A 241426-nucleotide genomic window follows, 5' to 3' on the forward strand; every position below is an offset into this window, starting at 1 on the left:
TTCATTCATTTAAATAATGGCCCATACATAAAAAGCCTGAATATAGACAGAGCTGGGGGCAAATGAAGAGATATAGGGGAAGCAATTTCTTGCTGAGGTCACAGAAAACAGCTTGTGTTACAAAGTATAAGCTTTAAACAGAGCACAATACAGGCTGTTCCAGCGTGACAGATTGTATCACAGCACAAAGGAAACATTAATATAAATATTTTTTACTTTCACTATAGAGATAGAGAAGGTACTGACTGATCAAGGTCACAGCTTGAGACAGACTGATTAGGTTGCTGTCGCACTTTGTGGCTCAACAGACTAAAACGCATGACTTATGTTGCAAGTTGTGACTTTGCAACAGAGCCACCGCTCTGCTTGATGTATCTGAGGTCATTCGTTTGCAATGCCTGATGGAGGAGTTTACCCCCACCAGTAATAACTCACAGCCAAGTTGTTTGCTGGAGGGTACAATCACCGACCTGATAACACGAGCAGTGAGGACGCCCAAATACACACCCTGCAGAACCCATGAAGAATGTACTTTAAAAAGAAATAGCAAATTAGAATTATTTATTCTCTCAAAGACATTATCTTTTTAAAGAAAAGTATATATAGTAAGTCTCCATGACCACCAAGAATAACATTGTGCCAACTCATTGTGCTACAATATCTGTAAGTGTTGATCCACCCAAATTAGTAGTGTTACTGGGCTCGATGTTCTTGGTTGGGAAGCAAGTGAGGGATCGTGTCAATGTTGTTGTACTATAAGCGACTCGTTCTGGTTGACTGAGGCTCCTGTGCAGAGGGGGGGAGGGGGGTTGAAGGTGAACTCTGCATGAGGCTCCCCGCTGGACAGGAGAGCAGTATAGTTTCATTCAGCACTTTAAATTCAAAAGAAAAGGGTGAAAATGTAACAACGTGGTTTTTCTATGGGCTGTGTTGCTGTGTGTGCTCTCCTTGTTTCCCTGGCAACGGACACATTGATATGCTGCAGTGCTGCTGCTGCTGGAAGTTGGCAGGCAGCCAGGAAGCACCCCGCCTGCACACTATCTTACATTCTGTCTGTTGCCAGCACTATCGCTCCAGCTTCACGCATTTCCCATCTCACTTTTTTGGTCCTCCATCTTTGTGGGTTTCTGAGACCAGCTGAATGCCAACCTGAAGACTAATGACTTGGGTTGGACTGTGCTGTGCGTGTGAGGGAAAGAAAGACGGCACGACGGGGAAGGAGAGTGAGCGAGAGCCGGAGAAAAACATGGAGGAGGGAGGGGGGGCGACGGCTGTGCCATGCAGTGCTCGCATGTTAAGATGAATAGAGGGAAAGGCGAGCCTCGTGTTATGTTACGAGAACATAGTAGTGGCTGGGGGGTTGGGCTCTACATCAACAGATGGATAAACCCGGGAGAGGAATGCGTGCCAAGCGCCAAATGTATCAGCGGCTTGCTGGGGCATGAAAATGTCAGGTGTCAGCGGCGAGCCACGCGGTCGCTGCTATTCATACAAACCACCATGTGCTGGATGTACACATAAGGCCTTGTGAATGAGGATGACGGGGGGGCGGGGGGGTTAAGGGTAAGAGTGCTGCTAGGAAGAACGGGATGGATGAGCTGGTGACTCACCTCTTTATCAGCTATGGATACAGTCAGCCTGAGAGGAGCCTCCATGGCCTTATGTGTTCAGACAAGTTGGGCCAGGAAACGTCAACACCATCGAGGCTTGATCATGGCTAACAACCTCATGGACGCATAAGGGCTACCATTATCTCATCTGCAGAGCAACACTCACACACTGCTGGAAAAGGCTGTACTTAGACCGCAGTGTGTTGACTGGGCATGATGGAAATACAGTGACGCATGCCAGCTAGCGTGTGCCTTTGTTGTTGCTGCCGCTGTCTTCACATAAATGACACATGTCACTTGGAAAAGAAAAATTTGCAAAAGCTCCACGCCGACTGAGAGCAATTTAGTGGTTTCTTCTTACTCTACAATTAGTGACTGGCTGGTGGACAAGTAAACCCATCAAAACACATCAGTTGGCATTTTGTTACACAGCCTTTTCCAAAGCCCTCAGGGTCTGTGTCAACTGCGTCCTTGTCCAGACAAAGCCTTCTAAACCCGGGATTTCATTTCCACATTGTGCCCCCGGTGTCCCCCTCGTTGTTGATTTTTCCACTATGTGCAAGGCCAGGGCATTTGTACCAGTCTGTTAGGCCCACGTCAAAAGAGAAAAGTGTCCGCTGTTGACGGCTTGGCCATTCTTGTTATTCATGTCATGCTTGGTGGTTTAGTAGGGCAGGGTGCAGAATTTTCCAGAAGCAGCTGTGTGCTAGTGAAGCTGACAGTGCGCAAGCCCAAAAGGGTTTCTGTCTCTCTCTCCGACACCCTCCCGCCCCTCCCTTCCCCCTCCATCGGCATGCTTGGCTTGTTGCCCGGACTTACTCAAACTCACACTCAACCAGAAATATCCGCTCCCCCCCGCCCTCCCCCTCCCTCCCTCCTCTTAGCCCCTGAACATATTCCTCTGGCTCGACAGAGAAGCTTCCATCACTCTGGATGACATTGGATCATTTTTCTCCCCCTGCACATTCCAGCCAAAGAGCAGGATAAAGGGAGGGTGCGGTTTCTGCTCTGTGATTATATCATTTCAGAGCAGCAGACATGTATACAGAATATCGCGCACAACCTGTCATTAGCATACTTTATTTGATGATGGCTAAATACAAGTGTGCTTTTGTTGGATCCAACCAACTGGCTCGCCTTTGTGCCAGTGCCGCAGAATTACATTCGGGAATGCTTTCTCCGAGCACTCCAAATTTGAGATCAACCTTGAGCTATAAAAACCCTTCTCTTATTTACTGTACCATTATCCCCCGACCCCCCCCCGCCGACACCTGTTGTGACATGCTCTGCCCGAGTTATCAGATACTCCGAAGGCTCTGCTGGCGGTCTAAATAAACTAGTCTGAGCGACACAGTTGTGTAATACACTCGAAGTCACCGGCTCCAATAATAGCACACACCTGTCACACACAGGCCCTGCTTGTTCTCCACGTTGACCTGACCTCCTCTCGCTCCTTAACTCCAACTCAAATGTTCCACGGCTGGGAGACAGCGTAAACACTTCTTGAGAAAGATGATTTCCAACACACGCAGACACAAAGAGAGGGAGGAACAAGAGGCACAGGTAAAAGCAAGAGAATAGAACATTTTGACAGGCAAGGGAGGGGGAACAAAGGCGATGAAAGCTTTATTCTGCCTCTGCAGAGATTGTGCACTGGCTGCCACCATAAAGCCCTGATTGACAACAACATTAGCACTCAGTGGAGAAATGGCTCCCACTCACAGTTACGTAACATACAAAGAAACTACAGCGAGCTTGTGGATGGGTATTATTGTGCATGTGTGTGTTTGTGTGGGCACGTACACAGATAAAGACAGAATATCTAAGAGTGTTGTTCTTATCTTCTGACAACTGTATGCCTTCAAGGAAATGAAAGGCCATGTACAACACACTGAGGATCTCTCAGGAAAACTAGTTTTATGCAGCACATAAAAAATGTCCCAGACAATTTTTATGCCGCTTTGTTGATTGGCAACGCAACGGTGAAAGTTTAATTGTGCGGTTGTGGTGGAGGCAGCTGATCTCGTCGCATGCACACATCGAGCGCTGTGTCCCAGCCTGAACTAGCCATAATTGTCCGTGGCCGGGGCTCGAAGGGAGGACCGATTTGAAGAACAGACAGGGAGTTGAGGAAATGAGCATCCCATAATACATCACCAGGGATCTGCTGACACACCCCAGAAACCGAGGCATTCATCAGCCCACCGGCCCGTCCCCTCATCAGGCTCTTCACAGACCAGCAAAGCAAAGACAGCTTGCATTCAGATAAAACATTTTACTGCATCACTGTAGCTTTTCTCTTAACATGGATCTCTGTACCAGCCCACTGTTTGAAATGATCTGCTTATCCTCCGTGTGGTGACTTCAGGCACATTCTGTGTTACCCTACATGGACCTTGCGTCGTTATTCAGCTTATAAGGCTGTGCACGTATGGCCCTCACCTCCCATCACATCCATGGCTCTCAGCTGACTAAACAAGCACCTCAGGAGTGTGCAGAGATACAGACAGTCACCTGCTACCCCCCTATGCCTTTACACACACACATGGCTAACCTCCATAAAGCTGACACACCAGCACACAGCCAATCACTATGATTGCATTTTTTTTTTTTTAAAGGGTCTGGCTAACTGTATGTCTTTCAATACACGCGGAACGTTGATGAACTCCGGTTCATTTGCGATTCAGAGCAGCTGGCGGAGGATCCTTCTAGCGCAAAGCTGTGCTATAGCTGCTGTTTACTTTTAGTGCCGGCTCGGATTGACGGCTGAATCTAACTTTAGCTCGGCGTGTCAGAGGTGGCAGGAGGCATCTTACTACTGTGACTGGCATGCCCTTCCCCTCTGTCTGGAGGGTAGAGTACAGTCAGAGAAAAAGGGAAGTCATGACTTTTTGTTTTACTCGATTGGATCTCTATAGCTGTTTAAAACTGCAGGGGTATGTTCACAATATAAATTTCACAAATGGAGCAAATTTAGAGCCCCCTCCTGGGCTATGATCTACAGCCATACTGTTATGTACCAAACATTCTCAATTGCAGGAGATAACACTCTCCTCTCTCGCCTTCCATTTTTCATTTGGCATAGTAGCAGCACGCCATCTTATCAGCTGATTCTGAGCCAGAAGCTTAGGAGTAGTTGCTCAGCAGAAAAAGGAGGGATTGTGCTGGGCTCGGCTATAATATGAGAAAAAGCCCAAATGCTTTTGGATCAGTCCCATGCTTTGTCCTCATCTCTCACGTTGCCTCTTTCCCTTGTTCATTTTTCATCCTCTCTCCTTTCATCTTTTTGTGCTGCGCCCCCTCTCCTTCCTCTGCATTCTGCTCGCTCTCTCCCTCCCTCCACCTCTCTCTCTCTCTCTCTCTCTCTGCTCCACTTATAAGATTTGGCAGCACTCCAAGATCTGAGAAAAACATTGGAGGCATAGCCTCGTTTTGATGTCTGGAAAGAGAGGGAGGCTGAGAGTGAGAGAGCGAGAGAGTCCTCATTTCCATTTCACAGACTTGATTCACACCACAGCAGAAAGGAAGAATACAGGAATATCGAGAGTGTGAGCGTAACCGCCAGTCACAGAGGAAACAGACAGATCTAGATATATGCAAGAAAAATATGAAAATTAGGTTCACAAAGCGTGACAACTGTGTATATAAAGAAGTGTAGAGGTAAACAAGTATGGGGGGGGAAAGACACTAAAATATTTTAAAAGTATAGTAAAAACATGCATTTTGTTTGTATGACCTTTATAAGACACTGCTTTTTTGTTTCTTGCTGCTACTTTACTTATAAAATAGTCGCTGTAGAAAAAAGATTCAAGCTCATTGAACTCCAGCACAGAACGCTCTGTATAGGCCGTTTGCAGTAATTGGGTCTCATACCAGTCTGAGAGAAAACAGATTTGGCACTCAGCACTGTAATCAGGCCTTCATGGTAACCAGGCCTGACCAGTCAGATGTAAAAAATAAAATAATAAAAAAAACCTCTGTGGAGTAAGCCAAGAATCAGAAGAGAAATTTTACACATCTTGCGGATTCAGCCGTGCTCCTCCTAATTGCTGGTTGGAGCTCCAGCTTCTCCCCCGGTGCCGAGAAGAGAAACCGTCATTACTAGTCTCGAAGGAGCCCGAGCCCAACTCCAAAGGGGAAACTTTGATTGATGAAAAGAAAAGAAAAATCGAGGCAGATACGAGCGTGTCCTCGATACAACATTTGCTGTGACCTTGTTTTCCCTGACAGGTCTAAAATTAACCATGCGGATCAGTTATACTGGGAGGGGAGAAATGTGGACCAGATTCTCCTTTTGGCGTGTCCCTGTCTCTGCTCGCTTTCAGGGGATTACAGCAGCACGAGCATGCCTCTTGATTTATTGTGCTAAACATAGATTCATTAGTGAAACAGCTGGCTACACCGAGTGCTTCACTGTCTCCCACACATCCCCTCCCTAGAACCCACCCACTGGGCCAGATTTAACGTTTTAATGTAAAATAAATGCCTAAGGATTAGAATTTATAATGCACTCCAATGTAGATGTTGTCAGCATTAGTGCCATGCTCTTTCTAACTAAATGACTGTCTATAAATGTGATTTATAGACTTTATAATGTGTATATATTTAAGTATTTCTTCATAACATCATTATTATGGCAGTGTAATTGAACCAGAAACATCAAACGCATGCTTATGTTAGCGGGCTAGAAAAAACGCTCCGAAGACAACAAATATTAATTCTGACCAACCCAGTTATGGCTCTACTATCACATCAACATCTTTGTGTAACACTGCATGCCAATCTAGAGATAAGTTAACCATTGAAAGGAGAGGCGGGGAGGCAACAGACCCTCTGTGTCACCTATTCGTTATTGCCTTTCACTTAGCTTGATTAACAAGACTGTGTCTAGTAAATCAATCAAACCTTCAATGTGGATTTTTATGACCATTGATTTCACTATGTGTTGCAGCAGCTTGATAAAGAATGTCTTGGTTGGGGACATTTTTCTTGCTTGGATCTATGCAAACTACATGACTGTGAGCTGAACCGTAGCACAGCTTCAGACAAAAGGTACTATAATAAAGCAGCGGAAGGAGGAGGAAATCTAAATTAATCTTTGCCCGAGGTGGTATCAGTTTCACCTGGACTTCACCTGGCTCTGTCTCAGAAGCCATGTCTTACTAGCTTTGCCGTAAAATGGTTCCAGGGTAAGAGCACATCAAAGTCAAACAATGTTTGTCTCATAAGCAGGAGCTTAAACATTAAAAATCCCTGAAGGTTCTTATAGCTAACCAAATGAAAACCCTGTGAGTCATTGACCACACAAGGCTCCTGTATGATTATACTGAAAACAGAGGAGAGTAGTCGTGTAAACAAAAAATATATACGAACATAAATATTCAAGCTGAACATCAACTCTGTGTGACCTTGTCTTCACATGGCTGTTGTTTACTGAAATCACTCCATAATGTTCCCTCCTGCATATAAATCGGCCGGCTGCACCGGAGCATCTGCTGTGCACCGTATCTCCGGTAACTATGCAACACCAGAGCATTGTGTTATGACAGAGCCACTTCCAGGGACACATTATCACAGTATTAGATACGGCGCAGGCTATTTTAGTCAGCACTGAACAAACAGGTATTGGCTCCTAGGCGATAAATCTTCACAGGAAGAGGGGGAGAGAGATATGTTCCCTTGTGCGTCGTTACATCACACTTCATAGCCGGCTACTAAAACCTGCCTTTCAACTTGGATTTTTCTTGGATGTAGCAATTTCAATTTGGCTCCTTGAACACTGTCATAAGGAACAAGTAGGTCAAAGTGCCGACTAATAAAAAAGAATTATCTGAGAACAGTATGTGCGATGGAGCATGGGTGTGTTGTTGGTGAGCACATTGAAGTGTTAACCTTTATCAAACTGGGCCGCATTTAAAGTCCAACTGATAAGATAGCTATCCAAAGAACGGAAAAGAGACCATAAACAAACAGCTGTTTTCAAAATGTGCACTTGTGAAAAAACAGGTTTCTGTCGGTCAAAAAGCCTCTCAGCCTCAAGTGACATTGTGCAAGCTGCTCTAAATGTCTGGGAGTTCGTTTAGTTAATCAGGGGACAAGAAATGATCCGTGCCCCTCTTAGTTGACTAAACAGTGGGGTGCAAAGGCTATGTTTTCATTCAACATTATGAATCAATCAGTTAATCAGGACGCCATGCAGCTTATTACAGAGTGGGTAATCCCTGTTAAGACTCTGAGGTGCCTACCAAAATGCTTTTTAAACACAGTGAGGTGAATGAATATTGAATTGGGGAACAGATTCATGGGCACCAATGGAACTAAAGCACAAAAAAGCATCAATGTAAGAGATTTCTACGGGCATTTGAATACCAAAAAAACAATCCGCGGGACATGGCTGAATTTTGGGTGACTGCACTGACGGCTCCATTAAAACTCGAGCAGGATGTCTCAAATAATTACGCAACTGCCTACTACACCAAGTCCCCCTCCCCCTCCCTGCTAGATATTAATCTCCATGTCAGTGTCCGCTTGTTTGCAGTGTCAACTACGAGGGTGTGAGATTTCTTTGTCTGAGGGAGCGAAAAACAGTCTCAAGATTGCTTCTCTTTTGCAGACACAGTAACTGTAGTTTGGCACATAACGACCCCATGAAGCGCTCAATGCTTGTAGAGAGGAGTCTGGCTGCTTATACTTGCCAGTACGGACACAGAATTGCTTTTTTTTTTTATGGCTGTGCTGCTATGAATCTGCAACAATTAAATTTGCATCTGAAGAGATACAGCCTGTGGTTGGTATGTAGGGCAGCAGCAGCGTTATTGTTTACTCTGAAAGAGCACACATTGCATACCGAGGCAGAAATCTGCTCTGAGCGTTGTGGAAGCATGTTGTAGTGCCAGTGACGTTAAAGGGGTGTTGCTGCAGTGCTAATGTATCTATCATGCGTGGAGATATTTTGAAATGCTGATTTTATTCATACGTTGTGGTTTGTGAACTGCTCAGTGAATCAAAAGCGGGATTGTGTCATAAATAACCAGTTTGTCTTAAAATAAAAACTATTAAACACCTTCATAACGTCAAACACAATTTTGCAGACAAGCTTGAAAATATGTGGCACCAGTATAAAAGCTAAGAATGATAATTAGAGTGGTACATTTGGGACATGTGGTTACACTATGGTATCATGTGGAAAATCATGCACTTTCTCACATTACTGACTCAACAGATTCCAGCTGACTGAACATGACTTGGCACCTATTTCTGTACGCTGACATCAATTACAGTGATGCACAAACTGGACCATATTTGGAACAGAATATGTCTTGTTTGGGGGGGGGGGGGGGGGGGTTTCCACCCAAACTTTTCCATGAATCGTAAAAAGGCATGTGTGCAGAAAAGGCTGCCGTCCTGCAGCTGGAAACAGTAGCCTACTTTATGTTGTGGAGCGTAAATCAAGTCTCCTCAGCCGTCACAACAAGCCTGCGTATCACAGCAGAGAGCCCCTATCTCATCATCTGTCCCACAGGTCCTGTGTAACTTAATCACTCAAATGAAGCAAGCTCAGACAATAAGTTCATACAAGATCAGAAATTGTATTTGGCAATTTTTAAACAAGTGCATACAAGTACAGCTAAAAGCATTTTCAGTTTTGCCAAGTGCTCGTAGAGTAGCATTAGTCACATTCTACGTTAAACAGGAACTGCCACCAGACCTAGAAGTACATCAAGAATTTTTGTTAAACATCAACAAAGAGGAACGTAGTCCATTATAATGAGTACATACCTTTATCTTCAAAAATATAGAAACACAATGTATTCAAAAATCAAAAATTATACAACCATGTTTACGAAGTATACTCTTCCCTTGGGTCCAATATGTACAAGTCCGTTAGTTTGTTTGAATGGTATGTATGTGATATTTATATATTTATACTCATATTTTTGCTTCCCCTCCCCCAAAGAAGTGTTCAAACAAAATCAAGGGTCCCTCTCCTTTTTTACTTTGACGTCTCCTGCAAGGATGGTGGCGATTTCCCCTTGCATGAAAGCCCACGGTACGTTCGAGCCAACCAGGGGACATTTCTCTCCACTTGGACAGTACACTTCACCCGTGGCACCTTGCTGCTTTATGCTTTCCCTCGAGCACGGGAAGCAGAACTTGTGAGAGGGCACAGACGGGCACTGAACAAAGTGCGTGTCCTCCAAACGCTCGTGGCACAGCGTGCAGCACAGGGGTATGCTGCCGGGTACCGAGGAGTCCGGAATGCTTTGGGGGTGCACTTGGTCCATGCCCGGCACGTGGGGCGTACCTGCACCGGATGCCTCTCTCTGCGCCAGCCTCCTCTGGTTCATGGAGGACGGCGACAGGGGGCTGTTGCTGTTCCTCCGGGTGGTGGAGTGGACTTGGTTGGCGTCCTTGGGAGAACTGTTCCCACCTGCATTGTCCGCCGCCATGATGAGAGCCGCCATGGGGGACTGGCCGTTCTGGGCCGCCTCAGGTGGGGTGGTGCGGGAGTGGGGGGATATCGTGGACGGCGCAGGGGCGAAGCTTGGCGGGGGAACCGGAGGCATTTTCAGTCCGTCAGCAGGCGGTGGTAACCACTGCTGCCCCTCTCCGTTGAGCTTGGCAGCTGTGCCCTCTCCCTCTGGTTCAGGCGAGGCTTTTCTCTTCATGCTCCGGGGGTGTTTTCCTCTGTCTGGAGGTGGGGAAGGGTTAAACAGAACGGTTGAGTTGCACGGCTCAGACATGGCTCAACAATTACACTGGCGGGGAGACGTGCATTTTTTTTTTTTTTTTTTTGCTGTTCCCTGCTGCACCACAGGGCACAAAGCAATAATAACAAAAACAACAAAATCTACAAAAAAAAAATATCACGTATGCACCTGGAGTTTTGCAGACCTACTACTACAATTATCATTTGCACGTTATTAACCCATTCCTGTGCACCACTGAGGAATTTAAGAAAATTGAAAATTGCACAAAAGAAAATATTACATATTACATTTCCTACATTACTGGATGCCTACCTGACTTGGACGCCGTGGCGCTGGTGTCGTAGCCCATAACCCTTTGTTGCATGGCCGCATGCTCCTTCTTGAACCTGTTGTCGAACGTGTGCAGAGCCATCAGGTCCCTCACCGTCTTGCCCTTGCCAATCCACTCCGCCTCTGCCCTGCTTTTGTGGCTCTCGGAGAGCTCCGGCGTGAGACTGTCCGGTCTGTGCTTCTCCTTCCCGTCTCTGTCGTGCTCGGTGCTGGACACCGAGGCGGGTCTCTTGCCCATGTCGGCGGGACTACCGCCCGCCAGTGCGGAGGGAAGCCCCATCTGGCCCGGTCTGCCGTTGACTGCGTGCACCGGGGGCATGTTCCCGTTAACCAAAGGCACTAGATTTGGGGGGACCGTGCTATTCCTGCGCGGGTTGGGACTCTGGCGGTTCAGCTCCGGCGGCTCGTCGGGCTTAGGAAATCCATTGGGGACGGGGATGCCGTTCGCCTGCCTGCCAGACTGATACTCTGGACCCAGCCGGGGCGGGCGGTCGGAGGAGAGCGGGTAGCGGTCCAGCGGCTGCGGCGGCCGGGAGCCGGGGTCTCCCTGCGCAGCGTGGTTGATCGCCTGGATCTCCTTCCCGGAGAGCTGCGACTTCCCCGGCCCCGGAGACCTGCCCTCCTGAAACCCGTGAGCCCTCTTGAGCTGCCGGGCCGTCTCGATGACAAACTCAATGCGGTCCGCGCCCTCGTAGTTCACACATCCCCTGCAGACGGGCTCGGTAAAATCCCAGATCATGGCCCACGGCATGCGGGGCAAGTCGCATAAATAACACGACTGCCTCCTGGAAGAAGCAGCGACCGCCGCGGACGACATAGCGCTCGTCGTCGACCCCCCGAAAAGAAACCCAAAATGTTGTTTTCCCTTCCCTGCTTTCCTCCGAGCCCCGTTTAAAAAGCCAACAAAAGAGCAAGTTCCGGGTTGTGGAGAGGAGAAAAAAAAATACAAACACGTCTTCTCCTCGACTTTTAGAGCAACAACGTTGAAGTTTTAGAGGGAGAAGTTCATGTCGGTGTGTACTTTACTACGGCGCTCCTCTGTCTATCTCCACTGACTCTCTACTACTGGCTCAATGTGGAGCAGTGACGTCACCACGGAGCTCTAAACGCCTGCTTCCACTTCAGTTTCTATTGACTTGATTTCTTCGACAGACCCCCCTCCCCCCTCCCCTCACTCCCCACACACACACACACAGTTTACTGCAGCCTCTGTCACTCACTTCTTTTTATTTTTTATTTTAATTTAATCACTTGAACCTCTTCCAGAACTGCACCCAGTTCAGCCTCACCACCGCATCCGACTGAAGGGAATAACCCACGAGCTCCTGTCATTATTATTATTATTATTATTATTATCAAACCTGCAAAAAATAAATAAATATGGCACCGTCGATACCAGCCTGCCTGCAGCAACAAGAAGATTTTTTTATTTTTTTAATATGAACAAACGTGGCTGTAGGTTAGCAGTAGACCGCCAGGGGATACAACAAAAAAATAGAGAGTCGCCAGCTTCTCTATTTGACTGCTGCTTTGTCCTAAATTCAGAGTATTATCCGGTTCAGGCTGAAAAACGCTCGCTGCAGCTTGTTTTTCTCAATGCACAGCGCCTCGACGCCATGAGCTGCTACTACTACTGCTGCTGCTGCTGTGCAATGGAAGAGGTGGGTCGACCCTTTGGAAAAACAACTGTAATCCAATGGCAGTTTATAGAAATAAAAATAGAAGCAAGAAAATGTTGTGCAGCAAACACAATAGTTATTGTTATAGCAGCAAAAACAATTTATTGGGCATATTTTAGGATTAAGAGGTTTTTTGTTTTTTTACTGCCCACGTTTTCGTGTCAGCTTAACAACATGAATTCAACACGTACTGACTTGAGTTTTTTAAGCACCGGTTAGACAATATTTTCCTTCCCAGTTAATGTCAAAAGAAAGAGAGAAAAAGGCGCCTCCGTTAGCCAGTAACCAGGAAGCTTTGTCATGAGGTGGGGATTTCCAGCCAGTCTGTTGTAAGCTTGAATGGATCGGGGTTACAGCATGAATATAGCTCTGCCCACATGCACGAAGCAGTCACTCATCCAAATCTGCCACCACTAAATTAAATTACACTGGAATGAATCAGCCAGTCAGACTTTTTTTTTTGTAAGCTCATAATCAAACACAAAATCAGAAGTATTAGTAGAGGTGTAGCAAGATTGGCGATTAGACTATTATGATGGGGGAAAAATATGTTACTAGAAACAGGTCATATGCCAAAAAAAAAACTGCCAAAAAATCCCCTGAAGTAAAAGTGTATGTTTGAACTGGAGGAGTGTCCTAGTAGTTCAGATTCCTCCCTCTCATCTGGGCTCATTCCAGCTCATTGCAGCTTAGCCTCGGGCTTTGGGTGAGGCAATGCGTCTGTAACCTGCAGACACAAAGCAGGATATGTTTGTGCGAGTCCATGTGACGTTGGAAAGAGGAAGCAAGATGTTTAGTCACGTACCCTCATCCGCCTCACCCATCTACGGGACATCAAGCCGTCTGGCTCGCTGCCTTGGCAGCCATGATCACGCGCTGTGGCATGAGGCTTTTCTTCAAAGGGTTGCTGTGAACGAAATAGCACAGTTGCCACCAAACAAATATAATGGTAGTGCAGCTGCCATATGATTTTCGTAAAGCACACCTAACAATGAAACACAATAATATATCCTTCAGGACATCACATGGTTTTAGTGCCGTCAGTGCTGCTCTGACTGTAAACTACTGTATAAACACACTGTTTCCCATCTCCGCTTTCTCTCAAACCTCAGTCCTTGTTGGGTGAACAACACTAGGAAGTGTTCTAACGCTTTATGACTCAGTTAGCAAATTACTGTTGTGAGGGGCAAAACAAACAAGTTCTTTCCTTTAGATTGGTGGGAAACTGTTGCCTAATGCTTTGATCCTTCGGTTTCCACTCAGCCGATTGTTGTGCAAGCAAATAGCCACACACTATTATGCAAGACGCCGGCATGCTGGGATTCAATTAAATCCTAAATGACCCGCTTCTATAATGGGAAGATCCATTGATTTAAAATAAAAGCTGCAGTGGCTGCAAAGCAGAGGCAGAGTCGTACTGAGCCGAGGTGACAAAGGGTCTGAGAGGAAGCCAGACAGGCACAGATGGCTCTGACTGACAATATGAAGCATGTATACAGTAAAATCACCACAGTGTGACGGCCATCGCATTTGAGTCTAGCCACTAAGCCAGGTAGAGTAGTCCTGTAATGCTGTTTTGACCTTTTTTTTCTTTCCGAGCGGTATTTAAATTGAGAAATGAAGAAGCGAAATAAAGAGTGAGAGGTAGGTGACGGCCAGGGGAATACCCAGCATGTGACAGCATCACAAGGACTGATGAGATGACGTTATTTTTCTTCTATCGCTTTCTGAGCCTGTTTAATTTTATATTGGCCATCTTTTATTCATGGGAGCAAATCATTACAAATTCTCTCTGAAGTTTTCTGCCTAATCCAAACACAGCATTGGATGTTTTCGTAGTGTTCTTTTTTTTCTGTTTCTCCTCCATGAGAACAACATTCATGTTATATAACCCTTTTTTCAGCACAACTGCTGAATTGAGCAACTAACTGAACTGTAACATGTCGCACAGATGCAATAAAGGGAGGTAAATGCAGGACGTGTGAGGACATAGTACTGCAGCTAAGCAGTTGGTGTAGTGACCCACCTTGCAGAATAATAGCTTGGCAGACGGTGGAAAATGTCAGGAGGGTGAATGTAAGGACTAATGTGCCTGAAGTACAGAGCTCCTGTATATGTAACAGAGAGAGGTAACCATGGAGATTATCACAGCACCCCAACCACCATATATATATATATATATATATATCCTGTTCACAGCGCTATTTATAGCTGCAGGTTTGCTCAGCGAGGATTAGAGTGCAGATAAAATTTGGGGAGCTCTGAAAGATAACACCACAACATCCATCTGTCAAATTAGCTGCTTCCTGTATTTTAATGTTAGTAGGAAGATGTTTTATTGATTTGCCTGAATCGATTAACACTGGATCATGGTTGCATGATGCAGAGAAACCGTGTGCAGCATATGCACGGAAACACAAATTGGACATCTTAAAGGAGTCTGCTTTGATTTAGGTATAAAATGGTGGAATTCAAATAAAATGGAGGGTCGACGGCAAAAAGGGGAAAAATGTGCTGGGCGGCTGGAATCTGGGGGCTGGAGGCTGCAGAGGTGATGTCATTGGGCCAGAGCAAGAGGCGAGTGAAAAACAAGTCTCTCTCTTTATTCTGATCCTCTTTGCAGTCCCGGTGGGGGTGTGGGGGGTGGGGTGGGGGGCTGGCAGTCTGCCAAGGCAAGGGCTGCTGGGAAATGGCAAAAGATGCCAAGCAGGCCCCACCGCCAACATTAGAAGCTCACATCTTTGTTCTCAGAAACCTGGTGTGCTGCCAAAGGCCTCATTTCGGCTCCATGGCATGATTACACTGGATGTAGGCCAACTACTGAGAGCTTGCTCGCTCTCTCTCCCTCCCTCCCTTTTTTCACTCTCCCTTTATGCTCCCTCCCTAGGCTCTCTCTCTCTCTCTCTTTTTCCACTGCCTTCAAAAGCTTTCTGCCAAACATGCAGCAGTTGCCATGGCTGCAGAGAATGGAACATAAAAAAGTGAGTAATGAGTCAGGCTTGGACCCAGATGTGCCACATGTGTATCCATTTAGAAAAAAAACAAGATAGTAACATATCCCCTTAATCTGCCGAGCTCGTCGGGGGACAGACGACTAAATAAATAGCAAAGGGGAGAGCGGAGGAAATAACCCCCACAGAAAAAAAATGTAAATGAACACTGTTTTCACATCCATTTTTAAACAGAAGGTAGTTTCAGAGTCTGCTTTGGCAACCAGGAACAGAAAGACCTGAACTTTGCTTCTGTAATGCTTAAGTAAGCTCGCATGCATTGTGAGCTGACGACATAATTTCCCGTCCAGTGGAAACCCCCGTATATTCTCAGACACAACCAGACATTGATGTAAACAAACCTTCCCTGGCCTCTTGTTTCAAAGTCAGCACATAGTTAGAACCGGTTGAACCAGTATTTGAGGTTAGCTGGTCCAATTCATAAGCTACTATTATAATACATAACACCTGCATATTTAAATAGTTTCTTACTTATTGCCTTTAAAAGGCAGTTTCACCCCTGACTCATGGTTGTTATGTTAAGCTTAGTGGGCTGAGCTTTGTAATCATTCCAGCTTTGTGACTGACTCAGAAAAAATGTTTGAAATGTCATTCTGCTGTAGAAGCACGCACACATCGCTGTACTATAGCTCTGTGAGGACACTCATTGACATAATGCATTCTCTAGCCCCTTAACTTAACCTTAACAATCACAACTGCATGCCTGACCCCAAACCCTTGACCTTAACCTGATTCTGACCTGAACCTTAAAAACCAAGCCTGAACCCTACAACAGGGCTTTAAAGAAGTGTCCATAAATGTCCTCAATCTGAAGGTCTACAACTCAAACCGTTCCTGACAAAGATAAATGTACAAGTGAACACACACACACACACACACACACATGTAAAAGGACTGTACAGTAGCACTCCACTAGTTTCTGTATGGCTGGTTTGTTCTTACCCCTTGATGGACCCCCAAGAGACACATCCAACTTCTTTATAATGACCTTCATAGTACATACAGCAGTATGAATATGTATGTACAATAGGTGTCTGAGTGTTTTTATATGTGTTACAGGAACGTTTATGTTTGGACAAATAGCATTTTTCCTCCAGCCTGGTTTCTTGACAGAGGTTACATTTCTTTCTTTTTTTTTCTTGTTGAGGAAAGAAAAAAGAGAGGTATATTTCATGTGTGTTGTGTAACCTCTTCCTCTGAGCCAAATAAAAACTTTCCCAAAGTAGGCTTATTTATTACCGGAGATCCTGTCTATTTTTGAGCAGCCATGCTAGAAAATGGACTCTGACATCCCCCGCACAGCAGTTACCAACAGAGCACTCAGGTGTCATATAATTCACCCGCGCTAGCATCATTTTCACATTGCTGCCTTTCCTGTCAATACACCCATGCGATTTATATTTACCCCTTTGCATGTATTAATTCAGCCAAAGAGCAGGATAAAAGCCTGGTGAATAATACCTAAAAATATGTGTTAACATGCATATTTATAACTCCTTTATTTAGAAGATATTTCAGGGTTGCGATTGGAAGAAGATCAAAGCTGCTCCTGTTCCAGTAACATTTGCCTTGAAAGCGGAAAGGGATGCGGAGCAATTTCTGTGATGTATAGAATACAAAATAACACGACTGTGAGAGCAAGGGAAACCAAGAATAGCAAATACTGACCCAATTGGAAAACCTCTCTTCATTTTGGGGAACATCTTCTTAGATAGCATGTGGTTTATTCAGATTAGGAAAGTAGGGAAGATCATGGGGAAATGCGCCTGTAATGCATCATTTACATATGTTGTGGTTGCATTTTGGAAAGTGGTCTTTCTTCAGTTTTCCCGCAATTCAATTTTAAACACATTTACTTGGAAACAGCGCTTTTTTGGTAGTGGTCATAAATCAGCTGAGGTTCCCGTTTCAGATTCCACGGATGCTTCCCTGCCCTCCCTTTGATTGTCTGGCGGTTTATGGAGGATGTTTCATCATGTGCTGCGAGCATCCGTGCCAGGGATGTCCTTCCTCCCCTTTCCATAAAAGTGCAAGTTGTCACGATGGTGTGGCATTCATTATCCGCCTGTGGTTTTGCGGGCCTGGGCCCATGAGCAGCTGGGCAGCATTGGTTGTCACATTCAGCCTCCCGCCGCGGTGAAAGATAGGAGGGCAGGAGATGAGTGCCGTCCTCCTGTCTGTGAGATAAAGCCCCCTTAACCACAGTGTCTGGGCATCTGGGCACACGACGCCTCACCTCCCTCATCCACATCAAAGCCTTGTCTCAGAAAACAGCTCGCTGTGAGGAGCTGGAATAGAAAGTAGAGCTGGAACGACGGGTACAACCGTGTGTGTGTGAATTCATGGAGGATAATCACAGTGTATTACAACTTGGGTCTTATCTTCGTAGCTCTGGCCATTAATTACCTGACGTAACCTTAGGTTATGTTTACAGTTCGGTTTGATTGTTTGTCTGTTTGTCAGCAGGATTACCGAAAACACTACTGGCCCAGCTTTCGATTTTGACACTGGGTGGAAGGGTGTAGCATGGGCCAAGGACGAACCCATTACATGTTGGAGCGGATCCGAAACACAGGGTGGATACACAAATTATTCTTCACTTTTGTTAAATTGCGAGATAGGGCATTTGTCCTTGACTTCTATATGTTGTGATAATATTTTCCTCACAAAATGAATTGCTTAATTCTGGAACACGGCGACGTAGCAACAACAAAGTCTGTTATCTGTACGCCTTTATTTGCAGGTAAAATCAAACATGAGAGACTGCTGATGATGGTGATGAACTCTCAATTTGATTCAACACCATAGATGGATCAATTGCTGACTCTGTAAACTCTTGCTACCTCACAGTAGCGTTAGCTCAAGTGAGGGGCGACACCATTAATAAAGAACATAACATAACATTTACAACATAGTTTATGAGTAGGTTGCATTTAAATTAATTATGTGTTAGTTTAATTTGGTTTAGACATTTATTTAATGAGCCCTTGTGAGTAAAATGTTATTATTACTGATGGGAATATTGGCCAAAATCTACAGAAATACAGCCCAAGTTGATATAAACCTGGAAGTATCCTTTAGGACACATCAAAATAATTCCATCCCACGTGTTTTTTTATGGAAATAAAAGTGATGACTAAGATCACATGACCTCAAGCGGTAAACTTCCTCTGTGACACACCGGTTTTGCAGCAAATATGAAAGATGTTGTCATACATGCATTCATAACTCCTCCTAACAGGCACATAGTGGATAGTTTAGTCATAGTCACCACAGCAAGCTCAGCTACAGCAATACTGTGGGAAGCACATGGGATGAATAGCAGAGCCTTGACGCAACAGTTGGGTGCCAACAGCGAGGGCAGCGCTGTGGGAAAGTTCAGTGCCCTTGAAGGAGACTGATAAGCCAGAGCTGATATGAACCTGCATGTTTGTATTGTGCAAATTTGTAACGGCTACGAGCCTCGCTGTTGATAGAGAGCCGTCTTGCGCCATGTGCTCGCAGAAAAACCTGCCTGTGCAAAGGTCACATGGAGCTGGGTGTGGTGAATGCTATCTGTGTGATCTCAGTGTGTGATGGTAATGTAACACTGGCTGTATATTGGGGTTGTTTTACACAGTTGACATACAGGTTTGGACAGAGGCTGTTTTTTCAAACGGTTTTAGCATATGAGAGATTGTAATTACTTCTCCTTCTCCTCATTGTCAGTGATGGGATCCACATTGTTCAGCAGGCTCATAGATGTGTAACTTGACCTTGCTCTATGCAAATCACTTGAAAGCTCTCTCTCTTTTAACAAAGAGGGCTAAAGTTCACCTACAACGTGTCACCACACAATGACAGGGAGGAGCCAGGCAGCCTTGATGCGGAAATGGTTTACCACTGACTGACACGTCTGGCTACACCCAGGGAAGGACAAAACACCCACCCTCATTCAACACTTTTATTCTCACATGTACATATCTACTTTGCTCATCAACAAAACAACTTTGCAGAGAGCTCATTCCAGCCCTCCTTCTCCTGCTTTCTCCTCATGTAAAATAAAACACTCAGCGAAAAAATGCTGTTGCCTAACAACAAGACGAGCAAAGTTCACTTCCATGTAACTGCAGCACTCTCACATGATCTTTGCCAAGTTAACCATTTACAGGTAGAGTAGGAAGAGGAGAGGCTCATTCTGGGTAAACAGGCTGCCCTGTTTGCTGTTTGAACGAGTTAACCCGGCTATCCACCACCTCGCCTCTCTGCTCATTAGCAAACAACATGCGGCAACATGAAACCCGTCGGTCTGGAAGTCATCCTACACCGAGACAAAAGCTCCTTCCTCCTGCCACAAAACAATGCATGCGGGGCGGTCAGAGCACTGCTCCCATTATGAAACCGCTCTGTCACAAGACAAGCGATTCACAGGAATGCTGTTGTGACACATGCGTTCTGTTGACATAAGGGTTAAACATTGAACTGTTTAAACACACACACCGACACACACACACTTTAGCTGCCAAAAGGGAGGGAGCTTTAACGGCTCCAGCACCGGTTGGTCGGCAGTTGCAGCGTATTTATCTTTCCACTTTTGGCTGGCTGCATCCTCCGCCACCTCCCAGAAGTCGTCAGGTTTATTTAGGAGAAGTCCTCTCTCTAACTGCAGCCAGGTGCAGCACAGTGTAATGATTCACACAAATGCAATACTCCATGGCAGAGTGCCTCGCATGTTCGGAGCTTTTGCAGAGGTCACCGGGTGCATGTGTGTGTCGAACGTCATGTGCTGATCTCTGGCTCGGTGCTGGTTCAGAGGGTTCAGCAGGAGTTCAGCACAGATTCATTATTCATGCATTTTCTGTATACCTCCTCTCTCTGAGAAGGTCCAAGTGCATGAATGTTCTTCCACTAGTTTTCACTTATAAATATATATTTTCACATGTAGAGTAACAGAACTTGAGAGGAGGTTTATGTATTTATACACTCAGTGGGGCCTGAATCTTGAAAAGTGTTTGATTCTTGGATTTTAGACGTTGCCATGTGCGATAAGCACAGGAAAAGTATCGGTGTAGGTCTTTACAGAAGGGTGTATTCAGTTTAAAATGTGTTGGCACCACTTTGAAACAATTCTAGGAAAGCCGAGCCACCTGGAAATCTCATGACTTCCTGAATCTAATTCCAGGCCGAGCTATCAGACTGCCTGACTAGCAGCTTTCATTGAGGGGTGTAAACATTGAATGTCAGGCATGTTTGCCAGAGCCTGTGTTGAATCAGGCATTAGTACTCATGTTATGCCTGCAGTGAACTCGAATGCCCCAGCAAAGCCCTGATTATATTTTCTCCCTGTCTAACAGATTTATAGTACAGCGTGAACTGGCGGGACTCGTGAACAGGCCTCTGCACACTCTACACGGTCTATTCTTGTTGTTTTTGAGTGCAGTCTGCACTTTCCTCCAACCGTGTAATAACAGACGTTAGCTAAGGCTTGCAGTTTTGATAACCTGCAATTGTGATCTGAAATGTGCACGGAGCAAACAGAGGCAACAGAAAAACAGAGCGTAGGTATGACACAACCGGGGGAGAATCCAGAACAAAATCCCCTCTCATGTCAATGCGTGCTGTGTCGGCGGACCGTGACCTCATCCAAATTTTACACGCAGACGCCTCATGCTGCTTTGTTATCTTCAAAACTTGCAAAGCAGCACATTCCAGTCCTCAGCAGCAACGGAAAAAAATGACAGCGTGCGCTTTGAGAAACACGATAAGCAAATAAATAAATACTTCACCAGAAAGTAAAAACAACACACAATGCATTCACACACGTTTATAAGCAGAAGTGCAAAGTGGTCAGTTGCGGACTCTGATTGGAGCTTTGCGTGTCTGCTTACTCAGCAGCCTGCACCAAGCTTAGCTCGCTTTCAATCTTTTTTTAAACAGACCACAGGGTAGTAAATAGCTACGAGGAGGATCATAGCCTTCACAGCTGATTGGTTTGATGCTCGGCTGACATAAACAGGAAGCTGGCCGCGCGAGTCAGACAAAGACGGAAGAACCAGAGACAAGCAGAATGTGGTGGCAAGACAAAGAGAGCATGTGTAGAAGCCCTGACGGATTTAGAAGAAGAAAATAAAAGGTCTTTCTGTTAGTGCTGTGTGACTCACCGAGGAATTCTACTGTGATTCAGCTCTCTGCATCATCAGCAGGCAGTGTGCAATGCTAATGAGGCGATGAGGTGTATTTGTAACAAAAGATCAAGAGACCACAAAATGATGCCACTCATAAGCTGAAATATTATTTTCATTCTGTGGTTTCCTATCTTTACATATTTGCATGTCATTTGGTGAAACATAAACTATATTAATCTTTGCATGTAGTTTGATAAACGGCAATATTTTGAATCAGATCAACTTGAAATGTCAGTATGCTGCTCTGAATTTAGAGACCAAGCTTCCGTATTTATTTGCACCTTTTCTGGCTGTTCGCTTCTATTTCAATTGTGAGATGTGAGACTTCAGTAAAAACAGTTTCAATAAATTTGCTTTTTTTTTTTAAATCAGGTTGCACAACTTTTGTATTACGCAAGTGAAGCCTCACTTCCCTGTAATTCACCCTTTCGGGTAAACACTACATGAGTTCCCTTTTTACATCTGCTCATCAATTTGTGGTGTTTCAGATAATGTCAAGAAGATGCACATATTTATTTATATAATAGTATCAGCTAGTATCAGCTGATTGTGATGGGTTGAATTCTGTTATCTCATGGTGATAGCTAACTATTGTGACGCCTCTGCCACCTATGCGTGTGCAGCACTAGGTTGTTGCATGCTTCTCACAGGGCTGCGACAGGGCAAAGGCACAGAGTGGAAATAATGAGTGACATATTACTCCTGCTACCCAAAGAGCTTTTTAGAAAAACACCTCCTCCCTCCCTCCCCTGTCAACCTACTGTCCCCCACGCCTGGCTTTGAAGGTCAAATGAGAAACAAGAGAGAGAGAGAGAGAGAGAGAGTGCCACCGCCACCGCCACCTCCGACTGACTGGTTCAAACAGGCCCTGGGAGGAAGGGGGTTGGGGGGGTGGCGGTGTGTGTGTGGGGCGTGGCCCACTGAGCATGCCCAGTGAGGAGGAATGCCATGTGATGGCAACACAGTAGGGCTCTCCCATCTGCTGATGCAGTGTGCACTTCTCGCCCCGGGCCCTTTTCCATCCAGTCTAGTGAGCAGCCAGATCAATTTACTGCGGAATGAGCACAAAGTCAGCGGCTGACACACGCACACACACACACACATATCCGCACATTCTTTATGTACGGCAACGGCTCAGCGACGCAGAGCCCTGCATTGCAGCAGGCGGCCAGCGCAGACAACCACGCATAGGAATTTACTCATGCATGATAAAAAGAAATGTGTGGGATGGTTGTTGAATCAAAGGGCTGATATATTATTCAGGGAACTCCCTCTCTTCTCCAGCTGAAGCGTACAATGTTCTAACCTTGCTGCACGCAAAGCTCAAAAACAAGGAGTCGATATTCTGGCTACTCCTCCATCCAAATTCCTGTAACATACTGCTGACTCATCTGATCCACACAGGCGGCGAGGTGACTTCATTTATCATCGGGGCGGATGGTGATAGCCGTTGATGGCGTTTTCAGGATGACTGGCGCTGACTGACATTTTCATTGTTGAGCTGGGTGCTATTTCATCACCCCTGTTAAAATGCCAAAACAAAAAGCATCAGTTGTGGGGAAAGCTATCATCTGTCTCCAGACTCGAACACACACGCACATGAAAAGTGGGACCACATGTGTGTGTTTTCCCTCTTATGAATAATTGAGGAGCCCTGCCTTGTGTAGTTGAGCAGGCGCTGACTAGGCACTCAGGGTGGCACTCTTAACTACTGTGACAAAATGGTGTAGCGTGAAAAGTGACATTTAAGGCATATTGACGCTAAGGCGTATTGTCAGGCTACTTAGTTGCCTGTTTGCAACAAAGCCGGCGGACACACACACACACACACACAGACACACACACCGGACACACTGCCGGCTCAAGTAAAACTTCCAAAATCTGAGCTGGTGTGTTCGAGGGAGAGCTCAAGAAATGTTAATTTCCTCAGCTGAATGCAAATCCAGGTGTGACTCGGTTCTATTTGCTCGCTCTTACACTATATGAATAATTGAAACATATTGTGGGGGTGATCTAATGTGTTCTTTTATTTGCAGAGTCACGCCTGTGCTTTCTGATATGCTAATGAGTCTCCCCTTGAGTAATTGAGCTGTGCTTTAGAAAAATCAGCCCAGGCCTTAACGGCGCATTGTCTGTATGATGATCAAAAAAGCAGCCGAGACGAGGATGAGATGTTCTGCGATGATCCACGGATGATAATGAGGCACTTGAAGGAGTTTTCCAGGCGTGACGGACACTGCGGCCGGTTCAGTCACGAACCCGCACAGGAAAGAAGGCGGATTTCATCTCCGGCTTTCGTCTCTTAACCCCAATTGGATGAGAATGTTTTCTTTGAGTGAAATGTCCTTCATCTACCCCCCCTTCTTAGACCCTCAGCCCCTAAACCATTACAGCCCAATCCAGAACCGAGCGCTGCGGCCTCCTTGCCCCCCCGCCCCTCCTCATCTCTTCCTCTTGCTTGAGGGGTTTCTAAATCAGGAACATCTGACATACTTGCCACCAACCGATGTGTCTCTCTGCGACTCCCCGTGACCTCGATCTACCCTCTTACAGTAGAATATTGTACACACTAATCTTCCTATAATACTTTATAGCATCCCTATGTTCAAACACAACCCGTGACCACATGTACACGCAAACACTGCCAACAAGAGACGGACAGCTGCAGTTCAAAGCTCAGCAGCAGCTGTGTTCCATTGTCTAACCGGGAGCTGACTGACATTTGAAGCCGGCGACGGACGCCTTTAAATGCGTCTATTCTTTCACTCGCCTTCCCTCTTATTTGCTCCACCCGTCCATCTTTGTCCTTCATGGCCAAACACTTCTCATTCCTGCGATGTTTTTGGTATCGCTGAGGCCTTGCCTAGACACCGCAGTGTTTTCGGATTCTCACACAGTAACTAGGGAAGCAAAGAATATGCTCCTTATTTGCCTCCCACTGGGGCCAGACACTCAATCCAACCTCTTCACTGTCAAAAAGGAGTTGGAGATATACTTGGCAAGCTGTGTTTTGAGTCCCCCCCCCTCCCCCCGCTCCCTTCTATTTCCTCACTCCCAGTGAGTGTATGTATGTATCTTTCAAGCCCCTTCATTTCCCAGAAAGGAGCCCAGGATTTATGAGTGCATGAGCCGCCGCGAGCGACATCTCCAGAGAAGGATGAGTGTTTCCTGCAAACAGTTGGGAGGGGAGGGAGGCGCTGCTGTGTGTGTGTGTGTGTGTGTGTGTGTGTGTGTGTGTGGGGGGTGGACAGCTCCCATAGAAACACTATCCAGTAACACTTGAAGAGCGTCATCAAGGGGAGGTGTGTGGGTGTGGGTGTGTTAGGAGGGGGCATCTTTCTGAGAAAAAGCCCATGAGGCCTGAAGACCTGTGATTGACAGTTACCTCTGGTGATTACTGCCTCTCAGGGACCGATTCTCGACGACAGCTGCTGCTTCAAACTCGCCCTGAACTGTTCCATAACTTCAGGTTCACTAAATATGTCCCAAAACTAAGTTGACAGTTTAAGCACAGTGTCCAAATCCTTCTCGCTCCCTGTCTTTGTTTCCAGGAATACTTTGCAGAAATCTGACACGAGAGGATTGCACGTTGCCCAACAATCCAATCTGCTGAACTGGCATGTATTTGCAGAGTAACCAAGCCTCTTCATCATCCCTCTGTCTCTATCCTCTGGTGCGGACGTGAGGAGTAACAGTGACCTCATGGTGAGCTGTGTAAGAGCGCGGGGAGAGGCTTGAAAACCGAGCCATGTGAGACAAATGAAAGTGCTGATGCGCCGAAAAGAGAGCCAGTGTTTCTGGAGGCATGCAGATACCGAGAAGAAAAAATACCCTGGCAGAAGTTAGATGTCAGAGAGGACAGACAGGGTCCGGACACATCGGGGCAGTGTGGACAGTGCGTGGTGGAGGGCCAGATATGGGGGGGGGGGATCTATTCCAGTAGAGAGAGAAAGGTCACAGTGTAAGCTGATAAAGGTAGGAGGCAGAGCTTGGGGCTTCTTCCAGGCCAGCTAGTCAGCTGACGCCTGCAGCTGTGTTTGGAACATCAATATGAGCCTTGTTCACCCCCCCCCCCCCCCCATCCCTCCCTCCCTCCCTCCTTCCCTCTAAAAATCTCTTTCTCCCTCCCTCTCCTACTCACTCGGCATCCCCTCTCCCCCTTTCCCTTCACGCTGTTTCCTTTTTTTTTTTTTTTTTTTTTTTTTCCAGCTCTGATTTATGAAAGTAGGGCATGTGCCCATAACTGCTGCATCAAGGCACATGGCTGAGCCTCCAGAGGCACTGAGGCTCTGTTTACATCAGCCAGACAACTGCACCGCATTGCACAATCGCCACGGGCAAGCTCTGTTATATAAAGACGGGGCCACGTTGGCTCCATTGTTTTTGTTTTTTCCCGGTTCACCCTCTCTCCACCCATAATTCCTGAACCGCACAAATCCGGGAAGACACTCTGTCCTCTGATCTTTGATGTCAGTTAACGTGACCTTTAGCCGAGGACTGAATGTTTCAGCCTGAGCGTCCGATTTCACATTTCCCAGGCTGAAATGTGTCAAGCATATTTGGATCAGGCGGCTTTGGGAACATCTCCAGAAACTTCAATAGCTGTTTTGTGGAGTTTGTTGTTTTCAGCTATTCCACTCACTCCTGTGCAGGATTTCGGGGGTGCTTTGTGTTGGAGGTTTATTGTTTAGAAGTACTGGAGCATGAGAATAATATGACAAAGAAGGCGACAAAGGCTTTGATTTCAGCCGTGAGTCTGAGTCTAAAGAGCATGCGTGTTTGTTTGGGGATGACAATTAGTCCCAAATGAAGCGCCAAGGCACTTCATGATCAGTTTCCATGGCAACAAATCAGACTGCTCAGTCAGGGGGAAGACAGAAAAAATGTGTTCTTACTGAGTGCGAACAAAAGCATTTGAGCCAGAAGAGACAACACTGATATGACAGTAAAAAAACTGCATAATCATGTTGTGAGTAAGCAGAAGAGTTGGAGGCAGACTTAAGGTTGGGTCAATATGATTCATGGGAGCATCTGTGCGAGTGAGCAGGTCAGAGGAGTACGTGGATGGTGAAGTACGTATCGCCCTCCTTAGTTTTTTAGTTTTTAATCATCTCACACACAGGTGGTGTTTTGTGTGTGTCGTCTTATTTTGAAAGACCCAAATGGCCAGCTGTTATTAACCCATAATGGATTACAGGACACATCTCCACAGTGCAACCGTGAACCTGAGCTCAGGAGTGACTTCGGTGTAACCTCCCTTGTCCTTTTGCTAAACCTTTGCTGACTCAACAACGGGCCGTTGGCTGCAGCTCCATGCCTGAGCCCCCTGGCTGAACCACAAAGGACACACCATCATTTACAGCTGAGGGTTTTTGGAGCTGGACGGTTTCCGATATTTCTGCCTGCTCGTGAGTCACTGCAGGCTGCGTGTCCTCTGTGAAGTCACGTTAGAGGCAGGGTCAGCGCAGTCAGCCCTCTGCACAAACACACACACACAGGATACTACTCTCATTACTCCAATTTTCTGTTCTTAAGAGATCATCAGAGCTGCTGATGTTTAGTATGGGGCACATCACTAATGTTGCTGGCACGGCTTATTTTGTTTGTGTCTTTTCCAGAGACTAGAGCTGCTTTGTTATGCGCCCAAGTATTAATATTCTCTGGCAGGAAGGCGCAGAGTGAGATGAAAAACATATTTTCAATCCGGAGCCCTAACCTAAATAAACGCTTTTTTTTTTTTTTCTTTTTTTTACCCTCAGATATTTTCCCCCTCATGCTTCCAGTGTTTTTTGCTCGCTGTCTTTGTAAAAATCCTCGTAGCCTCGACGCTCCCTCCAACCTACTCCCCCCCTCCCTCCTAACGCCCACGCTCCTGTCCTCCAGTCTCATATCTCAGCTGTTACTTGGCAACATGGTCCCAGCTGGACCCAGCATCAGCCACGTTGCCATGGCGACGGAACGCACACATGCAGGCGCGGTAAACATGTTGGTTTTTTAGAACCCGGCGCTACAAGCACAACAAAACCCACATGTGTATTCAGCTCTCACTCTGCTCTGTAACATCCTTCAAAGAAGCTACGCCCTGATTAATCAATGTGGACATGATTGCCTGTATAATCTCATGCATCTGCAGCATCTTTACACCTGCGTTTAGGGTTAACAAAAAAGAGGAAAATAAATTTGGAATTTACAACATGACGTGATTGATTGCTGATTCTGCACAATAATTCCTTCATCTGGCTGCATCAATTTACCTCTTAATATTTTTAGTTTTCACTCCTTTATAAGTCACTTCTTTTGTCTCCATACAATTACAGCCAAGATCCACTCACAGCCTCCAGCGTATGGATCTGGGAAACAAACCTCTTCGCCACGCTCTGGGTAACACTGCATCTGTCGTCATAGCAACCTGATCCATCATCTGCGGGGAGATCAATTGATTCATTATTAAGCGAGGCGCAGCCCTCCTTCTCTGCTTCCAGTTCACGTCTCCTTTCTCTGCCTTCAAGCATTTGTTGTTGCCCACTCTCTGCGCTGAGGAATAGAGAGCTGTCAAGTCTCCCTCGTAGAAATATAATTCAGATTCTACAATGTAACTGAAAAACAGTGTGTTTGTTGACCATCGTGTTAGGCAGAGGGCCGCGGCGTTAGGCGGGTAGAAAATGCAATTTGTACAAGATGTTCTCTTCATTCTGTCACCCATCATAACACAATCAAAATCAGATTGGATCACAGGATAAATGCACATAGCATCATCCAGAGGCCATTTCCCACATGTGGTAGGGATTGTGAAAGAGGTGTTGAATGCAATGAGGGCGTGAGGGTCTTTGTTGTATAGACAAGATGAATTAGCATCAGCTGAGGCTTCAAAAGAAGGGAGAGACAAATGCAACACGACACAGATAGCCTGTTCAAAACACCGCTTTGTTGAGCAGGGCATTTATATATCTGTGGGGGAAGGCACGCTTTGATGATATCCCCTTTTATTCCGGTCTGTCCTCCATTGGTCGTGTGGCTGCATACCTAAGTAGAGCCTGGAGGCACTGGGATGGGTGGGGAGCTCCAGTTTCTAGGAAGGGAAAAAAAGGAAAGACAAATGTACATTATTGGAAAATGTGTGCTAAATGGATGATGTCAGCTGCGGCACTTTGACATTTTAATGTCAACTCTGATGGGAATTACATCATTAGCCCTCTTTCCTGGCCTAGCTCAATGCTGGGAAACCTCCTAATGGATGTCAACAAGCTGTCCCTCTGGAAGAATGGAGCAGGGGGGGTGCATAGGGTGTGGATGGTGGGTGTAGAGGGGGGAGGGCGCTTTCACTGAGCTATATGAGAGCGAGGCCTCACACTGAGCGTCATCAGCGCTAAAAGCCCACAGTGCATTTCTCGCCCTGCAAGATTAACTCAATCTGCGTTGCCGTCCTTATCGGACAAAGTGCATTCATCTGCAAGCTCCACCCACCACCATCCCCTTGCCGCTGACCCCGCATGACCCGACGTGTAGCAACCGCGCGGGCGGAGTTGTTTGTTAATTATTTCATGCATGTATAATTACAGGAGCACATTGAGTTGGCAGCGTGCAAGTCTCCACAACGATTGTGCTTCTTTCAATTTCAAAAGCTGTCAGCGGTCGCCACTGCGGCCGCCCAGAGATCAGATGCTGTGTCCAATAATTGATTCATTAATCATCTACAAGCCCATTACATTAAAATCAAGTCCAGGAATGCGGGCTTTCTGGGTGAAACTAAAATAACTTATCCCTCTGATTTAATCTCTCTACCCTGTGAAATCATTTATGGAGAGAAACACCTCAAACTAGAAAGGGATATAAAAAAAAGAAGCTTTTTATATGCTAATGAAAGTGGTACTGTGGTTTGAAAACAAACATAAATCGCTCATATTTTAGGCAATAACATCAAAACATCACAGTGACTGCAAATAGACTCCAAACAAACATGGAGGGGGATCAAGGCTTTCATGTAAAATAGGTCAGATGGGGGATATTGATGCAGCTCAGCTGAATCTCAAAGCAAACCGGGGATACGTTACGCTGTGAGCTCACATGACGCTCTGCTGACATAAATCAACAATGTGTGCAGAGGGATGAAATATAAGAGGTGAAGTGGGGATGAAAATGGAACAGTCCAATCAATGCCATATAAGGTGATCAGATGGAGAGAATAGAATAATGCTCTCGTCTTATATTGATAGTGAGTTCAGCTGCATGGCGGATCATCTCAGCCTTGAAGAGGATTTGGCGGTGAGGGAAAAGCTGAAGGATGGGAAAGAGCGTCGTGGCTGGGCAGCTTAGGATCACCGAACAATTGCAAGGCTGACCGCTATTACGAATGGATTGGGGGCAGAGGAGAATCATATTTCCAGAAGGACACAAGAAGAGCTGGCGTGAGAATCAGATGCCGCGTACTACGTGGCTCAATTCTTCGCGTCACCCTCTTGAGGACTCTCATTTGAGAGTCAAAGCTCGACTCGCCTTTATTATCTCACTGACTATGAGCCTGTAATCTCCCTCCCCAGTTCATTGAGAAAAGCAGATTTGATGTGACAAATCCAGGGCCCCAGATGACAAATAAGTCGGGTATTTGCTGTGATAAGTACCACTCACTTTATAGAGCGCCTCGCTTATAGACTGCAAATGTGGGGATATCTGCTTCGCTCTATTTTCTGCATTCTGCTCTCCCCTCGTGTGAATTCACATCAAAGCATGACCCAGAAAGACCAACGACTGGCCAGACTCATGATCAGATTGATCCCCCCCCTCCTTCTATGACAGCTTTTAACTTTAATGCAGAACATTACAAACTATGCCTTTAATACATATCCACTTTTCACACATCCTACAAAAGCAACCAGTGCTTCCTGTCCCTCAAGTTAAGCAGTTACTGTACTGTCAACTCTAAGCATGCACACACACACATCCATATGCGGACTGAAAACTGGTTACATAAACAAACGGAAAATGTAAAATAGTTCTGCATTCACACAGGCTGTCATAAAAATAGTGTGCATGAATGAATAACATTAAACGAGTGGGGCAGATAAGCTACCCCCTTATGTGCTCGCCTCAGATTCAAATTTAGCTTTGCGTAGGGAATTGATGAGACACAGAGCTCAAAGCCAAAGTCTTCAAAGACCGTGGTTACACAAGATGCAAGGCGTCAAACGCACTTTGTAGTTCCCGGGTGAACGAGTGGGTTGTAGCTGCCGAGCTGCGCCAGGTGATACGGCAACGGAGTTCTGCAAGCCCAAGAAAAGATGATAAAATACAAAAGTTACACCAAGGTTACATCGCATGTAAAGGAGAGCAGGAGCCACCTTTTGTTTTTCTTGTTTTTTTGTAGATTGTAGTTGTGGGAGTTGGGGTTGCTCTATCATGCTTCAAGGTTAAGCTCCCTTTTATTGTTGCCATAAAACCCAGCAGGTGTGGAGAAAGAAAAGAAAAAAAGGCAAGGGAGCATCAAGGGAGAGTGAGAAGAGAATGACACAGAGAGATAAGGAGAGAAATCAAGGGCGGTTTCATCACACTGAAATCAAGGCAGACTGAGGGAGGGGAGCCATAAAGGGAAATCAAGACATTTTGTAAAATTATTCGCATTCTTAATGAGAGTTAGATGAGAAGATCTATACCACATTTTATGTCGGTTCGCCAAATATATAGTTAAGGCCTTTATGCTAAGCTAAGTTAGCCCAATTGCAGCAAAGTCGGCCTACCAGCACCAGGGGCTCAAGATTTGGTAATTAGCAAACAGACACAGCTAACACAACCTCCGTAAAAAAATGGCATTTTAACACTTTGTTTTCTTAAATTCACATCTTAATCTGTGAACTTGAGTGTGTGTTCGTACAGATCACAAAGCAAATTGTAGATGTGGATATGATTGCATACAGTCAATGGAAAGACACACTTAGATACAAATTTGTCTGAACGGCACAAATGAACGCATCCATGCATCCAAGCTGCAAATGTTTTAACTGGGAGTTTTGGAGTTTCACTGCAGTCGGAAGTCAAGATCTACATTTGTTGGATTGATTTTGGGGTGAATAAAAATGATAAAGCGGTAAAATCTGCCCAAAAGGGTTCAAGGTGAAAATTTGCTTCGCTTTCTGTATGAACACAATTTTAGAGATACTGAAGGTGGATTTTATTACCTTCAAACAGAGCCAGGCTAGCCGTTTCTTCCAGTTTCCAATCATAATGCTGAGCTAAGCTAACTAACTGAAAAAGAACATTTAAGTCTAGATTACTATGTGGAAACTTGTTTGAGATAAATCGGACTATTGTCTTGTCCTGCAACATGAGGACACAAGCTTTGCTCCTCCTGAGATACCGTTTGAATCCCACCCAGCCCCAGGCCCGTTGTGAAATCACATTACCACATTTATGAACATTGCATTCTTTATAGAAGTCTACTTCTATTTGTCTTGGTAACACTGAGAGCACTAAGCGGAAGTAGAGGATTGCTACATTCTTGCGGAGGCCCCACATTCCCTCCAGCACCACAGCGGGGTTGTTGTGGCTCGTACAGTTCTTCCTCTGCTCCCCCTACCCCTCCCCCTCCCCCTCCAGCATCCAGCTTCCTGAGCAGCAGCGTGGCCGCTCAACCGTTCCCCTTCCCTTCCCTGCACCGAGCTCGGTCAAGCTCCAGCTCCCTGTACCCTGCAGCTCCAAATACATTATTTACTCTCCCCTCCCTTCAAGCTTGGCTCAAAAGAATCAGGGCAGAGGGAAATAACACTGCTTCTCAACCCTCCCTCCCTCCCTCCCTCCCTCCGCCCAGCACCACCCCACCTGCTCGCCTCTTTTTCTCACTCCTCGGGATGAATATACAGTGCTGGACCGGGCTGCGACAATGGGAAACTCTGTGAGGGCCCCGTCCCTCCCATTAATCCCCTCTGACATGCCTCCCGAGGGCAGGGATTTGCTACAAGTCAATGCAGGAGACCTACAGTATGCAAAACAAGCCTGTCTGACTCTCTCATGATTTTCAAAGCCACTGCACTGCCTGTGAGACAGGAAGGCAGATCAGAGAGAGAGAGAGAGAGAGAGAGAGAGAGAGAGGGAGGGAGGAGTGGGGGAGAAATAACTGCACAGTCTGCTTAGTTAACCCTTTCCTCACCCTCCTCTTCAGCGTACGTGTCACTTCCCTCTTCTAGTTTCACTCCTAGCCTAGATTGCACGGGTAATGCTGATGACAGATGACAGGATGAGAGCTGAAGCTGAGAAAGATATTTATTTTTTTCCTCTCCTGCGCGGCCCTGCTGCTGTCATCCTCTTTGTCTCCCTTCATGATAAATTCAGCTCCAAGAGAGAGGCTTGTTACCAGACAAAAAAAATAAATAAGCACCCAACGTAAACAGGAATCCACAGGTCACGTGATGCACTCAATGTTCTCGGGCAAGAGAGTAGCGCTATTGAATTTCCGCGTTATCAGGAATCTGGTGATGGGGAGATAGGTGGAGGCTGGGTGGGGGCGGGATGACATTAGAGAGTGTTTGTGGGGTGGGGTGGGGGGTCGTCTGTCCACACCCTGCGGCTCACGCTCACTGGGAATGTAAACAACGGAGCTGAATAGACAGGATGGGTTTACTCATGGAGGGAAGAAACCCGCATGGAGGAAGGGCAGCAGAAATACTGCGAGGGGGGGGGGGGGTTGCTGAGAAATGGAAAAACAGTCGACAGTAAGACATTGCCCCAAAGAGGAAGAGAAATCCGCCAGGATTTGTAGCCTGCTTTAGATTCACATGATTGGCTCCACTGTTGCCCCCCCCTCCATCCCACCGCCTTCCCTTTTTTTTCTCCACCAGTCCTTTGAGATGGAAAAATGGGTCATTTGTGTGGAAGTTAATACTCTGAGCACGTACAGTGCTGCTTTATTTTAAGGACGTGCTTTGGAAATGTTTCTTCTTCATTCCCCTCGCTGGTGAATGACACAGTGAAGGTGCTGGGTAATTAATACGCTGTGTTGCTGCCGTGCACACAAGTGGCAGTGCAGCACAGAGCAGCGGTTCTATATTATAGCCGCTGGCAAAGCCCTGACCCGTCTCATATTTCTCCCCAGCCTGCCCCTCTTCCATGACAACATACAGTAGGCTGCAGACTCTGCCACCACAGCCATGACATCAGCAGCAGGGCACAGACTCATGAGCAATTGCCGAGCTGGTGGGAAAAAACATGTTCCAAAAAACATAAATGCAGGAGGACATCTGGGCCTCTGAGGACACCTCCACCTAGCAGTCAGATCAGTAAATACCTCCCTGGGAGTCTACTGCTCGGAGGCAACGCTCTCCATTGTAGACCGGCGCAGCACAGTGTGCTGCTTTGCAGAGCTACGTGAAGCTGCCATGGCAACCGCATACAACAGAGTTATTTCTGGCTGCCTTAAACTCCCAAACACAGCTGCTCCTACATAACCAGACATCTCCACCGGCCAGATACCCAATCTGTGTACGTACGGCTCTCGGTATGCAGAGCAGTAATCAAGCTTTGACATTCAAGCTCACAAACTGATATAACACAGCAAAGGTAATTACTGCTGTGGATAATTTGTTGACGGGATTGCCAGTAATGAGTTGTGGAGCTCAAAGCGATTATAAAATTCCCAATACAACGTTTGACATATGATCGGAATCCACAAATTATAATGGCAGTCAGACTGCTTTGGTCTGCTCCCCTATGCCTTATGCTGGGATTTTAATGTTGCCTTCAATAACAGGTTATTTCCTCTGCCTGTAATGAAGGAACAGGCTGCATCTGTCATCGTGAGCACATTAGGAAAAAGGATTACAAACTGTTGTAAAAAAAAAGAAAAAAAAGAAAGAAAAATCACCCCCTCCCGAGCACATGGTCTCTGTGCTGCAGGCATCGCCATTGTTATTGCTGTCAACTGGAACTGTTGTGCTCTCAGCTCTCTCTCCATTCAGTTGTCCTTCAGTTGAACACCATGGACGTCTGCACACTCAGCCTGGAGCAACAGTTCCCCCTACTGCACAAGAAGAGGGAGTTTCTTTATTTCCCCTTTTTTTATTCCCGTCTGCTTCATCAGATATGAAGAGCTGACTCATAATTCATTCATGGAACCTCAAATAGAGCAGAGGCGCAATAAAATAAATACATCAAAGAACACCTCACTGATAACGAATAAAAGTAAGCTCAGAATTTAGATTTGCTGTGTCATCCTGAACTCAAGCACAATGTCACGGCTCTATATCGAGACCTGTTTGGCTTGGTTTATTTTATGATGGCATGCTTCCACAGCAGGCAGTACTGGTCTGGTATCCTTCATTGACCCCTCAGCTCTTACCGGTCTGCAGGGAGACAGAGTACGTGTTCAGCAGCAGTGTTTATTTGCAGGCCTAGCAGGCCGGTGGTGGGTGTGTGTGTGTGTATTAGTGTGTGTGCGTGGTGGTGGGGGCAGCTCCAGCTTGACCTCCAGCACAGTCTGTTAATGTTTCTCCTCTGCCTCCCCCAAAGGACAGATTAACAACGAGCCACTTCTTCTGCACACGAACTAAGTGCCAGACGACTCTGCAGGCCTCTCGACAGGCTTCTCCTTTTTCCACCAAATAGCAAAAAAGAAAAGAAAAAACAGGAGTGCTGAAGGAAAGACTGCAGAGTGAGCACATGAGTTCATGGAAAACGGAACACCGTCTACCATTTAGTCTTCACTTGACATTTCTGGGCCGCTGTTCAATTTTCATTCCTAATGTAGAAAAAAAAAACATTTTCCCCTGCTCTTGTTTCCTGGCAACCTCCAGGCCCGCGCTGCTCTCTGGCCAGAGCCCTTAGACAAACAGCAGCAGACGGGGATAAAAATAATTACGGCTCTATTTGTCTTCCAAGAGACACTTTAAACCAGACCTGCTCCCTTCCCCTACGTCCTGCTCCACTGCACAATAAAGCCATTCACAATAGACACCGCGAATCAATGTACTCACACATGCTCATATGTTGGAAACAGTAATACTGTACGCTCAAAATGGCATTTCAACCTTGTTCCTGCAGTGTGTGCATTGTATTAACTGTCATCATTTACACGTCGAAGGTCAAGGGTTTTTGCACTTAATACTGAAATACCTAAATTAGGATCCTGCATCTTAGTCCCATGAGAATGCATTATAATACCTTCTTCTGTGTTCTTTATCTTTCCGATACCTTTTTTCACTGTGGTATTTTTATTGAATCCTTAGAAAGAATCCATATCCTTGACTTCTGCACGATTTCTATTTATCAAAATTAATCTATAGCTTTCCAAATACATAAAAACTGCTCCAATGTCACATTGTAAAGCTTTTACTATTTGGCATTTTCCTGTGCATTGCTACTGCCATCTACTGGTGAGTGGAAACTCAGAAACGTGGTGTGTTTTCATGTTTTATTGCAGGATTTTAAACAAAATATTTCCAGGTATGACAGACTGGAATATAAAAACAACATTTTACTGACATTGCAAAAAGAATATTGAAAACTTGACAACATTCCACAAACAAGTGTTCTGCTTTGTGTAGGCACTCGTAGACGTACTTCACATTTAAACTGTGCAGCAGTATGTAACAAATCATTTACATACCTTTGTTTTTATTAAGTACATATCAGCGAAGTCCCCCAAATAAAGCACAAAGTTACGTTTGAGAAAAAGTAATAGAATAAACAGACAGGAATACGATTAGAAAGATGGAATGTGTTTAACATCTCCCAGAAACGTTTTTTTTTTTTTTAACCTTGGAGTGCCATGATAGAGGAGCCATTGTCACCTGATGTCCAAAGGTCGAGCTCTGTCATTACCAAGCTCACAACTGCAGTCACAACCAGTCAGTGCACAAATAGTGTCTGAAATAATCAAGACAATCTGAGTGATAGCAGATTTCTATCTCACCCGCAATCGCACATTTATTCAACGGCATCTTCCTTTAAAAGGCCGACAGCGGACGATTCCCTGGAAAACAGAAAATTACATCTTTCAGAGGTAATGCAAAAAGTGTATGGACAAATTATAGAATTACTTAATCTGAGGAGAACTTTCTCACATGACCATATATTTGATATGTTAGCATTTCTGTCTTAGAGGTGAAATAACCAAGAGCTACTGACACATGTCTCTCAGCTTTGGATTCTAAGGTTGATCTTGCACCCTTTCTTGTCCCAGAGACCACAAATGGCAACTAGGGGGTTTATTAAGGATGCTCTGCAAAAAAATAATAATGGGGGGGGGGGGGCACAAATTTGAATGAGGGATACAGGAGATTCTCACCTTTCACATTCATTCAACGTCATCTTCTGATAAAGGCTGAGAGCTAATGATTCGCTGAAAAACAGAACACATCAAGAGGTTATGCTTAAAAAAAAAAAAAAGGCATAAAGGCACACATTATAGATGATAAACATGCTCTCTCAAAATCTCACAGGAAACAACGAGCTGTCTTTAACATTAGTATTTCTGTCTTAGAGGTGAAATAACCAAGAGCTACTGACACATGTCTCTCAGCTTTGGATTCTAAGGTTGATCTTGCACCCTTTCTTGTCCCAGAGACCACAAATGGCAACTAGGGGGTTTATTAAGGATGCTGTGCAAAAAAACAAAACACTACAAACTTAATGGGGGAGAGATATGCATGAAAAAAAACTCACCTGGCTGATGGTGGGCAATTTGGTGAGCAGCATTTGGAAGACTGGAGGCGGCAGCGTCTGCTGGAGCACCTGGAGCAGCTGCTGAGGTTGACCGCAGACTGCTATGGCATTGGTCAGGTGCTCCACACCGTTCTCAAAGTCACCTGGAATTAAGGTTGGAAATGTTCAGAAAACAATCAAGAAATGCAAAGCGAGCAAGTAAATTATCAAAAGGTTAAGTTAATTATTTTTGGCAACATTCGACTTACAGGCTGAAACTTCATATGAATAAGTATTTAAGTATAAGTGCTACAGTGCATTGAACATGAAGTGAAGCATAGGTTGTGTCCCTGAATGATTTACATGTGTATTTATCATTTGCTGCAGCCATGCAAGTGTGCAATATGCACATCATTTATGCATGAAGAAACTGTGAGCAGACACGTGTCTGACCTTGTGACAGGAGCTCCTCTCCCAGCTGGATTTCCTCCAAAAAGAATTTCTGAACAGCTTCCGCGTCCTTCAGGTCAGGTAGCTTCAAAGACAACGAACAAAGTGTCAGAAAACCGCACATTTAGACCACAGTGAGACACCAAAATCTGAAAGTAGATTTAGTCCTACCCTTGCCACTCCCGACTTTTCACTAGAAACGTTATGCTTTCTTCTACCTGTGAAACAAAAGCGGCTTTAAGCTGTGCTGGTTCGTTTGGTTTGCGGTTGTGACGTTACAAATGGAGAAACACGTGGTTGCAAGTTAGTGGCTGTTAGCACGTGTTTCTTGCTTCAGTCGTCTACCCTGCGACGTAGCCGAGAAAGATTAAGTCATATCAAGGGTTAACACTTTCTAAGCTGTACGTAATTAAATAAACATAGCTTTCTTCGTCAATATTTTGTGTCCTTGCAGCTTTTCTGCCACATGGAAGCTAAAGTGCTAAATTGCCTGTCGCGCTAACGCTAACCTCCCTCTGCTCCCTCCGGCTCCGATACTCACGTTCAAGTAGCTTTTCCTTGAAGCGAGGGTCACTCCTTCGCTTCCTGTCAAAATAAATACAGTAGGCGATGAAAAGCGCTCCACACGCGCCGACAACTACCGCGCTCGCCCGTCCGCTCATCATACCTAACTATCCACGAGCGAGGCACGCGGCGCACCAGCGTGTCAGCAGCTAGCACGCTGCTAAGGAAGTGCGGAGCGGAAGTACGTCACTCATGACGCACTAAAGATTTATCGTAGTTCCGTTTTGCTACAGGGCCCCTAAAGTTCTTATTATTTAAGAAAAACATAATGTTAATAACAAAGTGTAAAATTCTCTGTTACAAGTCAAATCCAGTCGTCAAAAACACAATAAAACAAAAATAGCTATCTGCTTATTATAACCACTAAAAACAATGTTCACTTTGTATATACCGTTGGGTAGTTAATCTTCAATGGACAATCTTTATTAAGCTTGTCATGTGTTTTACAGCAAAATAACTAATTAGAGAACATGTGTGCATGTAATGAGGTGAAAAGTTAAAAAAAAATCTGTAGTAAACATGGTAAAAAGGAGAATTTTCCCTCTGAATTTGAGTAAAAGTATATTAAACTAGAAATGATCAAGTAAAGTAGCATTCCCTCAAAATTGTACTTCACAAATAAGGTACTTGAGTAAAACTTACTTTCCATGACTGAAGCCCAGAGACACATCGAATACTTCACAAACTATGGCATTTATTTCAAACAGAGGCTTCTGCTTTGCTTACATTTTTACAATAAATTACACAATGATCATCTTCAGATGAGCCTAATAAATACTATTGAGCATTTTTTTCACCAAGCTCCATTACTTTCTCTTAATCTATGTTCCAGACTATTTTCCATATACAGGTTCATACAGCTGAAGCTTCTGGCCATGTACAGGTTGGGAAATAGTTCAGCCGTGTCCAAAACCACCGTTCTCCTCTTACAAGCACAAGCTATAGAAAAATAAAACAATACAAACTAAAGAAAAACATGACATTAAAAAAGGGAAAAAAGAAAAAAGTATTCAAACTGATGAAAAGAGGCAGAACAAAACCAAATAAATGAACTCAAATAAATCTGTTCCTACAAGAGGACAATAATGAGGACAAAGGGGAGAACAAACATGCTGTAACCCTCAGTATTTACACTTAAACTGCAGTTAAAACCGTAAAACTGTCTGTACAGAAAGGTACATGTTATTAACAGTGCAAGATATTAAATAGCTTGACTCAAAACACTTCTCAATATACAAATGTATAACAAAAGCATACAATTACATACAAGTGCCAAACAAAATGTAACTTCAGGTTATCATACAGTAGGGGGTCTATACAAAGGAAACACTGGAGATGTCTTCAGAAATGTATACACATACGTCACTTTATGATATAAATGCACATTTACAATATCTTTAACTTTAATCTGGTCATAGTACAGGACACAGAACCAAACCTTTTCGGTGGGGATGAGTGTGAGAGGAAGCTGGCATGTCATTTTTGATCGTGAGTAAAATTAGAAAGATGCCAAAAGAGTATGCGTTGCTTTATTTAACGAAGCATAATTACACTTAATTCAATACCTTCATGTTTGTTTAAAACACTGCAAAATGTGGGATTCAGCTTCATCAGTGTGTTCTGCAGTACTGAGATCATGCTGTCAATACCGCCTATGGCTGCCTTCAGGCTAACTTGATCTAGTCGCAGTGAAGACATTGGGACAGAGGGGGTTAAATGGGTGATGGAAACACAATCAAATAAAGCAGATGGGCTTTTAAAAGGCTGAAGAACTGGAGTAATGTGACCATTGGATTCACCACCTCCATCATTGCACATTTTATACTGCCAAACTTAACAGTGGCACCCAAACTGGATGAGAATTCAGTAGTAGATTAAAGGTGATCCAGTATACGAGTTCTGCTTTTACTATTATACTTTTTAAATATCACCATACGCTGATTAAAACCATCATTATCCGTCAGACTCAGCCCTTAATTGCCTGCTCACTCATACGGCATTCTTCAGTCTTTTGTAAGTAACACGTTATTCCAGCTGACCCTCTGATTTGAGAAGAGGATCAGGAAAAAAATGTGCGCTCCTTTCTCAAAGTGCCCCATGGAGGAGAACAAAAAGGCACTAAAGTATCATTCCATATTCATCCACTGAGGCCGTCAGTGGACCTATGATGGTATGAAACCCGATCCGCCAACACCTACATGACTCAATGCAACCACGTACAGCACCACATGCCTGTACGCGAGAAGAGCATCGTCAACCACTTGAGGTTTATCCACATGAAGGCCTTTTTAATGAGGGTGGACAGAGAAACGTGGCAAGGTTACATTTCTTACGCTCTAAATGCCAATGTGGCAGTGATCCTCTGGATTCCCCCACGACAACGTGGCAAGCACAGGCTTCACCGCGTTGAGATACGAGGTCAGAGCACAAAGGGGTCTTCACTGGAAATCAACCCATACCAATAAAAACGTTATCAAATGGAAACGATTATTGCTTGCAAAAACAATTCTTATAAATGTTCAATTCAGGAGAGCGTAAAAGACAATTTTGTATTTTTTTGTTTGGACAAATGTTACCCCCCCCTACACAATCTTCATAAAAGTGCACTTAAGTGCCGATAGCTTGCCAAGGAAACAATTGTCAATAGAAAATAGTGCTTGTTTCTTGTTTTTTTTTTTGTGTTAAGTCTCTGGTCTTGTTTTTGGGCCCCAGTAGTTACAGTATGTAGGTTGACTTGTCCTGTTGGATGGGAATGGGGGCAGTGACCCCGGGGTGCTGGTTAAGTGCTTAGTGCAGTGGCTTTTCGCTGGTTCGTCCTGTCACCTGCACTCCACTGATACCCCAGAGTTCTGCGAAGAGGAGGATGAGGTTGACACCGGCGGGTCAGCCAGTGTCAGCATGACCGCCGCAGTCAGTGAGCTGGAGGACGGGGATGAGGACGAGGAGGATGTAGAGGAAGCAGCCACTGTGCCTTCAGAACAAAGAGAAAGAGAGGATTTTGTTATTGTCGGTTTAGAGGCACGTATGGCTTTAATGGTGTCACCACATCTTTACACACAAACTATAGAATGGATTTGAACAACAGCTGCTGAAACAGAAGCCTGGTAATCAGTGATGTTGAGGGTCGACTCACTTTCCCGTTCCTTCTTCTTCATGCGTTTCCGCCGTCTGTCGATGGAGGCCACCTCAGACTTGAGGGAGAGGTAGTGGTTCCTGATGTCCTGCAGCTTCTCCTGAAGAAATGAAATTCTCTCCAGACTGCTCATCTTTTCCAGGTCAGCTAAGTGGAGCGAAATTAATGCATATTAGGATTTCAGGGTTAATAGAGCGTAGATATAAAACTAAACTTTAATGAATAGAATGAAAAATAGTTGCTAAATTAAAGAATAAGTTCATCCAAATCACAAAAAACTTGACTTTTTAAACATGTTGATAATGATAATTGACAATCAAATATCCTCAGGCATAACAAATTACTTTACAAGAACAACTTAATGTGCGACACTTACACATCTGGAAGCTCCACTTGTACACACGTGGCGATCTTCCGTGGTTGTCCCGGTGCTGGGTGTGTTCGGCGTCACCCGTCTTGTGGTACTTATGGCTCGAAGGAGGAGATCTTCCGTGACACTTAGGCGAAGTGGCAGCCTTCACGTCTGGTGCGTTGGTCTTGGAGGCAGTTGATTTGGCAGTGCCCTCAACAACAGACTGGTCTTCACTGTCACTGCTGTTGGCTGCAGGAGAAAAGACAGCTGAGGTGAAAAAAAAGGGGAAATGATCAGGCAAAATCTCATTCCCTTATAGAAAATTCTACAAGTGATAAAAGTGCAGCTGGTTTTTGAAACAAGAAGGCTAGCAGGGCGCCAGCAATTCCATCAACAGCTCTTCTTACCTGTTTTCCTATTCTTTTTGGGAGGCACACCTAGGCTCTTGCGGTTTGGCTTCTGTTTCTTTGAGGGTCCACCTGTCTGTGATTCCTTCTGCCGCTTCTGACTCACAGAAGCTACAAAGAAAATGCAAGAAGACGGTGAGGAAACAGGTAGACGGTGAAATGAGTTGTCAGCATGTATTCATTTATCCGTCCATCTTAAAGAAAATAATGAATTCTGTCAATGATAAAAAAAACAACTAAATTGGCTATTACTTGTACCTTTGGACTTCTGCTCACTCTCATGTTGGCTGCTGCTGCTCAGCTCTAGACTGCCGCTGCTGCTGCTGTTGCAGGAGAGGCTGACGTCAAACACCTTCGAGGGGGAACCTGCCCCCTCTTCCTGAGGGAGGTCTTGCAGCTCCCCGCCCAGACTCTCCACTTCCACTGTGCTGCTGTCTGTCTCGCTGCGCCCACCGGCCACTTCCTCCTGTGTGGGTCCTGGGAGGAGAGCGTCCGAAACCGGCTCTGAAGGCAAGGCCGGCGGTACGGACGGCGGAGGGGAGGAGGGCTGCGCTGGACCGGAGTCTTCCACGGCGCTGCCTCCACCTGAGGGCGACTCGGGCGTTGTTGGTGGGGTGTTGAGTACAGAGTTACTGCCGCTGCTGGGAAACTCCTGCAGTTTGTCGTTCTCCATCTGCTCCTCCGAGGCTTCGTCCTCGGGTCCAGCATCCTGTTCGACGCTAGGCTCCTCCAGGCACGGGGGCACAGGTGGAGGAGGAGAGTTGGCGGCCTCTGTGTCCGAGTCAGAGAACAACTCTTTGAGAGTCTTCTTCGGCCACTGGGCCTGGATGCTGGACCACACATCCTTTTGGCCTTTAGAGCGGACAGCTGGCTTTTCCTCTGAGTTCCCAGACATTTTGGCCCTCTTTTCAGGAATCTCCCAGAACCCAGATTGTCTGCCACCTTTGGTCTTCTCCTTCATTCCGTTGTACTTCTTGGAAGGGGGACCTTTGGGTTTTGGCCGGCTTCGCTCACTTTCCTCAGCTTGGGACTCGGCCAGCGTTGCACCCTCGTCATCGGAACTGCTGCTAGACGAGGCCCCCCTCTCCTCCCCGGGACCAGCAGCTCTCTCCTCCAGTTTCCTGGGAGAGGCTCCAGGCAACCAGTCAGCACTCCTGGTGCTCCGGGTCTTGGCTTTAGATTGGCTTTTCGGGGTCCTCTCTGCTGCGCCTTCAGATTTTCTCTTCCTGTTGCTCGCCTCTCCCTCCAGCTCCGGTTGGCTTCTGCGCTTCCCAACATCTGCGCTCTCTGAACTGACCGACTCCTGGTTCTTTCCTGAGACTGGAGACGGTTTGGATGCTTCAGGAGGGGTCCCGCTCTCAAAGCACTGCGATGTTTGCGGGGGTTCTGGAGGGGCCTTTCTGGGGCTGCCTCTGCAACCCGGGCGATCCTCCTCGTTGTGCTCTCCCTCCTCATCCTCATGCTCACTTTCGTCCGTGGACATCTCCGAGGCTGAAGGAAACGAGAAAGAGCTTCTGTTAGTTTCAGCACGATATCAACAGGCATAAATAAACCACTTCAGAGTTACACAATCCTAAGCTGCTATTAGTGTGCATGAGGACTACAGGCTAATGAGTGTTGCTACCTTGCAGGCCATTGAGGATAGAAGTAATTTCTATAGACTTGACTGGAGACTGCTGAGTCCCTTTGTCCTCACCCTCGTCCATCTTGGAAAAGACATCCTGACTCAGGCCACATTTGGAGCGTGGGAGGCGGTTAGAGTTGGGCGAAGGGCCGAGGGCTTCTCTGTCATTGAGCCTCTCCAACCTGTCTCGCTCCCTCTCCGCTTTGTTCTGTCAGGATTTAAACACAGTCAGCGATTCTCTTCATGACAATCAAAGCAGGCTTAAGTTGAAAAAAAGTGAACGCTCTCCAGTCTCGTACCTTTATCTTTTTGCGGTGCTTTATTTTTGGTACATTCTTATTGGCCGGGCGCACAATCTTGTCTGCTTTGATCCATTCATCATATCTAAAATCAAGTGCAAAGACAAGAAGACAATTTCATCATTCAGATCTTTGAGAGGAGCAAAGACTTCATCCTCTCACACCACCCACCACACAGACACCTCTACTGTCTGACCCCAACATGTTGCTGTGACACAATAAGCCTCAACAGCAAAGGAAGAAATCCCATGGTGTTATGTGGAAAAAGACAAACCTTTACGATGAAGAAAGAAACAATATTAACACCGACCACCACACAAATCATATTCAACAAAGTTCCCAACAGTACCAAGGTTGCTACTTGGGTTGTATGAGGAAAAAATGAAAAGTTTCACGACATCGCACACGACAGACACAATGCAGAGAACATCCCACTGTCTTTTATAGAGTGCTAGAGGACCACACAACGACATTGAGACAATGAAATGCTAGTTGCACTAGTTAACCTCTGTGTCATGGTACCCTAACACTCTACTTAACACTGCATTAACCCTGACCCGCTGGGGAGGGGGGGAGAGGGTTGAGAGGTAGAGGTGAGTGTAGCAGCACTTTGGTTGGCCTTTCAGAGATCCAAAGGGTAGCTCACATTAAAATCATATCATCTCGTAGGATTGAAAAAAAAAAAAAAAATGGTTTAACCAAAACCACTGGTTGGCTATGCCCAGGATCAAATTAGTTCAAATTCAGCCTGTCTGTAGATTTAGTTGAGAGACAGACAGCTGGGGGACAGACAGACAGGGGATTCAGTCAAAACTGAGTAAGGGAATCTGAGGATGTGATCCACATCAACCCAATTCTGTTTCTGCCACTAGATGGCCCAGTGTTCTCCATAGTCAGAGTACTGACCATGGGACGGGATCAAGTGAAGCAGAACTGTGAGGAAGGGGATGTATCTGTTACTACTGAGGGGATACCCATGTAGCGGTGATCCCTTGCACTGAATTGAAAGTTAACAGATGTATTTTTTTTTTTTTGCTTTTATAATTATTATTATTTTTAGGGTGAATATAGACGTTAGGTGATTTCTCCCCAGGTCCTGTCTTACCTGACGTTCCAGCCACAGTAGTGCACCAGGTAGAGCACCTCTCCCCCTCCACGTCTGCCTCTTTCACAGTGGCCTCGTACGTCTTCAGATTGCGGCCTCGCCCATACCTCACCTGCACCTTCATCCCCGGGGGGTAACACTCAAACTCCTCCCCTTCCTCCCCCTCCTGACTGCTGTCATCCCTGCAAGAAAAACAGTTCAGCACTTCCTGGCCCTAGGCTGCACCACAAAACCCCACCCACAGCCACCCCGCCCAACTCTGCTACCTGCTGCTAGGAAGCCTGTTTTGTAAGTAATTTGCTCCACCCTTGCCTTCCCTGTCCCGTTACAACACTAGGCCCTCTCCTAAACAGAAACATAAACTTCCCATTTCTGTCCTCCCTTAACTCTAGTCCAGTGTAACCTACAGCAAACTTCAGTATAAACAACTGTTCATTTACAGTATGCCAGTCAAAGAACAGTACATGGGAGTGTACAGTAAATAAAACATCATTCTTTCATGGCTAAAATCAATCATCTTGCATGGGAAATAACACTACTGTTAGGCTAGCTAACCCTATATCCACACACAGCAACATACTTGGGATTCTCACTCTCACATACACAAACACACACACACGCTGTAAGAAACAAAGCAGCCACAAGGAGGAGCTAGTGGGAGACAGTCAGTAGATGTCGAAGCTAGAGGGTATACGGGCGGTGCAGGAATGCCAGTAAGTGGTTTAGGCGCAGGGGCCACAGGGGCAGGTTAGCACAGCAAAAGCACAACTTGGCAGGCGGAGCAGCAACTTAAAGCGAGACTACAGCGCTGAGAGGAAGCACGGCTACCAGAACCAATTTGGTCTGCTGCCACGAAGAACAGCAACAACACAGTACTCCACACAATCCCTCTCATACCGAAACTGCTCAGAGCATGTGCCTTCTGCTGGTAGCTTATTTACAACACACCACAACGAAGAAGATGCACTTCTTTGTGCAGGAGTCCAAGTGTGACAGCCCAAGAAGCTGTTACCGACTAAAGGGGACACACTAGACTTAAAAAATGCCAAATGATTTAAAATAATTGCTGCACATAAATCGATTCCACAGACCTTTTCCGACCCTCAGTGATAAATATGGTCATGAAACATAAAAAAATAAAATAAAAGAGCTGCAACAATTGGGCAAATAATCAGTTAGTCAAGCCACAGAAAATAGTATTTTGAAAATTGATTCCACGTTGATGTCACTTTCAAGAAAAAATAGTTGGTTCCCAGTTCTCGAATGTGAAAATTTGCTGTTTTTTCTTGGTCTTAAATTATAGTTAATTGAATATTTTAGGGGGTTGCACTGTTGATTGAACAAAACAAGACATTGTATGACGTCACCAAGGACTCTAGGAGCTTGTGATGGGCATTTGTCACTGTTTTCTGATATTTTATAGACCATAACGATTAATCAAAAAACTGCCAGCAGATTATTAAATAATCATTAGTTGCAGCCCTAAACAAATAATATTATCCAACAGTATTAGCTGCGTCAGGACATGTAATTTCCTCAAACCCTGCAGAGTTCAACTTCAGTCAATGTGCATGATATAATGCACTCTAACATCAGCAAAGAAAGCCTGGAGCACACGTTTCAATAGAGCAGCTGATTAGGCTTCATCAAGGAAAAAAAAAGCTTCATAGTACTTAGGCAGTTACTTAACAATCACTGTCGAACAGGAGTTTCCTTCTATATAATCACTTGCTCTTTTTCCCAAAATTTGCAATTTAGGCTCATTGTTAACCAGCTCTCGTTGGCTACACACAGTCGGTGCTGCTTGAATGAAAATGTGATCCACACACACTGCAGGTCCAGATTACAGGCTGTAAACATTGCCCAGGTCTGATATCATCAGGAAACATGAGATCAGCCTGCAGGTCGTCTGCTGTGTGAATCTGTAAACCCTCAAACTACCACACAATCTGCAAAGGACCAATGATCCAGACAAAGCAAAAGGATCGGGGGAACAACTCGATTGTCGGAAAATCCACATGTGATGGTAATCAGCAGGATCATACTGTCGTGAGCCCAAAGATTAGAACTACAGAGAGTGGGATCCTCAAAGCAACAGTGCTTGATAAGAAGATGTGCAATCCCTGCATCCCGACACACAAAAACTTGTTTTTTCTAGCCCGTCCGCAGAAGCCCGAACAACCTTAACACTAGGGTCAAGTGTGGGTGGTGGAAGGTTAACAAACAGGAGAGTATGATCTAGATGCTCTGGACAGAACCAATAGCTAACTGAGACCGAACCATACAACTTCCCAGAACTATCTTTCATTCTTCAACGCTGAAGTCACCTTTTCCTTTAAAAGGTTACTTCCTCTGAAGCACTATCTTGCGTCTAGTGTGGAAATGCATCAGTGACAACACTCACACACATGGAACATTTAATAAAGCTGAACATCGAAAAGCCAAAAAAATGAGAGAAAAGACAGAGACAGATCGAGAGAGAGAAAGAGAGAGGGCAGAAATCAAGAAGAGCACAGCCGTGTCTGCACTGAGAGGCCGGCTGCCGTCAAGCAATCCCAGCCAGGAAGAGAGAGAGTGAGAGTGAGAATGAGAGAAAGAGAGAGTGAGAGTGAGAGTGAGAGAGAGAGCACAGAATGACATGCCAGGTGAAACATAGCAGTCCGGCTTTTGTGCTCTAAGATGTCTCTGCCAGCTGATGCCGACTAAGCCACGAGAAATAATAATAGCACAGAGGGCAGTGGGTAAGAGCTTAGTTAGAGAGAGAGGGAGAGAGGAGAGCCTTCCTCTCTCTGGTTAGCAGGTAGAGGTGGATTGTGGGTATACTGGGTATTAGTGTCATTAAGGTCAGAAGGGTCGCTGCTCCTCATCTGCTAATGGTCTTTTAGATTTCTACTGCCACCAAGGAAAGTGAATGCCTCAGGTCCTTTAGTCTGGTGAAACTTTTAGGTATTTAAGGTCCGATTGAATATATTAACAGTTTCACTATGCAGGAGCCCTGCACGGAGCTTGTGTTGGTGCCATGAGGATATTTTTACCACCCTGGTGGAGGGACCATCCTTTCAGACCACCTACCCAGAGTTGTCTTTGCTCTCCTGCTCCTCGTCGCCGTCCTCCTTCATGTCGTCGGCTCCGAGGCGAGCCGTCGACGAGCCCTCGTCTGCGTCTCCATTGAGGGGACCATCTTCCTCGTCGTCGTCATCATCGTCGTCGTCGTCGTTTCCGCTGTCCTTCCCCTCAGTTTTGGATGGTTCGGGCTCCGTTTTGTTTCGGGCAAAATCAGGCTTCTCGTCCTTTGACAGAGGGATGATTTCATTATAATCAACAAGAGAAGCAGTGAGGTAATTAATATAACATGGATTTTTGATAAATACAATAATAAGGACAAAGAGTTAAATCAGATAGTATTTAGGAAAATGCACCTTGCAGACTATAGACTGTGTGCTACAAGGGTCTCCATCCACCTCAGCTTTCTGCTCCTCCGAGCTGGAGGAGGTGACAGGTGCTCCTCCTGCCTCCCCCTCAGACTTCACCTCTCCCTTGGGAGGTTGCTTCAAAGGAAGGTCCATCCTGAAGGTGATGGCGGTGGAGGTGCAGTATTCCTCAAATCCGTTCAAGTACCTGAGTGATGAAACATTCCTCATCAACATATCTTGAAAAGTCAAATCTCTCTTCTCCTCTCTAACATATTCAAACATATCATGGCAGAACTAAAACTTAATCTTGCAAAATTCTCTTTAAAAGCTTAAAAAGGAGGCGGTGAAAGTAATACAAAGGACATCCAGATGGACATTTAAAGAGTAAAACAGACTACAAACTGCTTGTCAGTCTTGTTAAAAAAATAATACAGAAACACAAGCTGCATCTGCCCAGCAGAGGTAAAAGCTTTGAGCAGCTGTGGAGGCAGCGTCTGTACATACTTGCGGTAAGCACATTTGACATTGTAGCCAGCGGCTGAGTTGAGCACAGGGATTCCCAGATCCTGATAGACCTGCTTCCAAATGGCGCCGCTTTCAATCTGCTCAAACATGGACAACACGGGAGAACAGATCCAGAGTCAGTCAACATCAGAAGAGACAAGTGTGAACATAGTCATGCTACACTGCAAGCTGTCAAGGCGGCACTCACGTTGTCGAAGCCTCCCAGTTTGTGCACCAGCCTGTAGAGCTTGAACAGGTTCAGGTTCCTGTAGCCCAAAACAGGCCGTTTGTTGATGGGAGTTCCTGAGGAGGAGAAACATGTCATGGTTGAAATGATAAACAGAAAGATACAGTTTAAGTAAAAGTTCTCCTGAAAATGGCCTGTTAACCTGAGTCTGCATCCCATTGCATTTATTAAGCTATTTGGAATAGTTTTTTAGCAGTATTGGAGGAATTATTCAGATGCTTTACTTAAAAAGAAAAGTAGTAATACTGCAAAATAAAAATTATTATATAAAAAATTACATAAAAAAATATTAACTAGAAAAACTATTTTAAGTGGGGCAACCTTAAAGGCTGTATAGCTAATATGGGTATGATGGCAGAGAGAGAGAGATAATCAATCTAGGTTTGAGATTGTAAGAGGAAGATAAAATAAAGGGTATCAAATACTGAAATTGTGTTTATTACTATATCGTTCAGTTAAATTTGAGCTCTCCTTTGAAGCTAAAATGTGAAGACTATGCCACAACCGGTACTTGATTCTAAAGCTGCACTTGAACCTTAAAAATAAAATGTTTGCTTTGAAGAAACCCTGTAAACATCAACTGTATGTGCACTCTGGGCTCACCTCTGTCTTCCATGAACTTGTAGAGCTGCTGCAGAAAGTTCTCTCGTTCCTCTGGGAACGGTTCCACTTCCTCCTGCAGACAGAAAACGAGACAGTTTGTGGTTTGTTTGTTTTTTACTTTGGAGGTTGTGAGGATAAGAGAATGTGCAGGGTTCCCCATTTACCTCCTCCTCTCCCCCACTGGCATCTTCTTCCTGCCCTTCCTCTTCCTCTTCATCCTCGTCCTCGCTGCTTGAACTTTCCTCTTTCACTTCTGTCTTCCAGGTGCTCGGCACAACAAACTGCTGCAGAAACTCCAAGGCTGCGTCCAGTGCTGTCATACACACAAAGTAATATTACATTTACACAATTTACACAAGTATAACCCCCACCCAATCAACCAAATTCATCATGCTAAATGAACAGATGTATTTAAATCAGATTGCTCTTTAAATCCTGAAGATGAAATAAAAACTTGATTCTTTAAATAGAAAGAAGATCATGAATCAATAGAACCAAGGCAAATAATCTAAATACAAAACCATCCTTCTTTGAATTGAACCTCATAACATCTGTCACTGGGTGTTTGGAGCATATGAAGATGCTGGGTGTACGTTTATATGGGTGTCTGCATATATACATTCATCACAAATTTGAAAAAAGGGATTTTTGGGATTAAATGAGTTGGTCTTTTTTTATTAAATTGCCTTTCTTTAATGAGTATAACTCCTAAGTGTGTGACTCCCTTAGTCAACGGCAAACGGGAGAGACTGCAGTGAAAATGTTGTTTTTGAAATGCTAAATGCTTGAAGCAGCATATTTTGTTAGATCAAAACATGTTGTGAAGGATATGATTACATCAATTTTTTTTTCTTGACTTTTGGATTTTTCAAAGCTCTGGGGTTATTGGAAATGTTTTGATCACACGAGTCAGAAACAATCCTACACAGCCACCACTGGAATCTACTTATACAAAAAGTATAATAACAATATTAATGGAGCCTGATCTTTATCTGCAACTGTGCAGAAATACCAGGTTTAAACAGAATAAATAGACATGCAAAAAAAGCTGCACAGCATTCAAATGATGATTCAGAATTTCAATGTCACGTTATGAATGAAGCTTTTCTATTTTATTTGGTAAAGCCCATTACTGAGGTAATCAAACAGGTCATTGTACTAAATGAAACCAGAGCATCGTAGACAAAATGCTAAGTGACAACTACTTTGCTAAAGAAAAATGTTTATATAACTGTTATTGCCATCTTAAAATAATAGACCTGTATACAAAAATAGGACAGTATAAAAATACAATCTGACATAAACATGTCTAAAAGCAGCCATGGAAAAAAAAAAAAAAAAATCTGTCAGGCGCATTCGCAGTGATGCAGAGCAGCAGAGGCATTCAGCCACAATGTCACAGGTGGGTTTAAGTAGCATCTAACCACCTTGGCAGACGCTTGTTTTACGTGTTTGTAATGCGGAAAATATCACAGTTGTGAGTCAACCATCTGTGAATACCAAGACTGGGATAATAGAAAGCTGTTTCCTAACTGTAATTATGAAAGAGTAAGAGCTCTGCAGCAGAAAAATCGGGGGCACTATATAAAAAGCCTGGTGAGGACTTCAAATAAAAATAGACTCGACAGTGACAGCAGCTCTCAGCCGCTGCATTCCCCGGAACAAAAAACAAAACCTCTCTTTCCTCAGCCTATCTCGCAGCAACTCACTCGTCGAGCGCTTTCTGCCAAATGTGTCAACATACAAGCCAGCCCACAGATTTCAAGGACTAGTTCCGTGCTATGCACCAGTTCAAAGAGATTCACCTCTCAAAGCTTTAGTTTCAACTCACCTGGTTTGAGCCCTGCGTCGGCTTTAGGAGGACAGTCATTGTTGATCTCGCGAACGTCCTTTCGCAGCACTGTGTAACTGCAAAACAAAGCAACTCTGATTAATATGTGTGCAGTCGTGACTTACAGTAACGAGTGTGACAACATGAAGATTCAGCCATACGGTGTGACTCTATGTTAGGCCAATGAAGTAAGTTGTAAACCAACCAAAATCTAAGCAAATGTGTGTTTTGCTGCACCCAAAGTATGACTATAAAATCTTACAGCAACAACAAATAACTCAAAATGTGCACTGACGTGACTGCATTCAAAGCTACTCTCTTACAACATCCCTACAGCAGCTGGGCAAAGTGTTGGTGATTTGGCACATATAAGGATCAGTGGAGCTTGTAGACTGAAAGCAGTCAGAGGCTTGGCGAGTGTGCCAGAGAAAAGATTTGCTGTGGTATCTGTTGGCAGCTGAGCTGATCCAATGACTAGACTTGTCATGGAGTGAATAATAAAAAGCAAGTATACTGCAGCTAAAAGAGCTCATTGAAAACAGACACATTGGTTTAATGATATTTATCTTTTGTTAAAAAAAAGGTATTGACTATGACACTAGCACTGGTTCACCCACGTACTTGTCTGTATACAAATGTGATAATATTATTTTCATTGAGAACATCAAATAGAAAAACTGGACTAAGAGTCTACAGCCATTCTAGCAGCTCTGTGAAGCTGTACTTAAACACAGTGGTGCTTTAAGCTAAATGCTAGCATCAGCATGCTAACAGGCTCTGATGTTTAGCAGGTAAAATGTTTACCATGTTGGCCATCTTAGTACTGCCTGTTAGCATGCTAACACTTTCTTATTAGCTAATCACCAAAGTCAGTTAGATTCATCCTCTGGGGACCACGAATGTCTGTACAAAATATTTTGACAATTCATGTTGTTTAGGGATTTCAGTCTGGACCAATCGACTGACTGACCGGCATTTCTGTCCCTAGAGCTGCACCGCTAGCATGGCTAAAAATAAAGGCCACACATTGAAGTGCTGCAGACACTCATACTGAATAAATGTAACCCTTAAGTTTATTGTTTATTCAGAAGCTTGTGTTCTTATATCAATTAAGCTGAAACTAGGGCTGGGCGATATGGCCAAAATCTTCTACCCTGATGTAGGTAATTTAATTTCTCGATAACGGCATTTATCACAATATAACATGTTTTCTTTTGGTTCAATAAATAAATAGTCTACATGAATGAACCACAAGGTAAAGCCTATTTTTGTATACCAGTTTTTGAATTAACTGCTTGACAAACCGTTAATGAGTATTTTTCCATTTCAATTAGGAACTTTAGTGCAAAAAAGCACAAAACAGTTACAAGTGAAAATTAATGAATGTTAATAAATATTTCCAGCTATACACTGACGGCAGTAATTTGTGTGCATGAATGTTATGTTTAATTAAGATGACGCAATTATAAATCAAGATACCTCAATATACTACCCGAAACTGCTCCACATTACTGCTTACTGGAAAATGTGAAGCATTCAAATTATTGAATGAAATTTAGGTTCCACATATATTGCGTAATAAAATATTTACAATTTACACCTTTGGAATATTTGTAGAACCTTTGTCAAATCAGGCATAGAGATAATTTCAAAAAATATTACGGGATATCAAAGATGAGTAATATAGCATATTTTAAAGGATACTAGTTTTGTCTAACCGAAAGTGAAGTTTTAGTTAAAAACCTACTCACAGTGATCAAACTGTCACTCTCTGTGTATGACAATAACACATGACAGCCGGTCAGACGAGAACAAAACAGAAATGGCTTCGGTTTCCATTGTTACTATGGTAACCAGATTGGACTTAATAACAATAACCAATTCCTGAAAACTCCCGTCTGCCCTTTGGATGTGACCTTGCTCTCCCTAAAAATATTTTCAAGAGACATTGTTTCTAAAAGGCATGTTGAATGGTTATCACTATCAACAATACCACCGCCTCTAGAGGGTTTGAACACGATGACCCCGGCGCTGTGCGGGAAAGGTCACATGGCTTATGGATGTGACCCCTCTTTACAAAACAAATCAAACAGGGAGCAGCAAGTTAGAATAACTCGCTAATAATAGATGAAAAGAGGCTGACATGATTGATAAAATGTACAATAACAAACAATGACAAGTGGAGTGTTTGTTTTGAAAGAACGGAAAAAGGAAATGGTGCATAATGGAAACAACCTCAGCATTTCTGAAAAGAGGGCGTAGTCTGAATCTGCTGTTGAAGCATGTGACATATTTTTAAATGTCATCATATTGTACGATCTCAGCAATGATAACATGTGGTCAACTCTGTTAGAAAAAACCTTTGATCTCATAAAAACATAAAGAGAGGACTCGACTGATTAACAGTAAGGATATACACTTCTCATCTTTGCTTTTCCATCCACATAGAAGCAAAAAGGATCGGTGGGAAACAAACCTGAAAATCTCATTAAGGATGATATAGATTTTCCGACTTCTTACATTATGATTTGTTGCGTGTAGCCGTGGATACACTGTGCTGATTTCCCTGAGTAAAATCAAATTGCTACAGAACAAAAAGGAAAACTGCTGTTTTGGGTGTAATTTGCAACAAAAGCCATCACAAGGTGCCGTGTTCAGAGAGGAAATAGTTCACAAGTATATGACTTCCAGGTCTCCTCTAATTTATCATCTCTTATCTTATCTCTCTCATCAGCTCCAACCTCAACCTGACTAATAGCCAAAATACAAACGATAAGAGGGACTATTCACACTTTGTTTGCTGCAAATGTGTCCTCAGCTGCAGATTAAGGTTTGTGCGATGAGTTATGCAGGGAAACCATTAAGGAATGCAGGATCCAGGCTGCTCCGTCATCAATGGAATTCAAACAGACAGAAAAGTAGCCTTTGGAACAGCGAGCAAAGACCAGATTAATTTATGTCGAGTGTGGGCTGTGTCTCTACCCACACAGAGAGAGAGACTGCAGTTACAAACCACCAGCTGAGTGCCGACTCCTGACAGGACTTCTTCCTCTCATTGCCACAGACAAAACAATCTGGCTGTGTGGTATCTCAACTCCCGTTGGGAGATGGGAGGTTATGTTCTTTTTAAGTCATTAAAATAAATGTGTCATTTAAACATGCACAACTAATTGGTCAAGAAGAAGAAATATCATCTGGCACAGCGCCCTCAAATAATGTGATAACACAGAGATTTGAGTTGCATGAAAAAAGAAAAAAAGTAGTGACAAAATTACCTGAAATATTTGCAAATATTATACTTATATATTGTGCAGGCATATCTTACTATTTAGTGTTTCTTTTTGCAAAAGTCCAGTGCACATATATCCAATTAAAACACTTTCATCCCCTGATGAGGATGTCAAACAGTAGTACTAGATGATTGGCTGATTAACCTACTTACAGAAAGTAAATCTGTAAGAGCAACTGAGATTATCAAGTGAAATGCCAATAATTTACTTCCCAAAAGATTGCTAGGCTTAACATGAACTAATTACCCCTTAGTTTATTAAGCAAACTGTCATTAATCAGTAAGCAATGCTAAGGCCCTGAAGACATTTTGTGCAATGCCAATGGCTTTTTGTTGATTAAATAATTAGTTCTAAACATAATTGATGTATTAGTTTATCGTGAAAATGTCTGATGACTGATAATCATTGCTGCACATCTATTTCACACAAGGTGTGGTTCTCAGCACAATAGTGATGACTCACAATTTTCCATCCTTGAAAGAGCGGACGAAGATGTTGTCCTTCTTCACAGTCACGTCGTCGTGGCAGTCTGGGGAGATGACCTTGTTGCATAGAAACAAGAGACAGTCAAAAGGTCAGAAGAGGTGGTTCCGTGTGATTGTGTGTTTGTTTGTGTGTTGTGTGCATGTGTTTATGTGTGAGACAGTAAAGCGGGGGAAGGGAGGGGGGTCATCAGAGTTTGAGTTAATGACTAAAGTAATTTCATGAAAAGGCCACGCTGATGGATCACAGGAAAGGCTGTCTACGAAGAGAAGACAAACAAGTGCGTGGGATGAAGAGCGATGTGGAAGGGGTGCGCACCCACTCGCGGCATGCGCTGCTGCTGTTTACTGGAGTTGAGGAGCACAACAGTGGGAGTTGTTCCAGTTCCAGGGTCTAACCCACAACAGGCAGCACTGCCGTTATGGAGATTTGATTCCCATCAGGACTCTGCCTGCTTGCTGGTGCTCGCTCTGTATGTACAGCACACACACACACACACACACACACACACGCCTGCAGGGTGGATGCTTTTACTTAAACACTGTGACGTTTGCTCTGTCATTTATCTATGTGACACAGACGTGCAAATGAAAGCACCAAGCTCACACATGTTCATTTTCACTTTTATTTTACCGTGCCTCTTAGGAGCACATTGTTTGTTATAGCCATGTATCTATCATCTGTTGCATGGAACATCTACCAGTGCACTACTCCACCCCTCTGCCATTTGTTCCCAGTATAAACAGTGATATGACACCGTGTATTGTCTTTCTCTAGGCTGTCACAGGGAGGCAGCATTGAGCTCGGTCAACAGCAAGCCAAGAACAACAAACCCTGGAGGCGGGGCCCTGCTGACTACACAGTTAAAGGGACAGGATTTCCCCACCCTCTCCCATTCTCCCAGTTCGACTTGCAACAGTTACAAAAACAAACAACGCCTGTCACCATTTCACTGTGTGCGCTGGCTGAGAGTTATGAGTGGGTGGAAACCAATGGATCGGAAAGGACTGAAAACATCAAATGAGTGTTTGTGCTGCATTGTTGCACACATCAGGGAGAACGAGCCCTAACTTTTTTCCCCTCACAATTAGGTGCTGAACTGTCTTGCTTTCTAAAATTCTTCAAACTACAGAAGGCAGGCAGCTTCTGCAAAACGTCTCATTTAAAGAAATAAGCTATTTAACAACAGCATCATGCATATTTCCAATATTTAATGTTTGGTGTTACGCAATAACATAATCCTACTGAGGTTACGTAACCGTGCATTCAGATGAAATGGCACAATGCTGTGAGTGTACTGGAGGACCGGCAGCAGTGGTTCCTGTTTCTTCACAGCGATGAAGCACAGAGCAGTGAATAAAGGGAGACCATGAGCTCACCAAAGCAGGATACCACGTGGTCTTCTTCTTGTCCCCGGTAGTGACTCCCTCCACACAGACCACTTTGCCGAACAGATCCTCATTCTGCCGCTGGTTGCTATCCTCTTCTTCGCTGGAGGATGAGGACAATTCTTCTTCTTGACTGTGGGAGATAAGGGCAGTTTACTCAACAGACTGCATTTTAAGGTAGGTACAGTGAGCATGTGGCTGTTCATTAAAACATCCATCAAATCTGGTTGACATTTGATTGAGAAAATGTTATAAATGGTAAATGGTCTGTACTTTAATAGCACTTTTCTAGCCTTCCGACCACTCAAAGCACTTTAACACGACATGTCATCATTCACCCATTCACACACATTCATACACTGATAAAAGGATCGACTTTGCAATGTGCCACCTGCTCATCAGGACTCTAACCAGCCATTCACACCCTTTTATACACAGCAGTCACAGCCTGATTGAAGGACGACCCTGCTCTACCGCTGAGCCTCAGTCGAACAGTTGTGCCGTCTCCATTTTACAAATAGTTAAGCAGAGCTGTTTAAAATAGAAATACACTGTGGTTACTCATTTAGCCAGAAAGATACTGGCAGATCATATTAAATCAGGTTAAAAATAATAATATTGTGTGCACTGGTCTCTCTTAATAAAGAGAGAGGATTCCTGCAGAACAATCATCTTTCCACTTAACATCAAAGTGTCCCCAACTAACAATCTATAGCACAACAAAGCCGTTCTAGTCATGCCATTATGTAGCAGGGCAAAACATAAAGCCAGCTTTACTGATGAGCTCCCTCATTAGTATCAGTGTATTGACGAGCCGGCTCATTCTCTGCTGTCCGACAGTTTTCCTGACTGCGGCCAGCAGATAGACGGCCGTGTCTCTGAGTGAACGTGCAAGCAGCAGCACCAGCAGGCAAACAGATCCTCCGTCCTCTTTTAATGCCTCACTAGGCCTGCTCTGAGCAAAAGTCCATGTTCATGTACACACACACACACACACACACACACGATTCAAGAGCAGTAAATCAGCCATTCTGTTACTACTACAACAACAACAACTAAGCTGTGAATCAAAGTCATAAACAAAGCACTCTAGCCACTTGATGAGAACCCCTTCCAACAATTCATGTAGGTAAAAATTTGCTTCACATATATTGTAGCCAGGGATGTTTGACATTTACCCTTGCTTTTAAGACAGTAATTTAAAAGGAATAGTTGCTTTCTTGTTCAACATTGGATGAAAAGATCGACATCACTCTGATGTCCGTACGATGAATATGAAGATACAGCCAACAGCCTAGTTAGCTTAGCTTAGCACAGAGAATGGAAACACGGTTTAACAGCTAGTCGAGCTTTGTCAAATGGTAACTTCCTTCCAGCACCTTTAAAGCTCACTAATATACACATTAAATCGCATATGTTTCATATCCACAAAAAGTATAAAGTGTAAACACAGCACTTTGTGGATCCACCTGACTATTTACTGACTAGGAGCAGATACAAATAGCTGTTTTCCTGTGTCCAGTTTTTGAGGTATACTAAGCTAATCCCCTGCTGGCTGTAGCTACATATTTATCACACAGAGACGAGAGAGGTATCAATCATCTTATCTTACCCCTAGCAAAAAAGCAAATAGGCGCTATGTTCCAAAATGTTGAACTATTTAATTTACAGAAGAAGAAATTATCTTGTAAAACAAGAAATGTAGCAGTCTTCTTTTTCTAGTAATGTCAATCTCTACTGCAATGTCAATCTTTGTATTTCAAGAATAAAGACACTTTCAGAGCACAGGAAGACAACAGGTCCAAGGCGTTAATGTGCAGCTGGGACAGACCCAAGTCAATATTACATCAATGTTCAGAGTAATATTGACTTTTGTCTGAGTGCCATTAGCAAGGGGTGTCAGAGAATGAGATTACGTAGCACAGTGTCCTCTTTATAACAGAGAGGAGCCACAATTATATCCAGCACCAAAAAAGCCCTCAGCAGTTCCTATTCCCTGATGAAAACTCTGCAGTCTCCCAGGAGCAGGCACATCAGAGCATGAAACAGCCACTGGAACATTTGAGTCAAAGAAGGGGGGAACAAAAGATAATATTCAGCAGGTCCGTGCCGTGCTAACGCTGCCTCTACATCCCGGCGTGATTAAGGAGCTGGGGAATGAGAGTAGGATCTCTAGTTTCAGGCCTCGGGCGCTGTTTACGAGGGGATGGAGATGAGAGTAAATCTTTCATTTCAACTGCTGTCAGCATACTTAGAATTGGGGAGCCTGTTACAGATGACTGTGGACTGGTACAGAAAATCCCTCCCCGCTAGCATCACAGACCGCCGATATATTAAGTTTGATTTGAGCCCTGCAGGATGAACAGAGACGGAGGGTGATACTCACATCGGGTTCGATCGTCTGCCGCGGTTGCCCTTCTTGCCGATGACAGGTGTGCCGAAGTGTTCGGGGTTGGTGAGAGGGAGTCTGTCGAGTGTCTGCAGGGGTGACAAACAACAGCAAAGAACCTCAGTGCTAGCTTGTCAGACACTAAATTGTAAGACAAAAGATTTATCTTGTACACCTGAAAGAAATCCTTTCCATGGGATCTGATCAGTTGCAAACAGAGGGATTTACCCACGTTTACATTGGGCAAATTTGCTGTGATATCAGTTTATGTTTGCTGGAAATGTATTAATGTAAAAATTCTGAGATGTGAGACCGTTGGTGACAAAATTAAATTAATTTGGAAGGATGAGAGATTGAGGCTGGTATAAAAATGCAGGACAGCACAATACTTGCCTCGCTCTCTGCAAAGTGACGCGCTCCTTTCAGGCAGAGAGAGGAACGCCTCAGGGTCTTCTCATCGCCGTCGTCAAACACTGCAGGGAAGAGAGACTATTAGGCTGCTGTATGTGGGACGGGGGTCCACACACTTAAGCACAAATAAACTGCTTTTGTTTTTAAGGCTTAGATAGATCCTCCAGCAGGCAGCTCTCAGCTTTATTACAGCTTCAAGGACCCTCTGTTAGACACAGACACTTTACTGATTTCATTTTCTTTATTAACTGAAATCAAATCTCCTTAGACATAATATATATCCTATCAAAGAACTCAAGGAACCTTCCTTTTGCTTTCAGAAGTCACTGATACGTAAATCATTAAATCCCATTAGTCATTGCTCGCTCAAATATACCTGGCGACAACAATGAAAGAAAAACACGAGGTAACGGTACTTCTTGTTTTTGTAGATGAATGAAATGTGCCAAGGACGAGTGCTTAGAGACAGGGAAAACCCCACGGGCTCTATTAAGTGACGAGCAGCTGCTGAGAGACTACAGATCTGAGCAGCAGTCTGTACTCTGTATACTTTGGATGATTCAACACTATCACTGTTTACTCTTAACAACCTGCAGATATAAAATGCAAGAATAATTCAAAGAGCCCAGCTTCTAAAATATGAGAATTTGCTGATTTCCCCTTTTTATGTATTTGTAAATATAATACGCCTGGTTTGACAAAACAAGCACTACCTTTTTTTTTTAACACATTATAGACCAAACAATCCATAAATTATTTGAGAAAGAATCGATAATAAAAGTTATTTTGAGCTGCAGCCCTAAATAGAGCTCTACATACAGAATTTACCAGAACATACATACATACATACATACATACATACATACATATACATACATACATACATACATACATACATACATACATACATACACATACATATACATATATATACACACACACACACATACTTATATACATATATACACACACACACACGCACACGCGCTACAAAGCTCAGTATAATACTCTGGCAAAGGAGAATAGAAACCCTGACAACCTTTTGGAATTTCTATTACACAAACATGTTTTGTAAGATAGCTGTAGGGAGAGTACACAGGGGGAGAGAAACAGTTTGCTATTGACTTACCAACAGTATATATACTAGCATCGGTCAGCTTATTGATTGTGGCCTCCTGGTAAACTCCATCCTGGTTCTTCACCTCTACAACAGCACCCACCTGTGGGGTGGATACACTGCTGTTATGTGGCATCCTAATGTTGCTACTAAAGATACATTTAATGTGTTTTTAACTAATGAGACAAGAATATCGCTGATACAAGAATCATAAATGTCTGAAATGAAATTGCAAATAAATGCCTTTTTTTTTTTTACACTCACTATGGTCTTATAGTCTGAGCCAGAAAAAATAATATAGTAATCAATTGTAATTAACAACAACATTTGTGCTATGACACTGTTCCAGCTTACTGTGGGACGATATCACCCTCCTCCATCTTTCCTGCCTTACCTTCAGAGGTCCTTTGATGTTCTCATCATGAACCTCAGCTGTGGATAGATCTGGTTTAAAGGTCACCTGCGGACGGGGGGGCAACAGGGGGGAAGAGAATCAGTAACGAGGACAAACAAACAACCCCCCAAAGGCCTGACCGGGGCCACATCATCCTCCAGTCCACAGGAGCAGCATGTCTCTGCTAATGCTGCCGGACTCTATAACTGCGACGCACTGATTACAATGATGGACTCTTTCACGCAGGTCTGTTTGTTTTAAATCGGTGTGGTTTGAGATAACATACTAGCCAAGACTTCCTGGTGTCATTAGGCAAGCAGCATTGTGTGAATATTTAATGCAATGGCTTATTTCTGGCATCGTTGAGTCACTGAACCCCCCACCCCACCCTATTGGCAACTGCGCTGCATCTGTTGGAGCCAACTGCAGTGGATTCCTGTTGTGATTGTTAGGGCTACACTTACTGACCCCCTCCCCTCTCTGCCTCACGCTCCCTACGACTGCAGCCTCCCCTAAGCGAGCCACAGTAGATCATAATCTGATCATGCTGTGGTAAATCTTGCATCTGTATGGTGACCTTTTTTTCCAAGGAGCGTGTGCGAAAAAGTGCCGAAGTAGCCAGAACCTCAGAATCTGTTTAGTATTACGAACGCCCCTCCGTGCTTGACATATCAATAGGCTCATGTGCTTCCTTCTCGGTTTCCTGAGGGAAATTTAAGTCATTTTCAAGAGCATGTGCTAATAAAATAGTCACATAATGTTAACGGAGAACTGGCTTCGCTTTTATTGACCGATTTAGTTGAGAATCAGCCGCCATACGAGGGCAGAAAAAGACGTTAAGCACCCCATCTTAGAAAAGCGAGCCTGCAGGTAACAAATGCAGATGGCGCTCTCTCAAGTCGGTTTCAAACATAACAACAGCCATAAAAGTTTCGCTATGAAGGCGGCATCAAGACAACGAATGAAAGAAATACATACTGTAAGAAGCTGTTACATTGTCATCTCATAAAATAAGATGGCAGAGAAAGAAATAAAAAGCTTCCTGAGGCTGAATTTCACCAGTCATGGAGATAATAACATTTCTGCTCGGTGCAATGGAGGACTCCCTTTCTTCTCAGGGACGAGCAGGAAGCTCCGCTCTTCACAGACAGATTAAGGATGACTCGCGTTGTCCAAAACTTCAGCTAGAGAGCATCAATAACACCTGGCCATCCTGACAACCTCCTAACTGTGAGCTTGGTTGCCTCACGGTTCAGCAGAAGTCTGTAACTGCACACACAATGTGTACAACCACTTAGGCTTCAAATCAAATATTTGGAATAAGATATGAAACCATATTTCTGATAAAATAGGGCCTCTAGCCAATTTATGATGTGATGTGAATAGGTTTGTCAGGAGCTCACAGTCCATTACGTAAAAAGACTCTTTCATCCAATAAGCCTTAAAATGTTAGAGAGCTGCAGGCAGTTTCAATGTAGCAAATTCAAAGCGGTAAGAGAAAATTCTCCCAATTTGAAAAGACATGATATTAGCTAACAACAAGCACCGACTGTATGTGTGAAAGATATTCAACAGCAACTCCTGTTGTTTCACTTTTTATCCTAGACACAATCCATCTCCTTTCTGCTCTAGAATAATCTAAACTTTGGCCAAAAGACATCAGTTAAAAACATATTTCAACATTTCTTACTTTAGCATATTCGCCTTCACTTCTTTTGAATCTGCATCTCCTCACCTCTGTACATGTATTTGGCTTTGTTGCATTAATACTGCCTCCCATTAGTGCCTTGTACCACAAAATATAATACAACTAAAAGGGAAAGAATCCCTTCATTTACTTTCAAGCAAACAGAGTGTGGATATCAACAAACAGTGCTCTTAAACTTGATTGATCAACCAATGCTTTGAGAGAGGAAATTGGTGCTTTCTTTCTCATTTAAGCGATTCCTTTATTTGCATTCTGCAGTGAAATCTATAAGAAAAACTGCCATAAATGTACTATGAACGTTGAATATATGATGCAGCGCTTATTTTTTGAGACAGTGCTTGTTACTGCACCATAGGGTTGTTCTTGACTGATTAAATGTGTGCTGAACATGTCACAGTGAGTGATACTGACATGGTGCCGATTCTACGGATCATCATCATAAATAAGAATGCCATACTGATCTTTTACTGGGTTTTAAAACTCACTGAGAAGACACCAGCGCCATATGCTGCCACCATAGACTATGTTAAACAAGCAGATGGAGATTAATGAACCAAAGAGCTAAAGAGGAATCCATTACAGTGCAATATTCAGATTCACAACAACCACTGAATAATTGCCATGTTCTCCGTTTGTGTAAAAGAGCCTCACATTCATATTACAACTACCCAAAAACAACCCCCCCACTCGGCCAATTAGTATGCTAATTCATTTATGAGATGAAACTACCCTATTAGCCTCATTTTTGTCCACAATATCTTAACTAAGAAAATCACATGGTCTACTTTGGCATGTTGTTTTTGTCTCTGTTCGGGAGACAAAAAAGCACGTTGTTTGATGATTTCAGCTCGGGCGCCAGAATGGCAGCACATCGCTGCTCTTTTGTCTCTACAGGAGGAACTACAGTGCATTGACACAGAGAAAAAGCCAGTATCCAATCTTTGTTCCTCCCACACACTCTAGCAGAACGAGAGACAAGCGATCTGTCTCTATTGTATTATCCAGATGCTTTAGCTCCACTGGGAAATGAGATACTGTACTACCTGCATCATGCCGTGCCCCTCATCAGCATGGCTTAAAAAAACCAATGGGGAAACAGCAATCGTGCCGTCCCTGAGACAAAACTTGAAAGCAGTGGGCGAGAGGGCCGCCTGAGGATGTGATGGGTACCTGGTGGGCCAGGCCAGACCCTGCATCTGTCACATCTGGGGCCCTGATCAGTGTTTCAGCTACATGAGCAGTACTAACAACCTAAAACAGGTGGTGGAGCTCTAGCATGTAAGCAACACAGCTGGATTTTGTGCAACACCAGAGACAAGAACATAATTTAAATACACAGTCTAGCAATCTAATATGAGGACATTTCTAAGCATGTTTTCACGGGCATCTTTGAAATGTGGCCATCTCTAATCAAATCCACTCTGGACGTACGTTAAAGCTGAGCTGTGTGATCTCGATCATTGCACCGTCGCACAAAGACAAGATCCCCTCGCCCTGCTGCAATCCACTTCACACACAACACAGACACACTATGCATTTTTAATTTTGGATCATAAGCACTTTGAAATGTGACTTACCTTGGCCTTGACTAGCCTCTTGGCTGTCTTAATCTTGGCCTCACAGAACGCCCCTCGGTACTTGGCGCTAACATCCGTCCCCACTGTCAAGTAGGGGGGCTCCTCCAGAGTCTGAGGAAACAAAACAAAAAAAACTGTGAATTCAAAGCGTTTTTTTATTTTTATATATAGTTTACTGACACAGGTGTATTCTTACAGCGAAGGCGGGAGGGCACACATTAAAGCTTCACATAGCGTAGACCAGCTATGCAAAACCCACCCGTCTCAGTGATTCATCCACTGAAAACACATACCATCTGCTCTGGGTATTGGAAAAACAAGCCTCTAGGGGAGCAAACAAAAAGGCCACTTCACTACTGCTTTGATGACTACAAAGAAGACGCTATTCGAAACACATAGCACCATCCTGTGTCATCATTGGATGTTTATCAAAACCTTTTCCACCACCCTCAAGAACAGATTTGCGGAGGGTCGGGTACACAGAGAAAACAGACTTTCGGTGTGTGGACGAGGGCTGAAGATGTTTGTAGTTAATGTAGTGAAGACATGGATTTACTGAGGGAGTCTCTCTAATACTCCACAGAAAATGCCTCACCTAACGGAGGTATATTTAGACATCTTTCTAGAAACAGACCCAATGTGTGGGCACGCTTCCTGTTGACCGGACACATCAAGACCAATTGCAACAGTTGCACTTCACTTGGACAATACTTTTGAGAGTCACTTGAGGAAAAACATCAGCCCCTCCTCTAATGTGCAAAACAACAAATGTATACACCAATCCAACTTTTTCATTCCTAGTGCCGATAGCTGGGCTTTGGGTATCAGTTGATACTGAGTACCGATCCTATCCCAGTGTTTGATTAATAAGCTTTATGCCTCACTGTGACCCGGCTTTATGACCCGGCTCATTATTTTATGTGTAAGGCAAAATCAGGCTTAGACTTAAACATTGATTCACTAACTTTGTAAAACAAAGTCCTAACATATAAAAACATGGATATAAATTAACTGAATTGTTGTTTATCATTAAAATAATAAATCCTACACCAGCAACAAACATCTTTAAAATTAACAGGATTTACAATTGAAGTGTAAACCTTTTTAATGCAGCAGCAAATTGGTCAAAAAACAAACAGGAGTTAAAATTCAGTTCATCCAGTATATAATGTATATAGTATATAAACATAGAACTCTACTGAATTGATTGTCCCCATTGTCACCGATATCCGATCCAGCTATTTGAGTCATTATCAGCCTTAAATCGGTTATGGTTTAGCCTTGCCTTTTTTTTGGCAGCAATAAATACAAAAACACATCTTGTTTTCTGAAAGGATGAATCAAATTTACTAATGCCCGTTGGAATGAACAAGCTACCTAACAATTTAACATCAAAGTAGCTCGAAAACTCACTAGAGAAAGATGGTTCTGTTCACTCAGCACTAACTTCTCCAAACACGTTATGCATACTGAATTTCATACAAGTTAATTCCTTGTAAGACTCAATAAGATATGTTTTCTTATACGCACACTTTAAGAGATAAACATTAAATACATAAATCTTGTGTATTTATAAGTACCCAACAGCTGTTCATTTTTCCCACAATGCCTTTCCAACTACAAACTACACCAGCGATGTTATAACTTAACACTGAAACCAGCTGCTGCATGGCTTCTTGGCACGACCGTACCATATCAAGGACTGAAACGGTAAAAGTCCACATCTGTAAATTTGAGACCTTTGTCTTTCTTTAATTGTATGCAGTCTCACATTTCCCCCCTCCCTAGACCAATATGCTGGTATTATCATATTAATCAATCCTGCTCCTTTGTCTATTGTAACACGTTGGGCTCCGAGTAAAGTACTGCTTTCGTGTAAACCCTTGAACCTTTTCTTAACATGTGGCGCAAGAACAAACCCTTGAATGGCATGTAAAAAAATATAATAGCCAACAGAGTCCATCAGCAGAAGTATGCACAGCATCTTTGTGAAAAGACAAAGAAAAACATCTGCATTGACTCTGTTTTGCAGGTGCACCATGCCTCCTAATGGCTAAAACTGATTGAATACTGTGTTTCAACTTGTGTATTTGTGTACTCTAAATGCTGCTCATACCTCCGTCCTTCAACCATTTCAAACAACATTCACCTCTGCAGGGATACTATATATACTAGAATTAAGGACAAGTGTGTTGGATGTATTTATGTAGGTCTACTTTAGAAGTAGCTGCACAGCTGTATCATGTAGAAAAATATAAATAATAAATCAGGATTTGAACCTGGCAGATAGTCAATGTTACATGACTCAGATCAGTATCAGGGTCACATAACCATCATCAGGAATCTGTGTCATCCCTGAACTGCTAATAATGCTCAGTGAAATTCACTGTAGATGCATGAGCAACATGTTGCTCTGCTGATAGAATAATTAACAGGTGAAACAGAAATAAGGTTAAAAATACCCACTGTCCAATTATCCAAATGAACATAAGGGTTTCATATCCCTCTTCAATTTATTTATTACCTGAGGCTAAAACCTACATTATCTTGTCTGACAGCCAACTGAAACTTTTACTGATTTTATCAGACAGTTAACTGAAACTTGAAGAGATTTTGGGCCACAAGACCAAAAAATTATCTAATTTACGAGACATTAACAAAAGGTGACGATTATCTTGATCGGCAGACTAGTAAACTTTGGGATCTGATTCCCTGGTTCTTTAAAACAGAGTAATGATTGTCACTATGGGACTCGCCTCAGCGTGACCCACTTTATTTTAATCCAACTGGTTTTAAATTAACCCTCAGCCAAGTTATACTGCAGAACAACCAGAGTTTGGCTGTTGTTCAAATAGGATGCTCCAGCTGATATCAAAGAAGAAATACAGTGAACTATTTACTACAGATAAGCATGGTGGTTTGCCAAGTGTAACAAAGCAGTAAAGAAATGTGTAAGGATGCTCTGTTGCCTTAAAATAGTGTTTCACTTAGGGCTGTAACGGCACAACTATTGGGCCCAAACTGTGGGTACAGGACATTCAGTTTGGTATGCTTTCATAGGTTTGGTGTGCCGTTTGTATACTACTCACACACGCGGTACAGAACTTGTGGAGCGCAAGTTTCAACTGGAACGCTGTCAGTTCACAAGTTGGCTTAGCCTTTACCGAACTGTGAATTTTGTGTACCGTTACACCCCCTAGGTTCACTTTTTTTTAACCTTGTATTGTAAAGAGACGTTTTACACAAACTCTCACTGAATGGGCTCTCTGTGCACCATGGTAAAATAGGTAATGTGTTTATTTTCGATATAAAAGTGCAATAAAAAAACAAATCATTTTGAGATGTATCACAGCAAAGAGCATTTTTAATAAATCAAACATCTACCGATCAAAAAAAAAAAAAAAAAAAAAAAGAAGAACTCAGTTCAAACTGACTGCAAATCCAAAAATAGACAAGAAACAAGTTTGTGAACAGATGGACAAATTGCATCTTCCGTGTTAGGAAAGGCCATGGCTCAGTCAAACCAGGACAGGGCGCCTCTTCTCCGGTGTCTCATGGATCCTGACAGATGGGATTCAGGGGCAGAGTCCAGAACATTTCAGCCTCCACCAACTCCCAGATAAACACCTCATTAGTCTGTAGTGCAGTCTGGCCTCAGCCCCAGCTGCCCCAGCCAACACCAGGTTTACATGACGCGGAAGCCATTTCCACTGGCTAACCAGCTCACTAGTCAGTAGTGGCTGCAACACAAAGCTGAACTGTCACTCTGTAGAGCACTTTTCCTCCTCCTTCATACCAATACTTCTCCTATACGTCTAATACGTCTCCTTTTTGCTTCCCCTGCTCCAAGCCTGTTCCTTTCTTCTTCTTCTTAGAGGAAGAGGCATGCTACTGACTCATGGAGGGCAGCTTGGGTTATCTTGACAGCTGTGGCTGCCAAACCATCCCAGTTTAACAAGGCAGGGCTGATAACACACTACTGAGGCCAGATTTACATTTGTCATGCTCACATGCCAACACAAACAGAGAGCAGTTTGTTGTTTCCACCGATAATGCCCCGCATTCAACTTAAACTATCCATGGATTAGATCACACCACAGCTGTCTAGAGAATAAGACAGACTCCATTTTTTTCCATCCCTCCTGCAGACACTGAATGACAAACAAGCTCAGAAGAACAACCAATCAAAATGACGAAGCTCAGAGAGGTGGAATTCCTGTGCCTTTGTGAGGTGTAACGTCTTCTCGTCAAATAAAAATAAATGAAACGCCACACACCTCACAGGAGCTGCTCTCGTCCAAGATTCTGTCATTGAGAAGTATTTATCATAATAACAGTGTTACAATCAAAACCAGCTCTCTGTCTATTCATCTAGTGCCACTGGTGTGGAAAACACTCTCCAGGCACATGTACTTGATTAAACACACTCAAATGTGACTTGGAATGGAGTGACAAAACGCACCTGCGGCTGGCATGGAAACACACATACCTTCGCAGAACTGCAGCTCGACTGAAGGATTCATTTACTTGGATATCAGTCAGACGCGCACAGACAGCACATTAGATAACAACTTTTATTTATTCATATTTTAAAGGCTTTTTTCCCAATCCACAAAAGAGCAATATAAAGTAAATCCCAGAGGTGACGGTTCAACAGTGCTCTTGGCCATAAAGTTCTTCTGTTCTGGCTGTTGAATTATCACTGATTACTAGTGATCCGAAGTATATTTGTATTTAAGTCTTTCTAGTCAGGGAACACAACAGATAACGCCGATACATTAAGTCACAGCTTCGAAATCCAGTCAAAACAAAATATAGTGGGGTGACACCGGCAACAGCAGAATGAGATCAGTTTCTGCTCAATAAAGACTCTCGGGTCATGAAAAATTTAACAGCCAACTCCACAGAGCGTCAGTTGAAAATAAGCTGCTGCTGCTTTTGGTGCATTTCTTGGACAGCTTGAGGGACTAAAGCAATTTTATTCTACAACTCAGTAAAAAAGACACTCTTAGAAGGTTGAAAACATGCATCACCCCCTGATAGCACATGTAATTCACTATGGTGTTGAAAGTCATCACATGCATCACCCCACAAATGTGCTATCAGAGAAATTTTAATTCAGGGATTTGGAGTCCCATGAAAGCATGCAGAAACCCATGACTAATCTATTAACACACACTTGCACCAGTCTCTGCAAATATTCCCCCATCTGCTGTTTCGCTACAATTAAAGCCAAAGTGATGGTCACATTCAAGAATATGTTTTAGATTCAGTCACCTTTGCTTAACTTTTACCTACAAAATCTGCATAGTCAGCCAATATGTTGTAATGAGTCTTATGTTTTGGAGAGTGTATTAGATGAGAAGTAATTTATTCGAGCTCCATTTTGTCCACCATCATACACTGTGTTAGACAAACCAAGCATTGCTCAGATCACTATTTCCAGAAAATCTGCATTGACCTGTTAAATCTCCCTTTTGGTGTGAAGTGAAGGACATTATACTGGACTGAATCCAAGTCTGGCCGACCCATATTTTTGATACAAGCATTTTAGAAATGTTGAAGTGATGTCAACCACTCCACTCACATTCCACCACTGATTATTTGTCAGTAGAAATGTAAATAATTACATTTACTAAAGCACCACACTTCAGTTCTATTCACTTAAGTGTTGCCATATTATTCAACTTTTGACTTCTAATTTACGAGTGTTGGAATGAAAGGCAAACCTTACTATGATCAATAACTTACTGGTGACTTTTTCTGACTATTTCCCATCGTCACCCATACAAAAAAACAGTAACCCTATGTATAAGTGCATCATCTTATTGTTTCTTGTGAATCTCCTGTTAAGACACCGGATATCCACTTACATTACCATGTGTGATTTCCACTTTAGAGCAGAGTTTTACTTTTTGTAAAACTCTGCACACCAATGATTCATTACACTCTCTCTGTATTAACAATTTCAAAGGAAATCTGAGTTTTAAGGTCACTACTGTTGCCATTGACCAGGATTTAATCCAGATTGTGTGCCCTCTTAAAGCAAAAATGACACCTGTTGTTGTTGTGCTGGATGTGTCACTATTGTATGTTTATGTTTAAAGTTACACAACAGTGAAAAAATACGTTAGGAACATAAACTGGTTTATATATTCAGCTGTGCCAGGTGAGGGCGGTTTAAAACAGGGTGACATAACAGTCAAATGTCTAAATTAAATCAAGTGTACTACATAAGTGTACCAAATTAATGAGATCCATTCAAGGAATTACAATGTATGATGTCTGCAAAAGCATACAAATCCGCACCTTAAAGAAAATACACTTCAGGCACTAATCAGCATTACTGAAATATATCATAAACAATAGTTTCTGACCCTATTTATTGTGCTATAATGAATAGGCCGAACAAAGGACATGCAAGAGGCATGCAGGAAAGAATTAAGCTCCCTCCCGGCCCAGCTCACACGTACAATAATCCTGCTGTGAATCACCTCTTTGTCCAAACCAAAGTCACCACAGTACCAGTGACTGGTGCTTCAGCAGGAGTTGCCTTGGCAATGCCATGGCAGCTTTAAATTAAACAAAGAAAATAATTATCAATCTTTATACCTTTAGTTTACCCACTTATTACCCAAAATGCAGGACTGTCCAGCAAATTCCCTCCTCATGTATCACAAACAATTCAAACCAAGTACAAAACTCTGCTATTAAATCTCTGATGCATATAATCTCAAAGCAACCCATTTCCCTGACAATTTACCAAACATGATGACTATGGACAACTACAAAATGCTAATTCCCAATGTTTGCATATGCCTGCTGGATGATTTGTAGCACTCTCTTAAGCCTTGCAATATGGCTTATAAACTGCAACCGCCGTATGTGAGCAGTGCATAGCAGCCATGAGCTAACCAGTGGGGCACGCTTACATGCACTAAAGGCAAGCACGGCTGGCCCGCCTATCTAAACAAAGCAAGGAGAAGCTCTGATGATAACACACACAGAAGGAGAGTGACTTAATTCTCAGCTCATGTAGGCATTACTCAACTATATCTTTACATAGCAAATAGTTGTTTGCTGCTATATTTATGTTAATACAGCTCCCTTAACAAAGTGCTTGGTTCGCAGGTACGGACACCTCCAACTACAGCAGCTGACTGCACCTGACCTGCAAAGGGTCTCTTCTCAAATGCTTACGTATATACCGTATCGCCATAGCACCACATGCTGTTAACTCATCTAAATGCAGGATTAACTTCACTAAACACATTTCACTCCCACAACAATTTTCAGTTTTCATCAACTGTCTGAACAGTTACTGTTTTGACACAATAGAGCTACTTTAAACTGACAACGACAGTTAAAAGAGCTCTCTATCAATTTATTATTGCCCTATACAGTTGGGGGGCGGGGGTCTCGCAAGAAACAGATTTCAAACAGAATGGTAAAAATTGAAGCAGCAGGGGCACAGACACAAGCATGCAGACCACACCATGACATGGTAAAATACTATGTTTTTTATTAAATCATGTCTAGGTTACCGAGGTCGTGGACAAAATGCTTTAGCCGAGTACATCTACAAGATTGTTTTGCTCGAGCAAATTCCCGTTTAAGCAAAGGTATTTACATGATATTTACAGATTAGGTTAATTAAGAATTAAAACACTTATCTTGAGATAATGATGAGATGATAATTATGACTTCAAACAATTATACAACCCATAAGTCGACTTTAAGGATACCTAATGTTTATCTAAGTGTTTCATCCAGCGCGTAGTGTTAAAGCAGTGTGTGTGCCGTTGATAGAGAACGGCTGTGGACCATAAGCCAGAGTGACATGAAATGCTAAGCGAACATAATGAAAAGTTGTCCCAGTTACAGAGCAATTTACAGTTTAGGCATTGAGCAGATGCTCCTAATATACAGAGCAGTAAAACAAGTGAGCAGTCCTCAAGCATCAATAGATCAAGATGACTCAGAGCACGATGAAAACAACAAATGTCATTAAACCAGAAATGTCAACGTGAAAACATCGCTCCTGCCAGCAGTTATGAAAATAAGTAAGGGTAAATATAATAATCATCTAATAACAGGCTACTGCTATCCAGCTGGAGAGAATAATAACTGCAAAATGGTCATGGGCCCTAACGGCAACAGTTTAATGAACTTTCACACATTTAGCTTTATTCAAGTAGACACTCACGTTTGAAATTAAGCAGCAAAGCTAGCCTACGGTGTGAATTCATTTTTATCTGCTGACCTCATTGGTTTCTGTATAATCGCTGCCTGGATGCTCTCTGTTTACTGGAATGCATTTCTTGTCAGGACAATCAAAACTCCATTGTCTTCCTGTGGCACAAACTATTTATTACATAACCACAAATCATCATGCAGTTCAAGTCAGCTCTACTGGGAGGACAAGTATGAATGCAGGCAACAGAAATGATTCAGAAGCAGAGAAAAGGTTCAGCTTTGTACCCGATCTAAAACGATTTACTCGTCTCCCTTCTTTTTTTACCAAATTGAATGAATAATGAAAAAAAAGGCAACTGTTTTTTGTTTTTTTTGTTTTTTTACATCTAATGATGCTCTAGGTTGCATTTTAATTGGATACTTTGGTTGACTGCTAGTAGTGGCCGATGGTATAGTGATTAACCACAATAAGCACAACATCATTAGGGCCAAAGTGACATACTACAAATCATTACCAGCCCAGCATTTAATTTGTCCACCACCAACTCTCAATTCACAAAATGCTCACCTCTTGTATTTCCTTTATTCTCTCCCCATAATCATGTTATACTATATACCGACTCTTGTCAAAGTTTCTGTAGGTAATTAAATTGAATCTAAAAGTGAAACACACATGCATGGTGTGACTCTACGTTCCGCTTACATGGTAACAAATGAAACAACAGCCTGCAGGCATAACAACAGCCACAACTTTGTTGATCCTATAAGAAAGCTTGCACCACAGTCTAATTTACCAAACAATCACAGCTGTGACTTTTTCAAATTGAAAAGGGCTGAAGAAAACAATGCCAGAGCTTTTGGTTATTTGTACATTTCACAGCCAATTCATTCGTCGTCACTCATATATCATTGCACACCATACCTTTAGCTTGTGTTCTGATTAGACACTCTCTTTGTATGCAGTTCATAAAATTAAATTCAAATATATCACTACATTTCCAGGCCCTATCTCTGCATGTAATTTAATAACATTGCATCACACAGCATAAGACCAAAACGAAATACCCAAGTGTGCAAATACAGCTAGACACAATAGAAACTCAATACCTTGCTTATTAAGACACTTGCCTCAGTGTGTTTGAACAAGACCAAAATTGACCTTTAGTAAAAGTTCAAACTGGCCTTATTCATGAGTAAAAAATATTATGAAGACATGCATATAAAATATTAATTTTACATCATACATTTGATGTTTTATGTTTTTTGTGCCTGGTTAAATCTTATTTATACATGAGTTAAATGAAACTAGGCCAAGTATGCAGAAGTAGTAGTGCTCCAGTGGCATTAAACACATACCACAGAAAATGTAATGAACACATACCTTCATCTCTCGATGAGTCCTCTAGGTGACCAGTGTAACGAATCCGAGGCTGAAACAGAGGTTGAAGACGCTGTTAGACATCACAGACAGTGCCAACTTCAGTCTGCCACAAGACACGGTTATGTTATGATGACATCACTTATTACCGAGGAAAAAATCTGGGCGGAAGACCCTCACACTTTATAGATCGCTTGGAAAAAACACATCAAATCTCCTTTTAGGGATTGTGGGCTTCATTCTGAATCGAGGCTGCAATGGATTTAAGAAAAGTTTAATAAAAGGATCCTTTGCTTAAATTGTCCCTGCTAATGCATTATGTTGATGGTATGTGTGCTCCAGCTTTTCGAGCACACATTTCCCCCCCCACCCCAACAAATATCTCTGTTGCAAAGTAAGGCTGGTGATCACTCTCCTTCGCAGAGCCCCTAAAGCCGTTTATGTAATGCCTAGTGCGCCGTAGTCAGCAGACAGACTCCGCTTGTGGCAACACGGGGCGAGCACAACAGAAACTAGTCAATGGCCTCCACACGACCTGCACAAATGCACGGATAATGAAGTCGTTTGGGATTTAAAAAATAAAATAAGTGGTGGATACAGTAAAAAAATAATAATAATAATAATAATAATAATAATAATAATCGGCGCTGTGCTCGGCTGCTTCTCGTGCGGCAGCGTGGTGCCCGCTGTCTGCACTGCACTGACTGGAGCAGCTACAGCAGAGAGGATGACGCCATTTCTGTAGCGAACAGTCGGCACACAAAAAAAAAAAAAAAAAAAAACACAGAAGAGCACTTCAGCGAACAAAACAGTGGAAACTGCGGGAACGGTGGTCGCCATTCACCTGCTCATATCTGAGCCACGCCGTCTTTAGGAGACCGAGCTCTCGCTTTTTTTTTTTTTTTTTTTTTAAACTGAAAAGCTGCCTCGAGACCGATCCTTTTGCTTTCCTTTCCTTGTCTCGGTGCGCTGCTCTCTGCGGACAGTGGCGCACACACACACACACACACACACACACACACACGCACACACACACACACGCACACACACACACAAGATATAATATCAGTGCTCACGGGGCAACACAGCCACTGAACCAGACCTTTATAGCAATGTCACGTATTAATGCTGGCTCGTTAAGTTGAGCAAAGTGAGAGTGGGCCGTGCAGCGAGACTGAAACTCACTTTGTTTCCTCTCTAAATGTTGTCTTCACCGACTGGTCGGGCATTTCGCTGACTGTTCAGCGGAGTGAGGGTTTGCTTCTGACAAAGAAACAAGTCGACGAAACGGTCCTGCAACAAGGTCAAGCTCGAGGGAGACTTGTAACGCACCAACATCGCATGCATACCTACTGTATTTATCATTATTATTAGGATTATTATTAGGATTATTGTGGTTAAAACAGAAGCCAAGGTCGCAGCCCTCATCTGTGGCTCTTGGTTTAATGTCATCCGCCCCTGACAATCTTGCTCGAGCAAGTCAATGATTGACCACCAACACCACCAGAAGAATAATTAAAAAAAAAAAAAAAATGCAAAAACCCTGCATGAGCCCCGGCTGGTCTGATCACCTGATCTCGTAGTTAAACTAGAGCACAGGAGCCATTTAACCTCCTCAGTGATGAGACCAGGCAGACAGTCAGCGACGAGGTTGCCAGTTACGGAAATGTGCAAAACACCGATATCACACACACACACACACACACACACACACACACACACACACACACACACACACACACACACACACACACACACACACACACACACACACACACACACACACACACACACACACACACACACAGGGGGTAACGTGAGGGGGCAACTAGTCTACATTGCATCTGGTCAAACGACGGACTTCCTCCATGCAAGATATCCCCATCTGGTCCAAAACCGCGAGAAGCTCCTGATTGTGGGGGCACAAAATAAATGCCCGACGGTGCGACGTCTACCTGTTAAACTACGCCGTGGATAAACCCCCTGATGGCTCCGTGTATGCTCACTTTCCGAGGCTGTAAGGGAGCACCATGACAGGCTCGACGACGAGCCCTCACAACACCCCGGCTCCCGTCCGCAGCCCCGGAGGAGGCTGTGCTCAGCGGCTTAATCCGCCTGGCATAACTTTATCATCCAGCTGACTAAGTTTATTTAGTAAATATCAGCCGTCGGTGTCGTGCTGTCGTTCATTCATTGCGTTAAACACACCACAGCGTTAAGTTAGCGCCCGTCAAGGTTGGCTCGCTGGTGGAAAAAAAAATGTTCAAAATAGCGACGGCTCGGCCGAACAAAAGCAGGCTTACCTATGCTGTCAAGTTGAGAAACACCTCTGTTTTTCGACGACGGTGTATTAGTAATCCATAGGAGCATTGATGTGAGCAGTACGACTTGGTTTTAACGTCGTCCCTTGGCCCTTTGGTTGGTGTTGACGCGGATGGGTAAAAAGTGGTTTCGCTGCTGTTCGCCTTGTTGAGTAGCTCCTCTAGCCTAGCTCTTTCTGTGAGCCTTCCCCCGCCTCCTGGGAGTGATTGACAGTCGTGTAGTCCCGCCTCTCCTCGAGGAACACTCGCCCATTGGACTGCTCAGTGAGGGGGGCAACGCCTTGGAAGCTTGTGATTGGCTGATCGAGGAGATAAACATCCACGTCAGATGTACGACGTCATCCGCCTGGGTTGGTCTCACAATACGGAGAGAAGAACTACAACCCCGAGAGAAGAACTACAACCCCCAGTTAATGAAAGGGTGTGCGTTCGATTTGTATCACAGACTGCACCGGCAAGACGTATGAGTGTTTCTCCAATATCATTACAGGCCGGAAGCTTTTACCGGGCAATGTGGCAATGAAACTGCAACACACAACGTGCGAGGCACCCCACCTACTCTGCGCGTGCTCTGTAGCGTCACTGAAGCATATATAGGCAGCTCACCACAGCTAGCTCGTTTTGAAAAGTGTCTGTACAATGCGTGGAAATAGCAGTGTTAGCTTAGAGTAGCATCCGGTGACTTGGCCATTAACAAACGGACCTTTAAACAATGTAAAAGTGTGGATTTGATTGTCACATCGCGTGCCTTAGTCGCCCATCGTTGAATTGGAAGTTTTTATTTTGAAAGAAAGAAAGAAAGAAAGAAATGTTCCACTGTGGTTTATCAGTGCGTTTATGTTAGCCTGCTAATGCTAGCTAACTAGCAGTCTGGCTAACAGGAACACAGGACCGGAGTATCAGCAGACTGACAGGCAGCACCAGGTGGGTGGAGTCAACTGGAGGGGTTGTTTTCAACCACCGCTTTGTATGTGTAATTTGGGTCCCTGTGTAAACTAGACTTTATTGATTTTGTTGTTTTAGTTGCCAATTAAAAGGATTCACATTCTCAAAATGATAGGAGAACTTGTCCCTCCTTTAAATGCATCGTTTAACTCTGCAATACATTACATTACATTACATTACAGTCATTTAGCAGACGCTTTTATCCAAAGCGACTTACAGGAAGTGTATTCAACATAGGTATTCAAGAGAACTACTAGTCACCAGAAGTCATAAGTGCATCTCCTTTCTTAAACAAGCATCTAAAAGCATAAACCAGAGCAAAAGTATAGTGCTGTCATGTAAAATATTACATTCATATGTATAAATGCACACATACAAATCTCAAACACAGTATATTTTGTCTATGCTTTCACATCACACCACACTGTGCACATTGCGGTAAATGATTATAAGTTCTGTTAGAAGGTCAAATACTCCGGACAGGGCGTTCTAGTGCCTGGCCGTGCGATGGAATAGAACAGAGACACTTAAAGAAGGAATGTGCCCAGAAAGTCTAAAAGTCTAAACCAAGAGCCGCCTCTCTCATTTTTGGACCTATCATATTCAACTCACAAAACCTATATAACATGATGCGCACTCTGTATAAGCGCCTTTTAGTTGCTGAACTTCTCAGTACTGCTAGGCCCGTGCACGTATAACTGCTGGGCGATATACTCCTGTTATCCTAAAATAAATACCAATTTGTTTTAAGTTGAATCTGGTGTAGAAGTCTCTCTTGTTTTCCACTCAACAGTGCAGAAGCAGATTACTACGAAAACAGTAAGTGCAATAAACTAATACGAATACAATAAGTGCTACAAACTAATACGAATGCAATTTTGGGTTGACTTTCAATATCATAACATTTTGAAGTGCAAGTATGAAATGTATATTATTTAACTGAGGTATGGTTCTGTTTAAAAGTGAAATTGACATATCAAATGGGAAATTACCTAGATTATGATCATTCTAGTTAGGCAATTATTGCAGACAAGATGACAATAAAAGCGTTAATTTAATGTATTGGATTTTCCCTTAACACCAAACAATGCAAAATGTGTAATTATACTGTACACACAGTTACCAGTTGCCAGACTGTATAGCATACTTTAGAACCATTAAACTAGGAACTATCCACAGCTTTTTATAAGTAATGATGACTCAGTAAATAATGTGTGACAAGAGGTCTTCATAATATCATATGGTACTGTCCCATAGTTGAAATAGATTGCAAATTTGCAATATATGGAAACTCGCTTTGCAGTCTGATAATTTGATTATAATCTGAAGCTTCACATCAGCATTTGTTCACAAGCGGCGCTACAGTGAATATTAACTCTATGATCTAGTCGGGGCCTTTTCTGAAATTAAACCTCAACTGCTGTCTCATGCAAAGAATAAATGATTTACATTTCAGTGATTGTGAGGGATTTTTCTGATGATGCTCACTAGCTGTGACAGACAACCCAACGTGTTAGAACTTTTTTTCTTTTTCCACAAACAATGCATTCTTTTTGAAACTTTCTTTGCGTTTACTGTGTCTCAATTATGTGCCTATACGCTGCTTGGTGTGTAGCAGCATTTTGCAGTTATGTCTCTTATGTCATTAACACCAAGATTGCCTTCAAGTCTGACATTGTTCCTGTCATGTCAACACACTCCTTTCTGTAATATTGTCAGTTCAGAGCTAGATTTAAGTTTGGTTTAAGAGTGATTGTGGACTTGCACAAAGCATTTTAACTTTCAGAGCTCAATAATGTCCCGTATTATTATTTAACTTTTTTCTCTTGTTTTTCCTCCAATACAGATTTGTTTAAACCAGAAGAAATGGATGGCAACTCGGAAGATGCCTCTGAGCGAATTCTGCTGGAACCATACAAATATTTGTTGCAACTACCAGGTGAGTCTTTCTCAAGTTTTTCATCGTGTTAATCAATTCTGATACCTCGTGTTATTGGGAGATGCTGCTTAATTTCATGTAAATGTGTATTTTACTTCTGTGGCAAGGTAGTCTTGAACTTAAATGGTATTACATTTCTCCATCGTGATGTAATCAGTCCAGTTATAAACAAGCTGTGCATAGTTGTTTGCATGTTTTAAAATCACTTTTTTTTTGTAATATCTCCTGAGCAAGTGAACACTTGCTGCTGTTTAGGAGGATTTTCTTAATTTTGTTCTTCAGTTTTGATTGGTCACTTTTTGTCATTGAAGGAGCGACTGACCTAACATAAGAGTTTAATTTTGGGTAAATAGGACAAGTCCTAAGGGTCTAAGTTGGGATGTTTTTTTATTTTTCAGTGTCACTGTCATTCAGGCACATAAGATAAGATTCTTTTTAAAGTCTTGCAACAGACATTGTCATTAAAGCAAAATTCCAGTGTTTTAAACATTGGTGTTTTTGTCATAGTTTTGGCAAACATATCTATAGGTTTGCATGAAAGTGTACTCATCCCCATCACCGTTTCGATTGTGGTTGTGAGCACTCAGCTGGAAACGGCGTTCATTGAAAAACAAGCCTTTATAGTACAGGTCGTACTATAAAGCAGGATTTGGGGATAGCGAGGTAACGTTAGGGTTTACTCTGGGTTTTTCAGTTCTACAACGGAGACTTACTGGGGTAGATCCCCATGGTAACAGATGCTGAACACCTAACGTGCTCCTGAGCTGGTTATGTTCCAGATAAAAGATCAATTCGTATAAAAGCACCACCTACAGACCAATCAAAGCTCGGTACGTGGATCGTTGGATAATGTTACACAAATACAAAGAAGTTTAAATCATTATTCAGTACAACAACTGACCAATGCAGTTTATAAATTACAGACTGTGATTGTGTAAATCAACAGATTTAAACTATCCCTGACCATCTAGAGCACGGTAGATCTGACTTAATGACATGTGTGTAATCTGTTAAATGAGTGTGTTGCTGAGAGGTATTCTTATTGCGTGTGTGACACATTACCTTCTTGACTCCTTCTTATTTTTGTAACATTGTAGTTTGTAAAATATGCCGCTCTGCCGACCGCAGACATGTTCATTTTAGTTTGTAGTTTGTGATTGGTCAAAAGCTGCAAACATTTTCCCCCATTATTTGAATGCACTCACAGCCAGGTTGAGATTGGTTGGTTGATAACCAGCTTTGTAGGACTGTTTAACAGGATCGCAATTGTTAGGGATAGTTAAGCCAGTTAACCCAACGATGACCTGGTTATGTTGAACTCTCTCTAGTACAGGGCCCTGGTCTTTGAAAGACAAAACGACTTACTGTGCTTCATTGATACCAGCTAAAGGCCTCTTCATCTTTTCTGGACTTCTCAGTTATTCTAGTCAGGTCACATCCCACTTCAACTGTTGCCAAAAGAGAGTCCTGTGCCCCAAGCCGACCTGCAAATTTAACACAGAATTGACTCTGCAAGTATAGTAAATAAAAAGTTACTCTTCATCTAAACCTTTTAGATAACTGCCTGCAATAGGTGGGATTGAAATATTTTTACAATCTGTTTGAGGCTTGTTGCATCTCATTGTCTCTTGCAGAGCTCTGTCTACAACAGTGAGAATGAGATTAGTGTAAGGTGATTAACTGTAGTTATAATGGCAGCAATTCTGACAATAAAACACTGGTTCTAAAACAATGTAGTTTTCTTTTTGGTTAATTTTGTTCGACTTTTCTGGGACTTGGGTAGCAACCACCAGATGTGTTAATATCGACTTCAACAAATTGTGCATTTTCAAATATCCGTGACATAAGCACTCAATGTAAGTAAGGAAATTAACAAATTCATTTTGAAGGATGCACTTAAGGCCATCATGTTGCTTTTCCTTTTCATACTCTAGTACATATGTCTATGACTATTAAAACGTTTGTTTTTTCGCACTCTTCTCAGGAAAGCAGGTGAGGACAAAACTATCCCAAGCATTTAACCACTGGCTGAATGTTCCAGAGGACAAACTGCAGGTGAGAAATAAGCCATTTCAAGCTTCTTAATATTCAGAGTGGTATGATGTTTATTGTTGTAGACAGGTCCAGGAACGTGAAATGATGCTGTGCTGATTCTGAATAGGCAATTTATTTTGTAATGCAACCAGAGTGTTCTGACGGATGAGTTGTTTCTAACTGAATGTAAATGTAAAGCTTGAATGTAGAGCTTAGAGAATCCATGATATACTACAGGAGGTTGTTAATGCAGTTGAGGATCAGGTGGAATGAAATGAAAAAGACGGGCAATGCAAAAACAGAACAATTACCATTTTCTAAATTTGTTGGAACTGCAGCTTTCCCTTATTGCTGATTTATGAATTGCTGAAGTTGGATCAGAATCCGCTTTATTTGGCCAATTAGCCAAATAAAGCGGGTGAATGATTATGTACAGTCTGTACATCAAAATATGTCTTTATAATGAATATGCAGTTTATAGAATTCATATTGATAGTGACGGATTATATGTATCTTTAAAAAGCAACTTGTGCATTAAAAGCTGTAAAATTGTAATCTATAAGGGCAGCAGTGGCTGTTTTGATGTTAGAGGGTTATTGGCAATGTATGTCTGATGGATGTATTTTGTCTGTGCATATAGATGGTGTATATACACACGTGGACAAAATTGTTGGTACCCTTCCGTTAAAGAAAGAAAAACCCACAATGGTCACTGAAATAACTTGAAACTGACTAAAGTAATAATAAATAAGAAAATATTGAAAATTAACTAACAAAAATCAGACATTGCTTTTGAATTGTGGTTCAACAGAATCATTTTAAAAAACAAACTAATGAAAATGGCCTGGACAAAAATGATGGTACCCCTAGAAAAGATTGAAAATAATTAGACCATAGGGACATGTTAAACTAAGGTGTGTCTTCTAATTAGCATCACAGGTGTCTTCAAACTTGTAATCAGTCAGTCTGCCTGTTTAAAGGGTGAAAAGTAGTCACTGTGCTGTTTGGTATCATGGTTTGTACCACACAGAACATGGACCACAGAAAGCTAAGGAGAGAGTTGTCTCAGGAGATTAGAAAGAAACAAGAACAACTTCCAAAGAGATTAGAGGTGAACTCCAAGGTCAAGGTCCATCAGTGTCAGATCGCACCATCCGTCGCTGTTTGAGCCAAAGTGGACTTCATGGAAGACGACCGAGGAGGAACCACTGTTGAAAGCAAATCATAAAAAAGCGAGACTGGAATTTGACAAAATGCATATTGACAAGCCACGAAGCTTCTGGGAGAATGTCCTTTGGACAGATGAGACAAAACTGGAGCTTTTTGGCAAGTCACATCAGCTCTATGTTCACAGACGCAAAAATGAAGCATACAAATAAAATAACACTGTACCTACTGTGAAACATGGAGGAGGCTCGGTTATGTTCTGGGGCTGCTTTGCTACATCTGGCACAGGGTGTCTTGAATCTGTGCAGGGTACAATGAAATCTCAAGACTATCAAGGCATTCTGGAACGGAATGTGCTGCCCAGTGTCAGAAAGCTTGGTCTCAGTCGCAGGTCATGGGTCCTCCAACAGGATAATGACCCAAAACACACAGCTAAAAACACCCAAGAATGGCTCAGAGCAAATCATTGGACTATTCTGAAGTGGCCTTCTATGAGCCCTGATCTAAATCCTATTGAACATCTGTGGAAGGAGCTGAAACATGCAGTCTGGAGAAGGCACCCTTCAAACCTGAGACAGCTGGAGCAGTTTTCTCACGAGGAGTGGGCCAAAATACCTGTTGGCAGGTGCAGAAGTCTCATTGAGAGTTACAGAAATCGCTTGATTGCAGTGATTGCCTCAAAAGCTTGTGCAACAAAATATTAAGTTAAGGGTACCATCATTTTTGTCCAGGCCATTTTCATTAGTTTGTTTTTTAAAATGATTCTGTTGAACCACAATTCAAAAGCAATGTCTGATTTTCATTAGTTAATTTTCAGTAAATTTTTATTTATTATTACTTTTGTCAGTTTCAAGTTATTTCAGTGACCATTGTGGGTTTTTCTTTCTTTAACGGAAGGGTTCCAACAATTTTGTCCACGTGTGTACTTACATTTAAAGAGTGTGTCTTGAGCAAGGAACTCTTAACAGAATTTGATCGCATGCTTGCAAACATCCAGCACACATGGACCAACACTATCATTGTTATTGGTTTGGTTTCCATCAACTGCTGAGAAAAACATCTGGATCTTAAGCTTGCTCGGTGTTCGACTCTCTTCATAAACTTGTTGCTAAATTTGTCCGTGGTTTGGTGCTGGGAAGGTTGTGTAAATTGGTTTGTTTTTTTGCTACTTGCTGCTGTTGCAAACAAGTTAAACCATACAGTTAAGTGGGACCTACAATTATAGAAAGAGGGCAAAAAGCTCTGTATAACTGCAGGGTTTGGTGGTACACTAATTTTTTGTGGCTTTGTTACTACGGCACTGGTGACCCCATTTGCATTACACGTAGTCAATCGATTAACTGTTTTTGAAAGACGATTGTGAGGTTTGACTGCTTAAATGTACAGTCCATTAGCTTGTTTCCAGACCCCGAGATAGCGGGCCACATCCCACATTTTCTGGAGCCGAGAAATCCGAAAAATGTCTGGTGTTGCTCTGCCTTTTAAGCAATTCGGAGGAACAACTAAGCCCATCACAGGCTTTGTAGTTCATGTAAGTTATAATACCAAGCTTTGTCAGTCGGGCGTCTTATGTTGTTTTCTTTAGTGTTTCAGTCCCGAAAAGCGATACTTGGTTTGGGTATTGGCCAATACTGAGTACCTATCCCATTCCAGTGTTTAATTAATAAGCTGTATACCTCACTTTGTGGAAGTCACTGGGATCATTATTTTGTGTAAGGCAACATCAGGCTTGACTTAAACATTGCTTTCTTAACTTTCTAAAACAAAATTTTTGAAATTTTTACATAAGTACATGGTTGATGTATTGATCTTTATTATCCAAGTCAAACATCGTACACCAGTAAAACTTGGGAAAGAATCAAAAAATAATAATAGTGTGTGTAAAGTGTAAACCTATTTAATTGGTCTAAACTTAAGTGGGTGTATAGCAGTATATACCCAGCAAACATTTTGATGTGTATCAGATGTTTGTTTAGGAGGTTGTTGAGACATTTAGTTTTTCGACCAACGTTGTTTCAACAGCTAATAGACAAGAACGATCCAGGTTGTTTCAAAGTTGTATTGAAGACATTTCGACCTAAATTAAATTTACTTTTTTGGCTCTTTACTTAAATTAAACTTTTTTCTAAGTTCCCATATACCCATGAGGGGCACAAAAATTACACCTTGCAGTTTTCAGTATAACTTTCACTGTTGCTTACAAAGTCGGACATTGACACACTCTCAAAACCCAAAACAATCACAGCTCTTGTGCTCCATGTAGATCATTTAATATTTCTCAAACTGTTGAAAACATTTTTTTACAGTGGTGTAGTGGATTGATTAGATGGACAGACTGTAATGGATTGTGATTGAGCAACGATGAAGTCTTATTTTGATATATTCATAAAGAAACACCAGCTCAAGACAATTGAAAACAACTCATTACATACCATTAAATGCATAGCACCTGGAATGCAACACTAGTACATACTAAGTACACAATACTTAGTCGAAATTGTTTAAAAAACAATGAACGACTATGGAACATTTTGAACCTTGTAAGTTATGCTGACTTTACATAGGTCAACATACCTTGCAGTAAGAACTGCAAGGTATGTTTGTTGTTTACCTTGATAATGATAATTTTGGTGTCTTTAGAGGGAGGCCTGATGGGACAGACTGTCAGTGTTGAAGAGTTGGACACTTTCTTGCTAGACTGGTCAAGTGCTGCTATTTTCAATGGAAAAGAGTTGGCAACACTGGGCTGTTTTTTGGGGTTGGACAACTTTTAAAATCTACCATACTTTTGCTAATTTCTCATCATTACCAAGCCTGCCTTTAACCTAAAACTATTAAACGATTTAAAAATTCAGTAAATAATCTTAGAGCTTGAAATATAATATAATATCATATAGTGACATTCCTTGCAGTTGCCCCACCTGACTTACTGGTTGCGCCACCTGACATTTGCAACTTATTTCAAATTAATCAGGCATCTACTTTGACTCCTGTATTATATTTTGTTCTTTTTAGCAAATCCATACATGTCATTTTTAGATACAATAAAGGGTTATATGATGACATTTTTCAAATTTTACTTTGGTGGGAACGCCTGACGTGGTGTAGTGTACCAGCCAACCTATAAGTTAAAAGTATAATATTTGAGAGAGATCTAAAAACATTTTCACTCAGCCATAAAGGTCATGAAGGTCAGTGGAGATCCTCTTGATGATGCTATATCCTGGAAACTGTTGTGAACTTTAATATTAAAATAAAAGTCCCATATTTACAGTGGGTCAGCCACCCTGACATTTGAAGAGTGCAAATGGCTGGACAAAATATTTTTGAATTATCTCAATTGCTTTGAACTATAGGTACATTTGAAAGATTTAAACAATAAAATCATGCCATTGTATTAATTTTGAATTTATTATCATTTAAAGACAATTTTTAAATAGTGTTTTTAATCTGTTCATTTGCTCGGACGGTTCAGCCGCCTGACATTTTCAAGGTTTGAGATGCCAAAACCTAAAATAATATATATTATTTGAATGTACTGAAAATGTATTCAAACTCAATAGCTTTTATTGAATGAAATGATATGTCATGAATCAATAAAATTATTTAAAAAGGAAATAATGGACAGAAATATTGACGTCATGTCAGAGTTGGTCTCTGACATGACGTCAATATTTCTGTGTCCGAGTCCATTATTTCCTTTTTAAATAATTTTATTGCAAAATGATTTAAAAAATCAGTTTGTGTAAATCTTAACTGCCAAAATGTGTGTGGCCAAATTTACTGAATGCACGTCACTGTATTTTCATTCACATCAGCTGCTATTTGCTGTTTGAGTGCTCATGTTCAGTTTACCAGAGTCACAATAAATTTGCACTTTTAAGTTTGATCGGAAAGAAAACACCAAATTGATGGTAATCACTGCATACAAAATTATATCTGTTGCATTAGCTGTTGTTTCTAATCCAGAGATATCAAGTGAGTATAAGGGGGCTAGTAACCAGTAGATTTTGTTCATTGTATTCTGATATTATTACATGATACAATGCATTTTACACTGTGTTTGGGAAGTGGGATGATGGTTTTACAGTGAGTATAATGGCCTGTCTAGCTTTTGAAGAAAATCTGTATTCAGTTTCATCTTGTTGAATGAAAATGTGTAGGTCATGGTAGCTAATTGTTTTATTGAACAGTATATTTCAGATTCTGGTGGGGTCCATGGTAGTGAGAAGGTAATATTTGGCAGTATGTAGGGATTGTTTGTGTATGTTAAAACATAATCCTTCGTACCCACTGAGACTAGTTCTTTTACAGCTTCATGTGTTCCTGATCACCTCTGAAGCAAAGGATTAACAGACATCTTCCCAGGCAAACTGACTCCTCCACTCATCCATCCATTAAAGTGTTGTTTCAGCACATACTTGGATGCTTCCTGATTAGACATATTGAAGTGCATGTACAGATAGCGGACTGATTGGCATTCCTGTGTTTCCTCAGTCGGATTAATTTCAAATTGGCCATTTAGGATTTATTGGTTTAATTGAGCAGGACCCTTGCCACTGTCTGCTTAGGGAGAGCAGGCCATTGACCTTATCACACTGATAGCATTGCAATTGTAGTGGATGAATACTGGTCCTGTGTCCAGTACCTAAAAGATGGAGACTGTATTTTCTGAATCTACATGCCTTCCGCAGTGCAGAATGCTAAGTGCTAGACCTGTCAGGTCTCATTAGGTTTGTTGCTCAACAGGTTTCCCTTTGTCCTGAATGTTTTATAAACCCTCCCCAAGCAGAGAATCGTAGTTCTTCAGCAGAGCTCAGAGGTCATACATCTTCTTCTGTGGTCATTTCATCTCCCAGTGCACAATAAAAGTCCTCCCACTATGTGATGACCGATTTCAGTTCTCAGTAAAAAAAACTAGACTATGTGCATGCGTGTGACTAATAAAGTTGTCGGTCTCTTCTGAGGAATAATTGAATATCAAAAATCGGTGTTTGCATCACATTTTGCATCAGTCGATATGTATTTAATCACACCCTTCACTCTGCTAGTAAAACAGTGAGCTGTATGACTCCAATAAATGAACACAAATTTTCAAAATGAATAAAAGGAGTGACTGAACATTCATTTTCGATTATTTTGGACTGATATTTTAAATTCAGGAGCACACTCGTCCTTGAGGTTGGAGTGATTCCTTGGAGTTTTGAATTTGACTGATCAGTTTTGTTGAGTTGCAGATAAATTGGCAGTTCATATGCTGCACACTCAAATGCAGATTTTAACCAAATCCAACAATCAAATGCAACCTCAGACAGAATTTCCTTGTTTGGCATATCAAAGAACGTTCTCCCCCTCTGTGTAGCAGCTCTGTAAACTCCTGCTGAACCCATCATGCAGACTGAGAGCACTCCTCTTGTCATCATTAGCACACTGCTGCCAAGAAGTCGCCGCCATGGAAACAACCATGCCTTGGATAGACAGAGGCAGTAGCAGTGCCACGTTGTGTTATTCATTAAACAATTGTTTTTTTTCATATGCGCTTCACTTCAGTGTAGTACAGAACTGTTTGGGAAATTCAGTTGCCTTGCGACCTTTAGCGGACTGACTTCCTTCTGTTATTCCGTGACAATGTGGAAAGGTTAGCTTTTATAATCTGCCCTCTGTCTTTTACCTTGAAAACATGTGTCATTCATGATCATGTCTGCTGCCTCAGGTTTAGAGCTTCTTGTAGTTTTAAAAAAAATTGTTATTTTCACTCTCAGTGAAATCATATTGTCAATAACAGTTTTGCATAAATACATAAAATACCAATAAGTGAAACATTGACAGATAGTAAATTAAATAGAAAAATAAATTATGTTGGAATAATCATTTCTAATAAATAACAAAAGTAACATAAAAGAAACACAAAGATACTTACCAATTGGATTCATAGCAAATACAAATAAATACCTCCATATATCTATCGCTCTTCTAAGGGTTTGGGGGATTGAGAAATTGCTGTTATCACTACATGGGGAAGCCCGTCTGGATAGTTGGAGCTATAAATGCTCCGTTCAGGCCATGAGATCTGCAGTAAGTAATTTGCAGCTCTTCCCTCTATGCCTACTTATTTTACCCCTAATCAGGCAGTTCGTTGGTCTAGAAGGATGTCGGCAATATCTAAGAGCTCAATATTTGTCTTCCAAGAATAGTCTTAGTTTAGAGCATGACCAGGATATGTGCAGATGCTTTCCCATTTGTGCCCCACAATTTCCCCAAACATTTTTTAATGTGTGTTGGGCCCATTTCTGTGGTATTCCAAAATATCTGGCAATAACTTTCCACTTGAATTCCAAACACGGATTTGAGCTAGTTACCAAGTGTGCCTCGGAGCATAACACATTCCAGTCCTGCCTGATATGTCTTGCTGCAGCTCAGCCTCCTATCCTTCTTTAATTTGTAATGAATTATTTGGGTTCATAAGTAAAATAATGATATAAGCAAAATATTACCTTTCTCTAATCATTCCCTACCGGAAATTTATCAAGAATTGTTCTGCCCCTTTGGGATTTACTATTTTGTCCCAGTCTTTTTTGGTTTGTTAAAAATATCTCAATTATAAATACTTTTACTTTTAGGGAGGATAAGTCATTTTCTTAATTGTTCAAGTGGCTTTAGTGTGCTCCTATTGCACAATTGTTGTACATAATTGAGTTCATATTCTGACCATCTTTTGAATCTTAGTGTATCTATTTGGGAGGGTGTAAAGTTTCCAATTGGACCTATGCATGTCAGAGGAGAAATTGATCGAATTGATTGAATAACACACGCTTCACAATGTACATTATGGTACTGTACCTTTTGAAATGAACAGAACATTCTCAGAGGTTTTAATGTGACGGATGCAGAGTGACTCTAATGAAGCTGCCTCCCTGAGAAAATAACCAGGAACTGGATTGTAGGTTAGCATTTCAAATATGAAATGGAGCAACTCATAGCTGCTGGATAGTATAACAATACAAGTTATCCATTTTAAACCAGTCAAATATCTGGACACAACCTGAAATGTTACGCTTATTATTACACAAAGCAGATAAGAAGTTGTGACAACAGTAGATTGTTTTATTGCCTGGATCAGGCTAGACAGTACATTTGTTAAACATTTGTACTGTCTAGCCGCTAGTGCTCTAGCCTGTATACATATATATATATATACACAACAGTATATATATATAATTATTTTTTATTATGAATGTGAATTTGGTGTTCGTTCAGTTGAGGTAACCCACCACTTTTATAAAACACTGCAGGTAAACCTGATATTGTAAATTGGTTAGTAACGGGCTTTATAATCCACATTTGTGAACATTATATTGGGCTTCACCACACAGCATCAAAAACAATACAACTCAATTGAAGAAGACACATAGGGACACTGCATCAACAAACAAGATTAAAAAAACCATAAATCCCAGGTTAAGTTTATACTTTGGGTTCTTGAGCATTTTACAAAAACTGGTAGGACATCTGCCATATTTAGCTATATTTGTTCTTGGTGAATAAAAAAGCATTTTTGCCCCAACAATCCAGTAGGCGTGGTGTGTGATCATGTGGGATGAACATGTCAAAACCTTGGCCAGACTTCAACACTCCTGCCGTCTGACTTAGAGAGGGATGACTGTGGGTGCTAACCACTGCAAGTGTAAACCTGAGTGAGTCAGGTTCATGCTGCACATTACTGATTCAGAGTTATTCCCTCTAACTATATTGGACTCAGTGTACTTGTTTGTTGTGAAGGAGTCCTTGCATCCCTAATGGATCACTGATTGTAGGTTTGGTAAACAAAGTGAGTTTCTGCATCAGTTACCTCTGGTGATAATCAATGACGTCTTGGGGAGCTGTGAAGGCAGTCTGCATTTAAATGGCGGCGTTATAAAGCGACCGCCTGACACTCAAAGTCCACAACTTGGAAAAATGCTGCTGCTTGTGTTTAGGTTGGACAACTGCTGTCGTTATCTGAGGCTTCAAATCTCATCTTGATTGTGCCCTTGTTCCCTTTTTTCCAGACAGGGAATTGTAATTCATAGACACAACTGTTAGCAATGAGCCAGTGAATCCTTGAGTGAGTTTTTGGCAATATTCCATTTTCTCCTTCATGTGTGCATTCATTGTAGCTTTCCCCACAACCCCCCTCTCTTGTAAGTGGTTCACTGAGGTTGCAGGGTGAGCAAGTGTCGGGACCCTGCCGAAGAAAAGGTTGTGTTTGGCGGATAAACTGCTCAACTGGCCCAGCCTTGGCCATCTGCCTGACCCACTGAGCCTCTCTTTGTGCTCCCCAGCCCCACACAAACGGCTTTCATTACCAGGCCACACCACTTGTCTTTTTAAATCAGCGGAGCACTACAGCAGGCTGCACGGCCGGCTCGAGATAGCAGACACCTGATGGCAACCCTTGCTGTTTGTGTCAAACAACAACCTGAAACAAAGCCATTTTTGGATATTGAAAATGGCCTCCCGCTGGTGGACAGAGGACATTAACCATGGCTGTTTACCAATTTGTTCATTGAGGGTCCACTGTATTCAAACTTTGGGAGCTTGTCAATACACTCGTCATATATGGCTAAGGAAAAGTACTCAGGTCCACATCATTCTCTCTTAAGAGGAGGTGAAAGTGTGCTAAGCCCAGTATTGTCGCCTGTAATTTCTTAACTATATGGGAATACATCTCCTCTAAATTCATCAAGACACTGTTGCTCTCTCTTGAGCAAAACATCAGATTTTTAGAGCAGACCAGATCAAATCAACCGCAGTCCTGTCAATCTCTGAATCTGAAACAGCTCCAGTCTAGAGTTTATCTTTGCTGAACTCTCCATTCTCTCCGATTGACTGCCTGCTTTGTTTCAGCAACAACAACTTTGTCTGCTGACACAGACTATCACCAGAGCAGGGCATGCATGAGTGTAGACATGGCACCCTCTGCTGTATACAAGTTGTAATGCATAATTTACTCTGATCTCCCAGAGAACCTGTTACTGTCAGTCTTACTAGTCAAGAGTAGAAAAAGGAAGTTTTATCAGCATAAGCATCATTGTAACCGTTCCTAAAAGTTTGTACAGCACAACATAAAGGCAGGAATGACTATGAAATGGAAAAGCTGATGTGATTGCACAGTGATTCTCAAACAATGCATTGTTACTTTCTGCAAAAGCGTAACGTGTAATGATCCGATTTGTTTTTCACGTTCAGGTGATCATCCAGGTGACTGAGATGCTGCACAACGCCAGCTTGCTCATAGACGACATCGAGGACAGCTCCAAGCTGCGGCGGGGTTTCCCTGTGGCCCACAGCATCTATGGCATCCCCTCTGTTATCAACTCGGCCAACTACGTCTACTTCTTGGGGTTGGAGAAGGTGCTGACCCTGGAGCACCCCGAGGCTGTCCCAGTGTTTACCCGGCAGCTGCTGGAGCTACACCGTGGTCAGGGCCTGGACATCCACTGGAGGGACACCTATACCTGTCCCACTGAGCAGGAGTACCGCAACATGGTGCTGCAGAAAACTGGAGGGCTATTTGGTCTGGCCGTGGGCCTGATGCAGCTCTTCTCAGATTGGAAACAGGACCTGAAACCCCTCCTGGACACACTAGGCCTGTTCTTCCAGATCCGCGACGACTACGCCAACCTGAGCTCTCGTGAATACAGCGAGAACAAGAGCTTCTGTGAGGACCTGACTGAGGGCAAGTTCTCTTTCCCCACCATTCATGCCATATGGTCGCGTCCAGAGAGCACCCAAGTGCAGAACATCCTGAGGCAGCGCACGGAGAACATGGACATCAAACGATACTGCGTGGACTACCTGGAGAAGGTAGGCTCGTTCGCCTACACCCGTCAGACTCTGCGGGACCTGGAGGTAGAGGTCTACCGCCTCATCGGGGAGTTTGGGGGAAACCCTCAACTGGAGAGCCTCGTCAAACACCTTAGCAAAATGTATCGTGAGGCTGAAGCCACAGCAGAGGCCAGTATTGAACCACAGTCCAGCCAAATCCACTGACCTCATGTACCTTTCACTGCTTTATGACTCGCATACTAGCCCTGCACACTCCACTATCACAGAAGCTCTGCTAATACATAGATGCAGGTATATCAATTTCACAAAAGCTCAACACACATACTGGTATGTTACAATCACAAAATAGAGTCCCAATTAATAATTAAACTTGGGCTATTTTGAATTCTGGTAGACAAAGCTTAAAAGCCTTCCTTTTGATCTTCACTGCGGTGCATATAAATGTATTCTTTATATTTGCCACCAAATGAAAATGATTTATCGAGAGCTGAGTGAATGCTGGGTGTTTTTTGTTTTTTTCTGAAGTCCCTGTTTAAAATAAGATGTATCCAGTATATGATGTGTGATTTGGAGATCCTCAGTCAGTAAGCCTCCAGAGTGCCAATCCTGTGGAAAAGACCTCTGCAACTCAATTGTCTACTTGTTATGTAACACGCTGGCATTATATGCAAAGTAGTGCTCATGCTGTTGATGTTCGGCTTTATATTAATACTCTGATGTTTTGGGTTTATTTCAGACTGCGTTTCTGTCTGGTTCAGATTCAACACAGCTTTACACGCATTTTATCAGGGTGAATTAATTATATATATATATGTATATGTGTATGTATATATATATATATATATATATATATGTATATATATATATATATGTGTGTATATATATATATGTATATATGTATGTGTATATATATATATATATATATATATATATATGTATATATATATATATATATGTGTATATATATATATGTATATATATATATATATGTATATATATATATATATATATATATGTGTATATATATATATATATATATATATGTATATATATATATAGTATATATATATATATATGTATATGTGTGAGTATATGTATGTGTGTGAGTATATGCTGTGCTGCAGTTCAGACCTTTTTTCATCTATTGAATAAAAAACCCTTGAATGAAAACCTGTGAACTTGTCTGACTTCTAGGTGAAATTTCACATCTCCTTGTGGCATCAAGACTTGTTTGGTTTTCATTGTTTTGAACAGAACATGCACGATGCTGTGGTGGCGAGCACCGTCGCCTCACAGCGAGAGGGGCCTGGGCTGGACGGGCCTTCTGCGTGGAGACTGTTCTCCCTGCGTCAGCGTGGGTTCTCTCCGGGTTCTCCGGCTTCTCATGCATCTCCAGCTTCTTCCCACACGCTAAGGACCTGCAGCTCCGGTTAATTGAAGACTCTAAATTGACCGTGGATGTGTCTGTGAATGGTTGTCTTGTCTGTATATGTCAGCCCTAGTCGTCCTGACCAGGAGAAGCGGTTAAAGATGATGGATGAACTGGACATATTTGGTGTGAGGGATGAGCAGCACCACCTACTGATCTCTTGGGTGAACTTTTAAATCAAGATGTGACTAACAGAAAAGCTGTTTGTACGTTACAGTAGTTCTAGGCTTCTTCCTACACTGGACCTGATCTCTTATTTCTGATCAGGCTCCCAAACATTTTCTCTATGCACACATAACTACCACACATGGCTCCACCATTGCAAAACATGAACCATCATTATCTGCGGTATATGTAATTATAAGCCTTCTCCTGATTCATGTGTTTATTTTTCATCACGACTGATACTTTTGCAACTCCATGCTGAATAGTACAGGCTGCGAGGCGCAACGGCTGATGCAATTTATTACACAATCCTCCTTTTGAGGAACCTTGACTGAGCACTCGCACAGGCTGGTTGCTATGAGCAAGGTTGGTGTTTCACTGCGAGTTCGGTCCAAAAAATACAGGGCATTATCTAAATCCTGTATTATCAGCTGCTTCTGTTGAGTTGTTCCTCAGCCGCTGAAAAGAAGCGTAGCTCAGTGGACAGAGAGGTTATCAGTCCCAGACAGCTTTGTTGACTCACTGAAGGGCCTGACAGCTGCAATTCAATTAATTATGTGTATTTCAGATTGAATTGTGGCTTTCTGAAAATACATCTATTCATCAAAATGTCAAATTTCTTGAAAATCTGTAGGACCGGTGCCTCTACTAATTTTCCCTCCAACCAGCTACAAGTGAAGGAAAATGTGATGCAAATTCATTTCAGATTTGATAAACAGCGGCGACGTATGAAGTGGCTTTTGCAGAGCTGACTTAAGTCCATTACAATAATCAAAGCCTCTCACGGTTCTCATTTCTGCTATCTCTGGCTTGACTAGATTGATTTTCTCCACCCACAGTGTCTGAGTTCAGCTTGAGAGCAAAACAGAATAGCTTTTGTGTGAAGAGCGACATGCCTCACTCACTGTCTCTCTCATCGTCTGCAAGCTTTGGATTATTTATCACAGAGCTGCGCTTTACGCATTTGTGTTGTTTGAACTCCAATAGATATTTCATAAATATTCTTGTGGCAACAACAACACTCTGAAATCCTCATGGCTGGGAATGGAAATAGATGCTGCTTGTACACCTTCACATATTTGAGGGTTTTGGGTGATTCTGCTGAATTGAAATATAACTTTATTGATTTTATTCTAGTTTGTTTTGAATATTTACTTTGGTAGAGTTTTCTTAGATTCCTGGGTCTTGTTTGACAGTCACACATATTGGAAATGCCTTCTACAATAACCTCTGAAGCAAACAAAGAAGAGGGCTTCTACTTACAGGGTTGGTTAAACTGTTCTTCATATTAAACCAGTGATGTTACGTGATGATAGCAGGTGTTTTAAAGGACAGAATCATTTGTTCCCAGCTACGTTTACGAATAATGTCAGGGGTTTTCTATACTTTTCTCATGAAAAGACCAGAATGAACTATCAACACTTTAGAACTCACAAATGTACACTTTCATTTTTAGAAAAGGCTGAGAAAACTGGATACCTGTTGGGGACGATTTTCAGCTGTGGATTCACACTAGTGAGTTGAAAGCAAGAGGATGATGTGCAAATAATTTATTTTAAATAAAACACGATGGCCATGTCAACGGTAATGAATAAATATGTCACACATTGCAATAGTGTGGCACAGTGATGTTTTTTTTAAATCCTTTAGGACAACAATGGAGCTTGATAGGACAGAAAAACAAGCTAAACCAGGCTTCAATTCATTGTTGGTTTGGTCTTCTCATGGCATTATTTGACAAAAAGAAAAATATAGAATATCGACAGACTTGTCCTTTAATGTCACTTGATCCACTGGCTTAATAAAAAGCTTCCTTCAGTTTTCAATATTCATGCCAGTGTGGGTATCATATTCATGTCACTTCTCCCAGAATAACACATGTTCTCATGCATAATTCTGCCAGTGCACACTTGTTTGTAAAAACCTCAGTGCGCCCTCATGTTCCATTGGGGATAAAGAGGAATAACAAAGTACTCACTTGTTTCCACCTGCAATCACTGTTGGCTGCATGAAACTGTTTAAACTCTTTGAGTTTAAAATCACTGATTATGGGAAACATCAGCAATTGTAGCCATTAAGTTCTGTTAAGGCATCGTAGGGAGAACTAAGCCTGTTACAACAGTTGTATTATTTTGTCGGTTGCTCTGAAGGGAGCTTTCTTTCTCTGCCTCTGCTGCATCAATTGTTCCCGTTCTTTTTTTTTTTTTAAATCTGTCTCCCAACCTTGTGCAAATGCAGTGTGAAATGGCTGAAGTAGAATGCTGAACTGATAGCAACTGGTTTAACTTAGCTGACATCATGACATTTCTTCCATATATGGTGTTGCATCAGGTTACATCAGATGATTGAGGGGTTTCCAAGAATCTCATCATCTGACCAGTGAGCTAATTCATGCTCCTCTTAAGTCAGAATCACTGTCAGTAATGGCTCAGTAATAACTGAATGACTTATTATCTTTCACAAACACCATCATAGTAAATCTGCCATGTTACTGCAGCAGGGCTCAAGAGGGCTGATGAAACGCCATGCATCACCCAGTATTCCATCATTTTCTCAACGAATACTGAGTGTATCATCTGCCAGATCCACAATGTCACAAAGCGGTGTTCTGCAAATGTTTGCAAAAAGTGACAGCCATAACCTTACTAAGCTGAGACGCTGTATCTGCTATGGAAATGAGAGGGAGAGAGCTGAGGGTGCGATTGTGAATTGGGAATGAAAATGTTGCCCCATCAGGGCATAGTTGTGTGTCTAATAATATCGCCTGATTCCCTTGAATCAGAATCAGTCAGAACTACTGGTTTTAGATGCCAAGCGTCATGAATAAATGATTTCCTCCTCGTTTTCAGTGCACACAGAGGAGGAGGAGGGGGGGGGTTGGAAAAAGGAGGCTGATTGACAGCAATGTGTACTGCTCTACAAGAAAACTCTAAGAATCTGGAGTTGTTTGAATGAGTATGCAGATGCACACCACTCAGCAGACTGTTAGCTCCTCTTTCAAAGATCTGGAACAGCTTTTTCCTGATCTGAATCAGGGTGTCTTCAGTTTGACATAGCTAGTTTTTTATTGAATACATTATGTACTGTATGTTTCCACATTGCTGTAAAAAAAAAAAAAAAAAAAGACACATACTTACCACACATGCCCTCACTGGTGGTAGCATATAATCTACAGTTTGGATTTTTGCTTAAATAGTTAATGATGTTCCAAATGGTCTGCAACAGTGAATCACTACCTGGGATACTGGAAATAAGAGCATAATTTACTAGGTGGACACAGGGGACATATTGGAAACAATACTGCACAGGCAGACTGTCGGACCCTGCTGCAGTAAAATAAGAGGTTTTCTAAAAGAACTCTGGTGCTAGGTAACACTACTGTTTTGGGACTACTGACTGGGAACGACAAAATCAATACAAAATGAAAGTTATTTGATGTAGCTTCAATATTATTAAAAAAGATAATCTTAACATTGCACTTGATTCATGACTTCATTACATGACTAAACCTTAATCAAAAGCAAATGCCATTATGCATTCAAATTAGCATGTACACATCACACAAAACTTCAACAACTGCAAGGCTGCCTGCTGAATGTAAACCAAGACATAAACACATGAAACACAAACTTCCACGATCACATACAAACTCGCAAGAGATTTACACAATACGGATACTTTAACATTACATCCATGGCCAACCGGTGTGTCTGAATAACAGCTATGCCATTGGTCAACAGCTAACAGAACTAACTGCTGAGTAAAGTAAACTCACAGTCACAGCCCTGCAGCCAGAGACACAGTGGGGGAAACTTTTATTGTTTTGGACGGTGTGTTTCGCTACCAGCTGACATAACTACCAGTACACATACTGCTGATTAGCCTGATTAGCTTCAATAACATCTACCACTTAAGGGACAAGTTAGTGACTGATTATTCATAGATTGATGGCTGATTGATTAAATTAGTCCACCACTGTGTCTGGCAGGAACATAACTAGTTGGAAACAAGTGATGTGTGCCTATACTCTGTCTTCTTGAGACGTTTGTTTCCTTTCATTGCGCTCTCTTCCTCCCGTTGGAGCTTCTAACTGCAGGTGTAGGGCTGTAGCGATGCCGGATCTGGGCCGGTCCGAGGAGGCAGGTTGCTGCTGGAGTCTGAGCTGAAGTTGTTTCTGATGAACATGCATGACTTTATCTGAAACCCTATAATATGGCTTTTTTAAGACTTATTACACTAGCTTTTTTTGACTTTTTTTCGACATACTATACTATGACTTTTTTATGACTTTTTTCGACATACATTACATTACAGTCATTTATCTAATTTTATCCAAAGCGACTTACAATCAGTAGTATATTACATATCATTCACCCATTCACACACTGATGACAGGCTACCATGCAAGGTGCCACCATCAGACTCTAACTAACATTCATGCAACATCCAGTCCACACCGATGGCAAGCCTTCGGGAGCAACTTGGGGTTAAGTGTCTTGCCCAAGGACACATCGACTGCCGAAGCCGGGTATCGAACCACCGACCCTCTGATTGGAGAACTACCTTGCTCTCCACTACGCCACATATACTATGAATTATTTTTCTTTTTTCAACATACTATACTATGACTTTTTTATGACTTTTTTTGACAAGCTATACTTTGACTTTGCTGGAAGGTCTGGTATGAATGCGGCGAACGATCTGGCAGAGAGTGTTTGTGAGACAGAGGTTTAAATACTAAGTGAGCAGGTGAGAGTGATTGTGCTGATGAGGTGGGTGTGGCAGACAGGTGCACTGAGTAATACTGATTAGGTGAGTGAGGGATGGTGTGGTGAGAGAACTGGATAGTGGATAGTGTTAAAAATGAAATTGGGGCTGTATGAATTCAATTGAAATGAAATTGGAAATTATGTGAGAGAGAGGAAGACATTGAGAGATTAGAGAAACAGAGAGGGAGAAAGGAAGCGAGACAGAGACAGACAGAGAGGAAGAGAGAAACACAGACAGACAGACAGAGAGGAAGAGAGAAACACAGACAGACAGACAGAGAGGAAGAGAGAAACAGTATGCAATAACTTTTTACATTACTTTTTTTTCAAAACACTGAAATATGGATTTTTTTTCACGAAAATACTATACCATGACCATTTTTAACATACTATGAAATTACTTTTTAATAACTTTTTTTCAACTGCTAAACTATGACTTTTTAAATACTTTTTTTTCAACATAATACATTATAACTATTATGTGTTTTTTGGGCACTACATTGTTCTTTTTCTTTACTTTGTTTCCACATAGTGAACTATGACTTTATTCTTTGACTTTTTAAAACCTTTTCTACATATTACACTGGCTTTATTGTTTGACTGTTTTGACAATCTATAATATGACGTTTTTTGAAGTATATTATAATGTGACTTTTTTTTCAACATACTATACTATGACTTCTTTTTAACTTGTTTTTATCATACTATAATGTTAACTTGTTACTTGACTTTTTTACAACATACTATTCTATAACCTTTTTTGGCACCCTATAATATGACTTTCTACTTTTTTCGACATAGTATACTATGACATTTTTGATTTATATAAAAAAGTCATACTATACTATAAATTACTATACACATTTTTTAAATACTTTTGGACTAACTATACTATGATTTTTTTTTCCAAAGTTTTCTAATTTGACCATACTAGGCTGCAACTTTTCATGATAAACTTTACTAAAACTTTGACTTTTTTTGAAATTCTATACTTTAACCTTTTTTGACATACTATAAATGACTTTCTTATCACTTTTAGTTTGAAATGCTATACTATGACTTTAAAAAAATATTTTTTCAATTTATACAAAATATTTTATTGAGATACTATTACTTACTATACTATTACTTACTATTCTATCAATTTTTATTAACAATTTTTTTGACATACATTAGCATGACTTTTTTTTTGACATAATATACTATGACTTCTTTTTTACCTAGAAATCAATAAAAGAAAACTAGGCCTTGCTATCTCCTACTTCTGAGAACAAAACACAAACAAAAAGGCTTTACCTGCTTATCTAAAAATAGCTTTACCAAAACAAATACAGGGTGGCAGCGGCCAATAATCTTAAGGTATCTAAAAAAAAAAGTAAACTACGAGTGTGTAAGATGTAAAGGGTACCCAAAATCATCTACTTTCCTCAACCTCCCACCACAAACCTTAGCCTAAGTAATTAACGACAGTGTCACAGCTCAAGCGGGCAGAGAACAAAAAAGAAAAGGGAGAACGCCTCAGGCTTCCTCATTTTATTCTGGGCCCCACTCTGCTGATTGGACAGCTTGAAGTCTGTGGAAATCCAAGAGCAGCATGACTGGACTGCACAGGTGGAAACCAATCACCTTGTTGGCACCTGGAGAGAAAACAGGGGAAGGAGAGAGAAAGAAAGAAACAGGAGTGGAGAGAGCATATACACAGGTGCTGTGTTCCTGCCTGACACTTAACAATACTATACTTTGATCTTTAAATCTTTTTTACTTACTTTACAATGACTTTGTCATAATATACTATGACTTTATTCTTTGTTTTTTGCATTTTTTGAAGTATATTATAATGTGACTTTTTTTCAACATACTATACTATGACTTCTACTTAACTTTTTTTCATCATACTATTCCGTTATCTTTTTACTTGACTTTTTTACGACATAATATTCTATAACCGTTTTTGACACCCTATAAAATTACTTTTTTTACTTTTTTAGACGTACTATTCTATGACATTTTTTTCATTGTTTTTTTATTTATACTATGACTATTTTCTTTGATATTTTTCAACAGAACATACTATGAGTTTTTTATATATATTTTTTGACTTACTATACTATGATTTTTTAAATAATTATTCATCATACTATACTATGACTTTTAAAAAAAAATCTATTTTATTGACATACTATAATATTACTTAAGTTTTTATTTAGTTTTCAGAGTATCACAACTGTACAGTCTTGTCAAATATACAAATGTTGACCAGAGTGTAAACCAATAAAGAAAGAGTAAAATAAAAAGAAGCAAACAAAAACAAACAGAGCCTGTGAGAGAACATGATAGCCACAAGTATAAATAAAGAAACTATTTTCCAGTAGCTGCCTTACACTTAAATGTATACATAAAAAAGTCCTTATATTTTCTCTAGGTAAAGTATCCACTTCTGCCATCTCTTTGCAAACAGATCTTCCCTCAAACTTAACACACAAGTCAATCTTTCCATTGTCCTTATTTCCTGTATGACATCAAACCATTGATCCTGCTTAGAAGAATCAGGTTTAAACCATACAATATTACTTTTTTATGACTCTTTTGGACATACTGTATTATGATTTTTTTATGAATCATTTCGACCGACTTTGAATAAAAAGAAAAATTCAACATACTATGACTTTTTTCTTTGACTTTTATATACTATACTTTAGATTTTGTTTTACTTTTTCCTTCATACTATACTATGACTTCTTTTACTTTTTCTTTCAAAATAAAAAAGGCTTTCTCAACATACTGTACTATGACTTTATTTTTTACTTATTTCATCACACTATTTCTCTTTCTTTGGGATTGTTCAATATACTGTACTATGATCTTTTCTGACATACTATATTATGACTTTTGAAATAACTTTTTATTCATACTATACTGAGACTTTTTTCTTTGACTTTTTTCAACATACAGTACTATGACTGTATTATGACCTCTTTTCGACTTACTGTACTATACTTTTTTTATTTGACTTCTTTCAACATACTATTCTATTACTTTTTTTAAGGTTCTTTTTTTGACATACTATACTATGACTTCTAAAAAATCTTTTTTCGACTTATACTATGACTTCACTCATAACATAACATGACTTTTTCGGAGATAATATACCATGACCTTTTTTGACATACTACACAATTACTTTTTTAAAACCTTTTTAAATTTAGAATATGATTATTTTCTTTTACTTTTTTCAACATTCTATACAATCACTTTCATTCATGACTATTTATGGACAAACTTTTATATATATATATATATTTACTTTAAAAAAAAACCAAAAACTATACTATGACTTTTTTCGACGTACTATACTATGGATTTGTAAGGCTTTGTTTCAACATAGTGTACTATGACTTTTTTATTAAAAAGAATTCTTCATACTTTATCAGGACTATTATCAACATAATATATAAAAAAAGGATACATTTTTCAACATACTATACTATGACTTTTCAAGACGTACCATACTATCACTTTTTTTGGCGTACTATATGATGATTTTTTAAAAACGTTTTTTTTAAATTGTACTGAGTTTTATTTTTTACTTTTTTTGAAATACTATACTAGGATTTTTTCTGACTTTTAGCAACATTTTATGCTATGACTTATCGACAAACTGAACAATGACTTTATTATTTTTAAACCGATAAAAAAGGACTGGGCTGGTTATAATCTAGGGCAGAGAGGGGGTAAGATAATGCAGTCATAATGCAAAAAAAAAAGATCTCTAAAACCCATATTTCTCTCTGTAAATTATTAGGATGGAGGTTTATAAAGTACTTTTGAAGGCCAACTCCAGAATTTAGCATCAAACTGGTTCCCTCGACAAAAAGCCAATGAGGTGCTTTCATTGGATTTTGGATTATAGTAGAAAATAAGCACTGTGGCAAAGAAAAGTTTATGTTACTCCAGGTTGTTCAGCAAGTTATTATAAATTATAATATCAAAGATGATTTTTTAAGTGTGAATGCATCAAAAGTAAAAACAAACATTTGTCTCATTTAATCTCTTTTTAGCAACCGCCTTTTTAAAGACGTAAAAGCTTCAAAATTCACAAGAGGGGTATTTACTGACCCATTGTCTTCAAGATGAGGAAACCGGAAGTGCAATAATGCCAACGTAGTTAGCTACAAGTAATGGATCAAACATTGTAATAGTTAACTAAAAGTAATGGATGAACAGTAAATAGTTTTCTAAAGGTAATGGATAAAGAGTTAATGACTAGCTACAAGTTAAGGATGCAAAGTTAGCTAATGGATAGATAGCTAAAATGATTAACCAAACGTTATGGATAAATAGTTGAAATAGTTAACTAAAAGTAAGTTAAAATAGTTGAAATAATTAACCAACAGTAATGGATAAGTAGCTGAAATAGTTCACTTCAAACAATAGATAAGTAGTCGGAGTGTTACCTGAATGACAAATAGATTAAATAATTAGCTGAAGGCAAAGAATTAAAAGTAAACATTGATAATACAATTGCATGAACAAGTATTATGACAATACACAATTTTATAATGTTAAATAACATCTAGTTTATAATCCATTCATAAGAACATATTCAGAAAATGCTGAGTGCTGATCATTGTATTTAAACTTATGAGCTGTTGGGGAACATAAGACCAAAAAATATAATATTAAACTCATTGGTGGACACGTAACTGTGTGTCTGCAAATTAAACCAGACATGAAGAAAATAGGACTCAAATTTGTAATGTCAACATATTCTTGTTTTCGATCTGCAGAGCTATGAGTTTTAGGAAGAGGTGAGACTTGAGATGAAAAGGATTTTATAAATACAATTAACTCGAGCGCCAAAGATCCCTCTGTTTTCTCAGAGAAGTGCTTGTCACAGGCTAAACGGATGATTGCACTTTCATGGCAAATATTAATAGAGTGAAAATAAGTCAGTGGTTTAGGGAATTGTACCCTCGACGTCCCTTGAAGAAGAAGATTACCCACTCGCTTAAGGCAGACAATTTAAAATGTGTGGGATTTATTTATATCATATGGATGAATCGGATATTCTTACTCACTGAGCTGAGATCATTTCATTACCCCCCGTTTTTTAGTCAAAATATATATATATTTTTTAGTTCTGATCACTCTTTAAACATCCAGCTTTGGGATGACTTCATGCTAAAAAAAAAGAACAAAGGAATTATTGAGTGGTGTTCCCACAGTAAATACCCCATATTTGAGTTGAAATCTTAAAAAGTCGCTAACAGCTAAACTACATGCCTAGGAAGACTCATGATAGAGTACTCAACTGCAATTTTTAGGCAAACATTGTACAATGTGTGTCAGGTTATTATGATGTGGTTGATTTAATTGCCTGGTTGAATGGGTTTGAATGAGAGAACAGGGCTCATTCACACCACCAGAACAAAGAAGATAGAAGACTGAGAGCATATCTCTGAAAATAAAAAATAATGATAATTTATACATTTTACATAGGTCAGTGACAATATCCCCACAGCGCTCATCAAAGTACAGACCTATTCAATAACTTCATCTTCTACAGAAGCACTAGAGCAGAGATGAGAGGGAGCTTTTTTTTTTTTTTTTTTTTTTTTACATCTGCGTGTTTTTTTCACACTTCTCTCTCGCTTCACATTGAAGGGCTTCGAGCCAAATCATCGAGAGAGAGACTGATGGGGTAAAAACTGCCATCCTTATCTACGTAGGAGAGCGGAAGAGATGCAGATATGACTTTGTTATAATGCAGCTCACTGAAGGAGCGGCGGTGAAAGGATAAGATCGGGAGGGTGAGCAGAAGCATTCAGGGGAAGAGGAATGGCAGGTAAGACAGGCCTAAATAAAACAAATGACTTGCATTATCCCCCATTATCAAAATATTCAGCATCATCTTTCATTACTTTCGAAAACTTACAGAAAGGCAATCTAATTCTAGTGACTCAATCACTCACATGGCTATACTTCAACAGACAAACAAATCACTGCAGCAGCTAAAAAACTATGCTCAGAGAAGGTTCATCAAAATGACCAAATTTACTTAATTCCTACATTTTTAGTTACAATGTGTACGAGTTGAAGGCTGGATGTGTTCAGTCTTGTTGATTTAACATGAAACCGCTGATCAACAACTTCTCTATTCATCATTACAGCGGTGTCTGGCTCACTTTCTCAGGAAAACAATTCCCAATAGACACCAAAGCGATGTCAGATTTCTTTTTCAGCTGAAAAAACAACAACTTCTGTAACAGCACGAGCAGTCTGTTTGCTGACTGTGAGTGTCTTTGGTGCTGACTGAGCAGCACTAATGGCTAAAACAACGCTTCAGGCACAACATGGATCCAACACAGAACCAGCAGCCCCGGTGACTTTACCGTGTACCTCATGCCCAAAACAAACCACGAGGAAGACATTCATCTCTCTTAAGTGTTCTTTATTACCTGTGAGGAGGGTTTCATAAAACCAGTGTTAAACAAGTGAGTCTATTTCACAGTCACTTTGACTGCTTGTTCAAGCTTCAAAATATTTTGTGGCAAACACACTTATTCAAATCTGTGTTGATATCACAAGTGTTAACAAACATACAGTATGACGCCTAACAAATACAGTAAGGCCAGGTCACTATTTGCACAATGACAGTTACAGTACAGCTGTGTGTGTTTGTGAGAAAGCTTGTCGTAAATCTACAAAAGTTGACGAGGGTGAAAAGCTTTAGACAATAATTTACAAAACATAGCAATGTAAAGCAGTCATTCCATCAAATATCCCTTTTAAACCAAAAGGTTTAAGTCTGTCAAGTATCAGGGTGCCAATAATTATAATCTTACAGAGTATTCAAGTCTTGCAGCAGTGATTCTTTACATGATGACCATCACATGTTGCTATTGCACATGCTTCTGATAACATAACTAAAACATCTTGAATTCTTTGTCCACATTTTGTCTGTTCCACTGAAGGCATTTTCAATCTCTAATATAAGACCTGATTTTATGTTACAAATGCTAACACAATGCTTCAGCTACATGTGAGTTTTTAAAGTATTCTAAAACTGCAAATGTTTTATGATGTTGGTATTTTATACTATTTTGTGAATATTAAGAACCTGCAATGAACTATCAAAGTTTTTATAGATTATCCCAAGAAGTGTTTTATCATAAAATTGTAACTGATAAAATTCTGAAACTACTCAGTTTGGGGTTATAAGGAAACCACAGAAACTGAACTGACAACCTGTTCTGAGTGCATTTTATCCACAGCGCTGCATGGTGAGCGTGAATGTGATTCTGATTTAGTGGCCCCAGGGACAACCACAGGGGTCTTGGCAAGCCCTCTTCCTGTCCCAGAGGATGTGCAGCTCCTCGGCGGTGTGTTGGGGTGACGACAGCATGTCCAGGTAGCACTCTTTCTCACACAGCCAGCCGGGGTCCTAGCAATAGCAAAGGGGGCAGTACAGTGGCTGTGTTTACATGCACAGGCTGATTTGGTTATTAGCCTCACACTGGTCAATGTCTTTTCCGGTTCAATTGTTAACTTGTACCTTTAATACGCTGTGACTGAACTCAACGTTTCCAAGATTAAACCAGTTAACAAAACGACCATGTTGAGCTGTGATAGCGTTTCCACAGAGTCCCCAAGCTCCGATTATAAAGTCTGTGCTGTAAGGGTGGTCGGTACTAATAAGCTAGGCTAGGCTTTTTACCAGCGCAACAGCGTCACTCGTGTTTTCACCTTTTGAGTCTGTGTGTGAGCCGTCATGGCAAAATGTTGCCTGCGAGATACCAAATGTAACAGGAACAACCACAGAAGAGGTTTTGAGTACTTTACCAGGTGTTTATATTTCTGTCTGTCTGTGGACAACTGGGAATTAAGCAGTCACGAAACTTAACAGGTTGAGATCAAAATTAAAGTAAGTACATAAAAATTGTGAAGGACCAAATCATTTGGGATCATGGTGCTTCATTGGAGTTGGATGATCTGTATGTAATTACATTTTTTACCTGATATTTCTGTGGTCCAACAGCTGCCATCCATATCCCCATGCTCACATCTTCTCCCTGGAACAAGATACCCAAGACACACTCCTCACATTATACTCATGACTATCTGCCACCATCCCCCCACAGTCTCATGCTCTTGGATACTCTACCTGGTAGGCCTTCAGTTTATCTGCATTACTGGCGAGCCACTGGACCAGGTCACGCGAGACCACGTAGCCCGAGCCGCAGGCAAATGCTGGGTATGCTGGACTAGCGTACTCCAGCTCCTGCCACTTCCCAATGCGGTCCACTGCCCAGCTCTGCCTGAAACTGGGTCAGAATGTAAGATACATTATCATCACATCCTGTCTCCCTTTAACTTGACTCATCTTCGTTTTGACGGAACATTCCTGTGTATTTCATCTCGGGTTCAGCTGACGGTGCACTGAAGTTAAGTTGCAAACACAAGTGGACTAACATCACCATCAAAATATACGTTGTCAACAGGATCGGTTTGTACTTACTTCCCCCACCAGAAATTGCTGCGCTTAAGACCCTTATGGTCAATCTTCATTAATACTGAGTCCACGTCGATGTAACAATCATCATCAGTCTTCAGCAGCAGATTAAAGTCAGCGTTTCCCACAGACCTGCCGGAGAGGGAATTTGCAACCTTAATTAAAGGCCACCTTCTGATTTTCGGCAATATCCCAGAGTGAATTTACTTTCAAATACCACCGAGAGTGAAGGGCAGCAACTAAATAAAACACTTTCCAGATCTTAAGACCACTCTGTCTATTTTGCTACCTGATGACTCACGACTGTACTTTTTCCGACTGAGTGATTGCAATCGTGATTCTAACAGCGAGACATTTTGAGGCGACGACACACTTTCATTTTGGGTTGCTGATTTCCTCAGAGGGCCCGGGCAATTTGGAGACAGAGAATCGAGTCATTAGAACTTGCCATACCATTTATAGAACTGAAGCAGTTTGGAAGGCACGTTCCTGTAGGTGTCGACCACGTCTACGAACACCATGTCGCCGTGCCTGAGGCTCTCCTGCTGCAAGGCGGCATCCTCCTGCCTCAGACTGGAGGCATGATGCTCCATCCTGGCCGGGCGGCCCTGCAGGAGCCCCGACAGGCCTTCTTCATCTGACACAGGTGGTGGAGGGGTGGACATAAAAAGACATAACACCATAAATTGGGCAAATTATAGAAAAGTTTTCTACCAAAATGAAATTTTAAAAAGTCACATTAACTTTTGTTTGAATACATTTAGGAACTTTTGAAGGATAATAATTTAAATCACCGGCTGCGAAAACAATAAAATATATAACAATAATATATATAACATTTTACAGAATGGATCATTAGTTCTGTTTTCAGAGATATTGGATGTTGAATTAAATTTTCTTTTCCCTGATAAACTCAAATGCAAACCCATGCAGGTTCTATCAATAATGCAACACAACAGCTCAGAGAGGGGGAAAAAGAGAACTATTTTTTTTTTGATCACACTGTTTTCATAAAGAGCTCTGACTTAAATGGTGTTGCTGGACAAACCATAGATAGTAAACGTGAACCCTCCAGCCAAACCAGGAAATCCAAGCGCACTTCTATGAGGCAATATGCCCTCTGCAATCTGCAATTCAAGAAAATATCAAATGTCTTTCCTTCGCTTTGAAACTTGAGAGGGAATATTCTTAATACATTTATTTATGATTCTCGGTCGGTACGTACAGATGAGATCTTGAGGACACCTCCTCCATCATTGAGCTGCACAGAGGAGTTGACTGTTGTCAATCCAGCAGAAGCCATATTCTCCCAAACCAGAGTCCCCTCAAAACCCTGGATAAAAAGCAGAAATTAAATTCTTTGCACATGTAGCATAGTGTTGTTCTGAGAAGCACTATCTAAACTGAGCAACATTAGACTGTACACTGAGCAGCATAGCTAAGCAGGAAAAAAACAACAAATAAATCAAACATGTTGAGACTCTCTTGTCTTTGGAGGGGTGGATGTCAGTTGGAGGGATTTGACTTATCATTTCAGGGTTGTAGGCAAGATATTAGAAATACATGCGAGTAAACAGACCTTAGGCAGGATGAACTGTTCCACTGGTTTGTACCACAGCCCGCTCACCATGGTCCCTGTGCTGATGGCACTAAAGCGAGCAGTGACCACGGCCTCCTGCAAAAAAAAAAAAAAAAAAAAATCACAAGTTTGAACCCAGAGTTGGTGCAAATTTACCATCATCTACAGTGAACACTACGCCGCAGAATGTTAAATTAAAGACGGTTTCAGTTTGGGTCTTAAAGTGAGGCGGTAAGGAGCACCTGCAGCCCTGAGTCCTCCAGCTTCCCTCAGGCTGTGTATCTACCAGCCTCCACAGAAACACAGTATACAGGTTACAATATGCTCAGAGGTGGAGGTTCTCTTACCTCCTGGTCCAGCTGGAGAAGCTTCACCGTCACATTGCTCTGAAGCTCTGGCGGCGTCCCGCTGGGAAACACCCCCAGCCTGGTGATCACCACTGGGTGGAGAACTTTGAAATCCAGGGCAATGGCCGACACGTCGGAGTGGGCGAACACCGAGGGGTCAGGCACCCTCACGATCTCTATCTCCGCATCCTGGCCTGCCACTGGCACAGAAGGATGGCAGAGATTACTGCACAAGCACACATTACATTTATTACAATCCCAACATGCTGACTGTCCCGTTTCAGTGATGAAGACCAAGTGATTCGGGTAGAGGGCGAGCGTTCAGAGAAGAAGGCCAACTCTGGTAAAGCTACACCATCAGCACTTTGAGAAGCTGGTTCTTGGGACTGCTGTCTTCAAAGGGAGCTTCCGCTCGTGAGTGTGGTTTCTTAATTACAAAAGAGCAGTTTATTACCCAGGAGATCAATGAAAAGATCAAGGCTGTTAAAGGGAAGAAGGCTTTTTTACTTTATATGCATTCTACACAAGTTCTGCTCACTTCAAAATAAAGACAATTAGAGGTGAAGAACACAGACAAAGAGAAAGCAGCACTTTATCAAACCAAATGTTTCTCACATTGATTGAGTAGAATTCAGCTCCAGGATTTAACCAGTGTGTGAGGACATATAATATTTAATATTCCTATGCTCACCAAATGATTAGTTTGTGCTCATTTATCAAAACAAAGCAGTGCTTCTTTTTGCACTGGCATGAGCGAGATTGCTAGTTTATTCTTGGGGAAAATGAAGAGAACTTAGCATAAATCATGAATAATAAACAGCAAATTTACAGTTATTTACTATGTATTGGTGAGTTTTTTTAAATATTATGCAACAAGTAAAAGGTCTAACATTTTAGATTGTTTAGAGTTCAACAGTCAATTATGCAATTATGCAATGTAGAAATCAAACCAAAATAAAGGCTGCATCTGACAATTATTAACGTTATTGGTTAATCTGTAGATAATTTTCTTGATCAGTTAACACTTGGTCTATAAAATGTAGGGAAATACTAAAAACATGTGCATCACATTTTTACACAGAGCTCAATATGTCTTCCTCCAATTACTTGCGCTTGACGGATTTTTTTCTTCGATTGATTTTTTTCTTCTTTGTTTCTGTGTCATGCACACAACGTACCCAACCAACATAGGTTTACAAGACGCCAAAAATACACTTGCAGTGGTCAAACATTTCATTACATTACAAATTCAAGGTTATTTAACTGCATGGCCTTCTATCCTAAACTTGTCATATAAAATCTGCAACAAGAAAAGTTCCCTTCCTGAAGCACAACTCAAGTTTCTCATCGTCCTCCAGCCAAAATAAATTAACATAAATGGAGGTCATTTTACTACAAAGTACATCCCTGATGTCCTCGTAGACTGGACAGTTTACAAAAAGGGAACCTCAGTCGCAATTGTCTTCAATTGAGTGAGACTAAGAAAACCAGCTAATATTCAGATTTTAATGGAACCTGTGATTTTTTGGGGCATTCTTGTTAATAAAAAAAGAAAAGAAAAAGATATTAAAAATTTTAATCAAAATGATGTGATGATATCCTAATCGGTTTGTTGAAATGTTTTGACAATAGCTGAAACGATTAATCAAACATCTTGGAAAAAAAGGCTTTATATTGACCTTTAATTCTCAAAATCATTAAGATTTGGACTTTTTCCTCTCAAATACAATCCAAACAGAGAACAGAATTATTAAAACAGAGTCTGAGAGGCAAATCTGTATTCATTTTATTGTAGTCCCAAAGAAAAATCCCTTGTGGAGAATGCAGCACAAACATATTTCAAGAACAAAAAAATTGTCCGCTTAACATGTGCTTTGACCTGAATCCTGAGTCAGGTACCCAACTGTGTTTAAAACCAGCCGTTGTCTCTTTCTCTTCAAATCACAACGAGCATCTCGCTGCAAAGCCGCCTGCCTGCCTCCTATTCTGAAGCAAATCACGTCAACACTTACAACCATTAACACAGCGGAGAGCAGAGAATGGGCTGGCAAAATAAAACGTCACCATGACCCTAAAGGCCGTCGTCTGGCCAATTCTGATGAGCAGTAATTATGTTTCCATGAAGGCAGCTAACAGTGGGAAAAGTAGTGAAATGGCTGAATTGAACTGGCTCTGTGAAGGTGAGAGACATAACAATTATTGTGTCCTTCTGACAGTGAGCCTGTTCAAGTATTTCCTATATGGTGCGTCAGTGCTTCGTATAGTTTTACTTTTCAAGGGTTAATACGCAGTTCTAGTTACGGCTGCAGCAGCTGAGAGATTTCTGCTTTGGCCTTGGGTATGAAAAGGAAAAGAACGGTGTCCTTGAGCTGTGGGTGAACATGAATGAGGTGTTTTACTTCTTTTCTCAACATGCATTCTTTCATTCTTTCAACTCATCTCTTCCTATTCTGCCTCCGCTCTTCTATTGATGACTGCACATCTAGGCAACAGATTGCACACGGAGTATCTTTCCATTTTACATCTGCCCCCTCATTAGTGGCTGAGGCTTATCATTATTATTATCATTATTTTACCTGGCTCCGTGAAGTTCAGGAGGGAGCAGGAGAAGGGATCCTCTCTGTCCTCCTCTGGAATGGGACACCCATGTTCACCCACGATGAACTTCACCCCCACTCTGAAAATAAGCACAAACACTTCTGCATTCTCCTTCTTTTGGGCAATATTAGACCGTAAGATTTCTAAGGCTTGTACATTTTATCCACCCTCCGTTGCCATGGTTACAGAGGGTTGCTTAAAGGCCATCACACCTTATCTGCGCTCAGATTGCCGAATGAGAAGGAAATGGACAAAAAAGGAAGAGTGAAAGGGAGAACAATATTGGCCGCTGGTCAGGGAAAGATAAAAGGCTTGGTGGGGCAGTTGGTTATTTACTGACAGCTGCAGGCTTTATTTCCACTCTATGAATCTGTCCTTGGAAACAAAAAAAGAGAGAAGGACAGAAGAACAAGTGTTTGAAGTTGGAGCTCCACCCTACAGACCTGTGCTGGAAGAGAGGGTGATCTCGGAGGTAGCCCAGCCAGGTTTCCCTTATCGCTTGTCGCAGTTCATAATGGTGTCTCGCTGACAACACTCCCACCAAAACTTCATAGAAAGGTAACGATTCATCTGTATCGGAAACAGAGAGCCATGCTTAAATATTTAAATGATAAAACAAAAGGATGTAATTTATTATTCAGTGATGGAGTGGATGAAGATAAGGATAAAATATGACATACAGCTGGTTACAATGATAGGGCAACAAACAGATAAAACAAAAACCAAAAATTACAACAAAAATAATAAATCACACTGAGAGGAATGCTTGATGTATGCTCCCCATTCCTGAATCTGACAGCAGCTTCCTCTAATATTTAGTTGGAACTGACTTACTTTGAGATGCATCCTAGAATTGAAATTATGAAAAAAGTCTTCATGCAATAAAAGGTGCTCAAACTATATTCCTCTAAATGTAGCCCTGGTAATAAGTGATCAGTAGTGGTAACAAGACAGAGATGCTCAGCTCGCTTCGGTCTGTTTCCAGACGGTAGACTATCCCAGCAACGCCCAACACTACTGAACTGTTACATTCACATCATCTCACACCAAAACACCACGTATGCATTAACACACTCTAGCGCGGTCACACAGCCTCACGAGCAAAGCATACACTACCTGTTCCCACACAAACTAACAACAACAACAACAACAACAACAACAGACACGCCGGGGCGGTGAAAGCAAAGTTAGCCAGCCGCTGCTCGGTCGTGCGTAAAAGAAAAGTTGCGAGGCTCTGAGGAGGTGAAGCCCGGGGTTGCGGTTAAAAAGTACCCGAGTGTGTGTCGTTGTCCAGCGGCGTGGAGGAGGGTCGTTGTGCCAACCACAAGTGCACCAGGACGGCGACAGCACAGGGCAGCAGAATGAGCGCTAGCCTCCGCATGGACGGAGCCCTTCATTCAGCCGGAGCAGCCTTCAGCTTTAGCGGCGCGGAGCCTCTTCCTGAGCCGCACGGCGCTGCGCGGTGTGAGCTGCTCCGTGTGTGCGCTTCATTTCAGCTCCGCAGCTCTCCGCCGGGCTCTCACCACCACCTCATGTCTGCCTCCGCCGCTGGGAGAGAGCAGCCAATGGGAGACGCGGAGCCCTGCCGCGATGCACTCTGGGGGATGGAGTTTTGACGCTCTCTATCAGAGCAGTTTCGTTATTTAGACGGTACAATAAAATATGTATAGAAATGAGTAAGGATTATACATTATTAAGGATATAATTGAACTACAGATTAAATGGTTTGTTATCATTGTCATTATTATCCTTATTATACAAAAGTAAGCTCCAAAAAATAGAGCAGCACCACACAGTTTAACTTTCCACTCAAACCGCACATAAGTAAACAGAATATGTTAGTGAGCACAATAAATAGTTCATCACATCACAAGTAAACTGAAACATTAAAACATTGATTAGGGTTACAAACAGTATGTATCTCCGTGGCGCATCTTTCCCATGTTTAGTATATAATGAAGAGTTCTTTTTTTCTATTTCAGGTAACTATAGGGAAACCCTTCTAAGCAGAGTAGAGCATGAACATAAATATAAGAATTTTAACCTACTAAAATCCAGGTGACATGTTGCAGCTTTAAAATTAGAACATATAACTTTAAATGTGTTACTCTGTGCTGCGCATGAATTATTTAAAAGGAATCTATTGTGCATGGAGCAGAGTGTTTGAGGAGGATTTCTTCTGACTTTCAGAACACCAGTGTTTCTCCTGGAGAGGAAGAGGGGGCCACCTCACCAAGACCGCCTGCTGCCATGCTTGTAAACATTTCATTTGTACTCATCTTAATGGAGTTCCAAGCTTTCATACATGTTAATAAAAAAAAAACGTTACCACCCCTTTAAGCGGAAAATTATAACATAATGGGAAACACTGGCATGCAACGCACTGTACGCCCATGTTATGAGTGGAAATGAAAAAGCATGCTGTGAGTGTAGATAAATAATGTTATCGGAAATTACTACTATTCTCATGCATTTTGCATACACTTTGGGGGCTCACTACTCAATTTGGAAAATGTCTCCAGCACAGATTCTTGGTATTAGATAACCTACTGCCCTGGGGATAATTACTTTCCTGTCCATTATATAATTATTTTTAGAGTCATATTCATACTCATTACAATGATTTATTTCTCTCTCTGCAACACATTATTCATTTGAAAGGAAAAGACTATTCATAGCATGGTCAGGATTTCTTGAAACACAAACTAACACCCTGCTCTGCTGCAGTAATCCCACTCTCTTCTTTTCTAGTTTGTTGTTTGCCTGTTCTGAGCTCTGAATTAACTTTTTATTTATTTGGTGAAACTTATTTATGCTCTATTCATATTATATTCATATTTCTCCTTCTTGTTTTGCACCGTTCCAAACACGCAGCAATCACTGGACCTTTTGGGGATCTAGATTGTTTTATTTTTATTTAGTCAGGTCCCATCTGAAAACCCTGTGCATATCTCATAATATTAAGACCTACTTTTTTAATTAAATTTTCTTTGTTTGTCAATTTTGTTTACCCACACCTTAAGTTTTCTCCCTTAAAAGTTTTTGTTTTATCCAAATTGAGGGCCCAAGGAAAGAGGGTACTTGATGTACCAACTGCAAAGCCCTCTGAAAGCCTGGTTTACAATTCTAAGTATTTTATTTATTTTCTATAATCTCAGTTAGTTGTGGCTAAATGACTGACATTTCAGTTTAAAGTTAGGAAGATAAACTTCCTTAAGTGTTCCTTAAGTACTTAGAAAACGTCCCCAAAATGCACCCTGCTCACTTCTGTGAAAACGGCTCTGAAAAAAACCATCCCCCATGTGATAAAATAAAAACTGTCCTAACTTTATGAGACAATGCTGTGTTCATGTAGGACTCCATCAATCACAACACAAAGCTGATAGATTTTCGGGGGCCTTTAACTTGATATAAATGTAGATAATAATCAACACCACAGCTTTGCCAAGGTTGAAAAAAACTTCTATCTCTGCTTCTCTTTAATAACATCCTGGTCCTTTGGGTTTGGGAAATCAATGAGGGATACCTGACTTGTCTTATCAATGTCGTTCATCAAATGTGTCCACACTGTTTTGTACAATCCCTTCAGTTGTTGCAAGTTTTTATAACTTGACCTTAAATAGAAAAACACCAGGTTGTTTTCCTCATATGGGCATGATATGTTAGGCCAAAACAAGCAGCTCTGACTGCGATATGATCACAGGACCTTAAAACTGCAGTGAAACAGTAACCAATATCAACCAAACTTGGTAAAAAACGAGGCTGTAAATGCATGCCTGATGGATGCATGAACAGCTTCAACAGAAAATGAGTCAGTGGCAGATACCCTGATTCATTATAATGGATATTCTTCATGCGCCCTGTGGTGTCGGAAGATGCTTTTTTTTCTATCTGTAGAGTAAAAGGAAAACTGGCTGAGGCTGAATTGAATCACAGTCCTATAAAAAAAAAATGCCATGGCGCATGAACAGTGCATCCAGATGGCCTATGGTTCAGCTCAGCCACAGGAGGTCTCCACTACACATCAGAATATCATGTTCATCCGTGAGACCCAGAACGATTTGCAGTGGCCTTTTATGCTTTCAGTGTGATCAGACAAGCTGTAGCTCCAAACGTCAGTGAGCGACACGAGGCAGAGTTATTGAAGACACAGCACATTGGGGTTGCCGTTTTCCTTTAATTCATTTGATCCATCAAAGGATTTACAAAGCCTGCTATTTAAATGCTATTTTCTTTTTTACCAAAACGATAATACCATTCATGAATACAGCTGCACATTGTCGACATATCCGAACTCCAAGGAGATTCTTATGTGCAGAGTAGCACTTCGAAAGTCAACGAAGAGGCAATATTTCATATCATAATAGTTCTCTCTGTTAAAGATAGAAATAAATCCATGCAATATTCATCTCTAACCGTTATATTTCTTGTTTCAGATTTGGCACAATCCTTAAGATGAGGTCAGTGGGAGCGCCCTGAGGTCAGTCTCAGGTTTTTCGATTTAGGAAATAAAGACAATAATTATCCTGAAAACAATTTGAGTCAAATAGCTTGTGACAGTCCATTTCAGTTTGATTCCTAATGCGATGGCTGTTCAAGTACCATAAGGAAATTTCTTTTAATTTTACAGAAACAATAATGCAAAAAGCCTCAACCACCAAAGGGATCATATTATATTATGTAAACCGACCCTTACCGTTATTCTTAAAAAATAGTCAGATAGTATCAATAATTGCATGATTTATAAATGGTTTTTTTCTCCTAAGTATCATACAAGCTTAGTAGCACTACACGTCATGTAGCTGTCAGTGCTGTGCAACAAACCATCAATAATACGACTGATAATAACAATATTAATAACGATCATAACAATTCATCGTAAAAATTAGCAAATGCTATTCAACTACCATGTAAAGGAAATTTTTCGACAGTGTGCTTTTTCTTCCAAAAACAAACAAACGGAAAAAAGGCTGCGGGAGCACAGTGTGAAGATCACACTGCTCTCACAGAAATTGGCACTGTAACATACTGTACACTCTAAAAGACTGACAGTCCCTCGGAAACAGAGGAGGCTGTCAAAAAGGAGCGGAGGAACATGCAGGCCTCTGGTTTGGCATTAATGTCAAAGGCCTTGCCATTCACTCTAGGATAGGCAAAAAGAATCAGGCTCAGGAAACATGCCCAGAAAACAAATGAGACCGTTAAGGAAATAAAGGAAAAAAGATGTCCTGCGACTTGTAAAAATATTCCAGTCAGGGGCTTCAGGATTAACCAATAGTGTCTCTGATTTGAAGTGGATGAAGTATATGATGAGTAAATCAAAGGAGTGCCCAGGATATAGTGCATTAGAGTGGGCCTGAGAAGGAGGGTCCAGATTCATAAAACATTTTTGACCTAAGGGTTGTTTACACACTGATAACCCTGAGGAACTCATCTCACTGCTGAAACATTAGCTCTGCACCTTTCAATAAATACAGAGTATATTTATTTATTTGCAGCAGAACTGATGTGCAGCCATCTCCTTCTTATTACCAGAGCAGTTGGCACAAACAAATTATTTTCTAGGCGAGATAAGGTTTCTGTTTCTGGGCTCTTATCTGAATCTGACTGTACTGCCGCACTAAAACGAGCAGGTTAATTGTTTGTGACTCTAGAGGCAAATTGAAAGAGAAACCACTAGTGAGGGAAGTGTCAAATTTCAGTAGAGATTTCAGTAAATTTAGCTACAAATAGTCAAACGTGCACTGAGAGCAATTAAAACTAACTTAAGATATGTTCAAGATAATAAAAAAGATTAATGCTTTTTTATTCAGGTAAAGGGAAGGAAAATAAAAATTTAAAAAAGTCAAAGACACTGGGCAAATTTCTGTTTCCTGAGGCATGTTAAGATCTAGCACAATAAAAGAAAAAAAACATCTCTCATCTCATTAAGCACTGAGCAAGGCTGTTCTCTAATAACAAAGCAATAACAAACCTATTTAACAAGACATGATACGCTCATTGGGTTGCCAGTTTGGTAGTTGACTCCCCCAAAACCTTCAGCCACCAGGACAGAGCTGACCAACAACAGAGTGTCCACCTGGCAAAACTCAACTCAACGCCTATGGCCAGTAGCTTCAGGTGTGGTGAAGACAGAGAAGGCAGGCAACGCCATGCCTGCACCCATACAGCTCGACCGGCAGGTCATCAGAGGATGGTGCAGAAGAACTTCTTCTCCCGGAAAGGGTTCTCGGAGGCGGGGACTGGCATGATAAGGGGGTCGTCGCGTATGTGGGCGTCGCAGTATGCCATCAGGTCTGCAGCCGCTTTGGAGACCTGAAATGTTGAGACAAAGGAAAAGGACATGCATAGGCGATTAGATGTCTCTCTGACTATTACATTATAGCTATTAGATAAAATGAAGATGCATGTCCACCTTCTGATCACATAGATGTCTCCTTCACATGACTCCAACTCTTTACCAGAATCTTAAGTGATGTTTGGGATGTTTAAACTAGTCACATTCTATTCCAGCACACCCTGCTTTATTTACAACATTTTCAGCTATCTTGCCTTCATCAGCGTGTTGTCTGAGGTTGTTTCCGGTTTTCTGATATATAATTCATCATCTGACTTAAAAGTTCAAATCTGGCTGGGGACCTTTGCTGCCTCTTTCTCTCTCCATCTTTTACTCTCATGTCCCACTGTTGCTATCTAATAAAGGCAGAAAATACCAAACAAGCAATTGAACACTACACAGTTTAGATGCTGCTGTGGATTTATTTAGACTAATGTGATTTTTTGTTTATGGAGTTAAGTGTTGAAGTCAAACCCACTGAGGCTGACAGAAATGTTATTAGTTTTACAAGCGTTTAGTCATAAAACAAACTATTTCTGTATAATGTATTTGTATTGCATTTGATAGGGAACACTCATCCTCATCAGAGAAGGATTGTTACGGATTGGATAAACTGAGGCAGACCATAAGCCAATCATCGTCCTCCACCCCTCAGTCAAATGCCCCAGGAGGACAGAGAGGATGGGAGCTAAGCGTTCCCAGCTGGTACCTAAGGCTATTTCACTACCCAGCCTGCTACTGGCTGACTGATGTCCGGCTGCAGGAAAATAAGATGGTTGAAATATCGCACTTGAAGAAATGTCCACAGTGCACAAAAGTTATCAGGATTCATCCACTGGGGACCAGGAATGCCTTTACTAAAACCATCAAATACTCTGCAAAGATGCAGATTGGCCGACCAATATTGCCATCCATTTAGCCACACTACTACCACTGATGAATAATTGTATTTTGTGAAAAGCATTTTGAAAAGTTGGTTTGTATTATTGTTTTGTATTTATGTTCATTTATTTTTGTCTTGTACTTTTCTTCATTCGTGAAAATTAAATATTTTCTAGGTGAATTTTGCAATGTGAATGAAGCATGGAGTACTGGAGGAGAACTGTGCGACCCTTCTTGTGTGTGTTTTAATTTAGAGGGATTTGCAGTGAAGTTCACAATGGTCTGGAACTCCCTGTGTGTTTGTTCCTCGAGAAAATATTTTTGGAGCTGAACTTTTAAAGAATGTTCCTTGGTTCTTCTTTCTTTTAAATTGCATATTGTCTGTGTTTCTGATTCGTCGGTGCCTGTGGCGACTGCACTGATGCCCGTTGGCTAAGGTCAGCCTCAGGCAATAAGAACTGACAGCTCATTCAGAAGACTGACAGGTGGTAAGGCAGGACCTTGAAAGGTGGACGGGACAACACACTTTCTGCCTTGTGTAGAGTATTTTTCAAAGTCAAACGCTGACTATATCTTTTTTTACATTACGGCCAGACTGCATGTGAATGTAGGTCTCTATTGGGAGCCGAGTGGGAGGTTATGGGAGGGGGAGACAGCAAATGGAGAGCAGAGGAGCAGCTGCATCAGAGGGACTGCGAGGGCTCTGGGATCCACGTCGAGGACAGAGCCATCTGATCTCCTGTGTGCCATTTCACCTCACCCACTGCTGCCCCCACAAGAGAATACAACGCACAAAATCCATCATTCTGCCTATCAGCTTCAGTACCATTTTTATGGTCTCACAGCATAAAATAAAATGTCTAAAGGGTTGTTCAGTGATATTTCTGTTGTTTAAAAGGAACACAAAGGCAACTAAACAACTACACATTAGTCAGTCTCTCAATTCTTTCTGACTTCTGTTCCTACTGAAGATGTAAATCTATTAAACAGCTTTCAAATACTGTATATGCCTTCCCTTTTAAAAAGGCTCTGAAATCTCCTCAAATAATGAGGGCTTTGGCTACACATGAAATATTTGCCACTAAGAGCAATTGTTGGTTTTGGGCTCTTCATGTAATTGATGATTAGAAAAATATAGAAAATATAGAATATCACATGCAGTCGTATCCTTTCCTTGCAAGACACCTTTCATTTAAAAATAGATATCTAATTAAGAATAAATATCAGCATATGAATATATATTTCTTGCATCTCTGAAGCAAAATACCACAGGTTTTTTAATGTATCTTTACTTCAGTGGTCCCCCACCAAGGGTTCAGGACACTGGATACTATTAGTCCAATAGGGAATCTACAAATGCTCCAAAAGAGGTCATTGCTTCATTTTAAGGGGTCACATAAAGCAAAAAGTTCGGGAACCACTGGGTATTTCATGCTGTACAGCCACGCACGCTGCTCTGTGGGGCTGCACTTAGACAAAACAGCAAAAAAAAGAACAGCAGAGGATGGGAATATCAATAGTTTAATAGGTATTTGGTCAGTTAGGCCAACACTTATTCTGATCTAACTGGGCTATTGTATTAAGTTCATACTCTGGGGGCATATTTATATCAAATTTCTGTCTCCTAAACCTAATTCCGGCACTAATCTGAGTCTGCACAAAGTGGGTACATTATCAAAGCTGGCTCTTGCGATGCAACTAAACAGTGTAATTATTCTCATAATCAAAGAAAATGCAATAATTATACTATCATGTAACTGCAGCCAGAGTTTCTGCAGAGAACGGGAGCCCCACAGGACAAAAAGTGGTATTGCACAGTGTGTCATTAGGCCCAGACTGACTGTAATTACACTGCAGCCCCGTGATGGAAGGAGAGTCCTTCTAATTAGCACAGATCACATTCCTTTGGCTGATTGAGCAATTAATGAGAACGTGCTGATCCCTCAATCAGCAGCACAGAGACTCTTCTTGTCACTGATACACTCTCTCTTTCACTCTCTCCCTTAATTAAATTTAAGGGATCGCCCAACGCGGCCAACTGTCTGTTTCCTCGTCTTTCTTTGTACTTTTTTCTGCTTTCATTTGCAGCCACGTTCTACTTCAGTGGTTCTTTTTTCAGGCCGTTGGAAAAAAGTTGAAGAATGACTTGGATCTCCATATCTGATGTGCCAAGTGGTTATTAAAGCACAAACAGCTGCCTGCCTTTCAGTCATCAAACTGCTGCTGCTTAGAAAATAAAACGTGTGTGAAATCATGCTGATCACACTGAAATTCTATGTTAAGAGTGACACACCAACTCTCCCATATAAAGTTATTTTCTCACTTTTGAATTAGCAAAAATGTTATATAAATAACTTAATATAATATTTATAACTGCCTAAGGTCTAATGTGGTCTGCTGCCTTAATCAGTGGAAACGTTTTTCCTCCTTAATGCATTCATTAAGTTTTTCTTGGAACATTATTATAGCTAATAATTTATTAAGAAATGTGAGCACTGAAACAAAGAGTAAAGCTGTATGTGAACCCAGTGCCTTTTGTCGAATATTTCAGATAAATGTGCTCATAATTGGCTGAAAACCAAACTTTAATAATGTCACGTTTTACTTGATTACAAATTACATGGTGTTTTTTTAAGAGTTGAGAAGTTCTGGTCTGATCAAACACCTACTACAATAATTTAATGAACTCATATGTGCCTACCAAGCAAAGGAACAAGGTTGGTTGTCTTTTTGTAAAAAGAAACTAACACAGCTTTGTCTCTCGCAAAGATGACAACAAATGAGATCAAATGAGACGGCAGAAGTCAATTATTCAGAAAGCTCAAGTATTTGTCAGACCCACTATGGAGCAGAGTGGAAGCATTTCAGATATAGATCAGACCTGACATTTAAATTAATTAACATTCAGGTGTGACATGTCTTTTGCCATAAAATGCTAAGCTCCTCTTGAATTAGTCAAATCAAACATCTCAAAATCAACTCATAGAATCAATTATAGTGGAAGTTGATATTGGATTTGCTTTATTTGCCAGCGATTATGACTTTGCAGCGATTTTGTTGACACTTTGGAATTTCTTTTTTTTCCCACCCCGCTGTTACGGTATGATGTGTCGTGAACGTGGCATCAGTCTTAGTCTTTACTCAAACATTTTACTGTCTTTTAAGTATCCGAAGCCAGCCTGAGAAGAATCAAAAGCAGCACAGATATCAACAACTTCAACTGCTATCTACCATCGCCTAAAATTATTTCCATTTTGCTGAAACAGCTAAAGTTGCGGGCTCTGTCTAAAAACTGGAAGAACTAGCAGCAACTGTCGCCCAAGACCCCAAGAAGAGAAGACAGGATGCTGTGTCTAATCACTTTGTCTAATAAAGTACCTGAAAGGGTGAATCTTACTACACTTTTAAATAGTACTAATATAATAATGTCACAGACTGTTATTATTAAAAGGAATTATCATTCAATCATAAATTAATACAACTGAACACATAGAGGCTTCAAGATATATTATGATTTGCAATTTAATGGCAATATTGATGCAGTTTCACTCAATTTACTGTTTGAGGTGAAAAACAGGGATTCAATCATTTTTTCTCAATTTATAGTTTGGAATTAAATATTTTATAATCTAAACGATTTTCGGTATGCTTTGTGTTTGAGGTAACTATTGGTTTGTCCATTCTGGGTTAGCGTAGAAACATGGTGGACTCTGTGAAAGAAGACCTGCTCCCTATATAGATACGAAAGGCTTATTCTTACAAAAACACAAGGATTCTTAGTTTCAGGTGATTGATTATATACTGATGAAAACACAATGAATACTTTATTTAATTTCTGACAATAGATCCCCCTAACTCAACACACTGGCCTTATACTCTTCTCATTAAAAATAACATGTAAATATCTGAAAAGATTTAAATGAGACGAGTGGTGCCAAAAAGTCAACTTGTAGGTTAAATCAGAGGTCTTCCTGATACATCTTGTGACTAGTAGTTCTCTTGAATACCTATGTTGAATACACTTCCTGTAAGTCGCTTTGGATAAAAGCGTCTGCTAAATGACTGTAATGTAATGTAATGTAATGTAATCTTCCAAACCCTGATTACATGTTGGGGATAATCACTTTATTTTTTTAAGAAGAGGTGGTTTTCTTGGAAGCAGCCTTTGTTGTGCTGAGTAGGGATGATGGTGTATGGCAGGCTTCCAGGCCCTGGCTATAATGCTGAGCGAACAGCCTCGGGGCTGTGGGGCAATCATTCCCTCAGCACATGAGGGGCATACCGAATGAGATGGTGTCACGGCCTTTAAGTTGCACAAGAGGTGGTTCATGAACAGCCACCCCTTCATACACCAAAAACATATTCACGAAATATAGCTGTTTATTGGGGTGAAAACAACATGCAGTAAAAACAATGACTTCTAGGAATGGTTTGATTTAAGGAGTGGATAATAGACATCTCTATTTACAGTTAGAATATTATGACATTTTAAAGTATGGTGACTGAACTCAAATGCCATAAAGAGCATAAAGGGCTCAAATGTCAATGTTTAACCAAGTGCTGTTTGATAAGGACACATACTCTTTATGAGGCCTGAACTGATTGAGCTGCAGGAGGGTATGGGTATCAGGAATATGATTATTAGGTAGAACAAGCAAGCAAATTTGAATGTCCACATTTTCTTTGATGCAACTGGGAATTTGAACCAGGACAATCTTTGGGATCAGACTCAGAGAAGGTGACCCAAATTGGTAGAAAACTAATGTCAGAAGTGGTCAACAATCACCGAAGCCCAGCATGCCTCTGCTTGGGTCTCCCAGCTGTTGACAGTGGATAAACTCTGACAGAGAGGTGGCGACACCGGCTCTTTTAAGGTGAACTGAAGATTCATGTTACGACTGTTAGAAGATGCTCTAAACTAAGGTGGGAAACATTAATTTAGTTGTCAGGCCACTGTAGCCAGCTGCTTATCTCTGCTTGACGCTAGAGCTCAAGGTTGCATTAGCTGCTACTAGCACAACAGACCTGAATCTCTGTACAAACTGTCGACTACCAAGTTAGAACGTAGGCTCAAGGTTTTGACGAGGTAGAAGAATGTACGGAATATAAAAGATGATATATATCTGGTTCTGCTTCATGAATTCTGATCCTTTTTTAAAAAAACTGTCCGACATTGTTATCGGAGTGCATTGCTAAATTCGCGGAGTGCTCTTTTAAAGAACAGAAACTTCATGAAGGACAGATACAAGGGCATGGTGATGGTTTACTGCTACTGCATCAGTCCTTCCAATATATGGTATGCAGTCAGAATGCATTGAGATGGCAAATAGTGCGCAACAGTGGACATTGGTATCAACATAAGGAACTTATCTTGAATTCTTATCTGAACCATTCTCAAGTCTCTCTCTTCATTACATGTGAAGCTGGAAAGAGCAGCGGTTAGCTTAGCTTAGCATAAAGACTGTACACCAGGTGAAACAGCTAGCCTGGCTGACACTGAAGGTAACAAAATTCCCCTTCCAAGCCCTCTAAAGCTCACTAATCAACGTTATATCTTGTTTGTTTAATTTGTACAAAAACGGAATTCTTACTTCCAACCAACCAGATATAATGAAATGTAACGTGGTAGTGAGCTTTTGAGGTACTGAATTTAGAGCCAGTTTAGCTGTTTCCAGCCTTTATATTATACTAAGCTAACCAGCTGCTGGCTGTAGCTTCATATTTACAGTGGACATCAGATTGGCATCAATCTTTTCAACTGACTCTCGCGAATAAGCGTATTTCCCAAAAAAATATTAAACAATTTCTTTTAAGATTCTCTGTCTCCTCTGTCCTGATTCTCCTGGACCTGTCAGCGGCGTTTGACACGGTGAACCACCAGATCCTCCTCTCCACCCTCGAGGGGATGGGCGTCTCAGGCTCTGCACTCTCCCTGTTTGCGTCCTACCTGACAGGCCGATCCTACCAGGTGACATGGAGAGGGGCCGTGTCGGAACCACGCATGCTGACTACAGGGGTCCCACAAGGCTCAGTTCTGGGCCCCCTCCTCTTCTCGCTCTACACAACATCTCTGGGTTCTGTTATTCGCTCGCATGACTTCTCTTACCATTGTTATGCCGATGACACCCAGCTGGTCTTGTCATTTCCTCCCGGTGACACCCAAGTGGAGGCACGCATTGCTGCGTGCTTGGCTGACATCTCGAAGTGGATGGCGACACACCACCTGAAGCTCAACCTGGACAAAACCGAGCTACTGTTCCTCCCGGGGAAGGGCTGCCCGCACCGAGACCTGTCCATCACCATTGATGATGCCGTGGTGACGCCAACTCGGACTGTGAGGAATCTGGGTGTGATCCTGGACGACCAACTGTCGTTCTCAGCAAACATTGCATCGGTCACACGCTCCTGCAGATTCCTCCTCTACAACATCAGGAGGATTCGCCCCTTCCTCACTGATGAGACGGCGCAGGTGCTCATCCAGGCTCTGGTCATCTCCCGCCTGGACTACTGCAACTCACTACTTGCCGGAGCCCCGGCGTCGGCCATCAGACCCCTGGAGCTTGTCCAGAAAGCTGCAGCACGTCTGGTGTTCAATCGCCCCAAGTTCTCTCACACAACTTCCCTTCTCCGTTCTCTACACTGGCTCCCTGTAAGAGCTCGCATCCAGTTTAAGACTCTGGTGCTAGCCTACAGAGCAGTGAAAGGAACAGCTCCTTCCTATCTCCAGGCCTTGGTCAAGCCCTACACCCCCGCCCAACCACTTCGCTCTGCTGCCTCGGGGCGATTGGTTGCCCCGTCGCTCAGAGGTCCCTGCGGCCGATCCACCCGGTCACAGCTTTTTTCTGTCCTGGCCCCTCAGTGGTGGAATGAACTCCCCACCGACGTCAGGACAGCAGAGTCGCTGCCCATCTTTAGGTGCAGGCTGAAAACTCACCTCTTCAAGAAGTACTACCCTGACCCTTCCTCGTAGCATTTATTGCATTTGTATTAGTTGTTGCACTCACTGTATTCGTATCAGTTCGCTGCACTTATTGAATTCGTATTTGTTTACTGCACTTATCCTATTCGTAGTAGTTTGTAGCACTTATTATATTCGTATTAGTCTGTTGCAATTATTGTTTTCGTAGTAATTTGCCTCTGCACTATACTTTTGCTCTGGTTTATGCTTTAAGATGCTTGTTTAAGAAAGGAGATGCACTTATGACTTCTGGTGACTAGTAGTTCTCTTGAATACCTATGTTGAATACACTTCCTGTAAGTCGCTTTGGATAAAAGCGTCTGCTAAATGACTGTAATGTAATGTAATGTAAAGAGGATATTGTACTGTTATATACACTGAATATTTCTAAATCAGTGGGGGTTACACACAGATCTTTATCACGTTAATCACATTAAATAGAGACCTAACAAAGCGTGTAGCTGCATAAGTGGCAATAAGTGGCAAGTACAACAACTGATAATGTTTTTAGAATAATGTTCACCAGCCAGATTGATTTATAAATCCACACATTGCATATGTGGTAAAATAGAAACACATGCAAATATTTGCTCAGACACAGGTAAAAATAAAAACCCTGTACCTTTATCCTATCCATACAGGCCTCCATCTTCAGCTGCTCCACAGATTTCCTGGCTTGGGAGATGCTGGCTGTGCTGTTGTTGGCGATACCGTCCTTCATGGTGCTCCTGTAACACCAAACACAGGCACAAAAGGGGGACACATAGAGTCAATGAACATCACATTAAATCAACAAAGCAGCATCCCCCCCTGGCGATGTCTCTACCCCCCCTCGGAGCAGCCATTCTCTGCCACAACCTTTTTATTTAAAGGACCCATTTTGTCTGGGGGATTCTGTTTTACAGCAGCCAAGCTCCATTTTATCTGAAGAAAGAGCTTAAAAAGGCAGCAGCTGGACAGCAATTTGTCATTTTACAGTCTGTGCTCATGCATGATTGTTTTTTTTGTTTTCTGGTCAAGTTGCTCTTATTTGCTCAAGGGCGTTAAAGCACGCATTTAGGGGTTTATGTCGCCTTATTTCCTTTGAATTATCAGTTCTTGGACCCTTCCAAGGGAATCAGACCTGCAACTTTCCTTCCTCTGCGCCGGCACCTACAGATTTGAGAAGAACACTCAACTTTCTCCACAGTGTGCATCAATGCAACTGCAGAGATTGAATCTGCCCCATTGTAATCAGCCTTTCTGTGCATCTAGCAATATGCAACCTAAAGACTACATCTTGCTCTCATTTTGGGCCCCTTGACCCCCTACTCCTGAAATGTCCCAGTATGGCACTTCAGGAGGTGAGAAATGACACCTGACCACAGATGTGTCTTATAACAATTTGCATGAAAACATGACTGAGGTGGGGTGCTGTTGACTCAAAATCACACTCACTGTGGAATTTTCTTTTTGCATCGATTTGCTTATTTATTACATTTACATCGAATCTAACTGTATTCAAACGGATATTATCATGCAGATGTTTTGTAAAGGGGGATGCAGACGGTTAATTCATTTTCCAATCCCACCCTTCATGGCTCTAAAGCCAATTTATAGGTTTTTATTCACACCCTCGTAGGAAGCTATCAGGCCTTTTCCATTTAGGTTTCCCTTCGAGTCGCCCATCCTCAAGCTCACACGGCTACGTTAGGGGCTTTAACGGGCTCTACACCGTTTTATCCGAATGTAACGATGCTAATTGTTGATGCAGATCTGTCAAACATGGGCGACTCTTATTTCTAAAGGGATGAAATTGTGGACACACGCCGTGCGAGCTGCGGCCCTGGTCAGAGCAGAAGACAGAAACCCCACATCACGAGGAAAAAAAACAAAAAAAACCCAAATGATTTTGCATGCAGGATTTACATTAAACAACATATTGATGCCTCGTTGCATTGCTCGGCTATGAGCATAATAATGTAGGCTACGGCCGCCGACCTACCTGAAATGTGCCAATGGTTTTCCAATTTGGAGAATTCCGGGTTGACTCCACCCAACACCACACACACACACACACACACACACACACACACACACAAAAAAAAAAAAAAAAAAAGAGGATCTGTCAAATATCAAATGATAAGAAGGAAATCCCAGCCTCGTTTCGGTCTGGACTGAACCCGAGGAGGTAAATCCTGGCGTTTTAATTTCGCCTCAGCGGTTCGCTCAGCGCGAGTCGTGCGTATTCCGTGTAGGAAGATGAGATCCAAGCGGTGAGGTCTTGGTAAGCACCGCGGCTGGACTTGGAGAGATGTTACGCATGCAGCAGGGGGGGAAACCTCTGTATGACGATCAGATACAGGCTGTAGGGCAGGGAGCACTCGATCAGTGGACCCGTAGCTGCAGCAGCAGCAACAAGCCGGGATGCGTTTCTGCTGTACAAACTGGCCCTAAACGCAGCGAGACAGCCCATTAGTCGAATAAGCATCCGCTGGTTTTTCTAATTTGCTTTATTGCTGCAGAAGGCACCTGAGATCTGCAGGCTTCCCCATTTCATTTTTTACATCAGCTTTGACATCACCGGGTTCCCCCCCATAGTAACTCATGGGCCTCATCCAGAACAACGCTGATCTTTGGGGGGGGGATTTGCATTGCAGTTCTCGATTCCATCGATTTAAATCATAATCAATTTTCCCCTAGTCATGCTTCTGATCTAATACAGTAATGTATGCAGTATCACCTAGGTTTCTTCTCGCGTTAGTGCCCCTGAAAGCACCACGCAAATAGACACAAACCACAAGATGTTGTCATATCTCTTCAAATATTTATATATATTTATAATATACTCATCACTTTGTTTGTCCATACATACACACACACACACACACACACGCACATATATACAAACAGAAATAAACATAAAACATGTCCTTCAGAACCTTAATCCATGATGCCAAAACCAGCCAAGAGAGGTGATTTCAACTCAAGACAATGATCTTAAATTATGCATAGCTTAAGTTATCAACAGAAAAAATATATTTCCTTCTGTGTCAGATAGCACAAAAAACACATCGCCAATTATAACATTTTCCTCTTGTCTTTTGCCACGTTCTCAGTAAAAGGGGGGAAAACATTCATACAATCTCACATGAGGATGTATGAGAGAAAAGAAAAGGTTTTGGATCTCATAGACATACACTTTTATACATTTTAAGGAGGAAATGTATGTACACATGAAAGAAAACACAGTAAACAAACAGTAACATCATGTCCTGTACAGGCCTGTTGCTGCACACAACAAGGGTCCTGGTGGAATGAGAAGGAAAAAAAAAAAAATCAAGATAACAACACAAAAGGAATGATGCCATGAAATATTCCCTTTCTCGTAAACAAGTCAAAAAACAAGTGTGAAATTTAAGACATCATTATTTTTTTATCACAGAAGGCTCACTGCATCTTCACAGCTGTGTTAAAACAAACTCATGACAAAAATGACCTATTGCGTGTCTGATATTGCTTTCTTGATTAGACTTATTATTGGAATTAAATCAAAGCTCAGTTCATGTTAAGACCACAGATCATTGGCTCTCCTTGAATTGAATGGTAGCTGATAAAAAAAAAAGTGCTTTTACTATCATTTCACACATATTATAGAGACAAACTGAAAGTATCGTAGGTAAAGTGGGAATGTAAAGAATAGCTGCATGGACCCATGAATGATGGGTTAAGGAAAGCGATATTTGGTTGAGTGTTTCCTGGACTGATGAGTGTAGTGTATAGGATTATGAAATATGCTGTAAACCTCATCAGTGCAGGAAACGCTAACTGTTCTAACCTCAGTCAGCTGGACATTATGCTCTTCACCACGCCCACCCAACTACTGCACTCTTTTTCGTAGCTCAGCAATGGGGCGTTCAGGTGATTCCTCTTGGCTTCTTCTGCTGCTGCTTCAGGAATCTAATGCGGTTTGTTAATTTCTCAGAATTTCAGCAAACTAAATTAAGTAGTGAAAAGGTTTAAGTGCATTTGAGTAGTCAGTAAAACACAAGGAAAGTAAAGAAGGAAAGATGAGCCTCCGTGGTGCTCTAATAAATAAATAAATGAATATCAACATTTCTCAATGCAAGAGGACAGGTTCAACCAAGGCAGGCCTTATTAAAGGAGTATCATGACAATACATGTCACATCCACATACATTCTGTCAAGGTCAGCATCGTTCTAGCATGCAAAAGTAGGACACAACAACAGGCAACACAAGGAACAGTTCATCCCATCGTCCCCCGACTGAGCTCCAATGCAGCTCAGTGATGCAGGGCTATGACACTAGTGTGCAGACTTGAGTGGAGCAGACAGCCCAGCAGACAGCCCAGCAGAGTGGCGTCTCACTCCCACAGAGCGGGACATCTCCTGGTGACAGACGCGAGGAGGGGCTCCCTCCCTCCTAGCTACTGCAGCGTCAGCAGGACGCGCTCGCCGAGCTCTGGCAGCAATCTGTCATACGACGCGCTGCGGGAGATACAAGTGCTGCCGAGGTGAGAGACGGGGGTCTTAACACTTTGGGTCTGGCTTTAGCCAGATGATAGCAGCTTACCAGGAAACAGGGGGAAAAAAAATCAACATCAGGCAAGGATCTGCACAGCAAAAACTCAACAGCAATTAACAAAATAATAAGACTTAACAAATCAAACACTCCCTCAGAAATACATTTTGTATATAAAGTGTCTGTTGCAGCCTCAGCCAAATATTCATCCACTCTACCCAACATTCCACTTCAGTATGTTTATAAATATATATTTTTATACATATAATACTATTTTCATAATCATTTCATGATGCTGGGAGCGGCTGTGGTAGAGTTTGCTCAGCTGGGGATGGCTTTAGTTAAGAGTTAGGGGAGGGTTCAGGGATGTTGAGGCCATGCTGACAGATCCTCCTCCCTGTCAGTGCAGAGAGGAGGTGGAGGAGGAGGGGAAGGGGGGGGAGGAGGGGGAGGGGGCTCCTCTTGCTGAGAACTGGTCAGTAGTAAACATCAGACACGAAGTCAGCCTGCAGCGTAGCTGCTCAGGAAGGAGTAGAACATGGGGAGCTTCATGCGCTGCTGGTCCCGCCGACACCACGCCATCACTGTGCCCTCGCTGTTGGCTGTGTAGAGGTGGTGGCCGTCACACGAGTAGGTCAGGCTGAGGCATGCAGGAGGAGACAATATCATCAGTATTCCCAACAGAATCACACATATATTTTGGCAAGTGGCATCACATAAAAGCAAAGAATAACAATCTTTGTAGCTCTGATGAGATACCTGATGATGGGTTTGCTTGACTTGGAAAAGGTGATCTCTCTCACTGGTTTTAAATCCCAGGTGCTCCACAGCCTGGAAATATTTCATACATACATTACATTACATTACAGTCATTTAGCAGACGCTTTTATCCAAAGCGACTTACAATCAGTAGTATATTACATATCATTCACCCATTCACACACTGATGACAGGCTACCATGCAAGGTGCCACCATCAGACTCTAACTAACATTCATGCAACATCCAGTCCACACCGATGGCAAGCCTTCGGGAGCAACTTGGGGTTAAGTGTCTTGCCCAAGGACACATCGACTGCCGAAGCCGGGTATCGAACCACCGACCCTCTGATTGGAGAACTACCTTGCTCTCCACTACGCCACATACAAAACACTAGTGTGAATAAATTATTGTCTTGAGTAAGGGAGCACATAAATGTGAAAAAACGAGTGCCCGCTCACCTTACGACGCCGTTCTCCAGCCCACCGGCGATGACGTTGACGGACACGCCCTCCGGCTGGTTGGAGAAGGCCACGGAGCAAATGATCTCTCTGCAGTGGACGTGACCGATGAGGTCACCGTTCACCGTCCACAGACGCAGGTCGCTGCCTCCGCCCACTGCATACACAGAATCGTGTCAAACATTGTGTCAGTCTGGAAAAGTGGCATGATAAACTCTGAGAGGAGACTGAGCAGAGCGGTCTTCACCTGAGTCACAAACTGTTGCGATGTCACCCGTGGTCTCGCTGGCGGACACTGCAGTCACTGGGCTTTTGTGGCCTGTGAGGCTTTGTACATAACAGAGCCTGAAGAAACACAGAGCATCACTTTACTTTAGATTTCTCGTCATCATTTGATATTCGCACAAAAAGACAAAATATATCATTAAAGCTTTTCTTTTTTTCCCCCCCCTATCTCTCACACACACACTGACCTGTTGAGGTCCCAGAGGATACAGGTGCCATCTTGGCTGACACTGATGAGGATGCTGTAGGGTTTGCAGACAAACAGGCTGGTGACTTCCCCTGTGTGTCCGTATAGATGAACCTGAGATTCCACCTCCATCTCTGACGGCTATGGAAAGACACATATCAGAGACCATATACAGAGGACATGCAGGACTGAATAGTTGCATATAGCTCAGAATTAGCATGGATGAAGTACCTCGGTTTTTACTGTGTCCTACAAAACACTACATTAATGAATCTCCAACAGGATTTTCTGAACAGCACAAATCAATTGCTATTGAAACACCCTTCAGAGACAGAAAAAAACCCAGGAAATCTAGATGCCTATTGGTGGGGACCAATGAAAGTCTAAAAAGCCTCTCTGATGACTGAACTCCCAGACCTGTAATCCCACTTGTAGGCTCAGTGGAAATGTGTTTCAAGGGCAACTGTGATGTGACTAATGAAGCCCAGCGTTTGAGTTTGAGCACGGTGAGGCGGTCTAAACAGGGGTAGGTGTGTGTGTGTGTGTGTGTGTGTGTGTGTGTGTGTGTGTGTGTGTGTGTGTGGTGTGGGGGGGGGTAATGGGAGTCAGGTGGGTGGATTGGGTGTTGATGTGGAGGCGGAAGGTTAGAGGGGGACGTCGCCATGGAAACCCACCGTTGTGGTGGTGAAGCGGTTGCTGTAGGCGGTGATGACTCCACACTTGCTGCCTGTAAATAGCTGGCAGCCATCAGGCACCCAGGCGCAGCTGGTCACCTGCAGGAGAGAGAGAGACAGACGGTTGGACGGAGGAAAGAGAAACCTGACGGCATATTGGTCGATCCTCAGTGTAGAGTTGCGTAACACTGACAGGAGCCCAGTAATCCCTGTCATTTACAGGTGATCTGTTTTTTTTTAAGCTTCAGAGTTTAACTGGTGTTTACCTGGTGCAGCTGTGAACACTGAATGAAGTTGATAGGCGGTTCACTCTGCTTGCTCTTGAGCCTCAATATGTTGTCTGCGTAGCCCCAGCTCAAGATGGCCGACCACTGGATGTCTGTGCTGTGCATGCTCCGAACACCTAAGGAGTAGGGAACATAAAGTTAATTGAGTCAGCAGGACATTATGCAAACCATCCAGTGCATCCAGGCTGAGTGACTGGTGGGCGTCCTACCCTGCTCCTTGCTGTAAATCATCATAAGGCAGAACTTGCGGGACAGCCCGCAGATGGCTCGCGTTGGCAGAGCCAGCAGGGATCCGAACCTCTCCCCGTGTGGCTGACTGAAGCACACCACTGGGTCTGGAGCAGAGGGCGAGCCCACATACTCACCCCACTTCAGACCTTTGATCCATGGCAGTGGGCTCTGTGGGGGAGGAAGAGGAAATTGCCAAGTGAGCAGCGGATCATTGCATGTGCGATGTATTGTGTCGTTTCAGGCTAGCAGAGTCACTATCATCACAGAGCAGATTACCGGGCACACTATTTCTTTGGCCTGTTCTCTGGTTTCTCTGAAGGCCAGCTGAACCAGGAGACCCATGGCTGCCGGCAGCTCCCCCTCCATCATGAGTTTGGGGCCGGCCCTGCTGACATGAGAGGCGTTGAAGAGCTGCCTGGGTGTCTGTCCGTATGTTTTGATCATCGTCTCCAGGGCCCGTCGCTGCACTGGGTCCTCAACAGCCGAAACGTCCATGCCAAAATAGGTCTGTGAAAAATGATATAAAAGCCTCTTATAAGCAACAACAATTTTCCCCAATTATATCCATCAAAAGTGAAATAAGCAGGTACTTACAGCTGGGTGGAAGACATTGATGGCGTGGACAGCTGCTTTGCCTTTCTGCTTGAGCCCAAACACCAGGTCGATCCACTGGCACAGCGTCTGGGAGACCTGGTCCGACTCAAGCGCTTGCCGGTGGATCAAGATGAACAGACGTGGGTCGTTGCGGGCCCAGGGCGGCAAATTCACATGATTCACTCTCTCACCATTTTGACGAACACCAAAATCAAAACCTGTGAAGGCAATTTAAATTTGTTTTTACAACTTTTTAAATAAATGAGAAGATATGAAAAATGTATGCTGATGCAAATGGTAGGTATATAGATAAATAAATGGGATGAAAAATAATTACCCTCTCTGTTGACCAAGAATTCTGGGAGGTAGAAAAACTCAGGGATGAGCTCCTTCACATCAGTCATAGACTCGTAGGAGGACAGGCGCCACGTGGTGTTCATAGAGTGAAACGTCCGGTCCGGGATATCAAAGCTCTGGTCTGATTAAGGCCAAAGACAATCTAATTACAGATTCGACTCACTGATTGAAAAGATCCCCTTTCATGACCTTGGAGAACACGCTTGCTGAATACATTTACAATCACATAAAAAGATGCCTTGGAGGATCAGAGGGGAGAGACGGATAAATTAAAAAAATAATTAACAAGAAAGGAGGATATAGGAGAAAAGGAATTGAAGGGCGAGGAGTTGATCAGAGAAAAGTATAAAGATGAAGTAACCTTTTATGGCTAACACATGAGATGCCACGTGACTATGGCAACGCGCTGCTCAGTCAGATCTGAGATCAGGACGTTCCAACTTTTCAGTACTAAAAGCCTCGGCATCAACCACAAATGGAGCAGTCAATGTAATGCAGACAGGTGGCACTCTGTGATGCTAAAAGCTTTATGGAGATTATCTTCTGATAAAAAGCACTGGCCTGTCAGTCAGTTTACATTTACAGTACTTGTGGAAACTAAAGATATTGTAAAAGACAATGCAGCTGGAGACTTTTTCTACCTTCATTTTTAGTAAAACTTAATGTGTGACTCACCCTGGTATGCAAGGAACATCTTGGTGAACGGAGGCATTCGAACCAGGAAGTGCAGCACAGTACCGCTGTTGGAGTAGTGTGAGCCGTAGTGGTAAGGCTGGACAGGAGGCATGGGGTCATCTTCACGAATGCCCTTTTTGTACTCCTCCTCAAGGTACTGCACAACAAACAAACACACACATGTTTTCTTATCAGAACATTCAATACACTCAAGAAACACATGCTGAAATGTACAACAGGCCATACCCTGTAATTATCCACGTAGCGATCTTCTTTCTCTTTTGATTGGACTGCGATGGGTTTGATTAAATTCCTGCAACAAAATGCAAGCAAAACAGTAATGAGCCATGACGTTCAACTGTGACAAGTGAAAATCGACTAATTATAAATGATATAAAAGTCATGAATTCAAAGATAATTCATTTTTCATCCCGCTTATCAAAAAATAAATAAATTCTATATGTCAATTTCATATGTCTGATATAAAATCATAGTGCAGAATGGCTCTGGCATAAACAAGTCTTACTGTAAAAATATTTCAGAGTGTTATACGTATTTTAACACCTAAGTACATCAAGGAGGTACATATCTTTTATACAGTGCCCAAGAAGAATCCTAAAAACATTATATAATTTAATTTCTTTATAAAAATCGAATGAAACTCCTCAAATGCCAAATGCCTTTCAAAACATATTAACAGAGCTGCCATCCACCACTGACCTGTAGATGTTTGTGTCCTGCAGGTCGATCGTCTCACTGGTGTAATCTCGCAAGATAAAGGGAAACACCGGGTACTGCATGAGGTCGTTGAAGGAGCGGCCTGCGTGCTTGTTGAGATGTGTCAGGTACTCGAAGTTAGAGATCTGACCCGAGCCCCACAGCTGAGTGAGCGCCGTGATGTTTCCGTGCTCCAGCAGGTTGGGCAGGTCAGAGGTCAGGATGTTGTGGTAGACATCGTCACGGAACTAAGGCGAGAACAAAGTGACATTTTCCATTTCTAGAGTCACGACTGAAGTGAAGCATGTAGAAAGTACTAACTCACAAAAGTAATGTAAAGTCACACCTTTGTTTCCTGCCATGTCTCTACTGTCGACTATCAATAAATCTAAACATACTAAGCACAACCTAACAAAGCCTAGAGCCATGCCAGCGGCTCTGTGAGGTTGTTCTTTGGAGAAGTCAGTCAGTCATAATGTTTACCATGTTCATCATCTTAGTTTATCATGTTAGCATACTTACATTTTCTACATTTTCTACATGTTACACAACGGGAATAACAGCTGGACATTTCTCTAGTTCTGCAGGTATTTGGTCATAAACCAAAGTGTAGGACAAATTAAAACTGTGACATGATGATGGTGACAGTTGAGAAGTCAGAGGATCAGCAGAGAATCTACAATTCATCTAGTGGGGTAAATGAATGTGTTTAACAAATGTCATGACAACCCATTCAACAGAAGTTGAAACATAAAACTGAAAAATATTACAAATCAGTCTCAAACAGAAATTAATGCATAGAGAAAATTCATTTTGCATATTTATCCAGGAAAGGTTTTTGCGAGTCCACAGACAGGACAGATTTGATCAGTTTTGCCTCCATGTGCTGAGCATGTCTTTACTTCCTTTGATTGGAAATACCTGATGTAAAGCAAGACTTGCTTAAAAGTCAACCATATCGTAACACTGTTTCAGTAATTTACTGAAGTGTTTTTCCTGTAGAGTATGACAGTACTGTATCTTATCATCGTGACTGATGGCACAGAACTTACAGAGCTCTGCAGGTATTAGGGGAAGAATACCAAAAATGCATTTCAATAATTACATTTTGTTAAGCTGCATGATTGTGTCTTTTCATAATTTCTTTTTCTTTGAGCATCAATAAGCTCTTTGATCTTGTCATTTTCAAGTCCATCCTTTGTAGCTTCATTTTTATATTCAAATGAAACATGGGCTGAATTTCTCTCTTGTGATCTGCTGTGCAGTCTAGTTATGAATGATAAGCCACCTCAGTTCTTTGCAATAATGAAATGAAACAGCTTAAGTAAAAATCACTACTGTATGTCATTGATTAAAAAAAAAAAAAGTCAACATTCATTCCAGCATCCGTTTCCTGAATAGCCAACTTTCCAGTCACAACATGGCATCCTTCATTTTCATTCTAAGCGACTTGTTTTTTTATGCCTCACCTTGGTGTTGTCAAAGGCCAGCAGCAGGGTCCTGCCGTTGGTGAGGAATATCTCCACAGCGTTGTCTCTTAGCTGCCACCAGCGCTTGTGCACCTCCTTAATCTCCTCGTACGTCCAGGAGAAAGAGGGTGCCTCGGTCTCCCCATGAAGGCTCTGTCCAAACAGATCAAAACATCCGGTCTTGAGTCGCCAGGCGGACTCAGGTAACCCTCTGGCAGAGAATAATCCTGAACAGTCCTCTGGCTTTACCTGGTTGTCGTGAGCATCAGCAGCATTGTCCTCCACAAAGTACATCCCAGACTTTCCTGTGATACAACACAGAGGGACGAGATTTGGTGTACTGAGACAAAAAAAACACAGGCCTTCCCATCTGAATAACTAACAAATAGGGGAGAGCAATACTCTCTAGTGCCTCAGTGAGAGCATGTTACTCTTTGTGCCTTGTTGACCGGCTGACTCTATTATGCATGGAGCAGCTGTGAGAGACGGTCAGTGTCTTACCCAGAAGTAGCTCCCCTGCTGTCTCTCTAGAGGGGGCGACGCTGATGCACCGTCTGGTGAACCTAAGGACAAAGAGACATTTCTCATACAAGAAACACATCATCTGAATAAAGCATGGACACTAATCAATTTAGCACAAGTTGATGAGACATTTATGTGTCTTCTAAAGATCACCTTGTCCTCCTGAGAGGGATTTGATGTTTACTGAAGACTTACAGGCAGGAAAAGTGAGAGAGGGACAAAACATTTTACCTGATGGGCTCGCTGGTGGCTTTGTCTTTGACAGTGGAGGAGAAGGAGGAGTGGGTCTTATCCTCAAACAGGAAGGACAATGGTGGCTTCACTGTGTCTTAAAAAGACATGGAGGTCAGATAAAGAACACTGAAGGAGACGGACACACTAGCACAAGACAGAATTTTGACATACAGCTATAAGTAAGAGGGTTTATTCACCTTCAGACTTGCGTCTGTCTTTGAGCAGGTATTTGTTAGGAATGGTGAGGTAGCATCTCTGTAACCGCCTTCGCTCCCGGTTTGGCCCTTCGGTGGGGTCCAGCTGCCACGACGTTGGGTAGGATGTCTGGTCGTACCAAACCGCACTGAAACAGATCATTAAAGTCCTTTAAAACTGTTTGTCTTCTGGTATCAATACAAAAGTTACATCACTGCAAAGCATTAGCTACCACTGAGGACACCAAGGTCATGTCCTCAATATTGCTTTAGGTAATGGGGGGGGTGCATTTGGTATTTCTTCACCATATTATTATTTTTGGCATTGTGGGAAAGGATTTGAAACAGAACAAGGATGCAAATGTCGGCCAGTCAGTCAACCACTAAGGTCCAGAATGAAATATCTCAACAACTACTCTGGAGACTGCCATGACATTTGTACAGACAGACTCCTCTGAATCAATAATAATAACTTTGGTATTCCCTTACATTTTCATGTATTGCAGGTAGCAACTCAAATAGTTTATGCTAATTAGCAATGTAAGAATGCTAATATACTAAACTACAAAGGTGAACATTCTAAACGTTGTACCTGATAAACATCAGCATGTCAGTGTTGTCACTTATGAATATGTTAGCATGCTGATATTAGCGTTGAGCTTTAAGCTGTGTATTAGTAAAGCTCGGCAAAGCTGTCCATCTTCATTACAGAAATAACTTGATTATTGTACTTTGTTGCAATATTGCGTAAGCCCCTGTGAGAGATACACGTGGATGCCTACCGGTCATGCGTGAGTTGCTGCACCAGCTCCTGCCAGTGTCTACTAGCGCTGAGGTCCGTCTTATAGAGTCCCCTGATGTGCTGAATGACTTTCTTTCTCTCCATGCCTTGTCGCAGAGACACATTCTGAGTGATGTCAGCTGCAATCTTTGAAATGTCCTTGGACTTTCCATCCAGCCTTTGGATAAGACTGCAGAGAAATAAGAAAGAATGGAGTGAATAGAAGTGTGACATTATTCTAACCAATATTTTCTTGTACTGAACATCAATCTCACATCAGGAAAAACAGCCTCTACTCACTTCCTCTGAGTGTTGGTAGTTTTCTTTTCCCATGCCACTTTGCTTGTTTTCTCTTCTGCTTCATACTTGAATTTTTCCTGTATGAATAAAATGAAGTAAGAGAGATGCTTTTTGGCTAAAAAGAAACCTGACAAGCTGCACTTCATGGACAACCAAGCTTTTCCACCTGCACAAAAGTAATAGTTATATGGCTTAGAAAACTGTTAACAACGAATGTTTGTCTTTGTGGGACTTTACCTCTTTTATGGCCTTGAGCAAGTCTTGTTTGTGTGGAGTGTTGGGTGGGATGCAGCGATGGCCACAAAGCTTGAGCGAGGTCATGAAGACACCAATGGCGTTCTGCTCGTCTTTGGTGAGGCTGTCCTTGTAATCGTGCAGCATCTCATACAGGTACAGTGACAACTTTGGTCCATGCTGAAAGACAGAGAGAGAGAAAATAACACAGATACAATTTTAGTTTGTGTCTGAAGCAGAACGCATTCAGTGATGGACAGGAAACAAGCCTTGTCCAGCTAGTTGATCCTCCGTAAAGCCTGAGAGGAGGACAAGTGAAAGACTCCCAATGGCGATGCAAGGGGGTTGCTGAACAGCATGAAAACATCAATCAGAGTTATTTTAGAGCCAAAGCCTGACAGCTCCTGGAAAACGTCTATGTAGGAGTGGAAATGACAAGCAAAGCTAATATACTGAACTCTCACACTTCCTCCTGAACCCATCACAATGTCTGCACTGGGAAGGTATAAATGACCAGATAAATATCATTTTGGGTTCCAATACTTGGCAGTGAGCAAAAGCAAAAATTTACGTGACAAATAGACTAGTGATAGAATTGATACATTTAATGAAGCATTTCCTTCACACTCACCTCTAGACCCGGGCTGAGGCTCTCCTTGAGGATATCCAAATGTCTGGGATCAAAAACAAACTCCAGCGACTCCTTCCTGTCAGAGAGGGGAAGTGCAGGGCTGAGTGTGTGCACAAGAAGGCGTCCGATTTGGACCCGAAAAGTGTCCCGACACGACCATAGGATCCTTCGCCACTGCTGATGTGGGGCTCCTCCTCGACCCGAGCTGCCCTGTGAGATCACAACCATCAACACAAGGTCTCACAATAAAGCAATTAACACTTTACAGCTAAAAAAGGGTTCTCAGTGTGGTCATACCAGGCTGATTTTAATCCCGTCCATCATGAGTTTGAGGATGTCTTTCTGAAAGCTCTTCTTGCTGGCCGGTGGAAGGGTGAAGGGAATGGGAGAGTGTGGGACAGAGGCGGAGCTACTCTCATCTTGTGGCTGATCACCTGGATCTGGCGTTAAAAACGGTTGGTCTGGAGAGTCGGGAATATTTAGCAGGTCAAATAGGTCCTGACTTACATCTGTAATGGGAGAACAGACCCGGTGTTAGACAGCAAGTTCAGTTTACGCTCATGAGGTAAAGGAGAAAATATTAGAATAGATAAGTGGGAGGAGTTTTTTACCGTGGTAAATGAGTCTGTTAACAGCAAGAACCACAAGCCTCTGCAGACGCTGGACGAACTCAGTCTCGCTGGCACGAATGGGGTTCTCCTGGCTCATCCTCCTCTGCATCATCTGGTTGAGCTCATCGCTGGCTACGGAGCGCATCCGCATCAGGAGAGAGTCAGTCTGGGCCAGAGAGAACCGGCGCCGCCCTACCAGCACACATGATGGAGGCTTTTTGTAAGTATTAGCATATTACAAGTTCCTTTCAAGTTCAGAGCAGGGTGTTGCAAATATCCCAGAAATCATTGAACACAGACGAGATTCTAACAATTCACTAATCAAAGTGGCATCTGTGCTGTAATGCTTAAAACTGATTTTGTTAAGCATTCAATCATGCACACACAAAGGCACCAGTAGCGCACGGGGGTACTGGGCAAATTAAAACCAGAGGTGAGTGCAGGGCAAAGGGTGAGTTCACACGAAAACAGGAGACATGCTCCATGACAGTGGAGGATGATCTCCGCTGCGGACTACAGTCCGAGCTACCTGCGTCACAGTGGAGCATGTAGGATGGAGCTCCAGTGGGGGAGGGGAGGGGGGAGTCCTGGGACAGGAAGCTGAAGGGAGGGGAGAGGGGTATCTGCCCATAGGAGCAGTAGTGCTGTCTGGGGATGCGGGGAATAATCGAGTCTTTCATGGCAATGGAACCTTCAGATCAGGACGAGGAGAGGATCAACAAACAGACAGGTGAGGATGGACAAGTGAAATGCCTCGAAACACATGATGGTCAACTCTAACTCGTCACAGGAAAACCACACTCCAGATTTCTATTGTTGCATCAGTATGAAACACTCACCCGCAATGCTCTTGCGCTTCTGATAGATGGCATGATGTGGAGAGCTCGGTGTATTAACAGAGCTGCTCAGCTTCTGAGGTTCCTGATTGGCTGTTGTCTTTATGAACTCAATCGCTGACTGAAGGACGCGGAACTGCAAAGCCACAGCCATCTCTGAGGAAAAAACAGTAAGAAACAATGAACCTTGTCATGTTCGAAGTTTACCTGACGCACGTCAAGAGCAACTGACGAAGAGCTTCATGTAAGAATCACACATACATATTGATTTGTGGTACTTAAAAGTGATTTAAGGGAACTTGTGGCATTCATCAATCTTACTGTACTTCTCTTACGTACGAACATGATTCACAAGAGGTCCAGGCCTGTCGTACTATTCATGTACAGAAAGTCTATCTTTCTCAATTTATCAAGACAATAAAAACCCACTTCTGCTGCTTCTGCTTTAATCTGAATTAATTTAGAATTTAAAGATTTTAGTCAAATCCAAAGAATAAAAAATGTATATAAAAAAACGTGGGTCATGGCAAAGTAAATATTCTGTTCACCGCATCAGTGAGATGTCCATCATTGATAGACAAGAGGTTCAAACTTCATTTCAGATCATTCTTTTTTATTCATGTCTCTGTACAGTTTAGCTATGACACAGGGTGGACAGCTGTGGTAATATTTTCAAATTTTTCAGCTACCTTACTGTGACTCCAGACACTGCTAAATGTGTTATGTTTTAATCAACTGATTTTACATTATTTTTAAGCATAGGTAACATTTTTATCACAGAAACTTTCCCACAAACAGAGCGGAAAAGGTAGCCTTACGTAACAGTTTTGGGTAGTTGATTATGCTAATGATCAAATGTCACAACACGCACCTCCTCACGAACTGGTAACATTCATTAAGTTGGCCCAATGAGGGCAGGCAATAATACAGTCAAGTATAATTACTAAATGACTAACAACCAAAAAAGTGTGCCATCTACAGAGCCCGAATGCCTTTGTATTGTTTCTGTGATCACCAAATGATTATATCACAAAAGCAATAAGTTCTAATGGGGAAGAGATGGGAGAGATACGTTTTGGAGAGCAAATTTATGGAAACATTAGATAAAAAATGATTTAGTGGGAAGATGGAGATGTGAGATATTTGTCAAACTATATTTTTTTTCTCAAATGAGTTTCCACTCTGCAGTTGTAGATAATGAATTTTCTTTCTCCAGCAGACATTGATAGCTTGATATCACCCAGAACTGCAGAGCATAGTAGATGACAACACTGATGTATTTTGCATATGTATTGAGTTTTAGAAATCCAGCCCTCACCCTGTGTGCGACGCATCTTGCTGGTCTGCATGAAACCCAGCAAGGTAATGAGGTCTTCAATGATGCGGAAGTACTGGGACCCTGAAGAGCTGCAGGAGTGGATCGTCACAGCTACCAACAGCTGCTGGATGTCACACACCAGGAGCTTGTAGTCATTCAGGGGAATTCTGTAGAGGAAAAAAGCGAGAAAATATATAGCACACAGAGTGAGTCCACCACTCATATACGTCAGATCAATGAACAGTGAGAGGATTATTGATTCAATTCATGGCTCAAGACAAAAGCCTTGAATCCATGGAGGCGTTTGAATGAACAGTCCTCTGTTCTGGCAGCCGTACCCGTTCTCCATGCCATTGAGGGTGGAGAGGGTGTTGAAGAGGACGTAGAGCAGCCCGTGGTCCAGCAGGATGTCTGCCAGCTTTGGGCAGGCGTTGAGGAGCTGCAGCAGCATACACAGGATGTTGTGCACCAAGGAGTTCTCATACAGGGAGTTCTCAATAAGACCCAACACTGGGATGATACAGCGCCTTCTGAAAGGTGAGATATTTTCCATTTCCTCCAGGTCCAGACTGGAAAGAATTACAGAAGAAAAAAGTAATTTCAAAAACCAGATTAGTACTGTAGACAATCCTATGCATAGTATCCTGAGATAAAACACTCAGCCTATGGTGCACTGGATGATATGGCTTGAACTGCACATTGTCCCCGGACTCACTCTTCCTCCAGGCCCACCGGCCGTCCGAACAGCATCTCCAAGAAGCATTCAAGGAGCCCCTGGCTGCCCTGGTGGATGTACAGCTGGTTGGCCAGCAGCGAGAAGCCGTGGTTCTTCAGAAATTTCTCCTTTTGCTCCTTTTGGGCTCTGCTGAAATATGCATCCAGCAGCTAGGAGAGAGGGGCAGAATAATATGACATAAAGGTTAAGTCCCTATACTTGCAATATAGTGTTGCTAAAACACAAATTTAAGATTTCAGGGTAAAATATTTTCTCTAAATCAAATGTTTAGCACAAGCATTTATTGAAGATTGATACCACTCTCATATCTGTATGATAAATACAGGCAGCAGTTATCTTAGCTTAGCATAAAGAAAACAAGGGGAAACAGAGACTTGGCTCTGTAAAAAAATGTCACAAAATCTAACTACCAGTGCATTTAAAGATCCTCTAAGATGTAAAACAAATGTGTCAATGTGACTTTTAGGAATGGTGAATAGTGAAATCATTGTGATTGGGAGATACTATGTTATCTACCAGCATCAGAAGTGCAGTAGAATTTTGACTCCTGGAGCTAAATCAGATCCACCTACATCTCAGTATTCAACGCTCATCAAAGATTAAACTGAACCAACCTTCATGACACCTTGTTGGATGAGAGGCGAAGAGTGGTTGACCAGGACAATGAGGGCCTCTGGTTGGATGAGTTTGTCCATCACCTCCTCAAGCATGAGGTCAGGCAACAGCAGCAAGATGCCTCTCAGAAGATCATAGAGTCCACAGCAGATCAGCACCAGGCAGTCCTCAGTGCTGGACCTGAGAAACACAGCTTAGAGTTCAGTGCACAAATTACATGTTAATGCTGATATCATTTTAGGTTAAAAAGCATGTGAATTTGTTATATATTTAATATATAACTCAGAATCAGAATCAGCTTTATTGGCCATGTATGCGTACACATTAATTAATGCATTAATGTATAAAGCAATGTGGTTATCAATATAATGGCACCAGACACATTTCTGTTAAAATAACACTGGTGATGTAAAACTTACATCAGTCAGAGAAGAAGCTATTTGTCAATGAACACACAAAAACCTGTTGATCTCATCAGTAAAGAGACATTGTTGAACTTATCTATTTTCATTAAAACTGTCAGAATAGTTAAAGCATCAGAATATAAAAAAAAGCCCTTCCTAAATTTTGGATTTAAGCCATTCTTTTATAGAATGATTCGTGTATAGCTTGAAATGCATCAACAACAGCCCACTTTGTGTCTAATAAAAAGACAAAGGTGACTTTGGTGAGAAAACAGGACAAGAAATAAATCTTTTTTTTGTATTCCCTATCAGCTTGAGCCACCCGCTGGCTGGCAGGTAGAAATAAACTGAAACTGTCACTGCAGTACAAAATATTTTCAAAGCTGGAGGATTATTTCCATAACCAAATGCTGTGTTTAGATAATGCAAAAATCTGCACAGCTCCACTTTATTGAGCACAATGGTCCATGTAGTTATCTTTTTTGGAGTTATGTACCAGATCAAAAACCCACATGGACCTGCAATTAGGACAAATGTTGAAAGAGACTGTCAGTGTTCTCCATTAATCATTTAAAGATTGGCAAAATGTTGGTATTTGTTGACTTAATCAAAAGTATAATTTGTAATGATACTGAGCATTCAGTAAAAACACCCTGAGAGTATTTTTAATACGGTATGGGACACTCAAACAAGCATGCCTTGACCAAAGGGTGCTATGGCAGCATACCTGTCATTGGACTCTGTCTTGCTGTGCGATCTCTCGTAGCCAGGAGAGTAGGTGTAGCTCTCCCAGTCTTCAGGCATGGAGCCTCGGTCAGCCGAATTGGGCCAGCGGCCGATTGCCAACGAGCCATTTGGAGCTGGGAAGGCCAGGCCCAGACTGGCCAGGTTGCTGTGGCTCCTCTGGAAAGATTGGATGCCTTTCAGGCTGTCAGGACGGCGCGGCGCCTCGTCACTGGCCCAGTCGAACCTGTCCTCGGACTCTGCCACCCCAACGCTGCCCTCTGCTAGGCTGTCCACCTCTGCCGCCTCGTCCCGCTCCTCCTCCACACTGATGGAGGGAGTGCGCATGGCTCCTCCCTCACCTATGTCCTTAGACTCACAGATTGTCTTGGCTGATTCACAGCTGCTCAAAAGCTGCTCGTCACCTCCGCCCTTCTTGAGTGTCTCTGTGCTGCCAAGAGCCTGCTGAGTGGAGAGGGAGACCCCGTCACCTTCACCTGCCTCATTTGAGATACCGTGTCCGAGTCGAGGCGTCAGTAGAGGGGAGGAGTAAGGAGATGGTGCCAGACTAGGAGGGCGTAACAACTGGTTATCACCTCCATGTTCAGGGGAAGGAGCGTGGAGATGGCCTGGAAAAGAGAACAAAATGATTCAGCACATAATAAATAATCAGACTTTATAACTGAAGGCTGCAAAGGGCCTTATTTACATACTGACGCACTGTACAACACTTGCAGAGCAAATCGTAATTTTTAGACTTGCACACATAATAATCTAATGTTCATGCATCATCTTTTTTTGTTTGAATTAGTTACTTTAAATAAAACTCTGGTGACTGTAATCACAGCTTTAGACATGTTAAAAACTTTGTTTCTTTGGTTGGGGCACATACACTCACAAAAGCACTGCTTATCTTCCTTTTTATAATCTAATTTCACAGTCAGACACTGAAGGTTTGTATTTAATCAATCTTCACAGCTTTGGATGCCTTGGAGCGCTTTAAGGTTGGTGTAATTTAGTTGAAACAGCTGTACCTTCATGGGGAGCATCAGAGAAGACAGTTGGGGAGAGTGACATCACAGAGCTGCTGGCAGACTTTCCTCCACTGTTGGAGTGTCTCAGATACATAATGGACTGCACCTTCTCCTGGTACAGCTTCCCATCTGACAAATAAGAAAACATCCAAAGAGCTCAGTGCATTTAATTAATTGCGCTTTGATACAGAGGTGCTGCTTTCAACTGCACTGCCTCCTCACCTATGTGTAGTGAGAAGTAGAAGCTGGATGGAGTGTGGCAGACGTAGGTGTTGGTAGGTGGGTGAACAGCCAGCAGGAAGTTGTAGATCAGTTTTAGCAGGTCCATGTCCGGGGGTGACCCGAGAACCTCCTGGATGATTTTGACGAATGACAGACAGACTTCCTGTGGGATGGCAGTCAGATGCTCATCCCGATGCTCCTTGAGGCAAACATAATGTTGTTAGTACAGAAATAGTCTCTGAAGAGATAACAGGTGTTTTTACAGCACCTTTATGACCGCGACCTACCTGTAACACCTGGCAGGTGAGCAGGAAGCGGTGCACTACCTCAGCCTTGAGGAGCTGACGGATGTTGAAGACCTGATAAGGGTGGTGCACTCTGATGAGGATCTCTAAGGCAGCGAGTAGTGTTTCCCAAACTCCACACTGACAGAAAACAACACAGACAGTGAATGACTCATTAACTGGATCTTCATCACCTATACAGTCAGGTTTAGAGTACCATTATGCTTTTGGCTTCTTTAATTTTATCAGCGTTTATTTGGCTGTATGATTAGCAGTCGGTCCGTGTTTCCTCCCCAAACTTTTAGGTTTGTCTGGAAATAAATTCTGGATGATAAATTGCTTAAACCTTTTTATTCCTTCAAAATCCTGGGTGGTTTTTGAAAACATGGTAAAATTCGTTGCTCCTGAGGTGTATGAATTTATTACCAGCTCATTATTAGATGATGACGCTTTGAGCTTTCTTCCCCTCATCAGGAATGGATGTTAATAAATTAAAAGACCTTGGGAAACTAGAAATGTGCAGATTCAGTCAAGCTATTTAGCATTAACCATTTTTCTTACTTTTCTTCTTACTTTAAGTTTGATGAGGAATACAAACTAAAACGTCTTGTAAATGTAGCTCATCTAGGGTATCAGTTTATCCTCACTGTAGTTTTACTTCACATTTCAGCAAAATAAAAGATTTAGAAAATAAAAATGTTTATTAATTACGTAGTTGGAATCATAACTGCTTGTCTTTGTGTGCGTAATGTATTTATATTCTATCATGTTTTGTGTTATTTTTTTAGACATTGTGTTATGTCTCCTGTCTTAATGGAAATATAATTGATCCCGTAATGTATGAGTTTACCTCAGCCTTGGCCCAGATCTTCCAGTCCAACAGGATGTCTGAGAGCAGTCTGATATCCTGCACCACAGCGATGGACTCAGTGTCCAAACGGAACTGACCATCGTCCCCCAGGATGAGGATGGGTGCACTGAAACATCCATCTAGTAACGTCTACAAGGACAGAATATGGCCAACACATCAGAAACATGCATACAGTGTCGCTAGAATAAAGTGCTGGTCACTCTCATCCAACACACACCTCAACATATTGATAATCATCATCTTTAAATAAACAACAGAATCTCAGAGACTCAATACATTTTCCATGAACATTTTTGGAGTGCTAATCACTGCCATTTGCTCCCTGAGCAGCCCCGTCTGTATTGATCAACGTCTATCATTTGACCAGCTTAACTTGCAGTGGTTTTAAATCTTACAGTCCTTTGGTGGGTCAAATGACCTACGATAGAAGTTGGCAGTCTTTTTGCAGCAGAAATAGAAAAGAAACAAAATCCAACAACTGTTACACAGCATGTTCCTTTTATGATAATGATTATGGGTGTTTAATATCACTAATCAGTGCTGTTCTATGCTTTAAAATACTGTGTGTGGAAGCCTAAAGTGACAAAGGCAATCAGAGATGCTGTGTGACTCTGCAGGAGCTCAGTGTTTCATCAAGTCAGACAGACTCCATTTCAGTGCTCAGCCATCACACAGCTCAATTACAGACACAGCCAGAGGGTCAAGTAACAACAGGGTCACCAACACCGGCTCAGAGAGGCACCAGTGTGGCAGGCTGGATCAGATCCATGGTACAAAAAACAAAGAAAACAAGCGCTGGTGATGCATATGTTTTACTGCACAGATCAGCAGAGGTTGTGGGTGCTGGAGAAAGCAAAGAGTTCACGGTGTGTGACTCACTTTGAGCATATGATATCCCACGAAGCATTTGGACTTGATGAGGACCTGGTGGATCATAGAGTAACCATGGTAACAGTCCATTTCATGGATGCGGTGTTGGTTAAACTTGGACAAAGACAGCAGCACCTGCAGGGCCAGAGCCTGGGTCTTCTCACAGTCACTCAGCTCCACTGTCTGGACACCGCAGACCCAGAGATGAGGGGAAAAAAGAACAAAAGGATACAGAATATAATTTTTGCAGGCCTGAAGATGGAGTTCTAAAATATTATTTCACACTATTCCTGCTACTGTTACTGTGTTCTCAAAAAAGCACACACAAGCTTTATATCAAACTCTGTCTGAAAAAGTTACATTAATCTATGATCCCTACTGGCAAGAAGTAACAAGTGCAACAAAACTAATATGAATTTCTTTATCCTACACATAACTGACATAATTAATCAGGTCACATTATCAGAATCAGATGAGTGATGTAGCTTATTAGTTCAAACATGAGGTATTTCATAGACCGTCTTACCTGTGCGAAGAGGAAAACAAAATTTCCTGTTCCACCGATCTTGTGCAGGACGCTCTGCAGGCCATGTGTTTCAGTGGGGAGAAAAGCTCTGAGAAAGTTCGGCTCCAGGGAAACACTCTGCACCTCCTTGGAGCTGAAGGGCCGCTGGGTGACCACTGTCTTGGCCTGACCCTTAAGTCTGATTACAGGCTCATAGATGATGTAGACTCTAGGACTGCTGGGAGCATACACTACTGCCAAGTTCTCCTATACAGGAACACAATCCACGCAATCATTATTTTCAGGTAAAACTTTCATCCTGTAACTTTTAATTATCAAGCTTGAGGTATTTACATTAGTAAATCTTGTTGAAATTCAATTAGACCCAAGCAAGGAGGCTAGCTAGCTTAGGGCTACAATTTCTAGCATGGATTTGGACCTTGGTTAGACTTGTTTAAAACACAACATAAATTATTAGGATATCGAGTGGAAATAATTTATTCTTCTTGTCTTACTCCCTTATTTTAAATCAGCAGAGTTATTATCAACAACGGCATTAGCATTAATGGGAGAAAAACTATTTTCAGTCTAAAAAAAGCTGCTTAAATTTAATAGCTTTTTCCATTGGGGAAAAACAGCTTCCTACCGTGGATCATTTAGGACACTTAATTGGAAGAGCCCACAATTCATACACCGTGAAATGAAACAATAAATGAGATATAGGAGGGATTTGCTATGCTTACAGAGCACAATGACAACAGTGACAATAAAACACTTGGATGTTTTTGTGTTGTGATTTGGATGTTGAGTGAAGGCTTCACATAAACAAAGACTTACAACCAAAGCTGATGTGTCCACGTCCTTATTTTTCATAAGAAGCTCCCGTACATCCTCACACTTCAGGCCTTCCAGAGTGACAAACTTAGAGACTGTCCCACTGGGCTTGCCATACTTGCAGGGCATGATAGAGCTGAGGTCAGGCCCGCTGGTGTAAAGGTACAGGGCCTCCTCAGATCCTATTCTAGATCCTGAAATATGGAGGCAAATAGAGTTACAATTACAAGTACTCTCCTTATGAGGCAAACACTGCAAATGTCTGTTATTACGAAACAGAAATGTGAGAAATCCAACATTGAAAATCAACGCCATGAGTAAATGATTCATACCATTCCATCAATAACCAATGCAGTAATAACATATATTGTGACACAAAGCAAGACCTTTAAAAAGCCATGGTACACCGTGATGTTTTATTTCTTGTTTTCATAAAACTTTGATGAATCCCACAGTCCTTATTTCCAAGAAGAAACTGCTACCTACGACAGCAGAGAGGCTAAGCTTGCGGAAAGACATCAGTTATGTTCACAGGCTGGGATCGCAGCGAGGCAAGCCATTCACAGCCAATTAGAGGCAACAAGAGAAGTATTCAGTTAGCCTCCCGCGAGAATGCTGAGAATTTACGGCACGCAACATATCATACCAGCAACAGCTTTTTACAGCTACTAGACCAGTTACGCTTTTAAAATATAACTGCACCGAAAAATACTGTACATTTATGTACAGTACATGCTGCTTATGAGAGAGAAGTTGGTAGTGTAATGTACCACCAGGGAGCAGCACTGAGGTGGAACAGATCAAATTGTATAAACGATTATCACATATGAATGCAGAAAGATGATGAGTGACTGTCTCGGATTAAGTGTCTAAGAGTCTATAGACACGTGATTCCAGTTAGATAAAGAAGAAAGGAGGTCGTACCATTGAAGAGAAGCACAGTGCCCATGCTCCAGCATCCATTTTGCATCAACAGATCCTCAGAGGACGGCGTGCAGTGGGCCAACATGCAGAAGGTTTTGTTGCTGTCAGATGATAAACTGGACTTTCTTGGAAGGGTATAGTCCAAAGACACCTCACATTTCCTGAAACAGAGAGCATGATGAATTCAGTTTAATGGTCACTTATTAACCAGATATTAAACTAAACTGCCATAGTCTTACTCTTGCTATTACACATTCTCACCTGATGCCGCACACCCAGACAACCACACGGCCATGGATGTTCTTCTTGCCCTCTGGCTGCTGGGTGTAAGTGAGGCCGAGGTGCTGCCACTGCCCCGCTCTGAGTAGTTCCTCACCAGAGTCTGCCTGCGCCAGCAGCCCTGCTTTTAACTCATCGTTTGGGTCTATACAAATCCTGGGGGAACAGCACATTACAGCACTTCAAGGTCCATAAACTGCAAATACTTGAGAAATAGTAGCCCATTCTTCACACTAATCTTTGAGACTGCAGTCTATGCTAGAGCTCACCTGAATGTAAGAGAACCTGTAGAGAAGTCTGCCCACACTTGAAGCATCAGTGCCTTGGAGCCCATTGACAGAATATGAATGAGACCTTCCTCTACTAATCTTGTCCCACCCTGAGAGGAGCCTTTGTGGGACTCAGCTGCAAGAACCTTGCTCTCCTCTGGAAAAAACAATGATGAAAGAATCTCAAAAAAAGTTAATTCATTTATAGACTTCAGGCACAAAAATGTCTAGGGGAAGGATCTGTGTCTCACCCTTGTCTTTGTCCCCTTCCTTCTCCTCCTGCTCTGCCACTCTCAGCCACATAGAAGCACTGAAGCCGCTAGCCATGTGGGGCCAGCAATTCTGCCCTATGAGGGGCAAGTGGAGGGGAGCAATGTGCCAGGGAGAGGAACGGAGGTGGCTTGGTCTGTCCTCGGTATCACCCTCCCTGCGCCCAGGAGAAAGTTTGCCCTTCCAGAGCAAACCAACACTTTTCCCTCCGGCAGCCCCGTTTTGTCTGGAGCCAGTGGTCACCCCTCCTGGTGTCGATGCCCCAAGGATTATCGGAAAGGACAGGAAGTGAAGAGGTTCTATATTCACGTTGGCTTCAACGATTTGTTGGATGCCTTTTAGCAAAATCTCCTGCAGGTAACAAAGTAAATGGGGAGAGAGGACAGTCCATCATTTTAGATTTGATAATACAAACACTAGATGGATTTGTGCTCACTCTTTTTTTAATCCGTAAATTAAGTGAAGCAAATAAGGAAAAAAAACAGATACACAGGTTACTAAGCAGTTTATTTGCTTTAACAGTGTGATCCATCTAAAATAGCTCCATATTAAACCTCTCACCCTGAGAGTCTTGATAGCATGCAGCAAAACACACTTTTTAAAATAGAATATCCTGTGAAGCAGTACAAAAGAGTAAAAAGAATCATAAGTGGCAACTGTAGTCACTGATATGTCTCATTTTCATACAGGGAAAACAAAGGTCACATGTCATTATGTTCACATGGTTAAAAATAAACCTCTCTCTTCCCTTTTGGGAACTTACTGCTCAAAGACAGGTTATTAATGATGTCTGCTGCCGGATTCCAATTAAACACAGACAGCGACGTGATAATATGTTGTAGCCTCACATCTGTTCTGCACACGTTGGTGTTTATTGTATATAGAATGAATTGGGCCCAAGGGAGCACTATGTGTTGATGAGTGTTAAAGAACCAGGAAGTGAGAAAAGAGTGTGAGAGGAAGGGTGTTGTATGAAGAAGTTCTTGTTCCTGATGAAAAATGGAATGTATGTACAGTGTGATCATAAGCTATCAGTGTCAACACCATGAACGTAAGCTAACAGTGAATTGCTGAGTGACTGATAGAGTTTGCTATTTACAGTAGGTGGGGTCTTCTCCAGAAAGAGGCGAATCAATAGAGCCAGTTCCTCCGCTGTGATTCGCTGGCTCACCATGGCAACCAGCAGCTCCACTAGCACAGTCTGGCAATCTGAATGTAGACCAATGAAGAGCAGATTACGTAAACAGTTTTCATTCACTTGGGCATTCACCAGAACACCTCAGTCAAAACCACAAAACAGCATCGCTGCCTAAAAATATAAAACAAGAAGGCCACAGACATATGACAATATCTTACAATACCAAATAAGATAAACATAAATTCTCTGTATAAATTCAAATGGGAGTTGATTTTCTCAAACGTTACTGACATTATTCAGATTGAGTCTGACATTTGAACCCTGAGGGACCCAGTCAAAATGTCAACAGCCAGTAAAAAAAACAAATAAACAGCAAGATGTCACAAATGAATAATATCCTACACTGTCGTATAAGATAAAATTAAGCCAGAAGACATAACAAACCTGTAAAGGAGGGGTCTGTTTGGCTGAGGATGTTGTGAAAGCCAGACAGGATGGTTTTGACTCCTCCCTGTGAGGAACAGAACAAGGGGTCAGAGCACAGACGAGCATGGAAAAGACAGACTGCTGAGGCGGTTAGGAGAAGTACAAAGAAGAAGAAGCGGCCAGTCTGACCTGGTCGTAGAGCAGCGCTGCATTGCGGGGGTTGGCCTGCACCACACCCAGCAGGCTGTGAAACACATGGCTCAGAACCTCCAGGTCTGGGGAGCCGGTGGCCAGCAGCTTCAGCTCCATCGTGCAGATCTCCGGGAAGAGCAGCAGGCCACCTCTGGGCCCGTCACCCACCGCCATAAACTCATGCAGCACAGCAGTCTCCATCTTCACTCCTAAGAGAACCACCACACACATCAGGGCAAGATCAGAGACGCAACAAGAGACTTGCACACAGACATGGAGAGATGGTGAATTTCACGCTGACTTGCACGCCATGTTGCTTAAATATATTCACAAACCACAGGAATTTCCTTGCTTCAGCTCCATCCTCCCATCTTGAAGGCAGCATATAAAAATGAATTAGCCTCAGTCCTGTGCTCAGCAGCCTCAGAGCAGCATAGGAGTCCCCCTCATGATTTACAGGAGAGCAAACCTTGTAGGCTCTCACATAGCTTCTGGGACCTCCTTTTATTAATGAAGCTTGCTCTCTCTCCCTATGCACAGCTACACAGTCTGCCTCCATCTGACAGTCACACATCCAGATATAAAGTATACTGCTGTGAGTAAATTGAACTAAAAGGCACACGCAGACTGCCATCTCGGTATGCCTTATTATCAGTTTGTGAAAAGATTTGTGTGCTTGTGTTTGGTCCGAGGTCGAATTTAATTGCAGGAAAAAGTTTGCATTTAATTGTCACAGTTGTCTCTTGTTGTGTGTCTTTTTTCCAAAAGCACACTTCTACTAAACAACACACTGGCAACCATTATTTTTTAAAAGAAAAACAATATCTGGGATGGCATTTTTAAATGGATAAATTGATTTCATTTAGTCTATGACTACAGCAACTAGCTGGCAGTGCTTTACATCCTTTACATGATGTATTTCCAATTGAACCAGGATGTTCAATGATAAGGAGAGATAGGCTGTTTGATATGACAGGAAGAACAGACTCTTAATGCCGGGGTTGGGGTTAATTTGAGTATTTGTCACTCGACCAAACCAGAGTTGCTGTGGCAAAACTAACGGACTAATACATTCAGTGAGATATCTGTGCATCTGTTCAGTTTGAATATAGTGTGTTTTATGATTAGTTAGAAAGAAAAATTAAGCCTGTTTTGTGTAAAAGAACTTGAATTCAGAAGGTGTATGGTGTATTTTTCTGTTTAGATGTAAGAACATCTCCTTCATTGGCATTTTGTGAATTTATTTTATATATTTATGAGACGCAGCAAACTGGTCACTCACGCACAATGCATCCTGGTACATGTAGGCACAGGTTGAACTGCTCCGCAGCAGTAAAGATCAGCTTTCTTGGTCAATATAGCAAGCACTTGGAAATGTTTTTCTTGGGTGGACAACTTTCACCACCAGCACTGATTAAACATCCACATAAAAGGCGGCTAATTCTCCCTTTCCCTGTTTTCCTGGACGAATACAATTTCCAGGAAGTTAAAGTCTCCATTTGGTGGGGACTTGAAGTCACAAGATCCAGCTCATGGGGCCACAGAGTGTAGTTGCCTGCAGTTGTAAAAGATTAAACAATGATTGTATTCTAAGAGGATGAAAAATGAAAAAGGCTGTAATGAGGCCACGTTCTTAACCGGTGAGACCATAGTGGAGAGACAGAGCTAACACAAGAGGCTGTTGTGAAGGGAATGAAGTGCTCAGGCCTGTTTCTGCTATCTCATATGTGCGCAATAAAACCTAGTCACTTGTTATTGTGAAATATCCTCCACGGCAAACCAAAAAAAGGATGTGTGTTTCACCCTGCAAGTTTCTTAAAAATCCTGATGCTGTTAAATGCCATATCCTCCAGGAAATGCCAGGAAATGCAATAATGAATGATAATTCAACAAATGCATTGAGTGTTCAATTCAATAGTGGGAGAAACAAGATTTCCCAAGGCCATGAATCAGCAGGTTTAGAGGTTGAGACCAATACGTGACCTCTCAATCCATCAAGATTAGTCTGTTGACATTTATCACTAACAAAAACAAATGTTGCAGAAGATGGAGTACATTGACAAAAAGCAATTTAAAGCGTTCTTAAAATAATCCCAGGGAAGTAAAAACAGTGAAAAGAATCTGCAGGGCAAGACTTAAAAGTAAAGCAAACAACACAAGTAACGTTTGACCAGCCTAAGATACAATCATAAGGAGCAGTCAGGTGTGTGAAGTAGCTGTGGATTCTTATGGAGGAGTGTGTGTGTGTGTCTGTGTGTGTGGTTTGGCAGCAAGTGTGGACCTACCCTCTTCCTGCTTGGCCATGTCCTCAGGGTTGCTTTCACTGTCAGCGTCGTAGCCCTCCTCCTCCCCCGGGGGCTTGACGCCACAGCTCTGCACCTCGTCCACCTCCTCAGACAGATCGCCTGCTGGAGCCACCTGGAGCTTCTGACAGAAACAGAGTAAGAGAGGAAGAGGAAGAAAGAGGAAGGGGAGGCATGAATTCCAATCCCTCACAGCTGAAATATAACAAGATCACTGCCTGGTCAAGCTGTTGGTAAATATTTTGCAAGAGCTTAACCAATGTGGTTATAAAAAAATGTCCTCGACCAACAGTGTTATGCTTAAATATACTAAGCATGACAAGCAGCGGTCCAATCACTAATACAGCGAATAAATAGCCAACAAAATGTTTTCAAGTTATGAGGAAGAAAAAAAGTACATGATTTGGGTCATGAGACAAATATCAGCTGATTTGCAGGGCTCTCACACAGACCAGTGCCTTGACGTGAACAGTCAGTCATCATATGTGCACGTAGGCAAACAGACAAATACACACACACACACGCACAAGCACACACACACACACATTCACATTCACGTAAACAGTCGAACTATAAACACACACACTTTACTACAACACACACACACACATTCACATTCACGTAAACAGTCGAACTATAAACCCTTTACTAGTTCAAAGAAGGGGCTTACTGTAATACACACCACTATTCCTTTCAGCATAAGACGAGGCAGCTTTGATATTCAATTGTGGGTGAAGTGAACATTTCAAAGAATAGTCCGTCAGTGGACAAACTTCTTGGTGGAAGACTAATCTTGGAGCTTCATAGCACATACTTGTTATGGTTAAGTGAACATCACACTCTGCTGGGCTCAGTGAAAAAGAACTAAGCTCTTAGGAAATAAGTAAATCTATTATATAAAAACCTAAATCCTCCTGTGTTGGAACAGGCTTAGTCAGACAGGCATTTTAAGACTTGTGAAAAACACATCTAAGGCGGTGAGAGCGGAGGCAACGAATACCAGGCGGATAGCCATTTAAGTGAGCAGCCAAAAGCAAGAAAAAAACTTTTTACGTATTTGTCTTACTTCCTGGACCAAATAAAAGCGGTCTGGTCCTAACCATATATGGTCTTGAGAATTATTCATTAATGTAACCTACATTACTAATGACGCTATAAGGAAGGCAGAAGTTGCAGTGACTAAAGGACACGTGTGAATATTTCAACAGAGTTAGTCTTTATACGTTCATGAAGACTATATCGGAAGAACTTCTATTAACATGTAAAAATCTTTGTAACAAAGTAACATCCGTGACCTGTTTGGGTTTCCAAATGAGACCCTGCTCGCTCATGTTTGCATCCACTGCTTGGTCTAAACAAGGGCTATCATAATGTGCGTCTGCTGTTCTGTTGGACGTCGGACGGATAACGGGTGCTTAGCAACATAGTGTGAGTGGCCATACACAGCCGCCCTGACGCTTATTGAGGCTCGTCTGGGAAATTATTTTCCTTTCATTGTACGGTTTGCTACTAAATAAACACCACTGCTCTTTATATTTTGCTGTGGCGTTCTGCCAAATAAGCAGTGTGTGTCGACTTAACACAATCTGCTTCATTCAACCAGGGAAAAAAAGCAATTAAGACATTATCACTCAAAGACGCATTGTCCCCTTGACAGCGGCTCTTTGGGCACATTTAAAGATAAGATCATATCATTGGGTAGCACACAACAACATGCAGTTTGGTTCTGGTCACACATGTTTGTATGATCCCTCTTTACCCTTTCCGGTACTCATCAGTACTTACTTATGTCTCTTATTTGTCTCTGCTGCTGTAATCCTGCAAATTTCCCCACTGTTGGACTAATAAAGGATTATCTAATCTTTATATTATCTATAACTATAGTGTACAATGGCACTTTGCGTCATGGATAGGAGGCAACAAAGAAGGAGTAGTTGTTAGTATAAGAAGCATGTATAGTTTAAATTAGCATTTATAAAAAATATATATATATTGAAGAGAGGCTGTGCAGCAGGACAGATACAAGATTAGTAGACTTACATAGGACATGGAGAGCACCTCCTGTAAGCGCAGAGAATCAAGTCTGACTGCCTATAACCTGAACTTGCCTCTTTATACACAAGTTGCTTAAAAAAACTTGAGAATATAAAAAGGTGCAGTAACTTCACTCACAGTGTCTCCCAAGGCAGGACTCACCCTGTCTGGCTTCTCCTCAGGAAGATCAGGACAGGATGTCACCTCTGCTAAAGCCACTCTCAGGAGAGAGTCGAACAGAGGAACAGCAAGGTCAGAGTTCACCACCCCTGAGTGAGAGAGCTGGTCTCTCACCTCAAGCAGAGTCTCGTCCACAGACTGGAGCTATAAACCAGAGGAGACATAACAGTTAAATTGAAGCCAGTATAAAAGTTGTTTTTGTGGTTGCTGTGGTCAGGGTTAGTGGATTGATCAGTAGGATATCAAACTACATACCTGATAAGAAAGCTCAGGCTCTATCCTCTGCAGGGCCGAGTTGGCACTGTGCAGACAAATGGCCAGCAGGGCCTCAAGGAGACGAATACTTTGCAGTTGCCACTCTTCCTCCAGCCTCTTTGCTGGATCCTTGGTCTTTCCTTCAGCTGGACCAGTGCCGAGGGCGTCGGCTGAGTCATGAGTTGTCTCCTCCAGTCCCAGTGAGGCCGCTGGGGCTGTGGACTCAGGGCTGCCTTTGCCCCTACCATCCCTCTTTTTCTTTGCTTTCCCATCCTTGGACTTACAGGAAAGTTTCTGAATAACCATGGCCATGAGGCGCAAGCAGACCTCCAGTCCTCCGAGCCTGAAGAACTGCCTCTGAAACAAGGGGCTGGCCAGGTAGATCCACCGGCACACCGACCAAACATCTGCAGCGCAGCGTAACTGCTCTTTGGAGGGCAGAGCCACGCAATCTGGGGACAGGTAAGGCAGTCGCCCGCCAAGAGGTTCACTGGCTGTGCTGTCGTAACCCGAGGTGTCCTCAGAGTCGTTGGCTGAGTCCCGGTCAGAATCGGCCTCTTTGCTGACACAGAGGAAGGCCACGCACAAGAAGAGGTTGATAACATGGAGGTGGGTCTCTGCTCGGCTGCGTCCTGGTCCACGACCCTGCCCGCCCGGCTCTTGTGAGGCGGACATGCCTCCTTTAGGCCTTCGTAGAACTTACTAAGGCTCTGTGGACCCTCTCCAGCTCCTCGGGATCCCAGTTCCTCAGCCAGACCCAAGACGGCCTCCCTCTCTTCAGCATCAGCACTCTCCAGCTCCTGAAGCACCCCATCAGCCGGCTGGTGTCCAATGCCTATTATCAGAGTCTCAAACACCTTCAAGGCCAAAGAGCGTGTCTGGTCTAGGTAGACGAGCTCAGTCACCTGATTGAGCCCGTTGCAACTGACGAAAAGGTCTCTGATCACCCTGAAACAGAGAAAATTAGAAACTCAGAGGACATACACATTACACAAAATCAATAACAATACAGGCAGGTAACATAACCTATAAATCAACACATTAATACACTGTGCCATTAATTTACTTAAAAAAATAGCCCCAGGAAGAACATGGCTTTGCAGGTGCCTCTCATTGGTCAAGGAAAGGTTTCATATGGTGACAGATAAAGTCGATGTGAACTGCACCCTTTTAAAATCTCCCAGCAATTAAAATAAATGGCAGCACTCAGTCTAATCTAACAAACTCTGCAAATAGTCAATCAAAGCCGCTGCCACCACACAGGAACCGTCACACTCCTTCCTTCACTGATTTAATTTCCTCCCATCGGGCTGCAGATATAATTTCCCCCAAGGCACAGCAACTCCTTTACATATATTACTCAACTTCTATTAACATGACAAATGAACTGTGAAGGACACACTTATGTTGCTCATGAACACACCTGCTATATTTGTAAAGTTCAAACTTTGTACACTCCATTTGCTTTGTTATCTTAAATGGTTTTTTTTGTTGAGCGTATAACTTACTGAGCCATTAAGACAAATTTCCGTCCCATTGTTATCAAGGTTATCAAACGTTAAGTTAGCAAAAGAAAGCATACATTTTACCCTTTTAAATTTGTTTTCTACTGGTAAACACACGCTATTGAGGCAGTGATAAATAATAAATTACGCCTCTATAATGTAGGGTAAATTACCTCAAAGAATAATGTGTCACCTCTGAATGAAGGTTAAATCAACATTTGGTAAAAGAGGGAACACTCTGAGGAGATGTGCTGACATTATACACAGACTGAAAATAAAAACACTTTAATCTCAGCATGGGATTGTTTACACAGAATGCTAAGGAAATTAAACAGATGTTCAATTAAAGCTCTGAGCTCAGTGTATGAAATGTGTAAATTTAATCAATAATAACCTTTTCTGATGTTTTTATATACTTTAAACCCCCTCTCTAGTCTTCCTCCAAATCAATGTAGGGTTGATTGATTCTTCTTTTTCTGAACATTTCCACTTTTCATTAGTGGTGTGCAAGTCCATCAGAATGACTATGCATTAGCCTAGATAGGTATTGCTCTCATCTGAAAAAAATATGGTACTCTGTAATGAGATGATGTGCAGCTTTGAGAAGATTTCTTGTCTTTCAGGTGCAACAGCATGCTTTTAAATCAATCCGTACTGAGTAGCTTCGGTACTTCTGTTGCATCAGTTAAGCCCTTTAAAAAAAGAACATGGCAGCCTCAGAGGGCAAAAAAAATGGTGTAAATGTTTGAATACACTGTATGTCTTTTTTTTCCCTCAATTTCTCCTATCCTTGTACTCACTAACAATAATTTGAACATGGCAATAAATGATTCCTTTAGGCTAGTGTGGAGATTGTGCATATGACCAGGATAATTTCCCATTTAAGGTATACTACGGAGATATCATTTGGCTAAAAAAGCACCTAGATTATGAGCAATCTTCTGTTTGGAGACATTTTAAACAGCTGACTTTATTTAACAGTTTGGGAGAAGGCTGAGATGGAACTGTTATAAAATATGAAATTTGCCCACGAGATTAGGCCATATATTCTAACCTAGTGATTGAACATATACAGTATATGCAAGGTTGGGTGGTTTTGCCCTTTATAGAAGCAGTGATCTGTCCACCTTGTGGGCTGTAACCTGAAGTTTCAATAAAGTTGTAAAATTGTGATAAAACCGACTAAAATCTAAATGTGTTAAGTAAACTTTATTGACTGTATGGTTCGCCTTGCAATATCTGCTTTTTTTCCGGCGCTTAGCCTCCACTTGGATGAGTGATTACGATCTTGTACCTGGTCGCTACGTTTTTATAGAAGTTGACGCCCTGAAAAATGAACTGAACACAGCAAAATAAGAAAATACAGGGTGAGGCTTGCAGAGTCTCTGCAGATACATAAATTGTCTGAGGAAAAATCATACTTTATCCAAATATAATACTTTCATGAGCAAAAGGACATACAATTGTTTAGTAAAGTGTCTTTTGAAAAGGCTCAGATGACAAACAGCTGTAAAGACTTTGAATACCAGTCAAACCTTCAGAGAGCAGAATGACATACTCTGAATTTTAATATGGAAACCTATACGCCCACTGCTGACAGACTGCCTCAAAGCACCCATCCATCCATTTTCCATTCACACTGATCCTGTTTAAGGTCACATGAGGATTCAGCCTATCCCAGCATGCATTGGACAGGAGCCGGTATATAATAGAGACAGGTCACCATGGTTAACACACAGACAGAACAACACATTCACACATATGGGCAAATCACTGTTTAATAACAACCATGTCTCTTGGTTGCCTAAATGCTGAAAAACTAAAATTCAACAGATAGTAAACCCAAAAACAAAAATAATTAATACAGTATTATACCAATTCATTTTTGGCAGCATTTTGTTAAATATTTCTGGACAAATACCACAAGCACCTGCATTAGCCAGACTACTGTACTCGTCACAGTGTTACATAAACAGCCACTAATCTGCCATCTGTCACTCAGTCCACACAGCTGTAATAAATTATTGATTAGCATCAATTAGCAATGACCTGGATAGACAGATCTAATGACAAACAATGCCCAAGTGGATCAGGTGTCTACTTTGAGCTTGCTGATTATATTTGCTTTATGTGGAAGCGTAAAAGGAGCAGAATCCTTTTTCTTGAGTGAGAAAGTTGCCAACACATTTTGCAAAAACATCCACCTGAATCACATTAATGTAATTACACATCTTGTCAGAATCCTGAAATGCTGTCCAATACTACAGGGAACACTCAGAGAGACTAAATCAACCACTGAGAAAAGACAGATGACAAAGGAAAAGTAGGACTCACGAAACACGTAAAACCGCTCACCTTGATTTGAGAAGGGCAGGTAACGTTTGCAGGTAAATGAGAAGCACCTCCACAGGCAGGCACTGTGTGTGATAGCTGCAGACTTGAGTACAGACAGTGGAAACCCCCAGCTGTTGGGCATGGTGGGCCAGCTCTACCCCCCTCTGCAGCACAGGGTTGAAGATGTGTGTGTAGAGCTGCCACTGCACTATAGCATTGCCCCGCAAAGTCAGGTGGCACACGTGGCCAGCTATCTGCTGGCTCAGCTGCCAGTCCTCACCAAACACTAGCTCTTGATAGGCCTCCAGAGCATCCCACTTCCACAGCATGTCCTCTGCCCCCCCTCCACTTGGCAGAATACCCTGGGAGCGGTAGCACAGACTGGTAGAAACGGCTGAAGGTTCCCCGTGCTGCAGTGTCTCCTCCAGGCCTGGCAGCTGGCTGCTGTCCAGAGTGCAGATGTTACAGGAGGCCAGCTTGGCTTTCTCTGAGGGTTGTCCACCACCAAGCTGGTCGAGGATCAGTCGGCCCAGGACTCCAAGTACATGAGACTGGTAACTACGCAGACCTGGAGCTTTGAAGGCATGAAGCAGGGGTCCTACGACTGAGCAGGGGTCCATACAACAGCAGATTCCAACAGCCTGCACCCCAGCCAGTACCTGCAACACAGCTGGCCCAGTGGGGGACAATCGCTGCAAGAGCCGCAGACATTGGTGAGCGCAGGCGGCTAGGCAGCAGCAGCGCTCAGGGTAACGCACTGCATCACAATCCATCCCTTTCTTGCCTTCTCCATCCTCTTCAAAGGGGTTGCGCCTAGCAGCCTGCTTGAAAGCAGAGACGGGCAAACCTGACAGGTCTCTGTGGTGATGCAGGAAGTGGGAATATTCACAGCGACGGTGCCGCCGTCTGGCGCACACGGATTGATGCAGCTGCTCTGACTTTGCCTTCTTGACAGCACTGATGATCTTAAAGATTCCTGCAATGAGACCTCGTAGCCTCTCTGAAGCTTCACCTCCTACTTCAGAATCCCTGGTCCTGCCGAGTCCTTCCAGCCGCAGCACAGTGGCCTCAAACAGCTCCAGGCCGCGATGCTGGACGAATTCATGGATCAGCTCCAGAGCCTGGCTAAAGAAAAAGGGGTTGGGTGTGGAAGCCTGCAGGCAACCCAGCAGCACTTGTAGTACTCCCTCTAGAAGCTCTGGCAGCAGTAGCGCCCTGTGGCGATAGCGGGAGAATGAAAAGTCATCCTGGACCTCCTGCAGGGTCTTCTTAGGCCGAGGAGCAAACGGGTCACTCTGTCTGTCCAAGCAGCTTCGGATTTTGAGGGTGGCTCTCAGCAGGTCTGTCAGGCTGCGTCTCAGGCTATCTGGGAGGGTTTCACTCTGACTCACATCCACTGACATCAAGTGCAGGATGGTGCGTAGAAGCATCCTCTGAACCAGTGCAATGGGCTCTTCCGTCCAGCCGCCAGCAAGCTCCTCTGCCGCTGTTCCACCTCCACCGCCTCCCCCTGGACCACAGCAATCTCCAAACTCAGTCAGGATTTCAGTGAGAGTAGGTACGACGCTGACTGCCAGGCCAGGGTTGTGGTTGATGCTCATGTCAAACTTACAGACCTTCTCCAGCAGGGAAAGCAACACATGGCAGAGATCAAAGGGCGAGTTCTCCATGCGGTTGAAAATTGATATTGCAGCTGGGTCTGTCAGGGTTTCGGTGTCCACCATCTGGGACCCAGGGGCTCGGGGATGTGGGTATGGTGCACTCATGGTTTCTGTGGTGGCAGTGGCGGTGGATGTTAACTGTGAGGCCTCTGAGCGATGATGCTGACAGCTTACCCGGATGGTGGAGCCATGTGACCTTCGGCTCCTTGCACCACCGGGGCCTGGGACAGCTTTGTCTTCAGGGTTTGCTTCTGAATCTGAGGTTGAAACCTGGGACTTCCGGGCATCCTTTACAGAGTATCTCTGCGCTGTTCTGCGTGACCTCCGTGATTTCCAGGTGCCACTGCCAACACGGGACCTCTTCCCAGAGTTCTGTTCATCCGTTGCAGCCTTCTGTCCTGCTCTGAGAGGTGTGGCCTTCACCTCCCGGCTAAGGAATACCTCCAGTAAGGAAGGCAGGGTGAAATCTGTAAACATAAAGACATCTGTCAGTTGCATTCTGAACATTCATGAAGACGTTATGTAGAATAATGAAACATCTCACATTTAATGTCACATTTTTAAGAATCAAGACTCAATAAAAAAAAATTCAAATTAAAACAAGTCTGTCTAAGATGAATAACATAAAGCTCAGCTGCATGTCAACAGCCGTTCTGTGTTTGTTTAAATACACTCCGTGAGTAGGAATTAATTAAAGTAAAAATGTCTAGGGTCCATGTTAAATAGGATCAGCAGTCCTGTACTAAATACCAGTGTCATCCTGAGGTCACAAGCCTCTGCAACCACTACTCTTCTCCTGTTGTGTAACTTGCTGCTAATGTTTGTAAGATACAAAGTTTTGGAGACATTGGCTACAAAGATCAACCACAATCCACCCATCACAAATTGAGCACAGAACACTGTTTTCACTGTTAAGCAAGTAAAATAAATTAAAAATGAATAATTTGATAAAAACATTAAAGACACTATTTACAGTCAAAAGCCATGTGCACACGTTCCACTGCCTTCACATAAACCTACCAAAGCTAATGCCAAAACATGACTTAATCTTAATAATTGGCAAATAATTATGTAAAAGATGGAAGATGAAGCGAATACTTAAATAAACAAGGCTAGAGAACATTTCTGGCACATGAAATTCACTAAGCATTTCAGTTCATCTGTAAAAAATATATTACCGTACAGTAGGCAAATCACACAGAACTGAAATGCAAGGCAAATTTGACCATCATAAAAAGTATGTAAATTGACATTAGTTATAAACCAGAAACAGTCACGTATAATTACAGCTGGGCAGTGTGAGGTATGTGATGTTGAAATCAACATTAACATGAACAAGTGATAGAGTATTACATAAAGTATTTGTGGTAATACTGACCTGGGGCTTTTTCTTCCTGCACAGGGATCTTCCAGACCAGTGGTAGTAGAGACAGCAGCAAAGTGAGCAGCTCCTCCCGGCAGGTCAGTTCCTGAGAGTGAGACAAAACAAACTGATGTTACCTAGAAAGTTTGCCTGCTCCTCCCCCTTTGGTCACACTCTGTTAGTTAGTTAGTCTTAAGTGAAATGTGTCCGGGAGCAATGTAGCATCTACATGACAGCCTTACTTTTAAGACCGGGGGGATCTAATGTCTATCCAGGGCATAACTCACAGCAGGGGGAGAACCAACTCCATCATGTGTTAATTTCAACAACAACAAAAAACCTACTCCTTCATGAGAGAATTAAAAAGAATCAGCTAGCTGATTTTACAAGATTGTCAAACCATAGAGTATCTTCTATTCACTGTACACTACACGCATCATTAATTCATTAAATGTTTCTGCAGTTTGTTGAAGGTAGTGGGTTAGTAATGGGTTAGTTTTTGAATACTCAAACTAGAGCCAAGCCTATATTGGATAGGTGAAGCTAATACTATACTGATATCGGTATCTGATATCAATATATTGAGGCAATAAAGGTCACCAACTGGAATCAAACCAGCAACATTAAAATTACAGCATTTGGCTACCAAGGGGTTCAACTATAATCTTTTTTATCTTTACATGCTGAGCAGGACATTTTACAGTGTCAAAATAAATTAACTATGTGATTGTTACAGAAACCTAGCTTGACGTTTCTGTACTGGCCAACCTGTACACCGATACTATATCTTTAAAAAGCTCAAATCAGTCCATATACCAGCCTGGCAGATTGATCGGTGTATCTCCAACTCTAACCACCTCTGAGTGTATATTATACAGCTTTTTATCTAGTTGTCGCTAGGCATTTGCCTTTTGAATTATTCAGTTGATGATGTACCCTGAGATGACAGCTGCCTGGCATTTAACACTTGGTCAGTGAAAAAATATGGATAAACATATATCCCTGACATTCAAATAAAAAATAATTTATAGACCATTTCATTTGATGTTATGTTGAAACATGAAAACAGGAATACTTGTTATATGTGGAATAGTTTTACTCATGTAGTGAATAAGAGTCTTACATAAGGAAAATCTTACTGAGACAGACTTGAGTCATCTAAACAGTGTGAACTAAATCCACCAGATGGCATAGGGGGGACAGTATTTATCCAACTAAAAATACATTTTCTTTTCAATTCAAACACAAGATTTAGGATTTCAAAGCAAATTTTGCCAAACCCAAGTTCTTACATACCTCAAATAAATAAATATTTATAAAATGCTTGACCCCGATTGCCACTAAAGGGTCGACTCCATCCAGGCCACAGCTGACGCACACAGATGTAGCTTGTAATAACACACCAACACATGAATGCATTACAATTAAGTATTGAACGCTCCCATTAAAGGAGATACTATAATGAATGTGTGTGAAATTAGCTGAAAGATGTGAACAATAAGAGGGATGCCGACACACAGGGTCACATTCATCACACTATAATATTTCATTAAATAATGCATTTTTTTTTTTTACTTCAAGTCAGAGCATTATTAACTTCTTAATGAAAATACTTTTTGGCGCCAAAATAACCTGGTGATCCTATCTTTCACTCTGTAGCCTAGAGAAACAGATCACTATTTACATTATATCAAAAGGCAAACATGGCTGATTGATCGTCCGAATACCTTCCATACTTTATCAGTCCGCCTTAATGGCCATGACGTACTGATGCACTAACATTTTAGAGTACTTAGCCTGTGCATTCACTGAATTTCCTATGAACACCATCAAAGCATTTAAATCCTAATAAACAGTTATGTTTCATGTATGCTGACGTTCGACCTCAGCAGCTGCACCATGTCTGACACAGGGAATTGTTAATTGTTAATTGTTGTAATACATAAACACAGTGAGTCCAGTGTAGCCTGGGCTCTGCTGAATCAGTACAAGGCAGAGGAAACACTCGGCTCTGTCGGAGTCTGGTGCAGTCTGTTAACAGGGCAAACAACACCTGCTTCTGTGAGGCCATTCCTCTCATTTAACATGAGCACCTAAACAAAGTGCTCACAACCATTGTTGTAGATAGGTGAAAACAAACAGATTGGCCACATATGCCCGTCATTGTACAGTACTTCCACCAAAATTGTGCCAAACCAGGTCCAAAACCATATCTGTCAAAGCAGATTTAAAAGAGACAAATACTGATATATTTTGTGTATTGTGTGATAAAAACATCATTATCTATACTGAAAGTTAGTGCTGTCAACTGTTTAAACAAATTTGCATATCAGTGTCAACATCCAGCACACAACAGCAGCAGACCAACTTTCTGCAATCACTCAGAACATCAAACGACTTATGGGCACTGTAGAGCTCAGTTTCTCTTTAGATATGACCAACCTTCAGGCCTTTATAACACCAGTCACAGATGAAGAAAGGCAGCCTAATTGGCAAGTTAACAAATAAAGAGACAATAATGTCCAAGTATTGGTAAAATAACAGGGTTTAGTGTCTTCAAATCAAAACGGGTAATAGGGCCGTACAGAATGTCATCTTTTTATCGAGGTTTTCGGATTAAGCTTTGAATGTTTGTCAACATATTTTATGAAGGCATTTCCTTAAATAAATCCTCAAACTAAATCCTTGATTTGAATAAAGTGGTTCATCAGATTAAATAAATTGGTCTTCCTTTTAAACTTTCTGTAATGACTTTAACTTGACAGTGCGTGCCTATCTGTGTGTGCAGCAAGTTGGGGAGCAAACTGTTTTCTGACCGCAGTGAAAATGTTTTTAAAAAGGCTAAACGGCAAAAGATACGGATCGAAGCAGAATATATAATTAGATAAAAACATGTTGTGAATTTTGGAAATGATTACATCCATCTTTTCAATACATTTTTGACTTTCTAACGCTCTGAAGTTATTGGATATGTTTGGATCACATAGGATCCTATGCCACCACTGGAATGTTATTGTAAGTAGTATAATACCAATAAAATAACTGTAGCCTGATCTTTATCTGCAATTATTTTGTACAGCCCTAGTGTATTATCTGGTATAAAGAACTATTCTGAAAAGTTACACAATACTGCTGTAAACTGTTCTAAATGAATTTTCATATCAGTATCAACATCCTGCGTGCAACAACAGCGGAACGTAGAAACCAACCTTCTGCAAATCATCAGATAATCAAACAAGTTACGGGCACTGCAAAGCTCATTTCCTGTTTACATATGATCATATGCATTCATTAGTAACACCAGCCACATATGTGGAGAGGCAACCTAACTAAACAAAACAGAAACAGTATTGTCCTTGTGGCGGTAAACTAATTTTTTCAAGAGTGTCTTGAATCAAAGTGAGGAAAGTGATGTCAGAGTTTAAATAAAGGCATGGAAATATAAGCATCTCCTAATGTGAAAAATAAAAAACCAGCAGGGTATTAAAAATACATTGAAGTGGAGTTGAATCCAGTGGAAATTCAAAACTATAAATATACAGTATGTTCTACATGTTTCACTGACGAGTCTGATTGCACTGTGATCATCAAATGCCTCTTTAATCTTACCATCTGATGTTAGGTTGGCATAATCTTTGTTTCTTTTATCATGTGTTAGCATTATACTGGATCTCTTTTGCAAACTCTGTTTGCAATTTCCTTTTGATGAATAGAGATAAGTCGCTGCATTGGTTACATAGGCTTACGATCGGAAATTGTAATTTGTCCTGCTTATATAAGACAGCTGCATGAAAAAGTTTAATAGATTGATTTAAAAAATATGAGGCAGAATCTGAAACCAAAAGCAGTATCCTAAAGCTTAGTGTGTATATGAGTGAGTTGAAGTAAAGTAGTAGCATTTACATACATTTGTGACAATAGCTGACACTATAGTTGCACACACTGTATGACTTGGTCTCAAGGGAATTAAGAATGAAGAATGCTGATCTTGACTGCTCTGTTTGGACGTTTTTTTCATGATAATTGTGTTGTGATCTTGAACATCCTCACCTGGTCAATGATGGAGTCCAGGGTGCTGAGCAACAGGAAGCCCCGTCCCCTGACCAGGTACTCTCCCAGTGCCACCATGTGACTCTCCTCCTCATCTTCTTCCCGTGCCTCCGCTCTCTGGGCCACTGCACTGCACAGTTGATGAACGTCAGTCAGGAACTCTCTCGCCAGTGTGTTACTGGCCCCACTCATGTCTGAGCTACAACAGAAGAGATAAAACATCTTAAGGCGGGGTCACAATCAAATCTGTGCACACACTTAAAGCTACAATGTGGGATTATGAAGTTGCCCTTCATGAGAGTGACCAATAAATGTCATTTTGGGCTTTTAATAAAAATGAAAAGCTGTGAAATAATCTTCACAGACTTTAAAGGCCAAACCGCCACCTTAGAAATATCAAGTCCCATACTTTGCTTCTTCTGATTTAACTCTTTATAGAGACATTCTTTGGCAGGTTAAGAAAACCAAAACAGATGTATGTAAATGTAGAAAGCTGAGGTTATGGAAGGGATCTTAAGGAAATACAGTAAGTCCAGAGTTCACATTCTAAATAAAACATAGTAGTCACACTTGTCCTGTGATACTTTAATGCTTATTAATAATTTGATATTAGCATATACACATCACTCATCTTGTCTATTAAGTTTTAATGCCACCAGGTTTTTAAAATGATACCTTTTACCATAGAATATTGAGATGAAAAACCATATATGAAACAAACGGTTAACAAAAAGCACACTTTTGTGAAGATTATAAAAGTTTTGGGGGGATTGTATCTTTAACTAATGTCATAAAGCTGCAGTTTAATCACATTAGTTTTTCTTTTGGGGTCAATCTAATAGGAATGCCTAGATATCAACTAAGATACAGGTACAGTGACATTCAAAAAAAAAAAGTCAAAGTCAACTTCTTCAAAAAGCCAACGCATGGTGATGTCTAGATTAACGAGTTATTCCAAGTATGCCTATGCCTGCCACAATCACGAGTCCTTTTAAATGTAACCGACAATAAGCTGTAGGACTCAAGACACACACACCTCACATTGCTCTCCAGTCACAGTTGAAGAGCCCAATTACACAGCTCAACATGAGTTAAGAAATAAAGGAGTGAGCCATAACTAATCTATCAGACAGTAACCAAATAACTTTCACAAGTTTACAATTCTGAAGTTACCGTGCTGCTCTGACACAAACCTACTTAGAAAATAATACCAACATAATATAAAGCATAGACGAGTGCTGGGTTAATAAAATCTAAAACAAGTATTTAAGTTAGAAAAAACGAATTTCTTACCAAATGTTACTGGGCCGAACGCTTTCCTTCCAGTCATCTTGTGTTTGCTCCAAGCATGACTGTAGCTCTGCTGGCTGTATCTGCATACCTCCTCACACGACTACTGACTGAATTTTCTGTTCTGCAGCACAAATTCCATTAAATTGGAATTTCAAATGGAAGCTTTCCAGATTCGCAGCAGATCAGCGTATCACATGAAAGCATGTGATGTCACATGTCGAGGGGACTGGTCTTGGGAACACTGACAAGCCCCTAGTGCCCGGTATAAGACCTCTGTAATCAACCAGGATTCACAGTAACAGCCTTTGATTTCTGCACTACAACAACCGTTCCGGGAATTTTTATTTTAGGAACAAACAGGCCTACTAGGATCAACTAGCAATAATAATAATAATTAAGCCTTTATTAGTCCCTCAATGGGGAAATTACAATTCTCTGCATTTAACCCATCCCGAAGGAGCAGTGGGCTGCTAAGAAGCGCCCGGGGAGCAACCGGGGGTTAGGTGTCTTGCTCAAGGACACCTCGGCATGTTGACTGTAGAGGGGTTCGAACCACCAACCTTGTGGTTACGGGACGAGCGCTCTACCTCGTGTGCCACAGCCGCCAAAAAGAGACAAGTTAGGCGTGATGAAGTATAAAGTACTCGATTCATATTAAAAGATGAAACCCACTGTGTATTCCACTCTATCATTTCTTTTTTATGACGTGAAGTTTACTGAATTCCAAATCTTCAACAACAATAAACCACAGAGCAGGAAACCCAACAACACAATCACAAAATAACGCAAGACAGGAAATCTTTCAGGACATTTACACTTCAGCAAGGCCTGAATTCTACTCATATTTAGGAGTCACTATACAGTTTCTAAATCACAGATACATAGGAAATTATATTTTGTCCTACATAGGGTTTACCACTTGAACTTGCAACTGCAGTGAAAAGAGAAGATATGCACTGCAAACTTGGAGAAAGGAGCAAGTGACAACCTCCGGCTCTGAAAAGTGAAGCCAATGCATAAGTGCCTTACACATGCTTTTTAAAAAAATGGCCAGCAGGGGGCGACTCCTCTGGTTGCAGAAAGAAGTCTGATTGAATAAAAGTCTTATAACCACGAGTTTATGGTCTTAAACTCTATGTTCAAATATTCTTTGATACAGCATGATGTTCACATAGTAAAACATGGTCCCATTTAGAGTAAAATAGACGATAAAGCAGGGTAGGCGTGGCTAACTTGTGATTGAGAGGTCGCTACCACGGCATTGTCCGTTCTGGGAGGTTTGGTTCTCGTCTTACACAAACAGTGTGTTTTCAGTTGATTGTAACATTTTGGCCACTTAAAATGTCTTATTCAAAATTGAGGCTTCAAAACGGTTGTCCACAAACCAATGGTCTTCTATACAGTGTCTATGGGAAGGAGAAGGTTGTGGCCAAACAAGTATCTTAGAGTAAACTACCTAAGGAGGTGCACATACAGAACCGTTACATTCCTATGAATAAACCATAGAAACTTACAGCTCAGACACCACAACCCTTTAGTTTAGAAAATAACTCAAGCTTCACAACTTTCCCTCTGTGGACAATTAACAATGAGACCAACCGAGAGACACATTATGTTTGTGGCACGAGAACTGAGACAGATGTGAATTATTGATTCGAACTATATTGAAACTAAGAAAGGGACTAAATTTGTTTTTACATTTTTTTGTCTCGAGTAATACACAGTGCAATACAATGTATTACATCAATCACCAATTTGATCATTCTACACTCTTAGAGAAAGGTGCAAACTAGAACCATATAAGGGGTGTGTATACAAATGTGTTTATGTTGCATATATTTGCTACACTATGTGGTGGCATTGTAAAGAAATTTGTGTCAGTATCTGGATATTAGAAAAGTTGAGCCATATTGACATGGTCTAATACTGATTTGTCATCTAAAAACATCTATTCTGTTGCAGTGTTTCATTAGAAAGGTTTTAGTGACACGGTGTCAAATTCAAGCTCACCATGATAATTCAGCTTGAGTCTGAGTGAATCATGTCTAGCCACTGAACGTAGATTATTTAGGTCACAGGTCACTCTCAAACAGGCTAGACACACATCTAAGGGGCTTTGACATGCTATGTTAGGTTTGACTTCTTAATGTTTAATAGTTACTGCAATTTAGAATAAAGCCAGTGTTTGTATTGCAGTATCCAACACACACATGCGGTATAAGACTCAATTAATAGGCTAGCGATGGGAGAAATGTATTACAATAATATATTGTTAAATTAGATACAATGCCTTCAAAACAAACAGCTGTCATATTGACAGTTCAGGCTGCATCGCTAAGAAGTTTAGAAAAATAAAATTAAAGATAATACAATGAAAGAAAAACCCCACAGGTTTTTAAAACACAGCATTTGCTTATCAAATATTCCAAGTTTTATCTTAAAATTTTGATGTACCACATTTGCGCCACCATTCTCTCAGTCATTTATCCTTCCTTCATGATAGTGATTACAGACTTAGAAAACAGAGATAATGGTTTCCATCCTGCTGCAAAAGACTAGGAAGCTTCTTGTGATATTTTTTAGGCAGATTATTTTCAATGTTCTTTATGCCAACTGAGTTACTTTTATGGTGGAGGCTTCAATCAGAACTGGCACTTTCTGTGTGGGCAAAGTAAGAAATACCGGTTTTAATTGGTCATAGCAAAAAGTTTTCTGGAGAAATCAAAGGACAACTAAAGCAATGGATATAATTAAAATATTGTCTGGGTTCTATCATGGCTCCAGCTCATATAAGAGGACATCATACTGTGTCTTCAACCAGGATTCCTGTTGTATGGGGCACCGTTAACAGAGTGAGAAAATAATGAGAAATAATGATTTCATGGAAGCAAACATGGTTTATCCACATGATTAACTGCTTCAATATATGTGATTCTACTGCAAACAATGAGGAATTAAGATATCAATTTTGTGGATTTTGTTTTGTCTGATAAATTTAAATCTGCCACCAAGACTGCAATGAGTTGTGATGGACATTTGTAGATGACAATGGAACACATCGTGATAAAAAAATAAATTGTGGACTCTGATTGATGTCAAGAAAACATGTCCTGCTCAGATGATCTCCACAAATCAACACTGCTTTTAAAAGGTTTTACTCAACACTGTAATTCATATCAATAAAAGACAAGTGTTGGGCTAACCTGTGGTCACGTTCCTCCAACATTACCAGGGTTGAAAGACTTCTCATCTTATCAGGGTAACAACACATTAACTAACTTAAAAACTGACAGTTTTATACTCTACAACTAAACTGCAACTATAACATCATAATTTAGCAAAATCTACAATCTTAAAATAATGTGGGTAGTCAAACTGAAAGAGAGTTTACACCAGCGTTCTGATCATGATTTAAGGATTAAGTGATCCATTTCTACAACACCTGTTAGCTAAGTGCTCAATTATTGCAGATAAAAGCTCCAAAGATTTAAATCATGAAACTTTTAATGGCTGATCTCACAGAGCGAAACATTAAATTGCCTCAAGCTTGTCTTTAAACAAGGACATTATTTCAGGCATTTTAACCAAAAACCCATTCAAACGAATCACTTCTCAGTTGAGGGAACACATAGCTCACAGATGCTAATGCACTTATTTCATTCCAGTGTGTGTGTTTGTGTGTTTTTCACTTATTTACACTTAACAGAATACAAACAAGAGGCACTTCAGATGCCTAACGTCTACTATTTTCCTCATCAATATGGAAATCTATGCAGAAAGGTACTCTGAAATGCTAATGCGTCCTGATTGCATACTGTCTGCAACCTAATAAATCTGTCACTTCTGCAGTTACTATTCTTTGGTTAACGCTAAGTAACTGGAGGTATGTTTGCAGTTACGGCATGCCCACTTTTTCCAATTGTTCCAATACCATGTACTCTTTGTAATGCTGCTAGTTCTGTTTTATACAGTAGCAACGTCTTTCCCACCCTTAGTGAGACAACACCTCCATCACAATACAGTTAAAGAGGTTAAAACAATAATGACACCTACCAGAATTTCAGTGCATCTTTGCTGTTGTTGGGGTGATGCTGCACATAGTGGAAGAGACAGAGGAAATTCTCCAGACCCTGTAGGCTGACCTGACAAGAGACAGATGAGACAAACCAGTAAGAACATGAATCAAATCAGCATTATTACTTGCACTCACATGACGAGGTATTGAAATGAAAAATGCACTACACAGAAACCTTAACCTTTAACTTGATAACCCACTATGACATGCTCTCAGTGATTTTATGTAATTGTTATACATGATGGTAGAGCCAATTAGACTGTGATTTGTATTCGTATCAGTTCGTTGCACTTATTGTATTCGTATTCGTTTATTGCATTTATCCTATTCGTATTAGTTTGTAGCACTTAATGTATTCGTATTAGTCTGTTGCAATTATTGTTTTTGTAGTAATTTGCTTCTGCACTATACTTTTGCTCTGGTTTATGCTTTTAGATGCTTGTTTAAGAAAGGAGATGCACTTATGACTTCTGGTGACTAGTAGTTCTCTTGAATACCTATGTTGAATACACTTCCTGTAAGTCGCTTTGGATAAAAGCGTCTGCTAAATGACTGTAATGTAATGTAACAGCCACTAATGTTGTTATGTGGAAATATTGCTCCAATATTGTGTGTCAGTGTATTGTATTTCTCCTCTCTAACAACTGCAACAAAAAAAGCACTCCTTTGTTCTTACGCTCGGTTCCTTTTCAAAATGATTAAAAAAAAAAAATATGCAGTTCCCAGAACTACAAGTAATATTTTAGATATTGCATTTTTATCTTCGAAGAAACTAACCCATTGATGTCCAAAGTAAAAACTCATTACTTTTGTAAATATACACATATCAGCAATGAAATAATAACACTGTAAAAATCCCTGGTTGTGGGCAAACAAAGATCATATTAAGTTGAGATCTGCCTCGTCACTGTGCTGAAGGTCTGAGTCTGACCATAAACCAATCAAAGAATCTCTCACCACCAGAGCTGGCGAGGCAATCGGGACTTTCTCAAAGGTGAAAGAAGCCAGCTGACTGCATTACCGGTTTCAGGGTAGTGTGTTAAATATCTTCCCGGCAGACGTCCTGCCTCCTCTCCTCTGCTTATCTGACACCACTGACTCGACTCATTCAGGCAACACTGATCCCTGACTGATATGGCTGTGCTGTTGTTGTGTGAGTGTCTGGGTCACAAAGCAATTGTATAAACAACACAGTGCCCCTTTACATTCTCAGATATAACAGAAATTTAAAATGTGAACTAAACTCACAATTAAGTTAGTTTTGTTAAAAAAAAAAAAGGTCAATTATTATTAGCACCCCAGAATAACAAAGTGCTTTCCATCTTTTGCCCTTCACATTTTAAAACAGCCTTCACTTTAAAATACCCTGTAAAGTTTTTGACCACTAGTAGCACTAAGGAGCAATGTTTTTACGAGTGGGTCCTGATTTGGTTTGTTTCATGTCTGAGCAGAGAAATGCATAAACACGAGAATGCAGGCAATATGGTGCACCCTCTTGGCGGTTGTTTACCGCTAGTCCACTGATAGACAGTTCAAGGAGGGTACAAAAGAGGGGTAGCAAAGGTTATGAGAGAAGAAGACCTTCTAAAAAGATCACAAGGATCTAAATCAAGGTTTAAAATATTCAAAGCATTGAATTTGCAAATGTTTTAAGAGGATAGGAACACATTCAACATAGACCTCGAGGAAACAAACAATGGGTTTTGGTGCGAAACACTGAACAAAAACATAACTTTTGTTTGTTTACAAGAAATTCCAGAGAGCACCTTTAATTCCTCTTACTGAGGCATATGCAATGTCTTACATTGGCACCTAACTTTACAGGTAGCCTATAACCAGTACTAGTTATCAACAAAGATTATACTGTGTGTAGTTAGTTTTTAAATTTTAGTGTACTTCAATGATATGTCAGTGGCACCATGGAAAATCATTTAGCTGCATGGACACTAGATAGATTTCTACATAGAAGCAGCTCTGGATTCAAAAAGCAGAGATTGACAATAAACAAAAAAGTAAATTACATATAAAACAGCCCTTTAAAGAGTAAATATGGCATCATTTGTGGTTATAGTGTGTTTACTATTTTCTGTTGTCTTTTCATGCCCTAAAAGACATATGCATATCCGAGCCATGACTGTCTGTGAAACTGGTTCACCCGCTCTCCATGACTAAAACAGAAAAATGAAACTGTCAAATCATTTTTTCAGGTGTCAGTTTCGTCACATATTGGCTTTTGCTACGAACTGTCGCGGCGAAGACGGGGAGCGAGCCCACTCTTGTTTAGTTACATGGTGAGTCAACTTCCTTCCTGAGTCACAACTGCCAAAGCAGGCTATGTGTTACTTGGAACCACCATGCATGGCATTAAAGAGATTTAAGTAGAAACTATGCAATATGACATGGGCTCAAAGATGAACACATTTCTATCAGGCGTCCTAAAAAATTAAAGTTGCAGGTGATGATGACGGTGCAGAGATGACCACACTCACCAGGGTCAAGGAGGGGCAGAGAGGGTGACACTTCAACAGCTGAGGGGTGGGTAGGTAGGTGGGTAGGGGGGTCACTGCACACCAGGGGGGCTGGATAACATCACACGGGGGGAGACGGGAAGAGGAAGAGAAAGAAATGCATGGACAGGAGAGGACAGGGGTAAAATATATAAGCTGACAGGAACATAAAAGGTGAAAGAAAAAACTGCAGCAATAGATTAGAGCAAAGATAAACAGGGGGAGTGAACGGCAGGAAATCAAAGCTTCAAGGTTGCCAAAACTGTCATTAGTGTAATAAACAAGCCCTGGGGTTATGCAGGAGCTGTGCACTCAGTCTATTAAAGCTAATATCCCACAATGAGTATCTAAAATGACTTAATTTGTCCCTGTGTTATCGGTGTATCTGTTGTGGCCCTACTCCTCATATGTGAAAGGGAAACTAAGCGGCTCGCGATAACACTAATTTCCCAGCAACAGGGTTGTTTTTCCTCCGAGGCTCTAATCCAATATTACAATGCACTAGGCACAAACCAGCTGGGGTGATTTGATAATGGAGAGACTGCCAATACTGCTTAATACAGCACGGAGGGGAAAAATCAACGATTCACAAAGTCCTGAGAACCCATTTCTGTAAACAAAAAGAAAGCGTTGACCTTTCCTCTGCAGTGATGAACCTCTTTATTTGTTCATTTGTCATGTAGACACACACAGGCTATCTGAGTGGTTGAGACAAACAGCTACGGATTTCACTTACTGCCACTTGAGAATGCATTTAATATAATTAAACTATATATCATTTTGGAAATGAACTTGCTACAACAATACTGGGAGACACAAACAGCATAGATTCAGATCAGGAATTGAGGAAAAAGATTCTGATTAAATATTATGGTTTTGATAATATTTAACTACATCTTCACATTTATTGCTGGTCCAGGAAGGTCAAAGGTAATCTTCTGCTACAGAACAGCATGCCAAATGCTGACACTTGCTTTAGGAAACCACAGCACAAAACAAATTTGCCCACACTTTATTATCTCAATGTCTCTATGTTTTCCCTTTCGCTTTTGTCAGAGGTTGGTTTTACATGAGAGGAATACATGTTTGAACACTGAAAGCTCCCGACCGAAGTTTCTGTAATTGCTTGGACATGGTGGCTGCGTCTTTTACACTGCCTTTATCCAACATAGCAATCATGGGAGGCCTAGTCATGGGAGTCTGATGACTGAGTCACCCACACTGCTGCAGACTTTTCTCTCAAGCTCTCTTTGGATAATTGGGTAGACTACAACTTGGCAGGGGCAGTGAAAGCGATGTGATCCTGTCCTCGTGAGAGAGGACGTGGGGCGTTGGTTATGCAATGTTTTTTTTTCCCGGTTTAAAATCCCTACTGATCTAATTTGACATTTGGGCGATGAGCATCATGAGGAGCCCCTTACGTTCCGCATTTCCTCACAAACTACAGTGAGAGAGCAGAGCCGCTTTACATAACACCATAAATAACTTTTACCTTCATTAAGACACAAAATGTCAATAGGCTACCATCAAATAACATGTTTGTGTTTTTGTCAGTGTCAGATCCACACTGTCGCAAGCGGGGATCTTTATTGGAGCAGAGCCACAGTGCAGGAAATGAAAATGTGTAACTCTCTGTTCCATTACAGGGAGATAGAGAGCAAGCTGGTGTTGGTCAAAACTGTAATCCAAGCAGCCTGCTCAGGCCTTTCTCTCCCCGGTTGGACTTGGAAAAAGCGGAACACGCCACTGGGTGGAAAAAGCTGAGACAGTGCAACGGTTGGACTCTGACTCAACCCAAAGCTAGACACATGAATTATGCATCCATTCAGGCTATCATTTGGAACAGCCCTTGAGATCTGAGTGAGCTGGAGTTCAACAGAAACTGACGACAGAACAACAAATGCAGATGTGAAACTAGCTCTCTGGTCAACCAGTAAACCGAAGAATGCTACTTCACTTTAAGATGTATTTGTAAACAACATAATAGAAATCATGAAAGTCCCACTGTGTGAAATGAGAAAGATAAACAAATCTTTCTTGAAAGAAGTGTGACGATCACAAGACAGCATGATCGGAGTATGACTGCACACTTTTTGTGTTGGGACCGTAGCACTTTAATTTGTCAAAGAGCAATGTCATGGGGAATTCACTAAAAAGTGTTGGAGCATTAGTGGCAAATTACTGTGGAGTAAATGAAACAGCGTCATCACACTAATATGTTAACAGATATGTTTGAAATTAGTAGGCCTATATTTTCTAGTGTATGTTTTCTCAGGACTGAAACGGACGTAGTGGTACATGTGATTGACATAAAGACTAAGACTGGTTGGAGGTAAAACAATATATAAAAGAAGACCTTCTAGTGTAAAACTCCCCAATCACTTGACGCTAGGCATTAATTACCCTTAAAACATCTAGGCTTAGACAGCTCCAGTCTAGGTGGTGTTTTTTTTTTTTTTTTTTTTTTTCCAGTTTTAAGTTGCTTTAGAAATGACTTATTACTTACTTAAGAATTGATTGTCAACTGCCAAGACAGGTAATGCACTGTAATGTATGTCCATTATTGTTCAGCTGATAAACAATGTTGCCTTTAGGCTATACATAATAACACACTTTACATATAAGAGCAATCATGCAATAACAAAATGAGCCGGGGTTAAAATTAGATTAGTTTATGCAAATATAGGCTGTGTAATAAATGTTAGAGATATGCAAGTCAACATCCATTTCACTAGACTGCTGTATGAAAATGACAAGGGAGACCGCTAATGTAGCAGTTATTATTTCCCCATTATACTGTGCTCTTAGTTGCTCAGGTGTGGAATATGATCCATGCACATTATCTGTAATTGCTTTAGATAGCTTGAGCAGTTATACATATCACAGCTGACCTTAATGCCACTGGAAATAATGTCTCTGATAATAGAGTCATGGAAATAATGAACCCAATACAGTCTTTTAACAAAATATAGCAGATATAAGGTATGCTGCATTTCACATGGTTCAGTCCTGACAAGCCAAATAATTAACTTTGGGGATTAAGGTGAACCAGCACTGCCATCTTTGCCCCCTTATTAGTATTCACAACATTTTGCCTTATGCTTTGCTCGACAGGTTTAATATTCTTTAGACAAGAATTCAAGGATTTATCACAGCAGGAATGTAAAGCACAGAACCGAGCTTAGAAAGTTAATGACAAGTAATGTGGGTAGAATATGTGACCAGGGTTGTTCTAATTCAGAAAATCACTATGTTTAAATCAGCTTTACACACAAGTATCTGTTGTTAGAGATTAAGTGACACCATAAAGGCAATCAAGATTTAGAGTAGCTACAAAACGATACTTACAAGATGAGTCCAATCACCCTGCAGGACAAAGTCTTTTCAAATGCAGGACAGGTCATCCATTTCTTATGCCTAAAGCTAACTTCAACCACAGTTAACATAAGCCCAACAGTGCAACTGACTGAATTTAAAGTGACATAAGAGTCAAGAAGAAGTGCACCAGAGGTATCGGAAGGTAACAGAAAAGTGAAGTGTTCCAAACGTTACACTAAAGGGTTTTGAAACATCCTGTTCTCATAATGAAACCAAACAATCTTGCTTGGCCCATGTTTTAACTTTAAAGGTAACCATTGTACCAAGTAAAGTCTGCTCATAAAGATTCAGAGAGATTGGGCGGAATGGAAAAATCCCTCAACAGATACTTTGATGCGAGTGTGCCCAAGGCAAACTTCCATCGTGGCTGAACACACTAATGTGGTAGTTTTGGCTCCATAAAAGGAAGACATTCTAAAGAATGGAAAGAAAGGCTTAATGCCAGGAATCCTATCATACTGAAGCTATAATGCAAATATGCCTACTTTAATGTAAATGCTAAAGATTGAATGCAAAAAGGGAGTTTGATTATAATGGATTCCATGTAATGATGTTATCTAAGGAGCACTGATGTACAGTTTATATGTAGCAAGTAAGAGGATGTTTTCAATGCTCTCCTTTATAAAAAGAGCTATAGGCAGATCCACCACAACAGTTTGCTCCATCAATCCCTATTGAGACTGTGGCTCACTTTGACCCCGAAAAACATTGCAATCTTTTTATGACATTTCTGCTTAATCAGAGAATGAAACAAAAAGAGGAAGACAATGGTCAACGGTCAGGTCACTGTTTGACACCAACCAATGAGCTCATCAAGGCTTCCCAGTTCTGTTACCGTCCTTGGTCATTGTGAATAAGTGACAAAGATTCTAGCGATATTTTTAAATCCTGACGTAAACGCAGATGAAGAGCAGAGAGACGAGAATGCAAAGACCAAAAGATGAGGGGGGGCAGAGAGAAAGAGTGAGGCTGCAGCACCAGCCCGTTCACACTTTTTTGTGGCATTGATCACTGCAGGAGACGGTGTCTTTTTGCCCTCCAGATCTCACTGTAAAGTGTGATAACAGATTGGACACAGACAGGGAGGGCAGAGTCTTGCTGTATGCAGAGTCTTGCTGTATGGTGGGCGTTAAAACAAGGGCCTTCCAGTCGGGGGATAGTTTCCATGATCACCAAGTCATGTCTACCTGTACACTACCGACTGCAGTGAGCAAATGCCACATATGGTAGAAATGTAAAGTGTATACTTGTGCAATGAAGGGATTGGCAGAATGAGCTGGAGAAATATATAATGTGCAAGCAGTGCAACAGTATCCATGTCTGTACTATGGCCTGCCACTGTGTGTCCACATCAGATTCAATCAGGAGGGAAAGCTATGGTATCAGCAAACTAGAGCGTACAGCTGTGCTCACTAAACCATCCTTCAATGTAACACACACACACACACACACACACACACACACACACACACACACCACACACACACACACACACACACACACACACACACACACACACACACACACACACACACACCTTTGATCACTGCGAAGGTGACAAGTTGAGGAGCAAACACAGTCTTCCCAAAAGAGTTGTCACAACATAAAGTGGCATAAAAAGTGACTATTAATAGAAAGGCAGAGTCTGCTCGCTGCAGTTCAAGCGTCACTGTTAATATGATGACTGAGAACACGCCAGCACCATCTCTACAGCTGATTTCCTAATGCAAACAAACGTGATTAACAAACCAACGAAGCATACACATCACCGCAGACATGATGACTTTAGAGGAAGGAAGTGATTATTTCCAAAAATGAAAAGCCCTGCAGGCCTTCTCAGCACTCATTAGCTTTACAAATTATAGCAAGTCTGTCCTTTAAGGAGACTTGCACATGATAAATCACAAATAATGGACTAACGTAATGGCTATATCAGCTCATCTGTGTGTGTGTGTGTGTGTGTGTGTGTGTGTGTGTGTGTGTGTGTGTGTGTGTGTGTGTGTGTGTGTGTGTGTGTGTGTGTGTGTGTGTGTGTGTGTGTGTGCAGGGTAGATCACTCAGCCTGCAGTCCGGGAGTTTAGAGCTGCAGTGGCCTGACAGAGATTTCAGAAACCACTGCCACTCACTACTTTTATAGGCTGATACAGGAAAGTAATGAGCAATCTCTGTGGTTTACACCTGCCTCCATCTCTGTTGAATGACTCACCGTTAATACTTCTCGTGCTTGTGCTGTGTATCAGTTACAGTTCTGGCTCTAAAAGCGGCGTCTGGGGAGCTCCAGGAGGATTCAAGGCACCCCATCCCAAACAACCAGAGGAATCATTTTCTTTCAGTTATTTTTAACTGCTTGCTACTACCACAATGGCAGACAGGCACATTTTGAATGACTCTCCATCCTGTGGTTCCCCTTCATACAAATGTGAATAATTCTGTAGAAAATAAGTAATATCTAAAGACAAACAATCATCACTGATTCTATGGATGAAGTCTGATAAAAACAGGCATCTGTAGTCTCCTACATGTCTCTGTACAGATGTTTCATTTTAAGATTTTTGGAGGGGAGTACATATGCTTCTAAACACTTTAACTTTAAAAAGTTATTTAGTCTTTCTAAATTCAACATATCCCTTACAGTTTTTCTAATAAAGAATTTATGTAGAGCAGAATTGACATTTAGTCTTTTTTACTCTATATTATTCTACAGCTGCACCTCAACATTTTCAAGGCCAGTTACTGGGGAACAGTTGAGGCAAAAACAAGAAAGTAATTTAGGCAGCTTAAATGACAAAATGTGAATAAAAGAAGGTTTCTTAGAACGAGGCAGATCTCTTACCGACACTAGCACTCAACAACTTTTTAGATCTAGAAAAATACATGTTCCTATACCAACAGGAAACGCTCACTATTTTAGAGTGAGCAAAAAATAAGTGGACATTTGTTGTATTGTATGTTGAAACAAGTTTTATAAATAACTTCCTGTTTCTACTCAAATCACATACTGTTTATGACCAATTTTGCAACTTGAACATGATGAAAATAAATTGGTATCAACACAAGATATACCTGACTGTATTCAAGACTTTAAGAAATACTGCCTTGTAGTCCTGGAAATCAAAAGTAAGCATCACCATCACCCAGAGAAAGAGCCCTGGGCTGAGCCTGACTCACACACAGTGTCTGCCAGTAGCGCCTACCTGCAGATCAGCTCCTTGCAGCCTACAATCCATGTACTTTTCCCACGCATAAAACAAGTCAGTCTGCTGCAGACTGGCCATGTCATCCACACCTCCAGGTACAACACCAGTCAGGTTGTTGAGGAAGTCAGGAATGACAAAATCCTCCTCTTGGTGTCCTCCCTGGTCCTCCAGGTGACTGGAAGTGCCCCGGATCGCACCGAACGAAGCCCCAAATGTTGTCCTGAGTCATTCATAGCAGACTCATGATCCACTGCGATGCTTTGCCACTTTTAAACTGTGCCTCTGCAGAAAGATACAAAGTGTCATGGGTTAGCATAACACACTTGTCGTCAGCTGGCAAAGTGTCTTTCGCTTTTGCCCGCGCACCCTCACCTAACTTAACTTTAACCTGACTTGAACCGGAAACTTCACGACGAGCTTGACACACTGTAGCATAACCAAAACATTGCAGACTCCAGCCATACACTCAGCTAGCAGGCTAGCTAGGTGGACTCAACCAAGCTGCGACAAATATACAGTTCATTTCCGGTATGGGATTTAGTTTTCAAAATAAAAGCATCCGACCTGTTTCACTAGTTATATTGAAGATTACATTCTCACTTGAAACCCCCATAAATCATTAGACAATTAATGCATTCTAACAATTAGAGGTAGCAATGCTCACAAACCCCTAAGTAGAGAGGCAATTCTTTTTTTCTCATAATATTAAGATATAGATTTATATACATATATATATATTTCAGAAAGTTGTATTTAAAAGGTGTTAAGAATTCATTACAATGCAAGACGATTTTTTTGTTGTTGCATAGTTTCAAAACAACAACATTGTAAATACAGCTAAAGCACACTATGCTTATGCATGTTACAATAAAGCATTTACTCCCATAATTCAAAATGTTGAGTCAGTAGTCAGGTGATTCCCACCATAACACACCTTTGCACTTTGCAATTTCTTAAAATTACTGACCCAAAAGAATAGCAATAGTGCTTTTTGTATGCAACTTTTTAACACATTTATATGTTCTGCTTTAAAATAACTTTGCATATATTTCAGGATACATGGGCAACCATCCAATTAGCTGTCCTCTCAAATGTTCACGGTTACCCATAAAAAAATATTTTCTACCTTTACATATCACAGTCTATGAATATAATTATTCTACACGTTATGAACTTCATCAGAGCAATAATTTTGAGAAGAAAAGTTATAATTTATTTACTCCTTAAATAACATAAAGCCATTATTTTATGGAATAACTGCATTCTAGTCTTTTACAACAAAGTTTATTTTTAAAATGTAGTGTAACGTGTTAACACGATTCATTTAAACCGTGTGCCACACACGTTAATGTCGTAAATTAACACTTTTCCTTGGATCTATGTTATCCTTGCAGATGAGGACAGAAATGCCAACAACGTGGCGACTAGTGTTTTATTTTGAAGGTTTTATTTTGAAGGTTCTGCTCGATAGTTGTGTGTTGTTCTGGCTCGCTTGATCGCAAGAAACCGCAAGAAAGCTCCTCCATTTTAACAATAATAATTGCACGAATACTATATTAGCTGTAGAGCTACTATTCCAATGGGTTCCACAGGCTATTTTAATGACAGTATATATTGTTTTTTTTAGTTATCTTGCTAACAATCACAACGATAGTGTTGCACCGCGGCGTGCTGTGTAACGATAGGCAGCTGTCAAAACTGTGCAGCAGAGACACACGAACATATCGTTAACAGGCTTTACCAGAATAAACAGATGATAGATTATAGCTACATCTTTCTTACATTCAGAAAAAACAGATTCAAGTGAAAATAATTCATTTCCATTCATACCTTCGTTTCCTATAAATTAAAGCCAGCTAGTGCTAGCCTTCGTCCAGCAGATCCTGGTTTATCCTGTGCGATTCTGCCCTCAGCGTTGACTGCAAGACTGCCCCATACAGTACTGCCCCTTTGCTGTCAACGGCAGAGTGAGGGGCTGTACTCTTGTTAGGATGGTTAACGCACAGAAATCTCACGCTCATTTTATTGGTGACATATTTTAATTTGTATGCGCTTAGTAAAGTCTAGAAGCAACTAACGTTGGACCTACAATTGTCGTGTCCTCTAGTCTCTCCAATCTAGTCTCGCATTTATGAAATAACTCATCCAAAAGACTGATTTATCCGTTTCAATCTGTGTTGACCAGGGCATAAATAATCCTTGCAGACAAGGTTGAGGGCCAGGACGGCAGAATGTCGTGATAAGCGTTCACAGCCGGCGACATGCCCACTGACTCCTATTGTGCCTCCCATTGGATGATAAACAACTAAATCCACAATCAATCAAAGCTTTTCGATCAGTAATGTTGGTGCGTTTGATATATTTCTGTAAATCCGCAAAGGGTAGGTTGTAAATGCAAGCAGATTCTTGTTTTATCAATATGTATAATTTTAATATTACATTGATAAACCACCACACACAATATAAATGGCTATTCAAAAATCTCCAGTTTGTGGCTACAGAATAAGCAAGTTCTGAGTTCCATCACTCGTCAATAGTAAGGATTCACTGCCTTTATTTGTCTTACTGTGCACTGAATGTAAGTCAGACCAACTAACAATTCCATGTCATCAGTTTGTATATTAAGACTTAGATTAACCTTTAAAACAACTTTTTTAAAGAAAGTTTATAGGCGAGAATAACAATAAGATTGATACATAATAAAACATTTAGTTTCAACCCTTATATAAATGTTTTGGTTTCAAAAAGGTTGCAGCTCATGTGGGAAACCATCCACATTCCGAGTTGATCAATAACCCGTTAATGCACCACTGACGTAGGCATGTGTCTTCCTTTTTACGGCAGCATACTGTTAGGGTGGCAGCATTTGTCAACAGAGCAGAAACGTCATACCACCTCATTGCATTGTGGAACATTTTACTTCAAGTTATTCAAGTAAACTTCCATTTAATTAATTTTAAATGCACGATAATGTAATTCATGATAATTCAAAAAAATACTCCCGTAGGAATATTTTCACCATAAATGTGACCTTACACACATTTTGATATTCTACATTTGAATATGTGTATCTGCCATAGACAGGTCATTTATTCAACCACGGCAGATCCTGGACATGATAAGGTTTACTTTGGCGCCACCTACTGCAGCATAACACCAAATATCTATTTGTAATTGACCCTACATAACACATGGTGTCGCTATTATTACACCAGAACCACAGACAAAGCAGACCAACGTGTTAGAAAAATGTTTATTCTTTTACAGTAAAGCATTTAAACTCATCCCACCAGCTTGTACAGACACTCGTCCTATTCCACCATAATACTTGAGACAATGAATGAGATAAGCTAATCTTAACATGCCACAGTGTAACACAACTGACACGGGATGATGTCATGCATCGCTGTGATGAATTTCACATTAAATTATGTAACCCTTGAGCTTTATTCTCAGGCTATGTGCACTCAGGAAAAGACAAAATGATAGTGTTTATATTTACAATTCTCAAAGTTCGGCAGTTGTGATTTCATAAAGGGAAATGTAAAAAAATGCATATAAGCATAACACTGAGCAATAAAAGGCACAGTAAGTTCACCTCTGTTCATTTTCAGTGGCATTGTCAGCAGCTATAGTTTAGTAATGCTGAGTGACTCCTAATTTGCGGTCAAACATCCAAACAGTGTCAACTCTCAGAGCACAGCCGCCCCTTTTCAGAATCCGCTGTCTCTCTCCACACAGCCCACACCCACTGCGTTGTCGGGACATTTGCAGGAGCGTCCGTAAGGGGTCGCTAAACAGAGGTGAGTGCAGCCCCCGTTGTTCACAGCACAGTAGTTTTGTCCTGGAGGAAGGAAAAAACATACAAACTCTTACTAATGTGGGACATTCCGGGGACAATTGTATAAATCATAAGCCACTGTAGCAATGAACGGCAGGAAACAGTCTCTTCACTGTTTGTTCAACAGATATACACACACTTAGAGGAAACACGTAGCAAACTCCAGATGTTGGAGGCCCCCTCTCCCTCAGCTCCACATTCCCTGGCTTTACGCAGGCAGCCTTATCTAGAAGACTCCGTGGGGCCTGGTGCTGCACAGTTACATCAGTCATCCCTTCACTTCATGATGAATACTAGCTCCAGATGCCTCCTGTTGCTTTCAGAAGCTGCAGTTTTTCTTTTTTTCCAGTCCGCATTCAGAGTTCTTTACAGAGGGCAAGAAACTGGGCAGCTAGGTCCGTAAGACTAGAGGGGATGTATAATAAGGCTGACTCAAAGGTAGCCCTGATATGTAGAAGGGTCAAGCTATTTCTAGGAATGGCTCTGTATGGGACTGGGAGTGTTTTCTCAATCTGCTAGGTAAATTAAACATTTTTAAGGCTTCACATTCTAATGGGAATTCACAGGGAGTACAGGTCCCTGTTCCCAACTGGTATGTTTACCTGATGGACACTGAGCATAGGCTGTGGTGATCCCATATATCTTGGTCCGTTTCTGAGGCTGGAACTCGTCTAACTCCTTGCCGGTATGGTGGTCAACTGCAACCACGGCATCCCTGTTGTAAACACAATAAGCGCAAGAGTTTAGCAGTTTGGCTGATCCCAGCTTGAGAAATGTGAGCATCCTGCCTCCTTGTGTTTTGTTTAAAGTCTGTCAAGAATGAGTAAGGGTTAGTGTAGCTTTCTTAGCCATAACTGACATAGTTTGAGTGCCTCCCCCACCGCCACCTCTCAACCTTCTCCAACAAGGCTACAGCCTTGCAAGATCAGGGGGAGGTCCTGGGCAGGTCACTCAAAGAAATTGCAAGCAGCTGCTAGTTTTTAGGATGCTTCCTTACCCTGCATACACACCCACACACAAACAGACACCCCAACCCCCGCATTTTTGCACTGGCTAACATACAGGATCAGCCGCATGGGAAGAAAGAAAGCCCCATAGTCTTCAGAGTGGTCTGGAAGAACATCAAGAGCCGGTGCCTGAAATGTGGGGAGCTTTTTGACCTCTGACTTAACCTCTCCTTCCTCTACCTTGACAGATCTGAGTTCTTACATTGCACAGTGGACCGTGAATAAAGGCTGGATTATATCTTTCATGGTATAAATTCCAATGTCTGCTAATTTAAAAAACTGGCTAAACATTAACGACTAAATATGTGTGTAATAACATTACATTTTTATGTGGACATTAGACATAAAGCACTGTAGGATTTAATCCATTGGAATACTTAAATGAGTTTATTTTCGTTACATCTCATATGTTGTCATTGGATAAAAAGCCAAAAAAGGAAAAAAGTCAAACCTCCGCCAGTCAGTGTAGTAGATGTTCTTCCCAAAAGACGTGATGCCAAAAGGGTACAGAAGCCCCTCCATGACCTTTTTGCGGTCGCCGCGGCCTGGATGTGTGCACTCCATTTTATGTGTGCCTACAGGCGAGAGATAACTACTGATGAGAAGCCAGACATCATTTCATAGATGAGTCATCTGTCTGAAATCTACATTACCTGCGTCCGCCCAGCAGAGCAGAGAGCTCTGAGAGTCGTAAGTCAAGCCATTCGGCAGGCCGAGGTCGTCTTTAACCAGCACCCTCCGGTTGGATCCATCCATGTAAGCGGTCTCGATCTTGGGGGCATCACGGTTCCAATCGGCCCAGTAAATATTACTGTAAGGACAGGTGTGATGTCAGTTCAAACTCAACTGATTTTTAGATCAGATTTTTTTAATTACTGGTAGGTTTTAACATAACACTAATCACATCATAATGTTATTATTCTGCCTGTAAATTTTGTTTCTTTAACAGCAAAGTTGTTGCTAAGCTCCCGTGAGTTCCTGGGACTGACAATGTTGGATTCATGTTTTGATATTCACACAAACGGTAAAGCTATCAAGATGAATATTTACAAATATTTAAAGGAATAATTAAACTTTTTGGGATATATGCTTATTCGCTTTCTTGCCGTGAGTTAGATGTAAAGATCAATATCGCTCTCATATCTGTTCTTTCAATGTAAAACTACAGGCAGCAGCCGGCTAGCAAGAAAGCAAATTAGTGTAATTCCAACAATGTGTATCGCCTTATCGGAACTGACAATTGTATTTTTAAAAGTTCCTCAGCAATTGGTATCTCACTTGCAGTATGTTAACAAGCAGGTAAAGGGTAAACGTTTTATGTGAAGCAACACCCACCCATTGGGAGGGTCGGTGATAATAGCGCGAGGGTTGACGAGATCAGAGTTTATAATGATGCGACGCTGAGACCCGTCCAAAGAGGCCACCTCAATGTGGTCCCTCCCAGAGTCCGTCCAGTACATAGTTCGTCCCAAGTAGTCGATAGCGATACCCTCTGGGCTCTCCATGTCTGTTCAGAGAATACATTTTGCACATTAGTTTCTTCGTCTTATGAAAACAGCCTCCTTATTAACAACTGGCTGAAAGTGAAAGAGTGAAGATTTACCTGATCTAATGACTGCAGTGGGCTCTCCCCCCTGGATGCTGGCCTTGCTGATTGAGGGAGATGTGATTTCAGTCCAGTAGACCATTTTCTCCACACAGTCATAGGCCACTCCGATGATTACCTTCTCCTGCGGAGGGGTCAGCAAGCAACAATCTTTGAAGTTTACTTTGTGCAAACAAGAGTGGTCAGAGATAGAAACGCGGAGCAGATGTGTGTTTTGTTTTTTTACTTTAACGTCTAGACATAAATCCAAACAAAAAGAAGCCACACACCGAGCGTGAGCAAGGCTTCAGACCAGCTGCTCTGGAAATGAGCGCCACAAGAAGTGCAGATTGCAATTCCAAAGATGTCAGACTGATGTTAGTAATTAGGTTGAATGTCACCATGTGCCTCCAATAAAGTGCAAGCAGTGAATGCATGAAGCAGATGGAGAAATCAAAGCAAAGCTGGAATTCATGTGTTGTTAGCAAGTAAGGAAGCTGCTTGTGTAAGAGGAGCTGATGTTCATGCACAAATACACAAATGAGACACCCAAACATACTGTAGCTTTTAATGATTTTCTCTAGTATAATCTGATATACTAAATTTGACATTGAGCCCAAAATGAACCAAAGAGTTGCTATCCTCTTAAACCTACATTTTCACTATAAAATATTTCCTTACTCAGTGCTGCTTATTGTACAGCTTTGATCATCTAAGACTGAATCAGCATTTGTCTGTCACAAACAGACATAAAGCCAATCAAATAAAAAATGTTAATCATGTCATAACACATTTTCATTAATTTAGAGACACTTACAGGGAGATGGAGGACGGCCTTGGCATCGTCCTTTTTCATTTCATAACCTTCCAGTGGGATGTGGTCTATTCTGCCGCTCTGGGCGTACAGCAGGTGTGTTCCTTGAGGCACGGGGTGGACGTCAGGTCGAGTGGTGGGTCCAACAGGTGGTGACACACCACCATTGTCGATACCTACAACGGGAAAAAAATGCTGAAAAATCAAGCCTTGTGGAAGCTGAATTGGACCTGAATTAGTTTACCAACAGAAACGGTTTCTGGTCGACAAAATCCTCCTGTGTGTGGCTGTAGATTTTTATTTTTTTTCTAGAGTTTGTGGCCTCTCATTGGTCATGCATGTTTGGTCTTTAAATACACAGTGGGAGACACTGTGGTCCCTTGTAGTCAAGTTTTAAACACAGATGATGTACAGAGATGTACTCACACATTGGTCTGCTGCCAGGCCCAGAGCGAGTCCCAGGGATCTCCTGCCCATTTCGGTTCACGCACCAGCAGTGTCCCGTGCTGCCATGGCACTGCATGGGTTCATAGGCACCGTTCACGTCACACACGGGGGTGTACTGTCCGACAGGAGGTCGGGGGCCCCTTGCACCGATCTCCGTCCCACCCAGGAGACTGTCTCTGTGGCTCTCGCATCGTGTTTTTGTTCTCTCTGAAGAGTACAATGCAACAATGCCACAAACTTATTCATAAGCTCATTTATATCTTCTTTTGTCTCCTGCTTTAAATTCAGCTACAATAATCTTTCGTAGGACACGTCAAATTTATTTTCTATCTAGAAGAAAATAAAAGAAACAGGTTCCAGCTGGCACTAATATACTTTAGCGGGGAGACTCATTTCCAAGAACCCCTCATGCCTAAATTGGAGGAATAAACAATGCTTAGAATGGAAATGATCAGTCTTCTACTATTTTTGAGTCTGCAATTTAATCAAAGAAAGCTACTACCACAAACTGTCTGAACTCCCACGAAAGATTCACATAATAACCTTGCAGCAGCAGCAGAGGCTGAATGTTACCAGATTGGATATGAAACCCAGTCGACTGACAACGATGCTCTGTTTTGAGTAAGACGTTGAGTATGCTTGTCAAAAAGTAACGGCATTCCAGAAGACTCACCTGGAGAGCAGGAGAAGCCGTCTCCATAGTAACCTGGCCTGCACTGGCAGGTAAATGATCCCTGGGTGTTATAACACACAGCGTCCTGATGGCATCTTCCTGGCTGGCACTCGTCTATGTCTTCAGGCAGCAGAGGAGAGAGTGAGGAGAGAGAGAGAGAGAAAGAAGAATCAGTCATAAACCGTATCAAACATGTTCCGCATGTCCAATTCTGTCGTGTCCTTTTACGGTCAGGGATCTACAGTGTGATATGGGTCAGCCGGTGCCCAACAACATCAAGCAGAGGCATGGAAAGAATGGAAACTATGAAAGAGTGCTCCTGAGGACCAGCCAAAAAAACTACACGCCGACTCTGGACGGCCATCTGCTTTTCATGTTTCACTGCTCGAATGCTGCAGATGTATTTTGTAAGCAATCGCACCTCCCCCAATCCGGAGCAGATGGTTTCACAATTATAGCCGTAAAGTCCATGTGATGGATTTAAAATCTGGACTAATGGATTGGATTTTCCATTAAGCCTATTGACTAGAAATACTTCACATTATTAACATTAACATTAACATTAAATTAACATTTTCAAAACATTTCATATGATTTTGGATTAAACCACACCATGCGGGGAGCCATTGGATTCATAGATTCTTGTTTTTTGTTGATCATCATCACATGATAGGGCATTTGTAAGGAGGGAGAGTTTTCGAAACTCTCCTTGTGAGCGTAACAAAAGATGCTCTGACATTCAAGACCTGAGGATGAATTTCCAACAACATTTTCATTGCCAGAAGCTACTTTACTCACAATGTCCTTGTCATCTTATGTTTTATCTTCCTCTACGATGATTCTCTGAGTGACTTATGATTGCAAAGCTTTTTGGCATCAAACTCTGAAATCTCAGTATTCACATTTTCCTTGCAGCGTGTGCCACAGATACAATAACCGACTTTTACAGTTTAATAAAAAATCTCTTAATAATTCAATTATTAAATTAGCATTTTAAATGAACCATTAATAAACAGAAAGATCATTACATAAAACAAATAATTATTTGATCTTAATATCCTTTGTTTAAATGATAACTTAATAGTTTGATTTTAAAATGTAATGCAGTCTGGCCCATCAGAGCTGCTGATTTGTGTGTTGGATGTCATGTCATTTTTAGGCACACTGCTAACACATCTATGTAAGTCTTAAAACCTACATTGCTTAAATTTCTACAAAAATTAGCAATTGACGGGCAGTTCTGTAAGTGTAATGTTATGAATGTTATAAACGTTATAAACCGTAACATTTGAATGAAGCCCACTTTAAAGATATTCTGTAACAAAAGCATATATCCAGTATATCTCTATGCAGTACCTTGGCAGACTCTACCATCTCCTATGAACCCTGGTTGACAGGAGCAGATGTAGGATGAGCCCCCGGTGTAGCTGCACTGAGCGCGCTCAGGAATGTCACAGTTATGGGTTCCGTCTTCGCAGGCGTCCACAGGTCGATTATCCCCTGAGGAGAAGAAGAAATACTCTGATATGTGTCAAAAATCACCACACATCACATTAAACTCAAAACACTTCAAAATTTGTTGAATTTTGCTTCAATGCTTTTTTTAAATTTTTATCTTAGTAAAATTATCTGAGGAATATTTCAATATTTTGGTAAATATGGTTATTCGGTCTCTTGCAGAGAGCTAGATGAGAAGATGAGTACCACTCTCACGGTAAATATAATGCTTCTCCCAGCAGTCAGTTAGCTCAGTGTAGCATAAAGACAGAAATAAAGCGACACAGCTTGCCTATGGTTTCTGTATGGATTAAACAAACAAGATAGAACAAGTGAATTTGTGATCATTAGAGGAGCTGATAGGCAAATTTGTTAAATCTCTTCTAATTTAAGGCAAGAGAGCAAATAAACCTATTTCCATAAATGCTGTACCATTCCTTTAATATTTGTAGTTCACAGCTGACAACTCGAAAAGTGAGTAAAGAAAATTGAGGTCGGTTTAGTCTTGAACACTTTTACATGACTATTTCAAGAACTGTCCTGATGTGGTGTGATGGGTGTGTTATTTGACCCAAGCCTGATGAACACACACACACATAGACGCAATGTGGACCTAAAACCCAATCCCACTGTCTACTAGATAATCTCTGAAATTATAATGCCACTGCACCAGTCAGTTCAAAGTTGCATGTGTGTCATTATGTTAACATGTGTTTTATCTGGCTCACCCTGGCCCACTTGATACATTAATGCATTTTATTAGAAATGTGAGATTTCTAATAAAATGCGTGAGATTTCTCGTATATGTAGTTGTACCTGGCAGTGCATAAACAATACTTACCAACGCAGGTCCGGCCATCGTTGCTGAACTGATAACCTTCTTCGCATTCACAACGGAAGGTCCCAGGCTGGTTGTTGCAGATAGCGTGGGAGCTACAGATCTGAGGATTCTCTCTGCACTCGTCGATGTCTGATAGAGAGAAGAGCCAATTCTTATATGCTAATAACTGCCACCATGTTTGAGTTTCAGGCTCTGAAGTCTGGATTTGTCACATCAGTGTCCGATGGAGATCAGAGCAGAGAGCTTGATAAGGTTTCTTAATTACAAATGTTTCAAGATAGCATCTGTCTGAGAAACTTCCTTCCGCTTTCCCCTCTATGTGCCTCAGAGCTCTTCCTGTATGGTCTTGAATACAAAAGGCTCATGGTTAAGAAGAGCATGGACCGCAGTATATATGCTAACCTGGTCTGGGAGTATGGGACACTTTGTTTACCATGTGATACTCCTTCTGTTAATTGTTTAGATTGTCCAGTTCCCCAGGAAGGAAGGCTTTAGAAAGTCTGGGTTAATCAAATGATGGCTCTAAACAGATGTGGAAACTTGAAACTTGAGAGCAGTAAATACATTAATGATGAGAATATGTATTGCCACAAACAATGGAAACAAAGGTCCTTTTTTCCTGTTACATCATGTGTCATTCTTACCATAACATGTGCGGCCATCACCATTGAAGCCAGCAGCACACTCGCAGGTGAACTGATTTCCCTCTCCAGGTCGGCACACAGCGTTGGTGTCACAGCCGTGTCTTCCAGTGAAACATGGGTTCTCCTCTGGCTGCCCTCCTAGGGATTAAGGATATATTTTAGGACAATCTTACCATTATAATATCCAAAATAAGCCATAACTTTTAGTAAAACCAGCCCTTGGTCAGGATGTTATATGTTGCACTCCAGGAAGGAAGTGTGCGCTGACCAAAACAGGAAGACAAAAAATAATCTACATGACCTCACCATTGATATCCCCAATCTTGTTGCTCATGGCAAACCGGATGAGTTCATTAGCAACATTGTACATGACAAAGACTTGGTCCACGCTGAGCATCTGAGTTGGTTTCATGTCTCTCAGAGAATCGCCATGCTGGCAGCTCTGGAAGGTGATGGTCTGACGCCACTGGTACGTCCTGGTGAAAGTGGAGCCATCGGGTAAACTCACTTCGTAGTCCCGAGTGGAGGATGAAGTGATCACTGCAAGGTGTGATAGGCAGGTAGGAAGAAAGTAAATGACTCAATAGTCTTCTTAACGGTTTAGTTATGATTACAAAAGCAGAAAAAAAGGTTTGGCCAAGTACAGCAGGACAGCAGGAGAAACAAGCTGCTGACATTTTCATTAAAAACAAATTATCTGTTCAAACTGTTTCTCACAGTTGTTGCTGTACTGGTAGACCTCGGAGTAAGGGCCGATCTTCACGGTTGAGCCACGAGGCACCTCAGGGACCCGGCCTTCGAGGGTGGTGCTCACCACCATGTGGTCGTGCTCATCGATGCCTTTGAACTCCTGCCTGATGGTCAGCTTCTCATTCCCTGGCAGAAAGGTCACCTCAGCCTGCCGTGTGAACTCCCCCCCTACAGAGGACAGAGAAGAGGAGGTTAACTTTAAGACCCTGGCCCTGGATGAACTTTGGCTCACCGCCTTCTGTCACAGCTGAAGTAACGCAAAGGGGAATTCAGCTGGACAGAGTGAGTAAAACTGCAGCTGTATGGCAAACTACTTGTAGCAGCATTGACATTTCTTTACGGAGATTTAGACTTCCTGAATATTCACTTTTGTTATTTTCTGACCAAGTGAAGTATGAGAAACACACATTATCACATATTAGTTGGTGCAGTTGTTGAAAAATTTCCCTCACCAATAATACTGAAGCCATTCCTGAAGCCAGGCTGCTCCAAAGCAAACGCCCACCCAATCACACCACCAAGGGCCGACAGGGGCAGCAGTGAGGGTCCAATGGTGTCAGGGATGTCGCTGATGGCCACGTAGGAACGGCCGTCGTTTACCACAACGTATGAGTGGAGGTCATTGCTGGTGAACTCTACTGGAGTAGCGGAGTTGCCCACATACACTTTTCCATACACTTTACCATTCATCCTCTGTGGCTTTCCTGCAAAAACAAAAACAAAACCATCAAAGATAGTCACAGAGAAGAGCAACCAAACACCAGAGCTAAACACATAGATTTTCCCAGATTTTTCAAATAATTTCAGGAGTAACGTTAGTGTAATGGTCAATTATGGTACATTTCTGTACATAAGAAGTGAAATTGCAAATCTGCTAAATGATTTTGCCCAACATCTCCACATCTGCCAGCTACTTAAGAGAACAATAAACACATCAAATGCTAAATAGTTCATACACTTAGTTTTCCAACCTGGAAGTTAGAGTATTTTCAGACTAATGCTGTGAGTAGCCTATGTTGAACACCGGCTTGCCAATGAAATTCATATTTTCAACAATTCAGCTTCAGTGCAATGTTTTTTTTTTAATGCTCTTAAGTGTGATTGAATTTGTAAAAAAGCTAGCAGGCAAGGCTAAGCTGTTAAAACTGTGGCATTCCTGTAGCATTTTAAGATATGTTAGTTCCACACTAGCTAATTGCCTTTAAATTACAAGCCACCTGGATTACCTAGCTAAAATGCAATTTTACAAAATAGGAGAAGCTTTATTGGCAAACTGTCTACGGTGGACAAACAGTAGGTCACCACTATGTTCCCATGGTCCTCATTATAAGATATTGGTATGGGTTATCTTCGCAGGTCAGATTGCAAAAGAACAAAGGTAGATGGACATGTCAAATGCAGTTGAAAAATTTCTAGATGTACGTTTTAAGTTGTAGAAGATTTCCATATATTGATCCAGAGTAAAACACTTTGAACATTTGACTTAGAAAAAAACCCACAGTTTAAAATATTGGATCTTTTAAAGTTGTGTCACATAAATAGGATATTGAGCTGGAGAATATGCGACCCTGGGGACACAGATAATAACAGCATAACAGTAAGTTGTAGTCTTTTATGTTTTCTGTTTTTATAAAAACTCTAAATTCATGATGTTAGCTCTTAGAATTTGACACAAACTGTCTATTGACACATATTTGACCAAACCCACTTCTCTCCATTTTCTTGAAGCAGTAAAGAATGACAACACTCAACACACAAATTCAATCTTGTTTCAAAATAAAAAGGGGCGTTACCCTCTGCCACACACTGTATCCCATTGCCATAGAAGCCAGGTCTGCAGCTGCAGCAGTATCCACTGGAGTGGTCCTTGCAGTCAGCAAACTGGGAGCACTTATTCCTATTGTTCGCACATGTCCCCAGGTTGTATGAGAACACTGAAAACACAGAAAAACATGGTAAGAATGTGGCAGGAACGGCTAACTTATTAAGCACCTATAATTTTCCAACTTTGAAAAGCAAAGAGTATTTGAGTCTTTATCCTGTGGACTCACCATCTACATTTATATCTGTGTCGTCCACCACCAGGACTTCTTGGTTGTCAGGCTGGTGTGGCTGGTACTGAATCGGGTGGACTTCGATCTGCTCCCTCTCTGGCTCATAAGGAAGGTCCTGCACTTTCTGTCCGTTAGTATACACAGTCCTCCTTGCATCAGTGTCCTCCTCATCCCTCCCAGTGGGCGCCTCGGTGGGCAGGTCAGTGACCTCACCTGGAGCCACGTTGGAGAAATAGGGAGAAGTTCCAATCTCGTACACCCAAACACCCCGCCGGCCAGAGTTTGTCTCTCTATAAGGAGAGAAAATGATTTTTACAGTCACTGTTCTTGAAACATTATACAAACAGCAACACTAGTCAGGAAATTGTTATTCATGCAGTCGGTTGACTTACTCTGCTAAAGCTCTGATGGATGCCTCGTCATCAGTGGTGGTGCGGTAGTAAGGCCCCTGTCTGGAGAACAGGAAACCCTGGACCAAACCCTTACTGAAGCCAGCGTGCAGGACCACACTGCTGTCTTGTACAGGCGTGGAGGAAAACTGCATGCCATCCCTTGCATACAGGACAATAGCGTACGATGCAGTCTCCAGGGACGCAATAACCATCTGGAAGGTGTTTCTCTGCGTGATAAAACAATAGAGAGTACGTAAATGACAAGTTGCACCACAGATCACTTGAATTACCGTGTGATACTCACCTTCTTGTCAATGCCATCTCCTCTGCTCGGAGGTTCATGGGTGGCGACATTAACCCAGGTGATCACCACAGCATGGGTGGGATTGACTTCGTCATCCTCTGGGAAGGCACCGTTTATGTACCGGGCAGCCCTTGTTAGAACATCAGGACTGGAGTCTTGACGGAAGAAAACCTTCCCCACACCATCACTTGTGTCCAGGTCTCCTTGCAGAGCTGCAATCATGCCGAATTTTGGGGGCATATTGCCAAGATATGTGGACTCGCTTGTTGGCTCTGCTGTGGCAATGAAACCGTTGGTGTTGATCTGAAATTAAAAGCTCACGTTGTTAACGGGGATAACAAGGAATTAGATGACTGTGACACTGTATGGCCGTCTTAATGGTAACTAGGATAACAACACATGAAGAACTGTTTCACATCAGAGGTGAACCCGGTCCAGTCTGACCCACTTTGATCTTTATTCTACACTCATTAGACTAATGATCCGAGTCAGCTGCCGTGTCCTACAAAAGCCCTAATGAGCAAACAAGATGCCATTTAACACATATTTCACACACTTAAGGTTTAACATAAACACATGAAGGGCTTGTAAATAAAGAAAAGTTGGGTTCATGTCAAAAACACACACACACTGCACATGGGGCTCCTTTCCAGTGCAAAACAAGCACCATTGCTGGCCGAGACCAAACTGTTTCCTGTCCCTGTCCCTTGGCGCGCAGCCCCAGAAAGGCCAAAGATTGCACACTAATCTTCATTACAGAAACTTCCTGTCAAAATGGAAGATAGAGCTGGGAAATTGATCAGTGAGTCTGATCCAGCAGACATGGTGCAGAGAGAGATTTTTAAGTTCCGTGGATACCCTCGTAGGGGCTTTTTGGGATATGAATCACACTCAAAAGGAGACAATAAAACCTTCTAATGATTGGAGACTATTTTTTTCATAACCATGTCTGGTTTTAAAGGCATTAGTGTTCCCCTGTAGGGCATAGACAGTTCAGGGCCTGTCATATGTAAAAAACTAAAATCTTCAGGCCATCTTGACTGCAGTAGAGAAATATGTTGGTGGTTAGTGATGTTGGGATAACCTTAAAGTAGTCAGCTGTCGGGAAACCCCCTGGACTGATTGTGATAATAAGGATTTAATATTTACTCTCAACCACAGGCTCATGTGTTCACCACAACGTCTTGCCTCTGCTCATATCCTCTAATAGATCTACTCCTTGGGTGCTATTGGACATGTAACGGATCCATTGGACAAATTGAAATTCACTGTTCAAAGATGTTGTTATCAAAACAGAAATCATGACTTCTGCTTCATCAAGTATAGGCCAAACTGACTTTGTTAGAAAATAAAAAAAACACAAAGCTTAGGCAATGTTAAGTTCCGGCCTTTCAAAAGAAAAACCTTTTGTATATAATTCTTCCTCTCTGATAAAATATCATCCACATGCAGCACAATTAAAACAGAGATGCAGCACTTTATTTGAACAGGAGAAGAGTTTGTCCGTTCAATACAATGGTGCAGCTTTCAGCTAAATGTTGCTGAGTTTTTCAAGTAATTTAAAAGCTCTACATTGTTACTGAAAACAGCAATGATAATCACATGAATCCTTAAGAACGAATTAGGTAACAGACTAACCTCCAAAGTCACTATTTTGCACAGTTTACGATCTAGATATTGCAGGATGTCAATATTTTAAACATAGATATATGATTCCAAAGATCATTCCTTAGTTATAAGAGATACTCACAGTAATGTGACATGGGCATGCTTGGGTTGGATTGTAAAAACAGGTACTCTGGTCATTGTGTCAACGGTAAAATGATTATCTCAGGGGAAGCCGTAACCACAAGATACAGTAGCCTCAGTGATGAGTAAATCAATATTAACAAATATTCCAAAAAATACTCCCCCAACCCCTTTCACCCTACCTACCCGGGTTTTCTACGCTATGCGCAATTGGGCAAGATCGTTGGACAGTCCACCCCATACCTATAACTCCCACGCGTTTGTGTTAAAAAATGACAATGCTGGAGTACCAAGTTGTGGTTTGACTTACGAAGAGGCTGTCGAAAGTGCCATCATGAAACAACACTGGCTTGTCCAGTTCAAGTCGGTGCGTCTGGTCATTCCCTGCTTCCAGTAACTGGTCCCTTGCGCTTGGACCGAAGGGGAAAAGTTCTCCCCGCGTTACGCTCTGCACCGACGCCACGAATCCGAGAAAACTCGCACAGACGAGCCATCCTTGCTCCTGCCAGCCCATTTTTTCGTGTTTCAGGAGCAGTTGAGCAGTCCTGTGGTTTGTCCGGGCCAGGTTATGGGTGAGTGACGCACAGGCTCAACGGAAGAAAGTTCAGTCAAAGTTTCGCCAAACGTTGGGCGGAGTTGAATTGAGAGGGGCTCTGAGAGCTGCTGCTTTCATTAAACCAGCAACACGGGAGAGAGGAATGAGAGGTGGCCTGTACTTTGACTTTTCATGCTGTTTAAACAAATCCCTGAAGTGATGTGGTAATGACTATAGGCTCTGGGTCAGTTTATTGACATCTGTAGTGATGGTTTTCAGCCCACTTCGAGAAAACGAAACATTGCAGTTATAAAGGTTGGTTGAGGACAGAAGTAGCCACTGAGGTCAGTTTCATATCACATCACTTGATTTAAGCCCTGACTTGCAGATCATTGTTTTAGTATTGCCAAAACAGAAGAGAGCCGGCATCAGTGCTTGGATGATAAGTTACTATAAAACACAGGAGCCACTGTGTGGGAGGTCCAAGTGTCTCCAGAGGGACAACACTGGACTGTATTAGAAGGTTTGGACACGGGCCAAGGGGCCATCAGAGCATAGACATCAGAGCATGGACCAGTTACCAGCAACAGAGCCCAATGGCCGTTTTGATTGAAGCATTATGTAAAGGACAATATCAAAGAGCACTGTACCATACGCTAATCATTTGAGGCATCCCGCTGTGGCTATCAGACTGGACTCCAGCTGGGATAATGAGGGGCATGCTGGTAAAAATGGTTCTGTTTCTGCCCTGCTAATGGATGCTCAGTCATCCATCCAACACTTTAGTCCACTCATCTGAGCAACTGTTGGCCACATGGCCATGACATTTTAATATGGGTATTCACCTCTGACCTTTGGTTTGGCGCTAACGTCAGCCGAAAAATAGCTTTTGCCAACACTTGTACCAAAAAACTTGCTTTAAAAACACATTACTTCTAAATGAAGGACAATATTCCCACTGGATTGAGGTTGGACAATTGTGATCCCCATATGAGAACTAATAATAATATTTTCGGTGACCCCCTGACCTTTTCCAATGTCCTATGTGTCCACTACCTGACCAAGATTTGATTTCACAAGAGATATCAAAACCAAAAGTATAAAATGTGTATCATGTGTGTATCATCAATCTTACACATAACATTATGTGTAAGATTGCCAAAGTGCCCCTTTAAAGGTGTGAGAATGAAAATTCACATTATTTTATTGCAAAAAATTAAGTTTATTTTTGATGATTTTTCTCATATTTGCCTTTTGAAGTGGTGGATATTTTCACCTCCAGCCTCTTAAAACTTTTTTTGTTGTGTTCTAAAGTGAAAAATTCTAAATGATTATTGTCAAACAGCTTATATCTCATGTCCAGGCTGAGGACCTAACTTGTGATGAAGGGTCCTCAGTGGACATTGGTTAGTTTTAAGGGTTCACAAGGCAAATAGTTTATGAACCACGGAGGATGAGAGTTTTGTGTACATTTTTGTGGAGCTACTCTCTTGCACCACCCTCAGGTCTAAATAAATACTCACTATATTGCTGTGAAACTTACTGGGTGCATTTACATTATTTTCTACAGTACCCTCAGGGCAAACCTTTCATTTTTAGCCTGTCTACTAGAAGGGCCTAAAGATGAGCTTTTCAGCAACAAAGGCTGAAATCAGAAGTAATCTGAAGACATTTAAATATAAACCAGTTCATTTTTTAAAAGATAATTTTAAGATACCACACAGAAACATGCATCTGGATTCCGTTGACAGATTTTAAATACTAAGCTGGATACCATAGTATTTTGGAAAGAGACTATTCCTAAGAGAATTAAACATTAAATATGTATTTCCGTTGTTTTGCTTTCTTTTTAATTGCCTCATCTGTTTCCCAGCCTTTCTAACTTTATACTGTTGAAAGGTGCCACCTTCTGGTCATTTGTCAAAATTTTGCATTTGTGGTTTCTGAAAATATTCTCCTGAGAATACAAAGGTTTATAGAGATTAATGAAAAATGGATATACATAGAGTAGGAACATCAACACCATAGATGTATATGAATTTATTTATTTTATTATTCAACAAAATATAGCAAAAATATTTTTTCAAGGATGTTGAAAAGCGAGTGGACAATTAGTTTGAAATGTTATCAGCACAGGAAACAGATTCGTGATGACTGCAGGACTTGCCAGCAGTGCTTCTATGCATGAAACGAACCATAGTTCCCCCAATAGCAATACTTGTCTTCATATAAATATAGTACCTGATAGATGGTGAGGCACATAGGGCCCATGTTTGACACTCATCGGCTGATGGGATATTTTCCTTGGGGCCGGTGATGTTTTTGAATGAGTGTGTTTTCTCTGAGCGTGTTGCCTGGGAACCAGCAGTGGACTTGGATCTGATCAGCTTGATAATCAGACTGAAGTGCCATTTTCGTCGCCACTTTATTATTTTTTCTTTTCAATTCACAGACAAAGCCGTATAAGTGGGCGCTTTAAAGTGCTGGAGCCATGCTTAAACAAGGCATTAAATGTTTTGTATATTTTTGCAATTTTGGCTAAGTATTTTTGCTTCCATATCTAAAAGGCTCTCAGCTCGGTCTCTGCCATTATTAAATAGTGTGTGTTTACAAAAAAATTAAAAAGCAGTACTCATTGATGCAATTTAATTAATTTTGACCATACTATACATTAGAGGCCAACTTTTTGAGGGACTTTTAATAATGTAGCTATACATAGAGGGAAGAGCTGTAGCTGACAGGGTGGTGGACTCCCTGTGTGCAAAAAGATTAACGTTCACAGCAGTCAAAGGTGAGCTGGAGTAACCTCCATCCTTGGCCTTCCTCATGTTCACATGCCCCAGTCCTGTGAAACAAAAAACAAAAAAACAGCAACTACTAACCATAACAAGCTTCAATGAGGTTTGAGTGCAGATAAGACTTCTTCTCGGCTCATAAACCAAATTATGCTTCTCTTAACAGACCTGAAGTACTCTTGAAATCCTCTGAATTTATACATTGAGATCAGTTTATTTTGTTAATGCGGAGAAGTACTCACTGCTACAACTGGAAGAGCTTTCTAAAGTCCAAGAAAACAACCCTGGTGTTTTCTAAGTAGAGAGGGTCTAATTAAAAATGCTGCTGATTTGAATTTGTAGGATCCAGTATTTTTGGAGCTTATTCGGGACAAAAAGTCTGAATGCGTTGACTTCTGCTTCACTAATTTGACCGTTATTTGACCATTTAACGTCATGTCAAGGCTGTTTCACAAACTGGGCAAAGCGGGCCACTTCCCCAAGGTCCCAGGCTGCCCCTTGTTCTGGTCTCTGCTCAGGCAGACCATGCTCGCTCCTTCTCACCAAACATTGACCCTCAGGACTCCAGGTTCACTTTCTGGCAATAACATTATGATAATTAGATTAATTGTTCAGTTAAAAATGTAATACAGTAATAAAAAGCTATGGTCCAACTTTAATGTATACAATTTGATGATTAGGGATATTTTATTAATTAATACGCGTGAAGATTTTACAAACACTTCTGGTTGATTTTATCTATAGGTTATTCCTTTTTTTTTAAGCTTTTATATGATAGTTTACAGTGAAGCCAGATGAAGAGAACTAAGGACATTCCGACCACACACAACTCCAATTATAATTTCACTTTGCAGTTACCAATATAATATAATTAATAATAATATAGGACACTTTTTTTTTTATTTAACACTGTAACTCTTTCTTTCACAGCAATATCTGCTACAGTACATGCTATCTGAAGGGATTTTAGTGTTATGATTCATTTCCCAATTGAAAGTATCTACTGTTTTCCTGTAGGCCTACGCATACAGTTCGTGAATACGTTGTATAGATTGACTATTAACTCACCAGTGTTGAATAATGATGATGATTTTTTGGATGTGATATATTTTTTCATGCACCTTGTTAAAAATGAAAGTAAATCTGAGACGCTCTCTTGGGATCGGAGCAGCGGTGGGAAGCCCCATCATCACAAGGTTAAAGGTACAGTACCGTGCGTCAGCTGATGCGTAGCGTCACGTAACGTAACGGGCTGGTCCTCCTCTCCTCGGCGCTGGGCTCCGGGCTGCAGGCGGCTCTCTGCAGCTTCCTGCCCGCCGTCGTTGCTGACAAACCCCCTCATTCTCATCACTGATCATGTGCCTCGCTCTCTCGCTGTCTGTGGCTCCGCAGCAGGAAGTTAGCCTTGTTTTCTCCCCCATGCTTTTATTTTCTCCCTCCACTTGACAGCCACATTCAAAAGACATTTAATACTTCGACTTCTTTTTTTTTTTTTTTTTCTTTTTTTTTTAAAAAATAATCTATCTTATTTGTTTCGCTGCGGCTCTCACCTCTCCTCTGCGGGCCGCCAGGTACACCGCCCCGCTCCGCTCCGCTCCTGCCCCGGCCGAGGGACAGCAGGTTTTTATGGAGGCCCCGCTGGAGGAGAAGGAGCCTACGCCGATGGACAAGTCTCCGCCTCTGCCTACCCTGAGCCCGGCCGTGCCTCCCTTCGTCACCCTTGGCCTGACGGTGGTCTACACCGTCTTCTACTCGCTCCTCTTCATCTTCATCTACGTGCAGCTCTGGCTGATCCTGCGGTACCGACACAAGCGCTTCAGCTACCAGACCGCGTTCCTGTCGCTGTGTCTGCTGTGGTCGGCCCTGCGCACCGTGCTCTTCTCCTTCTACTTCAAGAACTTTGTCACGGCCAACACCTTGGGGCCGTTTCCCTTCTGGCTGCTGTACTGCTTCCCCGTCTGCCTCCAGTTCTTCACGCTCAGCCTCATGAACCTCTACCTTGCACAGGTGAGTCACAGGCATGATAACAATCACAAGGTTTAGTGTAGTGACAGCAGTGGGTCACTTATCTGCACATCTGTTTTGATTATTTAGTCCTAAAGAAATTGGATTTACTCAAACATGTACTTTGGTTATTGCTGCTTCATCTGGATGTTTGACCTTCACTGTGCAGTGATGTGTGTGCAGAGTGAGACACAGGAGGAGGGAGGGTTTCTCACCTTAAATCGTTGGAGTTGGAACCTAGAGCAGGATTACACTAGTTTGGAAGTCAATATGCAATTTATACGTGTTTGTGGAAACCTGAAACCTCCATTACACTGTACAATGAGACAGGACATGTCATTGAAATAGGAGACCCTTGTATCCAGCATTTCAACTTTTGAAATATTTGCATATTCATGTATTCTGGATTTTTCACAAGGCCAAGAAGTTTTTAGACATAAATTATTATTCCAGGGTGTTTTTAATATTTCATAAAACTGGTCTGAAGGGGTTCTTTTAACATACACTGCCCTCATGGGAACTAGTGCCTGAAACCAAAATATAAAATGGCTCCTGGTACAAACCTGAAATTGAACAGAATACGCTCATTTAGAGATAGATACATTAAAAACCATTAGACTAGGACTGAGACTTTTGTTTAATTTTATATTAAAACAATATAAGGACTAGTTTATAACTAATGATTATTTCCTGCTATTGATTCTTCTTTATATATTTTTACTTTACTATATATAATTATATTATTCACAAGCTTGCTTATCTCAATGTGGTGCTTTCAAATGTCAGATTTTTTTCCCAACAACAGTTCATGTTTTTCTAACAACCAGCAATTGTTTTACATTTTTGGACTGGGAAAGGAACACCGGGTTATCACAATTCATTGTCTGTTAATCAACTAAACCATTTCAGCTCTAAATGTGAATACATAAAATCATATTTACATATTTAGGTATGTATTGAATTATATAATGATCAACTTTATGTTCTGAGTATTTAACTGTATTTCCATTCCTTTGCTTTACAGGAATAAAAAGGATTAAAACAAAAACATTTAACTACAATTTTAGTGGCTTTTTAATCAAAAGTTTGCTTTTAATCAGAATTTTGAACATGAAGAATTAATCAAATCAATATACAATACGATAAAGAAATCAACACCAAATTATTGTTCAGGCCTTCCTGCTGCAGTGAATACATCTGATGTGACGCTCTAATAGTCACTAATATTAACAGCATCTGACCCTATTATAGGACTGTCCACTAAACATTACCTGTTGCTACACTCTCAATCAGATCAGCTACAAGCAATGCAGAGAATCATTGCTTCATCTGGTTACTAAATCCAAATATTAAATAATAGCTTCTACTGCCTCTACCTCAAGCTTATTTTTGGCGTAATCCTTATGTGCCGATTTGAGTCACAGTGGTGAGTTGAGAGTGAGACGGCACAAAGCATTAGAGTAAGCACATGTGACCCTGTGCTGTGCGAACTCTGTGTATCCAATGTTCAAAACTCTGCTGATTTTAACTGCAAGGTTCCTGTTTCAGAAGAACAGGTCTTGTTTTTTCTCAGAGCCAGAATACAGAAGTGAAAGTAAGCTGCCCAAATAGCATGACGCATTAACTTTTTTTACAGGTTGTTTTCAAGGCAAAGTCGAAATATGCACCAGAGCTTTTGAGATACAGGTAAGCTCAGACCCTGATTCAATCAGCCATTTACCATTGAATTATGTTTGTCTGTGATTTTTGGCCAAGAAAAAAAAACACATCTTGGCTAAAGTACTTAAAAAGCAACTTTTGAGGTTAATGATATTTTTGCTGATCCCCAGGCTGCCGCTGTACCTGCTCTTCCTGTTCATAAGCCTGGTGTTCCTAGTAGTGAACTTAGTGTGTGCCCTGCTGGTGAGGATGTCCTCTGCAGAAGCCCAAACCGTCGTGCTAGTGAGGGTTACCATCAACGACACGCTGTTTGTCCTGTGTGCCGTCTCCCTCTCCTTGTGTCTTTACAAGGTCGCTAAGATGTCGCTGGCCAACATTTACCTGGAATCCAAAGTAAGAAATACATCCCTGTCCTGTGTGGCGGTGAAGGGAACATTTAGGGGAAAAAAGTAAAAAATAAATATGAGTAGTTGTAGTTACATCCTCTGGGATCGATGGAATAAAAGCGGCCTGTGTTTTGTTTGACAGTGATTTGTGTGTTGTGTATTGGGCACTGCTTATAGCAACCTTGTGTGAAGATGCACCACTTCACATAATTTATGCTTTGTACATAGTGATTGTTTCCTAGCAACTCAGTATCGTTCTTGTGACAGACTGGTTGTACTTCACAAGCCAGCGAAAATGATAAGTGGCGCCTGAAATTCAAAATGTATCACAACTATTCTAACCTTCAGTTTCCCTGTATTTTTATATGAATTCATAAAATATTTGCTAAGTTCTATAAAGATAATGATTTCTTATCAACTCATTCCCTGTGCAGGGGACGTCAGTGTGTCAGGTGACGGTTATAGGAGCCATCGTCATCCTCCTTTACTCTTCCAGGGCCTGCTACAATCTGGTCGTCCTGGGACTCTCAAACAAGAAAATCAACTCTTTTGACTACGACTGGTACAACGTTTCAGACCAGGTGAACCGCCAGAGGTCAAAATGCTTTTTGATTAATGACTTCATGTGAAGAGAACAAACTTTTTTCAGACTTATCTATGCGAGTCATGGTTGTAATGGGAGAAAGCTGAAAGAATCCTTTTTCTGGTTTTTGTCCTTATTGGTCGTTGTTACAGCTGCCTTCTGAATCACTAGAAAGGCATCCTTCGCTGACATTTTCAAGCATAATTTAAAAACACATCTATTTCGCCGAGCCTTTCTTTTTTAACAGTACTTTATGTGCGCTTTACACAGTCCCACATCTGTCTTTTAAATGATCTTTTATGTATTTAAACACTTTTATATCTATACATTTCTTAATTATTTATTTAATAATTTCTCATTTTAAATGTAAAAGCTTTTCCAGTCTTTATTCATCTGTTGAAATTTTTTTATTGCGCTAAAAATGTGCAAAAAGCATTCTCTGTATAAGTAAGTTTTTCTTTTTTTCTTTATTTTATTTTATTTTCTAAATGTGCAGCACTTTCAGCTGCATAGTATGTATGAAATGTGTTCTATAAATAAAGTTTATTTTTATTATTAATATTATATATAAAGGAGTGGGCTGTTTCAATAGTGAACGTGTTATGTTTTGTGTTTTCAGGCAGACTTACGGTCGACTCTGGGCGATGCTGGCTACATCGTCTTTGGAGTGATCTTGTTCGTATGGGAGCTGCTCCCCACCTCTCTCATGGTTTACTTCTTCAGAGTTCGGCAACCAGACCTAGACAGGGTGAGCCAGCGAACGCCCATCAGCCATGTGTTTTTAAACCTGGGGGGGTCCTGAATCCTCCCAGGGGTCACGAGATGAATCTGAGGGGGTCACAAGATTGTTTATAGGAGAGCAGATAAATCATACAGTAGTTCGACTCCAGAATGTGCCTGAATACAGTGAAATACAGTCTTAAGGTTTTATAACGTAAGACTACGATATCTTACCTTTATTGTGTTCTACTTGTGCGGCGTGTCCTGCAGAGTGGGTCTGGGCTTCCCGGTCACGCCTTCTCCTCCAGGGCTTATTTCTTTGACAACCCACGGCGTTATGACAGTGACGATGACCTGGCATGGAGTGTCATGCCTCAGAACATCCAAGCCAGGTAAACCAAAAAAAAACAACCCCAAAAAAAACACCACAATCTAGACACCAAATTACTGTTCATGAAGGAGGAACAAGATGTCAGATGGTGTTGTTTCATTTGATTCTCCAGTCTGGCCGCTGACAGTTACGATTGGGGGAGCCAGAGCAGCAGCAGCATCGGCGCCGCCTACATGGAAGGAGACGACAGTTACCACCTCCCCCCTCCTCCAGAGGAGCTCAGCCATTACTGACCGGAGTTCACGGCGACTCCCGCCGAACTCATAGCTTTGTTCTCTTATTTGTATATTTTTGCACAGACTCTCTTAGTGACAGAGGCACATGGGGCAGAAAGTCACCCCCTACTTGATACATCCAGTCTTATATTTTGTCTAGAGAAGAAGAACTAACAGACTTTTCTACCAGTATATGAAGGTCCACTGATGGGACATTCATTTTTGCACACTCCTTGTACAAAGTGATCTAATTTTAAACTGCTTTTAAACCTTTTCATTGTATAGTTTATATTGAATACTGCTTAATATATTTCCTTACTTTTGTAATATGAGCTCTATTACTATTTTTATGTACTGTGATCTTTTTCATACATATTTGTTTACATAGAGGGGATATTCATTTAATTCAGAATAAAACAGTAAATGTTGAGACAGATGCAGTTCATTTCTAATAATACACCAACACTTTAGTGATGAATTGACAGTAGGCTGTTCATGCTTTCCTTAAAATATATATTTTTTGTGATCCTTATTTTTTCCCACTAAACCTTTAGCACAACCTTAGAAGCACTGTGACAAATACATCTTTGAATCCCAGGTTTACATAACACTATTTAATATTAATAATAATAATCAAGCTTTTATTAGTCCCACAATGGGGAAATTACAATTCTCTGCATTTAACCCATCCCGGAGGAGCAGTGGGCTGCTAAAAACTGTGGCTCAGAGTTGGACATTAAAAGATCAAATCTCCTTCTGATAAAGGACATTCTTTTAGGATTTGTCGCAGAACAAAAAGACCAGCAGGCCGGACATGTTTTGCACTTTTTCAAAAATGTGCATTTTAAAAGCACTAAATACAGTATGTACCCATGAACTTAACATAAGACAACACTTTGAAATTTAGAAAGTGATTTATTGTCCATTGAGGCTTAAGTTAAGTCATTGTCTTGGAAAAGGTCTGCATTGGTTTTAAAACGTTACAGATTAGATGAGGGACTCATTTTATTAGAGCCCTGATTTGTTTCGTCATCTAACGCATAAAGTTTAAATATAAAGCCATTGATAAATGAAATGAAAGGCTGAAACAAATAGGCAACTCTGGTACATAGTGCAGGACATTAAATAACCGTAGGAAACAAATCAGATTAAAAGCCATTCATACAATAATTTACTGGTTGATAGCGTAATTTACCACTTGATCAATATACTTAAATTATAATGGTAATTTTGATATTTGAATCACATTTTCAGGTTTAGTGATACTCACTGACATGCTGTAGTTTTCAGAGCAATAAAAGCAACTTTACAGATAATATTGATTATTTATGGAACGGGGAGTTAAATTTGCTGATGGTTAAATATGTTTTTCCTCTTACTTGTCAGTGTGAAGAACTTTATTTCCATCATAGGTAATCATATTAATTCTGGGGTCCAGAAAGTCAGACAAAGTAGGAGTATACACTGCAGGCCTGCAGAGGGCAGCATTAAACCGCATGTAGTGCAAGCAGGACAGCATGAGAGGCAGTCATCCTGATGTCGGATCTATGTTGCTCCTTAAATCTGTGCTATTTTTGTTTTGTTTTATTTAGAAACAGTAGGAGGAACAACACCACAGCAACACAGTTACCATTACTGTGCTGCAAATGATTGAATTCAAACTAAGACCAAACCGTTTGTCAGAAAAAAAGATGTTTTTAATTCAGATCATTCCTCATATTATTGCAACCTCAAGAACATTTAGCAATACAAAAGCTTAAAACAGCTGATTCCATGTGAAAAGCATAACACATTAAGCATATGCAGAACACTGTACCTTTAAGGAATTGACTGCAAAAAACAATATGCAAAAGCTGTAGATTCTCTGTGTGTTTAATTCCTGTTGATTTTTTCTGAAAATATCAGCTGTAATGCGAGTGCTCTCCACCAATGAGCCTTTCATTTCACCAAAGAGGTGAACGGGGGGAAAAAAAACAAAACAAGACACACAATCCCTTTGCAGTACATTGTCATGACATTCAAGGTCCTCTGGGGTTTCCCCGGTTTGCTGAAAATGAACAGATATCACTGTTTTTGTTTGTTTTGTCTCCATAAGAATGGATCCTCCACCCACTCACGCAAAAGTCAGCTGCTTTGCCATGTAAAACACACACACATGCGCTCCTTAGGCCACTTTCTTAGGACAGAGCATTTAAAGGCTGTTCGAAGGTGACGCAGGCTTCCCACTAGCTGGGGTCTGATGGTTTGCCAAGTTCAACCTTTTCTCCTTTTTCTCCTGCACACAGAGGAAACAAAAACACACAAGAGATGATGAAGAAGGACATAAAAAAAACAACAATTGCCTTAAACAATATAGACTGGTTTGTGTCGCTTGTACATATAAACAAAACCTACCCGTTAAGTATTTTTCTTTAGCTCTGGCTCGCTCATCTGCGTCAAAATACCACACCGTGATGGCATACCTGTGGGAGACAACCAGAGCACTGAGTCAATGCACAGCAGACCGGATCACCTGGGTGCGTGTGCACCGGACGGATTTAAACGCTGACCTGGTGGCGAAGGCGGGCTGGACCTCGTGCGGGTTCCGTCTGTCGGACCAGAACAGCAGCAGGCGGTCAAATTTGGGCTCTATGTCGGCAAACTGTGCTTTTCCTTCTGGGAAGATTCGAAGAAGGCCCCCGTGTTCCTGGAAGAGCAGAACAAGAAGAAACAACCCCCGTTATGTATACAAATCAGGACAAAGCAATTGCAGGAAGGTAAGGAGACCGTAGGAAGCAAACACTAAGTGAAGCCTCAGCAGTGGACGCGTTTGTGATTTGTGATTCCTGTCGCGTTCATCCGAATTGAATCGTAAACAATCAGGGAACGTCTCCTACAACTGCATTTATTCTTAATAGAGAAGATCCAATGTCAGGCTTTTTAAATGACCAACATATGACAATAATGTCAAGGAAAATTGTTGTCCAACTCAAAAGGGCTAGAGGAGGAAAGCTCAGGATCGGAAGCAGCAGCGGGGGGACGGCTTTCCTGTGGAGGGATAGGAAGAATAACCCACAGGAAAACTGCTCCGGCTGGATAAAGGACCTGGAGAGTGAAAAAGCAGATTGCTGCAAGCGTGCCGCTTAAACTCTCACACAGCTGATATGATAGGCCCCTCTCTTCACACGCAAACTAGCAGGGCAAAGAGGTACACACCCTTCATTGGAAAAGTAATGCTATTCTCATTTATACTACTTTGAATGAGGGGGGGAATGCCGGTGGTGTGACAAAAATAAATAAAGCACAATATGGTCAAAGAAGATAGGAGAAATGTTCCAAAAACAAGTAAGCAGCTAAAGCACCACTGATTTTAACTATTGTTTGACTGCACGTAAATCCAAATTGGTGGTAGCATTCATTGTGGCCGTCTGTAAGAGAGAGTGAACACAGGATGACCTTCGCAGGATATGACATTCTGACCTGTATCAAGCTGAGTAATCATTTTGATCTCTAGTGTGGCCTTGTAGGTGGGAACTGCTTTGGACATCACAGCAGGTTTTATTTTTGGAAAAAGCTGCTGTGCACTGTCCCATTTAATTAAAATCCAACCCATGGATATCCAAATGACTCATTTCAATCTTAAAGCTGTAGCCCTAAAGATTTTTTGACATTTTTGATACCATTTATGGTTGTGATCTTTTCGGCAATGTATTAACATCCATTAATTACCTCGATATATATGAAGAAAAAAAAAATGCAACGATATTGTAGGGTTGAATATTTGTTTTTACAAAATATTGAAACAATGAGATTTTTGATAAATACTAATAAAGTGAGTGAAGGGGGAAAAATGGAACAGCTAGAACAGGCGGCGAAGTTCAGAAAGTCACATCACTTTACTGTAATGCAGCCTTTAAAACCAAGAAAAGACCACAGTTACGAGATATTACAAAAGCTAAATCTAGGATGATATGTAGTCTCAAATCAGTCAATATAATATGGATATATTGCTCTGCATTAGGTATAGTGGTATCAGAGTATACTTATATACATACATATACATCCTGAGATGGTTATCGTGAAAATCTCATACATTTATAACCATGAATGTGTTAAGTACAGTCCAACATTCCTAAAATGGATTCAAATGACCTGCACAGGGATTACATGTCATCCATAGTTATTGTTTTTAGTTTTATCTTATTGAAACAAAGACCCGCTTTTTTACTGTTCAATCTCTGGATTGAGTTAGTGCTAATGCAAACTTTCCTACTGCTGCTGGTAAAAAGTTTCCAACCGGCAAAACACAGGCTGTTGTGAGGCAGCCACAGGAAACACAACAGTCGAAAAAGCGAAGATACAAGGAGCAGCCACAGCTGATGGATGAAAAGCTGCAGGCGACAGGATGCACCTCCAACTACTAAATAAGGTTACAAACTCCTGTTAAAAATGTGGATATAGACAAATATATATTACATGTTATTCATGCAGAATTACTTCACTACTAGTAGAATGTGAAGGTTCTACATAGTGCTAGCGCTACTGCCAATGAGTTGGACAGTGGATGGAAAAAAGCTTATAAAGAGACAAATACTGAGATAATTCATGGTTTTTTTCCCCTTAATGGGCGATGGAAAGAGTGGCTGGAACTAGGGCTGAAAAGTTAAAAACGTAATCGAAATACCAATAAGAGGCCTTAGACGGCAATTTTTACAAATCACAGGGGGAACAATATTTCTTTAAAGGGGAAATATGTGTCAAAATAACCCTTTAACCTTCAGACGATCTTGCCATGGGATCATCCCACCAGTCATGAAGGCAAATCAGGACAGAAGCGTTAACTCCCTATCCCCTATATTCGGAGCCCTGTCTCAGACCACACCCATCTTCAAACTTTTCCTTCATCTTGATCTCAATTACACACCTGTAAATTTTGGTGACTGCATCTTATATGGTTGCAACGCTATTGCAGTGACAAAATCTGTCCACAGACATATAAACATCTCACAAGGTACTCAAAAGCGCCTCTGTGTCTCCGGGACAACATGTTGGTATGATGTTTCACAATGACTCACAAAGGGAAAACAATAGCCCTTTTGTGTTTGGACCAGATCGCTACTAAATCACACCATAATCATTTAAATATGTTTTCCAATGAAAATGAGAAATGAGAAATTTCGCAATTACAATATCAGTCAAAATAACCACAACTAGATATCATTTTTAAACTAGTAAACTACTAACAAAAAAGGTTTTTTAATGTCTGACACCATGTCCAAGATGATGAATGAATGAATAAAATCTAGCCAAACCTGCCACCCCCATTCCCGCTGAGCGCGTGTTTTACATAATGAAGTCACATGGTGTACCCTCAGATAGATACCAGTATGAATAAGTTGAAAGCAACCACTGAAACTTTTGCTTTGGTGTAACTATGTAAAAAATGTTACTTTCGACAACGTGATTCATGTCATGTGTTAGTGTGACTGCTGAATGGCTCTGGGGGGAAAAAAAATAAAATAAATAAAAATCACAGGAAAGATGACTGCTGATGGCTGAATGCTGTAATCCTGACTGTTAATGCAGGACATAAAGACATAAAGTGAATGTGTCTGCAAGTCTACAGTATGTGTCAGCCGTGATAGACTGGTGACTCGTCCTTACCTCTCACCAATTGCATGCTGGGAAACACTCCCACCCCCTTTCAACCCTGAGTACTTTAGAAAATGGATGGATTGATATTTAGAAGTCTTGGTGCAGCAAAACGCTGTTTAAGATACAGTATCTAATTAGACTCAGTGCAGTGTTTCTCAAAATAGCAGCAATTACAGAGTCACTATGTCTTATTAGTGTCGTATTTAAAATATGAACTGAATAGCATTTATCTTTGGGGGGTTTGGTATTTCCACTGGCTGATTCATTTCCTCCCACCTTGACTTTTGCTTGCCTGTATCTTTTTCCTCCCACCAGATTGGCCTGTGTCTTTTGTTTTCGTCACTTGGGTAAAATGAGAACATTCAAAAGCAGCGCCTGGTCATACATATCTGAAACATGATGTACCATGTTGAGAATTTAACAAATATTTCAGTATCGCAGACTTTTATGACTATAAAGTGGTTATACTACGTACAATGAATCATATGAACCATATGGACGTTAAGCATTTAAAGAGACAATGTTGAAAATTAGGGGTAAATAACTGGAGCAACTGAACCTGAACATTCCAAAGCCATGTCATTCTCTCATGGAGCCCCAGTATCCAGGCAACCACATTCTACAAAACACAGCTAATCACATGCCTAATAAACAGCCAATCAGGGACCAGATTGGAATCATTAACGTGTCCAATGGGGTCCCAGAACATGGCTTGTTTGAATAATTGAAGCCTGTGCATGAACATGACAATAGAAAGCATGTAACAGCTTAGATGATTAACAAAAGAGTAGTATGACCCACCTGATGCACAATGCTTCAGCAGGAAGAGATTTACTATACACATCAAAAACTGCGATTGTGTTGAGAGTGCTAAGGCAAACACAGGACAGATGATAAAACCCCAAACACTGCTGCAAAAGTGGGTCCCAGAGGTTAGGTTGAAAACCAACTCATAGGCATCTGTTGGCTAATAAGAGGTATGACATAGCATAGCAACATGAGATACCTAATGTACTCCAAACAGTGTTAATTAGGTATTGTGGTCAAAAAAGTGGGTGTTCAATTTTTTCCTTCTTGATTTCAATTCCTGAACTTGCATATCGGCCGATACAGAGTTGCGATCCAATACCAGTGAGTTAAAAACAAAAAAGACTAACGGGTTAACATAGTTCCCTCTCTACTATCGGTTTTATATGTTGCTGTAAAAACATCTTAAAAACTGTATAAATATAAGTATCTCGCCAAAAACGACATTTTACAAGTTTACATTTGAACACGTTATGACATGCAAGTTCTAAATATAATTAACCTTTGGACAATATTCATTTTCACTGAATGGAGCTTGAATGCATCATATGTGTAATTCAATACAACCTCGAATGTTTAGCCATCAGCTCACTAATTTAGCCAAGCAGAACTGTGCCGCCCACAGGCTGCTAACAGCTAACGTTAACCAGCTCTCCTCTCCCGATTAAAACACGGAGTTGCTGTTTACAATGCAGCATTATCAGGTGAAAAAATGTCATCAACAAAGCGATACAGCAGTCATAGGTTGGAACTAGTCAATTGGGACTTGGTCAACATAGAATACTGTTAAATTAGGTGTTTTTTTTTTATTACCCTGTCAGAGCAGAAGAAGGGTCCTTAATACATATGCATTCAAATTGCCACATTGCTTGTGTGAAGACAGCTAATAATGGTCATCCTCAGTCATAGCCAGAGGACAGACTTGTGCTTGGCCAGCATTCTACCCTGAACCAGCATTCAGAGGCAAAACAGATGAGTTTCCTGTAATTATGCAATTTTCATATGCAGGTCAAGTATGATAGGAAGTCTGGAAGAAAATCGCTTGTCTACTCATGTGTCTTGGTCATGCCACCGGCTACTCCGTGAATCATGAAAGCCATCCTCCCACCTTACAGCTGCGGCTTTTTGTTTTTCAGAGTGTTGTTACTTCCTGGTGTGTAGCATCCTGTTTATCAGTCTCATATTCAAGAGGTGAGTTAACCGAGTGTCCAATGACATTCAACGCCTTTCACATAAAGCATATTACAGTGTAGCCTTTATCAGGGGCTCCCAACCTTTTGTAACTTAAATCCCACTTCTGATTGCTAAAGAATTTCTTACAAGCACCTTTCTAAAGAAATGAGAAAGAAAACCGTAACATGTCAAAACCAGAATTACTGCCTCACAGTTGTATGCCTCCATCAACAGCCATGGTGCAGTTTACACTTTGTCTGCTCAAAATGTAATCACTTCATCCACTTGGACATTTATGTGAAAATATCATAACGAAGAAGCGAATAAATTATTGCGTTATGGCCCAGGTTTGAGGTCATGGTGACCTTTGACCTGCTTATACATTTTAAATTTGATGCTTATACATTTAAAATTAAATGACCAAAAACATATATTTGTAGATGAATCTAACCAAGGCCAACTGGTTGAGAGTAGCTGGCCAACATGACAAAAATGTGGATTCTGGCAGCTGTCATGGGCTACAAAACAATTAGTAGAAACATCTATCAGTTAGCTTGTGCTCTCAAGTTTATATCAACCAACTGGGGCAGTAAGAACTTAAGTTATAGGTTGTTATAGGTGACTCGTCCGGTCAGACAGGGAGGCGCACTCAGAGCGTTTTCGGCAGTCTGCCTCTAAAGGCCGCGGCTCATTGACTGCAGTTTACGTTTGCTGCTGGATACTGACGTTACAACAAAACTCTGCCGTGCCACTAAGTGGTTCATGACAACATTGCAAGCAGCTCTTCTGGGGGCGAGGCAATCGGCCTGCTCCGAGCTACATGCTTCAAACAGGCACGGCAAGAGTCTAATGTTACACTAACAATTTCACTGGTTAAACAACTCTGTGACATCTTTGGCATCCATTAAAGATAAGATAAAATGATGTAAACAACACTATAATACAATATTGTTATATTCTATAAATTTGTATGCATGAATAATTTGACAGCACAAATTCGTTTTAATTCATTCCCATGCACACCGTTCAGAGGAATTACAGTTACTGGCTAGTCCGCCGACACTGCGGAGTCTCTCTCTAGCACGTTCATGCTGATAACGGAGCAAACTGATAACAGTACGTGCGCTGCACTGAGTTGCATTATGTTGTGTTAAAGCTCTACTCGATAAAACTGAGTCGTGGGCGAAGGTAAATTATAACGCTATCATGATGTGTTCAAATGTAATCTGTAGTTTTTGGTGGGAAACAGTTGTTTGAAGGAGAGGTTTTCACAGCAATTTAAAAGAGAAATTAGAGAAGGAATTATGACCTGTTTAACTTCCTAACATAGCTCTAAGCATTTAATATACATGATCAAACTACTTATGCAAAGATGGTTTTTGGATCAAAGTTTTAAATTAAAAATACAATAATGTATTTTCTAGTAACTTGAAATATGTGTGTTCTATGAAAATAGCCACTATATATGGCAATAACAATCAAAAGGAAAATAATTTAGATTTTTTTAAGGTTTAGACTGACTTTGGGACAGTTAAAATTATTTTTGGGACAGTGGTGAGAAAGTTATCTGTAGCCTTGATGTCAATCATAGTTCATAGAAAGAAAATCAGAATGTGCAGAAATTGGAGCAGCTCAATTTTAAAGTTATTATATTTGACCTTTATATGAATGTTCCTTCAGTAAAACTCAACCATAACCAATCTGCACAAAAGCACCACAATTGTTTGAAATGCTTATTTAATCCAAATGATGTGAGGTCTAAAGTACAGCAGTAACCCCTCCCTCTCTTTCGACTGACTGCCTGTGTATCTACTTTTGTGCAGGAGGAACAGGGGGTGTGTATGGAAAACAGCAATGGGGGCGCTCTTCTCCCTGATTGGGTGTGGCTGGATTAGCAGGATCTCTGCATTTTAATGGGATTATAAACAGGGAGAGTGGCCGAACAGCACGTACTGACACGTAACCTCTACCACTGACTCTGCTCGGGTGTCGAGTGTGGAATAAAACAGGACGGAGGGTGACGACCCCGCCATGGAAACAAGATCTACGCTGACTTGTCATATGCTTGTGACAGGAAGTCCAACTGCTATACGGACACCAGACACATGGTCTTTTTTTGGAAATCATTTTGTTTTGATGGTTATTTCAGTAAAAAAAAATGTATTAATCATTTCAAATGACAACTGAATAAATGTTTATAACAAAAAAACCAAAAACAAGGAACAACACAATAAATAACATAGTTAAGTTCATAGAGAAGTTGAGAAATAGGAATGATTATCATCTAGCACTTCTGACATTATTTCCTCCATACATCTCTCACATACCTTGGCAGTCCAATCTTTATTAAGGTAATATATGCACGTGACACATCGCCCATCGCCGTTTGGGTTATCCACATGGCGCACGTATCCCGTCCCCTTTCCAGGGTAACACGCCACCATAGCCTGAAGACAGGACAGGAAGATGAAAAGGCGTGATTAGTAAAAGCAGATACACAGAGAGCACACATATGCATTCAATGTCTAGATATCACGTGTCATTAAAACAAGTCAGCAGATGTACTGCATGAATATAAAGCAGGAACAGTTAAGAGTGCATTAAGCCAGACGGCCTCACCTGCACCGAGACTCACAAGCAGAGACCGATTACAACACAGCTGCCTCATTATAAACTTTAAACTAGCGAGAAAATAAACCGGAGATATCGTGCAGCACGTCAACTTCCCCTTGCCTTTCCTGCTCTATTAAGAGTCGCATGATCTGCTTGGGTGTTGGCAGCGAACCCCTATGAGCTCTTGTAAACTTCTTGGTGTAAACAGCGTAGAAAGTCCCTCGGAAATAAGACACACACACACACACACACACACACACACACACACACACACACACACACACACACACACACACACACACACACACACACACACACACACACACACACACACACACACACACACACACACACACACACACACACACACACACACACACACACTTTTCTTCAGAAATAAGACTTCCATGGAAGACATGATGGCAATTTTGAAGAGACAGAAAATCTCCTGATTTACGATCTTATTCTCAGATAGTATTTCAGTTGTCAGACCTTGAGCACTGGAAATTGCAGCCAACACTTTTGGGACACCGTGCAACAGCATGCTTTTTGACTTGAAAGGGGAGCTGAGGTGAGTGGTGAACGTGCACAGACTCAGAGGGAAGATTCAGCCCTCATGCGCCGTGTCTAAGCAGTGATACGACAAACAAAAGGCAAGTTCCTCCGCATTCTTCCATGCATTTGGTGCAACATAAACCATAGCAACATTATTATAAAGACTCACAGCAGACTAATCTCCTTCACTTGCTCTCTTAACAAATGAAATAATGTCTTTATGTGTTTGACTCTTGCAAAGCTTGCTTTGTCTGCAGGGGAATGACACGATCCGCTATATTTCAAAAATATTTGGACTTTGACTAATTGAACTTAATCTTAATTTAAACTTAATCAATGAATTATGAACATGGAAGTCTGTCGATCCATATATTTCAGTAAAGGTAAATTGTATTGTACTGCATAGTACATGCAAATTCTTCCTAAGCTCAGCAAGTGGGAAAAAAAAAAAAAAAAAAAAGTATCTTCATCACACATACGTCTGAATCTTGTTTACCTACGCAACTGACCAGAGTTGCGTGCGTCAGTCCACATTGTGCTCACATCTACTGAGTGAATCAGGTTACCACTGCAATGCTCGATATCAGGGCCTTCAAAGCAAAAAAGCAACAAACTCCAACATAAAGATGAGGGGGGTGGGGAGTTAAACTGACAAAGGGCTTCCTGTCGGTAAGATGCAATAGAGTGAGCTGCTCTGTGAGTGTGTGTGTGTGTGTGTGTGTGTGTGAAAGAGAGGGAGGGGGAAATAAGGACACAGACAGAGAGAGCCGAGGGGTGGGGCTGGACCAGAAGAGAGGAGTGAACTGCTGTAAACTTTGACTTCTGGCCTCACTCCAGAGGGAGCAGTATTTTAATGGTTGTGCTACGTGCAGAGCGTGAGGAAGGTTGGCTGATCCTCTGCTATGTCGCCCCTCCCACCCTTTACTGCACACTGCAAGGCCGGAGATGTGTAAACAGTCTCTGCTAGGAAAAGTGTGTTAGAGCGGATTCAGATGTGTGAGTGGTATGTGTGAGTGGTATGTGTGAGTGGTGTGTGGGTGTGTGTGTGTGTGTGTGTGTGTGTGTGTGTGTGTGCGTGCGTGCGTGCGTGCGTGCGTGCGTGCTGACTGAAGGTGTGAGTGCCTTGACACGCTGCAAAAAAACCAGGACACAGCAGTTTCATCTTTCTTTTCCTTTTAGACTGGACAGCTGTAGAAAGTCTATGGGAGGTTCATTTACAGTGGGAAAACTCAACTCCAGCACAGGCTCAATTATGCACCTGTGGAAAAAAGAATAACTACAAAAGAAGGTCAACTATTTGACCAGTTGGCACTTCTCAATACCAAATAGCACATCACAGCGACTGCATAAACAAAAGTGTAGACAGATCCACAGAAAACATACGAGACCGGAATGCAGATCAGCCAGTATCTGCAAATGCCGACCTTGCATGAAGTGCTATTAAACTCCGGTTTGACTTTCACGTGATCTGGTCATGAGGACCCAGCGATCTGAGATACAGCACAAGAGACACCGCTCTTGATCAAATCTTTAGTCAGAGAACCCCAGATGGCTTGTCGCTAGGACCTTGAGGAAAAAGATGCAACATGCAGCAGCAATACAGACAGAATCAGAGGGCAGCCGTTTGTGTCGGCAGATGTGGAGGAAAAATTGCTGATTCTCTGTGAGAAAAGACATGTTTTACTAAAGCACATGTGCATGTCATTCCCTGATATTTTCCTCCTGGCAGAATTTATTAGAATATAACCTGGTCTAAATGAACTCATGATTTCTCCATCCCAACATGGCCACTTATACACCTTCCTTCCTCGCCATCTTCCCCTCTGACCTGTATCCCCATTTGAGCTCCCTTTCCTCTCAGTCGCTCATTCTCCTGCATTCCTCGGTGGCTCTCATTAGGAGGCTGACCTCGCTTGCCATGCCGTTTGTTTACATTCCACAGGCACAGCTTCAGAGGCCCGCTGGCATTTACAGGCAAGGGTGAACTGATGTTAAATTTCACATAATTACTTTAATATAAATTTTTCGTTATGAGACAACAGCACTGCCGATAGACAGGTGATGTGACAGTGACGTTCATTTCAATGACCCAATGTCACTGTCATTTTTTTCAGACTATAAACAGATGTGGGGCATCTGGAATAAATCAATTATTTTGAAAATAGAAAAACATATTTGACTTAACCCCTTAATATCTGAAGCGGAGATTATAGAGGGCTGCACGGTGGTGTAGTGGTTAGCACTGTCGCCTCACAGCAAGAGGGGCCCGGGTTCAATTCCCGGGCTGGACAACCTTCTGTGTGGAGTTTGCATGTTCTCCCCGTGTCAGCGTGGGTTCTCTCCGGGTTCTCCGGCTTCCTCCCACAGTCCAAAGACATGCAGCTTAGGTGCATTGAAGACTCTAAATTGCCCGTAGGTGTGGATGTGAGTGTGAATGGTTGTTTGTCTCTATATGTCAGCCCTGCAACAGACTGGCGACCTGTCCTCGGTGTATCCTGCCTTCGCCCATTGACAGCTGAGATCGGCTCCAGCACCCCTGCGACCCTTAACTGGATGAGCAGGTTACGGAAAATGGATGGATGGATGGAGATTATAGACTGAGGATCCTTCTGTTTCGTGATGACTAATCTGTTGCACACAAGTTGTGCGCTGATGTTTATTTTTCTTCCTCATCCTCAATTGGTCTCAGACAACTCAAACCTCTAGTAAATGAAGCATAAACTGATTAGCAAAGGGTCAAGTCTCATTCTTATGTTTACCTGATCACTTGGAGGGATACACTGATCACGGTGAAACTATCAACGAATCTCTGGTTTGCACACTTATGTGCTCCATGAACTGGGGTGGAGCGAAAAGGAAGAGCTGCGAGGGGTCTGCTCACTTGACAGAAGAGATGCTTATCCAAACACGAGTACAAACAGTTGGGATGGAGACCTTGTAGTGCAGGGGTGTGTGGGAACTGATGGCGTCGGGTCCCCAGCCCGGGATAGCTCGCTGTTTTATCTGTCAGATAGTGGTGCGGCCTCGAAAGGAAATCCCTGTTTAAAGTAACGACCTAGTTCATTCTTTTCCGCTTACTGAAGCCTGTAAGCAATAGAAGGACGTATACAGCAGCGGCGCTACCCTTCACCCTCAACATGTTGCAGCGGAAACAAAAGCACAGTTTTCTGGTATCATTATGCAAATACTCTGAAGGGGACTGTGTAAAGACGTCGGCCCTGTGGATTTCGGCACGCTCTGCTGGTGTCTCTCATTGTCAAACAAAAGATAAACTCACACGGGCATATGGGCTGAACTCTGTGATCCTCTGATCTTCAGGGCTGACGTTTCGACACTGACACTCAACCAAGTCATTAAATCACAAAAGCCGGCACGTAACGAGCAACAGCACATCTTCAAAACTTTCCCGCAATCAAAACGCGGAGAGCTGATAATCTACAGTGCCGTGTCTGTTTTGTGCAGTAACTGCTCAGCATGACTAAATGGCTCCATCGTGCCTGTGTGTGAGCCAAGCAAGCTCACTCCGTAATTGGATCAGTCACTGATACTTTCTCGTTGCCAGTAGTAAACGACTGGGCAGTCAGCAAGATGTATAAATATATATATATATATATATATATATATATATAAAAAAAAGAATATCAAAATCCAAAATCCATCCAATCATCAGCTTTTATATCCCTCACATTCTGCATAAATCTTAAGAAAACATTTTTATAATGAATTTATGCAATAAACACTATCCTTATAAACATAGTTTTTTAAATGCTAAATATTTTTGCTCCACCCACCACTACTCCTCCTCCTCCTCCCCGTGTTCAACTCTACAACTGCGACCAGTCAAAAACAGAAGCCGTCTTTCTCGAAGCCTCACTTGGATCCCAGACAGATGCTCCTCAGACAGTCTCGGCATAGTAAACGGAGAAATAAACATTTGTCCACCCAGGGGAGTGCCGTGTCAAATTTGGTGCAATTTAGACACGCGACACGTTCAGTATTAATAAACTCTGAATTAACAATGCTCTGTTCAAATGGTTATTATGAAACACTCTCTGTTTAATAAGGATACCTTTATATGACTTACGTAAGTAAATGATAACATCAGAGAGAAGATTGTCTATATCTATATACTTATTCTTAATGTTAAGGTCATTGGTGCCCGCGGTCGGAATCTGTGTGAGATCAGGTGAAGAGGGACCCAGATATGGCTTCATTGCCGCCTTCGACCTGCAGTCACAGCAACAGCAGTAAATACAAAACAGGGGGCGCAGCTGACGCTGTGCTGCGTCCCCCATTAGGAAACGGAGTCCTGGACATAATGCGTGTCATTTGTTGAAAAATCACCAAAAATAACATACAGGTTTTACATTTAAAATTCAAAATACATTCTAAAATTGACAAGTATATGAGGGAAAAAAAATGGGATTTTATAAGCAGCATTTTTTTTTTGTATAACTTGAACATGTATTCTTGAAGTCACTGAGAATTGAGAGATACTAAAACTTTTGCAAGTTTCAAGTGTAGCATTAATAAAGCGATCGAATCATGACCCCAAGAAATTAATTCGTATTGAATCGTGAGACACCGAAAGATCCACATCCCTAGTCAGACATTCATCCATTCTAAATATTCTCTTTAGGTTATTGATCAGTAAACGAGTCATGAAATAAATGTCATTCCAGTGGTGCTTATACTAGCAACGTCCGTCACCTAAGCACAAAACATGTTTGAAGATGGAGAGTGTGATTTCTGTCATTGGACTTTAGGCCGTCAGCAGCACCAGTGAAACAGTGAGGGCAAAGGGTCAGACATCGCCTGAAGAGGCATTTGTCCAAGGCACTGTATAGGACAGTGGTGGAACGACAGTACAAACACAATAACTATCCAGCTATGAGAGGACATGGTCCCTCTACAACGGCCGAGAAAGAAAAGATCTATGATTAACACACTGGATGTGAGGTGTAAAATACTTTAGCCAAACTGCTACAGCCACAATAAACCTATAAAAAGGCCCGGTCATGCAAAAATATAAGGACTAATTGGTTGCTTGCTAGATCACAAATCAGTTACTATGATAGCTAGAGGATCAGATGTGCTTTGGTTTTGGGGCCACACCTGGAGGTGCACAATGTTTGTCTAACTCTGGAAGCAGTGTGCCTCTTCGCTCTGGGGAACATCACCATCTAAACTATTGAGTCTGGAGCTTATCCATGCACATTGCGTGGCGCTTTGACGCCATTGACGCTTTAAAATGTTCATGGAGGCTGTGGCATCCAAATGACTCGTAGACTATGTTATGGCTGGTGTTTTGCTCAGGACCCAATCAAGCACAGTGTTGAGTGTGAAGTTTTTTTTTATGGGTTCACTTTTGCTATGAGCACCTGTTCATATTACATACTACAGCTGTCCAGAATGTCGCACACTCTCTGGTATGTCACACAAACATGAGATTAAAATAAGTTATTATTATTAGATTTTTTTTTTTTAAAAGGATCAAGCTCATAATGAGCCACCCCCCTCTTACAAAGGCCTGGGGACAACCCAAACCTGGGCCAATTGTTAAAAAATAAAATAATAATAATTAAAAAAAAAACATCAAAAACAAAAATCGCCTTTAAAAATTAATGAATAAAAAATAATTTCATGTCAATAACTATGAAAGTAAACAATCACCCGGTTGACCCAGCTGTACTGACCCTTTTGGCCCGTTCTGGAGCAACCCGACGGTGCTGTGGTCATGCTTTGCAACAAGTGGACGAGGTGGCACTTTCGCTGATTATTATTATTATTATTATTATTATTATTATAGTTAAGTGTTATTAGTTGTATATAATAAAAGGTGTACATAATTATAAATTTGTATGACTATTTGCTTTTTATTTATCTACTTATTTATCAATTTCCTTTTCTATGCTTTCCTAACACACACACACACACACACACACACACACACACACACACACACACACACACACACACACACACACACACACACACACACACACACACACACACACACACACACACACACACACACACACACACACACACACACACACACACACACACACACACAGGTCTGTACTCATTGTTCTTGTCGTCCCCTTGTTGTTCTGTTAAAGTATTGTCATTCTCTTACAATAAACAAAAGGGGCTTTAAGAAAGGACTGGTGGCTGGTTTGCTCATACTTGACCATGGTTGATGAGTGAGCCTGTGCTCTGACTAACTCCCTCACGATCACATTTATTGTTTACCGTGTGATGGTTAAACAATAAGCAGGAAGGAGGTGGCATGCAGGTACTGTGGGCGGAAGGAACGAGCGACTTGCTCGGCCTATAGCATAATGTAGAGCTGGCTCAGACTGCCACCACCACATGACTTCCTCTAGCCTACTTATTCTATGGAGCTTTACGATTTAGGTCAATGGTCAACTTCCTTATGAAAGCACACGTCCACAGTCAGTTTGTGACATTACAAATGACGCAACAAATAACTCAACATGCAATCCAAAAGCGCAGTCGCTCCTTATCAAACACAACACTGGGGAAGAGACAGGATGGATTGTGTCCAGACTGATCCTGTTAAGGTCGAAACTGCTTCTTAAAATCTGTCAGCAGTTTTCCCTGAAAATGAGGGGCGTGGCTAGCTGTTCGGTTGGGTTGAATGACATGACAATATGCTTGTATACCGTCAGACAATAGGGATTTTTCTATATTGGTAGCGAGGCCATTGAGGGCAATGTTGCAAATCAGAGCAGGGCCGTTTTATCACATTAAAGGATTTACAGTAATTCTCATTTTTTTCGATGGAATTTTCAAAACAAATAGTTTTCTCAATCACTTCTTGCTATTGCAATATAGAATCGCAAGGCTTTCACCGCTCCATTGCTCATCCCTCTGTTGTATTTAGGGCTGTGACAAATTATTATTTTCATAATTGATTCAATGAAAATGTCAGAAAGGTAATGAAAATAATGACAAACACAAACTTGAAATGCTCTAGCGACGTATTTAAACTCAACCAAACAGTCCATAAACGACAATATCGAATTTAACTATCACATGAGCCAAAGATACACAGGAAATCGTCACATTTGTGAAACTATAACAAGGGAATGTTTGGCATTTTTGCATTGAAAAAAAGTCAACTAATCAATTATTCGATCTGCAGATTGACTTTCTGTTTATTGACTAATCGATAAATTGCTTTCGCTATAACTACTGACTGTCCTTTTCACTTACAAAGGGATCGGGCAACATGGCAAACAATACATGTGTATTGTTATGCTTACTACAGGGGTATTTATCTTTCATAAATGTCCTGCTGTGTTTCACACTGGAGTGATTATGAGACAATTATGCAGCTTTTATCTAAATGTGTTTAATGCTGTTTTATAAGACTGTGTATGCTGTACGTTCACTGTGCACCAGGTGCACAAAACAAGACAACATTTTACTCTTGAATTGGATTGTTGGCAGTCTTGTCCCTGTAGGACCAAACAACAGTATATCTAATCTCGGGCTGAAACTATTCCTCGAGAAATTCCTAGATTTCTAAAAAGCAAGCTTGTCTGAAATAACGGAGCACATGGCTAATGTTAAGGAGGTTTCATTGAGTTTCATGTGGATGCATTCAAGCTTTATTTAGTAAAAATGTCTATTTGACTATAATTAATTATAACGTTATCATGATTTGCTCAAAAGATCTAAAAAAAATTGGGGGGGAGAGTCTGCAGAAATTTCAAAAAGAGATGTTTTCACAGCAATATAAAATAGATATTATAAAGAGAATTATGTGACCTATTATTATGACCTGTTTGACTTCCTAACAAAAGCTCTAAGCAGCTTTCAATAGAATCAATCAATGAAATAATAGCTTGAATATTTGATTGCTTAAATAATCAATACCTGCAGCTCTGATCTATTCCAGTATTTGGATATGCTGACCTACAAAAAACAGCATGCTCTTCAGAATTATCATGTGTCATGTCTGACAACATCACCGCTTAATACTGGCTTTGTTCACTTGCGGTAGGAATGTTTATAATGCAGCTTCGGCTTAGTAAGATACTATTTTAACATGCTGGACACCAACGTTGAATGGGGGACAGCGAGTCAGTGACGGGACAATCGTGTTGCTGCTACAAATTTTTAAATGTTCCCCGATTATGCTACGATGGCATCAGCAAACATTCAACTTGCCGGAGCTGCAGAGAAACAAACATGTCTTGCTGCATGCGACTTCCCGCATTGTTAACGAGTGAAAAGGGGAAATGGGAACAATGACATTAAATAATTATTTGGGCAAAATCTTTTTCCTCTATCTTGCACCATTGCGAACTGTGCTTACATTGTGCCGTATCCCTTTGAGCCATTGATACTGGCGGACTTCCATTTGTGCAAGTCATGCTGAATTTCCCTGGTCACAGTCCAGGCGTGTGTTTGCCAAGGCAACTAGGGCAGTAGGTGTTTTGACTCAGAGGCCAGCTGCGTGGAGCTACTGCACGACTGAACCACTCACTGAAATAAAGCGCTTTCTGAAAAACGTTTCATGTCTACTCTACCAAGAAGCAGCCGGAGAAAAAAACGTAACTGGACAGGGGACGCAGCCTAAAAATACCAGCGCTGGGTGATCAGAGCTCTAACAAAACCAAGTACCAGAAGCAGGCTCACTGCTAGATCCCTTAAATGTCAAGCACTGTGATAACAGAACATGATATGGTAAAGTGAAAAATATAAAACGGTGACTACCTTGAGAAAGGTTTGTTCAGTGTTCAGGATATTTATTTTTATGTGCTTATCCTAATAGGGTCTGACTTTCAACTGAGGCCTTCTACAATGACTGACCATGTCTGACCAAGGCTTCAACAACCACCTCTTAAACTATAACCACTAAAATGAGGAGAAGTTTGAAAAAAAAAAAACAAAAAAAAAAAACTCACCTCTCTGAAAAAAACTGAATGTTATAGCGTTCAAGAAGGTAGGATGTATTGGAAGACTGTTGCATTAGTTTTATCTAGCTGTGTAACTGGTTTTGCATTTCAAAATGAGCACTGAAAGGAGATTCAGCCTAACATCTATTTCAATTAAATAGTGTGTGTGTGTGTGTGTGTGTGTGTGTGTGTGTGTGTGTGTGTGTGTGTGTGTGTGTGTGTGTGTGTGTGGTCAGTCACGTGCCACAAGGTCACGGTGACCAGATCTGGTTCAAAAAGAGTCACACAAAACCAAACACCCGAGCTGAGACAAAATTGCTTTGGGTTGGCGCATGCTACTCTAAAAAATACTTTTAAACGAACACTTGATGCTGCCTAAGAGGAACCAGCCTTAGAGTAAAAAAAGGACTATCATCATTTCAGACATGAAAACGTGTCTGAGTGAGACAGAAACTGCCCACAGTTTTCACTCCCCCGCACTGCCAACCTTGAGACACGCAGGCCTTCCTCTCTACAGAGGAACGCTCTGTCTCTGTAGCAAAACACTCTGTATTAGGGCTGCAACGAGTAGATTAACCTGTTGATGATTTTCTTGATTAATCGATTAGTTGTTTGGTCTATAAAATGTCAGAAAATGGTGGAAAATGTTGATCAGTGTTTCCCAAAACCCAAGATGAGGTCGTCAAATGTACTCAATTATATATTCAGTTTACTGTCATATAGGAGTAAAGACACAAGAAAATATTCACCTTTAAGAAGCTAGAATCAGAATTTTTTTTACATTTCTTTTCCTCAAAAAAGATCACAGTTGACAACGTATCTATAAATTGTTGCAGCTCTACTTTGTAGGCTTCGTACTGCCCGACATGGTGAGGATCATACCACTGTTTGCCAAACGGCTGCAGCTCCTTCACACACATCTAATTATTTTACCATCAGAAATGACCGCTTAAATGTGATGTGCAAAAATGTGGATTTTGTGTAAGCAGTGTTTCTTCCTTGTTTCTGTGTGTGCATTTTTTCAGCAGCACGTCTAATAGAGCTGCGTGGAGAACATGTGCAGTGTGTGTTGCGCAATCTCAAGTATATGAACAAATGTAAAAAAGGCACAACTAACAGTAGCTGAAACTGATGCATCATGATCCAACAACACTCATTTAGAGCAAAAATGTTAAGTGGATTACTCAATTAGCGGATGAATATTATTTAATATGCGTTGTGTGGGTATGTTTATATCTTTTGTGATATTGAGGAGAATATCTTTGGATTGTGTGCTTTTGTTGGGACAAATCAAGCGATATAGTGGAGATACCACTTGAGATTTAGAAAACTGTGATAAGCTTTTGTTACAACCTTCGGATACTTCATAAGCCGGACAGTTAATTGAGAACATAACCTGCGTAGCCTTCACCAACATTATAATGTTCAGAAATGTTTCAGGGAGTTGCTGATTCAATGTAATGGTCATTTTGGAGGCTGTACTGTGTGTTGTTGGTTAACTGCATTGCATTATACTCGGGAGTTGATTTAAATATTTTGTAGAACCCTTTAATTTTTTTTTAAATCAACAAGGGCTGCCTGAGTTTTAAAAACACCTTTTGAACTACAGACTCTCAGAGTTTGGTCTTTAAATCTGTCCAATGAAATATGACCAATAAAACCTTCATGAAGCAGGGACTTTTTTCAGGACTGCAGAAGTTTTAGATTATAATCTGAAAACGGAGTGCAGACCCTGAAAAAAATATATAATAATTGGCTGACTAAGCATTCAGTAATATCCTATTCTGATCCATTAACCTGGCGTTTGAGAAATCAGCAGCCTCTAAATTAGAAAAACAGGACCAAGATATTTCAGGCAATGATGCCAGAAATATATATATATATATATATATATATATATATATATATATATTACAGCTCCAGCTCTACTTCTGCTGAAGAATGCAGCACAGTCAGATACCTGCAAAACGTGCATTTCATTTAGTCCTATGGAGCCAGAGCACTGCTGGTTTTAACCCACCTTGGTGTGTGTGTGTGTGTGTGTGTGTGTGTGTGTGTGTGTGTGTGTGTGTGTGTGTGTGTGTGTGTGTGACAGGTGTAATCGGTCAGACCTGCAGTGCTCCAACTCCTGCGGGAGAAGCGCTGCAAACCACCGGCATCCATGCACTCACAGTGCTGCTCGTGTCTTACCACTTGCTGCAATACTTACTTTTGTCCTTCCATTTATTCTGTAGTTTCCCAGTTTGCCGTTACAATGTCTGATCAGGTCGTCCATGCGACTCATGAGGATGCGGATCTTCTCGCAGCCGGCCTCCCTCCCCTCTATCCACGTGATTTTGTCCCCTCGTATGTCTTTAGTGGAGTCGCTTTTTTGACTGACCAGCTGTCCGTCCGTGAACTTGCCCGTCTTGTGCAGCGCTTTGACATTATCCAAAATGCCCAACCCCACCTCGGCTCCTAGAAAGTTGTCCACCACACAGATGCCATGCTTGTCCATGCACGGGACGATGTACTCCACGGCGAGTTTCTGCGGGGATGAGCTGCTCTGTCCGTTAGGTGCGGCGGTGTTGTTGGACCGGTCCTCCCTCGGTCCGTCCTCGTCCCCCGACCCCTCTGTGCTTGCGGTTTGTGGTAAAGATGCGCTGTCCGCCTGCTCGGGACTGATCGTTTCCCGGTATTTCTCGGGTGCCTCGTCGTCCCCCGGCGGCGGCGGCGGCTGCTCGGGTTTGGGCTTCGGGAGCTGCGCCTTCTCCGTCTCCTTACAGATGAGCCTGTGTTTCTTCCAGTGCTGTTTCTGGTGCTCCTTGCTGCAGTAGAAGGAGCTCCGGCACCTACCACACTTGAGGAGGTTCTCCATTTTCCCGCAAAGTTCACAGTACTGCCGGTCTACGTCCACATCGCTCTGCTCCATGTCTGCGGCTACACCGGGTGCACTGCGCCTTTAAGTCCGATCCTTCACACGCGCCCTGCTATCAGACAACTTTGGAAACGATCCGCTGCCTCTGCCACGCTACACCCAGCGAGACCGAATAGTAAGACTCAAAACCCCGCCACTTTAACATATTTGCCCTCTCAGTGAAATAATGCACCAGCGGGCGCCCTGGACCGAGCATTTCGGGCTGGGTCGAGGACTTCAGCGGGCTAGCTGTCGGTCCATGGGTAGTGCATGGCGCCTCTCGGTGTGTGCTCAGCCTGTCTGTGGGCCAGCCTGCGATGACGTAGGCACACAAGCTCCGCCCCTCTAGCGCTGCCTTCGCGGGCTGTCAGACAAATGGCGGTTCATAATCGGACTTGAAATCTATGGAAGTAGTTCATTTAAGCAGATAGGGAGCATGTTTTTGCCCATCTATGATTAAGTCCACCTCTGGTCAGTCAATAAAACATACACGAGGTAATATAGTAATACATGGCATCTTTACTAGAGCCCTCAACTCCAGTTATGCAGCTTTTGGTTATTAATCATTCTAATCATGCACACTGGCAGTCAATGGCCTTTGGCAATGACGGAAAGTAAATGTAGGCTACCAAGAAGCGTATTGTGCTTAAGTACAATTTTGAGGTATTTGGACTTTACTTGAGCATTTCAACTTTATACTACCTAATATTTTGGGGGGAAATTCTGATTCACTGCGAACTACCACACCATACATTAGTTCCACCTCACCACAATGCCACTAATAAGCATTAATAAGATGAATGCATTTGTCTAATAATATTACACAATATTCACTATAGATACAATTATACAACAGCCTGAAATGGAATATCCTGCATGATTCAAACACATCTGGAAAAGATAATTAATCTGTACTTCTACTTTAGTGGACTTTTGAACAAAACACTTTTACTTGTAATGATCAATGTTTATAATCTGGTATTGCTACTTTTACTTAAGTGAAAGACATGAATTCTTGAACCACCTCTGCATAAATTAGAAGAAATAAAAGAATTGGCGAATTAAAGGAAGCACTTTTAGTTTCATATGATCCATAGATATGTTCAGGAAATACTTTGTGGAGGGTGGGGGGAAATTGAAAATATGGAAAGTGTGTCTGCACTGCAGCTTGAGGACAAGTGATGTAGGCTATACAAGTTTTGGCTTAGAGCATCACTGACAAGTTTGACACATTTTCATCCTGCGGTAGCACAGACTATAACTGTTATCACTATATATAATATCCTATATAATTACCCAATATATATAATACAAAACATATATTTATTTCAATAACGGAGTAATTGGGAAAACCCAGCAGGGCGAAAGCTCGAATGTAAGAGCTTGAAGGGAGCACTTGAAGGCATCGTAAGTGGCCGTCAGTGTTTTGCCCTCATTCCTGGCTTGCATGTGTGAAATTCCTTTCACACAACAAAAGAATATTTTGCATAAAGATGTCGCTGGTGTTATGATAGACAGACAGATAGATATGAAGGTTATGATTGGTCCTTATAGGGACTTTTAACTACCATCGGAATGCATATTGTATCGCATTTTGATTTGATATTTTATGAAGCAACAACGTCTGTTCATCTAAATATACCATTATATACACTGATGGGCTCGGTCACTCGCCAAATAAGTGAAACCGGTGTTTGAATGACAGGGAGTGTGCTGTGCAGAGGCAAGGCGCGAGCTCAAGTTGGCACCAGTCGTGTGGCACGTACACAGTCTGCAGGAGTCCCTGGAGGAGGGGTTACAGTAGAGAAGCGAGTAATCTGATCAAGAAAGGTTGGATGAAACGTACTTTAATAGCAACAAATGACGCAGGCCAATCAAGGGTGGCAGTCTGGAGATGTCTTGTTGTTCAATCTGGGTTTTTACTTGAAACAGAGTATTAAAGCTGCAAAGGTGGACATGTGTCACTCCCATTTAAATGCTTTTTTTTTTTAAATAAAGGAGCATGTCTATAATTAGTTCATATAGTATCCTCGACAATCAATCGTACACTAAATGTACATGTAATTAACAAGTACAAACATGTAATTGGTTATATTCCAGGACAAGCTTTATTTTAACACAAACAACTACAGTTTCACTTATTTGTAACTTCTTTGAATTATTTAAAAATTAAAAACCCTCAAATATGATTTTATTGCAATGGGAAAATGCCGTAATTAAAACAAATGTCACATTGTGATATATTACTACATCTCCCACAATGCATTTCGCATTTCCTGCTACGTGTGTATACGGCGCAGAAGCCCCGCCGATAATGATGACCGCGTGGATGCCTGATATTAAAACGAAGTAAACACGATTTCTTTCGCGTTGTAGGGTGTTTAGACTGACTCACTGATGGTACCTTTCATGTCTGAACGCAGCGGTTTAGTCTGGTGAGCTTAAAGAAACCCCCGACGAATGTAAAGCCCCAGTTTACGTCACTCTGCCTCGTTACATTTGGTCTTCAGCACGGACTTGTGTTGCTAAAGCAGCTACACACACATCTGACAACGTTTACCGAGCTTATGACTGTTCACTGTTACATTCATTTAAAGAAGAAACCCCGACACTGAAGCATGAATAAGCGAGAAGGTAAGGCCAGTTTGGACACTCAACTAAGAGTAGCGACGTTTTCCAGCATGTTATTGTTGGTTTGTTGTCACCAGCATGGGCTCACTCCAGTACAACAAAACGTGAATAAAGTAGTTAACTCACATTAGCATGCAGAATGCTGTGCAAGCTGTAAACACTGAGCTGTAGTAACAAAATATTCGTTTATTGCGCCACTCTTTTTACAGCACTGTTTGCCAAGTTTCTGTATGTGTCAGTATTGGTCCTTGCGCAATAGGGTCTGCAATTATCAATGATTTCCATTGAAACAGCCCCACTGCTTTCTTGTTTAATTCATTAATGTTTTTGATCTACAAAATGACTAGGAAAAAAATGCCGCAAACACAAAGCTATGTCTTCAAATAGCTAAGTTAGATAGTCGCTTAATTATCATAGAAAACTTAGAAGCTAGGCAGATTTAACGTCACATAATTGGGAACCTGGAACCAGTAAATATATATTTTTTTTTTTAAAATATATATATATATATATATATATATATATATATATTGATCAGCTAATTGCTTCAGTTCTAGAGGTTTTACAGTATTACACTTCTGTTGAGTTTGTGGAATTACGGTGGAGAGACAGATTTAAAGAAAATTAAATGACAATAAATTAAAAAAGTGTATATATAACAAAACAGTCAAACTGTCAAAGTATCCTAATTTTGAATCCCAAAAATAGGTCAAGCTCAAGAATTGCCAGATCCTGGAATTCACACAACATATCTCTATACTGGATATTTTGTTAGTCCCCCATGCTGTATGCACACCTTATGTGTTTTAAAGCTCCATATCCACAGTTTGTAACACAGACCGTTAAATATGATGTCCAATAGTCTAAATAATGCTGTTTACATCGGGATAAATGACTAAACAGATCTTCATGTGCCAAATCGGTCGAGTCCCTCTTTGATTTGCCGAAGTCAAGTTTAGAGAAAGTGACAGCAACTAAAAGGCATTTATTATTGAAGAGGAGTTGCAATATCACCTGACTTTTTCTGCCTCATGTCAGGTGAAGGATGTCCCCGGAGAAATGCTGATGCAGCACAGGATCGCAATGCAAGTGCCAACCCATCCTCGCCTGTCATTGCTGCTTTTAAAGGTAACTGCATCCTCAGCATTTTGACTGCATTCTCCACCCACGTTTGCTAAACTAACCTTTAATTTTTTTACTGTCTTTTAAGTTTTCCAACAGGAGCTTGACACCAAACACGACAAACATGAGCGTCTTGTTAAGATCAGTAGAGACGTCACCATCGAAAGCAAGAGGACCATTTTTCTTTTACATAGAGTGACCAGGTATTTACTATCATAACGCGACATCATGTTAATTTGTGCAGTTTAGTTTGGAACGTGTGATTGGATTTCTCACTTTATTCAGATGAAATCGTGGAATGCCTCTCAATGTGATGATTTACATGTTATTATAGTGGCTTTAGTTTTAATTGTAATGTTTTGTTAGAGAAAGCTGTTTCCAGTGTCAAGAAATGGTTGTTTGTGTCACTTTTACTGAAATAACTCAATGTAACTTCTGCTTTCGAGACAATTTTAAAGCAATGTGTAACTTGCAGACTTTACATTTCTAATTTTTCTGCCGTGTGTTTTCCTGGAAGTGTACCAAATGCAGATGATATTCTGAAAGAAGCAGACGGGAAGCTGGATGCAGTCAGGCAGAAAATTGGACAAATTGCTGAAGAACTCAGAGGAGAGGACATATTTCAGTTTCACAGAGCTTTCACAGCGGGTGAGTTTCCATCGACTTTTTTACGTTTAAAAAAAGCAAACAAACCCCTTAATACATTTTAAATGATTGTCATTATTAGGTTAAGTTTCTTTAGAAAAAAAATGTTATGTAAAGATACCGTGCTGTCAACATAAATACTCCAGCATAAACTTGAAGCTAGTAGCTAGGATATAGAGCCATGTACAATAAAGCAAAAAGCAAACTTTTTTGCCATTCTAGTGGTGAAGCTCTAGAGAGGGCGGTGTGTTCACTTTAGTCCAGACTAAAATATCTCAACGAAATTTAGAACAAAAATTCATGTTCCCTTCAGGTTGCATTTCTGCTGAAAACCAGCATGGTAAGCTCAAAAGACTGCTGTGCCTCATTACAGCCTCACTGAGCCACATGGCGGTAGACTCTTAGTGTCTTCCAATACCCATACTAACATACTATTTAGTATGCAAGAAAAATATTTAGTATGTCAAATGCAGTCTGCAGAAAATACCAGAATGTCCTAATGTTGCATTTTGTAGGATGCAAGCCAGCATGCTTTTCTGGCTATTCTGACCCAAAATCCTGCCCGCAGCAATATATGAGCAATAGGGTCAAAGGTCAAGGTGCCACATTGAATGCATGCAGCATGCAACAGCTTGTACTTTGGGCAGCAGAATTTACAGTGAAGAAACATTGTAGAATTTCAGAAACAGTATGTACTTAAAGTAAATAGAAAAAATATGCGATTTGGAAAGCAGTGCGTGTCTTGTAGCATTTGATTTAATGCTCATGTCAGGAATTGCACCATATATGTAATCCCATTCAAAATATTTTTAGTGATTTATGTTTTTTTTAAATTGGTTTTACTGTATGAACTAAAACAGAAATTTTCTAGTAAGAAAACCACACGGTAACAATATAGCCAAAAACATAAACGTATCATATATTATATGCATGCGTATGTACGTACATGTGCACATACTTACCTCCTCACGTTTACAAATTTAAACATAAACACATATGCAGTAGATTTAGAGTCATCAAAATTCAGTATCGTACACATGTACCCGCAAAGCTGCATACAAATATTAATGTCTTTCGGTTTTAAATGGCAATTCTCATCTTATTTACCTTAATGCAAACAGTCCTAGTTGTCATGCATTCTAATCTCCCATGATCACATCATTTTAGTACAATGACTTGATCACATTGATTTGCATTTGGTCATTTGATCACATGCTGTTCGTTTCCTATCTCTCATTCTAAATGAGATCTTCTCTAACGAGGCCAGCTTGTGTAGCAGAGTAATGTAGAAAGTCTGGCATTCATTTCTTTAAATGTAATAATAAATTCCTAAATTGATAAACGAGCTCCGGCAGATGACCGCAGTCAATAACTTAAGATCTCTGCTGTGCTGGTATCTCCTCAGTCGTCTTATTTGTGCTCTAGGTTTATTACAAAGTCACTGATAGTGTGAGAGCGTGACCTTGATACAGGCCTGGATGTGATAGACACACCCTGATAAAACTCTGATAAACTTGTTTTCCCACTAGCATCAATGTCAGTTTTTGTTAGCGCAGCCAAAGTGTCTGCAGTGTTTGGATAAAAGCATTACAGGGAGCGAGGGTGAGCCGTTATCTAGCGTCAGGGGAAGTCATTTTTAGATTGTGGTCACTCAGGAATCACCACTGGGTCCTCGGCGACGTGACCAGTGGCAGTTCCCACCAATTAGACGCTTAATTTCCCCCCCCCATTTTTATGTTTTTTATTAGATTGAGAGTGGGCTCGCTGCTCAAGCTCTCTAGATAATCTTGGCTGGACCAGAAGTCTCCAGGCTTGTGTAATGAGTCTGCTTCATTTTGTTGATTATATATAAAGACCATCAACGATGTTGTGGGCTAAATCTGAACTAATTGCCACTGATAACAGGGCAGCTCTGTGATAAGCTCTTTAGCTTGACCCAGCTAGCAGCGACGAGACAGTGCAAACACAATTGTACTGGCAGGGCCTTTTTTCCACCTGCAACTCAGTGAATCACTTGGCGGTCAAACATTGAGCTCAACTAATCTGTAAATCATCTGTGGCCATTAATAAATGTTTGTTGAATTTGTAACGACCGAAGGAGTCAGGCTTCGACCTTTCCAACAGCTGTGCCGGTAAAATCGGTCTGATTTCCACTTGGTTTTCCTTGAGTCATTGTTTAGATATCTACCTCTATCTCTTTTTTTTTGTTTATTTTGGGGTCTAGTGACCAAAAGTGACAGCTGCTTCGAACTAAATAACACAAACAGCTCCTGGCAGGAAACTCAGGAACTGTGGAGCCCTGTGTCACCTTTTCATGTAATTTCCTGTCCGCCTCAGATTCACTCTGAGCCCAGTGTCACAGCTGTGGGGCCACTGGCAATGTTTAGATGTTTGTTTTTTTTTTTTGTTGGAAAAGGTTATGAAAAATGTGTCAAATGACTACTAGTACTGACTACATGAGAATAGAATATAGTCCCTCTCATAAGCATTTCATTTAAAGCCCTTGACTACGCAATTATTAATTAAGTATCTCTCCATAACAGTAAATATAAATAACTATAAGAAAAAAAACATTGTAATAAAAAAAAAATATCTAAATTTAAAAAGCTGATTAATAACTTAATTCATAATTTAGTTCTGCTCAATTGGCATATAAAACTGGCACCAGCAAAATAACAGTGTGATGTAAACATGTACATAGATATAATATGGTATGTGAAATAATAATAATAGAAAATACCTCACTCTACTTACCAAGGGCATATCAGGTGCAGTGCAGTATTCCCAGAGCTAAAAATAGAACAGGTCGCTGCAGATGTTAAACAGAGTCGGTTCACAGACAGTTAGTAGGAATGTAAACACATGTATGTCCACACAATGCTGATTTACAATGACAGAAATCTCACTTTTGAAACAACCAAACAGTTCCGCGTTTGGCAGAAAACGTGTCTAAGTAGGACTCCGTCGCTCATAGTAAGACACTGATTGAGATCATATATTTGTGGGTCCTTTTAATAATTCATCGTGAGCTAACCACTTTACGTCGAGTCAGGGCAAATGAAGTGGAGACGGACCACATTCTCCTCTCGCCTCTCTGTAGCACACTGCGGTTCACCAAGCTGAGATAGGAGGTCCTTTGAAGCTCAATTGCCGTTCCGAAAGTAAACTTCAGACACAAAGTCTTCCGTCCTGTGATTATTTGATAGTTGTTTACACAAGGCCAGAAAACAAATGAGGGGTCATCTTAGCTTGCTACAAAAAAAATGACCACAATCAAAAGACAGCGACAGGAAACAGGTTTTATTTGAGTCAGTATCTACATCTAGGATCTCCACTGTGCAGATACCATGCAGTGTTTATACACACTCTACGTGCTGTGCTCATCTGATACACAGTTGACCTCCTTTTTGGTAATAGTTATTATAATTCAATTACAAATGCCTGGAGAAGATACCCTAAACACATTTGGATTCAACATCTGGAGCAGTGAAATATCTGGATGTATTCCCTAATGTTTTGTGGCAGTTCCTTTTTAACGTAATTTCATGCATTTAGGAATCCAGGAGTATGTGGAGGCCGTCTCTTTCCTGCACTATATCCGCCATCGCAGCCTTATCAGCCTGGAGGAGATCAACGCTAGACTGGTGTTCATCAGAGAAGAGAAAGTAGATCCTAAGGTGAGTTTAAAGAAGCTAATGTTGAGTAGCAAAACCATCTCAGTATTGGTCCATGTCATGGCTGTAGTAGGTAGTTATGACACACAAAGGCCACATTGGGTGTTACCAATGTACCTCAATTATAAGCATTATGTGTCAATATGTCATTTTATCCACTCAGCCTGCTATTTTCGGAGACGATGGGAGCCTTTTAATGCAGGCAAAATTGCTTGAACCTCAGTGTTTTGGAGTAAAAGCATCATCATTGTGCTTTTACTCCAAAATAAAATTGGACTCTGCTTATTCATAGCCCAGAGCTTCTACTAAAAGCAGAGCAAAACATGACAATCACATTTTGCAAGTATTGCTGTCTGCTGGGATAAGAATTTCTATGCACAAATCTGTTTATAAACAATCATCCCTAAAAGTGTTCATGATCTCTGTCTTTCTATATTCTTTGTCATCGTGTTTTCATCTCAGGACTCGGACGAGGCGCTGCCGGGCGGTCAGGTCCTGACCTTCCAGGTGACGCCCTCCGACTACCTGCTCGGAGTGGCCGACCTGACCGGAGAGCTGATGCGGATGTGCATCAGCAGCGTGGGCAACGGCGACATCGACACGCCGTTCCAGCTGAGCCAGTTCCTGCGGCAGATCCACGACGGCTTCTCCTACATCGGGAACACGGGCCCCTACGAGGTCTCCAAGAAGCTGCACACGCTGCGACAGAGCCTGGGCAAAGTGGAGGACGCCTGCTACGCCCTGCGCGTCCGCGGCTCGGAAATCCCCAAACACATGCTGGCGGACGTGTTCTCCAGTAGGACCACGCTCATCGACCCCGAGGAAGGAGTGGTTTGAGTCCCGCATCAGCATTGACAACATTGTTCATGTTCTGTATGGTGTCATTGTCCACTTTAGTTATGCTCCAGTTTGATGTTTGTATGTATTTTTAATGGGATTTGACAGATGTTTGATATGGTTCGTGACATGCTTGTTAATTTCTGTTTTTATTATTAGAATAAAAACCGTGTTACAATAGGCAATGGATTATTTTTCTTTGATAACGATCTGATGACTTCAGTTGTTTTGCATGAATAAAAGTTCTGTGCCAAATATGCCATGCTCTCCCAGTCTCTAAGCTGCTTTGATAATGTGTGTTTATTTTATTTTGCTCTCTGCCCTCCCCTCTCTCTATCACACACAGATAATCTAAGGTAGAGCCATTGGCTGCTTGCACACACTGCATGCTGTGTGGAGGAGGATCATGTGACATTTTACATTGTACGTGCCTGTTCTCTGCCAGGCACACACGCATACACGCATGCAAACACAACCCATTGCGTCCTTATTCTACTCTCTCACCCTTAGTCCTCACCACTGCAATGACAAACTCATAAGGTTTCGAGCACGCTGAGAAATATTCCTGGCAGAGAACCGATATCCTGCTATTTTCTAATCTGATCATCT

At 41.6% G+C, this 241426-nt stretch overlaps 11 protein-coding genes and 2 non-coding genes across 14 annotated transcripts; 3 read left to right on the forward strand and 10 right to left on the reverse strand.

Annotated features, from left to right (window-relative positions):
• Nucleotides 1–9179: 9179 nt before the first annotated feature.
• Nucleotides 9180–11770, reverse strand: irf2bp2a (interferon regulatory factor 2 binding protein 2a). The gene is made up of 2 exons (XM_054600187.1): nt 10634–11770; nt 9180–10302 (listed from the first exon to the last, which is right to left on the reverse strand). Exons 1-2 carry the CDS (start codon nt 11466–11468, stop codon nt 9584–9586), a joined length of 1554 nt encoding a protein of 517 aa, XP_054456162.1. The 5' UTR covers nt 11469–11770; the 3' UTR covers nt 9180–9583.
• Nucleotides 11771–35888: 24118 nt separating this feature from the next.
• tomm20a (translocase of outer mitochondrial membrane 20) lies at nt 35889–38309 on the reverse strand. The gene is made up of 6 exons (XM_054600227.1): nt 38121–38309; nt 37751–37797; nt 37583–37664; nt 37151–37293; nt 36774–36827; nt 35889–36458 (listed from the first exon to the last, which is right to left on the reverse strand). Exons 1-5 carry the CDS (start codon nt 38242–38244, stop codon nt 36783–36785), a joined length of 441 nt encoding a protein of 146 aa, XP_054456202.1. The 5' UTR covers nt 38245–38309; the 3' UTR covers nt 35889–36458; nt 36774–36782.
• On the reverse strand, nt 36577–36708 carry LOC129092833 (small nucleolar RNA SNORA14). Its single transcript, XR_008531273.1, has one exon. It is a non-coding gene; the product is annotated as a small nucleolar RNA SNORA14 (small nucleolar RNA).
• On the reverse strand, nt 36958–37089 carry LOC129092832 (small nucleolar RNA SNORA14). The gene has a single exon (XR_008531272.1). It is a non-coding gene; the product is annotated as a small nucleolar RNA SNORA14 (small nucleolar RNA).
• A 508-nt stretch (nt 38310–38817) lies between the features above and the next one.
• Nucleotides 38818–76575, reverse strand: arid4b (AT-rich interaction domain 4B). The gene is given in 25 exon segments (XM_054599622.1): nt 38818–41114; nt 41277–41423; nt 41653–41877; nt 42036–42146; nt 42294–43526; nt 43660–43867; nt 43959–44043; nt 45064–45112; nt 45115–45245; nt 48136–48353; nt 48483–48681; nt 48981–49078; nt 49189–49283; nt 49831–49903; nt 49995–50143; nt 51662–51738; nt 55414–55493; nt 56814–56955; nt 59209–59300; nt 59605–59684; nt 60752–60842; nt 61134–61199; nt 64419–64529; nt 73996–74044; nt 76296–76575. Coding segments are annotated over 24 exon segments (3918 nt in total). The 5' UTR covers nt 74002–74044; nt 76296–76575; the 3' UTR covers nt 38818–40962.
• Nucleotides 76576–76692: 117 nt separating this feature from the next.
• Nucleotides 76693–93039, forward strand: ggps1 (geranylgeranyl diphosphate synthase 1). 2 transcript variants are annotated; one of them, XM_054599623.1, is made up of 4 exons: nt 76693–77237; nt 79105–79197; nt 81182–81252; nt 91627–93039. In XM_054599623.1, exons 2-4 carry the CDS (start codon nt 79125–79127, stop codon nt 92428–92430), a joined length of 948 nt encoding a protein of 315 aa, XP_054455598.1. In that variant the 5' UTR covers nt 76693–77237; nt 79105–79124; the 3' UTR covers nt 92431–93039. The 2 variants fall into 2 exon arrangements, with proteins under 2 accessions (XP_054455598.1, XP_054455600.1); XM_054599625.1 differs by lacking the exon at nt 76693–77237 and adding an exon at nt 77260–78077.
• Nucleotides 93040–105029: 11990 nt separating this feature from the next.
• On the reverse strand, nt 105030–113140 carry b3galnt2 (beta-1,3-N-acetylgalactosaminyltransferase 2). Its single transcript, XM_054600387.1, has 12 exons — nt 112898–113140; nt 112069–112195; nt 111604–111704; nt 109028–109227; nt 108681–108776; nt 108327–108434; nt 108150–108228; nt 107555–107738; nt 107108–107233; nt 106754–106913; nt 106605–106661; nt 105030–106033 (listed from the first exon to the last, which is right to left on the reverse strand). Exons 1-12 carry the CDS (start codon nt 113004–113006, stop codon nt 105896–105898), a joined length of 1485 nt encoding a protein of 494 aa, XP_054456362.1. The 5' UTR covers nt 113007–113140; the 3' UTR covers nt 105030–105895.
• Nucleotides 113141–115790: 2650 nt separating this feature from the next.
• Nucleotides 115791–127838, reverse strand: LOC129092323 (guanine nucleotide-binding protein G(I)/G(S)/G(O) subunit gamma-4). Its single transcript, XM_054600234.1, has 3 exons — nt 127787–127838; nt 126425–126530; nt 115791–117940 (listed from the first exon to the last, which is right to left on the reverse strand). The coding sequence occupies exons 2-3, from the start codon at nt 126521–126523 to the stop codon at nt 117812–117814; spliced, it is 228 nt and encodes a 75-aa protein (XP_054456209.1). The 5' UTR covers nt 126524–126530; nt 127787–127838; the 3' UTR covers nt 115791–117811.
• A 765-nt stretch (nt 127839–128603) lies between these two features.
• On the reverse strand, nt 128604–183747 carry lyst (lysosomal trafficking regulator). Its single transcript, XM_054599729.1, is given in 55 exon segments — nt 128604–130964; nt 131084–131155; nt 131544–131700; nt 131791–131888; nt 132017–132156; nt 132690–132788; nt 132956–133092; nt 133186–133375; nt 133484–133714; nt 133802–134019; nt 134139–134279; nt 134834–134990; nt 135080–135146; nt 135554–135798; nt 137020–137172; nt 137269–137324; nt 137521–137582; nt 137773–137869; nt 137973–138118; nt 138752–138940; nt 139051–139127; nt 139288–139464; nt 139916–140125; nt 140213–140424; nt 140527–140718; nt 141056–141217; nt 141366–141518; nt 142681–142847; nt 143019–143249; nt 143396–143565; nt 144031–144211; nt 145163–145787; nt 146193–146321; nt 146415–146613; nt 146702–146839; nt 147549–147698; nt 148449–148622; nt 148966–149211; nt 149782–149972; nt 150703–150863; nt 150964–151137; nt 151251–151407; nt 151502–151871; nt 152620–152729; nt 153103–153169; nt 153274–153485; nt 155562–155703; nt 157776–157937; nt 158049–158698; nt 158701–158996; nt 161909–164015; nt 164927–165017; nt 168962–169160; nt 174308–174396; nt 183409–183747. Coding segments are annotated over 55 exon segments (11646 nt in total). The 5' UTR covers nt 183490–183747; the 3' UTR covers nt 128604–130825.
• Nucleotides 183748–186650: 2903 nt separating this feature from the next.
• On the reverse strand, nt 186651–200654 carry nid1a (nidogen 1a). The gene is made up of 20 exons (XM_054600321.1): nt 200320–200654; nt 198261–198563; nt 197957–198183; nt 197562–197854; nt 197304–197444; nt 195963–196214; nt 195478–195678; nt 195067–195300; nt 194761–194898; nt 194117–194245; nt 193135–193278; nt 191779–191898; nt 191085–191312; nt 190662–190834; nt 189863–189989; nt 189595–189766; nt 188913–189070; nt 188711–188834; nt 187855–187967; nt 186651–187255 (listed from the first exon to the last, which is right to left on the reverse strand). The coding sequence occupies exons 1-20, from the start codon at nt 200521–200523 to the stop codon at nt 187125–187127; spliced, it is 3612 nt and encodes a 1203-aa protein (XP_054456296.1). The 5' UTR covers nt 200524–200654; the 3' UTR covers nt 186651–187124.
• Nucleotides 200655–204858: 4204 nt separating this feature from the next.
• gpr137ba (G protein-coupled receptor 137Ba) lies at nt 204859–209715 on the forward strand. The gene is made up of 7 exons (XM_054600403.1): nt 204859–205346; nt 206980–207029; nt 207173–207395; nt 207823–207969; nt 208591–208719; nt 208962–209083; nt 209195–209715. Exons 1-7 carry the CDS (start codon nt 204966–204968, stop codon nt 209313–209315), a joined length of 1173 nt encoding a protein of 390 aa, XP_054456378.1. The 5' UTR covers nt 204859–204965; the 3' UTR covers nt 209316–209715.
• Nucleotides 209716–210981: 1266 nt separating this feature from the next.
• Nucleotides 210982–232236, reverse strand: egln1a (egl-9 family hypoxia-inducible factor 1a). The gene is made up of 5 exons (XM_054599968.1): nt 231222–232236; nt 219239–219358; nt 211847–211983; nt 211692–211759; nt 210982–211572 (listed from the first exon to the last, which is right to left on the reverse strand). The coding sequence occupies exons 1-5, from the start codon at nt 231921–231923 to the stop codon at nt 211523–211525; spliced, it is 1077 nt and encodes a 358-aa protein (XP_054455943.1). The 5' UTR covers nt 231924–232236; the 3' UTR covers nt 210982–211522.
• Nucleotides 232237–234175: 1939 nt separating this feature from the next.
• Nucleotides 234176–241084, forward strand: tsnax (translin-associated factor X). Its single transcript, XM_054600466.1, has 6 exons — nt 234176–234542; nt 235578–235667; nt 235750–235864; nt 236179–236309; nt 239862–239983; nt 240443–241084. Exons 1-6 carry the CDS (start codon nt 234527–234529, stop codon nt 240815–240817), a joined length of 849 nt encoding a protein of 282 aa, XP_054456441.1. The 5' UTR covers nt 234176–234526; the 3' UTR covers nt 240818–241084.
• The last annotated feature ends 342 nt before the right edge of the window (nt 241085–241426 follow it).

The sequence above is a fragment of the Anoplopoma fimbria genome, chromosome 6, assembly GCF_027596085.1.
Source record: "Anoplopoma fimbria isolate UVic2021 breed Golden Eagle Sablefish chromosome 6, Afim_UVic_2022, whole genome shotgun sequence".
NCBI lineage: Eukaryota > Metazoa > Chordata > Actinopteri > Perciformes > Anoplopomatidae > Anoplopoma > Anoplopoma fimbria.

What these genes read in the sequence shown, in the direction of transcription:
- irf2bp2a (XM_054600187.1), bottom strand. Translation starts at nt 11,468, where the DNA reads ATGTCGTCCGCGGCGGTCGCTGCTTCTTCCAGGAGGCAGTCGTGTTAT. An exon ending in CGCCACGGCGTCCAAGTCAG is followed by an intron (nt 10,303 to 10,633) that starts GTAGGCATCCAG and finishes CCCCACCTCCAG; the next exon opens with ACAGAGGAAAACACCCCCGG.
- tomm20a (XM_054600227.1), bottom strand. Translation starts at nt 38,244, where the DNA reads ATGATGAGCGGACGGGCGAGCGCGGTAGTTGTCGGCGCGTGTGGAGCG. An exon ending in CAAGGAAAAGCTACTTGAAC is followed by an intron (nt 37,798 to 38,120) that starts GTGAGTATCGGA and finishes TTTGTTTCACAG; the next exon opens with GTAGAAGAAAGCATAACGTT. An exon ending in AAAAGTCGGGAGTGGCAAGG is followed by an intron (nt 37,665 to 37,750) that starts GTAGGACTAAAT and finishes TTGTCTTTGAAG; the next exon opens with CTACCTGACCTGAAGGACGC.
- ggps1 (XM_054599623.1), top strand. Translation starts at nt 79,125, where the DNA reads ATGGATGGCAACTCGGAAGATGCCTCTGAGCGAATTCTGCTGGAACCA. An exon ending in ATATTTGTTGCAACTACCAG is followed by an intron (nt 79,198 to 81,181) that starts GTGAGTCTTTCT and finishes CACTCTTCTCAG; the next exon opens with GAAAGCAGGTGAGGACAAAA. An exon ending in TTCCAGAGGACAAACTGCAG is followed by an intron (nt 81,253 to 91,626) that starts GTGAGAAATAAG and finishes TTTCACGTTCAG; the next exon opens with GTGATCATCCAGGTGACTGA.
- b3galnt2 (XM_054600387.1), bottom strand. Translation starts at nt 113,006, where the DNA reads ATGCGGAGGCTAGCGCTCATTCTGCTGCCCTGTGCTGTCGCCGTCCTG. An exon ending in CCTGAACTTCACGGAGCCAG is followed by an intron (nt 109,228 to 111,603) that starts GTAAAATAATGA and finishes CTTCTGTGCCAG; the next exon opens with TGGCAGGCCAGGATGCGGAG. An exon ending in ATAAACTGAAGGCCTACCAG is followed by an intron (nt 106,662 to 106,753) that starts GTAGAGTATCCA and finishes ATCTTGTTCCAG; the next exon opens with GGAGAAGATGTGAGCATGGG.
- LOC129092323 (XM_054600234.1), bottom strand. Translation starts at nt 126,523, where the DNA reads ATGAAGGACGGTATCGCCAACAACAGCACAGCCAGCATCTCCCAAGCC. An exon ending in CCTGTATGGATAGGATAAAG is followed by an intron (nt 117,941 to 126,424) that starts GTACAGGGTTTT and finishes TCAACATTTCAG; the next exon opens with GTCTCCAAAGCGGCTGCAGA.
- nid1a (XM_054600321.1), bottom strand. Translation starts at nt 200,523, where the DNA reads ATGGGCTGGCAGGAGCAAGGATGGCTCGTCTGTGCGAGTTTTCTCGGA. An exon ending in GCACTTTCGACAGCCTCTTC is followed by an intron (nt 198,564 to 200,319) that starts GTAAGTCAAACC and finishes TTTTAATTTCAG; the next exon opens with ATCAACACCAACGGTTTCAT. An exon ending in TGATGGCCGCACATGTTATG is followed by an intron (nt 194,246 to 194,760) that starts GTAAGAATGACA and finishes TCTCTCTATCAG; the next exon opens with ACATCGACGAGTGCAGAGAG.
- gpr137ba (XM_054600403.1), top strand. Translation starts at nt 204,966, where the DNA reads ATGGAGGCCCCGCTGGAGGAGAAGGAGCCTACGCCGATGGACAAGTCT. An exon ending in CCAGAGCTTTTGAGATACAG is followed by an intron (nt 207,030 to 207,172) that starts GTAAGCTCAGAC and finishes GCTGATCCCCAG; the next exon opens with GCTGCCGCTGTACCTGCTCT. An exon ending in GGCAACCAGACCTAGACAGG is followed by an intron (nt 208,720 to 208,961) that starts GTGAGCCAGCGA and finishes CGTGTCCTGCAG; the next exon opens with AGTGGGTCTGGGCTTCCCGG.
- egln1a (XM_054599968.1), bottom strand. Translation starts at nt 231,923, where the DNA reads ATGGAGCAGAGCGATGTGGACGTAGACCGGCAGTACTGTGAACTTTGC. An exon ending in GAATAAATGGAAGGACAAAA is followed by an intron (nt 219,359 to 231,221) that starts GTAAGTATTGCA and finishes TCCTGTCTTCAG; the next exon opens with GCTATGGTGGCGTGTTACCC. An exon ending in CAGCCCGCCTTCGCCACCAG is followed by an intron (nt 211,760 to 211,846) that starts GTCAGCGTTTAA and finishes TGTCTCCCACAG; the next exon opens with GTATGCCATCACGGTGTGGT.
- tsnax (XM_054600466.1), top strand. An exon ending in TCACAGAGCTTTCACAGCGG is followed by an intron (nt 236,310 to 239,861) that starts GTGAGTTTCCAT and finishes TCATGCATTTAG; the next exon opens with GAATCCAGGAGTATGTGGAG. An exon ending in AAGAGAAAGTAGATCCTAAG is followed by an intron (nt 239,984 to 240,442) that starts GTGAGTTTAAAG and finishes TTTTCATCTCAG; the next exon opens with GACTCGGACGAGGCGCTGCC.